Source organism: Corvus moneduloides, chromosome 13, assembly GCF_009650955.1.
Source record: "Corvus moneduloides isolate bCorMon1 chromosome 13, bCorMon1.pri, whole genome shotgun sequence".
Lineage (NCBI taxonomy): Eukaryota > Metazoa > Chordata > Aves > Passeriformes > Corvidae > Corvus > Corvus moneduloides.
This window is the reverse complement of record NC_045488.1, coordinates 20620609-20825954: the sequence shown is the minus strand read 5'-3', so window position 1 is coordinate 20825954 and position 205346 is coordinate 20620609. Positions and strand designations below refer to the sequence as shown.

General features: G+C 50.9%; 8 protein-coding genes and 4 non-coding genes across 23 annotated transcripts; 8 read left to right on the top strand and 4 right to left on the bottom strand.

Annotated features, from left to right (window-relative positions):
- The first annotated feature begins 1315 nt into the window (after positions 1–1315).
- Positions 1316–1387, top strand: TRNAM-CAU. The gene has a single exon. It is a non-coding gene; the product is annotated as a tRNA-Met (tRNA).
- Positions 1388–1467: 80 nt separating this feature from the next.
- On the top strand, positions 1468–1541 carry TRNAI-AAU. Its single transcript has one exon. It is a non-coding gene; the product is annotated as a tRNA-Ile (tRNA).
- A 615-nt stretch (positions 1542–2156) lies between these two features.
- Positions 2157–14854, bottom strand: LOC116450310 (mitotic-spindle organizing protein 2B-like). Of its 4 annotated transcripts, XM_032122629.1 has the most exons (5): positions 14675–14849; positions 14447–14583; positions 9243–9420; positions 5703–5866; positions 4109–4256 (listed from the first exon to the last, which is right to left on the bottom strand). In XM_032122629.1, the coding sequence occupies exons 1-4, from the start codon at positions 14821–14823 to the stop codon at positions 5713–5715; spliced, it is 618 nt and encodes a 205-aa protein (XP_031978520.1). In that variant the 5' UTR covers positions 14824–14849; the 3' UTR covers positions 4109–4256; positions 5703–5712. The 4 variants fall into 4 exon arrangements, with proteins under 4 accessions (XP_031978522.1, XP_031978520.1, XP_031978521.1 ...); XM_032122630.1 differs by lacking the exon at positions 5703–5866 and having other exon boundaries at positions 4164–4256; XM_032122631.1 differs by lacking the exons at positions 5703–5866; positions 9243–9420 and having other exon boundaries at positions 2157–4256; positions 14675–14854.
- A 6577-nt stretch (positions 14855–21431) lies between these two features.
- Positions 21432–39397, bottom strand: SHF (Src homology 2 domain containing F). 3 transcript variants are annotated; one of them, XM_032123040.1, is made up of 7 exons: positions 38957–39389; positions 31877–32006; positions 30690–30899; positions 29035–29172; positions 26044–26215; positions 25620–25739; positions 21432–22503 (listed from the first exon to the last, which is right to left on the bottom strand). In XM_032123040.1, the coding sequence occupies exons 1-7, from the start codon at positions 39338–39340 to the stop codon at positions 22317–22319; spliced, it is 1341 nt and encodes a 446-aa protein (XP_031978931.1). In that variant the 5' UTR covers positions 39341–39389; the 3' UTR covers positions 21432–22316. The 3 variants fall into 3 exon arrangements, with proteins under 3 accessions (XP_031978931.1, XP_031978932.1, XP_031978933.1); XM_032123042.1 differs by having other exon boundaries at positions 22415–22503; positions 25620–25764; positions 38957–39397; XM_032123041.1 differs by lacking the exon at positions 29035–29172.
- Positions 39398–50165: 10768 nt separating this feature from the next.
- On the top strand, positions 50166–50237 carry TRNAH-GUG. Its single transcript has one exon. It is a non-coding gene; the product is annotated as a tRNA-His (tRNA).
- An 874-nt stretch (positions 50238–51111) lies between these two features.
- TRNAH-GUG lies at positions 51112–51183 on the bottom strand. The gene has a single exon. It is a non-coding gene; the product is annotated as a tRNA-His (tRNA).
- Positions 51184–51706: 523 nt separating this feature from the next.
- On the top strand, positions 51707–62050 carry LOC116450412 (sodium/nucleoside cotransporter 1-like). 3 transcript variants are annotated; one of them, XM_032122879.1, is made up of 20 exons: positions 51707–52033; positions 52909–53031; positions 53602–53732; positions 53807–53901; positions 54243–54334; positions 54726–54915; positions 55274–55415; positions 56187–56300; positions 56681–56758; positions 57091–57171; positions 57512–57592; positions 57732–57857; positions 59040–59170; positions 59379–59547; positions 59743–59940; positions 60405–60486; positions 60966–61064; positions 61517–61628; positions 61722–61847; positions 61936–62050. In XM_032122879.1, the coding sequence occupies exons 3-19, from the start codon at positions 53664–53666 to the stop codon at positions 61843–61845; spliced, it is 1983 nt and encodes a 660-aa protein (XP_031978770.1). In that variant the 5' UTR covers positions 51707–52033; positions 52909–53031; positions 53602–53663; the 3' UTR covers positions 61846–61847; positions 61936–62050. The 3 variants fall into 3 exon arrangements, with proteins under 3 accessions (XP_031978770.1, XP_031978771.1, XP_031978769.1); XM_032122878.1 differs by having other exon boundaries at positions 51713–52033; positions 61722–62050; XM_032122880.1 differs by lacking the exon at positions 59743–59940 and having other exon boundaries at positions 51709–52033; positions 61722–62050.
- A 262-nt stretch (positions 62051–62312) lies between these two features.
- Positions 62313–95633, bottom strand: ALPK3 (alpha kinase 3). Of its 3 annotated transcripts, XM_032122875.1 has the most exons (14): positions 95384–95526; positions 85186–85224; positions 81878–81999; positions 75237–75354; positions 72997–74020; positions 68082–69906; positions 67049–67196; positions 65871–65998; positions 65572–65607; positions 65178–65452; positions 64758–64846; positions 64310–64527; positions 64065–64113; positions 62313–63904 (listed from the first exon to the last, which is right to left on the bottom strand). In XM_032122875.1, the coding sequence occupies exons 1-14, from the start codon at positions 95524–95526 to the stop codon at positions 63583–63585; spliced, it is 4536 nt and encodes a 1511-aa protein (XP_031978766.1). In that variant the 3' UTR covers positions 62313–63582. The 3 variants fall into 3 exon arrangements, with proteins under 3 accessions (XP_031978766.1, XP_031978767.1, XP_031978768.1); XM_032122876.1 differs by lacking the exon at positions 85186–85224 and having other exon boundaries at positions 63583–63904; positions 95384–95633; XM_032122877.1 differs by lacking the exons at positions 85186–85224; positions 95384–95526 and adding an exon at positions 85494–92100 and having other exon boundaries at positions 63583–63904.
- A 4516-nt stretch (positions 95634–100149) lies between these two features.
- LOC116450435 (mucosa-associated lymphoid tissue lymphoma translocation protein 1-like) lies at positions 100150–128045 on the top strand. Its single transcript, XM_032122932.1, has 15 exons — positions 100150–100254; positions 101338–101432; positions 101785–101903; positions 102086–102239; positions 103355–103533; positions 104487–104583; positions 106200–106226; positions 107028–107231; positions 111513–111690; positions 116884–116958; positions 117561–117688; positions 117924–118055; positions 118181–118332; positions 123636–123761; positions 125812–128045. Exons 2-15 carry the CDS (start codon positions 101423–101425, stop codon positions 126172–126174), a joined length of 1944 nt encoding a protein of 647 aa, XP_031978823.1. The 5' UTR covers positions 100150–100254; positions 101338–101422; the 3' UTR covers positions 126175–128045.
- Positions 128046–143953: 15908 nt separating this feature from the next.
- On the top strand, positions 143954–179950 carry ZNF592 (zinc finger protein 592). Its single transcript, XM_032122865.1, has 9 exons — positions 143954–144047; positions 147783–150103; positions 163762–163940; positions 168262–168438; positions 169208–169367; positions 172002–172280; positions 173336–173448; positions 176853–176988; positions 178189–179950. Exons 2-9 carry the CDS (start codon positions 147791–147793, stop codon positions 178699–178701), a joined length of 3870 nt encoding a protein of 1289 aa, XP_031978756.1. The 5' UTR covers positions 143954–144047; positions 147783–147790; the 3' UTR covers positions 178702–179950.
- Positions 179951–180735: 785 nt separating this feature from the next.
- On the top strand, positions 180736–187734 carry SEC11A (SEC11 homolog A, signal peptidase complex subunit). Its single transcript, XM_032123092.1, has 6 exons — positions 180736–180860; positions 180970–181079; positions 182678–182827; positions 186475–186594; positions 187062–187119; positions 187264–187734. Exons 1-6 carry the CDS (start codon positions 180807–180809, stop codon positions 187312–187314), a joined length of 543 nt encoding a protein of 180 aa, XP_031978983.1. The 5' UTR covers positions 180736–180806; the 3' UTR covers positions 187315–187734.
- A 5230-nt stretch (positions 187735–192964) lies between these two features.
- Positions 192965–201256, top strand: NMB (neuromedin B). 3 transcript variants are annotated; one of them, XM_032123218.1, is made up of 4 exons: positions 192965–197141; positions 197284–197459; positions 197979–198181; positions 200973–201256. In XM_032123218.1, the coding sequence occupies exons 1-4, from the start codon at positions 197038–197040 to the stop codon at positions 201018–201020; spliced, it is 531 nt and encodes a 176-aa protein (XP_031979109.1). In that variant the 5' UTR covers positions 192965–197037; the 3' UTR covers positions 201021–201256. The 3 variants fall into 3 exon arrangements, with proteins under 3 accessions (XP_031979109.1, XP_031979108.1, XP_031979107.1); XM_032123217.1 differs by having other exon boundaries at positions 192965–197459; XM_032123216.1 differs by lacking the exon at positions 200973–201256 and adding an exon at positions 199038–200966 and having other exon boundaries at positions 192965–197459.
- Positions 201257–205346: the final 4090 nt, after the last annotated feature.

Genomic DNA, 205346 nt, shown 5'->3' with positions numbered 1-205346 from the left:
CACAGTCTCCTGGATGCCACAGGTGAGCAGAGCATACAGACACAGCTCATGAGACAGAACAACCCTGAGAGGAGGGGGAGCACCCCAGGAGATCTCTGGTTCACCTCATCCTCAAAGCAGAGTCAGCTGTTGGGGTGAGACCACATTATTCCAGGCTTCATACAGCTTGGTCTTGGAGATTTCCAAGGACAGAGGCCACAAAACCTTCCTGCATGACCTACTCCACTTCTTGACAGTCTTCAAGGCCAAAAAGTAGTATATATGACTTTTATATGAAGATGGCTTCTCCACCTTCTTTAGCATCTGCAGCAGTGCAGTTCTTGGACCCAGAAATATCTCAGAGGTGAGAGATCCCTTTCTCTGAGCATGGCCCTGGTACACACCTCAGTACCCTGGGGGCAAGATACTGATGTTACAAGGCAGGAACACCTCAATAGAGTCAGCAGCTTTTGGGGACGGTCATCCCAGGACCAAGAAAAGGAAAAGGTTTATCCAAAAAATCTGGGTAACGCCAACATGGCAAAACACAAACCCCCCAGGGGTCCACCCCACTTCCTTGTGCCTGTCAGAAAGAGGCTGTGGGACTGAAAAGGGACGAAGTCACTGCCAGCAGCCCCTCAGGGTAAAACTGGCTCCGTGCTGGGTAAGCACGTGGGCGACATCCTCAACTTCTCCTCAAAATGAGGAGTCACATCGCAGTGCTGACAGCGTGTCCTCGTTTTGCGCCTGAGTCCCGCTGCCACGAGGCTGCTGTGAACACAGTGGTGCTGTCCAAGGCAGATACAAGGTGTGTGATGTGCTGAGTAGCCCCAGTCCCAGGCTTTATGTTCTCATCCAGGGGGTTTTCCAAAATATTTATACCTCCCACTGACAGCAGTTTGGGAAACCATGCTCCCGAATTTGTGAGAAACTTGTGCAAAAATCCACCCACCCACCAGCCTTCTTATATGTTCCCCACAGGACACCTGCCCGTTTTCCCAAAATACGATGTACACGACAGGTGAATGGCAGCTCCTACCAGGCAAGCCAGAAAGCAGAAGATACCAGATGGGCTTTGTCTCTGTTCTGCTTTCAGCAGCGCAGTGGGCACTTAGCCTGTGGCTCCCGGGCCAGGGTCAAAGCTATAACAGCAAGTGGGGCAGCCACGCACCAGTGCATTCATTCGTTGCCCCCGTTTTGGGGCCAGCGGAGTGTTCCTGTCACCCCGCACGGGCTGTCGGTGCCTCCCGGGTTGCGATGCCGCCGCTGCCGCGTGCCCGGGGACAGAGCGGAAGCGGACATGAGACCGTGCATGGACAACCTCTTCACCGGCGAGAGCAGAGTGGCGCAGCGGGAGCGTGCTGGGCCCATAACCCAGAGGTCGATGGATCGAAACCATCCTCTGCTAGCTGCGTTTTTATTCCCTTTTCTGGGGCGGTGGAGCCGGCGGCGGGGCAGGGGATGGCGGCGCGAGGCGGCTGCCAGCATGGCCGGTTAGCTCAGTCGGTTAGAGCGTGGTGCTAATAACGCCAAGGTCGCGGGTTCGATCCCCGTACGGGCCACACTAGGTTTTCGTGAATTTCTATTTTTTTTTCCCGTCCGGTCCTCCCTTTTTTGGCAATGATGGTACAGGGAAATAGTCTGTTGGAAAATAGGGATCCTGCCTGCACTACTCAGCCCTGGCTGGATGGTCCACTGGGAGAGCTGCTAGGCTCTCCCCCTGCTTTCCCTACTCCTCCTTTTGCAGGTGTTCATTCCTATTTAAGGATAAATTTCACTGGGTGCTCGTGGCAGGTGCACCAGCTCCAGCAGCCCTCCAGACCCGGGACTGATCTCAGCCGAGCCATGGCTGGATTCAGGCGTGCAGCACTAACCATTGCATCTGCTGGTGCTGTGGAGGGGCTGAAGGTCAGATGGCAAGGATGTTGTGGCCATCTGACAACACATCAAACTCAGCTGGGGCCTTGGTGGGCAGGCAGGGCAGTGGAGCCAGTTGTCCCTAGAGAAGGACTGTTGGGATCTCCTGCCTTGAGCCAGGATGCTGCCCAAGACCACTCTGTGAGGTTGAGAGCCCTCAATTATTAGGTGAGTGTTTGCACATTCTGTGTTACCCTTATAAAATCTTGAGAATTCTGAAGTTACTCAGGTAGTACAAATTCCACTTGACATCACACATCTCTATGCAAATATTGACAGAGCTTTAATTAGTTTGATTTGCTTATCTGCTTTATAAAACAAATCTCATCAAATTATCTGTGGATTTTACAAGCCTCTTTGGCAACAATACAGCCAACATCACCCAAACAGCTGCACAGAAAGTGCACCAGTCAGTGTCCTGCCCATGCACCTGATTAAGCACCCTAAGAGTGACAGACATCCGTGTCCCCCGCATCAGCCACCAGCAAGGCTCAGTGTGTATCCCCAGGAGGCACAGACTGCATCTGTAATCCCAGACTGGTAGATGGGCATTAGAAGCCACACAGGCTGTCATATCCTTATCCCTCTATTTTCCCACATTTATGGCTCCCCCAAACCACTTTGATCCCTCCTTCTCCCCACTTTTGGTTCCTCCCCTGAACATCCCATAAGTCACAATCCCAAAATGCTCTTCCTTTCCATCCTATAGCACGACATACTTGCTGCTAGCAAGGGACCAGATGTGACCTGCATAGTGGCCCCATTCACCCTTCTGGATGGGAGCTACCTCTGAGCCCTGGGAGCAGCTGGGACAGGGAACCCCTAGCACAAGGGAGGCTCCCAGGGCTACTCCAGCTCCCCCTGCTCCTCTTCATTCAAGGAGGTGAGGTTTTAATCACAAAACCTACTGCTGTCTCATGGGGGAAGGAGGGCTCCCTGCAGCCCTGGCTGACCTCAACACCCCTCAAAAACATCCCACATCCTGCCCTGTCCCTTCCAGAGTGTCCCTGGCAACCTTAGGGGACCTACAGCCCCCAGGCCACTGACCTGAGGTGCCACAGGGAACAGCCCCCACCCCAAGGTGCTGCACCACAGCCAAGTCCCAGCTCACTGCAGCCCCCAGCAGCATCTCCAGCTCTGCAGAGCCTGGAGGGAACAAGGCTGAGGTTATGAGAGGGGTTGGACATGGGGTGAGGGGTGACAGGGGCCAGGGATGTGGCTTTAAGAAGGGATGTCAGGGTTGTAGCTGGACCTCAGGCATGGGATGCAGCTCTGGGTTGTCAGGCAGGACTCACTCTTGAGCACTGATATTCTAGAATATCAACCTTCTTCCTTGGGTGCCACTTACCTCCAGGGCTTGATCCCATGGGACTGTATCTCCAGATACAGATCTCTACAGAGGCCAAAGTCTGCTCTCCCGATGCCCAGCCCCACAACTTGTGCCTGGCTACCCCCCCTCAGGCCTCTGAACTCCACCACCTTTTACTGAGGGAAGCAGCTGCACTTTGTTACCTGATCAGAGTAGGAGAAATCCAGACCCTGCAAATCTCATTTTAGCACCTGTTGAAGCAGGCCTATGAGAGGTAGATCTTGAGATTCTTGAGGAATCACCATCTAAATCCCACAGAATGGAGGCACTTTCTCCTAATCAGGGACATGGAATTCATTAACAGCCCGTGAGCTCCTAGAGCCATTAGGAGGCACCCTACTGCCTGGAGACCCTCTGGAACCATGCATGGTAACACTTGAGCTCTAAGAAACCCACTTACCCATTTTAGGTACTTGTATGTCTCTTGCCCTAAGTGATGGAGCTGTTCCCTCCCTTATCTGGAACAATCTCCTCATTTGACCAGGCTCCTGAGGCAAAGGGGGCTGTAATGCTTTGTAAATGAATAATCACATCAAGCACCACTGGAAGGACTGAACATGGGATTATGTTTTGGGAGAGATCAATCCGGTTTCAGATATAGGTGCCAGAACGCTGTAAACAGGCACATGGGGAAACAGGGCAAGCCAAATGCAAGAGCACCTCCTAGCAGTCTGCGTGGCCAAAGGAATTTTTGGAAATAAAAACCAACAGCTCTGTTTCTTGTATTACAAATTATGTTTGCGGGTTAATACATACAACACAAGCAGCTTTAACAAGCACAGTTTATATACATTGTCAAGCACCAAAACCCATCTGTTCCAAGATCTGATTTAGGTACTGTTGCCTCCCCCAGTGTTCTTCCCAGAGGTTCCTGCCTTCTGCATACGGCTCACACTCGGCTGTCGGGGCATCCTCTGGGCAGATCCTTCCCGGCTGCTTCTTTCGGCCAGAATCTGTGTCCCACTGACAGCAGAGCTGGTTTTATTTCTCCCTGAATAAATAAATATATCCATTAATTTTCACATCCCAACCCAAGCATCACTGCACAGCAGATAGCCACAAGCGTTCCTCAGGAACCATGCAGGAGGCAAAACTCCATTAGATCTCACAAACATCTTCAGCATCCAGTGCAGAAAGCAAATTGGTGAATTCAGCCCAACAGGTATTGGTGCTGCAAAACCCAAAGTTGCAGTGGAAGCATTTTTAATTTTCATGAGGTTTAATCTACAAAGTAACCAGCCACTTTGTTCCACTCACTCCGCACAGGAACAGCAGCATAGCAAACAGCACTGCTGGAACACCAAGAGCTTCCAACACCTTGAGCTGGGATAAGTGAAAGGATGTGCCAGTGTCCACCAGCATCTGAGGCTGCTGCCACATCATCAGATCACAAACACTTCTCTCCATATCACTTCTGTCACTCAATGAGCAGATTTGGATTTCTTATAATTTTCTGGTGTTTTCAAGACATCTTCTGGTGTTTTTCTACACAGGACTTCCAGTGTTCTTACTGAGTTCAGGAGGTGAGAGTTCCCCTCCTGGGGGCACAACTGATGGGCTCTGAGAGGCAGAGCAGGAGCAGGGAGCAGCAGTGGGTACAATGGCAGAAGCTGAGGGAGGCAAGGGGCAACAGGATCCTGTCAGAGCAGAGAGTGACAGACTCGGTACTGCTGACACAAATGTCAGGAGGGGATGAGGGACACTGACTTTTCCTGCCACTCCCTCAAGTGAGAAGTAGGACTCACTTTAGGAAAGAGAATAAAAAGAAAGTGATGCACAGCTTTTACTAAAGACGCCAACCTCCATGAAGCACCATAAAAATGAATAATAGCAAGGAGAAAACAAAACAGGAATACAGTGGGCTGTAGTTACATGCATGCAATTAAAATGAAGAGTGACATTTTGGCAACCATTATCAGAGCAACTTCCACAATACCAACAGCTGCTCTACACTCTAGAGTCTCCATGGACATGGTTTGGAAATCTTTTATCTTGGATCATCTGTGCTACGGACAGAGGACTGTTACTTATCAGACCATCCTGTCTCCTTGGAGCAGCTGTCTGGGAACAGGACTCACATCAATACCACCAGTTAACACCCTGCTGGCACCACAAAGACAATCTGAGAACTTCCAAGTAAGAGCAGGTGGCCACTATTCATCTGTTAAAATTTGGGTGGCACAAAAATCCATTCACTTATCCCAGCCAAGTCAGGTGCTCTTAGAAAACTCTCTTCTTGTCAAGCACGGCAACGACGTGCCAGCAGTCACCATCCCATGCCAGCCAACCAGCCTTGGCAGCTGTGTAGTAGCTCAGGCACTTTAAGCAGCTTCACTAAAGCAAGTGCTGTCCATGAAAACAAACACACTGTGCAAAGGCAATACGTGATCTCACAGTATTTGAGAGAAAAAGTGGCAAGAATAAAAGCATTATTCACCATGATGCTTTTAGCAATCCCAGACATGCCCCCAGGTGAATGTCCTCCCCCTTCTCACAAGCATCTGTCCGCTGAGAGGGCAGGTCCTCAACCCAGGTATGTATACACACACACCGGTACCCTTAAGCACCACTGGACTCAGGCCCTCAACGTTCTGAAAACAACTTGGGGAGAAAGAATCATTTGACTGAAGAGAAGCTGCACTCAAAGCATGTGCTGTCCATCCCCCTAGCCTTGAAATCACAGTAAAACAAACCAGTGAAACTGCATAAATACCCAGTGTATTTTTGGAAGCAGTCTGTGCAGACCAGACAAGGACAGCTCCTGAAGTGTGCTGGGACAGGTATACAGTTTGTGCTTCCCTCAGTTACACTATCAGAGATAAAAGATACAATTACCACAAAGCACAAAAGCAGCTCAAGGACCATAAACTCTCTGTAATTCAAGTAGTACAGACGAACAAAAAGGATTTCACTGATATTTTCCTTGGTGACTGCCGTGGTTTGACACTGGCCAAATGCCAGGCACCCCCAAAAGCCATTCACTCACCCTCCCTTGTTACAGCTGGGCAGAGGAAAGAAAATTTAACAAAGGGTTCATGAGTTAAGGACTGGGAGAAAACACTCCCAAGGGCAAAATGGGCTCATCTTAGAGGTACAAAGTGAGTTTATTACTAAGAAAATCAGAGAAGGATAATGAGAGGTAAAATAAGTCCTTAAAAACATCTTTTCTTCCCCCAACTCCTCCCTCCTTCCCATGAACAGCAGAGGGAGGCAGGGTGTGGGGGTTTTGGTCAGTTCATCACCCAAGTTTTTCTTCTGCTTGGCTCAGGAAGAGAAGTCGTTCCCCTGTGAGACCAGTAACAGGTCCTTATCTTGAATATGTCTGGCTGCCAGAGAATAACTGCAGCCCAAATAGCTACGGAAGCAAGAGACAAGCCAAGAGAGAGACTAATCAAATATGTGCCTCCCCAAAGATGACCCCAGAAGCAGGAGCTGTTTATCTCCTCGAGAGCCAGGCACAGTTTGGGAAGAATGGTATGTGCACACAAGCAGTCTTAAGTACCAGAGGGAGAAAGAAGCACTGCCTTATGTCAAGCAGGAGGCAAGAAAGGAACCCCAACCCCAAATATGCTTTCAGATGTAGAAATTTAAAGCTTTTCTCTTTCAGTCCCCTCTCTACTCAACCTACTGCTTTCCTCAAGGGATCCTTTCCTGCCTCTGAGCAGTAACAAGGACTACAGATTTTTCTCTCACTGGTAAATAAATAAATACATAAATGTCTGTTGGTACATTTACTTGTAGCACAGTCAGGGATACCAGGGCTGCAACACTCTCAAGATATCTCCTGCAGTGCATATTGCCATCAACTCCACAAGTTGTTCTCTTCTACAACACAATTCTTAGGTCTTCAAAGCTGCTGCCACATCTTCAACAGTTAATACCTAACCTGGGCTCTTTCCAGAACCAAAACATCACTCAAGAGCCCAAATCATTCACCTCTCCTGCTCTTTTGATAAATAGTTCCCTTCAAGACTGCTCAGCAGAGCCACAAGAGCTTCTCTCCCATCACTGATCAACATGAAGCACACCAGCCTTTTCCCTACAAATTCTCACGTGTCCCTGGTCGCTCCTCATTTTACTAGTTTTCACCACCACACTTGGGCTATCTCATTTTCTCTCTTTCTCTTGCACATAAGATTACAGAAAGAGAAGATGGGGAAAAGGTCCCTCATTTTTCATGGAGAGCTCTATTGAATCTATAATCATAAGATTTTTTGAGTGTTTCTTTGGTAGGGTGGGGGGAAATAATTAATTATCATTGAGTTATCATTCAAACTCATATCTCATTACTTTGCCACAAAACCACACATGACAAGTCTGGCATTTACAGTATTCCTCTAAATCCCTTTCCTTTCTTGCCTTGCAGAGCATGAAAAAGAGGAGGAAAAAAGCTTGATAATCAGCCAAAAAAGACATACTGAAAAAATTATCCCAGTGCAGCATTTAGCTGAACGTCAGCAGCGAGAAAAGCTCAGAGCCTCAGGTAAACCTGCAAAGCTCCCGTGGGGAAAGTGTGATGGGAGAGAAACCTCCATGGCCACCTATTCTTTTGGGACTAGAGCCACAGCAGGTGACATTTCAGCCTAGACTTTTTGCAAGTTATTACTGGGATAAGGAAGAAGAAATAAAAGCAGTTAGTCTGCTGTTTCTCCTGAAGTAGAAAAGACTCCTTCACCTGTATTTTGAGAGGATCAAAATTTATTACTACTTTCTGGGAGAGGAAAGGTACAGGAACTTTCAACCAAGGCAATTTCAGCCATCCAAAAAAGTACATTACAGGTGAGAAAATTTTTTATCGGTTCTAAAATAACTGACATAATTATAATTTCTGTACCAGAAGATGACAGAGGTCTATAAATTGAAGCTAGTCAGTTGCCTACAATACAGAAAAATCACTCATTTTAGAATGTGAGCCTGAGGGGGAAGGGAGAGGAACAGCAACAACTTCGCATCAGGAATTCTTTGTGCATAGAACTTGTCCCATGTATTTACCATGTCCATCACTTCACAAAACATGAATAAAGGCCTCTAATTCAGAAGGCCTAAATTCTATTGTTTATGGTAGGAAAAGCTGGAGGGAGCGAGAGTTGTAGGATAAAATCCTGAAGGCAACCCAATTGCTCCTCAGTGAGTGTAGGAAATCCACTCATTGGAATGGTATTGATGGAGTACTGGAAAAAACCTGAGTATGAGCAACAAAGTAAGAAAACCATGATCAGGACTCTATTAGTCCTTTGATTAGTCCTATTTAAGTCACCAATAGGTCATTCTACAGTTTTTCAGAGAAGACATGCAGACCACAAAGTGTCTGGGAATATTTTCAGGTGCAAGGCACACATTGCCACCACTCAGATCCCATGGAGACATTTAATTTACAATTAAAGCATAATAGCCTGTATAATCCACAGGAAAATTCAGTGTATGATGTATAAACCCCAGATTAAATAAATTTACGATAAATCCTTAGCATCTCCATGGGGATTCCCTCTGCAATACCAGAGCTTTACACAGCATTCTCCTTGTCAGCATTATCCTTATCTCCTTAATACAGAAGTCTACACTACAAATCCCACATCAAGTCGAACCCTGAGATAGCTCAAGGCTGAGTGGAAGAGGAATGCAAAGCAGCTAGTGTGGCCAGCCAGCAGCACCCAAGAGTCACCACTGCAAAAGGCTGGTCACAGCTAAAGACAGACAGCACAAGGGGAAAGAAACAAGAAGTGAGAAAAAGGGATGAACAGGGAAGGACACAAAAACCGCAAAGATGGCAAGAACACACATGAAGGACAAATTGGCAACAAGCTGTGTAATACACGGAGGAGTATTTAGGAAACAACTGAACAGCAACACTTACAATTCTGAGACCTTGACTGTACCTAAGTATTTACACAGGAAGAAAGTAGTTAAAAATGCTGGGGCAGAAAAGGACTTGTGATTCTCCACAGCGTATTTTTCCACACAGACCATAAAAACTCACCCTGGGAACCTTTGACAGAGCCCATGGCTCGTGATGGGCTCCGTGGCTTTTCCAACAGGTACTGGAGTTTGTGACAGTTTCCCTGGGCAGGAGAGCATTCTGACCCCTGCTATGCACAACTCCTTTCTTCCTGTGTCAGTTCCTTGCTGCCTTAAAAGCCACACATCAAGTGACAGGCCTACAAAGGAGACAGGTTTTGAAAAGCAAGCTCAGGTTAACAACACATTCAGAAGAGAAATCAGCTGGGGTAAAACTTCGGGAAGTAATTTTATGTGAAGACACTTTCTGGGGAAGTGGGGAATGTGAAAAAAGAGGCTGGAGTTCAAAGAGTGAGAGAAGCATCAAAGACTATTCATCAGCCTAAAAAAAAGAGCAGGGCATTGACATATGCATGTGTATGGAGGGGTAGAAAACTGCATGGGAACCAGCAGGGACTTGAGGGCTGGCTGATGGAAACAGAAAGCACAGAAATAGTATGTGAGAAAATGGGACACTTAATTATACACGTTTAGTCTAGGCCAATCTCAACACCACTGTCCTTAACAGAACCCTCCCCCTCACACACACAAAAGGATACCTGGGAATTTCTTTCTCTTTCAAACCAGCACTTTCCCTCCCAAATCAAATGCTGAGGGACCATTTTGAACATAGCTCGCATTAAGTTGCATCCAGCTAAATATGCCAGATGGATGCTCTAAAAACCACACACAGCAATTTGCAGGCAGCTGTCATGGATTCAGTTACCAGCCAACACAGAACGCCATGGCTGTGTTCTCTGGGAAAACACAAAGTCACTCATTTCAGACTCCCTCTGATGCTTCATCAGCACAAAAGCTGAAATAACTACAGGCACCCCTCACTACCAATAGTGCTGATCAGAACTGCTGAGTCAGCCTTACTCAGCTGTTTTAAAAAGCCTCCCTGCACCATGATGTACTGGGAAGCCTAAGCCAGGATCTCATTACTGCTACAACTGGTGCAGAACAGGCCTGGGTGATCTTTGGTGAGACCTGGATTCCTTCAGCCACTTGTCTGCCTTCTGACAGGGGAGGGAGTGCAGGGGCTGAGCCGAAAGCCGTGAAGCAGCTTGAGAAGCCTGCACAGGACAATCACTGTTCTTGATACAAGCACAGAGCTTGGGCTGTAACCACACACACAAGTCCCAGCAATGCAGAAGAGGCATTTTCCCTCGCCAAATGCCTGGTCCTGCATGGAAGCTGCACCATCCTCTTCTTAAATGGAAGGAGCATCTTCCAACGAGATTGCAGAGCCAACAGCAGGTAGTGCTTAAGTTCCCCTTCTCTACAGCAGCTCCTAAAGGGAAAGGAGGCAAGGCAAGGCAAACCAAATGCTCCTGCAGAACAGATCCAGCCCAGAGGACACCCCCAGACACCCTGTTAACACTTACCGAACTCCTGAAGGATGGACTTGGACTGTGCCCAGAACTAGAAAGCTCAGTGAAAGAGAAGTGATTCTTTTTCAAGTTGAAGGATGATAAGTTTAGATCAGGTACTGGGAAGAAATTCTTCTCTCTGAGGGCTGTGAGGCCCTGGAACAGACTGCCCAGAGAAGCTGTGGTTGCCCCATCCCTTGAAATACCCAAAGCCAGACTGGATGTGGCTTGGAGCAATCTGGGATAGTGGAAGGTGTCCCTGCCCATGGTAGGGAGTGGAATGAGATGAGCTTTAAGGTCCTTCCAACCCAAACCATTCTCTGATTCTGTGATCCTTACAAGGAAGACTGGACAAAACATGTCCTTCATATTAACAAGATCTTACCAGCACTTCTTATACTCACAGAAATGAAAACACAGGACTAAAGTTGTGATAAGCCCCTGCTGAGCTTACATTCTGCCTAAACCATTTTCTGAGCGTTAGCTTTTCAATGGTAATTTTATTCACAACGGAATTAGCTCATGTCAGTGAATGCTGAGTGACAGCAAAGTCACCTGGGCTGGCAGAAACTAAAAAGAGAAGCTTTATTCAAAGTGAGTTAGGGCTCCAATTTAACACAGGCTTACAGAAAACAAAAAACCTGACACAGCTGGGAAGACCAAGTCTTCTGACAAGGTATAGAAGTGCTGTCCATCGGAATTTGGTCAAGGATGAAAGTGAAAAGAAAGAGGAGGCCCAACTGCCTCTTCAGCACCATTACTGAGCAACAGCTTGCAAAGAGGGCAAATCCAAGATTAGCATTTAATGTTTGACCATATCTGCAGCAAAACTGTAGCTTGATGGGCACAATCTTCCTGCTTCAGCAGTTCCAGTGCATTAACTTGCACTGAGAACGTATTTTAGCCATGGAAAATAAGGCAGCAACAGGCCAAACTGGCCACTGAAAGCCAAACTAATATTGAAAATATTTGCCAAAAGCACCCCCATCTTTCCCTGATCTTCACTACACTTCGCCTTTGGTTCCAAGGGCTTGTCCCAGAGCACTCCAGGATACCAATGTTGCCTTTCCCTGGTCTTAAAATTAAGAGCCAGACATGGTTAAGGGAAAAAGGGGTTTTTACCTCAGTATTTATTTAAGGATCCTCAAGGTGCACCACTTCATCCAGATGGAATGTGCTGAAATGCACACACGATAGATCACATATACAATTTATAGGCCTTGCAAATTAGCATATCCATCATTCTCCAGTGAGAGGCTCGAATGAAGCCCCCATCCTGAGGAATCCCCCCATGGATGGGCCTATCTTAGTTTACAGGATGTTCTAGGGAAGACCTTGGTTTCTCAGGATAGCATAGGGCTTTCTGGCCTCCAACTGCAAGGCCTCCAGGATGTTTGGTCTCCTGGCTTAACAGAATATTGGGTCTAAGCTAAGTTATCAGACTTCAGGAATTACAAATATGCATGCTAAAAGCACTGGGGATGCACAAAAACTATATAAAAGGGTATATAAAAGGTATATATAAAAAAAGACAAAAAATCATCATAGCATCTCCAACACATCAATTTTAAAGGGATACTAGGGAGAGAAAAGCCTGGCTCGACACAGTAGGACTGAAATCTGACTCAGACCAGGAGATGCTCTGCTAAAGATACAGAATGAGCACCAAATTAAGCTCTCAAGATAACTCCTGCAAAGTCAGCCTCTCTAAGGTGCCTGAAGCAGGCTGGTAGGAGGCAACAGTTAAGGGCATACCAACTCTGCCTTAGGGCTTCTGGCTTTCATCTTGAGAAATTTAATGTTGATTAAAAAACAAGTGGCTATTGGCCTGTTTCAAACCTGAGCCAGCCTACTACTAGCTAAAATTAGCTCATAGCAGTAGCCCAGTCCAAGAAAAAAAGCCTCATTTGTCCAGAAAGTACCACTCAAAGAGCATACATGAGAGAAAAAAAAAGCTGCTCCACATTACAGATGGGAACAAAAACCACTGCAACATTTCTTCACAGTTTGAGCAGCCTGTAACAGCTGGAGCACCAACAGAGGAGAGGAGAAAGCAAAATTTAACAGCATCTTTTGTTCAAAATCTCTGCTCTTTTGGGATGTTTCCTCTTAATGTGGTACCAGAATAGCACACTGCTTCACACTTCAAAAAATCAAAGTGCTGCACCTCTCCCATTTTGTTCAGAAAAAAAGACAGGTGTCTTCCCTTGCCCCTGTGCATATTCAGAGTCATTTCACAGTCACATGTGAGGCTGTTCTCTTCACCACAACAACCTTCTCGGCAGGGAATTCTTAACCAAGAGCATCTCCTGAGAAAGGGAAACCTGTTCATGGTGAGTCCAGGGACTCCTGGACACTTTACCCACACACTCTATTTGGGCTTCAGCAAACTTCCCAAGTTCCCCTCAGCTGCTAAAGGAGGGGATTCTCATTGAGCTCTGCCGTTGTGAAGGTACCAGATTGTGGCATAATTCCTTCTTCCCAAAACTGACTACTTTTCAAATGAATCCCCCTCTCAGCTTCACTTTCTACAGGACTTGCAAGCACAGTCAAGAGAATAAACACGCCCAACCACCAATGCAGCCTCAGCAGTGAGACCAGACTAAGTGCTACTATGCTATCACGACAGGGAAACCTCACTCTTCTCCCTCCTATGCCCACCAAGTTTTTCTTTCTTGCCCCATTCTCCGTGTTCCCAGCATAGTCCTTCCTGGCAGTTACTTTTGCAACTTTTGCCTCAAAATTCAGCATAGATCAACACAGACTCAACACCTACAACAGTGTTTTCACCCTGAAACAGAGAGAAGGAGAGAGAAAAAGACATGACAACACAATTTCACTTGATCTCATCCACTTTCAGGCTCTTGCTGGGACCACTGCCCCTTTCTGACACATTTTTGAGCACAAGAGAAATGAACTTTTCCACTGGGAATTCAGGCTTAGTGACAGCAGACTTACTCTAGTTACTTGTTTTTAAACGTTTTGGAAGTAATCCACAGAGTTGGTGAGCTACCAGCCACAAGTCACTTCAGGGAGTAAATAGAAGTTTTATTAGAACTGGCTAGGAAAAAAATAAAATTACATATATATATATATGTATATATGGCACAAGTTCAGAGCTATTGTTGTTACCATTCATGGAGATTAGAGCAGTAAGGAGAGATAAATGAATTCAAAAGCAGTAACTATTTTAGCTGACAGTCCCCCATAGCCTTCCACTTCATCTTCCCACACAAATACCACTTCTAGAGGATGGAAACCGCTGGATGGGTGTTAGAAGCCACCACACACGTGAGGACAGAGTAAAGCAAGCATCACAGCTCTCTCCTTTTCCGGGGATTCCTCATGGCCCGGAAACTTTAACTTTTTTTGAGTTATATACAAACAAAGCAGTACTGTATAATATTGTAGAATAAAGGAGTTTTTTTGTTAAGAGCTTGGCGAGAAGAGCCGGGAGGCTACAAAACGCAGCACAAGTACTACAGCAACCTGCCCCCGGCTCTCTCGCTGCCTACAAACGATGAACATTAAGACAAACGGGGCGCGGGCAGCGGCCGGGCCTGGGCTCATACCGAGCGGGCCCCTCGGCCCGAGCCGCCCCCCGGGCCCGGCCGAGCAGCCCGCGGGCCCCTTCCCGCGGCAGGCCGGGCGCGGGGCAGCGCCAGGCGCGCTCCGGGCCGCAGCGGCCGCAGCGATGGGCCGGGGGGCGGCGGGGCCCGGCCGTCCTCGGGGGACTCTGCGCGGGAACAGACCGGGGAAGGGCCCGGCACCGCCCCCCGCCCGCCCCGCTCCGCCCCCGCCCGGCGCGTACCTCGGGTGTCGGCGGGGATCGGCGCGGCGGGACCGCCTTCGGGCCCCGGCGGGAGCCGCTGCCCGGCGCACATCGACTTCAGCACCTGGAACACGGCGAGCGGCGCCACGTTCATGCGCAGCAGGTCCAGCAGCACCCTGCGGGGGGGACACCCGGCACCGAGAGCACCCGTCAGAGGGGACTCCGGCGGCACCGGCGGCTCCCGCGGGGGCCGCCCCTGCCGCTCACCGGAACACCTCCGGGTCCAGCCCGCTGCCCGCCGCCTGCGCCAGCTCGAACAGCTCCGCCTCCTCCGCGCTCAGCAGCTGCTTCCGCCGCAGCCGCGCCTCCGCCATCGGTGCCGCCGCCGCCGCCATTCCCGCCGCCGCCTCCGACATGGCTGTGCGGCCGCGCCTCCTCGCCCCCGGCCGCGCCTCCTCGCCCCCGGCCGCGCCTCCTCGCCCCCGGCCGCGCCTCCTGGCGGCCCCGCCCCCGCCGGGCCGGCCCTGCTGCTCCCGGCAGGCGGCAGCCGCGCTCCAGCCGCGGGCCCCTGCCCGGCGCCGCCGCAGCGCCCGGGCAGTGACAGGGTCTGGGGCGCGGTGTCCGGTGTCCCGTATCTGCCCCGCTGCCCTCCGCGCGGCCTCCCCGCGGGTGCCTCTGCTCCAGAGCAGGGCAGAACCCAGCGAGGGCCGCTGGGCGCGCTAAGGGCAGTACGGCAGTTTCGGATGCGGAGATGCCGTGGGAACGAGCGCAGCTACACAGAACCGGTGTTCTCGCCCCCAACTGTCCCCAGGGCCGGGCGGCAGCTCCCCCGAACGCGCTGCAGTCCCCGAGCCCAGAGAGCATCTGGCGTTGCTCAGGAAATTTGGGTCTTGAGTTGCACCGTGGCGAAGAGCTGGCAAACTGAGATTGAAATTCTTCTATCTAAATGGAAATGAGCTGTTGCCATCAGGGAGGGATGGCCCATTCCCGCTGACCCTGGCCCAGCACACACAGACCCCGGAGCTGCGCTGCTAATGGAGAGCAGAACAGAGGGGTCACCGTGTCCCCCCAGCACTGCCATGAGAGACCCCATCCCATCCCTACACCAAGCCACAGGAGAAAAGTGCTCCCACTCCACATCCCAAGCAACCTGTGAGTCTGTCAAAATCATCCCCTGCCACAGCTGACCCGACCTTGTGCCCTGATGGCCTTGCTGACAGACATTTACTGCAGCTGCCAAGACAGGAATGAGATGGATGATGATAAAAAAAGGATCTTGCTCCTTATGGCCCCAAGCAGGACCAGCCCAGCAAGAACAATTATGGCTGTGTTTTGAGTAGGAGAAGCTGCTGCCAGCACAAATTACTGTGCTGTCTGCAGGGCTGCCAATGCCAAAGCCACAGAGCCTAAGGGTGTCCCAAAAGTTGGATTTTCAGAGGGACCCTCAGCTGAGCAGGGAGTACAGGGTCTGTGATGCAGAAGGCGCTGAAAAACATCCCTGTGCTTGCTCTCTTGCCTGTTCTGGTATATGATGTGCCACTTCCTTTGGGACAGGCTGGAAGTCGAGTGCAAGTGCAAGAGCCCTCATCATGTGGGTGGTGCAGTCTCCAGACCTGGTCCCACATAAACTACCTCCCCCAGCCTGTGGCACGTGAGAGCTCAGCTACAACTCACAACAGAAGTGAGGAAGATGGTTTTTAGCTCAGCACTTCTCTGGGAAAAAACAAACAAACAAACAAACAAAACCCCACGAACTGCCTTCTGTACAAAAAGCTGGAGAAGTCTCAGCTTGTACCTCCCTCCTTCCCAGCCCCAGTCTGTTCCAGCTGGCAGCTCTCCCTGCATGCTGTGGTCACCAGCATCACAAACAGGGCTGGAGACCTTCCCAGGACAAGGGACAGGAGACCCTGTCCCTCCCATGCTTCCTTCATAGCCCACAGCTGTGTCACACCTTCCCCACATTTCTTGGTGTAAGCCTGGATGGGCCTAGTCTGTGACTTGGAGTGACAATCCTCTCCTCTGGACTTCAAGGTTTTCTCTGAAGCATTTCTGGGGGCTCTGATATCTCAGTTTCTCCCTTTTGCTCTCCCAATCCAACAGGTCAGTAGAGGAAGTCCTTGGGAATCCATACACTTCCCCTGAGAAGGCCTCAGTTACTGGAGCTGCAGTGCGGGCGGCAACTGGGACTCTGGCTTAAATGACACTGAGCAGGACCCTGGGTCTTGCTGCCTGCCAGACACTCTCCATTACCTCTAGCAGGACTTTAAAACTCAGTCAGCACTCAGTCCATGGTTTCCAGAGAAGGATGAGCCAGGACAGCCCAGGATGTTGATGCCAGGCTGCATCTCAGCCCTTGCAGGACATGGTTACGAGAGGGGCTGAGCAGATGGGGGCAGGGGAGGCTCTGATAACCTGCATGTGTGGAAGGAAAAGGGAGTTAGGTGCAGCAGAGAGCCAGCAATCCTTAGAGTGAGTTACCAGAAAGAGCTGGGGGTTGCTCAGACATCGCCCTACATGGAGGCAAAGAGATGCACGAGCCTTCCCCATCAACCAGGACATGCTGAGCACGGTCAGAGCGAGCACACCAAAGCCAGACGTGCTGTGAATGTGCAGAGGTAACTGTGGGCAGGAGCTGCGATGCTGCGCTCAGGCAGTAAATCACAGCGCACTGTGGATGCACAGCAAGGCACAGGACAGGAAGAGGGGACATGCAGCAAGCCTGCCAGTCCCACACAGGCACAGGTCAGGGCCTGCCATTTAATGGAGAAAAAGATAGCACACACATGTTCAGGGTGAAAATTAAGAGAAAGACTGGTGGCTGTGCAGGTCATCGAGCTGAGCGAGATGGGAAGGACAGAGAATGCAGGTGGTCCCTGCTCATGACAGAGAGCTGGAACAAGATGAGCTTTAAGGTGCCTTCCAACCCAAACCATTCTATGATTTTATGATTCTATCTTTTATGATAATTTAGCCTGGTTAGATTTAAGGAAGAAGTTTGACTTGCACCCAGTATGAACCAATTTCCAATGCTGGAAGTCATGGGTATGGATTTAGCAAGAGGAGGAACCAGCTAACCAAGTAAATGCTGGGCTATGTTAAAGGGATGTCTCTGAGCAGCTTCCAGCACTGTTCCCCACCCCAGTCTTGGGATGACCCCACTAATGTTAATAGCAAGAAATGCAGGGCTGGGAGTGTGGAATCATCATGCCTGGGATGTGTTTTGGGGAGGGACACAGCCACATCACTAGCAAGGCACTGGGATGGTCTCACCTGGAAGATCATAGAATCCTAGGTTTGGGTCAGAAGGGACCTTTATAGGCCTTCTAGTCCAACCTCCTATTGTGAGCAGGGACATCTCCAATTAGATCAGGTTGCTCCAAGCCCTGTCCAATGTAGCCTTGAACGTTTCCACACATGGGATCTCCACCACCTCTCTGAGCAACCTGTATCAGGGTTTCACCACCCACACTGTAAAAATCTTCTTGTATCTAATCTAAATCGATGTTCCTTTAGCTTAAAACAATTTCCCCTTCTATGTGCCTGAGCATGCTGGTTTGGAGACAGGCCTCCAAAACTGTGCATGGAAAAGGAGAGAACTATTCACAGGTGTAGACTCAAAATTAGGTGGAGGCATACAAGAAGAGATGTCTTGGGACAATTTTCAAACAGGACACCAGGAGCAAGAAAGTGGCTGGAAGGATGCTAGGAACAGTACTGAAGGGACTGAGTGAGGCTGGTCTCCAAGTCAGAAGCTGAAACTTGTCCCTTGGGTAAAACATTTGGTCTTTAAGAGAAGATTGGAGAGGAGGTATTCAGCTGGGCCATGTCTGTGCCAGTGCACATGTGTGCTATGTATGTGCTACCCTGCACATTCCACTGGCAGCCTGCAAGGATCAGGAACAAATTTTTCTCCTTTGCTCTGAACTCTGGCAGCTGAGCTATTATCTGATTCTCCTGCAGATTGCTGTGGTTGGAGGCAAAACACAGGGCACAGCATTCTCAGGGACACTCAAGTAATTAAGCATCCCTGCTAGGGCTGGGGTTTCAAACTAATCACTAGGCTTGGGCTTCAGGGAACTTCTCCAGGCCAGAGGGGCAGGAAGGGGGCATGGATGACAGAGCACACCCTAAACAATGTGAAGGTTTAACCCAGTCCCACAAGGATCATTTGCTAGTTCTCTCCAACCTCTGAGGTACTCAGGAGCCTTGATGACTTGTGCTGGGATGGGTGATGTGAGGCTTGGCACTAACCAAAGAGCTTCATTTCCACCAGGTGGGAGACATTAGGGACGGAAGTCAGTGAACACACCCCAGCTTCCCAGGTGGGCAAGCTCCAATTCTGCCCTCCATCAGTCTTTTATCCCTCTTGGTTGCCTCCATCCTGCAAAACTACATCTTTTCATAGAATCACAGAATGGTTTGGATTGGAAGGGACATTAAAGCTCATCATGTTCCAATCCCCTGCCATGGGCAGGGACACCTTCCACTAAACTAGGTTGCTCCAAGCCCTGTCCAACCTGGCCTTGGACACTTCCAGGGATTCAGGGGCAGCCACAGCTGCTCTGGGCACCCTGTGCCAGGGCCTCACCACCCTCACAGCCAAGAATTTTTTCCTATCTCATTTAAACCTGCCCTCTTTCAGTTTGAAACCACTGCCTCATCTTGTCACTCCAGGCCCTTGTTCAAAGTCCCTCTGCAGCTCTGTGCCCTGTAAGCACTGGAAGGGGTTTTTAAGGTCTCCCTGGAGTCTTGTCCTCTCCAGGCTGAACAGCCTGAACTCCTTCCGCCTGTCTGCATGGGAGACAGCCCTGTGAGCATCATTTTGGGCAGTGAAGTCCTGTGGAGGGGTAATACAGCCCCAGGCAGAGCCACAACCAGTCAGAGCGGCACAAGGCCGGGGCCACACCAGCTCAGCCCTGACACTGTGCATGAGCTGTTCCCAACAGTGCTAATCCAATTACAAAACAAACTTCCTTCCTTCATTATCAGGACCTGCAGTATGCTAAACCAGCCTGGCAATTATGGAGGGCTTAGTGAGGGACTAGCAACCGGCGATGAATGACAGAGCTGTTTCACTTACTGGGAGGAGGGACACAGAACACAGGCAGTTCGGAAAACACAGGGGATTGCTGGACAAGTGGATTGGGAATTATTACAAACAAAGGTCTTTGGTCAAACTTTATGCTCCCAACAGGGTTAACCTCAAAACCACATAAGGTTGCTCACGCCCTTGTCCCTCCTGGGGATTAGCGTCCTCATGAATGGGGATCCCTGTCACCTCTCTAGCCCTGGTGGATGCCTGCCCTCACCCACCTCATTCCCAAACAATGCTCACTTCAGTCACAGGACAGCAAAGGCAGCACTAAAATACCCTTTGAAGAGAAATTCAGTTCAAATTTTCTGGGGACCTGCTGTTCACATTCCATCACTGAGGATGCCAGAACTGGAAACATATTTTTGGTGGTCAGGACAAAGGAAGGGGTTATTTCCCTTTATCTGGCATTAGTGAGACCCCACTTGGATACTATTTCCAAGTACATGAAGAGAGTCAGAGAGTCCTGCTGAGGATGGTCAGGGGCAGAACAAGGGAGTTTCACTTCTTTAGCCTGGAGAAGAAGGGGCTCAGGCGGGATGTAACTCCCACAGCAATGATCAAGAGCCACTTTCCTGAAGCACTTGGACACACAGCGGAGCTGCAGGGCAGTCCTGCTGGTCCATGACTGGTTCTGGGGAGCTGGTGCAATGCACACAGGTCTCATTCCTCTCATCCCTGTGCTCAAGCAGGGATGCTCCTGAGATGGAGCCAGGCTGCTTAAGCAAGGTTTCACCATAAGGCTGCACAGCCAGCACTGGCTCCCAGGCAGTTTGCTCCCTGACACAGTTCCTCAAGAAAACAGCCCCACACTACGTGGGGAGCTGCACGGACACAAGAAGCCTCTTCTTTCCCACTCACAGCCTCCAAGAAGGCAGAGGATCCCCCGTGATGAGCTCTTCACTGGAGCCATCAGGGGACAGCAGGGCTGCTAAATAGTACTTAAAACCTTCCAAGTGCAGAAAGGGCACACAGCAGCATCTGTGCAGATTTCTGCATCTCCAGCCCTTCCTGCAGGCTCTGGGAGAAAAGCTCTCTCACTAGACTCACCTCCATCCCCACTGGACAAAACGCCTCCCTGGGATGGAGAGAGGCAGCCAGAACTGCCAGCAGCCAAGTGGGCTGTAAGGAGACACCGACCAACTCAATCCGCTGCCTTTTAAGGAGTGGCAGAGGCTGAGGCATCCTGGAACAAGCTAGCGCAGTTCTGCAGGCTCCCAACCGCGGGGTGCATTCACAGACCACACTGGCCATGCCTCATGGCCCCCACAGCAGCTCAAAACTGTGCAGGGCAGCCACCCCTCAGCTAAGATAGAGTCTGAAAAACCCCAGAGCCTCGGATGGCAGAGCAAGGTTCCTGCAGTGGCTGCAGCGCTCACTCACACAAGGTCCTCACAATCCCATCAATCACCTCAGTCCCCCACAGCAACCAGGAGGAACAGCTTCTTCCTGGCAGCAGGCAGAGGGGAGGATGATGCTTTTTCACAAAGCCTTCATCAAGCCACTGCTAACTCATCCCACCGATGCCTGAGGGCTTTGCTCCACTTACAGAAAATGTTTTGCTGGTCCAGCAGTGAATTTGCTGCTGTCATTCCCATCCATGGAGCAGAGGGGAAAGGGAATGTGCTGCTGGGGAGCAACAGCAGGATGGAGTTTAGGCTGAAGCACGGATACAGGAAATGTAAGTGCATGGGTACAGGAGCAACACCAGGAACAAGGTTAAAAGGCAAGGTATGCATGAAACAGTACAGAGCACCAGAGAGAACTTCAGCCAAAAAAAGAGGAGCAAGCTGGCCCAAAGACAAGGTGTCAGGAAGACAAAGAACAGGACTGGAGCCAGTAAATTCTCAGAGGAGATCAGGAGCTCTCTGAAATTCAGGGATTTTGCCTAAGATTTACGAGAGATGAAGGAAAACAAGAAGGCAAAAGATCCCAAAGAGCACCCCCTTCTATACGGAGTAACAGGCAAGTCCAAAATCAGCTCATCACTGCCCACAAAGGGTCTCAAAGATATGGCAAGGACATGACCACCAGCATCCTTTGTCCCCTGTGTCTCAGAGGAGTGAACTGGCTGGACGGGCATGCTGGTGTCAGTGTACGCAAGGGAGCAGGGAAAATCAATTCACTTAAAAGCTTCCGGCTGTTTTGCCACACTGATCCCCCACTTGCGGTGGGATGTGGGCACACAGTCCCATGGAGCAGGAGGCAACCATGCACCGCTTTATTAGGCAGTGGTGCTGCACACACAGCCGAGGCCGGTCACTATTTACATTTGGCAAAGGATGGCAGTGAGTACTGAGCACCGGTGCAGGTGAGGGCAGCCTGCCTGGGCCCCTGCGTGCCTCGCTGGCCCCAGGGAGGTTCTGCTCACCCCTGCCAGCCTTCTTACCTGTGGGCACAGCCGTTTTGTCTCTCATGGGCACCCTCATGGAGGCACCTCAGGCCTGCTACCAGATGATTTATCCCCGTACTCACATACACTGCCCCCCCTCCCTGGACTCTCCAAGGTCCCAGCCCCAGTCCTGGCATCCCAAGCTCTGCCTGGAGGCAGGTGTGGACAGCCGGCAAGCCCCGCTCAGCTCTTCGCATAGGGGGTCCTTCCAGTGCCATGCCAGCAGGCAAACCAGTGCATGGGAGCCCCTAGAAGAGCAGGACAAGGGGCCTGGCTGCAGCAATCCCCAACAGCACTGGCCGTGCCCAGCGAGCTGCTTGTGGGCTGACGGTCTGGAGCCCATCCTCATCACGGTGGCGCTCAGCCCTGCAGATGGGCCAGTTTTGGGTGCACCCAGCCTTAAGCCTGGCTCGTGGGGGTGAGTACTATAGGGTACGGATGGCCACTGGGTAAAGCAAGGACATGTGCTCAGCCCCCTTGATGGGCAGCTTGCGGCTGGCGTAGTGATGGATGATCTCCGGCACGCTGTCGAAGGGCGGGCTGTGCTGACCCAGCACGTACTTGTTTTCCTGCGTCCGGGACAGTTTCATGTGCATGAAGCCCTGGCTGCTCCTGCAAGGACAGATCAAGACAGGGTTAGGGGGTACAGTTGGCCCCAGCCTCCCCTCAGCTCCTGACCCCCCGACAACAGGCAGTTTGCCTCTGCAGCTGAGGGGGACACTGCTGGCTCCTCTCTGCAGCCATGGCCCTGCCTGCACCATCCTGCTCCTGGCCGACTCCAACAAAGCCCACAGGGCAAAGGAGGGACATGGCCAACCACACTGCACTGTGACCCTTTGGGGAGCACGGCCATGCAACGGGGTGTGCAGGACCCATCTGGGGTGTGTGTGGGCAGGAAAGGCATCACCGAGGCAAGGGCAGCAGGGGCACTTGCTGTAGGGTCATGGAGGGGTAGTGGCTTTTGCTCCTTGCATGTGACAATGCCCCTTTTGCAACCACTGGCTCTCACAGGAGCCCCTCAGCTCCCAGGACTTCAGCTCCCAGATCTCCAGCCTCGCCATGGCAAACCAGGTTTTTCTCCTGTGGCCCACAGCCGAAGGATTTTCTCCTTCCCCCTCTCCCCACGCCACCGCTGCAGGCTCCATAAAATCCACTCAGCGTAGTGAGGCCATTTCCCAGCACAGCACGGGCACCAAGCCACGCCAAGCTGTGCAGGCAGATCCTGCCACAAATGCTGATTCCAAGTGGCGGACTAATGGCCCTGTTGCTATTAATTTGCGTCTCCGAGGAGAGCCACAGCCTGTCTGCAGCGTCTGGAATGCACATTACAGCAAAATATTGATGACTTAAAAGCAGACAGGACCTCATCAGTGATGCTGAGCCGCTTCTAGTGCTGCACAGCCTGGCCCCATCCCCCCAGCTGGAGATGGGCCATAATGGACAGCCCAGCTGCATTACTAGAATGGGTTTGAAATCCATTTAGAGACAGAAGCAAAGAGCCAGCTGTCCTGGGAGTCAGCTACAGCCCCCCACCAGGGGCCGAGGAAAAGCAATAGCTTCGCCGTGTCCTGTGTCCCTGTGGCAGGGAACCGGAGCACTGCCACATGGGACCATGGAGAGATGATACTGGTTGTGTTTTGGCCAAATTGCTCCACAGGTCTTTGTCACAAGCTCAGGGATGTGATGAGATCGCATCCCTGGAGCGATGACTGAGGGAACAGGCTGCAAACACCAGCAGCCAGGACAAGGGGTGGGTGGTGCTCCTGCTGAGCACCTTTACAGGCACAAGGAAGGACCCAAAGCTTTGCAGTGTGGCCTCAGCCACTCTCATGGAGGCACAAACCAGGAGGGACCCACTCTCTAAGCATCTGAGGCAATGACATGACCCTGTCCATGACAGGCAGTGGGGGACCAGCCAGGACTGTCACGGCAAGGTTAAATCCTTCCAGCTACCTGACCTCCTCCTGGCTGCTCTCTCTTGTGCATATTTTCCTTTAAAGAAACACCAAAGAACTTCAGGCCAGCATTGGAATGCTTTTCAGACCATCTCCTTGGCTGTGCCTCCTTCCTCAAGGAAAAAAAAAAAACAAAGTTAAAAAAAAAATAATAGAGAGAGCTGCAGACAGCCAGCTTACAGCTCTATAAAAAGCATCCCAGGGGATTTTTCCTTGAACAGGCTCTACAGAGAAAGGCAATGGAGTAAAAATCCTGCTCTCAGGGCTGTGAGTTCTCCGCAACTCTGCAAGGAAGGCAACGCCCGAGCAACTCCTGGATGGACTGGAGAAGGTGGGTGTGACTGCTGCACACCATGCCATCTGAGAGGAGGATTTTGCCATAAAGCTAAGGATGGTGGCAAGAAGTAAGGGAAAAAACACTAAGAAACAGGTGACTGGCTTGTGGAGAGGTGATGGAAAGCCACCTTTGGTGATGGAATGGCACCTCCCAGGCTCTCCAACACACGTGCTGACTAATGCCACTCACAAGGTGATGGTGAGGCCTCTCGCAGCCTCAAATGCAGCTCACCAACCAGAATAAGCTGTTGTTCCAAAACGGCTCACAAGCTAGGGCAAGGAAAAAGCACTGAGAAAACTAAAGCATCAGTAAAAATTCTGACAAAAAAAAAAGGGAAAGGAGGGAACTCTTCCAGAAGGGTTTGTTGGATGATCTGAAATCTCTATGTGGAGAAGGAAGAAAGAGTATTTTCAGCAGAACTCCTGCCCTGGTTTGGTGCTGAAGGCAACAAAAAGAGTGAAAAAAAATATGGAGAGAGACAGAGCAATCTAATTCACAATTGTGCCACTGGGAAATAAACAGAAGGCTGAAATCTGCAGGGAGCAGTGCAGGTAGAGAGACCACTGGGGAAACCCAAACTATACTGTGAAAAGTGTAGGGTTACAGGGCCTATTGTTGGGCAGAGACAGCTGAAGTGCTCCATAAATACTTGTTTCCCATCTGGCAGGAACAGAGCTAATATAGCTGTCCAGCAGAAGAGCAAGAAGGTATTTGCTCATCCATCATCATCTTCAGAAAGTAACAGCTTTGATTTTCACACTGCCCCAAGAGCCAGGAAAGAGCTGGATGAGGAGCTGTGGGCAGTTCCCCCCTGTCAGAACACATGCAAAGATGCTTCATGCAATTTTGGCATTCAGGGAATCTGGAAAACTGGGGAGTATGTAAAGATTCCCCAAAAAAACCCAAGCATAAACCAAGCTGTGCTGTGGGGATGAGGTTTCCCTACTGGCAAATCAGAGCAGGGTAAAGCCCTCTCTACAGCTGAGCAATGGATCTGTGGGCTGGGGAGGCAAGGATGGGTACCCCCATTTCCATCAACAATGGGCTCGCACAAACTTTCTTTTCCCATGAAACTAAGCTACAAAAAAAGGGGGAACAAGAAGGCAGAGCTGGAAGCTGTAACCAGACACATTTGACTGGGCACTGAGGCACATCATTTGATCCATCTAAGGGATTGTTAGCACTGCCAAGGAAGAGCAGTGGGCCTCCAGATCTCCAAGCCTTCCTGAGAGATGTTTTTGCCAGACATCAAACCAGAAACCTGTGCCACACCACAGAAAAGTGTGGACTTCATACTGCAGCCATTTCTGACCACCCATGGTCATCTCACAATTACCCAATTAGCATGGGCACAATTCAGTTGGGGCACCCACCTATGGCACCGGGTCACCCCTGCTGTGGGTCCACACCCCCCCAGCCCCGCCAGGTTCACTCACTTCAAGGAGAGGGAGAAGTCATTCTTGCTGGTCTCGCTGTTGCGCACCAGGTAACTGGCCTCCTTGCACAGCCTCAGCAGTGTCTCTGCGTCTGTCCGGCTGATGGCTCCGTGGTACCAGCTGGAGGGGAGAGGGATGGGCTGTGCTGGGCACAGAGCAGACACCATAGGAAAGGCTGTGCCCTGGGGCAGCAGCAGTGCCAGCCCCCGGCACCTCCCCGGGGACTGCAGCCACATTCAGGAAGAGGGAAGAGGGTGGCACCACTGGGGCTGGGAGACAAGGGGCAGGGACAAACAGGCTGAAGTGTGGGGACAAGGAAGAAAGAAAGAAGCAAGTCTGCCCCAGGGCTCCTCATAGTGTGACCACAGGGCTTCCTAGTGCAGGTGGAGGGGTTGGGCAGCCACTCTGGGCAGGCAGGACTCACCATTGGCTCTCCAGGGGCAGGGCAGGGTCAATCCTCTCCCCAACAAAGGGGCCAGGCTCAGTGGTCAGCGTCTTTGTGCTCTTGAGGCTGCTGGAGCCATGCCTGAGGGCAGCCCTGGCTTTCTCCTCCCTGCAGGGCGAGGTGCGGCCATACCCCAGCCCCTCCGTTGGACCTGCAAAACAGACATGCATCACAGGCTGGGATCCTAACTTTCTCCAGCAGGAAGAGCCAGAGCCACTTACATCACGCTGGGTCCCCTCAACAGTGCCCCATCCCCCTGCTCTAAGCAAGAGCAGGGCAGCTCTTGGGCTGCTGATCACTGCAGTGCCCAGGCTGGGTCCCCACCATGCCAGGCCTGGAGCCAGTACCTGAACCCATGGAAGACATTTCCAGGGAGGTTTTAAAAGCTCAGGAGGTTTTGCTAATGCAAAAACACATTTGGTGGCTGTGGTAGAGAGTTAAGTGAGATGCAGCAAGAAGAGGTTCCCCAATCTCAGAGGAAAAAATTAGATTTAAAAAAAAGAAGAGGGGATAGATGGAGCTAAAGGAAGCAGTCAGTTTGGAACCAATGGACACATTTCTGCTGGCACAAATAAACATGGGGTGAAAAAACAATTCCCTGAGGTGGGAAGGGGATATTTTGACTGCAGATACCTCCCCGGGCACTGCCACTTGCCTGTCACCAGCCCAGCCATGGCCACGAGCATGGGGGATTGACCAAGCCATGCCCTGGGGACCTGGCCTCCCACTGCCTGTTATTTCCGTGCAGGATGATTTCAGCGTTAACAATATTGTTTCTCCCTCCTCCCAAGAGTTCATTATTGCTCCCTGTACCGCCAACCCCCTTGCACAAATTACTTATCGATCAGGCAGAGCTGCCACAGTGTGGGGCTGCCAGGGGCTGATACCATGGCAGCACAGTCACCCCAGAGGTGGCCAAGCCCAGGAATCACAGCTCCCAAGACTACTGGAATGCCCCAGACAGGACAACTTCTCTCCATGCTTCCTGGCTGCTGGAGGGGGAGGCAAAAAATAGCCAGAGGGATGTTTTCCTCTCTAGCAGGGCATCCTCTAAGGCAGGATGTTTGAGTGACACCTTGTCCACACGCTATGCAGGTGAGCAGGACTCCAGCCCCCCCAGCACTGCAAGGAGGGGAAGGCAGCCAAAAGCAAGCCCAGCCAAAATCCTCTGCAGCTTAGCATGGCTTAAACCACCATAAGCAGCAGCTCAGGGAGGAGGTACTCAGCACTACGACTTGACAAGCCCTGCCTCTGCGGTGCTCTGGCTTTTCACTAACCATGCTCGCCTTTGTACATCACGCCCAGGCTTCAATTTCAACTCATCACCTTAAAAAATTGGGGCAATTGTTAAAAGCTAGACAATCAAACAGCCCAAGTGTTTGCTGGCGGCACAAAGTCATTGCGTTACAGGCTCAAAAGTAATGCATTGCACCTGTCAAGAGGGAGGCAGAGGCATGTGCATGATTAAACAGGATATTAAAAACAAGCCCTTAGGAGGAAGAAGACATCCTTCAAGACGTTCAAGTCACCCCAAGACACGGGAAGTAGAAAATGAGACAAAACTCTGGCAAGATAAACTTAACATAACAAAGCAAGGCAAGTCAGAGAGAAAAAAGAGACTCTGTGTTGCTAAATCCAGGAAAAATGACAAACTGATGTATTCATCAGGAGCAAGATGCATGTCAGAGTGACTGTGGGCATAATAAATGATGGGGAAAAGAAGAGGCTGCATAGCAAAGAGATTAATTTTTCTTGACACGTGCATTCATTGCAGGAAGAGGATCAGAAAGTTCCCACCTGTCAAGACCTTTCTTCTTGAGAACTGATCTCAGCCTGCAGCATCCCTACGGTTTTGGGAAGTCCCCAACAAAGCCCTCAGAGCAGCCACTTCATTCTCAAGTGCCCCCCACCATCAGCACCAAAACAAGCCATCACCTGCAGCCTGTGCTCAAACCCACCCGGGAAGCAGCAAAGGCCACTCTGGCTTTATCTTATGAAGCTCTGCAGGGATCTGGGTAACTGCAGATAAGGAAATCAGGTATCTGTACCTGGCATGTTGCAGTGCCCACCTGGGCAGTGTTAGTGGGGAAGGCACGGCATGCCACTGCACAAGAAAGGGCACAGCTTGCATCCCAGTTCCCCACTGCTAACAACTGTCATGGCTTTCCACAAAATCCCCCCACCTACTGCTCTTGGCAAAATCCTAATTCACCACAGCATAAGAGCAAGGTCCTTAAAATATCAATAAAGGGTTAAAAGAGAAGCAGCAATATTTGGCTTTCATAAGCGAGACTGCCAGCAGCATCCAAAGGGGATTTACCCAGGGGCTCTGTGCTCAGCACACACAAAAAAGGCTTCACAACAAGGCAAACCTGAGATGACAAAGTGTACCTGGGAGATTTGGCTGCTCAGGATAGCAAAAGCAAGAGTGGAGAATCCACAGGGACCTCCTGACACTAACAGCAAGGTAATAAAACAGCAGAGGAAATGGAGCAGTGCTAAATGATGAAGAGGGGAAAAAATCAGCCCCATCTTCAGCACTGGGATCTGAATTAGCTGCTAGCACACCTGTAAGGGACCTGGGTATTAAAAGTCACAAGAAAACATCAGCTAAACACTCAGTGCAATTGTCAAGAAGACCTTAAAAGCAGCCATCAAATGTTGGGAATTTGGAGGCAAAGAGGAGAGAACAAAAGGGACAGTAATGACTCCGCCACAGAATAATCCCCCGGAGCAGCTCCACTGCTGCAAAGAGCTGGTGCCTCTTCCTAGCAGGAAGGTGCAGCAGGACAAACACCTGGTGTCCAGCACATGACAACTGAGGGGGCCAGGAGGAGCTGCAGGAGGGCAGAGGAGGAGGGTCGTGTCTGGCAGCGCACTGGGCAAGCTCCGAGGCATCGCAGTGGGCCAGGGTCACAGCAAGCACTGGCCACAGCCCCCCCGGACACACCGCTGTCACGCGAGACCCACCATTGGCGTCTTCATAGCTGTGCTGGCTGTGCTGCAGAGGGATGGGGGCACCAGCCTCCCCATCCGGGGGGCTTTCACCGCTGTCGAGCTGTCCCACCGGTGGGGGCCATGGCAGGTCTTTAATGACCTTGATTTCAACTGGATGGGGGGTGGGGAGGGTGTGGGAAAGAGAGAGAAAGAGACAGAAAGAAAGGGCTTAGAAAAAACCATCAGCAACACCAGAGGTCCATGGAGAAGGAGAGCAGTTGTGGGGGGAAAGACCTGAGGACTAAATTCCCAGGAGCCCTACACCAGCTTGGCCATCTCATCCCCTCCATAGCACCAAGCAAGGACAGGCCTGAGGTGGGGCACATTCCCAATGGAGAGACCCTGCTCCTTCATCAGGTTTTCCAGCCAACCCTCTCTAGGGTATGGGGGAGCCTGCAATCACCCTATTCCACATACTTGTCTGGGGGCCTTGGCCGAACATTCCATTGCCATCTGTCCTGCCTGTCTTGCCCTAGGTGTCTCCCAGCCACCCACAGCGTCCACATTCCCCTGCCAGGCAGCAGTGGGCTGCAGCCTTGTGCCAGTACCAGCTGCCCATCAGCAGGGGTCCCATGGACCCCCAAAGGGGGAATGGGACAGCAGAGATATTTTGGCATCACTGGAGAGAAAAAACACCCCACGAGACACAGCAGGACCTGCTCTGGCTTCAGAAAAAAACAGGCAGCAGGTCCCAGCGTGGCCCAGGGAACAGCAGCCTAACTCCCTTGCGACTTGGAGCAGGCCTGAAGCACACTGGGCAGCGCTCACATGCATCCACATGTGAGCCAGACCTGTGAACACACCACCTCCACCCAGGGATATCAAGCAAGGTGGCTCATCCAGAGCACAGACACCGAAGCACAAACCCAGCCCAGCAGTACACACTGTTCCAAGATGGAGCCCGACACGCCGAATCCTCAGAACAGGGTGCTGGGGGACCTGGTGGCCCCAAGCACAAGTAGGCACTGTGGCGCTGAGCCCAGCACACCCATCTCCAGCTCGCAGTGCCCAAACCCAAAAGGTGAACCACTCTCCAACCTCAAATTTTCACATCTCTCTCTGCCATCATCTCCACACAGTGCCACCAGCCTGAGCACCCTCAGTGCCAACTGCAGCACAGACACACAATGCTGCAATTAAAATGCATCCTAGATAAGAGCGTGGCAATTAGCCAGCACTGGCAAGGAGCCAGCGCTAATGCACAGCATGGATTTCCTCATTACCAAACACAAACACAATCGATCCCGCAGCACAGATAAATAGGTCGGGGGGCTGGACGAAGCCTGGACGAAGGCTCCTTGGGCATCCTCCTGCCCTGAGGATGGAGGTATCTGCTTGAGCCCAGGGTTGAACCGACCCCGGTAACCCAAGGTTGGGGGTGCTAATTTGCACCAGAGGCTGTGATTGGTCAGAGCAGGGAAGAGGCAACAGGAGACAGGTGTTGGACAGATGACCAAGGCAGCTCTATCCATCACTCTGTCCAGCCTGGCTCCCTGCTCAGACAAACAGCTTTTGCAAGAACACAAGCGCTCCCTGAGCCATGGAAATGCAGAGGCCAACATTACTGACCCCAAGGATCCAGTTTCACAAAAAGTGTTGTTTGCTTTATGGCTGCTCCCATCACTCACCTGCAAAGGCTTTGGAGATCCGCTCCTTCTTCCACTCCCAGGGCTGGTCATATTCCTCTGGCGGCCGCTCATCATCCTCGGGCAGCCGGGACTCCCTGGGCCGGGGGCAAGCTGGGCAGTCACTGTCCATGTCCAGCACAGGCTCATAAGGAGTGTCGTAGAGGTGCAGCGGCCGGGCGGGAGCCTCCCGTAAGCCCTTCTGGCGGATCTCTAGCAGGAGAAGAGGGAAAAGACCATGAGCCTTCTGCCCAACACAGCCATGGTCCCCAAAACCGTGGTAGATGACAGGGCTCAATGTCACCCATGGGTAAAATGGGGTAGGGAGCATCAGCAGAGGAGGAGACAGCAAGCAGCTGCCAGAAGTGGGAGAGCTGCTCGGCAGCACCAAGATCCCCACAGTACCACACCCCCCGTCCTGGGCAGCCCGGCAAAACGGGGTCAGTGGGGACAGAAGTACCCCCCAAGCCTGATTTCCTGCAAGCAGTGAGGCTGGGTTTCTCCCCTGGAGACCCAGAGTGGCCAGTTTAATAAAACGCCCTTCCCTCAAGCAAAAACATAGTCTCTCCCACAGGCACAAGCAGCGTCTCCACTGTTTGCTGGTTTTTCCAAGAAATATAATGGTCTACTTCAAAAAGCCACATGAGCTTTCCAGAAACCACTCGCTCCATGAAAACCACAAAGCAGAGCCAGAGCCTGGAGCACACAAGCCACCATGGTGACTCTGAGCACTGCCTTCAGGAGCACATGCTCCCAGCTTGCCAGTTTTCCAGCCCCAGACAGGCCCACAGGGGACCCTGCTGCTGCAGCAGACACAGCATGTTCTGGCCCAGTCCTAATTGAATTAAATAGGTCCCACATCCATCTTACTTTTAAGCCAGATGCATGCAATGTCAGGTCCCTCCTGGCTCAGCCTGGCAATTGGGAGTCCTGGGGGACAGCATCGCAGGGAGAGATGTGCCTGTAGTGCTCAGACAGTCTTTGAGTGCTCTGGCAAACCCAGAGCACAAGGCTGAAGCTGGGAAAATTTGCCTGTAAAATCGCTGTCCCCCACCACAGTCATTGCCCTGGTTTGCCTTGTCTGGGGGAGCCAATGCTGTCACAGGCTGCAAGGAACAGAGTACAGCGGCCACCAAACTTGGGGACCAGAGGTGTAAAGAGTGGCCTTTGCATGAAGCCTTCCACCTTACCAGCCATCATCTTCTGGGCTTCATACGGCTCCATATATCCGTCATTCTCCATCACCTTCTCCAGCCCTGCCTGGCTACCTGCCACCTGTGCCGCATCAAAGGGATCTGCGTAGTCCTCCAGGACAGCCAGCTGGAAGAGGGGAAGATTAGGAAAAGAGTTAGGGCATTCTCTGCCTTTACTGGGAGGTGGAAGGCAGAGCTCCCCACGAGCTCTTCCAGCAGCAGCCAGAGCGGCCACTGACAGCCCAAACCTGCATCATGGCAGCCCTGCAGAGCAGGTGCTGGCAGCTGACAGCTTTCCAGGCACCGGCACTCGGCCATGGAAACGCTCCAGCCTTTGTCCCAAAAGCTGGGATGGAGCCAAGCAGAGCAGAAGGCAGACCTGCCCCTCCCTCACCATCAGGCTCAGCACTGTCAGCACCCACACACATGTCCTGGCCGGGTCCCCACTGCGGCACAGGGCTGCCAGCAGTGCCATACCCTCCATGGCACACAGATGCTCTCCTGCACACAGCCACATTTCCTTTCCCAAGGTGGAGAAGGGGCACAGATCCCAAAAGAGGGGTGTCAGCTGGCACTGGCATGACTAGGAACTTGCTGGTTATTTTCCAGGGCTCCTGTGCACTCATTTGAAGGTATTTTCTAACAAAAGGGCTAAGAACAGCCTATGGCTTCCTCTCCACTCCTTCCCAGGCCTCCACAGCATCCCCAGACACATTCTAAGTTAAGTAAGACAAGACAGAGCCTTTCTCCAGGAAGCAGAACCAGGAGCTTCTCAAGTGCCATGTCACAGGGTCAGCACTAAATTCCTGAGATTTGCACTTACTAGTGAGAAGGAGAGGATCCTGCAGTAGGATATGGGGCATGTCCCAGAGCTCAATCCCCTCCAGCACTGGAACCACATGCCTGCTCTAGCACCTCAGCAGCTTCCCAGCCAGAGCACTCCATCACACAACACTGCAGTCCCCAGGAAGCCTGGAGCTGTACATCCCACCCTCTAGCCACACAGCCTGCTCCCAAAGTAGGGCCAGGCAATATTTCCAGCAGCAATTAAGTGTACCCAAGCACCTTACCAGGGTCTGCTCACCTACCAGGACGCAAACCCCTGGCTTGGGGGGGTTTGCTACCACAACATGGGCTATGGAGATGTCCCACAGCAAGGACCAAATGTCCCAAGCATGGTGTGGCAGCTGTCTAATCCCACCCAGTGCCAGGCTCCATCATCACCACTACACACTGCCCCTGCTCCTGGCCAGCCACAGAGACCACGGCTGCTCACACATTCCTCTGCAGCTCCAAAAACCGGCTTAAAACAAAACACTTCTCCCTCCTTCCTGTGCGAAACGCCCAACAATGGCCTGTAACAGCAAAACCCAGCAGGAAAAGGGAACAGGAACTGGAACTGTAAACACCTCCGTGCAGTCCCAAGACTTGGCATCCCTATGAGCTACAGGAGGCACATGGCTCTCTGCACCTGGCTCACCATCTCCTCCCTAAATGTCCCACCTCCATGGGCAGCCAATGCATGGGGAACTGGGTCAGCCCTCCAAGCCTGGTCCCTCCATGCCAGGGCATGAGCGAGTAGCTGATCATCCTCAGACCAAATCCCAACCGCCCCAGAGGAGTAAAATAGGGTTCAAACATGGGAGCTGCAGATGCTCTCACCCCTTGGCAAGGCAGCAGAGGACAGTGTCAGAGTACTGTCTCCACCCCAGGCATGGGGCAGAGAGCCAGGACAGGGCAGCAGGAGCAGCCAGCCCCTGGCTTTGCAATCTGCTCTTACCTCCATCATCCAAGGGGTGACATGGCATTGCTCAGGCCCTGTCAGGCACTGGGGACATGAAGAGGCAGTGCTGAGCCCAGGGGTCTGCAGCCCTTTGCTTGCCACCACCAGGGCAAAATTCCCCAGGGCAAATGCAAGTCGCTGGTGACTTTTACAGCTGCTTGGTCAACCAGGACCTGCTTCCCACTTGCTGTCTGCGAGATCTCAGTGAAGCCGCTCCAAACAGCCGGGAGATCCCACGGCCTCTCCCATGCCTCAAAAGCTGCACAGAGCTCCTGCTGCACCTCCGCATCTGTGACAGTCCTGTGACAGCAGCAGCATCTTCACACACGTGCTCATGACAATAGAGGCATGGGCATGCTGGCAGTGTCCCCACACACACAAATGCACCGGCTCGACAGGCAGGGTGGGTGGACGGGCAGTGCCATGTCCAATGCTCACCCTGTGCAGAGCTCTCATGGCTCCAAGCATGCTGGGGAGCTGTGAAATGCAGTCTGCTGACCCTCCTGGGGTTAGTTGTCTGTTCCTCTGGCCTCAAGCCCAACCTGACCACATTTAGACCTGCCACAAACCACATTTCCTAGACAAGCGCAGACCCAGTCCTGGACCCTCCCTCTGCCCCATACACACATAGCAGCTTCAGACAGGGCCGAGAGGCTTCCCTGCATGCAGTGGTCACTGTCATAGAATAATTAAGGCTGGAAAAGACCTCCAAGATCATCAAGCCCAACCTTATTTCCAACTGTATTTCCTCGTGTTTAGGTCTGGCATCCCGGGGGGAACACACAAGCTCCAGCAGGCTCACAGAGTGGCCTCCACTCAGATGCCTCCAGGTCTAGAAAGCAGAAGATAGTGGAGAATCCTAACAGGTCACTGTCAAGACCCAAAAAACTGGGTATTTTGCCTGCAGAAGGGTGCAGTGGCACTCAGCAGAGATTGTTGACAGAGAATGTGGTTTGCTGGGCTCAGCTTGGACACAGAGAAAAGGCCTTGGATTAGAGGCAAGCTACTTGAGTTTGGGGGGAATTTGCCACACTAGTTTGCTTCTCCACTGCCTCAAGGACAAGGAGCAAGGTCTCCCAACTGTAGGGTGATGAGAACACAAACCCATTTGTTTTTTAAATGGTTAGATATTACAGCAGAGAGCCGCGGAAAAGGTGGGGAGGTAATTACAGCCTCCAGGAGCATCACAACCTCAGGGTGCACAAGCAAGCACACAAAAATGTGCTTGACTGAGGGACTGGAGGCTCCAGCCAGTGCCTGGAATGGGGCAAACAGCAGAGATCATGCAATTCCTGGGCACATCCTAATGCCCTTGAACATGAGGCCATATTACAGTTGCTCAGGAAACTGCATCTCTGACATTTCCTAATCTGAGTACTGGACTTGATGAGCCATGCAGGGCTCTCAGCAGCAGCCACAGGGCAAACGGCTGCTCCCCAGAGCAGGAGAGGGCCACAGCCGCTGGCAGGGCAGCTCCCAGGGGTTGCCTAAGCCCCCACACTCTGGTCAAAGGCCAGGCATTTCCATGCTTTGCTCATGTTCCATGTTGCTGAGGGAGCTGCTCACCACCTGCTGATCCCACCACATGGCTATGGAGGCATCTCCTGCTCATACACAGCACAAGCTTTGCTAGACTTGAAATAATTTGGGTGCAAAGCAAAGCCTGACATGCAAAGCCACCATCCCAGGGCAGTTCTTGGTGCAGACCAGTCCTTCAGGGAGCAGCCAAGCACCACTGGCACCTGGACACATATCCTGCTTGAGCATGACTGTTTTTCATGTATTTATCTGCCATGGCAATGCAAATCCCAAATCCCTGCTGCAGCACCAAAGCTTGTCTCGCTCTATTATACATGCCAACTGTAAGGGGAAAAAAAAGAAAGTCAAAACAAAATTAATGCAAAGAACCAGATCATCACTGGGTTCTCGCAATCAAACAGCTTTTATGCTGCCCACTAGTGAAGGTGACAGATCACAGCTCTTCAAGAGCATTCACAGTTCTGACACCAAAGTCCCAGGGCAGAGCTGGGTTCTTTGTCTCATCTTGCCCAGAAACATTCTACCTGCCACCACCTTATGTCACAACAAGATGTTCCACTCTACACAGAGGTTTGCAGAGCATTCCTGGGGAGATCCTCCACCTTAAAAACAAGTTTCTCACCCTGGAGATAAAGTGCATTTGGGGTCTCCTCAGAAGATTGGTTAAACTGAGCAAACTCATTTCATTCTGTCAGGTGCAAAATTCCTCCAGTTTTACACATCTGGCAGCTTGGCTTTTGGCAGACACTGAAGCCAAACCCAAAAACAAATACAACACTGACCTTCCCAGAAGGGTCTGGTCCACAGCCCCATGGGGCACGGCATGCCCAGGCAGGGAGCCTAGGGCTGCACCCGTGGCACAGGAGGAGGGCATGCGGGACGGACAGCACGGCATCAGCATCATATAAGATGACTCAGTTCGAGGAGGCTCTCACAGGAAAGACACACACCCAAGAGCTTCCTGACAGGCTGTTCCCACACCCTGCAGCACTGACCCTGCACTCCCAGCAAGAACAGCAGAGACTGGTCCCGGTGGGCACAGGACAAAGATGTCCTCAGGCAGATCCCCAAGCCCATCCTCAAGCACACCTGGGGTGCAGGCAGCAGAAGGTCCCTCATCACATCTCTCCCCGCTGCATCCCAGTGGCGTTGCTCCTTGTGCCTAATCCAAACACGGCAGGGAAGACATCTCCAGGGTATCCACCTGGCTCAGGTGAACCACACAGGGCCAGTCCATTGTCCACTGCTGTAGGGAAAGGCCTGTCAGACCAAGCAGATCGAGAAGGGCCTGTGCTGTCCGTACCATTTCCAGCAGAGTTTGGAAAGCAGCACGAGTCACTGCAGAGCTCTCTCTAATGCAACCCCACAGGATGCTGCAGATCCCACAGAAGGCACAAAGATGAGATGGCTCATGCTACAGCAGCAAGACATCGTGCAGCCCAGGCAGGAAGGATTCCTGTGCCAAGATGTTCCTGCCCATTCCATTCTCCAGAACTCGCAGGACAGCTACAGCAGGCAGAGGGCTCCCAGGGAACATAGTCAGCCCCCAACCACAACAAATGACACGGTCTCAGCCAAACCACACAATCAGGAACCAGTGACTGCTCTTTCCACTTCTCTCCATCCTCATTGTCCCCACTTGGAAGGGCTGCACATTTTATTAAGAGTGATTTTCCCTATCAATCATTAACAAAAACCCTCTCTGCTCCAGCAGCTTTGTCTGTACACAGAATTGTATTTCTCCTTTATCTCCAGCATCAACACAATCCAAGGGGTCTGCAGTCCCAGTCCCTGCAGCAGGTAGGGAACAGTGCCCAGAGCCTCTTCCTAAGTGTGTGAGCACTGAGCCCCCTGCACAACCATAATCTCAGCAGAGGCTCCAACCCAGCTCCAGCATCCCTTCCCTGTTCCAGGACAGCTTGACATCACCAAGAGCAAGGGTCACAAGCAGCAGGAAACCCCCACCAGGCACTTCCATCCTCCTGTACCACCTCCAGGAAGTGCCACCATGATGTTGGAGCAGCTGGGGAACCCACTGCTCAGCCCAGTGCCAAGGCTAGCAGATGAGAGCTGCAAAGGGCATTTCAGCCCAACAGAGTTGCTCCACATGGTGGATGCTCCCTGGCTCCTCTAGGAAAACTGTATTAATGGACAGCTGCAAGCACTATCCAATATTTCCACTTTTATTCCAGTTTCACCCAGGCTCTGGAGCTCTGTCTGTGTCCATCATGTACCAGAGCCCTAAAGAATTAGAAGCCTCCTCCCTACAGTAGCATGCAGGAGACTAGCAGTAATCTAATCACCGCCTATCTTGGATAAATGAAGGGTCTTCTTCAGCCTAGCGCTGTTAGCACAGTTTCCCCAAACGTATTCCAGCTTCTGACTTTTCTCTAAACTTCCCAGATTCTCCCCAGTCTTTGGACCCCCAAACAGCCTGGCTGTATCTGTCAGCAGTCCCTGCTTCCCACAACTCTGGCTCAGCCCTTTGCACATCACAGCCTGAGTCCACACGCTCCTGCTCCGATCCCGCAACGCGTGCTCCAGAGGAAAAAACCATCCAGACTGCCTCAGCAAACCACAGCACCGTGGTGGCACCTCTGGTCCCTGCAACTAGTGCCCTCCTCCTCATCCTCCTCTGCTGCCCGCAGCAGCCAGTTTACCCAGCTCAAAAGGGGAGCTCTGGGCCACTCTGGAAATCTCCAAAAAGAAATTGGTCAGTACAAGCAACTTCCCAAGATCCACCGCAACAAGTTTTTCTATCTGCTTAAAACATTCTCTAGCAGATTTTTCCCGGTGCTTATTTCATGGTGCCACCTGGCAGTCCCAGGACCACGGATGTGATCACTGACTGGATCCACGACTCCCTCCGCCAGCCAGATCTGCAATCCCGTCGAGTTCGCCTGACAAGCTCCGTCTTGCAGGCGGCAGCGCTAGCGGGCACTAATTACCCCCTCCTGCCTTTATTTGCGCAGTCCCCGCATCAGCCTCTCCGCCAAAAGGGAGGCCCGCAGCCCTGGTTGGGTTTATCCTCCACCAGGCCTTTGTGCCACTCAGAGCCCGTCTCCCCATAGGGAGCTTCTGCCCAGCTCCTACCTCTCACCGGGGATGTTTCTCGCCTCCTTGCCAGCACCGGGAGCGCCAAGCTCTGCTCTCACCCTGGAGAAGCCGGCGGGGGGGCGGCAGACAAAGAGGCGCTGAGGCTCCCTGACAAAGCAGCACGGCATCTCCGGGGGTCCGGCCGCCGCCGCTGGCACGGGCAGCCCGGGCAAGCGGGCAGAGAGAGATCCGCCGGGCATGGAGCGGTGGGAGGCCCAGGGTCACCGGCCCCAGCGTCGAAGGGCACCGCAGACGGTCCTGTACTCCTCTGCGAGCGCACTTCCCGCTGGGGATCATACCTGCCTCCCGCGGGAGCCGGAGGGGAAGCCGGGGCCGCCCCCGTTCCCGCTGACGTGTGCCCGGCATGTCGGTGCTACCAGGGCACAGGGGGGGACGCGACACGAGAGCCTCGTGGAGCCTGGCCGTGGCCCCCTCTCGGTGCTCGAGGATCCTAACCCTGCTCCTTACTGTGGATGCCAACGGTCTGGCGGAACCACCGAGGGCACCTCCGTGACCGAGGCGCTCAGGCTCCACCTGCCCCTGGGGTCCTGGCCCTGCTCGTCACGGCAAGGGCCGAGGGTCCGGCGTGGTCACTCGGGGCATCCCAAGTGCCGGGATACCGCGGGGAGAGCAGCGGAGCCCCGTGCCCGGTCACTCACCTCCTGCGGCGGCTCGTCGGGCGGCTCGGGGCCGGCCGGGGGCGAGCTGGGGGGGGCGGGCACCAGCGGCGGCGGCGGGGGGCTGGCGGGCACCTTTTCCACCGCCTCCACCTTGATGAGCCGGTGCTTAGGCGAGACATAGCGGGGCCCGTCGGGGGCGGCAGCGGGCGGCGGGCCGCTGTAGGGGTCCTCGAAGTCGCGCTCCTTCTGCAGCCGGTAGGCCGCCACGATGTCGGGCTGGGCGGCGGCCAGCGGCTCGGCCGCGCCCCCGGGCGGTAGGGGCGGCTGCGGCGGCGGCCCGGCGCGGTAGTCGGGCTTGGGCGGCGCGGGTGGTGCGGGTCGGGCGCTGCGGAAGCCCAGGTGCTCGCGGAGCCAGCGGGCCATGGTGCCCACGCACTGCGGGGCTCCGCCGGCCCCCGCCCCGCCGCCGCCGCCGCCGCCGCGCTCCGAGCCGGCCGCTCCGCTCAGCAGCATCGGCGCCGGCGGACTGAGCGCGGCGGCGGGGCCGGGGGGGGCGCGGGGGAGGCGGCCGGGGGAGGCAGCCAGTGCCACCTGCCGGAGCGCCGGGTGCGGGGCCTCCCCCGCCCCGCCCGCGCCGCGGCCCCGCGCCCGCTCCCCCCGGCACGGCCCGGCGCGGCCCTGAGCGCGGCCCGGCCTCCCCGGCCCGCCTCTCCCGGGGCCCGCCCCGCTCCCCGCCGCCTTCCGCTGCGCCCGGCGCGGCCCTCCCCGGCACTCCGGGCCGCCTCTCGCGCTCGGGCGGCTGCGGGCTCTCGGCTCGCTCTCGGCGGCCTTGGGCCCGATCCGGCCCCGGTGCTGCTCCCAGCCACCCCGGAGCGTCCTCCGGCACCAGGACAAGGGACAACGGGGAGGCAGCCGGCGAGGCAGGGGCGATAAAGGTCCCTCGTGGGGTCACAGAATGTCCTGAGCTGGAAGGAGCCCACGAGGGCCATCGAGTCCAACACCTCGGTGCAAACCCCGGGCCTGGGAGGTATTTGGTGGGAGCAGTTCACTCCAGACAGAGACTGAAACACAAGGCTGGTGCTGTGGACCCCCACAAGAAACACTGCAGGAAGGGGTGAGCCGGGACAAGGCAGAGAAGTGCTCAGGAAGAAGGCTGAATTCAAGCTGGATGTGCAGAGACATTGGGGCGAGTGTGCAGGGCTGATCCCCAGCACACGGGCTGGAGGACATCCCCTGGGATGCAGTGGGAATGTGGCACTGGGAGCAGTGTGTTGGAGCATGGCAGCAGAGCCCGAGGCCGCTGCAGCAGCAAAGAGCATGCTAACACACGTTCTGACTGCTCCCCCCGGACACACAGCCATCACCAGCCTGACCACCCCCTCAGCTCACCCACCATGGAGACTGCTTCCCTGGGCTCTCCAATGCCCCAGCAGCCCTGTCTCCAGAGCTATGCCCCCAAATCCTTCACATCCCTTCCGAAATACCACACCTTCACCCAAATCTGCTTCCAGGCTCACAGGCTGAATCCCTGAAGGCCATGAAGAAAGAAAAGGGCCAGAGACAGGATGCTCCAAGAGCAGGACCCCCACAGAGCTGAAGCTGTGCAGAGGCATCCAGTGAGCAGGGACAGATGCCACAATGGGTTCCTGCATGTCCTCACACCATGAGCCATGGTCCTGCACAGTGTGGGGACAGGTGCTGGGCTATCTCTGTCAGGGTGCCTAGCTGGGGAGACAAGTTTCTTGTGGTGACCTCCTTCCTACTAGCCCTGTGCAGGAGGAGAGTAAGGATGGGGCTGCCAAGGAACGGAGCCTCTTGTGCCATCCTGGCGCTGTACACACCCAACATGTGCCCAGGGAGCCCACTGAGTCCCAGATTTGCTGATTCATTGAGCACGCTCCTGCTTGAGAGACCCATCCAGATTCCCCAGGTCCAACCAGACACCAAGGGAGCTTCCTCCACAGGAAGAAGAAAACATGGAACCCAGAAAACAACACTGGAAATTTCAAAGCATAGGGATTGCAAGATGCAAAAGGCATCAGGAGAAAAAGCATCTGCGAGGAACAAAGTGATCACCAGGCAGTGTTTGAGGTCTAGCAGCAGACCTTGCTCCTGGCAGATGGAGATGATGAGACTTATTGAAATGCAGAAAAGACAGAGATTCTCAGTAAATCTGCCTGTCCAGCATTTGAAAGGAAGCAGGGCTAATGGCACTTGAGATTGAAAGCAGTTCCACCCTCTGTCAGTAACCAAGGAGGATGTTCAGCAACAGCTGTTGGAGATGGATCTTGTTAAATCCTCAGGTCTGGAAAACACACGCTCAGCGTCTCCAGAGAGGGGACAGAGGAGGCATCTAGCTTGTAGTGGTGTTTGGTTTTTTTAAATACTACTGTACTAGAGGAATTGCAGAGGTTCTTCCTTCCCATCCAGTCCTAGCACATCCCTCACATCGCTCCCTCCTTGGAGAGGCAGCTATGCTGGGGCTATGCTGGGATTTGACAAAGGTCTGTGGTCCACGCCCATGTAGGACCCCAGCACCTCCTCACCATTTGTCAGGCCTGTTTCTCTTCCAGATTGGCCCGATGTAGCCCCGTTCTCTGATCTGTGCCCCTGAGGCATCACCTTCTCACCTCAGGCTTCAGCAGAGCTTGGAGGGGCATCAAAATCCCTGGATGCACCTGAGCCCTCAGATTTGAGCTTCCCCTGGTTAGGCTTCCCCCTGGCCAAACCACCCAGGCAGCAACACAAGCAGCAGGTGAAGAGAACACATCTGAGGTGAGAGCCCCCTTGGGAGACTCCTTTTTGCTTGGGGGGCTTTAATGGCCTTCCAGAAGGAGACCAAATGACCTCCTTACCACCTGCACGGCTTGGCACAGGCACAGGCTGCTCATATTTTTTTTCTGTAGCCATGACAAGATGCTGGTAACATCCCTCTGCTCACAGTGGTTCAATTCAGGTTTGGAGGAGCAGTGGCAGATTTCTACATTCCCACCGCCAAACCCAGGCTCTGTGTGCAGCTCAAGCTGCACCTGGCGCTGCTCCAATCCCAACTGTTTACATGCTCCATATCTGATGCACGTTGGGACCCAGGTTTGATGCCTGCACTGTGGAGACTGACCCCGATACCACAACGGTGGCTGTGATGCCACTCTGCCTGCGAGTCACCGCAGCTCACCATGACAGATGGCTGTCATGGAGTGCCACGGATGTAGGGACTGGCAGGGGACGCGGGAGGGGAGGATCAGGGAGCACACGCCGCACCACTTGCGTGTCAGACTCCACATTTTAGCTTCTCTCTCACACAGCCGCAGCGGGAAGCATCCCCAGGTAGGATGTGCAGTGCTGGAGGCTGCCTGGCAGTGCCTGCATCCCATGGAGCCCCCAGGAGGGAGGGAAAGATGGTGACGAAGCCTTTCACACACTGTCCTTCAATAGGAAGAGAACAACCCATGGCTGTGCAGAAGTGATTTGTGGTTCACTCTGAGGGACCACAGGAATAGGGAAGGCAGAAGGGCTTTCTGCAGTTGTGTGCAAGGATGCCAGGCTGGTCCTCTGCACTGCAATCTCTGCTCCCACCCTCTTCTCCACTTCTGAAGGGTCCAGGAGCTCTTTGCTGAGATCTCCAGGCTGGTGCTCACAGCATCACCCTTCTTCTCACCAAAGGAGCTGCTTGTCTGGGTATATCTAGACAGGTCAGAGCACGCACCAGGAAAAAAAAGCCAGGCAATGTCTTCTGGGCTCCTGCCAGCCCAGCAGAGAGCTTTGTGCATCCTCAGCCCTCATCCATCCTCCGGGGCCTGAGGAGCTGTTTCAGGCGCCCTAAGTGCTCCTGGTGCTCACCCCCAGCTGGAGACAAGAGCCCTGTATGGCAGCCGGGCCAAGAACAGGACACAGGACCTTCCCTGGGCTGAGGAGGGATTGTGGCACATCTTCCTGGTAAACCTTCCCCTCCAGTTTAACCGTGGGTGGTGCGGACACAGCCCAGCGTCCCCCAAGCAGCAGCTTCCGGTGACTCAGAGGAGAAGGTCTCTGCCCTTGCACACTCCCTGGTGACTCACCCCCCGTTAATGTGGGGGCTGAATCTGACTCTTGCCAATGTGTCACCTTAATCAGGTGCTGGGTCGGCTCTTTCCCCTGACGCCAGCATCTCATCCGGCTTGCAGGGAAGCCTGCAGCTCCTTGAATCTTCAGGTACTTCTTCCACAGCTTCAAATAAAAGCCATTCGCAGGAGCTGTGGTGATTCCTGCTCCTTTCCTCCCCAGGAGCAACCCACACACACCCCATTGTGCAGCACAGCAGGGACCAGGAGGATGTCACATCTGCTGGGTGACACCCAGACCTCCCCCGGTGTCTGGGTAGAGCAGGGGACATGAGGACTGGAAGGTGGCAACTGTGACACCAAAAATGCTTCCTGGGAGGCAGCCAGGGAGTCCCAGACTGATAAATGACACATCTGTTCTCTGCAAATGAACAAAAATTGGCATACGGAGGAGGAAACTGGCATCGTTAGGGGACAGATGGGTAAATATGACATATTGGGGAAGAGTCAACACATCTCTCTTGCAGTGAATTTCTCTTTTCCAAAGCTAGTGACTTTCTTGGAAAAAGCCAGCAGGCCCCTGAGGATGATCCAGCAGAGGTCCCTGCGTTTCCACACACAGATCTTTTGACAAGATGAAGTCAACGGCAAAATTTGCAAGAATACGGAATTATTCTGGAAATTGCGGATGCGTGCTAGGAATTGCAGGAGGACTTTGAGAGGCTGAGGAACTTGGCAATGAAATGAGACAAAAGCCAGTGTTAGGGAAGTGACACACATGGGGAAACCAAGCCCAGGCTCTTGTCTAAAGTGATGGGCTCTGAGACTGGGAGCTCTGACAGTCTGTGAAACCGTCCCCTTAGCACTCAGTAGAGGTCAAAACCTCAAAGACTCTCTGTCAAGCTGATAGGAAGGGTCAGGAAAAAGGAGAGATGAAATCAGAGGTGCCACTATTCCCTAGCCAGTCCCAGTCTACATGCATTCCTGGTCCCCATATTCCAAGGATGCAGCAGAGCTGGAAAATGTGCAGAGAAGGGCAACGGGATGATCCAAGGTCTCTGCACATGGGGTCCATGAAGGACCAGGGCTTTTTGGCACAGCAAAGAGACAGCCAGGGTCACAGAGCAGAGATCTGCACAGCTGGGGGAGGTGGGAGAGGCTGCAATAACAAGGATAACACAAGGAGGAGACTCAGCACACAGCAGCCCTCCCTGCCAGGAGCTGCTGCAGATGCTACATAGTTTAGGAACAAGACCAGACAAATCCACAGAAAAAAATCCATGAATACATATTAAATACAAGGACTGGCACAAGGAGCCTTGTGAGTCTTTAGAGGCAGGGATCATGTCCAGGGGAAGTGTTGCTACACATTTGCACCAGGAGACCAACAAAGCCTGGGCAGGATATGCCCAAAGCATGTGTCTTTACCAAATGGAGTGAATTTCTGCAGGCACTTTTTGCAGCTCCCCAACCTTTCTGTAAAAAAAAATCACTATGCAGTTGATAGTATAATTGAAGCAATGCTAATTGACCAAAAGAAGAGATGACAACTTGCTGAAAGACATCTGCCAGCTTGGAGCCAGATCCATCGGTCATCCCCTCAGCCATGCCAATCCTGGTCCCTGCCTCTGCTCTTGGTGCTGACAGCCCTCTGCACATCACAACCCCAAGTGTCACAACTGCTCTGTGGTGTGATCCGTTATGTCATTAACAATTTGATGAGGTGTAGAGAACCGTGGGGAACTTAATTTCCACAGGTTCAGGTGCAGCACCCTGGAGACAGGCCAGTAAGAAAGCTGGGTGACAAGAGATGAGGGAAAAATGACTGTAGGTCTGACACCCAGAGGGTAAGAAACACTTCTTTCACTGACAAATGCCAGGTCTGAGGGAAATTTCCAAGCAGCCGTTATGTAAACTCTTTGATGTTATTCTTTTTTTCCTGCAAGATCATTTGTGTGGGCTCAAGTCCCAGTGAGCTGAATTCTCCCCACTCAGCTCCCATGGGGACAGGGAAACTGAGACACAGGAGCTTTCCTGCAGCAAAACAAGGATCATGGCCGGGGAACCTCATGACAGATGCTGGCTGGGTGGCAACAGCTCTATTATATCATGCAAATTGCATCGCCTCACCCAGCCACCTGCTTCCACACTGCTGGCCAGGTGGATGCTCTTAGGGCTTCAACCGTAGCACAAATTCTGTCCCTTCATTGCTGGCCCTCCATGGGGTTTTATTTGCTTCTACCAAAGGGTTTGACCCTGCAAGGGCAAAGCAGTGTCCAGCTGGGATAAAATGCCTGAATCCCTCTTCTGAGTGAACAAAGGAAGCGGGACCAGCTGGGAGAGCATGCATCTGAACTCAATAGCGAGTGGTAAAGTGGAATTGATTGGAGCCGCCTGCACTCATCGATCTGAGGCTGAGCAAACTAAGGAGCTGGAGCATTTGCAGCTCAATCAGAGCAACATGCGGGTGGGGCCTGTGCTGTGGGGCTGGCAGGGGACCTGAGTGCCCCAGGAAGGGGTTAATGGTGGGTTTGATTAATCCAGCTGCAACAGCCACGATCACACAGCTGCGTCCTTCTCCAGACAGACTCACACTAACTTTACATTGCCTGTGGGGTGTGAACCACCCCTGATATCCCCTTATATCTCTTAATTGGGCTGTCATCAGCCATCAGGAAGATGGGCTTAGTGGACAAGGGTAAAACAGCGGCCATTCCTCCCACAGAGAGGGGATCAATTGCAGTTGCCACCAGTCCAGTTTCTCTGAAGGGGCTGAGAGGCAGAAAATGAAGGTGAATTCAGAGACAAGTGCAAGAGGTGGAGAGGTGAGGGCTGGCAGGCTGCCTGGCAGCTCATGGTGGCCTGTTTTCTGCCCATTCAGCAGCACAAAGCCGGGTTAAGAGGTGGCTATGTGGAGGCAATAAATCCCTGCAGCAGGAGGAGGCTCCTGCTGTGCACAGACAAAGGCGGAGTGAGAGCTGGAGCTGGAAGCTGGAATCAGTCAGGGCACACACAGACATGTGGCAGCATTTATTTAGGGCTGCAGGATGGTTCTCCTCTGGGGCACTTTCCTCTGTTCCATCTTCAGCAGGATGCTGGACACACAAGGAAAGGGCTCCAGAGGCTGCTCTGCTCTGTGCTCCCTGGGTTTTGGACAGGACAGCTTTGGTAAATCCTTGCTCCACACATTTTGGGTACCATTTTCTTTGATTTCTGAGCATTGGAGCCAGGCAAGGGGATCCCAAAATATAACCAAGCAGAAAATCAGTCTGTTATATCCTGTTTGTCTTCCCTTCCCATTTTCTCACTAGCAGACTGTAAAATGTCCTTTGAAGTTCAGGCTTTGGAAGAACCAGGACCCACCTCATGTGCTGTTGTGGGCTCATAAAGCCTCTGGAGAGCATCACAGCTGAACACTCATGTCAAGAAATGCTCAAGTCCTTCTCTTTCAGTTCTTGGTGCATGTCTCATGAGGTACAACCATGGAATGGTTTGGGTTGGAAGGATCCTTAAAGCTTATCTCGATCCACTCCCTGCCATGGGCAGGGACGCCTTCCACTGTCCCAGGTTGCTCCAAGACCTGTCCAGCCTGGCCTGGAACACTTCCTGGGATGGGGCAGCCACAGCTTCTCTGGGCAACCTGTGCCAGGGCCTCACCTCCCTCATGGCCAGGAATTTTTTTCCAATATCCCATCTAACCTTGTCCTCTGTCAGGTTGCAGCCATTCCCCCTTGTCCTGTTACTCCAGGCCCTTGTCCAAAGTCCCTCTCCAGCTCTCTTGGTGCCCCTTTAGGCACTGGAAGGGGCTCTGAGGTCTCACTGGAGCCTTCTCTTCTCCAGGCTGAGGTCCCCACTTCTCCCAGCCTGGCTCCAGAGCAGAAGGGCTCCAGCCCTTGGAGCATCTGTGGCCCTAGAAGAGGATGGTGGGGACAGTATGAGGTCAGGTTGATTGCAATTGTTTCCCAGTTCAGGTGTTTTGTCCTTCACTCCTAAAACCCACCCAGACCTTCACCTTCAAATCATCACAGCCCCAGAACCTTTCCCTGCTCTTGCTCCAGTATCCAGCTCTGCCCCAGCAGTGCCTATGGGTATGGGAATATGGGATGTTGGGCTCGATGGTAGAGTTGCTCTGATTTCCTTAGGAAGGAAGGTGGGATTTCAGCAGTAGAGCAATTTCTGAATTGGATTTATTGGCCTCTGAACAGCCAGAGAGGACAGCATTGACCTGCACCACTGCTTTTTCATCACCAGTAAAACACAGAGCGCCTCCTCACAGCACTGGCATCCATCCTGCCTCCCCAGCACCAGGGCTGCTTTAGCAATCCACGAGAAAAAGAGGAGGTGGTGGGGATCCCTCTACCTCCCATCTGCCTTCCTGAGACTGGGAAAGGAGGCCAGGGGCTGCCTCCATGAGGGAACAGCTGGAGAGGCCACTCAAGGGGCAGAGCAGCCAAGGCAGCCGTGCAGTGATGAATTGCTCTTGTCCCTGTGCCAGCTGCAAGATTTATATTTGTGCCACAGAGTGGCAACGTCTGGGTGCAGCAGCACTCTCTGCCTGGCTGCACCAGTGTTTTGACATTCCAGGCACCTTTAAAATCCCTCTGAATGCAACCCACAGGCATCAGAGGGCTCAGAGAAAAGACATCGAGGGACAGAGCAGGGTGGGAAGAGCAGAGGAGCCTGCCTGGAGCAGCCATCCTGCCCGGGCACTGAGCAGCCTGAAGGGATCAGGTTACCCAGTAGACAGATGGGTCCCTCAATGCTCCCACAAGCTCGTCTCTTTTCCTCCATGCTGTGCAAGCACATCCTGGCAGGTCCAAACCACCCGGACAAAAAAGCACATGGCAAAGGGCGGTTGGGGCCCTGACAACCTGGCACGGTTTCCTTAGGATCCCAGTTCTGTTGGGGAGGGCAGCCTATGGCAGAAAGTTGAGCTGGGACAGGCCACCACCAGCGATGGGTGGCAGCAGCTTCTTGCTCCCTCCTTCTCATCCACAGCCGGTAACTTATCTGTGTCCTCTCGCACCTCCCTGCTTACTTCCATGTTTGGCCGACTCCCCTGTATTGCTGCAGTGTTATCTCAGCCATGCCTGTTCCAGCAGTTGAGGTCATTGTAATTCTGCCAACTTCCACATTCTAGAAACATCTGCCAAGCATCCAAAGCACGAGCCCTGCTACCTCCTCCATGCCATCAAGGAGCCCACTGTGCCCAGTGCCCAGCATCCTCCCACCCGCCCAAACATGAGCTCTGCATCCTGCCAGGCCAGGAGTTGGGATAAAGGCCATGGTGATACCAGCCTCAGGGGTCCCACTCTGCCTGCCCGTGCAAGTCCCCGAGGAGGAATCCCCTGGTCATCATGTGTGTCACTGTAGGTTCTCTGTCCCCACCAGTCACGGACAGCATGTCCTGCCAGAGCATGCCCCACCATCTCCCATGGGTCCCACCACACCGTCCTGACTCAACACAGCACCTGTCCAGGCCAACATGGAGCTGGGCTTATCCCTTCACCAGTGACATGGTCCAACTCATGGCATTGTGCTAGCGGAGAGGGAGGCACAAGAGATCAGGCACAGGGCAGCACAAGGACCTTTTCCCTTCACAAACTCGTGCCCTGGGATTCAGAGCTTGCAGTGATCCCACCTCTACGACTCAGCTACACCTGTCCTGCAGGTGCCTGGTGGCTGGATTTGTCTCCTTGGTGCAGTCAAGAGGATGATGATGGTGTCAAACTCCTTGGGCATGGGAGGAGAACCACATATCTCCTTCCAGTGTCTCTGTATCCATTTTTTTCCAGCATAAGGACACAGATGGTGACAGGGTTGGACACAGATGAACAAAAGCAGTATCCCTGCAGCCCCATAGGAGGCATGGACTGGGATCTTGGTGCGTGGACAAGAGAGGGAGAAAGGTGACACTGGCAGGACAGTAGCACACGGACACCCAGGTCATTCAAATACCACCAAAGAGACCCCCTTCACTGTCTGCTGGTCAGCCAGTTTGATGTGGGAGAGCATCTCCCACTGCAAAGGCTCCCACCATTGCTGAAGGACCACCGGTGCACAGCAGCAAACTGCTGAGGACAGGACGAGGTGGGCATAGACAAATGGAGGACACAAAAACCCATTCTGTCTTCCTCCACCACTCTGAGCTCGCTCTTTTGGGCTGGTTATGAGCAAGATGAGCTCAGGGTGGCTGGAGCAATTACTTCACAGAGTAATCAAGGTGCACAGGGCATTTCTCTGGTTTCCCCCAAGCCTCAGGAAGACTGATTTAGATTTAGGACTTGCCAGCTGCAGCAGATACACCAGGATGGATGGGGTGCAGGGACATGCCCAGCACGGTTGTAGGGGACCCCTGCCTCTCCCTGCATCCCCTCCCATGGGAAGTGTGTATGTATGACAAGCGATGAGCTCATCCCATGTGAAGGAGATGATGTTTTTGCGACCAGCTCTTCTGAGAGAATGAGTCATACTGCGATGACTCTAAAATATTTTATGTCAAAAAATCTTTTTGATCCCAGGTGTTTGGAATTCTTTGCATATCTGTGAAAATGAAAGGACCTTTAGTACTGGGAGCAGGAAAGCAGCAGCAGTGGTGAGAGCAGTCATTAGCTATTGATATGTGCTTCAGCAGGAGAAACAAGGAGTCTGGCACAGACTGATCCCTGGTACTGTTTCAGGGGCATAAAATCCTTAGTCCCTCTCTTCCTCTCCCATACCTCTGTGCCCAGTCGTTCATTAGTCCTGTGGCTGGGAAAAATTTTACTCTCTGAGAAACACGAAGGGGACCGAGAGGTGAGGTTACAGCTGGGGGAACAGGGTTGCCCTGGGATACACAGGGCTGGGATGAGGGGAGGGGTCAGGATCAGGGTCAGAGCAGGGAGCTGGGCCCAGGGCAGAGGGTGAAGGTGAAGGGGTGAACGCCGCAGCTGGGGTCAGACACGGGGCGAGACTCGGGGCTGGGGCCAGGGAGCGGGAGAGGGTCGTGAGAGCACCGGGACCACGGCAGAGAGAGTGTCCCGGCCCGGGGCCCCCCGGCAGCGCCCGGCCGCGCGCGGGGAACACGGGACGGAGCCGCGGCGCTGCCGCGCGGGAACGCCCGCGGGGGCGGAGCGGGGGGCGCGGAGCGGGGCCGGCCCCGCCGCGCGTCAGCGGCGCAGCACCAAGGGCCGCCGCGCCGCCACGCCCGCCCAGAGCCCCGGTAGCGCGCCGTGATCGTATAGTGGTTAGTACTCTGCGTTGTGGCCGCAGCAACCTCGGTTCGAATCCGAGTCACGGCATCGCCCGGCGGTACCACGGCACACGGGCTCTGCTTTTGCCGGGGCTGTTTCTGCTTTGGTTTATTTCATAATTTAATATCGTTGTTGTCTGTTAGGATTTTGAACTTGTTTTAATTATTTTTCATTTATTTTAATTTTTTTATTTAGTTACTTTCTGTTCATTTATTTATTTTTTTCTGTTTAATATAACTTAAAATTTTCATTTTAGTTTTTTATTTTTACTTTATGTTTTATTCTTATCCTTAATAGTATTTTAATTTATTCTATTTTTAAATTTTATTCATTTATTTACCTTTATGTCATCGAATGTTACTTATAGTTTAGTTTTTTCTATTATATTTTATTTTTATATTTAATTTTATTTTAATAGTTCATTTTATATTATTTTTCAATTTAATTATTTATTTTATTTACTTTTATTTTACCTAGGCTAATTTTATATTTTCTATTATATTTTATTTTTATATTTTATTTTTGCTTAATTTTTAATTCTATTTTTATTCCAATTTTACTCTTACTTTGTACCTCATTCTCTCCTCTCGTCTCCTCTCCTCTTATTTTAAAAATACTACTTTAAAATTTAATTTTATGATTTTGTTTACTATTTCTACTTTTATGTTATTTTCTTCATCTTACGTTGTTTTATTGTTCTCTGTCCCTCCACTCCTTCTCTCTCGGCGCCCGCGGACCCCCCGCGCTGGGCGAGACCAGCCCGGCCCGGCCCCCAAGCCCCGCCGGCAACCGGCAAAAAAAAAAAGAAAGAAAAATGAAGAAAGATGAAATATCGGCGCGACGTGACCAAAAACCGGCAGGCGCGGTGGGCGAGCGAAAAACGGCAAAAGCAGAGCCCGTGTGCCGTGGTACCGCCGGGCGATGCCGTGACTCGGATTCGAACCGAGGTTGCTGCGGCCACAACGCAGAGTACTAACCACTATACGATCACGGCGCGCTACCGGGGCTCTGGGCGGGCGTGGCGGCGCGGCGGCTCTTGGTGCTGCGCCGCTGACGCGCGGCGGGGCGAACCTGTCGGGGTTTCCCCCTTTGTCACCCACATACTGATCTGTGCCACCGCGCCCTCGCCCCTCCCCAACCCTGGGCAGCTTTAGCGGCGGGATTGGTCGAAATCCACAGGGAGAAGGGGCGGAAGTGGCTCGGAGAGCGTTTGTTTACGGGCAGCGCGTGGCACTGAGTGCCCTGAGTGCCCGGTGGTGTCATTAATCACCTATGTCTGAACTGATCCCTGCCAGCCCCGGTTTGGCACACCCGGAGCCACAGCACTTCACCGCTCCCTGTGCAAACAGAGAGCGGGAGGTACCAGTGGGGTGCACAAACCTGGGGATGCGATTCCCACCATCCCGCGTGAAAAGGTGGTTTCGAGCGCACGGTGCAAGGGGGGACATTTTTTCTTGGCTTCCACCCCGTCCTTCTCAGGGACCAGGTGACGTGACTTCACGCCACTGAAGCTTTGGAGGCCACGTGTGCCGCACCCCGGATTTCTTTGGGAAACATTTCCTAGGGTGGGGTAAAAGTTTGGTTTCTACCTTCAGTATCTCTCCTCAAGGCTCATTTTGCCTGGGGGGAAAGTCTCCCGGCTGACCTTTCTTTGGGTGGCACGGTGCCCTGCGCGGCCACGGCGCTGGGCTCCCCCGCACGCCCTCCAGAGCGCCCCGGTGTGAGCCCCGGGAGGAGCCGGGGCGGCCCCGGCGCCGCAGTGCCCAGCCCAGCTCTTTGGACCGAGCTGTTAATGGGTAACCGAGGCATTGGACCGGGAGCTGCGGGGCTGGCGGGACTGGCGGGTGAGTGCGGGGGGACGGCGGGTGCCAGGGCGGGGGAGCCGTGGGGACAGGGAAGGCACGAGGCTACCGGGAATGTGAGGACGCGGGGGATGAGGCCACCGAGAGTGTGAGGGCGTGGGGTGCAGGGACACAGGGCAGAGGGTCCCGTGGCCACGGTGCTCCAGGGGCTGCGGGGGACACGGGACAGGAGTGCGCGGGACGCCGGTACACGGGGGGCAGTGGGGGCAGCCCTCCGCTCCCTCCCTCCCTCATTATCTGCCTGTCCATGTGGTCCCGCCCCTGAGGGGCCGGCAGCCAATGAGCCTGAACCAAAACAAGAGGTTTTGGGGCTGGCGCGGGGACGAGGAGGTGGCAGCAGCCCAGGAGTCCTGGGAGGCACCGAGCCTGGAACCAGGTCACAGCCAGGAACCCGGGGTGGTCCTGGAACTCCGTGAGGTCCAGGAGGGGTCACTGAGAACAGATGGGTCCTGGGGAGTGTCCTTGAAGTGGTGGTGGACTTGGGGAGGGGGGCCCTCCTGATCTCTGCCAGAGTCCTGGGGAGACATCCCTGAGCACCAGGAGCACCAGCGATGTTGGAGGCCTCTGAGGGGGGTGTGAGGTCCTGGGTTCCCACCATGGGCCTGGGTCCTGCCCTGCTGCCGAGGAGCCATGAACCCAGGGACGCATGGGGGCCAGCACGCCCCAGTGGTTCCCCATGGCGGCTCTGTCAGCCTGTGGAGCCCTGGCCACACCACCTTCAGCTGCCATGAGGTCCCATGACAAGGGGGATGTTCTCCAAAACTCCCCACTTTCACCTGTTTCATTTGGGGCTGAGTCTTTCCCTTCAGTGGACACTGCGAGAAACTGGCGATGACCCTGTAATCTCCTCCACACAGACCTCTACAACTCTCCTCAGAGCAAAGACAACCTCTTACTGCCCCTGTCCCCACACAGAAGTGCTTCTGCAGTTGATCACTGCCTTGCCTGCAAGTCTCTGCTCTTCCCTCATCCTTCTCCAGGTAGAGGAACCGGGAGGGTGTCCAAATGGGATGATGCTCCAAGGGTTCCTGCCCTGGCACAACACTGGTCCTTCTGGGTTTGCTGGACCAATTCTCCCCATATGATTCTTCTTTAGGACCAGTCCCTATGCAAATTACCATTCATTCCTACCCCTCATTCCTTCACTGTGTTAATTATCAGCATGAAAGGACCTTCTTCCTCTTACTTGGTTGCACCAAGACCTTTCGATGAGGAAGGATACTTTTTGAAAAATCCATCTTGCAAAGAGGCTCACAGAGGCTGGTGGACACTGTCACCAACTTGGATGAGGAGTACCAGCACTCCCAGCTGCATTCAGTCCTCTCCTATAATTCCTTAGAAGCACATAAAAGACCTCTCCAAAGTTACAAGGAATTCAGCACACCAGCACCATCGCCTGAGGACCCCATAGGATGGTCCCTTGATGCGCTGGGGCAGGACCTGCTCTGAATACTGACTGCAAGGGGCATTCTCCTCTCAGACACCCAAAACTCAAAAGCAGAGTGGGACGTTTGAGCTTCCCCGAGGTGATCCCATCTTTCTCTCCCTAGCCAGCCACTGGGCCCTCCCAGTGCTGTTTCCCTAATGCACTGAAGCAAAGGAACTTCTGGAGATGGAAGGAAATCAGATAACCCTGGCCAGCCTTGAGAAGGGGACAGATAACCCAGCTTTCAGCTTAGAAGTAAGTTCTCTTCCCTTCCCTTCCCTTCCCTTCCCTTCCCTGCACAGGGTGCTCCAGTTAATGATGTTTTCCAGGGAGAGAAGAAACACTATGAGGATTGTGGTGGTCCATGTAGTGAGAGCCAGGAGGAGAGAAGAGAAGGGAAAGGGAGGTTCTCCTCCTACTGCAGGTGGGATAATCTGCACAGATGTGTGAGCTCTGCCAGAGACAAACCTGATTTGGGAGTAGAGTAGGGTGGTATTGAGCACATGGGGGGACGGGACAATGTCTGATGGCTCCATGTGGTCTTGTAGGGTGCCAGTGGCGGGTCTCTGTCCCCGTAGGAGGTGATGATGGGGGTGCTGGGGTTTGTCACTATGGCCCACCTGTACCACCTCCTCCTGCTGGAAGTGCCCGGTGGGAGCCATGGTCAACTGCCAGCTGCAGTTGGGGTGGTTTGGCTTGGCTTGGGCTGATCTTCCACATCCATCTTCTGTGTCTCTCATGTCTCTGGCGTGTGATTCTCCCCAGGAAGGCCCTGCAGCCAGCATCCAAGGCAAAACATTTCTGCAAGGCTCATGCCAAGGTGTTGAGAAGAGTTGTCCTGGGGCTCCTTGGAGTAGGTGAGGACTTCCCAGCACTGAGACTCCACATCCCCACCCCTTTGGCTGGCTGCGCCTCCAGACTCCATGTACTGAATGTGGTCATGTGTGTGCAGGTTGTATCCACTCCCAGCAGCCTCACTGCCCCCTCCTCACCCCATCACTCCTGTCCAGTTCTATCTTCTCCTCACTGTCCCCCTGGCCTTTCTCTACCTGCCCAAAGGGTTTACTGTGCCCCTTTTGCTTCCAGCTGGGGTGGTGCTCTTGAGGTCTCCTCATGCAAAGATGGGATCCTCAAGGGTGGTCAGGGAAGGACATTTGGAGGAAATAAACCTCGTGGTTGGCCCCAGTTAGTTATGAACCCATGATCCTACAGCCCTGATGTTTCTGACCCCCAATGTGCCTTCTCCAGCCTACCTGTGCTACTTCATTGCGGCCTGTTACCTCAACTTCCAGCGAGCCCTTGCCTTGGTGGTCATGACTGCTGTGGTTGTCTTCTTCATCTGCTGGGACATCTTCAAGAAGCACTGTGGGGCAAAGGTTCTGCTGCTCCTCCGCCCCATCGGGAAGTGCTTCCAAAAGTCCTGGCAGTGGCTGAAATGGTGAGTCAGTGTTGGCAGGGCCAGATCCCTCCCAGCAGCTGGGTCCCTTCCCATGGCCCTTGCCAGCACAACCACAGCTGATGGGATCAGGCATGTGCTCTAGTGCCATGCTGGCACCTCACAAATGGCGAGTATGGCCCAGTCTGGGAACCACTTAAAAGCCATGGCAGAGATGTCTTGCTGCTCTGCCTCAGTAGTGTGATGGCTGTTCACACCCCTCGCTTGTGCCTGAGCCCCAGGTTTCTTCAGATACATGGACCTTACAGTGGCAATTCCATCACAATCGGCTCCTGCCCTTTGTGAGCTGCTCTCCCCATGGAGACACAGTCTTGCTGACAGTCTGGGGTTTCCTCTGCAGGCTCCTGTGGGTGGCCCTCCTGGCAGGCCTGATTGTGTGGCTGGCTTTGGACCCTGGCAGAAACCCAGAGCAGCTCATCTCATTAGGTGGCTTCTGCTTTTTGGTGCTGTTCCTGTTTGCCTGCTCCAAGCACCACAGTGCGGTACGTGTTTCAGGTGTGACTTGGCCATTCGTCCCCTTGCAGGAGGTGGCCACCCAGCACTGGAGAACAAGCACTTCATTCCCCCTGGCATCCCCTTCTCTGGAGGAAGCAGAAGCCCAGCAGAGCTGAGCCGAGCTGGGCACAGCCTGGGGAGCTGAACTGGTTGGGTGGGTGGACCCCAAAGCCACCTCACTGCTCTTCTTTGCATTGCTCTCCTTCCCAACCCAGGGCTCCCCTACGTTGCCTCTGCCCTGTTTTCTGCCATGTCCCTCATGGTGGGTCAGACCTAGAAACCCAGCACCAGACCCACGCCTGAGCTTCAGGTGCTGTGGGTGGAGGGTGGGCCTGAGTTTCAGGTGCCTTGGGGGCCTGAAACGGTCAGAAATGATTGAAGTCCCAGTGGTTTCCAGCCCAAACTGCTGCAATGCTTTGGCAGTCCCTTCATCCTGCTCCTCCAAAGGGTTATTGAACAGCCAGTTTCAGTCTAGCAGGTCTGTGCTACCAGTCATCATAAAGTCTTTGTGCTTGTCTCCTGGGTCAGCCTAGAAGGTTATGTTCCAGCCAGTTCCAGAGTCCCACCAACTCATTTCTGGCTCTGTCACCAACCCATGTTTGCCGGTTTTTGTGATACTTTATCAGTCTCCCCATGACCTTCACCCAGGGCACTGTGTGGTGTTTGCCACGTGCTGCTGTTGCAGCAGCTGGAAACCAGAGGGGGAAGCCTGTAGGCCTTGACAACATTTCAGCTCCTGTTCTGCTTTTTGTCCCCAGGTGTCCTGGAGAGCCGTTTTCTGGGGTCTTGGTTTAGAGTTCTTACTTGGACTATTCATCCTCCGAACGACTCCCGGCACTCAAGCTTTCCAATGGCTGGGAGACCAGATCCAGGTACTGCATCTACTCATCCCATCCTGTGCTTGCACCCTACGATTAACAGGAAAAGCTGAGTGTGGTATGGGGAGGGGACATGGCAGGGATTGCATGCTCACAGACACTTTTGTTCAGGACTGGAGGGAAGCCAACTCTTCCCTGGTTTTCTGCAGCAGCCCAGAGCCCTCGGTGTGCTCTCACTTGCAGGCTATAGCAGAGCCCTGTGGCTTTGGGAAAGCCCAACAGTATCCCCATCTGAGGTCTCAGAGAGTCATTCTCCGGTGTGCAGTGAAGGGAGGTGTGGGACTGGGGGCACAGCCCCTCACTAGGCAGAATGAGATACCAGGGAAGGACCTGATGTAGATCTCTGTCCTACTGTGTAACTTCTTCCCTTGCAGTACTTCCTGGGCTACACCACAGCTGGCTCCAGCTTTGTCTTTGGGAACACACTGATTGAAGAAGTCTTTGCCTTCCAGGTCAGCCAGGGAATGGGGCGTGGGGAGGTTTTCTTCTGGTCTGGCTCTTTGCTGGGTCCTGGAGAGCGGAGAGCTAAATGCAGCCAGATCTGCTGCAGTAGAGCTCAACCATCTCAGAGACGGATCTTCCTCAGCTGTGTTATCCACCTGTGGACTTCCTCAGTGCCATGGAGGGTTTTCACTGGTCCCTGTCCCTCCTGCCAGCCCAGCTGGGCATTGTGGCACCCAGTAGTGTTGGCTGGCTGTGCAGTACCACATCCTGCCCAGCCTGGTGCCCATGGGTGCCGGGATGTGTGGCTCAGCTCTCCTTTAACCCTTTGCCTTGCCTGCAGACCCTGCCCATCATTGTTTTCTTCAGCTGTGTGATGTCCATCCTCTACTACCTCGGTGTCATGCAGTGGCTTATTCTCAAGGTAGGGCCTCACTCCTAGATCTGAGATGGCAGTGGAAAGGAGAGGAACCTGTTGGGTTCTCTGTCTACTACGGTCAGCTGAGAGATGTCCCAGGAAATTTGTCATGGTACTAATTTGGGGTGATTTGTCCTGCTTAAAAGAATAGGCACAAACCCCCTCTTTCTAGCGTGTCCTTCTCAGAAAGCCGAAAAACCAGAACCCTAGAGCTGACGTTTCTACCAAGTCTGGGGGTGCTTCCCAGGATCACCTCCGTGCAGGGGCCAAACAGTGCCTGGCTTCATGGGTATGGTGGCAGGGTGCCAGGAGCCTCTGTCAACACAGTGCCCGTGTCTTTCTCCAGATCTCCTGGCTGCTTCAAGTCTCAATGGGCACCACTCCCACCGAGACTCTCAGTGTGGCAGGGAACATTTTCGTGGGACAGGTAAGGTCCTGGGCAGCAGATCCAGCTCCTCAGTGCTTGCAGCTGAGCCTGCCCTGGAGAAAGGGTCTTCTCCCTCCCTATGAGATCTGTGTCCCTGTGTGGCCCCATCCCAAGGACAGCAGGGTTTTCTCTTCCACAGACCGAAGCCCCGCTGCTCATCCGCCCATACCTCACAGACATGACCCTGTCCGAAATCCATGCTGTGATGACTGGTGGCTTTTCCACCATCGCAGGCAGCGTGATGGGTGCCTACATATCCTTTGGGGTGAGTGCACGAGCAGTTGGATCCACATGCTCCCTGCTACAGGGTCCTGACATGCAAGAACTGCCCTGGACTTGAGGATGAGAGAAGACCCCCAGCAGGTGCTCCATGGTCCCCTTCCATAAGCAGGATGAGAGCAGGATGTCTAGACTCACCTTGTCCCAAAGACACCCCATCCAGCCTCACCTTTGCTGTCCTGGCCAGAACCCCAGAGCCCTGCCAGGTAGAAGGCAGTGCTATGGGACCCCTACCGTGTGTCCCTGCACAGAATCATGGGATAATATAGCCTGGAAAGACCCTCTGGGAAGGTCTCTGGTCTGGCCTCCTGCCAACTGAGATCATGGCAACTGAGGGGATGCCTGGGGCCTTGTCCAGGTTGGTGGTGAGCATCCCACGGATGGAGATCTCTCCCAGCCTCTCTGGTTTCCCCCGCAGGTGCCTCAGTCACAAGAAGCAAATTTTCCTTATATCCAACTCAAACTGTGCCTGTGATTCTCACCTTTTCACTAAGTATCACTGAGTAGTGTCTTCCCTCCAACCCCTTTTTAAACAGAACCAGCAATACCCACCCCCCTCCCTCTTTTTGCCCAACTGAACAATCCCTGCTGCTCCAGCATCCCCTGGGCACTCCTGGCCCCAACCCCCCAGGGTCCAGAGCACTGATGCGTCTCCAGTTCATCAGTGCTCTAAATAAACCTTCCCCTTAACCTGCTGCCTGAGCTCCTGCTATTTAAACATTAATTAGTCTCCTTAAATGGGGAACCAAGGGTAGAAGGTCAGAGAAATGAGACATTGCCAGGGTAGGGGTGAGGCTGGGAGCTTGGCCCTTTTTCAGCAGGTAGAAGTTCGCAGTGTTACACAACCTATTGCTCTGATACCAGTAAAAAGGGACAAGGAAGGGGCAAGAGCCATTATGATTAAATCAAATAGCAGGAGAGATTAACATCACCAAGGGTACGATCACTGCAGCTCCAGCAATGCTTCCATGCAGGCGAGCTGCCCCATGTGCATGGCTGCTTAGCTGGGAAAACCAGCCAATTTTCCCACCCTGAGCAAGTGGAGAGCCCTGAACTGCTCTGAGTGTCACTGGCTGACACCAGGCACGTGCTGGGATGCCCTGGGGTGGCAGGTCACGGGGTGCAGCCTTGTGCAGAGGTGCCTATGCCCCTGGTCTGCACGTTGCAGATCGATGCAGCGTCCCTGATCGCAGCTTCTGTGATGGCTGCGCCCTGCGCCCTCGCCATGGCCAAACTCGTCTACCCTGAAGTGGAGGAGTCCAAGTTCAAGGGCAAAGCAAGCATCCGCCTCTCCAGTGGGTGAGTGTGAGGAGAGGGGCAGTGGAGTGGGGCTGCATGTGTCCTTCCAGTGCAGGGAAGCCATGGGGGCACTTTGGGGCACAAGTGGACACTGCAGGTGGCCCAAGGCTGGGAGAGCCTGTTGTGTGCACACATCCATGGAGTGAGCGCTGACCTGGCATGGGGGATGCCCAGCCAGATGAGTACATTGGGGTCTTTTTCCATGCAGGGAAGAGCAGAACATCCTGGAAGCTGCTAGCAATGGGGCTGCCGCCTCCGTGGGTCTCGTGGCCAACATTGCAGCCAACCTCATCGCCTTCTTGGCCGTGCTGGAGTTTACCAACGCTACCCTCCGCTGGTTAGGGGAGATGGTAGACATTGAAGGTCTTACCTTCCAGGTATCCCTAGGAGCAGACCCATGGTCTGGGCTGCCAGATCCTGCATCCCCCACCCATCCCCACCTTTGCCTGCTGCCTCAGTGGGCTGCTGAGACCCTTGCTGGGTTTTTGGCAAGTGCTGGCAGCGGATGTCCAATCCGGGGGCTGTGCAGAAGGTCAGCTCTGAGTCATTCCCTTCTGGGACGCTTTTCCCAGGTGATCTGCTCCTACATCCTCATGCCTGTGGCCTTTCTCATGGGGGCAGACTGGGCAGACTCACCGCTGGTGGCTGAGCTCCTGGGGATCAAGATCTTCCTGAATGAGTTTGTGGCATACCAGCAGCTGGCCACGTACAAGAAGAACCGTCTGATGGGCCTGGAGGAGTGGGATGGGAACCGGAAGCAGTGGATATCTGTGAGGGACACCTCCCACCCTGCCAGGCACAGGGCAGGGATGGAGCCAGCTGGAATGGGGCATGGGACCTGGCTAGGCAGATGGGGGGTGGGCAGGCAGAGGACCATAGAACCATTTAGTTTGGAAAAGTCCTCTAAGATCATTGAATCAGGCTGATGGTGTTGGGAGTGGAGGGGCACCTATGGCCAGCTAGACTTGGATGTTTGCTAATGGCTGGCTGTGGGAGAAAGGAGTCAGTGAAGCCCTTTCTCATTTATCCTGCTCCTTGATGGGATGGATCATGGTGCTACAGGGCCCCTTGTCCCCCCAGCTGTTCACCCCTGCTCCCAAAAATAGCTGAAGGAGAAGGGGTTGGGGTGGGGGACTTCTCCTCTATCATGTCTGTCTGGGAGCTCCAATATGGTGCTCAACTCTGGGGTTGCTCTTGGGCAGAGGTGACCATCCCCTGCTGCTGTGCCTTCCAGGAGCGAGCCGAGAGCATCACCACCTTTGCCCTCTGTGGATTCGCCAACTTCAGCTCAATTGGCATCACTCTGGGAGGCCTGGGTGAGTGTGACCCATGTCCTGGGTGCCTGGGCACAAGTGAGGGGGATCCTGGGCCAGGAATTTGTTGCCCTCAAGCCTCCATGTTTGGTGTCTGCCAGATAAGAAACAGGATTTGCATGAGGTAACCGGGATGATTTTGCTCTGCACCCATGTGCAAGAGCACATGCATGTTACCCCAAGCCTGGGTGTCACCCAGCCACAGGGCGAAGAGCAGAAAGACTCCAGTGCTGGGAGTGCTCAGGGCTCTGGTGGATCACCCACAGGTACAGGGTGGGCACAGTGCTCTGCCAGGACGGGCAGATAATGCACTGGGTGCTAGCTGGGATCACCACGCCCTCTAGACAGCAGGAATTGGGCTGGGCAGGGCACTATGTGGCAGAGCCAGCTTGGGACTGAAGACATGTCCCCATCTGTCCCCAGCCCAGTGTAAAGCCAGAGGAAGGGTCTGACTCACCCCACTGTCTGTTTTGCCCCCACAGCCTCCATGGTGCCCCAGCGCAAGAGTGACCTTGCCTCCGTGGTGCTGCGGGCCCTGCTCACTGGCATCTGCGTCTCCATGCTCAATGCCTGCCTGGCAGGTAGGTCTCTGCCCACTGCCAGTGGGGCCAGAGAGATCCAGGGAGGGACAGGCACAGGGCTGAAGACCCCGTAAGTGCAGGGTTCAGGGATGGAGGTGGATGGCCTGTCCCCCCAAGGCTCTGCCAGAGCCTCCAAACCCTGCTCTCCCCTCGTGGCTCTGCCAAGGGCTGCCCAAGCCCAACAGCTCTTCTGGGGCCCCTCATCCTCCTCTGGGCTGGAACATTTCAAGGGCAACTTTTGGAGTATTTCACGGAGCTCCCTGAAGTCTTGGGGGGTGATGTGGGATGGCTCATGGGACCTGCACGGGCCCAGGTACAGGATTTGCAAGCAGGTATAGTCAGGGTGTGGGATTTGTGAGCAGGCATGGGGTACAGGACTCACAGCTTGCTTGGGGTGTGGGATTTGGATCCATGGTCACACTTAAGTCCCAGTAGAAGACCTTGTCCCCCAGGTCTCCTCCACGTGCCAACAGAGGTGGGTGACTGCGCAATGTTCTTCAGCACCACCAACTTCAGCTCAACCAGCTACACCATGTACACCTGCTGTAAGCAGCTCTCTGCCAGGTGGGTGTGAAGGGCCCCAGAGCCATCTGGTCCTGCTCAAGGACCCAGGTGGTGAGGCAGCAGCTTGTCCTGACCCTGTGTCTCTCCTTCCAGCTCAGTGCTCCAGAACGGGACACTCTCCTTCACTGGATCCTGGGCTGAGCAGGCAGAGAGCATTCTTTGGCTCACAGAGTGCTGCGGGCACTACAACCACACGTCCTGTGCATGGACAACCTAGAGGTGGGGGAACACCAGGACCTGCAAGGCCTATCCCCAAAGGTAGAAGAAACCCCAAAGAAACCTGAGCATTTGGTCTTCTCCACTCCAGTGCTGGCGGACAGCTGTGTGCACCTTGCAGCCTGCACCCTTAGCTGCTGGCCCCGTGGACACAAGGGAACAGCTCCCAAATAAATTATGGCAACCCTTGTGTGCTTGCCCTCAGACCCCTTCTGGCCCCTGACTGTGGCTGTCCCACACAGCACAAGGTCCTTTGCTGTGGCTGCATCCTGTGCCCGCTGCAGACCTCGCAAGCTGAGCCCCTGTCTGCTGCCAGCCTTAGGCTCTGGGCCCAGCCACCATCTTTTCCCCCACGGGGCATGGATGGGGTAAAGCCAGTGCTTGAAGATGTTTCCTTCTCCCAAATACAAAGCCAACCCATCCCACTGTACTTGGGTGCACCTTTCCCAGAGGGACCACAGCGCCAGGGAACAGGCCAGTCCTTCTCGCTTTATTGCACTCGAGAGCACCCAGGCGCCAAGGCAGCCACATTATGTACACTGGTATTTTACAGTCACCCAACGATGAAGGACCAGGAGTCCAGAGCACGCCACGCTCCCAGCCCAGCCCCTTCCCTCCATCAGGCTGCACCGAGCCACCGCTTGGGACCCCACCCTGCAGGGTAGTGTCACTGGCACCCAGCACCCTCCTGCAATGCCCCAAGGAAGAGGATGCTCTGCACAGTGATGGAGCAGACAGTTCCTGTGCCTGTCCATCACTGCCTTGAGCCAGGGGTAGCAGGATTTGGAGTGGGTACCGCCAGCTGTCACTGGAGTCCAGCCTGTGCCAAGGAGGGGTGATGCTAAGCACCAGATTGTGCTGTGGGGCTGGGGCATACAGGATCTATGTATGGCACGGAGGCAAGGAGGAGCGTGTCCTGTGGGCTACACACCCCCACGTGCCACGGCAGATCCTGGTATGGAGGGGAAGTCGCTCCTTTGTCCTGCTCCCAGGTATCCCATGTGAGGTAGAGCATCCTTACCATAGCACTGGCCACCATCCAGAGCAGCACGGCTGCCCTCAGCAGCCACCCAGCAACAGGGTGGGAGACTTCCCTGGGATGCAGGGGAGAGCAGGAGTGCAAAACCCCATCCCTATGCAGCAGCTGGTACCAGTGCAAGCACCCCGCCCTGGGACCAGCCAACACTCCAGAGCCCTGCACCATAGCAGAGGAGCCCTGCAGTGACTGCTGGAGCCCTCTGCAGGAAAAAGGGGGTGCCAGGGCACAGGGGACAGCCTGGGCACTGGTGGGATTCTCATCCTTGACAGTGCTGGCAAGGCTTGGCCCGGTCGCTTTATGGGGACACAGAGAGGGACATGAGGTGCTGGGAGCCAGGAGGGTGTCCAGGACTCCCAGTTTGCTGGGGAGCCAGGCAGGGACATGGTGCCTGCCAAGCCCGAGCAAGCAGCTCTGCCCCTGCCTTAAGGAAGGCCTACGGAAAGTTGAGAGAGGAAAGCGAGTCCGAGCGTGGAGAGGCACACGGCCCCACAGGCTCCCCACAGCAGCAGCAGTAGAGGTACTGGGGAGGTGGCCCATGGCTCACAGCTCCCGCAGCCCTGGCCCAGCTGCTCACAAATTAGCACACACCACACAATGCAAGCGCTGCAGGCTGGGCAGGAGCCCCACAGAGAAGGCCACTGCCAGGGTCTTCCCCTTCCCACAATGGTCATGTGGGGGTCCCAGCTGCAGCAGCTCTGACTACTGCGGGCAGCCAGCTCTGTTGCTCTCTCCTGACCTGGGTTTGGAGGCTGTTGGGGCCTCCCCTGTTTCTGCAGCTCTCCGGGAGCTCTTGGGGCTCACAGCAGCCTTGCGGGTGCCCTGAGGACTTGTCAACACCTTCTTCTGGAGCTGGGGGCTGGACTGGGCAGATTTCCTGCCCAGACAGGGACTCTTGGAGCCCTTGGGCTTGGCTGGCTCCAGCATCTTCAGGCCCAGGATGCTGCAGTAATGATTGCACCTGTGAGTGGCCGGGAATTGCTCCAGCAGAGAGGGGAAGCAGCTCTCCTTCAGCCCCTGGTACCTGCCAACACAGCCATCCTCAGCTCCCGCTTTGCACCAGGAGATGTCCCAGCAGAGCAGGGAGGCAAGGATGGAGCCTGACCACCATGGCCCTCGCCAGGTGAGCGGCAGAGCTGGGGACAGCCAGGGCCACCCTGCTCCAGCAGCTGGAGGTCACTCACCCTTTCAGGTTGGTAGCAATCCGCACGTTGGTCAACTTCCAGCCCACTCCTGTAATTTAAGAGGACAACCAGTCTCTGTCCAGAGAAGGACAGGCACCACCACCAAGGGCAGGTCATTGCCCTGGGTAGAGGGCTCCATGGCATGGGGGAAGAGAGAGGCAGGAGGGCAAGCCTGGGGCTTTTCCTCCTTTCCCAGGCTGGAGGGTGGTGACGGGCCATGGGACTCACACAGGAGATCCCTTTACCTTCCATGTCAGTCACGAGGATGTTTCCATTTGTCCACTGGTAGACCCAATGCTGGAAGGTGCAGCATTTGAGCACAATCTCCGAGGAGCCTCGTGCCACCAAGCTGCCATCTCTCTCGGTGACACAGTACTGCTCACAGGGCCTGCCGAGGTCCTCCTCCATTGTGGCATAAGGGATGTTGTTGGCCGGTCGATAAATCAGGTACAGAGGAATTATCCTGTGTGGGAATTCACAGACAATGTCAGCATAGTGACCTCTCCCTCCTCTGCAAGTGGCGATTCACACCACTGTCTGCAACCCTGGCTTTTGCCTTCCTCCCAATATCCCTTCCATTTGTGCGTGGGAGTAGAGTGCACTGCTCTTTGGGATGCCCCATCACCCACAGGAAATCTTCCCACCATCCCCTGCCAGGGCATCAAGCCAGTGGAGCTGCAGCACATCACTTACTCAGGCACTGCTCCAAAATCAGGGATGGCTCGTGCCTCAGCAGCAAAGATCTTGCAGTACTCACGGCTGGAGTTTTGGACTTTACATTCCTGGAGGAGCAAATGAAGAGTTAAGAACCTGTCCCATCTTGCACCAATGCCTCCGTGGGACCACTGCCAGTTGTTTCCCTGTCCTGGTGGTCAAAGGGTGATGGGAAAGTCCCGAGCAGCTCCATGTTAATCAGAGGGAAGAGCTGAAGCCAAGAATGGCAAGGACATGTCCAGCCCCCTGGAACATGGCTAGACCTCTCCAGAGCATTCCAAAAGTGGAAGGAAATAGCAAAAGTGGGCACAGAACTGGGGACTCTCTGGGGACCAACTCACACGCAGATGGGGAAGGTGGGAGGGAGAAAGGTGGATGGTGGCCCACAAGGATGCCCACCTGGATGGTGATATCATAGTTCTTCTCAATAAGGCTGTTCTCATTCTTGGTCCCAAAGACGATGAAATTGTGCACTTTGATGACACAGGTGTGGCCGGACTCAAAGACAGGCTCCAGGCCGTAGATGGCTCTGGCACGGCAGGCTTTGCGCAAGAAACCAGCACCCACTTCCATGTCCTCGCTCACCACGCGCCCGAAGAGCTTATCCCCCCAATAGCCTGCGTCAGCCAAACCCTTGGCAAACACCATGGGCGTCATCTCGATCTCCTCTCCAACTGGTGGGGGGAAGAGCTGGTGAGGTGGGGACAACATGGGCACGTCCTGCTTCTGCCCCAGAGCTGCCTGCCCCACTCAGCAAGGGGCAGAGTCGCAGCTCATCACATGTGGCCCTTACCTTCAATCTCTTCCCGCAGGATAAATCCTGACAACACTAGAGGAGACAGAAAGCGAAGAGGTGTCAAGGTCCTGCCAGGATCCCACCTTGCCCCATGCACTTGCACAGTTAGGGATGGCAGGCAGGATGGTGGGAATCACTCATAAATTGGCACACGGAGGCAGAAGCACCTCAGAGGTGGTGTTAAGGAACGTGCCAAGGCTCCCCCGCTGCAGCCTGGCACCAAGCCCTCTCTGCAGTAGGCTATACCACCCATGGCACACCCAGGCAGCTGTGAGAGGCTGCTGAGGGCTCCTCACCTTCTGGGCTGAGCAGGAAATCTGTGGAGTCGGTGCCATACTCGTTGCTGATCACGCACCGATAGACCCCGCAATCCTTCTGGGACGCCTGCACAACAGCCAAAGCTGCCTGACCCTCATCGCCAGCACTGGAAAAAAAATGGAGCATGGCCACATCCCCATGTGGTGGGGGGGGGGCACATGGGAGCCCTGTGACAGGCACTCTGGGTGGGCACCGTACTGCCCTTGGCAGAATGGAAGAAAGCTACAAAGGAAGCCATCCCAAGGGCAGCTCAGCTGCTCCCCCAGCATGTCATGGCACCAGGAGTCCTGCCCTGTGGTTTGTACTAACAGACATGCTCATCCTCCAGGCAAACCCTGCAAAATCTGACTGGGATTAGGCTACAGACCGATAAAGGTACTTGCCCCTGAGTGAGGGCTTCACAGAGGGAAGAGGTGGGACTCTCATCCTGAAACCCACTGGCTGAGAAGGCTCTGTTCTGGTCTGCTGGAAGGTAATGCCCACTACTGCCCATCTGCCCCAGCTCAAATATCTGCCCCAGGAGACAATTTCTGCCCGAGAATCACCTCTTTCCATCTACTCACTGTAAAGGGAACTCGGGGGACACCAAAGGCATCAGGCAAACCCTAAATGATGTGGATGATGTTCCTACACAAATCCTCTGGGCTTGAGAACAAGTTGCTCTCCATAGTAGACCCAAAGGATAAAACCAGCCCCCCAGCTATCTGAACATGCTCTCCCTGCGCAAGGGCAGTGCCAAGGGATAGGGAGGGCATAACCAGAGCTGCTTTCTCCCAGCAGTGGTTGCATAGAAGACCCTTCCAGCATGGCTGCCACCCTCACATGGATTCTTTGGGGTCCCAGTTTTGCAGCTCACATCCAGCTCTTGATTTCTGTGATGGGCGTAACACCTTCTCTGCCCTCCCCACGGTTTGGGTACTCCAAGCAGACACTCCAGATGGAGCATCAATAGGATCAATTTGGCAGCAATTCCCCATCTGGGCGATCCTTCCCTCTGTGGGGCACTGAGATGATGAAATTCACAATGTACTGTGTGCCATGCACTGAGCTTCCCACGCTGCCTTAGCAAGAGGGGCACCTTCACCCTGGTCAAGGCAAGGAGTGGGATGTGACAGGTGACAACATGGACTGTGCTGCCGTGGAGCCGACAGGTTACCTCCTTTGGGCTTCAGCTACAGGGATCTCGTCCTTGTACCACGTCAGCTTAGAGTCGCTCAATATATTGAAGAACTGGCACCAAAGTTTCAGGTTTCCTGATGCATCGGAAAATTGTTCTGCCCTGATCTTACGGACCACCTGTGGAGCTAAGGACAGGGTGCAAAGAGATGGGTGGTGAGACACAGAGTGCTGGCCACAGCTCTGGGGACAGGCCAGCCTACGCCCACGCTGCTGCTCAGGGCTTTGGGTATCACGTGTATGTCAGCACAGCCTGGTGTAACACTGCCTTCCCAGGGAAGGTCTCAGAGCTCCATTGGGATAAACAGGGTGGGATACAAGCGGTACAACAAATTCCTTCAACAGTGCAGCACTGCAATACCCAGTGAGGCCTGGCCAGAGGAAATGCAGAAAAACACTGGAATATTGGAGGAAACATTCATCTACTGAAGTAGGGATTTATCGAGGTTACCCTTACTTTGCAAGAGACCTGATTCCCGTATCACCTAGTTCCTTCAACCCCAGGATTCTCCCTTTTTACAGTTGATGCCACAAGGAATCAAATTAGCATTGACCACAGACGTGGAAGAGGAGTGTGTACCCTGTGATGCCCACTGAATCATGGAATCATGGTTTGGGTTTGAAGGAACTTTAAAGACCATCTCGTTCCAACCCTCTTGCCATGAGAAGGGACACTTTCCACTCGACCAGGTAGCTCAGGATCCCCTACCAGCATCAGGCTTGATGAGGACCAGAACACAGAGACCATAATCAAGAGGATTCTGTGATCCCTTGGGCTGGGGAAGCCCAGGCTGTGGAGACAGCCAGTGTCAGAGCTGCTGCCTCTTGCATTCCTCATCCCTCCCTGCGCTGGGGCAGAAGTCTTGGGAGAGACTTTTGGCTTTCACACAGCCAAAGGCTGATGCTGAAAACCCTGTAAATGCACAAAACTCATGTGGCCCCAGCTGACTATCACTGGCTCCCTTTGTAGGCAACACGGGAATGTGCTTCGTGGGGATTCTCTCTTCCCTCACCTTTAAATGGGTTATTTGTTTTCTGAGACTCTGCTGGCTGTGCTTCTGGCTTAGCATCTCCAGGGACCTCCTGGTCACCACTGGTGTCACCTGCAGGCTCCTCGTACAGCTTAGGAACCTCCAGCGTGGCCATCTTCCTCATGAGGGTTGGAGAGCACTGCTCTGAGGGAGAAGATGGAGAATGCAAAAGGGGTGCATTCTTCCTGGATTGCCGTGGTGAAACAGTCGGACTTCTTGTGTGCTCCAGGCTCTCCGGGGTTGCCTCCTCTTCCACCCCCACCTGTTTGGGTTTTGGCAGGTATATTTTGCGCCGGGCCCCCAGAGCGAGCTCTTCTGGTGTGGCACAAGGTAGTACTGCGAGAGGGTCAGCAGGGCTCTCTTCAGAGCTCACTGGAGGCGAATCAGAAAGATGAGGAGCCACTCCTGCTGTGGGCATGCTGCCCACCACAATGGAGGGCACTGAGAGTGGAGGCGGCCCCTCGGCCTCAGGAGCCCCCCAGGCGCGTCTCTTCGGTGGCACAGGCCTGCCAGCCAGCATCTCCTTGCTGGTAATAAATTCCTCGTTAATCATGCCTGTGATCCGTCTGGATGTCCTGGGGGTCAGAGGCAAGTTCTCTGCTGTCTGAAAGAGCTGGTTGTTTTGTACTTTTTCCAAAACTTTCCTTGAGGTGCGAGGGCTAAGGCCAGCAATGCCTATCTCCGGGATTATGCCTTCACCTGCATTTGGCTGCTCCTTGTCCCCCGAGTCAATGTCTCCTTTTGTGGCATCCTTACTGCTATCTGACATTTTTAGAAGTAGTAGCAGGTAGTTCTTTAAGGAGGAAACCAGGTTTTTGTGCTGCATTTTCTCCTCAAAAGACATCTCCTGAGATCTCTCAGAGCCAGGCAGGACCAGTGGTACCTGTGGCTGAACCTCAGAGACTCCTTCCCAAGTCCCTGAAGATGCTGCTGGTTCCTGGCATGGAGCTGTGGCTGTCAGGAGTCCTCCCTCCTTCCCCTGAGGTCCCACGGGCACTGGTTTGGCATTCTCCTCCTCTAACATGATGGCTGAAAACATCTCCTGCGGGGCAGATCCATCTGTTTTTGTGATTTCTGTTTCTCCACTCGCAGGAGGCAGCAGCTGGGCTCCAGACAGGACCTCTCCTGCAGTGGCCTCCATCCCTGGGGTGCCATGAGCTACCTGCAGTGCCTCCCGACCCACTGATGGCCTCACTGGAGGAGCAGGAGGCAGCTCTTCCTTGGCAAGAGGAACTGAAGCAGGAGCTGCCATTTCAGTGTTCTGATGGCCCAAAGGTATCCCTCCTGCCTCCCTGGGCACAGTCCCACGATATGGCTTTGCTCCATCACTTCCTGCTGTCCTCACACCAGGATGGCTCCCAGACAACTCTGCTCCTGCCTCTTTGCTCTTCCCATCCTTGACTGTCTGACACGGGATTTGTTCAAGAGGAGTGTTTTCTCCAGGTTCTGGAGGACTCAAATTTGTTAGCAATGACTCTTCCCCACCTTGGCTTTTGTCCTCTTGATTTAACAGTCCTTGCTGAGTCTCTCTGCCCTCAAGAGCATGGGAATGTCTTTCTGCCTGTTTCCTGGGGGGTGGGTGCTCCTTGCCAGACTGCACATGGTCTGGAGAAGGTGCTGGTGGCTTTGGTGGCTCCTGAGGCCTAAACCGAGGATTTGTCCTTTCCACAGCCCCCCTGGTCTCCTGGCAAACAGGCACTTCTTTCCTGACCTCCTCTACCTTACTGCCTTGCTGACTGGTCTCTTTGGTTGGACTGGACACTGGATGCTTTAGGTCACCAGGAAACTGTCCCACTCTTGCTGCAACCTAGTTAAAAAAAAAAAAAAAAAGAAAATTAGCATCATGTTACTGCCCAGGTCTGTGCGTCATACTTGTGGTCCACCTGTACCATATGGCACTGCCCAACTTCTTCTTGAATCATGAGAATTACCCTGATACCAGTGCTACTCTGTCATCCAGGGTCTTCTGGCTTCACCATCATCCCACAGGAGTGGGTCCCACTTGTCAGGCTGCACAAAATCTTTCTTCTTTTAATCAGCTCCAACCCTTCTGCATTTCAACACCCTTGTGGTGTACAGAGGCAAGAGATCTACCTTTCTAAATAATTCAGCTTTTAATCCAATATCCTCTGACTCAGCATCTTCCCAAGGAGCAAAACTTTCCCATTTTCACCAGCCATTGCTGAGACCTTGTATAATTTCTCTGATGTTTTTAAAGACTCAGTGCTCCCCTATCTCCACTGCGAGACGGGGCAATCAGCATGTCACACACTATCAGGATGAGGCTGCCCAAATGATTTATAGTGAAACTGTACACCCTGACGTTATCAGCACTATTCAGCCATTCTGCTTCTCTGACGTTCGGGAAGCTCAAATGTTTCCGACTGCAGCTGCACCCAGCAGACATGTCAGCAAGCTGCCTGCTGCGACGGCCAAGCTTCATCCTGAGGAGAGCTGCCGAGATCCTCCAGCCAAGGGGCATGGTCTGTTTCTGTAGGGGAGGCAGCGATACCGTGGTACACGCTCTGCCCGGCTGATGCTCTGCAAGTATCACCAGGACAATGGCACGGGGACAGGGCATGCACACAATGGGTCCCCCTTCCACCCTGGAGGATCCGCTGCTAAGGATTTTCTCCTGAGGTCCCTGACTTGAGTTTTAAGCCCACCAGAATGAAGGGCATGGGAAAGGAGGGCTGTGGCTCTTTTTTGTGCTGCTTTTGCTTCATTTGGTAGCTTGGGGAAAAGAGGAAAGGTAAGACCAGTCTCTCAGCCCTTCTCCAAGCAAATAAAGGAAACATAGAATGGTTTGGGTTGGAAGGAACCTTAAAGCCCATCTCATTCCAATCCCTGCCATGGGCAGGGACAACTTTCACTAGACCAGGCTGCTCCAAGACCTATCCAACCTGGCGTGGAACACTTCCTGGGATGGGGGAGCCACAGCTTCTCTGGGCAACCTGTGCCAGGGCCTCACCACCCTCACAGCCAAGAATTTCTTCCCAATATCTCATCTAACCCTGCTGTCTGACAGTGGAAAGCCATTCCCCCTTGTCCTGTTACTCCAGGTCCTTGTCCAAACTCCCTTTCCAATTGTTAAGGCAACAAGAGTATTGAAGGGCTGGGGTGGGGGAAGCACCATTAGAGGCCATTCCTACCCACAAAATTCAAGAAGTATAATAAAATCATCAGTTTAAAATTGAGGCAAGAGTGATCACCATGCGAATCTAGTTTCTTCTCTGCTCTTGTAGAGGAGGATCTTCAGAGCCTGGCTACAGTCTGGCCTTTTGCTACAGATAAATCCAGCTCAGAAGAGAAGTCCTGAGCATAAGGCCCAGCGATGTCCCAAGCCTAGGAAAACACTCACGCTATGACCTGTATTGTTTAAAAGAGAAAGAATAAAAAAGAAAAGGACAAGTAACGCCTGTCCTGGGAGTTGAAAATACCCTGAAACATGCCTGGAATCGGCTTTAAATGCTTTAAACCAGCTTATTTGCTCTCACAAAAGCTTGAGGACTTTCCCCAGCAGCACCAACAAGCTGAAGCATTCAAATTCAAATCAGAAGCATTCCCTTTTGTCTCCTCAAAGGCACACCAGCTGACAAGTCACAGGTTTCCCTCTGTGAGTGGGGTTTTTAAAGAGAAAAAAACCTTGATGTACTGTCAAAGGCTCAGGGATGACAGCCCAAGCCTGGCTGCTGCCCACCAGCATTTTTCCATCGTTTTTGAGAGCGAGGGGTGTTAAAATGAGCAGACAGGGGAGAAACAAATGGCTTTGCCATGGGCTGGCCTGAACAGCAATAATTTCTGCAGCAGTATGTGATGCTGGTGGGTCAGGTTGAAGACAAGCTCATGGCACTGTGCAGCAGCAAGGCCAGAACCCAGGTGTGCACTGCCCAACACAGCAGGTTCTTACCAGCAAGCTGCACTCACCTATGGCTAAAGAAATTTAAAAGAGGAAGAAAGGTTTGGTTTTTTTTTTTCCACTGGAGCACCCGTCAGTCCCTTATGCATTGTGGATTTTTCCACATTCTGAAATATGTGCACTACCTACCAAGCAAGAGGTGCTGCACCTGGAGCCTTGTCTGTGCTGGAAGTGAGCACCTACCACAGCCCAAACTCCAAATCCTGGCAGCACCTGCAAACTGGACTCAGGGAACCTTTTATGACAGAAAGGGTCATTAAAGAAAAATGGGGGAAAAATAGTCTGGTAGCTTCCAGGCTAATATTTTTATGGCAAATACTTCAGGTTAGGCGACAAAAATAGTGGTTGACTAAAAGATGCTCTGAGGGTCAGGAGCAGGTGCTGTACCCTGGCACTTCATCACCACCACAATGAGTCTCCCAACAGAGTTTTTCCGACAGGGATGAGCCAAAAAATAGTCCAGACCTACTGTATACATGTTGCACTGTAAACAAAACTCGAGGCCCTGAGGGTCACATGGGACCTAGCACCCCAAACTCATCTGCCCAGGGGGTTCATTAACTGAAGTTCCCTTGCTAAACTGAACAGATGCCATCACAAGGCACCCAGCCCAGCTATAAATACCAATTCAGTGCTCCCTGTCGACCTGATCTGAAAACATTTCGAATGAGGTCAGCCTGCCGATTAAACTGGAGAGCCCCAGGCCACTGAGACCAGCTGCTCGAATGGCCCCAACTTACATCTCTCACCACCTCAGCTGACATTTGTTTGGAGATGGGGTGGAAGCTCTGCTGTCTGGGCTCACCAAATCCAGAAAGCCCTTCTCCGGGGTGCTTTCACCAGTGGAGACCTGCAGAGCCTCGGCAGCAGATCCCGTGGGTACAGGCAGCCTACCAGGCCCAGTGCCACAATACAAATGCGCAGAACAGATATTTTCTTGTTGCCACCCCTGTGTTGGCTGTTGTCTCTCCTAGTTACCTCTTTGTTTCCCTCCAACTTCTGTTCTTGCTGCTGGCCTCTCTGGCCCTCGGACAGCACAGGTTTTGCCTCCAACACCTCAGAGGACAATGGAGCATCCTCTGTCTGTCTGCTGACTTCCACAGGCCACAGGGCAGCCTCGCTCCCGGCCTTGTCTTTGGCTCCCACCTCCTTCTTCCCTGCTGCTGGCTTCACTTGCTTATCAAAATACATGTCCTTTAAAGAGAAGTACACATCATCATTGGTTTTAGTGTCCTGTTTCACAGCTTTCCCAGGCTCTTTGAGCTTTGGACTGGTTTCCACTTCTTGATCACTTGCTGCCCTCAAACGTGCATTCCTGCGTAAGGGGACAGGAGGAGCAAACCTGGGATTTGAAGACGGATTGGCCCTGTCTCTCCCACTTTCTTCTCGCTTAGAAACTTCCTGCTTTGCTGCTGAAGGAGCCTCCACCTTCTTTTTCTTTTTAGCTGCAGAGTCTTTCGCCCCTGGCTTAGTTGCCAGGTCCTCCACAGTCTCGTAGATGTATGTGAGAAAGTTGTTCCCATTCTCCTCCCCACTTTCCAAAGTGGCATCTCCATTGGTGGTCACCTCTGCTTTCAGAGGTGCCACCAGTTTGTTTGGGAAGCCTGGCACCGCATTGAGTGGCTGCTCCTTTGTCTCCTTTGCAATATCCTTGTGTAACCTGGACTGTGAATCAGCGACGTGCACTTTTGCTGCATCTTCCTTCTCCCATGAAGAGTCTCCTGACCGGAGATTCTGATCTCTAGCCAGCCTCCGCTTCCTCTGGAGCCGTTCAGGGCTCATTCCTTGCAACTTCTCCACTTCCACATTTTCTTTTCCTCGTTTCTTGCCCTGTTCTATCTCTTGCAGCTTTTCTTCAGCTTTTCTCTTGATTTTGTCAAACCACTTCTGATGGATTTTGAACTCCGTCATGGTTCCCACTTCCAGCACACCAGAGCAGGACACAATGCCTTTGTTATTTCTAGCTGAGGCCTGGTAAATGCCTGCATCCTCTTCTCGGCACCTGGAAATCAAAAGCTGTGTGTGAGACCTACCCATCCTCCCCAGGATGTCCACTGGACACACAAGCATGCATGCTCTCCCACTTCTTGCTCCGGAGAGTCCAGAAGATGTAGCCCCTAAGGTGCCCACAGAACATCTGGAGGCCTTGGGCTGGCCTCCGTCCCTGGCTCTGCCTGCTCTCCGCACTAACAGACAAGCAAGTTTGATGTTAAATTTGTTCTGGCTCCAGCCAGGGCTGTAACTCTGGTATGAGGGCTGTGATGGAGGAGCAACAGGCAGCACCAGGCTTCCCAGCTGTTCTTGGTCACAGTCCTCTGCAGGATCTTTTTCTCTCAGCTCTACACAGCCCACATGGCATTCTTGCTCTTCCTCTACCCTACCACACCACCAAAGTCTTCCCACCCCATGTCACAGGCACCAGCACAAGCACCTGCCTGTAGCCCTGCTGTCACCCCTTGAGGACACCTGACCCACGGAGATCCCTCCTGCAAGAGGTGAGCCAGCCTCTGATGGACACCTGGAGCACAGCTGAGGGAGCAGAAAAGCTCAGGCTAGATGCACAAGGATGGCAGGACTATCAGCAACACTGATATTCTGCATTTTCAGTCAGTGCCACACCTGTGTGACATCCCAAATCCAGGACTCAAGGTGCGACAGGTCTCTGCCTGCTGGGGACAAGGTGTGCCTGGCTCTCCAGAAACACAGTCCTTGCTCAAATTTAAAAGAAGTTGGTAGTCAGGGCTGGATGAAGGAGGCCCTTAGATTCATTAGTCAGGGCCAAAGCAGCCCTTTCCATGATGACAGTTAGGAAAGGCCCACCTGGGCCATGGCTGCAGCCCCTTCCTTGCTTAGGACAATCCTACTGTTTCTACCTGATTCCCTGGCCCATCATCTTGGAGGCAGATAGTGCTTTCTCCTTGCTCACCTTTGTCAGCCCTAATGCTCAGCACTGGAAGGCTCCAGAGGGAGGGATTTCTCCTTCCCTTCCTCTTGCTTCCAGCATGGCAGCTATCGCTGGATGCAGTAATGGATCTCATACTGGTGTGATTGGGGAGCCACAACTGGAGGGGAAGGGCCAGCTGTGAACTCACAGTGGGGAGCAGACGGGGCCAGCCAAGTACTGTCGCCACATCACTGTTGACAGCTTATCCAGCCACTGAGAACACACTCAGAGCTCCCATCACCAAAGGAAGCCACTCTCCAGCTCCTTTACTCACTTGTAGAGCTGCAGGGTGTGGCGGTTTCCGTGGCGGAATATCTCGTACTTAGGTAAGCCACAATAGCGATCCATCTCCTCATCATCCTTGTACCACGTCACCTCTGGCTGTGGATACCCTGGGGAGGACACGGAGGGTATATCAGAGAGTGAAACATTCCACACAGGAGCACAGCCAGCATGGTATCAGCAGCAAAACAATCTGGTACACCAGGATAGATGCTATTCTGGGCTCACCACATTCCTAAATTGCACAACAGAAACAGTGGAAACTTAATGGGCTTATCTCAGACTTTTATCACTCCTAGGAATAGCGCTATTTTTGAGAAAAAAATCCCAGCACTTCATTCCTGAACAGAGAGGAGTGGATCACACGCTCGTCTCCTGTAACACTGGCTGGGAGAAGGTGAGCATGCCGTCACTTTTATGTGAAGAGAGATGTTTTGATGAGGCCAAGGCTATGGTTGGAGAACGGGCACTCACCCCTCCACGGAGCTCTCAGCATTTCACACAGTGTCACAGCCTGTAAGCTGATCTGAAACTTTCCATTGAACAGAAACAACCTTGATTGCATCACAGTCAGCTCAGTGTCCTACAAATGTCACTTGACAACAGATGTCACCTGCCTTTTCAGTAGAATGACATCATGATGTGTGTGACTGGCTGGCTGGGAAGCTGGGCATGCAGCCATGTACCCCACCACTGGCAGAGGTGTTGGATCAGCATGTAGGTCCCCCATGGACCAGCGCTAGCCACAGCCTACACTGCCCACTGACAGCAGCTCTAGCTCGGATTAAGAGCAGTTTTCATGCAGCCAGCAGGGGTTCCTGCACTTCACTCAGGGCTCACTGCCCAGCCAAGCTGACCCCCAGGGCATGGGATGAAAGTTTCAATGATCACATCATGCCTTGGCTGTAGTCGATATGCTCAGCAGCTGTTTGAAGCCCCAGTGCAGACACCTGAAGCTTATCTGCTGCAAATGTCCCTGCAGGCTTTCTGTGTGGCCGAAGGAAGCAGTCTGGCATGCTCCTCAACTCTACCTGACCCCAAGGATCACCCACAGCACCCCAGAATGTAGCAAGGGTCAGCTCCCATGGACATCCCAGACATGGGGCTGATGAGGGCTTTCCAGGAATATCCAAAGTGTCCCAACCCAATGACTCTGGAGTAATGAGAACGCAGGGAAAAGGTGCACTCTGGACCCCAGCTACCAAGCCACAGGTTTGAAGGCTAACCAGGACCTCAAATGTCCTCCTTGCACCAGCCAAAGGTGTTGTCAGCCCATAGCAATGCCTGAGCCCAGCTTACGCCTGCTCTCATGAAGGTCCTAGAGCCGGACTGAGAGTCCAGAAGCAGACTCATCAGCATGAATTCACCCAGGTTTTGGCCAATCCAACATGCCTTTGCCCACAAAAGCAGCATATGCCAAATCTCCTGTACTGCTTTGGCTCCCCTGCTCACCCCTTGCTTGTGGTGGCTCCTCAGTGTCCTCTGGCTCCTCAAGGGATTTAGTCCACTGAGACCAGACAGACCTGGGAAGGTAAGTCTCAGAAGCTTTTCTTTCCTGTTCTCCTCTATGAGCAGCATCCATCCCCACAGCAGACACCTCACAGACTGGATTTTACTCTATTCTTCCTCCCCCTCTAAGGTCTCTTGCTCTACACTGCCCCAGCATCCCCCCTCTCCACCCTCGCTCTCCGTACATCTCCCACATGCTTTGCTGCTTCAATCCCCTCCCACTGCTGCCATCAGCAGCTTTGGCTTTCTGTTGGGTAGTGTCTCGTTTCTCCTCTTCTGTAGGAAGCCAAGCCATGACTTTCTCCCAACACCCTTCCTGCAAGGCTTTCTGTCCTCCCCCTCTGCCCCACTCTTGCCACGGCCTGTTCCTTGCTGTTGTTCTGACCTCCCAAACAGGTTCCTAGAGACATGCAAAGCCCTCAGGTAGTTGTGGCTGAACAAAATGAGCCCTAAACTGGGAACTGGAGAACGCCCTGAGAGCATCCCAGTGACGGGATCATCAGGGATTGATGCTGCTGCTTATATTTTTCATAAAATATTAACTATCGCTTGTACTTGGAAGCAGGACCCTGGGCTGAATGAGCCTGTGGTGAATTCTTTCTGCTCCAGGGATGACGAACACAACAATTTCCATACACAGCTCACACTGTGCCCAGAGCAATCCAACCCTTCCCAAGGGCTGTTCTGCAAGCAAGACCTTCAGGAGGCCCCCATGGTCCATCCTGCAGGGAGCTGGCAGGTGGATTTTCCTGACACCCTAAGAAACAGCAATCACAGCCCTTCATTCAGGGAACTGTCAGCGGACAGTTTCCGAGAAACCCTGCGATGTCCCCCCGTGGCCTCCACAGCTGATTTCCATTCCCAGCTGACATCTGCCGGAAAGAGCTGCAATTTCCATAGCTGTGCAGTGCCTTCCTGCTATGCTTAAACTCCCTTTGACCTGTAGCACTTCTGTCCTTGAGGCTGCCTGCTCCCTCTGAGCAGCTACCGCCACGCAAGCCCAATGCCAGGACCAGCTCCCACTGCATGCTCCAGCCTGCAGCCAAAGGGAGCTGCAGGCAAGTGCTGGCTGGAAGTCTGCAGGCAGGTGGATGCTGAAAGGCTTCCCACCTCCCACACAGGGACAGTGGCCCTAGCTGCCTGTCCAAACACCATCCACCCCTCCCCAGGGACTGTAATTAGAGCCAAGCAGGGGATGGAAAGACGCCTGTGCAGGGACAAGTCTCCCCGGCATGGGGAGGGGAGCTGGTGCTGATGCTGCTGACATCCATCTTTGGGCTGCTGAGGGGGGGAAAGAGGGGTCAGGCATCACTCCCAGCACATCCCCTGCAGGCACAGCATCCGCAGCTTGTCCAGTGGGATGAAGTGGAACCGAGGGCATTGCCATGCTGCAGGCACCGGCTGGCCACCCGTAGCAGGAGACACCCTGAGCAGCCACATGTCCTTCCAAACCTTCCACTGCTGCAGCCCCCCCGTGCAGCTGGTGCCAAGAGGGATTTGCTGGCAGCTGGGCCCCTGCAGCCCCCAGCCAGAGCGCCGCAGCTGCAGACAGAGTGGTGCCGGGCGCTCCTGGGAGGAGGGAAGGCATCCACTCCTTATCTTCGGGCCCAGCAAAAGCTTTTTGGGAAGTGTGTCTTCCAGCAGCATTTCTCCAGTGTGATGGCCAGCCACCACAGGATCCTGAAGACTTTTCAGAGCAAGGATTTTTTTTTTCATGGAGATTGCCAGGTTTAGATCATTTTTTCTGAAAAGTGTTAAAATCTGAGAAGTCTTCAAAGCTTGGTGACTGCACCTAAAATAGTTCTCAATATACCTATCCAAAATCACCCAGAGAAACTATTTCAAGTCACTTTCTTCTTTTTTTATTTTTTTGGGGGCAGGGAAGGAGAGGGAGTTAGTCTTCTGAAACTTGGGAAGGTGGTAAGAATTTAGAACCATTAAACAATCTCCACAGTTTCTGCTCTACACAAGCTACATGGAGTAGGGGCTTCAAGAGTCTTAGGAATACAATTCATGGCAAGATCTTACCCTTCCTGGCTTCATGGATTTAAACCCCTCCAGCACACAAGGACAAGGAAGCTTCTAGCAATACTGACAGGAGGGACAGATATTAAGAGCAGCAGCTCCCCATGCCACTGTGAGCAGCGCTCATCCACCATCCTTCCTTTGTCCTTGGCCCCAAAGCCAAATCTCCTCATCTCCCAGCAGCCTACTCTCTGCTCTTGTAGTCACTACCCCATCCCCAAACCCCTCTCACAGCCCTTGCATGTCTCCAGACATTCTTCATCCAAGCACCTCAGTCTCATCCTTCAAACACTTTGCTCAGAGGGTCACCACCAATGCAGCAAGTTAAACTCCTTTAACCTTATTAAAAACTGCATCCACTAAGCATGTGACTGTCTACTCACCCTACCCCAACTCCTTCCTCTTTGCACACTGTACTCTGCAATAAAACCATGGAGGCAGGGATGGGATCAAGCTCTTGAGCTGATGATTTGGGAAGCCAGATCAGAGGGGTTGAACGTGGCTAAGGAGGGCTGAAACAGCACTGAAGAGGCAGCTGTACAACAGTGGGCTGGTGCTGACATACAGTGGTCTTGGCTAGATGCAGCCATCACCTGTCCTGGCTGGACTCATTCCCTAACAAGCAGCCAGAGACCTAGGCCCCTTCATCCAACTCCCCCTATTTCATCAGCTGACATCTCTCCTTCCCAGCCAATGCTATACAGAAGTGACTAAAAAGCTGGAAAATCCTTGTGGCAGCACCTCCACAAAGGGCAACTCTGAAGAGAGAAGCCCAATATCCACTCACTGGGAATGAGCTGTGATGACCCTTGAGATCCTGAAGTCCAGACAGGCCCACGAAGGAAAGCACTTGGTGCAGAGATGTGGGATGAAGCTGCACAGTAAATGGAGATGTTCTTGTTCCCTTTTTCACATCTCTTAGAGAACAAAGGATGAAACTAATTTTGTCTGAAAAAAGAAAACATCTAATAACTGATGCAGGATTTGACCCAAAAAAGTCAAATCAGACATAGAAGGGACACCAGTAGCAGGCTGAACTAGGCATCAGGAGGAAAGGAAGGTTTGTGCCTCCACACACAGGAATCTGCCTCTGCCTGACCTGCTTTTTCCCTGCCTGCACCACTCAGCACATTCTGGAGATTGGTTCTTCAAACGCTTGCATCTTTCTGTGTTCCTAGGACAGGCCCAGCAAGCCCTAGTCCAAGTATTCCCAGATGTGGGACTAGCCTGTAACTCTCATTACTGGACAAGAAGTAGCCAAAAAAAAAAAGTAAGATGCTATTGTAGGTCATGTATCCATATTTGTGGCTTGACCGTCAAAACAGGAGCAGGTGACTGTCTGCCCTTTGCCTCCACCCAAGTGTCCCTGGACTCCAGCCACAGTGCTGGGACTGAACTGGTTCCACTCTGGTCACTGGCCAGGGATGTCACTGCCGTTTCCTTGCCCCCAGCAATGCCTCCCAGTTGAACACAAACATCATGGCAGGGTGAGATAACTGAACTACCACCCAGACTCTGCAGTCAGAGTATGCTTTCCACCTCCTGCTCCTCTCTCCCAAAGAGATCCTGAGCTCCTAAAGCAGTCCATAGGACCACATGTGGGAGATGCCCATCTGGCAAAGGCAGACCAAGGCTGATTTTAAAAACAATTCCATGGAAGTTTCTAAGTGCATAGAGACGTCCCCCAACCTAGTTACCAAGCACAAAAATACTGTGACACATGCTGAAAGAGACTCATTGACAATTTCCTTCACTTGAGCAGAAAATGAGGCCAGTATCAGGTCAAGTTTTCTGCCTGGTGCAGCACACCAGCAAGAGAGGGAATTTGTTAGAAGGAACCATCAACCTTCTGCAACTGGTGAAGACTTAAGCCAGTGAAAGAAGCCAGGACTGTTGCTCTGGATTTCCCAAAATACCTAAACATTTTCTCACCTCTGACACTTGCAGAATGGTGCGCTCCATGGTACTGCACAACATGTCAAGCTTTTGCTTTCAAAAAACTTAAACTGGGAAGAGCCCTTCTAATGACTCCCCAAATAGAGTGGTTTGGAGGCACCTCCCAGCAGCCCCCTTTGGCCCTAGAAGCAGCAAGAAGGGGTGTGCTGAAGTTAAGCCTCAATAAAATCAATACATCAATTGTACCCCTGCAAGTTCAGGTGGTCAGCCTTCAGAACAAGGGAATCCAGAAGAGAAAATCCAAGAATTCATAGCTGGCAGCTCTCGGAAGGACTGAGGCTGTGCTTCGTTTCCAGCCTGTTTCTAATAGCAAACCAAAGATTTCCTTAGGAAAGCTTTGGCCCTTGTGCCTAAGAGGCTCACTGGATATACTCTCCTCCTTCCAAAACTTACAAACTTGTTTCATGTCTCTCACTGAGTAACCTGTTGGAAGTAATTAATACTAGTGAGGTCAGGAAGGATCATGGAGTTGTTAACAAGTACATTGAGAGAAGAGATTTTAGTCTCCATACCTAAAGAACAAAATCTCATCAGCAAAGGAGCTACTTGCCTCTATACCAATGTGCTGCCATGCCACATCACCACAATGCCTTAGCACCAGCCCTCTCTTTTGGCCTCTTCCTCCTCCTCTTCTTCTTGACCTAACACCGTCCTTCCCAAGGGGAGATTTTAGCTCATTAGGCAGTGACCAGCTTTTATTTCAGATGTTGACAGACACAGAAGTTTATCACTGATACAAATGTAGCTGTGCTCTAACCATCTACAGCCAGCAAAGACAGAGTTGGTTCCACCATGACAGCCTCTTCAAGACTGCACATTCCTGAGTTATGGAGTCCAGGATTAGAGAAGCAGAGATTAGGACAATAAAACGTAGCTGGTCCAAGCAGCAACCAGCATATCCCACTTTCAGGTCTTTCATTTGCCTTGTTTGAGATGTTAGCTTATGCCTTTATGTCTTTACACTCTCAGGTGTTTCCCCCCTCCCTTAAATTAAAGCTAAAATCATCATGCAATTGTTGAACCTCTACTTGGCATTCTGACAACAGTGGGCTTGTTGTCCTTGTTATCACTTGCTGGACAGTTTAACTGGCATAAGTCCAGCAGGTGAGGCAGGACCACGTTATTCACTGAAGACACTGTTACCTGTCACTATGCACGTGAATTTAGCATCAGAGTCCTCGGACACAGCACGGGATTTGATAGTGGTTTCAAATAGTGGCTGTGTTTCCTCCGTCAGCTGAGAAATGATTGCGCAGAAGGTGCTCCTGGAAGATTCAAGAAGCATTTCTTAGAGATAAAAGCACCAGAAAAACCAAAGGGTCCACCTCGTGTCTCATCTCAGCAGCCTGTGTTGTTGTTGTCCATGCCCTCTTCCCTCCCATCATCCCTACACTTGCTCACAAGTCCAGTCCAGTGACAGGGCATTTGACTGATTTCTCCCTCCCAAGATGACTGTCAATTTAAAGTGTCATTCAGGAGCCATTCCCTTTGTCTTAGCCCCTATGGCTATCAGGGCAATGAATGTTGACCCACTGGATTAATGAAGACCCATTTTAGCTCTGGATTATACCAAAACATCTCTTTGGCCAGCCAGCAAACTTAGAGCCCCATCTAACAAAGTCAATTCCCAGTTCTGAACCATAAATGTTTCAAGAGTTCTTCTGTTCACTGGGATTTTTCTTTATTTGTGAAGAATTTGTGTCATTTCAGGTCAAGTGGGAATCGAACATGTCTCCTGAATGCAGCAGCCCTCTTAGAATGAAGAAAAGCTGCCAGCCATGGGACAGCTCACTGAGGAAGACCTGAGTCTGGCTAGAAGCTTTCTGAGCTCAGGAGCTAGCTGGGAATTCCCTGTTTAGCTCCTCACTGATGAAGGTAAGCACTCACACTCCCTACTCCAGAAGTTCAGGCTCTGACCTCAAAGTTCATGCTGGGACACCCAAAAAGCCAGCACTGTCCTAACAGTGCAATCTATAATGCTCAAAAGTGGACCATGGATTCTCCAGGTATTTCAGCACTGTCAAATGAGTGCAATAAATCACCATGTTCATCCAGCACTGCCAACCCTGCTGCAGCATCACTGAGAAAGGTCCCAGAAAATCTGGGCTTTCTTAAATAAAGGGAAAAAATTTAATTCCAAATTGGGTTTTCCTTCAGATAATGCTGAGGCTCTTGGAAGGGAAGAGCTTCTTATTTCATTTTTCCCTCTGCAATTAAAACACTACACATTTACAATAGGAGAGGGGACCCCAAGGTCTCAAGTGCAAGGACATTGGGAGAAACAGCAAATATTGCAAGAGAACTGGTAGCTGGCAGCTCATTTATATAATTTTCAGCAGTGAAAGACATTCCTTAAACAAGTGATCAGCTTCCAGAAACATGCAAGGGATGGAACAAATGCCCAAACCACTCCTGACAAAGCTCCACCACGAGCAGAAGGGCTCAGAGTATATGGTGGGGGTTCCATGAGGAGGACCCCAGCCTCACAAGCAGCCTCAGCTTGCAGGCAGGATGCTGGTGCTGCTGCCACTAATGCTCTACCTGCTAAGGAAGCAAACTGGTTCAGGGCAAACCAAAAAACTCCACATTTAGCATGACCCAGCAAGGGTAGGTGCACTGACAGGGACTAAGCATGCATGGCTGAAGGTGTCAGGAGAGCTCCAGCCACAGTGACTGCCTGTTCCATCCACCCTGAAAACTTACCTGGAGGCGGCAGTGTCATTATTTTCCCTCTGGCTTCTTGCTAGAATGGGTTTGTAAGAGATGCAGGGAGATGAATCCCTGAGTAACAACCCCCTGGGATGCAACAGGAACCTCACCCAGCTCCCAGGCACCCTGTGCTGGATGAGGGTCAGGACAGGGGAAGCTCAGGATTCATCTACTGGATGAGGGTTAAAAACATGGTCTGTATCCAAACACATGTGTGGGATGGGGTAAAAAAACCAGATTCCACAGCTCAGACTCTTTTCTGTGGAAATCAATGGTTACTAGGACACTGGCCCTGGCAAGCAACTCTTCACTCAACTGTGGGGCCAGGAAAGGGCTGTGGGAGTCAAAAGCTGTTTCAAATCAGAGCAACCTTTCCAAACTCCAATCCCAGGAAAAAAATGCCCATTTCCATGGAGCAAGGCAGACAATCCAGTACAAGGCGGTTACTGGTAGGGTTTTGATGCTCCCTTCAATACAGATCCCCCACCTCATACCAGTAAATGCCTTTCAGATCCACATAAAGGAATTTCCCAAGCATCAACCAACATTTCATATCCCAGCAGGAGGGAAACCGGATCAGGATCCTATAATCAAGTGATGCACACACACATAGTGACACTCGGGACCCAGTTTAATCCCAGCACCACGCCACCAGCACCAGCAGGCAGCACCAGGAATAAGTCTGGTCCACTCAGTGCAAATCCCACAACCAGGTGAAATACATATACCAAAGGCTACTGAATGGCTTTGGACAGCAGCTGTGGTCAGAAGCTGGGGGTTCCACAGGCTTGGCAGATGAATCAGAGACTTGCCTAATGACACTTGGCAGGAAGCCTGGAAGGCCTACTGAGTCTTTCAAAGAAACTATTGTGTTGGTCACAGCAGGATTTGAAGGCTCTGGCACTGTGGGGCTCTCAGCTGACTCACTCCAGCTGCAAGGAGGCTTGTCCAATTCAAATTGCTTTCTAAACCAGTAATTCAGAGTATTCAAGGAACTGGACATAAAGCACTACCCACTTTTTCTCTGGGCCTTCCTGGAGCTGCATCTTTGGGGCAGAAAAAGCCCTGGAGCCTAGAAGAGACCCCCAGCAATTCAGTAGCCTTTTCAATTAAAGAGGGATTTCCATACAAAAGCCTGCTGGAAAAGGAGATTTGAGAAGTATATTCTCCTTGTCATGATTTTCTTTTTCTGACTTTTTGGTTAGAAATCCCAGAGCTATAGAGGTGTTCCGGAGAGGCCTTTCCCTCCACAGTCATTCTTCCACCTGCCACTCCAGCAAACCAGAAATGCCAACTGATTTCCAAATGTGTTCTTTTGCCAAAGGCAAAGTACAGCTGTACAAGTCATTTTGGGGCAGAGTCCAAGTGAAAGAGGATCCTCACAACCATGGCAGGGGGGAAGAAAATTTTTTCTCTGGATGTCTCAGGGCAGTCACATCCAATTTTTAATGTCTCTGTATGGAAGTCTCGCTTTAATATAAAGAAGTAGCTGAACACCCATCCTTTGGCCAAGAAAGAGGAATATTTCTTGCACCTTAATACAGGAATTATGATGAACATTCACTTTTCTTTCTGCAGTTCAAGCAAGTATTACAGATCAAATCATGCAAAATGAGGCTGTTAGAGCACTTCAGGGCTCTCGACTGATTAATTAATTAGTACCAAAGCATTACAGGTTAATTGTGTGCAGACAGATTCAGGAAAGTGTTTGGTCAGAGCAGTTTAATGCAATGTAGTTTTACCTTCCTAAACTGGAGGGAGAGAATCTGCTGCTTGATAAGCTAAGCAAAAAACAGCATAAAAACCATTAGAGAGAAAAGCATGGAAAGGAGCTGAAATAAACAAACCGTTACAGAGACATATTAATGATGAGCCGTTTTGCAGAGGTCAGAGTTCCTATTAAAAGAAGGTACAGCTGCCTTAGGCTGCCTGCCAGGACGAGCAAGCCACACCGTGAATTGAAATCGAAGGCTGTAAAACTGAAATGGTCATTAACCGCACACAATCAGTGTCAGGACATTTATACAAGTAGGTTTCCAAGAAGCAGCACCTTGAGCCTTCCATGCACCATCCGCAGCATTGTGCTCAAAGCAGGTAACTCCACCACGGGAGACGTCTGGTTAAACGCAGGCGGGAGTATGGACGAGACCATCCCAATTCTCTGCTGGCAAGCAGGTGGCCTGAGCTGGGTGCCCTCTGTGTTTCCAAGGACAGCCCCTGGGAGAAGCTGAAAACTCTCTGATCACTACACATTGCCTTCCAACCAAATCACTAAGGTCTGGCAAAACATCAAAATAAAATAACAGAAGTAGACTTTACAAGAATCTACAGGTTTTGCTTTCTTTGCAGGAACATGTAGTAGCATTAACCAATTCAGGGAATGAAATCAAACACACAAGTCCTGCACAAGACATCTGGATGAGCTACTTACCAGTGGTCACCAGCTCTCCCAAAGGAGTGTCTTCAGGGACTCATGCCCTAGCCAAAGGGCCACACTGCTGGACTGTGGCAGCAGCCCCTTGCAGGCTGTAGGAAACAACCTCTGTGCATTGACCTGCAGTCAGGAACAGTTCCTCAAGCCTTGAGCTCACCCACGTGGCAATCAAAAGTCTACAACTAACAGGGACAAGCTAGTCAGCAGCATGTAAGCTCAGTGGTTTAAGTGCACTGAGGTGCATGTTATGCCTATGCAACAACCTCACCATATAGCCTTGGAAGTGACTGCAGCGTAGGCACCCCCTCTGGGATGCCCCAAGCCAGACTACCACATCCAGAGATGCTGACAGATCAAACCTTCTCAGCCTCTGTTCTGAAGACCAGTGAACCACCAAACTTCAGTGCTCTAGAATGGTGCTACAGAAGACAGCAGAAAGAACCACATGGAAGTCCACCTGAAGGTGCACCTCTTCAGGTCTCCTACCCCAAACATGTGAGTCCCAGCGATGTGGAAGCCAGCAAGACTCCAACTCTTGCTCTAAAAATGACCACAGAGAGATTCTGAAAACTGCTCCTGCCAACTGTACATTCCACCTGTGGAGGCAGAACCTCCACGTGAATAATAATGAAAAAAGTAGTTCAGCTTGAAGTCCTGACACTTCCCACAAAAAATTTCCATCAAGAAGAAAAACCTGAAGGGCTCACTGACTCTTCTCCTTCAGGAAAGCAAAGACAGCAGAAGTTTAGGACTGTTGCTCAGGAGCAGCTTTAACCCAACGAACATGGGTGGCACCTGGCCTTTTGGCAGCAGCTTCACCCTCTTCACCCCCCGCCACACGATCCTGGTCCGTTCCCAGCGCCAACTGCTGGTCATGCAGCCAAAGGATACGCAGGCTGGGTGGGATCCAGATGGGAAAATCAAATGCTCACAGTAAAAGGCTGAGGATCACTCACTCACCTGATCCATCTTTCATATGCTGTGCTGGTCCATGGGAGAAGCCAGAGAGAGAAGCTGTGTCCTTTGAGCTGTGTCCTCCTGCAACATCCCTGTGAGCTCCATGCCCTTTCTGGCACAGCTTTGCATTATCTGCCTTACTGACCAGCACCTCACCTTGTCCTCAACACTGTCAGACACCCTCAGAGCTTCCAGAGCTCAAACTGCACCTCGTGCTGCTCTCACCCTGTCCTGGCCTCCTGGGGATCCAGGTTCCTCCTCCCCACACTCCTCCCAAGCACAACCACCCCAAGTGGCAGCTGTATCCCTGGGGTGGTTCTATCCCTTGGGCTGATCCCAGGGGCAGCTGTATCCCTGTGCTCTGGGCTTACCCCAGGCAGCTCTCTGTCTGGAAGCACAACTCACAGGTTTAACTTGTCTCAAAACATTTTTCTTATCACTGCAAGGGAAAAGCATCTTTTTACCCTCCAGGAATACTAAAGACCTTCTTGAGGGAAGTTCCCAAAATCCTTGCTGGCTAGAATGCTAGTGTAGGCAGTAGTGTGGTTTTAATCATGATTTCTTGCATAAGACAAATAGGGATGTGTCTTGGCTTGGATGTAAAGAAAATAGCAAGAGGCAGAACAAAGGTTGCCTGTGCCATGAACCCCTTGTGCTCATGGATGTGATCAAACAGTAAGCACTGACAACGCTTTTTTTTTAATCCCCAGTATTAAGACAACACGGGCTTTATTCACTGCACATCCTGAGACAGTGCTGAACACTGAACTGAGGGTCTCTTGAGGAGCCTTGATATTATCAGAAGAAAAAGACCATCATGTATTAACTGAAGTTTAACCTCAATATGCTAAATTTGCTTTTCAGACTAGAGATTTAAGCCCCAGAGAGCACGATCAAATTGTGGAGGCTACAGCCAGCACAACCCCGCCTGCAGGCAGCTGGCGCTTCACTTCAGTTACGTTCCAGCATATCCATGTAGAGCTGCGACAGCACAGCTACATCAGAACCCAATCTACCCTGCTGGAAACAGGGGACTCCTGAGCAGGGCACCAGATGCTCCAGCGTGCCTGGTCTGACTCTCCTGGGACCGGGCTGTCTGTGCCCCAGGCTCCTCAGGGACTTACTAGCACACACAGCACAAGGCTCTGCTAATGAAATGCAGCATCAGCAATGGATGTGTCTCCCTCGAGCAAGCTCAGGGCCATTACAGTTACTGGATAAAGGCAAATGCTCGTGTTATCCTGAGGAACACGTCTAAAGTAGTGAATCAAGGGCTCAAGTATAACTTTTCCTTCTATTGGAAAAGTGGACTTCAAAAAGGTCTGCCCCAGGCATGTCCAGCACCCATGGGATGAAGCCTCCTTCCCATTCATGAAGAGAAGCTCAGCATTTTATAAGCTATTTCTGAAAATACAGAACTGTTCTTAAGTGCTGGACCATAGCATTATACGTTTCTACCACATCCCCTCTACCAGTCTCAGTTCTTCATTAAATTTCATTTTATCATGTGCTTTCAAACTCCTTTGGCTGTTTATCATCCTCTTAAAGGTTTTAGCCCTTCAACTACTCATAATTTTCTTTGGAAGTGAAGACAGCCTTCCCCGTTTTTCATGCACTTGCTGAATTTCAGTCTTGCAAGGGCAGGATGCAGAACTGTCAACACCACTCACTTTTTTTAACCACTCAAGTTGATGGTCTGGGCTGGTACATCACCCCACTGGCACTGAAAAGTTAACTGCTTGAAAAACATAGATTTTCAGTCTGGCACCTTTTCCAATCCTCTCCTGCAATCACTCCATGAAATTACTCTCTTTTGGTATTTCTTTACCCTGAGATAAAGAAATCTTTCTCATTCCAGTTCATTCCTCACATGGAAGTGAACAAGAGCTCAGGAGACCCTAAAATAGGCTTAACAGTGGCTCCATCCTCATATAGACAAGCACCTGGACTCGAGCTGCTTGAGCTGCAGCAGTGATCAATATTCCTCAGTACTCTTCCACAGCATGAAAATTGACCTACACAAGCTGTCCAGTGAAGGATAAAAACAGCAAAATATGTCTATGACAGCAAACCAGACAATTCCAAGTTATGTTTTGAGGGAATCAGCACTGCCCGGAGAGCCGGGCAGCCTGTCCATCCCAGGAGCTGGACAGAGGGACTGGCAATTCCCTACAGACACTCCTCCTCACTGGCTCTCTGATCCGTCACATTATTGGGCATGTTTTGGACATGCAGACTTCCAAGTATAAGGTTTCCTATGAACTTGTCTGCCTCCAAGGTTAATACTGCTTGAGACAAATACAAGCCACTCCGAAACCCGCCTCAGCTGTCAGCAGTGAACCCTTTTCAACATCTAAAAGCCAATACTGAGGCTTTCACGTACGCATGGTTGTGCTCACGGCTGCTTTCCTGCCACGTGTCCCACTCCTTATCAAGCACTCCCTGCACACACAGAACGAGTGTGCTGGTGTTCATACACCATGGCAGGAGCTATCAGCAGGCCCGTGATAAAGCAGCTCCGAGTGTTATGTTGCTGTACAAGACACATTATTATTTCACTGACTGGAAAACAGATGTATTGAGTCTTTGCTTGTCAAGGTCACAGACCGAATCGGTGTCAGAGATGCAGAAATATTGCAATTTTTTCTGCAGGTAATTTACTATTTGCTGAGAAAAACATGGACTTGGGTATAACAATTCAGGGCTAGATTTCATTAACAGAGAAGGTGGAAAACAATCAATTAAGTTACACATTCCTGTATCAGCCTCTGTAATGCTCTGAAGATGGCTCAGATTTGTGTATTTTAACTTGGAATTATTGCTGCCTCTATGGCCCGAGTTAAACTTAGAAAGACATCAAGGAGTGAGAAATGGCAAAAAAAAGCAAAGTAAATATTGGACAATGAGATGCCCAAGAAAGGTGACATCCTCCTGGCAGCTCACTACACATAGAAAACCAAAAAAAAAGAAAATAAAATTGCCTGTAACAGCCCTTCCATCTTCCTCTTCTTGGGACCAGGCAATGCTGTGAAGTGTGAGACTGAGTCAGTGAGAGATAACAACTTCATTCACTCAAGACCTTCTTCCCCTCATCGGAAGAGAGCAAGGGTAGAGCAGGCTTTAATTCCATCTCCTGGAAACTGCCTCTGCTGTGGCATGAGAGGTGCCTTGTTTGGAGATGACCACACTCTCCCCTCCACGCAATGGTATCTCTGGCCTGGGAAACATCTCTTTTTATGAGGTTTCCAGAGACAAGCACAGTTCTCACATGTGATATACTCTGTATTTTAACAGTGGCCCTGAAGGGCATTGGCTCATCAGCCTACACACTCAGCTCTGCTTGGCCTTCTAGGGGAAATGGACATATGGACAGGAGGCTATGGAAAGGGAACTGAAAAATCTCCCTTTGGAATTGTTGGGGATTGTTATTCAGAGTGCACAACTGCCAAGAAGCCCCACTCAAACCAGACACCACACTGTGCAGGTAGTTATAGCAATGGGAAACAGACACCTCTGTCCTACAGGTCACAGGGTGTGGAGATGAGTCATTGACGCCTTTAACTTTGCCTTTCCAGTGGGTACTGGCTGTCCCTCCTTCCAGAGTTTGGGACACTTCCATCCCACAAATCAAACTGACTGAGTGCTCTCAGGTGCCTTAGCTGGAATCTGACCAGGGGGTTACACCACTCCTCGCCAAAAGCAAAGTCCCATTGATGCCTTAGGTTTTAACTTTTATATTTTTCAAATCCTGTACTGCCTAGTGTGTAACTCTGAAGTTTCTTGTGGCCTGTTAGCTACTGTTCTCTTATGCCAGGCAGACATAACAAGACACTCTAGGTTTGCTCTCCAAGCACACCTAGATTGTCCCAGGCTCCAAAATATGTAAACTAAGGCCTCTGAAGAGGAGGGCAAACTTGGGGTAGTTACATCATTAACTGGGGTTGTAATTGAAGAATTGATCCTGATATGCAAATGGACCAAACTTATAAAAGTGTGAAGAACTCGTGACCTGGGGTCCATCTTGGGAGTTGCCTCTTGACTCCCCGGGGTGTACCTTGAAGGCCCTTCAAATAAATACCTACCTTTGTTCCCTTACCCTTGTCTAGTCTCTGTTTTTAGTTGGCCATCTCAGGCATCACTGTCAGACATTACAGATGCCCAGCTGCTAAACAGGGAACTCGTCTGAACTAAACCTGCTTTTCAGGAACCAGGTGCTCCTGAGTTTCCAGCACACTTGATTATAGCAACAGATCTTTCTCCTTCATTTGATATTATGTGCAAAGCAAGAGGGACAACATCGGGAATGGCTTCCAGCCAGAAGAGACAAGTGGCAAGGCCCTCTCCTGAGCTCAACTGCCACCCCGAGCAGTCATCCAAGAAAAGATCAGAGGCAATGTCACTACACTCTATAAATATCTGCATATGATGCAGCCGTGACAGTAGAAAGATATTTGAGCAAGGAAGCAATGCTCTAACAAGACTTAGGAGCAGACACCTGCATGAGGTAAGAGGTGCTGATCACTTCCAGCAGAGAGGTTTGCCTAGCACTCAGATGAAGATTTTATATAAAATTGCATCTCTCTGCACAATACACTCTCCAGACTCACTAGTTCTTACAAAAAGGACACCTAAAAAGATGTCTTGAGAGCTGTGGCCCATGAATGCAGCTAAGGCAGACCCTGGACAGGACTGAGAGCTCCTCCTCTCACTTTGTGAAATAATTATAGGCAAGTGCTTTGAGACATAAGAGGTTTGTTTAAAAAAAAAAAACACAACAAAACAGCTACTCCAAAATAAAAAAAAAATCCAGTCAGCAGCCAGAGCAGAAGGCAAGTCACTGTGGCCAAAAGCTGTTCCTCACACTGTCCAGTATCAGGTAGGCTAAAAGACCAGCAAAGGAAAGACACTGAGCTGTTTGCTCATAGGGAAAATCCTTCCAAAAGACTAGTTCCTGAGGGCACAAAAAGTAAATACCCTGAATGCTCTGTTTAATAAAAGGATGATGTTCTCTCTATGGCCATTTTCAACATCTCTATTCTTTTGGCCCCCTTAGCACCACCTCTGGAAAATTCTACAAGTTAAAACCCAAAAAAATCATGTTCTGGTTACCCAATTCATATCCTTCAATTTACATGACAACCCTTTCCTTTGACAGGATTAGGGAGACCAAGTAAGACCATCCAAACTGCCCTTAACATAGAATCACAGAATGGTTTGGGTTGGAAGGGACCTTAAAGCTCATCTCGTTCCATCCCTCTGCCACGGGCAGAGACACCTTCCACTAGCCCAGGTTGCTCCAAACCCCATCCAACCTGGCCTGGAACTCTTCCAGGCATGGGGCAACCACAGCTTCTCTGGACAACCTGTGCCAGGGCCTCACCACCCTCACAGGGAAGAATTTCATCCTAATAGCCCAACTATCCCTGCCCTCTGGCAGTTTGAAGCCGCTCCCTCTTGTCCTGTCACTCCAGGCCCTTGTAAAGAGCCTCTCTCCATCCTTCTTTTAGGCTGCCTTCAGGTACTGGAAGGCCACAATTAGGTTACCCAAAAGCTTCTCCAGGATGAACAGTTCCAGCCTTTCCTAACAGCAGAGGTGCTCCATCCCTCTGACAATCTTGGTGCCTCCTCTGGACTTGTTCCAACAGCTCCATTGCTGTGCTGGAACCCCAGAGCAGAATGTGTTCATAAGTCACCCCAGAAGCAGGGATTTCCAACCTCAGTTTCTTTTCTTGAAGATTTTTCCATGTCTTCATGTATCTCTACCATGTTACTACACTTTCTATTGCTTTAAGAAGTGGTGAAGAGAACAGGCAAATATTTTGGTTAAACATATTCTATATAGACATATAAAGACAGAAAGAGAGAAACCTGAGAAAACCACCACATTTTCTTCGGATTGGAATATCCATTTTTGTTTTCTAACCACCAGAGCAGCCTCCCACAGCAATCCTGTTCTGCATCACTTGTCCCATTGCCTTTGTTAGCTTCAAACCCAGCAAATCCAAATCCATTCTGTGTTAAAGAGAGCTGCTCAGTGTTATCTGCTGTTCTGCATGTTGCTCATCGTGCTTTTCAAGTTCTCCTAGGCAAGCTCTCCAGATGTTCCTGGATTTAATTACACTCATAATTGTTTTCTGAAAGTCTCCTTGCTATTCCACTCACTTGCCTTCCAGAATTGTTATGATACATTATTTAATTACAACATAAAAAGCCCCACTTCATTCAAGCCCTTGCCCTGCATCTTAGACAACAGTTTCCAAAAATCCTGGCTCAAGCCTTCAGCACTTGTAGGGCTCTGCATGGAACCAGACTTTTATATGCCTCCTCCCTAACTCACTAGGGAACCTGGAAGTTGCCATGAATTCAAGGAAAGGTCAATTTTGCCATTTAGCAATTATTTAGTCACTGCTTCTTACAACAGAAGGGGCAGACAGCAGAGTTACGAGGCAAAATGAAATTGCCCTTCCCCAGGCTTTGACGATCATGTATATAAGCGGTTGGAAAAATGACCGGAGAATTTGTGGAAATTGAATGTGCTGCTGATTTAAGTGGGGCAGCACAGAGTCCCTTTGCCAGCACTGGGCTCCCACGGATGGAAATTGGGGTGCAGCCATGGCAGCATTAGACTGACAAGTTCGAGAGGTTCAGGGCTCAGAGCTCTGCAGCCATGGGCCGGATTTACCGCGCCTGAGCCACAGCCTCAAGTGGTGGTGCAGCCAAAAGACACCAGGTGCACTGCCTGCATGGGCTCTACATTGCTCCATGCCTTCCTCAGCAGACCTAACTTTGGGAATCCGGCTGGGAACACTGAAGGTATTCCTTGCAGGATGGACAAACTCTCCTTTACTGTTAAACTGATTAAAGCTGCAATTTGAGCATAGTCAAGGGAAAGAAAAGTTAAGCTGTAGGCAACCCAAACATCTCAACATCTTTATTAAAGCCTCTCTCAGCTTGTAACCTGCAGAATGGAGTCACTGGGCTCAGTTAAGAGATTTCCTGTCCATGGTATGATCTGAGGCTGCGGGCTGTGGAAGCTGTATGGGCATTTGATGGTGCTGAAGGTGTCATGGTGTGCAGCCAGTCTGCAATTAGCTCACACCCCAGCATGACATGATACCAGCACAAAGAAACTGAATTTAGGCAACTTCGCTTTGGCATTACCCCAGTTTTAACACCTGACTTCCAAGCAGCACTTTTTTATCTCTTTTGGTCCTGCGCTTATTTTTATGAATGTCTGACTCCCTGAGGCATCAATGCTTGACACGCTGGAAATGGATTATTTATAAACCATCAGCAGGGAAGAGGCACGCTCATTTGGAGAGCTCATAGACTGAAGAACATTCCCAGTGAATTCAAAGAAATTTTGAGGCTTTTTTGAATGCCTCACACAATCACTGATACCTTGGGTGCTGCTGGCATGTCACCCTGTAATTTTGTGTTTCCTAACCTCAGTCAGGCTCAGCTGACAGCATGTTTATCATACCTTTTCCCTGCGAACAAAGCCTTATTCCTACCCCAGACCCTCTGCTGGAGGCCATTCCTGACCCAGGAATGCTGATCTCATTGCTGCTCAGCCCCTATCTACATTGTAGAAATGCCTTTTTGGCAATAAGATAAGGCACCCGAGCACAGAACCCAGCGGGCCCCCTCGCTCTGTCTGGTGAACAGCTTTAGTACAATGAAGGCAGGAAGGTCAGTGCTGTTCCCTGAGTTTAACTGGAGACACTCGTGTTTGTCAGGATTTCACAATTACAGCTTGGACTGAGGCGTCACTGGGGTCTGCAGCTTTCTCATGAGGGGAAGAGGAGAGGCAGCACAGATCAATCTCTGGTCTCTGGTGACCAGGGACAAGACCCGAGGGACCAGCATTAAGCTGTACAAGGGGGGTTAAGATAGATTATTGGATATTAAGAAAGGGTTCTTCACTCAGAAGGTGGTGGGTCACCAGAACAGGCTCCACAGGGCAGTAGTCCCTGCCCCAAGGCTGCCAGAGCTCCAGGAGTGTTTGGACAACCAGCTCAGGCACAGCGTGGGATTGTTGGGGTGTCCTGTGCAGGGCCAGGAGCTGGTCTCGATGATCCTTGTGGAGAGGATATTCCATGATTCTATTCTATGATGCCACCACTTCACACACCCGCCCAGCCAAACACAATGTGAGATGCTGACAGGCCCTGCCCTGCAATAGCTGTGACACCCCCAAGCTCTCTTTGGGGAGGCGAGGGACTGGTCTACAGCACACCAGCTCCTCTGGAGACCCCGAGCCATCGCTTGGTTTTCGCCCCTGGAGGAGCTCCCCGGGGATGGCCAGGCCCATTGGCTACACCACTTCCAGGCGGCCGGCCCCGCGCTCCCTCCGAGGCCGGGGTAGCCTCACGGCTTGGGTGAGGGCCAGCCCGCCCTCCCCGCTGCACCCGCGGCCGGCCCGGCCCGGCCCGGCCCGCCTCCCCCGCCTGTCCCCCGCAAGCCCCGCGCCCGCTGTCACCGCACCCACGGCAGCGGCCAGCCCGGGACACACCCACAGCAGCGCCTTCCCACGGGCCGGCGCTCACCTGTTCTGGGGTCGGATGCCCAGCAGGTAACTCCGCCGGTCCGGCCGCGAGGCCCAGGCCGCGCTCTCGGCCTCCTCCGCCCCGTCGATGTGGCTCGTTCCCCGCCCGTAGAGGCCCGCGAGGGCCCGGCGGGTCGAGCCCATGGCCGGAGTGCGGCTGCCCTGCCCCGCGGCCGTCGCTGCCCGCCCTGTCACTCAGCGCCGCCCTTTATAGGCGCCCCGCACATGCCGCTGTCAATCGTGACGCAGCGGCCCCTGCCCGGCCTCCCCGGGCCCGCTGCCCGGCCTCCTCCTGCTGCCGCCGTCGCTGCCGGCTCGAGTCCAGCCTTTGAGGAAGAAGTGAACTTTTTCTTATACTAACCTCCCAACCGCGGGGGATTTCTCACACCTCAAAGATGTCTCTGGTGACCACTGCCAGGACCCGACGGTGCAGCATGAAGTTGTGTCAGGTTTACGTTGGATATGAGGAAAAGGTTCTTCCCCCAGAGAATGGTCGGGCACTGCCCAGGCTCCCCAGGGAATGGTCATGGCACCAAGGCTGCCAGAGCTCCAGGTGAGTTTGGACAATGCTCTCAGGCACAGGGTTGGATTGTTGGGCTGTCCTGTGCAGAACCAGAAGTTGGACTCATTGGTCCTTGTGGGTACCTTCCAGCTCAGGATATTCCATGATTCTGTGATCTCTCAGGATCAGCTACAACATCCCCCGATTCCTTGCAGGCACAAGGCTCCCACCCTGGCTGGCTGCACCACTCAGTGTGGTCATGGCAGTCACATCCTCACATTGGGGTCTCGTGACTTGGCAGCCTGTTTTTTATCCCAGAATGCCAACGAGAAAGTCTGTGATGGTATTTATTCAGTCTCCATTTAAAAAGACAGCAAAAAAGAGGGATGTAAAAGGTGGATACATGTCACAAACAATTACTAGCAGTGATTTAATACCACATGAAAATATAATGAGTAATAAAATTGGATTATTTTCTTGTTCTACCTTTCTCTTGCCTGTCAAGCTGTTGCATCATGAGCTGCAGACGTGTCAGTGGTGGCACCACATCCCTCCAGCACTGGAATGATGGATGGAGCAGATTCATCTGAGTGGATTAGCTGCCTGCCCATGGCTGCACAGCAGCGATTGTGGCAGGAGCAGGGAAATGATGGCAAATTGCTCCTTTCCAGGAAATACAACATGATTTGAGCTGGTCCTCCCTGGGCAGGAGAGGCAGCAGATGTGGCAGCAAGCAGCAGGGCAGGTGATGGATCAGTTGGTGCAGGACACTCCTGATTCCTTTTCCCCAGCAAACACTGTGATTTGGAAGGTGACTTTGGATAGGGATTGGCACCAGGGTATGCACGGACACACAGAGTGTGTGCATCACCTATACAGGTGACACAACAGTGGCAGATGATCACATTATCAGGCATGTCAGGTGCAGGATTTGTGATACCAGAGAGGATACTTGATCTTGGCAAATGCAAAGGAGATGGACCTCATAAGACATTTGGATGTGGTCCTAGGAAATATGGAGAATGGTGGTCCCAGAGGGCTGACTGAAGACTTCACCTTCACCAGGCAGTGAAATAGGAGATGAAATTGCATAAAACAAATGTAACATGATCCACGGGGGAAACCACAATACTCATTTTCAATAGGCAGCAGTGTGCTCTGTGTGAGCTAATGTCACTTAGAAATAATTCATCTCAAACAGAATACAGCAGACCCCCAAAATACCCAAATGCAGAACTCAGAGAAGGGCAGCAAGGATGAGCCAAGGTCCAGACTGGCTGCTGCATGAAGGGTACCTATGAGGACTGGGACTCTTCAGCCTGGAAGAAACTACTGAGGTGCCCATGACTGAGGTATACACAGCTGAGAAGGACAAGGAGAACAAGTCAAATTAGCAGGTAAAATAAGTGAAAGGGAGATGCTTCCTCCCTCCCCTTAGCTTTAGGCTACTCCCACACATGGCTGTGGCTGTTCACCATCAACAGGGATTAATAAAATCCACAGGACAAATCTGTGGAAAGAAAATCTCCTGAGGTTTATGCAGGATGAAGATAGTACTTTCAGTTCAAGAAATGTTTGAGCTGCATAAGAATATTCAGTGTGTGCGTGCCCTGATCTCACACCCTTTGCTCTGCTCTGGCTGCTGCCCAAATGTGGGAGGCAGGATGCTGGGCTGGGAGGACCCAAGCTGGCATTCTCCTGCTCCCGTCCCTTTCTCGGGAAGGAGAAAGAGGACTTTCAGGTCCCACACCTTCAGGAAACCTGAATTCAAGTCCCAGCCTATGAATTACACATTATTTTACCATGAGCCCAGTCTCCTGGCATATTGATCTGATGGAACAGAGCCCAGACTATCTAAGAAGCGTGTCCAGAACAGGTAGGTTTCTGCTTTGAGCCTGGAACTGTGTCTGTTCAGATTCCCCAATACAGGAAAGACACTAATATGGTGGATCAAGTCCAGTGAAGGCCATTAGAAAGATTGAAGGAGCTCAAACACCTGACATAGGAGAAGAGGATGAGAGAAACTGGGTTTTAGGCTTCAGGGAAAGACCTTGTTTTCTTCACTACCTCACAGGAGGGCACAGACTCAGAGGTGCAGACTGATGGAATGAGAGGAGAAAATGCAAATGGCAAGGAGGAAAGTTCTGATTAGATACTAGGAAAATTACTTGCCCTGTGAAGCGAATCAAGCAGTACCACAGGGACCCAAGAGGTGGGCAATCTCCACTCTGTGAGACAGTTGGCTGTGGATGGGACATGGTGCTGAGCAGCTGATTGATGTCCTGCTCAGAGTGGGGGGCTGGACCAGAGACCCCCAGAGCTCCCTTCCCACCCTGCTCATACCATGATTTGGTGCTTCACCCCGTCAGTGGAGAGAAGCCCGGATAGTGAGCACAGGTTTAGCTCCAATGTGATGAGAAAGAGCCTGCTATGGTGTTTGATCGTCCCTCCCAGATGCACAGGGGTTATGTTATATTCTTTTTCTGCCCTTGCAAGCTCTGAATGGTTGTTGTGCCCATCACTTGCTGAGACAGCTTCCTCTCACAGCATCTGCTCTCCCGTCAGTCTGCTCAGAGAGTGACAGTGCCCTCTGCTCCCAGCTCTGGGGGAAACGTGTTCAGCTGCTGGAGCCTGAGCAAGCTGGGCACAAGGCTTCAGTCCTCATTAGCAAAGCTTTCTTCCTCTGCCTGCAAATCCAGCACTGACTCACAGAGTCGCAGATGTTTTCTCACTCCTCTCACACAATTTATCCTTCCCTTTCCCATTCTGCACCCTTAAGTTCCTCCCTTTCTAAAATGACAGGCTTCTTCATGCGCTCTGACAACAAGCTCTCACCTCTGGTTCTTCCCCAAATATTCACAGATGGTGCCAGGGAAGGGCTCTGACAGAGGACGAGCACAATGGACTTTTTGAGGAGGTCTTTGGAGGAGGATTCTCTGTCCAAACCTGGAGAAACTGTCTACAGGGAACGCAGCAACCTCCAGGTATTTGAAGAGATTCTGCATCAACCAGAAGTGTTATCTTTAGCCATAGGAAAGTTCTGGGCTTTATTTAATGATAATTTTTATTAGCTACCTATGCTGCATAGATAATAATTGTGCAGCATACGCGTGACATGGAGCTGCTGGCACATACTCATTTACAATCATTCATAGATTTTCAACCTGCAAGGGTGTATTTCCAAATGCCTGGCTGGACCCTTGAGAAAATAGGAAAAAGGACAGTCTGTGTGATTTCAGACAGCTGGGGAGATGAGCACAAAGAAAGGTCCCATGCTAAGCATCACCTTTCTTGTATCCATGGAAGGAGAGGATCAGTCCTTTTTTGGAGCAGGGGTTGCTCTGGGTCACATTGGATGGACAAGGTGTAGCAGGTTTTCCTGCCTTTGCAGTGTTAGATTCTGTCCCATTCTGCACAAAGGAAAGGATGTGGAGGGAGAAAATCCTTCCTTGATCCACCAGGTGTGTTTGGTTTGGCTTTTTCCTACCACCTTCTTCCCCAGTGGTTAGAAAAGAAAAGCAGCAGGTAGAGGTGCAGCCCTCAGCCTTGCTTAGTCCCTCCAACCCTATGGCACAGCTCAGCCCTGCCCTGGGTTCCATAGAGCGTGGATCCATGAGCACTCGGCCACAACTGCTTCTCTCTGCCATCCTGATGCCCCTATTTGTGCCCTTCCATGCTGCCACCTGGGAGAGACATCCCTGATGGCCTTGCTTTTCCTTGGTCAGCCCATAGCCACTGCTACAGCATAGAGAAATTTCAGCAGCAGAGTGAGAGTCTCACAGCCTCCTCTCTAACTGGTCCATCATCCCCCTCATGCTGAAGTCTTGGTCCCCGTCACTCCTGGCACCATGGGAACCCGCTTCCTAGGACTATGAACATGGGGAGAAGCCAGCCAGATGTGAATTTCTCTGCCCTGGGAATGGGAACCTTGTCACCCCACATCCTGAGCCCAGACCGGCTTAATTCCTATGGGCTTTGTGTCACGCTGCCTTCCCAGTCACGTCAAAGTTCTTTGGGAGTGACACTCAGTCACTCCCTGGCCACCCTCTCTCCTCTACATTCACCATTTCCAGGTAATTTCCTTGTAGTCCTGCTGCCTCTGGAAGGGTGATGAGTTTTGGGTTAATGAGTCTGACCTTGTAAGTGCAAGCTACAGCACAGCACTGTGGACTCCTCGTCAGTCTGTCCTTCCTTTCTCAGAAGGGCTTGTGCAACCTCCGGAGGGCTGGCCTGGCACAACTTCCCCTGGGGCCCTCGTGATGCCCGGCCCAGCTGGCGGGGACTTCTTGGAGGAAGCGGGTTCTATGTGCCCACCCGTGGGAGTGCTGGCTCCACCATGAACTTTTTGGGCTGTGGTCCCCAGGAGAGAGGTGAGCGTGGCCGTGGAGCCTGGGAGGTGAGAGCGGTGGGCACAGGGGATGTGGGCAGGGGGCAAGAGTGGCTATGGGGATGAGAGCGAGGGTGGTCATGGGGACAGGGGCAAGGATGCCCATGGGGATGAGGCAAGAACACCTGTGGGAACAGGGTGAGGACACCAGTGGGGATATGGGTGAAGACGGCTGTGGGGATGGGGTGGAGGACATTGGTGGGGAGGGAGGTGAGGACACCAGTGGGGGGATATGGGCAAGTACACCCATAAGCAGGTGTGTGGGGAGGAGGAGAGGACACTCACGGTAAGTGCCTGAGGCCACCAGAATGGGGACATGGACACCTGTGGCAAAGGGGCAAGGACTGTTGTGGGGATTGGTTGAGGTCACCAGTGGGATTGGGGGTGAAAACACCCGTGGGGAGGGGGTGAGGACACTTGTGGGATATGGACAAGTCGAGCTGTAACGGGGGGGGGGGGAGGTAAGGGGGCACTGTAGGGAGGAGGAAAGGACACCCGTGTGAATGAGGGTGAGGTCAGCAGTGGCGGTGGGCATGAGGACACCCCTGGGGAGAGGGAAAGGTCACTCGTGGGAAGGGAGGTGCGGGCGGCCGTGGCACCCAGGCTAGGGACACGTCCTGCAGCGTCCCCGTCGGAGCGGGCCAGACATGCGGAACCGGTCCGTTCGGGGCCGGGCCGTGCGGAACCGGTCCAGTCCGCGCCGTGCCGGTCCGTTCGGGGCCGGGCCGTGCGGAGCCGGTCCAGTCCGTGCCGTGCCGGTCCGTTCGGGGCCGGGCCGTGCGGAGCCGGTCCAGTCCGTGCCGTGCCGGTCCGTTCGGGGCCGGGCCGTGCGGAGCCGGGCCGTGCAGGGCCGCCGCAGCCCCGGCGCGTGGCGGCGCCGCCCCCGGTGCCGGCGGGCGCGGGGCGGGCCGGGAGCGCGGAAGTGCCGGGGCCGCGGGGCCGGCGGCAGCCGAGGGCGGGCCCCGGCCCGGCGCCGCAGCCCCCAGCCCGCCATGGGCCGCCGCGTCGGGTGAGCGGACCCTCGGCCGAGCCCGACCCGCCCCAGCGCCGCCGTCCGTCGCCGCAGGTGCCGCCGCCGCGTCCCGGGGAGAGGAGCTGCCGCGGGCCCGGCCGGCGGCCGCCCAGGCCGGCGAGGAGCCGCCGGAGAAGCGATGCAGGAAGGTGAGTGGTCACGGGGCAGTGGGTAGAGTGACTGTGCCACCCCCCAGGAACTTGCGAGAGTACCCAGAGGAGCCCCATGTCATCCATCCACCCACCCATCCTTCCACCCACCCATCCTCTTGTCCATCCACGTACACACCCATCCATCCATCCATCCATCCATCCATCCATCCATCCATCCATCCATCTCTCCAGTCTCTGGGCACAGGAGCATCCCTGTTCTTCCAGTCTTTCCTGCCTGCTGGGATGAGTATCCCTCTTGAAGCCCACCATGCCTGGCCACTGGGTGAGGGTGAGATGCTGGGCTGTGACTGCAGTGTTGTTCCCAGCTGCACATGCTGTTTCTCCACAGCCATTGCCATAACTGAGCAGCCAGTCTCCGTCTCTGTCCCGGTGGGATACTCCTTCATGCTGCGGTGCCGAGCCCAGGGATGCACCTCACTGCAGTACCAGTGGTTTTGTCAGTACCAGGTAAGGATGGGGTGGCCCTGGGTATGGCACCAGGCTGGGTCCTTGCACACAGTGGGGGAGCTGAAGAAGGGGAGGAAACCAGGGATTTCCACTTTTGCCGCTCTTACAAGGGGCTTCCTAGTGCCTTCTACTGCCAGCAGTGGGGAAGGAATTGCTGCCCACTGCCTGTGTTTTCCCTTTAGTCTGACTGCCGCCCGATTCCTGGAGCGACCAACCAAGACTTGCCCATCATTGCAGAGCAGACCCAGCTCTACACCTGCAGGGTCAATGACCTCCACAGAAATGCCGTCTTCTCCGACTGGGTGAAGGTGGAGGTCCATCAGTGTGTTGCCAGAGGTACAAACCTGTCTTTTACCTTCTTGATGTATTATGGAATTACAGAATGGTTCGGGTTGGAAGGGACCTTCAAGCTCATCTTGTACCACCCCTTGCCATGGGCAGGGACACCTTTCTGTCTCGGTTCGAGACAAGTTTAGGGGGAAACACTCTGGAAGGAACGTCTCCTCCCCAGAAGACAGGTTTCAGCACTCCCCCCCCACCAATATGAAAGGAATTTCTTGGATGAAAGTGAAGAAAACCTATTTATTTAACAAGCAGAGTACCAGCAAGGCACAGGAAACAAATGAGTAGTGTTAGATAGTAAACCTCCTCGATGCGGAGAAAGCTGGCGGATTCAGAGTTCTTTTCTGTAGCTGGCTCGACCCCTCCCGATGTCCAAGGCTGAGATGTGGCATCCCCACAGCCTCCCTGCTGGTCCACGGGGTCCGATGATCTGATTCTCAGATCACAGCTAGGCAGAAGAGTTCCAGAAGAAGAGGAAGAAGAAGAAGAAGTTACCGGAGGAATTCAATAGGCCAATATGGGAAAATTTATTTCTTGCCTCAGCTAAGAGGCTGGCTAAAAGCAGAAAGGTGCTCCCTCGGCTCTGCAGCGGCGAGAATGCGGGGGGTGTGTGAGTCCTTGAACACAAACCATGCTGAGGAATTCGCCTGGCTTCTCTCCCCCCTCTTCTGGACCCAGCTTAAAGCTATGGGACCCATTTCTGGGCATAAAGCAGATGATAGGGAAATACAGTAGTATCATAAAATCACCCCAAGACACTTTCACTAGAGCAGGTTGCTCCAAGCCCTGTCCACCTGCACCTCATGCTTGCCATGGGTTTCCCAGAGTTATTCTGGGTATTGGGACTGGAAGAACCCATCTGGCTACTTCAAAGCTGACCCAAAATAACTTGGGGCGTGGTTGACCTTAGAATGTTGACTGCGCCCTTGGAAGGAAAGGGCGAGGATCAGGTTTGGGAAGCCAGAGGCAGGGCTTTGGTGTGGCATTTACTTTCACAGGCGTTGCTCTCAAGGGTTCCCTGCTCCCCAAGGAGAAAGGTGATAGTTGAAAATGGCCGTTGTTTGCTGTCCTTGTGGAGGGAGGACCAATTCTGTGTTGCTGCCTTGCAGGTCTGCCCCCTCGTCTGTGGCGAGGAGAACCAGTCATTGTCCTCAACCCCAGCGAGCAGCGGGTGGAGGTGGGGCAGCCGCTGCAGCTGCAGTGCGCTGCCATGGGGGTCCCAGCCCCCAGCTACCAGTGGTACCACAATGGGAACCTGCTGGAGCGGCAGAAGAGAAAAAAACTCTGGGTAAGGTTTTCTGGGGATAGTTCAGAAGCTTTTGCTGCTGAGGTGGGTAATGGGAGAAGCTGATTGCAGGGTTGTGAGAAAGCCCTCCACATATCACCCCACTGCTTTGATAGCCAGCTGGATGGCTCTGTGTGAAGGGGGAATATGTTTTATGGACTTCTTTGAAAGTTGTGGATATTCCTCTAGGAGGAAACCAATCCACAGATGCGTCAAGGGCTCTCAGCACATCTCTTGTGCCCGTTTACAGTAGAGACGTGAGAACAGTTATTGTCTGTGTATGCAGGGGAGTGCGGATTGATGGAGCTGCGGGAATGCTGTGTGCCTGCTGGAGACCTAGAAGGAAATGTGGTTTGCCCTGACAGGAAAGAGTCAGGGAGGCAGCAGAAGGGCTCGCTTTGTTTTGTGTCGCTGGCTGAGTGTAAATCAGTGCTGTCTTCTTGAATCAAGAAAGGAGATTTCCTTCCAGGGCATTACGTGAAGGGCACAAGGACAAGACATCCAGTCTCTTCTCAGTAGTGGTTGATGGTATTACAGATGGCCTTAGATGGTATTACGTGGTGGCCTTAGATTGCACTTCTGATGGGAAAGCTCAGTCTGGGCACTAAGAAGAGGTTGTTTTCAGAAGTAGATGGTGCTGTGCTGGAGCCAGAAAGGCAGCAAGGTCTCTGTCCTTGGAGGTGTTCAGGGCTTGCATAGACAGAGCTATGGCCACCCTGACTCAGTGGTGGCTTTAGTCCCTCTCTGAGCAGGATCCTGGGCTGGAGAACCAGAGTCCTCGCCAGCTAGTACTGCTCTGGGTCTTGTCCCCATCCTGATTCTTTGTGAGGCAAAGTCTCTGCGAACAGCAGGAAAAATACTTCTTATTCCGTGACCGTGAGTGCCTTCAGCAGATCCTGGCAGGGAGCTTCAGACTTTCACCATAAATAATGTGATTTAACTTTTGATCTGCCTAGATCACCCATACCAAGGTCAGTGACTCCGGCACGTACCTCTGCTGTGCCTCTAACAGTCACGGAGAGCACTGGACCAACGCCGTGGACGTTCACATCGGTGAGCAGAACCAGCCCACGTTGCTTTGCTGCACATCACCTGATGTGAGACATAATTACAGGGGACAGAGGATTTTGGTGCTCTCTGGAGGTGCTGAGCTGGTGAACAAGGACTGTGATAAATAGGATTCCTTGATACTGGGGCTCTGAGGGAGTAAAAGGAGCAGTGGCTGGAAAACCCCCTAATTGCAGCAATGTGGTGTCCGACAGGTGGGATGCTGCTGGGCCCTGTAGTGTGTCAGACACCTGCTGTGTAAGGGCAGGCTCAGTGCTCTCAGCTACTCCCTGCCATTTTCTTACCATGCCAGCGTGCTGCTTTCACAGCTCCAGGCCAAATCACGGCAGGCTCCTGTGGCCAGACCCATTTCCAGTCTCACTGAGATTAAGGGATGTGCTCAGACATGGAGCTGGAGAGGATGGTGTTTATTTGGGAAGGTTCAGGCCCCTCGGGCTGGCAGCTCAGGGCTGATGCTGTGTGAGTGATGGATCCCAGGGAGAGGATGTGTCCCCAGACCCCCAGGCACGTTCCACCTCTGGCTGCTTTGACCCTCTGCCTTTACCCTATGTGAGGCAGGAATAGCATGGGCTGGCTTTGCTGGCTCTTTACTCCATCTAGAGATTTTTCTATGCCATAAGCTTCTTATCCTGCCTTTTAGGCTGTCTTTAAAATTTCTCCAAAGTACAAATTGATCTTGTGTAGCCAGAGAGCACTCTGCCTGCCTCCTCATAGCTGGCAAAACACGTCCTAGGGGGATAGTGAGATTTGGACACCAGATTGGGTTGGGTTCAATGTGTTACTGCTGGGGAGCTTTAACTTGCAACAGGTGCCTCTGTCAGAGGCAGAAAAGGATGAGTGGTTTTGTTCTGAAGCTTTTCAGGCATCTCTGGTGCATCAGCAACACTGGTTCAGGGGCCAAAGACCCATGAGATTTATGCAATTTATCCCTAATTTTTTCTTTTAGAGCATGTAGGGTTCTGGAATTTTCTCCTGGGCTGGATTTTTAAATTTATTTCTAATTTAAATAGGAAAAGCTGGAACTGTTAGGGTAATGATGATTTTGAGAGGCTGGAAGTGCTCAGGTAGGAGAGTTTGTGGACCAAAGTGAGTAACATTTGGAGCAGCTTTTCTGAGCCAGAAGTGCTAAAACAACAGGGAAAGGCTGAGCAGGGAGATGAAAAACTCTGGGAATATTATTGCAATCAAAAGCAAACAGGCAAACTTTCTCTGTTCTGGACATTTCTGGGGAGAAACGCTCCGTTTTGGAGCTTTTATTGAGTCATTGTGTTCCCTTTGCTTTTGCTGCAGCAGGGTAGCAGGTGAGTCACATCAGGTACGAGCTTCTCCATGTTGTCCCTCCTATCCTGGTCTGCCACTTCTCCAGGCTTTGCATCCCAGCTGCTCAGGATGTCATAAATCAGGCTGGATTTCATAAATCCTCCTAACATCAGACCAATGTCTATAAAGTTAGGCTATGAAGGAATTGCCTGAGGAGTGTTGCTTGTGCAGATCCTCTGTGTGTTTGATCCAGCTGTGCATTGTTGGGGATATTGGAGCAGGATTCAGACCTGGCACTGGGTGCTGGGCCCAGGCTTATCATTTCCCTCTTTCTTTTCCAGGTACATGTGGCTCTGGAAAGTTTTTTGGTGAGTACTTTCATCTTTTCTTCCTGAGCAATTTTTCCTTTAATTAAAAGCCAGGCTCCAGGGTGGATGGGAGGACAAGGAATGGGAGTGCTTTTTCTGCAGAGACCGCTTCAAGCCTTTATGCCCATATTGCCACAGGCTCTGCACTCTTGGATTAGAGCTGCACAGCATAAAATGAGTCTCATCCCCTGCCAAGCCCTGATCTTTCTCAGCAAGTGGAGTAAGATTATTCGTAATGAGTAACTGAGTCCTAAACTCTGTGCCTGCCAAATGATTTTAAAAGTGTTGTTCACATGACAACTTATCCCTACTTGAAATACCTCCTCAGAGCAAGGCAAAGTTCCTCGCTCCCACTACTGAGTGACATAAATCCCATTTTTTTACAGTGGGAGGTGGGGATAAAATCAAAGCAGGAGCCATGGGTTTCTCTCCTTCAGCCCTGTGAGGGAGAGGACCCCTCAGCCTGGCTCAGCAAATCCCTCTCCCATGCACCACTGACACGCCAGACCTGTGGTCATGGTAGGGCAGGTAGAGCAGAACCTCTGCATTCCTGGGATTTTGGTTGTCAAGTGAAAACTTTTCAAGCCTTTCTGTCAGAATGATTGTTTGTGTATTTTGTTGAAGTATTCAGAAAGCCAAGGGCTTTCTGGAGAGTGCTCCAGGCTTGCAGCAGCCTAGGGTCTATCCTTGCTGCCTAACTCTTTCCTTAGATTGCCCATATCCTCACTCCAACAGGAGGAGGTGAGGTGATCTTGCCTCCTGCTGAGCATTTCTGGCTTTTTCACTTGGTGTTTGTTTTAGCTACAGGCAAAATAGCACTTTTAGTGGGCAACAACCGCTACCAGCATCACCCCAACCTCATGGCTCCTGTGAGGGATGTGTTTGAGCTGAGTCGTCTCCTGGAGCATCTGGGCTTCCAGGTTGTCTCCCTGCTGGATCTGAACAAGGCTGAGATGGTGGCAGCGGTCAGTCGGTTCCTGCAGCTCCTGGGGAAGGGAGTCTATGGTAAGGCAAAGCCAGCTCAGCCACCTGCCCATGCTGAGTAGAGATTGGGCAATTTTCTGAACAGTTATTGAATTAAAAGAGAAGAAATTGAGCTTTGCTATCTCAAGGGAGACCTGCATCAGTACCAGGCTTGGCAGGAGCCCCTGGATAAGTGTAGTTCAGTTTTGGCCAGGTTATAGTCAGGCAAAGTGGATGTTTCTCCAACACGTGGCTCACCTCCAACCCCAACAGTGTGGGCTCAAACTGAGTTTTTGGGGAGCCAGTGCTTCTGATAGTGAATGGGAAAGGGGGCTTTGATTTTTCCTTGGCTGAAAGAATTGAGGAGACTGACTGATTGTCCTCCCCCATCATGTGTGAGGAGAGGAGCTCCTTTTGAGCCCTGACTGCTGAATCTGGTCATGATTTTCTTAGTTCTCTTTCCTGAAGGTCTAATTTGGGCCCTTGACAACCCTTTTGCAGAGGAGCATTTCCATCTGCAGGTGGCTTTGAGGTTGGGCTTCGAGCTTATTGCACACTGCTCAGTGGGAAGCGTTCCTCAGCCACGAACCCAACCAGCAGATTTGTGGGTCTTAAAGCAGATGTTCAGATTTGGTGGTGCAAGTAGCATCTTTGGGGTCCCTGAGATTCTCCCAGCATGACAGATACCCTGAAAACACCTTGCAGGTGGTTTTTTTTTGCTTCCAAACCTCAGTGTGAGGCTTACCTGCCAGCTGTGTGGCACCCAGACAGTGAAAGTCATCATGGGCTGATTCCAGGCTGGCACTCAGTGTGAGGTTTGGAGGTTGTGCAATGGATGGGGACCTGGCCACGAGGGAAATGCTGCACAGCCGCCTTGTTCTGGGAAGCACTGACTGGAGGGGGAGGCTGAGCTGGTGGGAAGGGCTGTGCGCAGTCCTGGTGCTCCAGCTGAGCGCGTCACCTATGACAGCGTATTCCCATGACTTCACTTGCAGCTTCCTTTTGTTGTTGCTCTCTGAAATCCCCTTGTATCCCAAGCTTTACCTCCTCTCCCAGGTCAGAGTCATCCCAGCTGCCGGTCTTACCCTCTATCCGTGGCATGTGAGGACCAAATGGCATTTTATCCATGGCCCTTCCTAAGCACTGGAGAGAAAAAATGCTTGGAAACAGCAAACCATTCACAGTGTCATTCCTTATTTGGACTTTTAGAGCTTTTCTGCATTCGTGGCCTCTGATCCTTCCTGGCAAAACTGATTTTGTGCGCTGTCAGGAAAAACACTAACAGCTGAATTGAGTGTTGAGTGTTTGTGAGGCAGCGCCTGCTTAGGTTGAGGTTTTCTTAACAGCTCTCCAGGCTCAGTGGTGTGCTATTCTTTGGAGGCAGTGAACCCCAGTGTGAGCTGGGTCCAGCAGTGATTGAGTTCAGGATTCTTGCCACATTGGCTGGAATCCTAATTTAATGATGGGACATTGGGTCAGGCTGCCTGCTGAGTGCCCCAGTTGTGGTGAGACAGCAGCTCCAGGAACAACCCAGGCAGCCTGTTAAAGACTCCAGAGGTGCCTGTGACAGCCAGTCCTGTACATCCATGTGTGGGTTGGACACGCTCCTGCAGCATCCCAGTGTTCTTGAGGAACCTGGAGGTGCCACCTCCTGTGTAGCAACCACCAGAGCTGAAGTCAGGAGAGCTTTGTGTAGACATACAGAGGAAGGAGAGGGCTGACTGGTGAACGTGAACCTCCATGGGTTGGTGCTCATTGCCCCTTGTTGTATGGTCTGTGCCAAAGAGGGCAGTTGGGCTTTGTGGTCTCTGTAACTGTCCCTCCAGGAACTGTGGGCTTTTGTGAGACTTTCTTCCACTTCCACATCTCCCAACCACCCCAGCACAGCTCCTTCTCCCTCTCCTCCCAGGCCTGGATCCTGAAGTGTTCAAAAAACAAGTGGATGTGGCACTGCATGATATGGTGAGGTTCAGTCCAAGGTTGGACTTGATGATCTTGGAGGTCTTTTCCAACCCTAATGATTCTATGATCCAAAGGTTTCTCCAATTCACTGTGTGGAGGTGGTGGGTTATCAGGCTGCTTTTCCTCCTGATCTCATCTTAGAAAAGCTGCAGAGGATTTTTGAAGGCCCCAAACATCCCTCAGACAAATAGGGAATCCCCATGGATTTTTTTTGAGCATCCTAAAAAGTCCCAAATCAAAAAAATTACATTGGAAATGCAATGAGAGCAGAAAGTTGTGAGTGGAATACGAGGAAAATGGAGTCATGCCTTTATAAAGCCTCATGCTGCATTGTAAGCAGTGCCTGGAGCTTCCCCTTTTTAATTTGGTACTCGGAAGTTTGTCTGTGATGGGCAGTTCTGACTCATACGATGTGGAAAGAACTCAGAATTAAACAGCCCTTTCCTTCTCTGGGCAAATTGTTGACTTTCCTGTTCAGGAGGAGAGATTTAGTCCGGGAGAGGCTGGAGAAGTTGCTCAGGTGATGTGAAACCCACCCTTTTTGATTTGAACATGAGTCTTTGTGGTTTATATAGCATGGGGAGCACTTGATGGTACATTCAGGTGCTCAACAAGACCTCAAAAGTTAGAAGATTTAAGGATTGAATCATTCTTTGTGGGCTTTCCTGTTACATTTCATTTTTTTCCAAACCTCAGTGATGCTGCCTGGTAACAGATGTCATCACTTCTCTTGTGTGTACAGGCAGAGGGACGAAAGCCACCAGTGCTCAAAGGCTCAAGGGGCCCAACCTGCATCTAGTTTTTCTAGAAGGCTTCCTTTTTTATTCTCTTTTCTAATCTCAGGGGAGGGTTTTGTGGGTTTGATTTGCAAGTTATGAAAGTTTAAAGCTTCTGCAAATCAGATCCTACTGTCTCTGGCTGGCAATCCACAAGAAGAGGAACACAAATCTCATGGGCACCTGTGAAAATGGCCGTTTGAGAAACTTTCCATTGTGCCCTGAGAATAGAAACCAAAGGTGACTCAAGGCCTTTTTGACTATGAGATCATGTTTTCCATCCTCCACACGATGAGATCATGCTTTCAGCCCTTCAGCTCCTACCCCTGTTACTGCATCCTTGCAAAATCAGACCAAAGTGAGTGCCCTCCCAAGTCCAGGGGCAGGAACAGTGGAGGGAAAATAGAGGAAAGGTTACTCACTGAACTGTGGGCTTTGGCAGCGAATCTGAGTGAAGAATTTCTCCTGTTGTTGCTTCTTAGCTGCTTTTTCTGATTTCTGACCTCTCACTCTTCACTGTCCTTCGGTTGCAGTAACACAACTCTCTGTGTCACCTCGCAGAGCTATTTTTAACCCATTTCGATTCTCCAAGTTGGGTTTCACCAACCAGCATCCCGCAAGCAGTGTCATTGGTGCTGGGGAGGGACAGCCAGCTGCTGTGCAGCTTCCTTTTGGGAAGCTCCAGCCTTCTTGGGGATCCCTGTGCCAGCCCTGCACTGAACACAGGGCTTGGAGAGGAGCCCCAGCTTAGGCCATCCCAAGCTCCCCAGTGCTGGCTTCCCACCTGGATGGCCCTGTGTTGCCATCTCTTGGGAAAGCAGAAACCATTACTAAGTGTCATGTGCTTAAGTGTAAAACCCAAAATTCTTGTTGGGTCTTGGACTTCCCACCAGCATCTGCATGAGTCTGACTCCTCCCCTGCCTGACAGGGCTGGTGCCTGGTTTGAGGTTGTTGCAGCACATGATCCTTGTGTTCTGGACATCTGAAGAACTCACTTCTCTCTGTGTCTAATTTTTCACCAGCTTACAGGTGTGTGAAAACAGGCAGACCCTTGAAGTCAAGAATGTTTCCCATCACCTAAGTTGGTGCTGATCTCCTAAGAAGACTTGTTAGTCTCTTCTCCCAAACTAGGAAACTGAGGAGCGTCTCATTTAAATGGCTGTTAATGTATTTTCCATCCTGGTAAAATCTTTTTCTGTTGCCTTATTCCTTCAAAGAGCTGAGGAGCTCTTGTACAAGACATTGTACAAAGGTGAAATTCAGCCTGGCAGGTGCTGAGCCTGGGTGTTGTAGCACAGAGGTTTTGGAAGTGTGTAAACCCAGGGACTTCAGGAGACAAACAGTGCAGGAACCCACAAGTACGGGAGAGCCTCTTGGGGCTGCTTCCAACTCTAATTAAGGGAATAGTTGGGAAAAAGTTGAAACTGTGAGGTCAGTGTAGCTCCAGTTCCATAGGTGCTACTGGTCTAGGTCTGCCCTGCACCAGTATTCCTTCAGGACATGAGGTGGGGCATGGCCATGGGGAGCTGGTTACAGACCTGCAGGTTGGCATCCTGAGTCATCCTCTCCTCTCCCTCTTCACAGCTATATTCTACTATGCTGGGCACGGGTACGAACATCTGGGGAGGAACTACATGGTCCCTGTTGATGCTCCACAACCCTATGCCCCTGAGAACTGCATCAGTGTGCAGAGGATCCTCCAGAAAATGCAGCAGCAGAAGACGGCCCTGAACATCATCCTGCTGGACACCTGCAGGAAGTGGTAGGGTCCTCTTCCCCCTTCCCCCGCCTGGGCTGGGCGTTCCAAGGACTGGAGGAGGGTGGCCATCCTCACCTGTGGGTTTTGGCAGCCCCTGTGATTGCTACATCCCCCATAGTGCTGCTGAGTCTCTGTCAGATGTTATTGATCTGTGCCATAAAATCAACCACACTGTCAGGTCCTGCAGGGTGTCCTTGGGGATGGGTCAGTGTCGCAGTGTCCAGCCACAACTTCCTAAAAGCGTCTCCAGGACGAAGGCGCTCGGCAGGACCGGCACACACACACACACACGTACACCCACACACCACGGATAGCTGCAGGAAAGGATGTACACCCACACACCAGGGATAGCTGCAGGAAAGGATGTACACCCACACACCACAGATAGCTGCAGGAAAGGATGTACACCCACACACCACAGATAGCTGCAGGAGTGGATGTACACCCACACACCACAGATAGCTGCAGGAAAGGATGTACACCCACACACCACAGATAGCTGCAGGAAAGGATGTACACCCACACACCACAGATAGCTGCAGGAAAGGATGTACACCCACACACCACAGATAGCTGCAGGAAAGGATGTACACCCACACACCGCAGATAGCTGCAGGAAAGGATGTACACCCACACACCGCAGATAGCTGCAGGAAAGGATGTACACCCACACAGCACAGATAGCTGCAGGAAAGGATGTACACCCACACAGCACAGATAGCTGCAGGAAAGGATGTACACCCACACACCACAGATAGCTGCAGGAAAGGATGTACACCCACACAGCACAGATAGCTGCAGGAAAGGATGTACACCCACACACCACAGATAGCTGCAGGAAAGGATGTACACCCACACAGCACAGATAGCTGCAGGAAAGGATGTACACCCACACACCACCGATAGCTGCAGGAAAGGATGTACACCCACACACCACAGATAGCTGCAGGAAAGGATGTACACCCACACACCACAGATAGCTGCAGGAAAGGATGTACACCCACACACCACAGATAGCTGCAGGAAAGGATGTACACCCACACACCACGGATAGCTGCAGGAAAGGATGTACACCCACACACCACAGATAGCTGCAGGAAAGGATGTACACCCACACAGCACAGATAGCTGCAGGAAAGGATGTACACCCACACAGCACAGATAGCTGCAGGAAAGGATGTACACCCACACACCACCGATAGCTGCAGGAAAGGATGTACACCCACACACCACGGATAGCTGCAGGAAAGGATGTACACCCACACACCACAGATAGCTGCAGGAAAGGATGTACACCCACACACCACGGATAGCTGCAGGAAAGGATGTACACCCACACACCAGGGATAGCTGCAGGAGTGGATGTACACCCACACACCGCAGATAGCTGCAGGAAAGGATGTACACCCACACACCACAGATAGCTGCAGGAAAGGATGTACACCCACACACCACCGATAGCTGCAGGAAAGGATGTACACCCACACACCACAGATAGCTGCAGGAAAGGATGTACACCCACACAGCACAGATAGCTGCAGGAAAGGATGTACACCCACACACCACAGATAGCTGCAGGAAAGGATGTACACCCACACACCACAGATAGCTGCAGGAATGGATGTACACCCACACACCACAGATAGCTGCAGGAAAGGATGTACACCCACACAGCACAGATAGCTGCAGGAGTGGATGTACACCCACACACCACAGATAGCTGCAGGAAACGATGTACACCCACACACCACGGATAGCTGCAGGAGTGGATGTACACCCACACACCACAGATAGCTGCAGGAATGGATCGACGACAAAGAGACAGGAAGGGTCCTCCTATGGGGTTCCACGGGAGGAGTTTAATGCAGCCACGCTCATGAAGGGTTCCAGAGACGAAGACAAAGAACATAGGAGGGTCCAGGGTTATACAGGAGCGGAGGGAGCATCAGGGACCAGTGATCTGAGGGCACGGCGGTGGGACACAGGCAGGACTAGGTAAGGGAGACAGTGGGGAGCTCTGAGGGGGTGGCAATGGGGCAAGGGCCAATGGGGGAATGGAGAGTGGAGAACCTTCTAGGGCAGGGACATATAAAGTACCAAGGGGCAGGGAGGCCAATGGGCCAACCAGGGAAACAGAACTGGGGTAAATTAACATAACAGAGCATCCTGGGGAAGCCTCTTCTGTCACCCTAACCTGGGGAGGATCTCTGATCTTAGGGACTGTCCCACCAGCAGACTCTCTTTGTCCCTTGTTCCATAGGCTCACCGGCCTCCACAGGTCAGTCACGTATTAGTGCAGAGAGCATCAGACCTTGTCTGAGATCTGCTGGAGAGAAGGGGCTGGAGACCCTCCCTTGGTTTTTTGAGGTGAAGGAGCCTGGCAAATACAGGCAGGTTGCCTCAAGCCTGTGGAGGGATAGCTCTGCCTGGCATAAGTTGTTGGCTGAAACTCAGCACAGGGTTTGTCTTGTGTTTCAAGCCTGACCCACCTGAGCTGATCTTGCTGACTGTGTGCTTTCCTGCTCCATGTTTCCCACGTGCTCAGGCTGGGAGCGTTCAGTTCACCTCTCTTCTCCTGGCTGCAATCTTGTTAACATCTCAGTGAGAAGAGTGCAGCTTGACAGGGAAAATATTTTAAGCCCTGCTACTTGTTTTTCCTGGCCTTAAATCCTCCTGAAGTGGTTGTGTTGTGAAGCAGCTGCTGCTGAGGTCAGAGATAAGCATTTTTCCTCTTTCTGTGGAAAACCCATCATCCTCACTTGGCCTGCAGACTTCTATCCTGCTGCAGAAAATTACTACTTGTCCAGTTTCAGGAGAGGTGGGTGGACTGCTGCAGTAGAAGCTGTCATTAGTTCATTTATTTCAGGCTCCTGAGGCAGATTTACAGGTCAGAAAAGACCTGGAGAGCAAACGTAGGAATGTCTCTCTCTTCGTGCTGTGGTTCCTGTGCTAAGAACTGGAAAGACAACAGAGCTTTTGATACCCTGAGAGATCTGCCAGCCCCTGGAGAGATGATAAATTTTTCATGCCTTTTAGCTGTCGTGGTGGGGCTGCTTGCTTTGAGTAGCTTAAAGCTGGCTGTGCTGGGACTTGTCCTGCAGCTCTGGAGTGGGAGCTTGATGTCCCTTGATGCTGCCCTGAACTCCCCAGAATGGAGCATCCCCTTTCTCCCTTCTTGCTGGCGGCTGAAAGCAGAGTGTGTTGCTTCCCTGGCACACCTTGCAGCACCTGGCTGTCCTCCCCAGTTTGATAACAGGCAGGGAATGGCCTGCAGCCGTTCTCATGGATACTCTGCTGGAGCCAGACTAGTGCAGCTCTGGGCTGCTGGTGTTCCATGTGAGGGCAGTGTGTGATGGGGAGGCAGTGTGGGGGCTGCACAGGGACCTCAGTGCCAGTGTTAACAATCTGTAAACCAGCTTTTGAGCTGCTGTCTGTCTCCCTTTGAGCTGCTGTCTCCTTCCTTGGCATTTCCAGCGGTTCCTTTGCTCAATGGAGTCTCAGTGGTGCTCTGGGAAGAGGATGCAGTGTGAGATCTGCTGTGATATTTAGGCAAAGTTGTGCAGCTGGTTTTCTCCCTCCTTCTGCAAAGTTCACACCTCCCCTTTTCCTCAGCAAGCATGGTACTTCATGCAGTGGGTGTTATCCCAGACCTTTTGGGGGCAGGAACTCTCTCCTGAGCTCATTTTTTCTCGAGAAATCACCATTTCAGCTCAAGGAAGCACCTGGGTTTCATAGCTGTGTGTGTTTACACCTCTGTATAAAACAAGGCTCCCAGGGCCTCCCTTCCTGACACCCTCCTGGTCAGACTGATGCTGCAGGTCTGTCAGCAGCTCATGCATGAAGCTGTGTCTGTGCTAAGAGGGAGCTCACCCAGAGTTTCTCCTCACCCTGTATGTTGGCATCAGAAATGCCAGGGTGGTGAGAAACACATCCTTTGCCAAGCGGGAGCAGATGCTCAGCCTTAGCAGGCGAGGAACCAGAGCACAGAGCCTGTGTGTAGCCTCATACATTTATATGCTGATTTTGGGTGGATGCGATTGCCTTTTCCAGGAATTCCCTGATTTCTCCTTGGACCTGGAACCAAAGATTTCTGCATTAAATTAGGAGCAGTTGAGGAGCAGATAAATCTCAGTATTCAGATTTAGAAACATGTCTTCTTTCTCACATTTTCTCTTCTGATCATCTTTAAGACAACTTACACAAGTCAGTTGAATTCTGCCATTAAACATCTCCAGACTGTGCCACCAGCAGTAGGTGACGTGCTGGCTGCTGGCAATACCCCTGTCCCTTCTGCTCTCCTTAGCGTCCCAGCTCCAGCCCCAGGAAACTGTGCTGGGATTGAATTGCATGGACTAATGCTGCCTCTGTGCCTGGCTCTTGCACTGTGTGACTGGAAACAGCTCCGAGTCACTGGTGTGACCTGGAGGCAGCCTGTCCGTGTGCTGTCAGTCTGGCTTCAGTCAGATGGGCAAGGCTTGACCATTCAGTGCAACCAAGATATCTTTTTTTGTTGGAAATCAGATCCTGTCACCATGGATCTACCTGATTTTGAGAATAACAGGGGCTGTGCTCATTCAGCTGCATCTAGACTGAGGTGTCAGGACCAGTTTTGAGCTTTGAGACTTGTGTGCGTGTCCTGGTCCTGTCTCTGAGGGAGATCTGGGGGCGTATCATCCATAGCCTGCTTTGGTTCCCTGAGGCAAAAGTGTGTGTGTGTGGTCTGGAAGGGCCCCGTGGGGTGTCCCAGACCTCCAGCAAAGGCAATTGAGCTGTAACCATGGTGCTGTGCACCTCTGACTTCTTGAGGGACGGTTGTCCATTGGGCCATGGTGAACCTGTGTGTTCTCTGCACCGTAGTTCTGCCTGGACATGTTAAAAATCCAGCCTCTGGAGGGAGGTGGCAATGTGCACCCATGGCTCCAGGTTGTACCCACAGCTCCAGGTTGTACCACAGCTTCAGGCTCAGGGCAGGGAGCAGCTTACCAGTGCAGTTAAGCCACAGCTGGACATACCTACTCCTTCCCCTGTGGTTTGGGTTCTTGGTGGGACTCCCAGCTTTAGTCTCTCTGGTTATATCTGAGGTGAGGGTTGATCCTACTGCCATCCCTAAGAGATGGACACAAGGAGTGTGTGGGCTTTGTTCGTGCCAGCTGCAGATGTCCTTGACACTGACTTGTGCCTTTGCCTCCTCTCCAGGTACAACCCAGGGTGTGCCTTGTCCCAGGTGCAGCCACTGGAGCCGTGGGGAAACACTGTCTATGGCTATTCCACGTAAGTGACTTCACCACCCCCACACCCTCACGTGGGACCACACTCTGGCACAGCCCTGTCTCCTCTCATCCTTGCATGCATGGTGGCTCTGGAGGCTAGAGAGGGCTTCTCTTGTGTTCCCTCTGGCTCTCACCCTCCATCTGCTGGGTTTGCTGTTCAGGCACTTCTGTCCTTCCTGCTGCTGTCAGCCTGTGCTTCAGTTACAAGTTGTGTGTGAAGGTGACATCAGCTTCTGTCACCTGTTCTTCAGCCTGATTCTCCAGGTGCATGTCCCATGAGCAGCCCACCCAAAGCCTTCTGAGATGCTGGGTATTATTTCCCGGTCCAGTGCCAGTTCCACTGGCTTTTCACCTTCATCACTTGCCTGGGCTGGCAGAGGAGACTGTGCTGTCCTATCCCATTCCCTTCCACTGCTTTTTCCCATCCTGTGGCCTGCCCACCCTCTCCAGGACACAACCCAAGCACTTTGTGTTATTCCTTGAGAAGCTCACTTGGACCCAGCCACTACAGTCTGGATGGAGTTGGCCACCCCAGACTCACCCTGGACCTCATGCCCAATGCAGAACTGTGAGGACTCTGAAGAAATATCCTTATTCTTGCAGGAGTGAAGATGCAGAAGCCTATGAATTGCAGGATGGGGAGTTCAGCTCTGGGATCTTCATGAAATACCTGAAGAAGCACATTCTGCAAGAGAAGAAGGTTACACATATGCTGGAGGATGTGTTAGAAGGTGAGAGACGAGTTAGAAACCACTTGCTTCAGTGCAGGGGGTGAGAAGAGAGAGCAGAGACCATCCCATCCCAGCCAGCCAACCGTTCCTCCCTAAAATCCAAATCACAGGCCATGCCCCATGGGATCTTTCAGTAGCCTGGGAGCAGCATGGGGACATTTGTGTAGGGCCCGAAAGGCAGGGAGATCAATAACGAACCTGGAGTGATCCTTGTGCTTCCGACTCTTTCCTGCAGACATTGGCCATGATCCCCTGGTCACTGGGAAGCAGGTGATGGAGATCAAGCACACGCTGAAGGAAGCCCGGTCCCTGACGGATCCCATCTGTCCCTCGGGAGCAGCCACTGAGCACTGGGGACACAGCCAAGGTGAGCCATGGGGGGTGTGGGGAGGACGGAACTGGGGGTCCCTGTGCTCCTCAGGGACACGGCACTGCAGGGAGGTGTTGACAGGACCCTCTGAGGAGTTGATCCTGCTTGAATTTCCCTTCCAGAGCCGCTGAGCAGAACGGTGACCTTCCCATGCGGGGCACGGGTGGAGCTCCACTTCCTCCGGCTCTTCTCCAACCTGATGTTCGTGTGTGCCAAGCCACAGCCACCCCTGGCCCACATCACTGACCCCCAGCTCCTGCTCCGCTGGCCTGCCGTGAGTCTTCTGGCCAGTTCTGTTCCTGGGCTGCTTTCCCCATCTCAGAGGTCGGAGGGTGGTTGGGCTGAGTCCTGAGGGCTGGGAAAGGCTGATCCCTGGTGAAAATGGATCCCCCCCTCTGCGTACACCTCTTTGAGGCTCCTTCCACACCTCTGTGGATTCCCTGCCTTGCTCGTCATGCATCACAAAAAAGATTTGGCAGCAGTTTGATGCCTTTAACCAGTTGTCCCTCAGATTGATTTCTGTCCTGCCTGATTAAATTATTGCATTTAATCTGATTGAGGCCAAGAGCTATTCTGTTTTCTGTGTTAGAAAGCAGGTCTGGCTTTTTGACTCATGCCTTCTTAGTCTGCCATGCTAATATATCTTAATGCAACAGTATATTCCTTCCCAGTTGAGCTGTACCAGCTTCCTTGCGCCCTTTCTCACACCTTTCCTCACAGACCATGTGCCCAGTGTGGGCTTTCCTGGTGGTCTCCATGGGCCACCCCTATGGATTTAATTTGCTGCTCCTTTCTGTAACCATCTCCCTTGTTTTCTGTAGCCCTTCTTCCAAAGCGTAGCTCGTTTGTGGTGGATTTTTTGGCCCTTGTTGCTCGTGGAGGGACGCTGCTCCTCAGCACATTGGGGTCACTGATGCAGCGTGGTGTATCCAGGAGGTTTGGAGCCTGATCCTGCCCATTCCTAAGCTGCACCACCATTTCCTCTTGTGAGCATCATGCATGAAAATTGTGTCTGTGTGTGTGAGCATGTATTTGTGGGCTTCCCCCAACATCAGTGACTGGGGGGGAGGGGGAACCCAGCTGCCTGCTCCTGCCTCTGGAGCTGTCTCAAGAGGGATCAGAGAGTCAAAAAGGTACCCCAGTACAGCCAGATCCCTGCTTCTGTCCCACTGCACGGCGGAGCTGGCTCATGCTGAGCTCCAGTGCCGTCTGAAGAGGCAGCAGCGTGTCCTCCCATGACTGTCACCTGCCCCACCTCAGACACCACAGCCACGACCACACCCCTGTGGGGTCCCTGAGATGCCCACCGGGCTCCCTCCAGAATCTTTCCAGAGCACCTGAGGGATGCTCAGGGCAGCTGGGGTCCCCCTAAGTCCCACGTGCGTGGCTGAGCTGCAGGAGCCAGAGGCTGAAGGCCAACAACACCAGGCTGAATGTGAGGTTGTAAGCCCTTAGAATGATCCCAGAGAGCTGTTTTGTTGAGGAAATGGGGAATGTAGGAAATGGGAGTGTTCCCACCATTTGCCACATTCTGGTTATCAAAGGGACTTAAATAGGCTTGCTGTGGGTTTGCCAGGAATAATTATGATGGAATTTTCTGGCATTGATTCATTTTCTTTAGTTGTCCCATATTCCCTCCCATCCTGTGGGTTGCCTGACTTGCATTTTTACCTGACAAGCACTGTCTTTAGAGGGAGAGGCTGGTCTCGCACATGACCCAAGGCATTCCTATTTTTTTTTTCTCTATACTGCTTAAATCCTTACTTTTTAAAAACCTTTATGTTGGATCTCCTTGTTTACCAGACACTTGATCTGGAGCTGTTTGACATAATGGCCTTGCCAGTCAACCTTCCCCCAATTTATTTAGAATATCCCTATTTGAGGGCCAGCTAAAACCTGGCCTTGCCAATTCCTGGGCACCATCTTCGTTAAAAAACACATCCCACCATGGGGAAAGGTTTATAAGTAATTATGAATTGTCTAAAAAAATTAATTTAGAAAATGCTTTTCTCCATTTTCTCCTATACAGCCAGAAATGATAAAGGAGAGTGTGGAAGGGAATTAGTTTGTGGAACAGGAGGCTGTGGTGGCTGGGAATTTAGCAGACTGCTGATACTTGTGGATAATGAGTTGCTGTCAGCTGACAGGCTTTGAATCTCATGTGTCAGGGCTTTAATTCATCCCTTGAGAGCACAGAGTCATTGAGCGTTTGGGGTTGGAGGGGATTTCTGCAGATCAGAACCCTCCTGCTGAAGCAGACACACCAGGTTGCTTCTTGCCCAGGTGATTGTCTTGAAGGTCACTAGGCTGGAGAGCTGTGTTCCCATGGGATACAGCCCTGGAACCCAGCTGGTGGATTTTCAAGGATCCTGAGGAACAGGGAGTCAAGCAAAGGCATCAGGAGGCCTGCATGGATTTGCTGGGGGCTCCTAACTGAGCTCACACATGAAAAGGTGTGCAAGAGGCAGAAGCAGGGGCAGGTAATGTAGGAGAACTACAGAGATGTGGTTGAAGCATGTAGGAATGGGGCTCAGAAAGTCAAAGCCTATGTGGAGCTGGATCTGGGGGCAACAAGAAGGGCTTCTACAAGTACCTCAGAACTCCCAGAATCCTGAAACTAAGGAGAAGGTCTGAAGCAAGGGGGACACATGGAGGAGGAGCAGGACCAGGTCAGGGAGCACTGAACCAGCTGGACATTCACAAATCCCCAGGACCTGATGGGGGCACCCACAAGTGCTGAGGGAGCTGGAGATAAGACTGCAAGGACACTCTCCATCTCCTCATGGTCTTCCTGAGGCCTGGAAAAAAGCCCCTGTCAGTCCTGCCTTCCTGGAGGGCAAGAATGAGGATTTGGGGAGCTCCAGGAGAGTCAACCTCACCATGATCTCTGAGGAAGTGACAGAGCCAATCACCCCCAAACACAGCAAGGACAAGGAGGTGACTGGGAGCAGTTACAGTAGATTGCAAAGGGCCTCCGTGCCTGATAACCTGATGTCTTCTGCATCAAAGTGATGAGCTCGGGGGACAGGGCAAGGGCAGTGGATATTGTTTGTCCTCCACACATGTCCAGTTCTGGGCTCCTCAGCACAAGAGAGACATGGACATACTGGAGAGAGTCTGGCAAAGGGCCATGGAGATGATGAAGTGGTTGAAGCACCTCCCCTGTGAGGAAAAGCTGGGAGAACTGGGGCTGTTCATCCTATGGAGGGACAGGCTTAGAAAGAACTCATTCAGGTCTACAAATACCTGCAGGGAGCGTGCAAAGAGGACAGAGCCAGGTTCTTCCCAGTGGTGCCCAGTGCCAGAACTGGAGGCCATGGGCACACTCTGATCCACAGGAAATTCCATTTAAAACTAAGAGAAAACTCTCCTTTGAGGGTGATTGAATATATTTGGGCTTTTTGGAAAATCAGGGCTGTGGGATTGATTTTTATTTTCACTGATGTGCTTATTAAATACACAGATCCTGTAACACCTGCAAGTGTCTCTGCAAGGTGCTACAAGGCAGGGTTGGATTTTGGAAGGATTTGGATAAACAGAAGGTGCAATTCGAGGCCAAGGCTGTTATTCAGCAGATGCAAGTTCCTGCGCATGAGCAAGAATAAAAAGTAGCATAAGCATGGGATGGGCAGTGAATGGGAACCAGTTCTGGTCAGAGCCCAAAACAGCTGGGGTGACAAAAACAGGGCACAGAACCATGGCAAGGTTGGAAACAAGAGCTCTGAGATTTTTGTGAGATCCTGTCTGGCTCTCCTGGCTGTTGCTGGAACACTGGGTCCAGTTTTGGGTCCATGCTTCATGGAAAAGAAGTGTGCCAAGTAAAGCACAGATGAAGTAATGAAAGGAAAGAGCAAGACAATCGTAGTTTAGGCAAGAAAAGCAAAAATTTTGATTTTATGGGGCCTTCAAATCTATAAAAAGTTGTTTCCAACATGGAAGTAAGTCATAGTTTGAATTGCGGGGAGGAAGTTCCAACATGGAGATTGCATTCTCCCTAACGTCTAATCTAACGCTACCCCTGCAGTAGGAAGCTGTCCCCCTCTTGTCCTGCCACTCCAGGCTCTTGTCCAAAGTTCCTCTCCAGCTCTTGGAGCCCCTTTAGGCACTGGAAGGGGCTCTGAGGTCTCCCTGGACCCAGCTCTCGCAGCCTGGCATCAGAGCAGGGGGCCTCCAGCCCCCAGAGCATCTCTGTGGCCTCCTCTGGACTTGCTTCAGCAGCTCCAGGTCCTTGTGCTGTTGGACCCCTGGGCTGGAGGCAGCGCTGTGGGTCAGAGCATGTGCTGGAGGATGGAGCTGGCTGGACACAGCAGGGCTACATCCTCCCTTCTGCAGCCGTGCTGCCAAAGCCCTGTGTCAGCAGCATCTGGCTGATGTGCTTTGTGCCTCTTTGGTCCCCAGGTTTAGTCTCCATTCACTGGCCTGATCTTCCCCAAGCTCCCTCCAGTTTATCTTTCCAGTAATGAGCTGCCAAGTGCAGAGATGGATTTGGCTTTCTCTTGCACAGAGATAAATGGTGTTTCCTCAGCCTCCAGTGACCTACTGGATCAGCAATGGTGCTACTCCTGTTCCACCAGCCTTGCATGCAGGGGTGATCCTGATGCCTGCAGATCCCAGCCAGCATTTGGGATCCAATGTTTTTCCTCATACTCTCCTGGCCAGAAACAAATCACTTTGGCCGTTTGCAGGCAGCAGTTCAGGGAAGGCCGGGAAGAGCTCCCAGGGCTTCTCCAACTTCTTCCTCCCCAAATATCCTAACGGCCTCCTTCATCAGCATGCCCAGCACAACTTCTCCTGCTAAGGATCACACTGGGACGGTTGCCAGAGTCAGCTAGCAGAGGCAAGTGCCTTCTGGAAGGGACTGGTGGACTATGGTCCATTCTGGAGGACTCAAATCCATGGTCACAGCCCCAAGGCTGCCAGAGCTCCAGGAGCGTTTGGACACTGCTCTCAGGCACAGGGTGGGATTGTTGGGGTGTCTGTGCAGGGCCAGGAGTTGAACTCAATGACCCTTGTGGGTTCCTTCCAACTCAGGATGTTCCATGGTCTATGATTTCGTAAGGCCTTTATTCCCTTGTCTCTTCCCGGGGTATTAGCGGCTCCAAGATTCAGTCAGTACTGAAGAGGATCTCAGACACAGGGCTGTTTTTGGCTAAATTTGAGGAACTCAGCAAGAATTGGTAGTTCTGTAGATGGTGAGGGGCTAATTCAGCACTCAGCACAACTCAGAGCTTCCAGCTGTGCCCTTGGAAAACTTGCTGCCTTCAAACTGCTGGCAGTACCAGTGATTACAATACTGGCTGGTGCTGCTTCAGGCTCTGCTGAAAATCCCACCATACCCCATTTTTCATAGTAAGATGTACTCGGGGTCTTCTCATTGATATGCACAAGGCAAGTGTATAAAATCTCTGCATTCCTGTTGCTTGCTCTCTGTAGTACTTCCATATTAGGATACACAGCATTTCTACCAGGCAACATGTCAATCAAAGCCCTGAGCACGTGTTTGATTGGCAGTTGTGCCTCAATGCTTCATGCTGATGCTAAAATTTCCTTGCATTTCCTCTTGTTTTCCTGACCCAGGAGACGGATGACGTGGCCATCCAGAGGGAGAGCCATCTGGACCATGTGGAGAGTCTGCTCGCCTCCGTGTACAAGCGGGAGGAGCTGGACTGCATCTTCCAGCTCTGTGCACTGCAGAAAATTCAGGTAGAGAGTAACCAGGTGCAAATTTCCACAGTTCTCCTGCATTCTCATGGAACTGGTGTCCCCATCCCCATGGCTGGAGCTGGATATGCCTTTCTGACCACGTGTCTGTGTCAGTGTCACATCCACACTGATGTTAGAGGAGCTTGTTGATCTTCAAGGCACAAAAGCTGCCCTCTTTTACAGAATCACAGATTGGTTTGGGTTAGGAGGGATCCTAAACTTTATCTTGTTCCACCCTCTGCCATGGGCAGGGACACCTTCCATTATCCCAGGTTGCTCCAAGCCCCATCCAACCTGGCCTTGGACACTTCCAGGGATGGGACAACCACAGCTTCTCTGGGCACCCTGTGCCAGGGCCTCGCCACCCTCACAGGGAAGAATTCCTTCCCAATATCCAACCTAGCTCTGCCCTCTGGCAGTGGGAAGCCATTCCCCTTGTCCTGTTATTTTAGGGCCCTTGTTTGAAGTCCCTCTCCAGCTCTCTTGGAGCCCCTTTTTAAGAACTGGAAGGGGCTCTAAAGTCATCTTGGAGCCTTCTCTTCTCCAGGCTGGACACACCCAGCTCTCCTAGCCTGGCTCCATAGGAGAGCACTGTCCTTTCACCTCACCTTTTCCACTTCAGCATAATCTTTCTGATTTACAATCAGGCTGCAGAGCCCAAGCGTGGATGCTCTTTGCTGTTGTGTTGTCTCCCCTGCCTGACCTTCCTATCAAAGCTGACCCACACCAGCCTGTGCTGGGAGCAGAGACAGGCATCACTGGTCGTGGATTGTTCTGTTTTTCTGTGCTGCCTGGCCAGGGAAGCTGCTCTTTGCCCCATCAGCCACGGGGAGGTCAGACCTGCCCAGTTACTTCAGGTGGAGGATGTCTCACGAGGCTGTGTGCTTGCCTGAGAGATGAGCTCATGGGCTGGCCAGGATCTCCTGTCATCAGAGTAACACTGCCAAGCCTGATCCAAGCTGTGCCTCTTTGGCATGCTTGAAAACACCCTCAAACTATTTAAAGACCATGAGAAAGGCAGAATTGCTGGTCTCCTGGCTTGTCTCTCCTCAAACAGCAGTGTGCACTTTGTCTCTACTTGGACATTTTTTTTCCTCTCCTAACACACAGCCAGTGGATCTTACACCGAGTGCTGCCTGGATCTGCCTACAGCAACTTCTGCTTGCTGAGTACATGATGTGCTTCAGCATATGGCAGTGCTTTCAGTTCTTGATTGTTCCTGGAGCTCTTTTCTGAACCTTTCCCAGTTGTTCTGCGTTGCTTTTAAGTGCAGACAGAGACCTGGACTGGGCATCGCCTGCCAAAATCTTCTTGTTCTATTATACATCTCCCTGCTCTTTACAGGTGTTTCAGGCACAGCGCCGTGCTGGGGTCTGCTTTCAGGGGTTTGACTGCCATGAATGTGGTTATTCTCTTATTTCTTCATCTTTTAGAAAATTCTAAAATAGTGCTAGGCTGTGAGCAGATCCCTGTGGAGCACTGCTGCTTAAAGCTGTTGGTTTTTAGAGTGTCAGGTGTGTTTTAGTTCATAGAATCCCGGAATGGTTTGGGCTGGAAGGGACCTTAAATCTCATCTCATTCCACCCCCTGCCATGGGCAGGGACACCTTCCACTAGCCCAGGGTGCTCCAAGCCCCATCCAACCTGGCCTGGAACACTTCCAGGGTTGAAAGTGTTTAATGCTTTCCTCTCCCATGTGCGTTGGTCTTGGCCATGGTGCAGCCCCTCCTGCTCCCCTGTGCCCACATCGCCAGAGTGGTGCTTGCAGTGACAGTGCCCTGATAGAGCTGATGAGATCCCACATGTCCTGATTTCAGGAGAAGTCCTGAAATACAGAATCCATGGCTGAGGCCTGTAAGCATCATGAGCTGTGTGAATATGAACAGCTCATTTTCTCTGGCAGTAGCATTGCTCCATCGTGCCACAGCATGGGGCTGTGAGCCTGCACAAGAGCCAGCCAAGGCTCCTTTCTGGCAGCAGCAGCAGCAGGAGAGCTTTGCTTCCGATCGAATTCTCCCATTCACTTTGTGTTCTTTGCTCTCCCCTTCCAGACAGACGTGGTCCTGCAGTTGGATTTGCATTACACCCGGCCAAGCACAAAACAGAGGACTTGTGAAAGCCTCCAAACGACCCTCCAGAGATCCCTGCTGGGGCAGTTTTTCAGCCAGAGGAATGACTCCCAGCCGGACGCCCAGCCAGCTCCTGCCCGCGCCGGCAGCGCGTGCCTGCGAGCTGCGCTGGCGCTGAGCGCGGACCCGAAGGGCCAGGGATCCCTGAGCACAGGCTCTGGCCACAGCTTGCCCAGCAGCAGCCGCTCCAACTTCAGCAGCGAGCCCGAGGAGAACGATGAGAGCGAGCTGGGCGAGCTCTGCTTGGCGCTGCTTCAGGCTGGCCCGGGGCAGGACGGGCCCTGAGCCTCAACCTTGGGAGCTGCTCTTTTAACTGAGGCCTCAATTTGAGTGCTAAATCTGTCAGAATCCACCAGCTGCTTCCCAGCCTCGGCATCGCCCTGTCTGAATGAGGCCAAGGCTGCTTTTTTGGAAAGGTTTCTCCTATCTGCACCATGTGGTGTGCAGGGCCTCAATTCCCTCGGGGAATATTCCCTGTCCCATGGCAGCATCGGGACCAGCGGGGAGTCATTGTGTCTGGCAGAGGACAGGGCCACCCTCCAGTCACAGCATTGCCAGGCAAAACCAGCACCACTGCAAGACAAGGGCACTGGTTGATGTTTTCTGCCTGAAAACAAAAGTTGCTGTATGGAATGTGATGAGAAGCCCACAAACACTACAGACCCCTCTGGCTCAAATCCCAGCCATGGCTGCTGGGTCTCACCAAGCTGTGCAAGGGACACAGGGCTGGACCAGGGGGACCAGGTGAGAGTGTAGGCTCTCCCTGGGGTCCCAGCATGGTTTCCTTCCCATGCCTGTGTCAAAGCAGGTGTTAAGTTATGCATTTATGTATTTCTGAAGAATGTATTTATAACTGGGGCGAGACAGTCGCTTGCCAGGAAAAGAAGGTCAGGTGTTCTATGCAGTGTGTGTTTACATTGGAGGCTGGTGTTCCACCAGGAATAGCCTCCAGGCAGGTGCACTGACACCTGCCCCTTCCAGCCTGGTACAGGAGCATTAAAGGGTGTTCAGCCCTCTGCAGTTCCGAGTTCCTCTCAGGTGCAGAGTGTCCTACTGGAGAGATGGAATGTACCGGGATTGAGAAAGGATAACCTCAGAAAAGTTATTGTTAGTGCAGATTGTTTTTTCTGCAGATTGTGTGCCTGTCTGTGCTGTGGGCAACCTCAAGCACTACATGGAGAACCAGCTGTTTGGAGAAAGCCACAGGTGAGCAGGCCCCAAAGGGCAGCCTGGGTGGGCACAGGCCCCTCCCTGATTGCTTCCCTCATACATGTTTGATAAAGGTGATTACTCAGTAACGGCCTGAGAGGGTGATCCAATAGTTCCAGAGGGGCCAGTGACCCCAGTGAACTGTGCAGTCTCCATCCTTGGAGGACAGTTCACTCTGGACTACAGAAGGTGCTGATGACCTGATCCCAGCTGGCTGAGGGCTGGACCAGAGACCACTGGCGATCCCTTCTGGCTGCTGTGGTCCTGTGGAAGAAAGAGGTTGGAGGGCAAAACTTCTAGAGAGGTCAAGGGTAGCAGGGTGGGGAGAATGCCTGAGCTCTGTCTTGCTTTAAAAGGGTTGGAGGCAGAATTTTCTCAGTTTTGCTCTCCTTCAGTGAAGATACATTTCTGTCTGTGGTGTCAGTTGCAGCATAGAAAAATCTGAAAAGTTGCTTCCAGATAAACCATTCTACAAGTGCTGGAAACCTGTCCAAAGAGAACAGAGGAGGCTTTTATTCTTCTCACAGTGAGTAGAGCCAAGGGAAAGAAGAGGGGCCCCAGCTGGCTGAAGGCTAGAAAGTCTCCTAGAAAAAATCCTAAAGCTCAAAAAAAAAAAAAAAAAATTCAGAGGATATAGTTTAAATAAGATGGGCTGATAGAAAAACTAAACCAGAAAATAATAAACTAATTTCAGGAAGAACCAAAGATGAACTCAATACTAGCAGCCACTGAGGGCACTGTGGGAATGGCTCAGCAGGCATTTGGGAGGAGCTGGGGGGTCTCTGTGAGGATTGTTCCCACCCTCCTGTGCTGTTGAGGCAAGGCTTGTTCCTGACTCCCATTATCCTGCCAGGTGTCATCTAATGTGAATGTTTTCTCATTCAAAGTGAGGCTGTTTATTTTTTCTGAATAAAACACTATTGGTGTTTTTAATGCACAAAGCTTCACGTGGCTCTGAGTTAACTGTGTTTATTTTCCCTCTGATTGCCAGGGTGTAACTTAATATTGATCTACTGAGATTTCATGCTTCCATCTTGAGCTTCCAGGCTCTTCTATGTGAGCATTGTTTCTTTTTTTAGATAACTAAAAATACTGAAGTTTGGATTTAGAAGGCAGATCAAATTACTAGATAGGATGAAATGATGTCAGGTGAAATGTGTAGATAAAATAAGTCCTCATTCATTGTGATTTGTCCCTCTGCTTTCTAAGTGTGGCTCTGATGGCTTAGGTGGTCTCCTGTCCTGGTGCCAACCACAGCACTTGTCCCTGTCATCAGTTCTCCTGCTCCTCCAAGGAGACCCTGCAGCCAAACCCAGGGGAGAATCACCACATTCCCATGGTGGTTCATTCCCTGAGATGATGGTTTGTCACATCTGGGAACTTGCTGAATTGCAAAGGTGAACTTTGTGTCTTGGGCCTCAGCTGGAGTCATTGTAGGAGGGGATGGGACTGTGGATCCTTCATCCCCACCTTTACACATGAAATCCCAACTCCCTCATGGTGCTTAGTGCCAGTAAATTCTCTGGAAATCTGTGTTTCCATCTCCCAGCATCCAGGACAGACAAGGCATCCCAAGATGACTGTGTGTCTCTTAGCCATGTCCTTTCTGTAGAGCTTGGCCTCCACACCCCCTGGAAGGGTGGGAAGGGGGGAGTGCCCAGGCAGCAGCAGGCAAAGCGGGACCGAGACGTCGGCTCCAGTTCACCTTCCCTTTCTGCCTCCTTCCCTTCCACAGCCACTGCCCTCCACTTCCCCTGCTTCTGGGCCAGCCTGTGCCCAGAGGCTGCAAACAGTGCTTAGAGCCATTTTTGTAGGTAATACAGCTGCTTTCCTTCACCCAAGTCTGTATTTTCTTTAAAAAGCACCAAGTGAACTGAAGCTTTAAAACAATACATGATGAAAATAGCAGCACCTAAATATTCAATAATTTTATTTTTAGATAGATGCCCTTCTTTTCTTCTCTGCTAGGGCATATGTGTTGAAGGGAAAGGCCTTGGACAACAGCCTGATACGTTCTTCTTCTGCTATAGAATTCATTTGGGATGCAGTTCTCAGCTCATTTGCTGATGTTTGGCAGTTCCTGACACAACAAGGCAAGTGTACCCAAAAGGATTGATAAAACAAGGCAGTGAAAATCAGAGAAATCAGGGAATCTTGGAAATGCCATTTCAGTCTGTTACTGGAAAATCGTGGTCCCAGGTGCAGTCAGGGGGTGTGTTATATGTGCACATTATATGTTATATGTGTGTGTTACCTGGCAGATCCACCCCAGCCTGGCACCCTTCTGTTGGCAGCAGATTCCTGAAGGTTTGTTCTCAGTTGGTGTTTTTGTGATCAAAGGAAGGAGAAGATGGATTTGTCTCACATCAGCCACTCTCCAGCCTCAACCAACGAGAGAAAGAAACACAAGACAGGTCCTTCATTGCAGGAGTCATTTCTGGGGGGAAAAGTCAGTATGGGGCAATGTTGAAGTCATTTCACTTACCAGCTCACTTAATTCTTTCCATCTTTTTGGAACAAATCCTTCTCCCTCACAGGAGTAGATCTGAATTTACTCTTCAGAAACTGGTAAAACTAGTAGGTTCTCCCTATTTTCCACTTGTTAAGAGGTTTTCCATGATGTACAGAACGTGCCAGATCATTTCCTACTCCACATTACAGGGCAGAGCACATGGTGCTGTTGATAGAATATGCTTGCAGTGTAATAAAACATATACAGGGACATGCAGGGAAACTCCAAGATTCAACAATATAGTTTTGGTCTTCTTTCTCTAGTTTTTGGAAGTAGCTTCTCATACAGGCAGGAGAGATCCTGAAGGAATTCAGTGGCCATTCCCTCCCAGGGAAGGAAGGAGCTTCCCAAAGGGCAGGTTATCATGTTCTCTAGAAGTTAATGCTGCCTTTCATGTGGACAAGGAGTGAAGAGGATGATCCTGTGAGCCAATATGATATGGGAATCACCTGTTTTCTGAAATGCTGAGGGTTGCTTTCATTAGCTGAGGATCACTTCTGGAGCACCAGGTATTGGAAGGCAACTTCCTCTTAGCACATCAGGGCCATGCACAAGACAGTAATGGGAGACACAGGCTCAGTGAGGAGGGAATCATTAAATCCAGGTGCTGCTCTCACAGCCAGTGTGTCACAGACGGCCTTTATCCATCACATTTTGCACATGGAGACACCCACAGCTCTGCTCTGCTCTCTCCCAGTGCTGGCAGCTGCCCTGCTTCCAACAGGAGGTTGGATTATGTCCCTCCCAACCAACGCTGTGGTTGTGCTACCAGAATGCACCCAGAAGAGTGCATGTGTTCTGAGTGATTCTGAACACCAAACTGGAGTTTTAAGACTCTTTCAGTGAAATATCCCTGCTCCCTGTCCAAAAAGCAAACAAGGACATTGGTTCAGCTTAGCTGGATTCAAAACTTAAAAAACAAAGTTCATGGCAGGGCTAGAAAATAAGGAAAAAATGGTAAATCAGTTCATTTGAAAATGTCAGATGGTTCAGACTCAGTTCTTCAGGGCCCCCCCATCAGGCAGAGGGCTCAGGAGTGAAACCAGGAGCACAGTTTGAAACAAAAGGGGTGAGTGAAGCCATCCACTGTCAAGCTGATAAACCCAAGGTGACTCACAAGGAGGTTCACACTGCTGACCTGCATTTGGGCACCTCTGCAGAGACTGGGGCCCCTCTTTGGAAAGCAGAGGCAGGAGCAGGTCTGGTGTCATGGTGAAGCCTTGCAGACCAGGATTTTCTTGTTAATGGTGAGAAATTATTGATAGCACAGACTTTTCATGTTGTCCCAGGGTTCTCTCCTCTATCACAGATTATTTCAATGACTGTTTTGCCACTGTTACTAATTGCTTGAAATTAGGTCTCTAACATCATGTGGCAGTGGAGAAAAACACATCAAAAAAAGGAGGCTCCTTGAAACGCTTGAAGTTGCTTCTTATCTTCACAGTTTGGATAACCTTTTGGGTAACAAGCAACAATTTCAAATGTATTTGTCATATCACCCCCTCAAAGAGATAGAAGACACACTTTGAAATTACAGACCAGACTTCGTGCGCAGGAGAAGAACTGACACGGTGTCACACAATAAGGAAGAGCTAATGTCTCTTTGATAAATCTGTCTTCATGGAGTTGGATTTTCTTGCCACAGTGTCAGGAGTAGTTGACGAGACAGACATGTTATTAAGTGGTAAAAATAAACAGATGGAAGAGACAAGTGCGAGATTTCAGCTATGACTTTCCAGAATGTCTCAGCAAAGAATAACCTCCTCATTTCCATTCCCTACCAGAGATGAAAAATAGGCAATACTTACTCACTGTTGTGGAGAGCATTGACGCCTGACCACATGAGCTCTGACTGCCTTGGGTCCTCCTGGGAATTGGGACCTATTTTTGACACCCAACCCCTATATCCTCCCTCTTCTCTCTCCCTCCCTCTTCCACAGAAGGGGCATCTCACCCCTTCCCTCAGTGGAGGATGCAGCAGTTTGGCCAAGGCTGTGTTCCCAACCAAGAACAAGCACAGAGGACGGGCCGGCTGAAGATACAGTCACTGCAAGAGATCCTCGCTCCAAGGCAGACATTGAGGGGCTGGAGCGTGTCCAGAGCCACAAGCAGAGCTGGGGAAGGGGCTGGAACGCCGGGAGCAGCTGAGGGAGCTGGGGGAGCTTGGCCTGGAGAAAAGGAGGCTCAGGGGGGACCTTCTGCCTCTCCACAACTCCCTGACAGGAGGGTGCAGCCAGGTGGGGACTGAGTGGTGCTCTCAGGGAACAAGGGACAGAATGACAGGAAACTGCCTCAAGTTGTACCAGGGGAAGTTTAGATTGGATATTGGGGAAAAGTTCTTCACAGAAAAAGTGTTCAGGGACTGGCACAGGTTGCCCAGGGCAGTGGTGGAGTCACCATCCCTGGAAGTGTTCGAAAAAACCACGTGGATGTGGCGCTTGAGGACATGGTTTAGTGGTGGACCTGGCAACTGGACCAATGATCTTAGAGGGTTTCTCCAACCTCAGTAATTCCATGATCCTATGATTCTATAAGATATTTCATCCCCTGGGAATGCAATGGTAGAGCACCAGCTCCTGCAAGTGTGACACTGAAAAAGAGTCAAGTGGTCTTACAGTGTTGTAAGAGTGGGGGAGCTGGCCTTGGCATCTGGGGTCCTCACCACAGCAGGGCACAACACAAAGTCCTCTTTCCTGTAGAGCTGATGGTCAAGGGATGTTGCTGCCAGAGCTGGCTCATGCCCGGGCCATTGGGCATTGCTGGAAGAGCAGAGGGTGGCTTCTGCTGTGTCACTGCAGCCACCTCCTGCCTGCCTGCCTTATGCTTCTGTGTCACTTCATATCAATTATAAAATATTAGATCAGATAAATACCTCTAACCTTTCTGGATGATAAGAAAAGATATTGTTCAGCCTCCTAAAATGCCTTGTTTTCACTGGAAAATGCTAATGGGATTATATAAAGGTTATTTCAGCCTCCTTTCAAGTCTGGAGACGTGGCAAAACAATCACGATGCCCTTTGTTTATGCCTTTTTAATGACTGCTTTTACCTTCAGGTATTTGAGGCCTCTGCAGCTTTTCAGGTGATCCTCTGGGGGGTCCTTGGACTGCTTTTTTGTGGAAACTTCCTGGGGAATGTAAATGTGCCTGTGATTTTAGAGGTCTGGAGGAGAGCTGGGGTGGTGGAGCACTCTGGAAGGCTGGCAAGGGTTTGCTGTGCATGTTTTGATGCCCTTGTGTATTTTGCAGTGTGAGAGTCAGGAGCTGCACCCCCGGGTCCAACAAGTTCCTGCACTGTGTGTGTGCAGCAGTGCCTGCACCAGTGCAGCCCTGGGACACTGCTCGTGTCCTTCCCTCGGGGCCCTGCCTGGGAGCCTGTGCCAGGCTGCACACGGGAGGAGCTCAGCGCGTGGCACCGTCCGTTCACAGCCTCCAGTCCAGAGGGACCTTTGCTGCACCGTGCAGGAGTGACAAGCTGTGTAAGAAACACAGCTCATGACCCAGAGAAAGCTGCAGAAATAATGTTCCACTCACTCTGTCCTCTGGGAAGGACCTCCCAAACCCGTGATTTCCTCTAATTTTTTTGTTGTTACTGCTCTTTTCCCCAAGTTTTGATTTTTGCTAAACTTTGTGTCCCAAGCAGCTCCAATGTTGTGCAGGGAGCTTGTGATGGCCTGATAACCTCCCTGCTTTCCAGAGCAAAGCAGAACACCAGTTTAGCACCAGGGCAGCCTGTCATCATTTCTAACACCAGAAACAGCTGCAAAGAATTGGTTCTCAGCAGGGAACTCCACCCACGTCCCGTCTAACCGAGCCTTGAACACTTGCAGGGATGGGGCAGCCACAGCTTCTCTGGGCAACCTGTGCCAGGGCCTCACCATCCTCACAAGGAAAAATCCTTCTAAGCATAGTTTGATTGTGTTAATAGGTCGAGTAACTGGAAAGGAAGAAGAAATTGTTCCTGGACAGCAGAGGGCAGGTTAGCTGGGACAGCAGGTTCACATCTTTCACAGCTGCTGCAGAAAGAGAAGGTGGTTGTCACTGCCTGTGGAATACAAAAGCATTTAGCCAAGAGCAGAGGCAGCAGAGACAGCACAGAGCACCTCCTCTGGGAGGACAGTGTTCTCTTGCTGATGGGACTTTTTCATGCACGTTGGCTATGCAAATTCATAAGCTCATTTGGGTTTCTCACCCAGTTTCAGTGAGACCATGTGAATCCTCCCAGACTGGGGGATTTCACAGTGTGAGGTGCACACAACATGTATGGGGGGTGGGGCTGGGCTTGGCATGCTCCCTGCCAGGTTGGTTTGGATGGTCACTTTGGGAGCATGTGAAGGGCACAGAGTGAAAAGATTTGAGAGGATATTTGCTTTTCCTCTACAAGTGCCATTTGAGTATTATTTTTTTCTGGAGAGCTCTCAGTCAAAGGTGGTGTGGGAGAAGCAGTGGAGGTTCAGCAGGGGACCTTGTCTTTCTTCCCACAACAGTTTCAGCTGAACTCTCTTAAATGAGATTTAAGCACTCTCTCTGCAGCCCTTTCCAGTCACATCCTCACACCACTGGCATTGCTAAACCAATACCTTTGCTCTCTGTGCTGTTTTCCAAAGTTCCACTGCTGCCAAGTTTCTCACATCCTTTTAAAAACGTCTCTCTGGCATCTGTGTAAATTAGGGAAAATCTGCAATTTAATCACTAAGACACCATTTCCAGTTTGGAGGTAGTTTTTCTCAGTGCACTGCTGGCATAATGGAGCCCCTGGAGTCCCTCCTGAGCCTGCTGAGAGCTGCTGCAGCCTCGTGGGTGCCCACCTGCACACACCCTCATATTGACATCGCTGCTGGGCTCCCCCTGACACTGCCTGCCCTCAGTCTCCCTCTCCTGCAAGCCATGGAGTCCCTGTGGCCCCACTGTGGTGGCCAAAATCACAAGAAGAAACAGAATGACCCACAGCTGTAACCATGGACGAAGGTCCAGCTCCACTGTGGGCAGGGAGAAGCCCCAGCCTGGGCTTGAATTTCAGTGAATCACAATCACAGAATGGTTTGGGTTGGAAAGCTCATCTTGTTCCACTCCCTGCCATGGACAGAGACACCTTCCACTATCCCAGGTTGCTCCAAGCCCTGTCCAACCTGGCCTTGGACACTGCCAGGGACAGGGAAACCTGTGCCAGGGCCTTAATTTTGGGTACACACACTTCTTCAGCTCTTTTGTGCTATAGCTCTTGAATGAAGCATCTGCTGCTTGAGAAATGGTAATGTCAAAGTTAATCACTTTGCATCAAAAGTGAGATCTCACCGGGAGGGTCCAGCCTTTGCACTGGTTTGGGACAGTCCTGCCAAGAATGCAATGGAGAGCACCAAAAAACATGCTGAAAATTACAATCAATCTGGAAGGAAAAATTGAAGGATTTGGGGCAGAAGAGATTAATTGAAAGTATAAGATCAATACTTCCAAGTGGTCTGCATGCCTGTGTCTGTCAGGCTCTGGAATTCCTTGGGTCATGGATGCCTTTCACTCCATGAGACAAAGTAAGTCCCTATTTAATGCTCATCCACTGCCATGATTTGGCACCAGCCCAGTCAGCCCATTTCAGCTCCTCCCGCAGGACATTCAGAAACACATCGCAAACCCCCAGCACATCAGCAAACTCCAGGGGCTTCCTTCAGGCCACTTCAGTGGTTGGAACAAAAGGAGTGTCCCAGACACACACGGTCCCTGTGTCACGGGCAGAAATGCAGAAGCTCTTCCTGAGGTCCTTGTGTGATGCGCATCCTTCTTGAGGAATGTGACATACGGCAGTAGGACCAGAGGAAACGGCCTCAAGTTGCACCAGGGGAGGTTTAGGTTGGATATTAGGAGAGGTTTCTTCACTGGACATTTTATGACATAGCAAGATGCTCCAGGAGAAGATGACACATGCTACCTCCCAAAGGGGCCAATTCTTTTATTACCTGTTTCCTTTCTACCTTAACCTACCTATCTACCTGGGGGTTATAATTTTATCCTGTCTACCTCATTGTAATTTTATTCTTTGACTTCATCAATGCTTTAACAAGCCCCACTTAGCCCTTTCATAGGAAGAGGTTCTATGATCCACAATGCAATAAGGCTGCTTATTCATTCCTGGCTCCTCTCCACTATTTTCCCTCACAGGAAACACTGCTGTTTCCTGGTAGGCTGCAATGAGAGTGCTGAGCACATTTCTCTGCTGTGCTGGCATGAGTCAATACGAGTTCAACCTTTGGAAAATTGTTTCTTGAAGGCCAGAGACATTTGTTTGTCCTATAGTTAAACATCTTTCGCTGACACATCAGAGCCACCACAGCCCATAGCTCAGTGTCCTGAGTGACAGCCCAGCTTAACTGAGGGCCCCATGGATGTCTAACAGGATAAAAAAGGACATGAAAATGCTCTAATGTCCGCAGTTAATGGGGTCAAAGGAGGCCCACAATTGAAAACTTCATTTTCAGATGACTTTTGAATGTGCTATTACAGTGCTTTCTCAGTGCAATCCCTTGTGTTTTTAAGGCATAAAAAGAATTTTCTTCTTAACAAATCTTACAACTGTTGTCTTTTTTTTTTTTCCTGAAAAGCCCATTTGTCACACCCCCTTATAGTTTCCTATCTTTTTTCCTTTCTCTCAAAGCTTGGTTTGAACAAAAAGTATTCAGAACCCTGCACTTCTTATGAGACCCTGTGCCCTGATGGGGCTTGGAGCAACCTGGTCTAGTGGAAGGTGTCCCTGCCCATGACGGGGAGTGGAGCAAAATGAGCTTTAAGGTCCTTCCAACCCAAACCATTCCATGATTCTATGAGTTTCTAACTTTTAGGAAATTGATATTGCATCTTATACTGCTTCTCAGGAGCTGCAGCTCTGCAACGTGTGGCTGACAGCTGTGACCTCTCCAGGGGAGTAATTCCTGCTGATTAATTCCAGCCTTTTCCTCAAGTAAGTCTTTCACAGGGGCATGGAGCTGTGTCCTGTGTGGTACCAGTATGGGCTGCCCCATTGGGCAGAGGATGCAGAACTAAAGGTGATACAAGGGCCAAAGGCAAGGCAGGAACAAGAGGCAACACAGGAGGGAGAGAAGATGCAGGAGGCACAGGAGATGCAGGAGGAAGAGGAGGTGCAGGAGAAATAGGTACAGGCAGGGGTGATGCAGGAGGCACAGGACATGTAGGAGGCTGAAGCGGCACTGACTTGTCTACATTTATCCCCCTGCAGTAGATATGGGGGCTCTGCCCTCGTGTGTGAAATAATGCAAGACAAAAAGTTGAAGGCGAGACGTTTGTGTTAACAAAATCCGAACCAAATTGAAAATTCAGCAGTTTTTCCAAGATGCTGGTCTTTCCCTTGACTGAGAGCTTGGTGGAAGGATTACCCAGGGAATGAGAGCAGCAGAGTGCCCTGGAGCACACCCTGATTTGCTCAGGGGACATGCATTGGGGCACCATATGGGTGGATCCCAGCTCCTGATGCAAATGCATTAGTATGCCATTAGTCTGACATTAATATGACATTAGTATAGCAGGATGGAGGTCAAACACAGGGGATTTTATTACCTCACCTGTGGGATTCCTAGGAACTTGAAGGTTTGGAGAGCAAGAAGAAAAATCCTCTGGTTCCTAGTTATCCTCTTGTCCCTAGTTATGAAGAAAAGCCTCTGCCCCAGATTTGGAACGGTTTAAAATCCAGCTCCTCAGCACAGGCTTTGGGATAAAGCCTCAACATGTGCCACCCTGCCTGGGGCTGGACCCACCCCACTCGAGCCCAGCTGCGGATTAAATTGCTCAGATGCCTCACAGTACCTGTGACCTTTTCATTATGCCCCGGGGAGGATCAGCAGGGCTCCTGTGAGCACCTGGGAAAGTGCCAGAGGCCATTTCAACAACCAGAAGCACAAAGAAAGGGGCTCAGGAATGTAAAGGGCTGGGGCAGAAGTGGCACGGTTGGGGGGGAGGGGGGTGCTGTCCACCAGAAGCCCTCATTTCTGAGCTATTTTATCCTTACTCAAGTACTGGAATTCGCTTCTGTACATGAGCCCCTTGTTTTGGGATTATGATGCCCTTAATCCTTGTTTGACACCTGGAAACATATTCTTATGTTCTCCTAAATGCCTCTCCTAGCTCTGTGTGACAATTTGAAGCAGAAGAATTTAATCTACTCACCTCTTCTTTTCCTGCCTTACCTTAAACATGGTCACTTTGGCTGCCTATTCCTCCTGTTGGGAAAAACATCCCGCTCACCCCTCAGCTATACCCACGCTGGCCTTGTGCCAGCATCTATCTCTCTTTTTGTGAGCATGCAAAGCAATTTCTTGAGCTTTCTTGGGGAGGTTTTTCAAGATACAACTTCCCTGATATTGCTTGGAGTGTGCTACTGGCAGTTTAAGACAGAGAACACTTATGGAATTATTTTTCCTGCAATTTTCTCAAGCTTTGTTTAAACTTTTTACCCATGTTCAGGAGAGCTTCCAGGAGCAATGTGGGATGTGGCTTGATGCTGCTGGTCCCTCTACCCCAGCAGCTGTCCCTCCAACTGGATCCCACCTTGGAGCCAAGTACTTCGGTCTTAATTGTTGCCCACACAACCACTTGCTGGACTATGTGTAAGCTGAACTTGAATCCTGGGGGCAGTTCTGGGCCCCTCTTGACAACAAAGACATTGAGGGGCTGGAGCAGGTCCAGAGAAGGGAACGGAGCTGGGAAGGGGCTGGAGCCCCAGGGGCAGCTGAGGGAGCTGGGAAAGGGGCTCAGCCTGGAGCAAAGGAGGCTCAGGGGGACCTTGTGGCTCTGCACAAGTCCCTGACAGGAAGGTGCAGCCAGGGGGCGTCGGGCTCTGCTGCCAAGATGACAAGAAGAATTGGCTTTGAGTTTCATTAGGGAAGGTTTAGGTTGGATATTAAGGAAATTTTCTTCACTGAAAGGACATTCAGGCACTGGCACAGCTGCCCAGGGCAGCAGTGGAGTCCCCACTCCTGGAGGGATTTAAAACACAAATGGATGTGGCACCTGGGGACATGGTTTAGTGGTGAACACGGCAGTGCTGCATTAATGGTAGGACTCAATGATCTTAGAGGGCTTTTCCAGCCTAAATGAGTCTATGATTCTATGACGAGGGATGATTCAAAGCTTAGTTTCTTCTGTGAAGAGGTTTACAAGCCAGGATCAGTTCTCTTTGGTTCACAGAGCTGTCCCACTGACACCACATGGGGCAACTGGAGGCACAAAGGCAAGAACAGCTCAAGCCAGCCTTGTCACTCTGGGAAATGTATGGGGAAACCATGGTGTTCCCCAGCCACTGCAGACCCAGGGCCAGGCCCAAGACTGCAGCCACAGGAAACATTGCTTCAGCGGAAGAGAATCTTGAGAAGGTTCTCTTGCCGTAGGCTGGAGCGTGGCAGTGACTCCGTTTGGAGGCAGCTGGAGAAGCAGGGGGTCACTGTGAATCGCACTCATGTTCAGTGGTCATGAGGAACCCCTCAAACGGTCACGTCAGCTCTATTCAGGCAGAGCAACACGGAGCCCAGGGCTCTGCTGTTGGCACGGAGAATTGCGAAAAGGGTCTTTGCTTGCCCAGACCCTGGAGCGTGTCCGTACCGCACTGGAGCCTGCAGTTCTCATGGGTGAAGAAAACTGGCTGTCTGAAGTTATTCTCCCAGTCTTCTGGTTGAGTAGTAGAACTGGTTTGGTATTGCACCAGAAGAAGCTGATAATGGCAACGTGCATCCTTGGCATTTCAGCAGGGTTTGCTGCAACCTCTCTGCAAGAAATCCATCTAACTCATTCTCTTGGTTTGAAAGACAGGTGTCTGCTAAGGAAGGCAGGAGCCTCCCTCGGAATGGCAGATGTGACTCCCTTTCCCTCCGAATTATTATAATTTTGAAATCAAGGGCTTTTAGGCAAAGATGTGGGAAATAGGAATAACAGTTCTTTACTATATATATATCTGTATGTGTATAACCAGTCAAACAAACAGCAGTAACTATGGCAGTGACAGCAAACAATCACAAACCCAGTGCCAGCCTTCTCGGCTGTCAGGCCCTTTCCCCTCGGGTGCAGTTCCGCTCGCAGCCGGCAGGGGCGCTGGCGGCTCCCGGTGAGCAGGGCAGGTGCGATGGTTCCCCCGCGGCTGCAGGGGGCGCTCCGGAGCGAGCTCGGGGAGCACGCGGCACTGGGGGCCTGGGATCCCGGGAAGGGATGGAACAAAGGCTTCACAAAGCCCTGGGCAGCCGATCCCGGTGTCCGGCCGGACCCTCGGGAACAGCAGGCTGGAGCGGCAGGGACGAGCACAAATCCCGGGTGGCAGACGAGGTGTATCCAAACGGGGAGCCCCCACAGAGGTCTGGGCAGGCAGGGTGAGCACGGCTACACCGTAGCAATGGCTCAAAGCAACGGCGGGGCAGGGCGGCCATGGCCCGGCTCCCAGCGGGGCAGGGAAGGTGGGCTTGGGATCCCAGGGCTTGACGAAGCAGCCTCCCTCTCCGTCCAAACGTCCAAACGCTGGGGACCAACTGTCCGCACACCCAGGTGAAACGAAAGAGTAGCCAGATGCGCCCCATCCCGTAGCCACCTCTTTTGTTTTTCTGAAGTACCCAGCAATTTGTCCCCTTAGCAACACTTATGGGGAAAATTCCTTTAACAGAAAAAAAAAAAAAACTAGGAGAACTCCTAAAACCCCAACACTCATCATGTCTCCAACTGGAAATCTACCAAATTCCAACAAATGGGATTCAGAAGCACGTCATGGTATGAAACAGTCCTCCTCTATTAGGATGTTGCCACATTATGGTTCTTATTCCTGTTCCCAAACTTGCTGGGATACATGGCTTTGTTCTCTTAGATTTGACTGAGGAATTTAAGGTCAGGGGTCTATCACTGCAAGAGAGTATTACAACCCTACAAGTCGTGCTGAGTGAGCATGGATGTGGAGTAGAGGTGGGTTTTGCTGTGTTCATGGTGGATCAGTGGTTGTACAGAGGGATCTTCAATGAAGAGATGCATTGGCTCATCCATATTTGTGTCAATAAGGAAAAAGAGAAAAAAACCACTTTGGGGCAATGAAGAGGGCAGGTCCAGGGAGTGAGGAAGACCAAAAAGCCAAAGTGATAGGTGTAAATGGTTTTACATGTATACAGAAGACATCAGTGTAATTAATTACCCTGATTTAAGTTACACCACTTTTTTTGTGTGTGTGTAGATAATGCCAAAGGCTACACTGTTATCTTAGAGGAATGTTTGTGTCTGGGGATTTGTACTCACCCTGCCAATAACAAATCTTCCCTGGAGTTTCTGAAACATTAATTATAGTTTTGTAACACGCAAGTTTTGCAACCAGCTCAAGGTAATTCCCTACAACACAAACCTCTGGCAGAAACAAATGAATGCTGATGTGAAAACTGACAGTTGCTTAGACATGAATGTTCAAGACTTTGTAATGTTTGTTATTATAAATAAAATGTGTCTCACTGTTCTTGCCAGCCCGCCTGACTCCATACACTTTTCAACACACTAGCACCTGGGAAGAACCATTTCCCCTAGCTAAAAGCAAGCACCAACAACCTCAAGCAGGCTAAGAATTAAACGTAAGGTCTCACATGCAGCTGGACATAGCTTAAGAGTATTTCATCCAGGGGCTTCCCTCTCTGAGGTGCCACCAGCAGGTCCCACCAATGTTCCCTGCTCAGGCCTCAGCGCCTCCCACGTGCAGAGGGCTGTTGCAGTGGGGATCCTGCAACACGCATATATCAAACCAGGAGTCCCGTGGAAAGGAAATATATACGGACAGACAGATTCTTGATAGCCGTTTCAGAGATGTTTATTTCTCCAGCCGCATGGCCGGAGCTCTGCCGAGGAACTGTTCCAGTCACGGGACCAAGGGTCCTTCTGCCCGCGCAGGGAACACAAACCAACCCATGGGAACGAGGCTGAGCAGGGGCAGGGAAGCCCCGTGTCTGTGCCCTCAGGGCCCCTCTCCCAGGGCTACACGGCGGGGGAGGGACCCCAACAGAGGGCTGCTCTGTACATCATCTCCTTAGATCCACACCTTTTGTCTTTTCCACATTAAATCACAGAATTCCAGACTGGTTTGGGTTGGAAGGGACCTTAAAGCTCATCCTGTTCCATGCCCCTGCCATGGACAGGGACACCTTCCACTAGACCCGGTTGCTCCAAAACCTGTCCAGCCTCGGACACTTCCAGAGACACGGATTCCACAACCTTTACAAAACAAGCCTAAAGAGACAAATTTAAACTTTAAAAGGAAAACAAAGAGGAGGAAGATTTTTTACTTCCAGATTTATCAAATAACCACATTGGACTAAAAATAAGAAAAGGAATGTGATTTTTAGGTCATGCTGGAAGACATAAACTCTTCTTACAGTGTTTTGTGTCTCTGCTGTCTTGAGGAAGGGACCCAGCCACTCCAGGGCTGTCTCTCCTCCTTGGCCATCTGCAGGATGGAGCTAAATTTCCATTTGCATTACATTTCTTAATTATCACAATCCTGCAAATTACCACAGCTTTTCTGCAAGCTACAACTTGTTTGGGACTGTGAGTGCTCTTAGTAAATTGTGTAACAAATGTCAGCTCTCTTACTAGATACAACTTAGAGGTTTTCATAGACATGTGCTACAATTACAGGTAACAGTTGCAATTTTGAAAATGTTTTCTTTTTGTGACTCCCTTTGTCCTTTTGCTCATTTTTGGAAACTGGCTATCGCCTCCAAAAGGAGAAAAGTGATGACACTGATTCAGAAATCGAGGATGTGAAGCTACATGTGTCAGTTAGAAAAAAAAGATTTTTTTTTGTCCATGATGACAAAGAAAGAAATTAATATGTAACTAGACGAGAAACAAATGCAGTATGAGCAATGCTGTACAGCTGGTATTGGGGGTAGATGGTTAAAATGTCAGTTCATGGGAAGACAGCCTCAAGAAATACTGTTTATTTATCATGATAGGAGTGTGCATACCCACACCTGGATACAAAATGCCTCACAGCATCCCAGAGTATTTGAGGGTGGAAAAGAGCTCCTGAGGTCATCTGGTCCAGCCTCAAGCTGGGCCAGCTAAAGCTGGCTGCTCAGAAAATCCAGACTACTTTTGAACCCCTCCAAGGATGGAGACTCCACAGCCTCCCTGGGCAACCTGTGCCAGCGTGTGGTTACCGTCACAGGGAAAAAGTATTTCCTGATGTGTATCAGTGTGTGCCCATGGCCTCCAGTCCTGGCACTGGGCACCACTGGGAAGAACCTGGCTCTGTCCTCTTTGCACCCTCCCTGCAGGTACTTGCAGACATTGATGAGCCCTCCCTGAGTCTGCTCTTCCATAGGATGGACAGCCCCAGCTCTCTCAGCCTGTCCTTACAGGGGAGGTGCTTCAACCACTTCATCATCTCCATGGCAGCTCGCTGGACTCTCTCCAGTATGTCCATGTCTCTCTTATGCTGAGGAGCCCAGAACTGGACATGGGTGGAGAACAAACAATATCCACCACCCTCTCCTCATCCTCTGAACTTGCCATAGAATTGGTTTGGCTTGGAAAGGGCCTTAAAAGTTCATCCTGTTCCAGGCCCTGCCATGTGCAGGGACACTTTCCACTGTTCCAGGTTGTTCCAAGCCCTGTGTCCAACCTGGCCTTGGACACTTCCAGGAATGGGGAAGCCACAGCTTCTCTGGGCAACCTGTCCCAAGGCCTCACTACCCTCACAGGGAAGAATGTCTGCCTAACCTCTAATCTAAATCTACCATTCTAGTAATTCCGATGCAGAAGGCATCAAGTTATCAGGGATGGAAGCCCTTTGTAACTTGTGCTGACAGATCCCAGACATCTCCTTGTCCTCGGTGTGTTTGGAAACGACTCCAGGTGTTATTGGCTCCATTGCCTTCCCAGGGATCAGTGTGAGGCTCACCAGCCTGGAGCTCCACACATCTTTGCTCTCGCTTTTATGGGAGATCAGTGGGTCGATCAGTGTAATTGTGAGCAAACTGCATCACGGTGGGTGTGGGACACAGCGAGGAAGGAGTTGAAGACACGGAGCGGGGACTGCAGCGGGAGCTGTTCTCGGGGGAGGTTTTGGTGAGGAAACCCAAGAACAGCGGGAGCGCGGGGCCCCGGCGGCATGAGAGGGCGGCGGGTCCAGGCCGGGCCCGTGGGCGCCTCTGCCAGGAGCCTCCCGGAGGGGGAGCGGCAGCGGGGCCCCGGGGTGGCGAGTCTCTGGGAAGGGAAGGGAAGGGAAGGGAAGGGAAGGGAAGGGAAGGGAAGGGAAGGGAAGGGAAGGGAAGGGAAGGGAAGGGGGGGCGGTTCCGCCGCGCCCGGCCCGCCCCGGCCCGCCCCCGGCCCCGCCCGCCGCCGCCGCCGCCATGTTGCGGCCGTTGGTGCCCGGTGCGGGGTGAGGCCGCGCGGGCCCGGCGGGCCCAGAGGAGCCGCCTGCGTGGGTGAGTCCTGCCCGCCCGCCCGGGTCCGGCCGCGCCGGGCCCGCCCCTCCCGCTGCCCTCCGCCCTCCCGCGCTCCCTCCTTCCCGCCGGCCCCGCGGCCGGGCGGTGCTGCCGCCCCGCGGGCAGGGCGGGCGGCCCCGCCGCCGGCGCACCGAGCCCTGCGCGCCCGTACCGGCTCTTCCGGCCCGCAGGCCGCCACCTCTCCCCATTCCTCGGCTCCCGGCCCCGGCTCTGCTGCGGTGCCCGCGGCGGCCCGGCCCGGCCCAGCCCGGTCCAGCCCGGCCCGGCTCGGCCCGGCCCGGCCCGGCGGTGCCGGGACAAACTAAGTTCGGCGGGCGGCCCACGTGTGGCGGGGCCGGGCCGGGCCGGGCTGGGCTGGGCTCGGCTGTCAGCGCGGGGGGCGGCGGGTCCGGCCTTTGTCTCGGGTGGGGACGGCGTGGGCCGGGGATGGTGTGTGTGGGTGAGTGTCTCTGTGTGTAGGGGTGCCACGGGCCGGACGAGTCCCCAGCCCAGCGGCCCCGTTCACACCGAGAACCGCACCGGGCTCATGAAACTTTCACGGGTGTTACAGCCCCGGGTCCCGCCTGCCACTGAGCCGCCCTCTGGTGTAGTCCTCCGCCAGCTGCGGCTGCCCCGTGCCTTCCCCGCAGCCCTGACAGCCCCTGCGCGGCTGCTTCCCCCATCCCTTGCTCTCCCCGCGCTTCCCGGCGCCTGCTATTCCTGCCTTCCCAAGGGATTCCCGTGGCATGCAGTCTCTTCATCCCCTCCCGGAGACACCAGCGCCGTGTGAGCAACCCTTGGCAGATGTTTTCCCTTGTACGCTGTTGTTTTGCAGAATTATCAATATTTAGTAATGGCAATGTATGTGATCAATCCCCACAGCAGGGGATTGGAGCTAGATGGTCATCAAGGTCCCTTCCACCCCAAGCCGTTCTATGATTAATTTTCTTGGTGTAACTGGGAAATTATGCTTTCATGCTTCACTGTTAAGTGGCAATCTCAAACCTCCTTCCTGGTTTGAAAGCTGCAGAGCATCTACTTCCGATCTCCAAAAGCCCCTGGGAATAGCACTGCTAGCAAAAGGTTTGTGTGGAGTGGGTGCAGGATGCGGGTCCTGTGGTGCCTCTCCTTGACTTTGAAGCTAATCCATAGCACAAGGCTCTGGGATTTCACATCCTTCCCCAGGGTTTTTTTTGGATGGCTTGGAGCCTTCTAGGTTTCCTGAGCCCTGGAGAAATGTGCTATAGTGGGGCTGAGTTTGCACACTGAAATATACTCTTTACTTCATAAATCCTTCTTTGCTGATTTTATTCACCTCTTCTACTGCTTTGCAAATCTCAGCCTCCACATTTTCGTTGCATCCCAAGCTTGGGTTCTCAGTCCTTTGCACAAGAATGATGGAGTAAGGACAAAGTTCTTTATTTTCAGCTTTCCTCACAAGCTAGTTTACATAATTTCCCTTAGTATCTCTTTCCTGTTTGTTATCTGTGATGAGAGATAAACAGTGTTAAGTCAAAAGTTTAAATTTATGTTAATTAAAAATCACTTCTGTCGATAAAGTGCTTATTCTCTAGAATCTGGGTCAAAACTTGCTTTATTATGAGAAGCTGTAGCTTTGGGTTTGAGAAGCTTAAGATGCAATTTTGTGGATAAATACTTGTGCCCTCATGATTGCAAAGACAGTAAATTCACATTTTATAAGACTCAAAGATGAACACCAATGCTTTCTGAAAAAGCAAGGTTTCTCCCAAGAAAAAGATCTTTTGAGATGCTGCAGATACCTGGGATTTATTTTGTCTTGCATTTTAAAACACAGGTGCAGAGAGGTGTTCCAGAGTGGGAAGGGGAAGGTCAAGAGTGATTGGCAGGCTCATTTTTCTCTGTACGATACTCAAGCATGCCAGGTTATGGAATGAAGTGTCTTCCTTTCCAAAGGATTTGTGTGCCAGAAATTTTGGTGCCTAGCTCTCTCCCAGCTGGCACAAGGTTTCCCACCCAAAGGAATGGGAAGTTTCAGGTCCGTGCCTTTGCCAACTGCAGTAATCTGTGTTGTTTCCAAAGTCCTTATCAAGTGCTGGGGATGTGGAGTGTATGGATAATTTGGGCTTCCAGGGACTTCATGCCCAGCTGCACTTCCTTGAGGGACATGATCGTAAATTATTGCATAGCCCTCTGTGCATCTTCATATTTAGGGTTTAATTTAAGAACGAGTGTAAGCTCAGCCACAGCAAGCTGCTCTTAGACCAAGTAAATCTCTGCAGAGTGTTTTGCAGTAGATTAACCAAAGCAGCACCTCTGGGACTTGTCTGAAGGAGTGGCTGAGCTGAAGCTCAAAGACCACTGTGTCCCTGTGCTCCACTCTGAAGTGATTTCTCCTGGCCCAGGAGTTGTTGTTCCCCATTCTAGCAGCCTGGCCAGAAGGGTTGGGCTGTGTTTGGTTTGAGTGTGATGCTTGACAAACTTCTAAACCCAACTGTCAGTAATGACAGCAGCCTTAAAGCAGGGCCCTTTTGGGAAGGCATCAGATGGCTTCTCTCTCTCCCTCTGCCTTGTCCTCCTCTCTGCCTGCACCTCTGCTCCCAGTTCTTCTCCATTGTCCTGGAATCCTGCCACCCTCTCAGTCTCCCTCTCTTGCTGCTGGCTTTGGCAGCGTTACTGCAGCCCAAATTGAGTGTGGCAGGACTTACCTTGCCTGTGGGTGCTCCTTGCCAAGCAGGAACTGGTGTCCTGCTAGTTCTGTTGACATGCTTTGGGTTTTTTTCCCTTCCCCTACATACAGCATGCACCAGCTCACATAAATTTGAGGTTTGAATAAAACATATTAAAAGAATGGCTCATTAAATATTTGTGAAGTCTCTATATTGTACCAACTTGAAAATATTTTGGTTTAACAGTGGAAATCCGGTATCTCTGACAGAAGTGAACACAAATGTTCTAGTAATTCTGAGCTGTCAGTTTTCATGCATCTCATCAGAGCTTGATTATTCCTGCTGTAGGTTGCTGTGTTGAGTGTTCCAAGTCCCCACTTCCTTTCTGAAGAGCTTAGAAAGAGAGAGCTGGCTGGGAACATGATTTCTTCTTACGATTTGGATATGGATCTTTATTCTATCTTTGGGTGGTTTTGCTTCATGTGTTTACCTAATTAAGGATTGCCCCTGTTTCAAATAACACTTCTTGGAGCTGTTGTATTGAAATATTTACTGAAGATTTCTATTATTTAAATTCCTCAGGGTAGGGAGCCATCTCACTTTTCAGGCCTGTGTCTCTTGGGCCAGCTGTTTGCCCCTGCCTTTCTTCCTTGAGGAAGGACTGAGTTCTTCAGATGTGACAATCTGTTGAGGAATAAGCAGCAATTGCTGCCTATTATCTCTACAAAAACCCCAGCCAAGCAAAAAAGCCCCTCTGCTAATGTACTTCAGAGTCTTGTGTTGATGATGGCTGGCTTTGGATTAGTAATGCACCTGACAGTTCAAAAAGATGTCCCCTGCATGAGCTCAGTGTCGTTTCAAAGGTCATGCTTGTACCAGCTCTGTTCTCGGGGATCCCGGATAAGGGGATGCTTGCTGTCTCCCACCATGCTGCTTGAAGCACCTCCGAGGAGCAGCTCTGCCCACATCCCGGGCTTTGGGCAGCTGTGATTCTTGTAACAGAAGATGTTGATGCACATGAATCTTACAAAGGTTGTCCGTGGGGGGAATGTACTTGACAAAGTATTTCTTCTGCTTTTAATTTTAGCTTTCATCATGGGGGACATGAAAACCCCCGACTTTGATGACCTCTTGGCTGCTTTTGACATCCCTGATCCGACTAGCCTGGATGCTAAGGAGACCATTCCATCAGCTGGGGAGGAGAGTGAGAATCACCTGAAGTCGTCAGGAATGTGCATCGATGAGAGTGTGTCCTTATCCCACACTCTGCCTCCCTCTGATGCGCCTGTTGTGAGTGTGATAGTGAAGAACACAAGTCGCCAGGAGTCTTTTGAGGCAGAAAAGGAGGGGAATCACCTTGGACCTGGTCTGTTACACAATGGGTTTCGTGGCTCTGATCTGCCAGCCGAGGCTCATGCTTTAGTCCATAATTATGGCAAGTTTGAGTCAACTTTTATTAATGGTGATAGCTCAAGAGGTTACTCTGATAAACTGGACCAGTGCAAGTCAGAGCCTTTGCCAACATTTAGTCAGTTTAGCCCCATTTCCAGCCCTGAACCAGAGGATGCATTCAAAGAGAACAGTATTGGAGATAAACCCAAACATGCCCAAACTCCCTATTTTCCACCGCCTTCAATATATATACCAACAGGGGCTTCAGTCCTAGATCATCTTAGGAAAGTGCCAGAGCCCGAATTAAGCATGTTTGATCAGTACTGTAAAAAGGAACAGAAGATGGAAATCCACTGCCAGCCAGAGAATAGGCTGGAAATGAGCAGGAGAGAGCAAGACAAAGCAGTGGAGAGGTTTGCGGAGTCAAGCAAGGACTTGGTAGATACCAACAGCTTTCTTGGAGAAGGCTTGGTGTTTGGAGACCTCCCTCACAATAATTTAGGAGACTGCAAGGGGTCTGTGCCTGAGCTAAACATGTCTTCGTCAATACCACCTCGGCAGAGGCTAAAGCCAACTCATTCCAAGTTGTCGTCCTGCGTGGCAGCGTTAGTAGCTCTTCAGGCCAAAAAGGTTGCATGTATTCCAAAAGGCGATCAGCCAAATTTCACCAAGGAACCTGGTCCTTTTAAAGACGGGATGAAGGGAAGTCCAAAAATGCCCAAGTCACCAAAGAGTCCCCGAAGCCCCTTGGAGGCGGTGAGGAAGGCCAGCAAGCAGCCTGAGAGTCCTCGGAGCGTGTGCAGTGACAGCAGTGGGAAAGGCTCTCCTTCCATGGCAGCTGGCTCTCCACCAGCTATTCCCAAAGTTAGAATAAAGACTATCAAGACATCTTCCGGTGAAATTAAAAGGACTGTAACTAGAATTTTGCCAGAAAACGATGAATTGGGCAAATCTTCAGAAGAGTCACCTGCAGAAACCTCTTCTGCCGAAGAGTTTATCAAGTCTTTCCCATCCCCTGATACTAGTGCAGTTATGGAAAGTGAGGCTGGCAGGAATTCAACCAAAAACGGGGCTGCTGTGGCTATCCAGCTGTCAAATGTAACGAGTCCTTACTCAGACAGTATGAAAATGGATATTGCAAGCAGCACGTGTACCGTGTCCTTATCTCCACTGCCAAACTGTGGCAGCGGTGCCATAAAAGTGGGGGTCAAGAGGCAGCAGCAGGGTACTGTGACGCAGCCATCCAACACGACCACCTCCAGTCTTCTTCCCAAAGCTGTGCACTTGGCAAATCTCAACTTGGTCCCCCACAGTGTTGCCGCTTCTGTTACAGCGAAGACATCGGCACAGAGGCGAAACCAGCCTCAAGTGACACAGATGTCAGTGCCACTGGTGCACCAAGTCAAGAAAGCTGCTCCTGTTGTCATGGAGGCATTCCATAAAGTGCTACACAGTGCCAATCCAGTGCCGATATATACTCCGAACCTTAGCCCCCCGCCTGACACTAGTATTAATTTACCTGCTTCTGGGTATTGTTGCCTGGAATGTGGGGACTCATTTGCCTTAGAGAAAAGCCTGACTCAACACTATAGTAGGCGAAGCGTTCACATTGAAGTCATGTGCACTCAGTGTTCAACTATGCTCCTTTTTTTTAATAAGTGTAGCTTGCTTAAACATGCACGAGATCATAAGAGCAAAGGGTTTATCATGCAGTGTTCTCAGCTGCTCATGAAACCAATTTCCATAGACCAAATGTTTTCACCTTCTCCTACAAGCTCTTCAGTCTCTCCATCTCCTCAGACTTTGCTCTCATCCTCTCCTCCACCTAAGTCCACTGCTGCTTCAGGAGGCGGGGTAGGGATTTCTGCGAACACTCAGCCAGCCTTGCCTCTCTACACGGACCCTCAGAGGCTAATCCGTCATGGACTTAAGTGTTTGGAGTGTAACAAGCAGGAGCAGGATTACGCTTCTTTAGCAGCTCATTACCAGAGGACCTCAGAAGATAATGAGAGACTGGTAAGTCATCATTTTAATGTTATTAGTTAAATCTCTCTGAGTTTAAAGAGATTGTCCTCAAGGGGAAAAGTAGGCATGGTGGTGGCAAATGAGTTGCTCTGCCTAAAAAAGTGCTTGTGGGGAGGATTTGGAATGCACATGAGCCCAGACGCATGTGCGTGAAGAGACGTTTGGTGGTGTTTGCTTGCCCTCTTTTTACCCCTTGCCAGTAAAAAGAGCAGAGTAAGGAGACTATGGAGATTCTCGAGCATCAAAGAAAGGTGCTGGAGATGAAAGATTGCTTGGATGAGGCGTGCAAGAAAGCCGTAGGGGTGGATCTGTGGAGCGTTTCCTGAAACAGGTTTTTGTGCTGTAAGCATGGCTGGAGGAGATCTGATACAGTTTAATGTTGCCTTTGTTGGAACTGGTGCCAGAACCTTCTGTGTAACACGTCAGGTGCTATTGTTGCTGTTGGCGTGGTCATGTGTGTATTGGACAGGCCTGCTGTGGTATGTGGGGTGGGAGGGTGGTTCTGGTTTTTTTTCCCTTTGGGTGGTACAGGGCGAGAGGGTACCATGGTTGTGTAGGGGGGTTCAAGATCCTTGTTAGTGGCTTCCTGCCTTCCTCCTGTGCTGCCCTGCTCAGGTCTCCACTGCCTTTATGGACCTGGTTGGAATCCCCTTAAATTAAACTCCAGATTAGGTTTCTCCTGATGAAGAGAAGAAGATGATTATTGTTGTGTACCAGGACCATACACTTTGTTTGTGGCTTTTATTTTGGAAGACACAGTTCGTCTTGTTTAAGTGTTAACCAACCTGCAGTTGAAGAGGAGGAGGACTCCTTTCTCCTTATCTCTTTGGATGAGGTGAAAGCTTTCCAGGTCGATATGGTGGCCAGCAGAGCTGGCTCCCGGTGCAAGGGCTTCACAAAATAGGACTCCATGCCATCATTTGGGAAGATGACCACATCTCTGCCATGGCTGTCAGAGCACCTGCACTCTCCAGAGCCTCCCTGTGCTGCTTGAATGGCTTGCAGGAGTATTGAGGTTGCTGTGGTCCCATTTAGATGCTTTGTTATCTTAAATTCATCAGCCACAAAACAAAAAAAAATAGATTATGGCTGAATGGTTTTGATGTCATAAAAAATGGCGCGGCCAGAAGGAATCAGTGTGGCCATGTAATCAGGTTTCTTGCCCGAGGCAGGCCAGTGAGCACTGCGCTCTGTCAACACCTGAACTTATTTTTCAACTCTAATGCATTTTTAGGAAATGTCAGCAGTCTGGCATTAAAAATTCCAGGAGAAGGGATACAGTGGCTGCTCCAAAGTGAGTTAAAATGTTAATCAGTGGCATTAAAAACGTACTTCCTATTTCTGTTGTGGGATTATCAATTCAAGAGCTCCTTAAAGAGGAAAAGAATGTGTGATAGTAAGTATTTTTAGCTTCTAATCAAATAATTTATTCTGCAACTTAACCAAGAATAGAGTTTAAGCCTCTCACTTCAGGTAGTTCTGCTAGATGTGAGATTGTTTTTGCAGTGTATTTCTGAAGAGAAGCATTGAAAAAAGAGGCTACCTTTGAGCTTCTGAAACCAGTTCCTCCATTTGATCTTCCCATGCTTATAGTCCATGGGATGCATGCAGTGCTCTGGGAGTCCTTTTCCACTGTATCTGCTGTCCTCCAGGCTGCCTGGTGCTCCATGCTGTTCCCAGAACATCTGCTTCAATAAAGTTGCTACATTTCTAAGGAAATAAGCATTTGTGCCCCATGCCTGTAATTGTATGTCTGGATTTAGCAGTAGCTGATGGAAACCATCCCAATGCCTTTTACCAGAGCCCAGGTGTTTGGTGTCACTGGGCTGAGAGGTAAAAGGATGTGTGAAATTCAGTGGTCTCATAGGGGTCCCTGGTTCTCTGAGCAGTCCAAAGGAAAAGGTAGGGATGACCTTCACATCACATGTCCCACAGGGATAACACAGCGTAGCTCCCAGCAGTATCAAGGTCTGAGAAGCTGAAGGTTTTGCATATAGGGTATTAATGAATGTAATACTATTAATCATGGTGTGAGAAGGTTGCAGGTGAAGCTGTTGGAATGTGTGTCATAAACTCCTGGAATAGGAGAACGTGGCCAGCCCTTTCTGAGATGATACCCTGACTCTGCATTAAGTTAATTCCTTGGGTTGTTCTTTCTGTTTTGGTCAGAAAAAAGAGAAATGTTGGTATGAGCAGGAGAGGATCAAGTGTCTGATTTTAGAAACACTTTCTTACATGGTTTCTGTCTCCAGATTTGTGCCAGGACACCTGTGTTTTGGGGCAGTGGTGAAAATTGGATGTAGAGAAATTCTTCCCTGTGATGGGATGAGGCCCTGGCATGGGGTGTGCAGAGAAGCTGTGGCTGCCCCGTCCCCATAAATGTCCAAGGCCAGGTTGGATGGGGCTTGGAGCATTCTGGTCTAGTGGAAGGTGTCCCTGCCCCTGGCAGGGGGTGGAACGAGATGATCTTCATGCTCCCTTCCAACCCAAACCAGTCTGGGATTCTCTGATTCTCTGAAATTGCGTTGCTAAAGAAGGCATTGATGTAGCACCTGTAGTGAACATATTTAGGTGCCCCTAGTAGTGGTTCAAAACCACTGTGTCCACAGGGCAGAAGGTGTTGATTTACATACTGGTACATCTAATTAAAACCACAGTCCACACCAGTCGTCATGCTTGATCCACAGCATGCTGCAGTGGTGGGACAATCTGTCAGAATGCAGAAGTAGTATTAATTGTTGTGGGCAAGCTTGGCTGTGAACCACATCCCTAGATCTCAAGAGACTAACTGTCTAGAGTTTGATCATAATTTTGTGCATTTGAGCAAAAACTGTGTATTTCTTCCTCCATACCTGATGTCTTTCTCACTGTATTGAAATGTTGGTTTGGAAGTGGTGGTATGGGATGCAATTGTCATAGTTTCCTAAAGATAGCAAAAAACTGCACTCTGATAATTTGGAAATTTTTTGTATTTTTAAATTTCTTACTGAATCCCAGAATTCAGGCACAAACTCTTTGCCATGCCTCATTGAGAAACTAGGAAGTACTGATGCTTTTCACATAAAGACATGGCTTAATTTATGCCTTCTAAGGAGCTTCAAGAAGTAGCAGGGCAGGTCCCCATTGTATTATGGCCAAAAGCTTTTAATCTGTGACTATTCAGATGCTTGGTACCAGATTGTCCCTAAAAATGAGAATTCTTGGAGAGGGTAGATGAATATAATAGAATATAATAGAAAGAGCAACTTCAGCTGAAGGGAAAGGGTAAAAGCAATTTATCTGCAGCACCTGGGTTTGTACTAGAAGGTGGAAACCTGTGGAAAATAAGCCAGGTGATTTTTGATCAATGTTCTTGGAAGCTTTTCTGTTAAATGACACCAAATCTGGATGTACATCCAGTGTGACCATAACTTGAGAAACCAAACAGGCTTTGCAGTGCTCAGTTATGGTGCTTTTAACCCAAAAGCTGTTTTGGACATGGCTTTGGTGTGGCACCTTGCTAAGAAGGAAGGGTTGATCCAGGTTGTTGGAGAAAAGAAATAGCAGGAAAGAGACTTGTTTTTCGGTACGATGTTTTCGGTTACCCAGGAGCTGAAGGACGAGCACCCTGCGATAAGAGGCAGGAATGATTGGATTGGAGAGGGGGAAGAGCCTAAGTTGGCTCTGCTCCATGAGAAAACTCATCCTGTGTTGATACTTATGACTTGTCACTTTAATTGGAATTTCTTACCATGACTTTGTGAATTACTCTGACATTTTCAGGTTTCTCAAAGCTGCTTGAAAGGGGATTGTTGGGTTTTCTCTTTCTTCTAGATGGTGGCTTGGGAAATACCTGGTGTTACATTCCTACATGGCTGCGGGTAAATCCCACATTAATAGGACAGATAAAGGGTAAATGACCTTCACAGGTGTGGCCAAAATGAGAATGACATGGGTGGGTCACAGTTCTGTTGCAGGAAGGAAGGAAGATAGGGATGTGGTCTGGACAGCAGGGAAAGGAGGAGATTTGGAGTAAGTGGGAGGAAGAGAGGGGGACGATGATGTGGCTGAGAAGGTGCTGTGGTTTTCTAAAGGAAAGACCTTTAGAAAAATGGTTGAGAGCTTGACCTTAATGTTGTATTTTAAACATGTACATGATTGCAGTTGCTCGGAGTACAGCAGGGAAATCCTACCTGGTTTATTTTGGTACAGAATATTTGTAGGCAGTTCCTCCCAGCTGAATACCATGGTGGGATGGGATCTCCATGGCTTGCAGGAAAGATACAGGCTTGAATAATCCATTTCAGAAACAGAAAGAACTGGATTTATTAGATGTATGTTTTGAGTGGATCACCTTAATGGATCACAGTGACTTTGCCTTTTTTTGGCAACTAGTGAGGCCAATTCTGCAATTTTTGCTTGTGAATTAAGTTGCTCAATGCACCTGTGTACTGCATTTCCATTGCTGAACTGCAAGAAGGAAGCAGTATGGGAATTTGAATAGCTGGGAGGTTGGATTTTGTTCAAACCTCTATGTAGGCATTATGCTTGTCCAGATGTTGAAGAGGTGGTACCAGATGTTTTGTGTAACTTCAGGTCCATTTGGTCTGATACAGTGGTGTGTTCTAGAGCAAGATGTTTTTGGAGGGGTGGAAAGCTGTAGTTTATGCCAAATTAATCTTTATTTCTGGAATAGAGAAATGAGTGTATCCTCATCTCCTTGATGTTCAGTGAGATGGTTGTTACAGTGCTGCATGGAGAATGGATGTACTGGAGAAGTTGGATTTATGAGGTTGGAGCTGAATCAGGTAAAATCCAGGAAATAACTGCAACTGGGATCAGGTTTTTGTGAGATCTCCTCATGGATGGTTTTGGGTACCTCTGGAGTTAATATTTGTGTTAAGGAGACCTTGGAGGATGACTGTGTAAAAAAATTTGCTGAACCGAACTAACAAAGTAAGAAGTCATGGAAAGTGGGGAGTATTTTACAGGAGGATCTAGATGATCTTGAAGACTGGGTAGGAATAGTATGAAAAGCAACCAAAGGCAGGATTTTTGGTCTTGAGAAGTCCTTGAATGACTGAGGTGACACAACTGTGCAGGAGACTTGCGTCAATCTGCAGCACCCGTCAGGGCTGTGGTAATGCTCCCTCTTGCTAGAAATAACCGAGCTGGAAAGAAGTGTATTGTTTTGTTTATCAGGGTAGACTGGAATAAGTGAGGAAAGAATGACCAGAAATGGAAATATGATCTCTTAAGGGGAAATTAAAACACCTTTATGAGTTTAGCTTGGCAAAGGCCTGGTAAGTGAGGGTGGGTCTACTTCAGCACTGAAGCAGACAAAGGATTAAGGTGGGTATAGTGGCACTTTTTTACCCACCAGAAACGAAATCTGCCTATAGGAAGTATTTCCTGTTCTCACAGGAATTGCTCTGGGCAGTTCATCAGCATCAGACAGTTTTTTGTAGCCTTTTCAGGGCTCAAATTACAGGAGAGGAACAAAGCCCATGCAGCTCCTGGTGCCTGCATTTAGGATGTGCTTTTCATTAGTGTCCTCTGTATTCACTCTCACCCTGTATCTGGTGCGAGGTTTGTAGAAAGGAGCTTTTAAATTTAGGGACAATAATGATGCAAGAACAGACTGAAATAGATTTACATAGAAAATTAGAGGATGGTCTGTAATCATCAGAGGAATGACTTCTGGAAGAGCTTTGCAGCAGAAGTAATGGAACAAAAGACACAAACTGGTTTTGAGATGGAGCTTATTTGTTTTCTTGGCAGGGACAGACCAGTGCACAATAACATGTTCAAGAATTAAAAGTACTTCCTTACCCTCTCGGGCACAATTGTCCATCTGCTGGTAACCAGAGATGTTTAATCCTTTTTTCTTTTCCTTTCTTTTTTGACTTGACCACCCAAAATCCACCAAGGTAGCTAACAACTCGAATGAAGTACAAAATATAAACTCAGGACCTCTGAATTTTCTTGAACCTTTATGCTTTTGTCCTCCTTACTCTTTTTCTTGTTCTTTTATCTTTTTTTTTGTCCAATAAGAATTTTTCGGTGAGTTGTGACGTGTCCTGTTTACATACCACCTACACTGGAGTTACTTAAAAGCAATTTTATTGCTGCTTTTTCTTCTTCCTTCCTCCTCTTAAATCAATGCTTTATAATTTATTGGCTAAAACTTGCCAGGAGCTAGTCGGACCACATGCCGCCCTGGTAATTTCCCAGCGGCAAAAAAAGAAAGGCAGCAGCTGTATTTTTCCTATTTGTCTCTTCCTTCCCCCTCCAAGTTCATGTTTTAATTTAGAAAACAAGAGGGTTGAAAATCAGCAAAAAATTCCCTTGGCCCCATAAAGCACTGTTTTCTCCCTGTCCCAAACCAAGAGTGATTAATGCAGTCCTTAGGTACTAGCAAGGATGGATTTTGTTTTATATGGAAATTTTCCCTGTGGATTTTGTAGAAGCAAAGGGATATGGAAGATGTTACGATGAAAGCATGTTGGGGTAATGGAGCTCCAGGCAGAGATTGCTGGGAGTGAAGACAAAGAGATGAGTGGCAGGATAGCAGAGCCTGCACCCAAGGCCAAACCAGAGCATCAGGATGAGGAGGAGAGGCTGGTGAGGAAGAAAAGCCAGGGTGCGGCTCCGTGGTCTGCTTAAATCAGTGTGTGATCTGTTGCCATGAGGCAACAATCCACCCTCTTCTCCTTCACCACCCATGCCTGGCCCTGGTGGTCCTGCAGCCCCTGGGGGACTGAGAGCAGCTGGAGGGAAGGGGATAAAGAGCAGGGCTGGGAACTGGGGGCCAGGACATGGCTGAGAGTGACGAGGAGGAGACAGCTGGAGGGAGACAGGAGGGCTGTCCTGGGTAGGATGGAAGTGGTGTTCGCTGGGACTAAAAGGAAGAGTCTTGCTCCTGCATTTTTCTTCCAGCTGAGAATATCAGAAGTGACTGCAGAGCTCTGGGGGTGACAGGCAGGGGAATGAGAGCCCAGGTAGTAGTGATGGTCTGCTCAATCCTGCTGTGAGGAGAAGGTGCCCTCTGAAGTGTCTAATGCTGATGCAAACACCACGGGCAATAAACGCAGTCTCCAATCCAGAGAAGCCGTGGCTGCTGCATCCCTGGAAGTGTTCAAGGCCAGATTGGACGGGGCTTGGAGCAACCTGGTCTAGTGGAAGGTGTCCCTGCCCATGGCAGGGGGTGGAATGAATGATGACCATTCTGTGATCCTGTGATCTATGTGCAGGACTCTGGTCATGTTGACATCACAGGAAAGAGATGGGATGTATTGCATGACTGGAGTGTTGTGATGAAGGGACACAGGATTTCTGGGAAGGACAGGCCAGGAAAACAAGAAATTGGGGTGCAAGGTGAGAAGAAAAAGGCAGAGCTGGGAGGCTGTGAGATGGTCATCACGGGTGGGCAGGAATCAACCCTGCAGGGTGGAGGAAAGAGCAGAAGGCTTTAACATCACCATTGTAAGAAAAGAGAGGGAACGTGTGCCACGTAGCACATGGGGTCACACTGGTGACTTGAAATTGTGTGTGTGAAAACTCATTTAATCCACTAAGTGATCATTTCAGCAAGTGGGAGTTCCGATTTCTAGTTGGAACCAGGTGCCTACTCAGCCTTACTCCTCACATTCTTCTCCTGCTCCATCATGGAGTCCTTCCCATGGGAGACAGTCCTTCACAAACAGCTTCAGCATAAGTCCTTTCCACAGGCTGTAGTTCTTCAGGATCTGCTCTGGGATGAATCCTTTCTGTGGGGTGCAGTCCTTCAGGAACAGGCTGGAAGAGCATGGGCCTCCCATGGGGTCACAGGTCCTGCCAGAAAACCTGCTCCAGTGAGGGCTCTCTCCATGGGCTGCAGTGTCCTCCAGGGCACATCCACTGTGGTCCTCCATGGATTGGAGGGGGACAACCTGTGTCACCATTGATTCATGATGGTACGCAGGGGAACCTGCTCTGGCATCTGGGCTGTTTCTCTCACATCTTCTCACTCCCCTCTCCCAGCTGCTGCACAGCATCTTTTACCTTTTCCTTATCCCAGACGTGCTGCTCAAGAGTTTGGCCTTGGCCAGTGACAGATCCATCACAGAAGTCTGTCCAACATGGAGGAAACTTCTGGTGTCTTCTCAGAGGCCACCCCTGCAGTACCTCCCTATCAAAACCTTGCCATGTAAACGCGGTACAGTGGATGTGGAAACTGAAATTCTTGAAATTAAAGCTGAGATCATAAAGAGAGAAGAGCTACAGATTTAGCAAATTCAGAAGTAAGCTGGTTTGATGCAGTGTTGTCTAAGATCTGTGATGCTAGTGGATTTTTCCATTGCAATTCCACTTTGCTTCTCTAAGCTGTCAAGTTTCTAGATTTACACTGATGCTTTAACCAGGGATTTTTCCAGGTACCAAAAAAATGGATTTTGTGTTTATTTAACAGCCTTAGTCGCCAAAGATAAGTTTTTATTTGAGTGCCTTACTGAAGCTTAAGCATCGTTGCGTTGGGATGATTGAGATGTGTGTATAGGAGTTGGTCTTGGTGAAGGTCTGAGGAGGACACTGGATTTGGGAGTTAGTGAGGTTGAGGGATGCAAATACAAAAGGTCTAAGGGAGGAGGTGGCATGCAACAACGAGGCTGAGGATGAATAGATGTGAGGGGGGAGTGAGCTGAAGGTAGAAAATAGGATGGATGGGAGAAGTTTGGGATTAAAGGGTGTCTTGTGATCATGTCCTTTGGCTGAAGGTCAGGCAGGCTCCCTCAGTGGCATTGGCTCCTTAGGCTGACAAAATAGGCAACTATAACCTAAGGAAATAACAATAGCTGCTCTGCTTGGGTATGGCAACAGAGGAGTGTTAATTAGGATAAAATCTCTACATTAGGACTGACCTTAACCTCTGTTTTGTCACTGAAACTTGAACGCACTGGTTTTAGGATATTAGTTTGGTTCTAGATTTTTCTTCTTCAAATGAATAATCTTGAGTTTCTGTTGAAGGGGTTTTTTTCATCCATTAATTGAACATGTTAATGCAATGATGCCTGTTCATTTAGAGAGAACCTGGGCAGGAGTATAGTTCAGTTATCACAGCAACAGCAGATTCAGTTCTCTGCTCACCGCTTCTCCTCACATTGGTAAAATGTTGTGTAGCAGTGCTGTAACCTGGATGGTTGAAAGAAGTCAAAAATAGCCCTCCAAGCATCTGGAGCTTGACTGTAGTGTGGCCCACAAACAGTGGGGGATGCGGGAGGGGGAGCACAGGGGGCAGAGATGAAGGTGTTGGGACCAGCTGTGCTCCCAGAGCCAGCACATCACAGCACTACAGTTAAAGCACCCCTGCTGAGGGTTGCGGGTTGCTGGCATTGATCCCAGCCAGGCAGTAAGGGAGAGCTAATGGGAAGTTAACCTTTAACTTTAAGTACTAATTGGTCACTATTTTTTTTTAATAGCAAGAGGATCCTGCTAATCTCTGTCCGTGATCCCTTGGCTGCCCCTGCAGCTCTGCCTTAAGCAGAAAAATTATAGCTTGCAAAAGGCTGGATTTGGGAAGAACTGGGGCTGTTAGGGCACCACTGGTAGGGGATTTTTGGTTTGAATATATTAGGGGCAAGCATTCTTTAAAACATTAGCAGTCTGCAAATATAATTTCTGTTCCCCTATGACTGTTTCACTTTGAGTCCTTAGTAATTTTGTTGTTGTTTTTTGGGGTCTGCTTTTTTTTTTTTTGTTTGGTTTTGTTTAGAGATAATTTGGTTTGTGAATCTTTTTCCTTGCCCTGGTCCCATGCCATAGGGTTGGTGCCTAAGTGTTTTTAACTGAAGCTCCATGATGATCATGTGAAGGTGGACCCTTGTAGTCTGCCTTGGGGGCAGCTCTGAAGTAGGTGTGGACTTCATCACCATTACTTAACCCTGGAACAGCAAAGAGACTAAAACTGCTGGCATGTTTCTTTGCTCATGCTAAAGCCCTGTCCACAGGCACTGTCTGGGGCAAAACTGTGTGTTACTATAAATGCCCTGATTTGCAAACACCTCTATGGCCACAGGGTTGGGTTTAACAGACAAACTTTTTTTGAGTAGTAGTAGTTCAATCTTCACTGTATCTCAGTGAATATTTAATTTTTTTTTCCCTTTTGAAGAAGCTAACAAGTAAAAATGGGAATCAACTCAAGTATTCCAAAACCGGCTGAGCTTCTGAGCATTTGCCTGTGTGTGAATGTGACTTGTGGAAGAAAAGCCCAAATGAAATGTGTCAGGCAAACCAGAATTAAAGAAAACTTGTAATAAATAACTCTTGATTAAAGCATAGGCTATGGGAGTATAGGAAAAACACAGACATTACACAACTCAAAATCCTGTCCTGGTAACATGCTTTAGAAATAACTGACTAATGAATGTCTCAAATTGCTGCCAGACTTCTTTGAAAAGTCATGGAAAACTAGGAGAGAGATAAAAATGTGACATCTGGAACCGAGTTATAATTTCTCATACGAAGCAGAATAGTTGCAAAAGGAAAAACCACTCCGTGTCCAAGACTTAGCGTTTGGTGGGGAGCCCAGAGTGGCCACACATTGGCTCCTGACAAGTGCAGCAGCTCCTGGTGCAAAAGGGATGAGCAGAACCTCCTGTAATCCCCCTGGATGTCTGGCCTCGTGTCTTCTGCAGGCATTGAGAAAAGGATGAGTGTGAGTATGAAGATACCAGTTATGTTTTTTTTCTCTTCCTGGAACCTTCCTCAGCTCTAGTATGTTCCTTGCTTGGTTCATTTTATTACCCTCAGCCCTACATGTTCTTTTTGCAGCCAGCCCTCGTGGTCAGCCCTTATCTGTAACGTGCTGAGCTACTGGGTTATGATCATCAGTTTGAAGAGCCCAAATGCCAGCAGAACTTCCTGGGGACCTTGCTTTGTCAGAGGACTGCTTGTTCTTCTCTTCTAACCACTTACTTATCCAAGCAAAGTCCTTCTCTTATGTGGTGCTACCTTAGTTTCCTCAAAATCCTGTAGTGAAGGATGTTGCAAAGCTGTTTGGGAAATCCAGGTATCCTGACCCATTGCAGCTCAGATCTTCCTAACCCATGTGGTTGTTGACTCCTCTGGAGAGCCCGGATAGCTCCATGTGGCCAGACAGGAGAAGCTCCATTGACTTCTCCCAAGTTCAGAAGTCATGCTGCTTAACCATGACAGTTTCCTTACTCTTGCTCATTTATCCTTGTGTCTCATCACTCTTCTTTGTCTGTTTACTGCCCAACGTCTAGACTCTCCCACAAGACAATCTGAACTTGGAGCCTTGGGCTGGTGTTGGTCCCCCCTGTGGTGTGTGGTGTCAGTGTGGGAATCCTTCCAGCTCCTTCCGTGGTGTCTGCAGGAGCAATGAATTCATTTAGCCTCATCCTCACTGAGTCTTCTTTTTATTCCTGTATCATGTGTCCACACTTTCTGGCAGTCTTCCTGCCAGGCCTGAAGTAGATAACTACAGTTTTGATGCCTCTTGCTCACAGTCCCCAAACTTTTCTGCCCTGTGTTAGCATGGTTTTGGTCCCTGTGGAGCCTTTCACATAACACAGGAGGTGACAGGAGCTCGCTGCTCCTCTGACATCCCCAGGCAGCAGCACCCTGGCATGTAGCTCATCAAATACTGAGTGGTTTTGGCATATTTTAGATCCAGCACAGGAACACACAGAGTGGTGAAAATTCAGGTTTTCAATGTGTGGTGATTGATTTTGGGAGCAGTGGGTATGACATGCGTGGGAGGAAGAGGTGAGCCTCAAACTGACTTAAAATCCAAACTAAATTGGCTTTGACAAGGCAGGATCTGGAGAGAGGGTTTCTCACTGAGTTACAAGGGCAAAGGTGCTTTCAGCTTGTGGTTGTGCTGACTCTGCCTTAAATACTAGTTGAGATCACAGCAAGAAGAGTCCTGTTTTAACAATGCCAGGGAGATAAATTTTCCATTGCAAATCTCAAGCCAGTTAGAAAAAAAGTCTTAACCACAATAAAACTGCTTTTACTTATGACTTACTTATTACTTACTACTCTTACTTACTACGAATTTATTGCTAATTACTTACTTCTTGTAGCTCTTACTTGGGGATTTGAGTGCACTTTGGATAGTTAAGGGTCCTGCTCAACTCCTCGCAGAGAGATCCTGGGGGCTTTTCTATTTCCCATTTTCCCATTCCCATGCCTCATTAGCACTGTTTTTCTTTGCTGAAATTGGGGGACTTCTGCAGCATTTGAAATGCTCTTTGAGTTTCCTTTAATTGCAGATGGGTGTGTACATAGGGTCTCTCTACCACGTGGTTTTTCCACTCATTTCTCTCCTTCCTGGAGAAACCGTTTCTCCTCTAAACTTAAGTTTTGGCATGTCTTGGGTCAAGTGCCTGAAGCTTTTCATGTGTTTGGCAATTTCTGTGGTTTTCACTTTTGAATGCCTAATTTTTTATTCCCTTCCACCCCATGAACCTTTCAGGTTTGTCATAGCTTTGCATTTTATTATAAGTGATGCTTTCTCTTAGCTGCAGGGGTTTTGACAGCTCCCTGATGGATGTTATGTAGTGGAGCATCTCAGAGGTGCTGCATGAAATAGTAATGATATAGAAAAGGGAGTTGGCCATTAATTTTATGCTATTTTTTTTCAGATTTAGGGGCGTCTGTCCCATGTTTCTACCCTGGCTGCCAGCAGTGAAGTCCACAGAAATTATTTAATTAAATTACCTGATCTGATAATCCATAATTAGCTGCCTGCTGTTGTTCATTCTTAAGTTAGAGGAGTGATTTTGCTTGGGATTATTGTTGAAAGAGTTTTTGCTCCTGAGGGTCTCAGGGTGGGCTGGGATCTGTTCCAGCTCTACTCCTGCTCAGGCATCCAGTACTGTGCATCCTACAGAGGATGAATAGCTGCTCCTGGGCTTTGAAGGAATATAGAGACACCTGTGAAAGGGAGCAGAGGTTTGACAGCTGTTAAAAATGGGATGATACATCCACATAAAAACTTTACATGTCAGGTAAATGATGCTTCTGCAAGGCAGTTCTGATAGAAAGCGTTTGTGTAAAAATGGTTTTTGTTAAGGATGAAGTAGGGAGAGAAAGAGGCTTTGCATTATTTCTAGTCATCAAGAAGTTTCTGTAAGGGAAACACACATAGTTTGTGGTCTTGGAAAGTTCAAATTTCATCTGATACAAAGAAATTTTGCAAGACGCACAGCAGTGGTTTTGATGGGGAAGGTGCACATCAGGACTGCACTGCCTTCAGCAGCAGGGGTTTGGAGTTGGGCTATAATTTTCCTCCTTTTTTATGATGTTTTGGTGTGGGGTGGGGGCTTGTTGAGAAAAGTGCTCTCCTCAAATCAGGAAATGAAAGTGCTGAGCATTCAGAACATCCTCAGAGCTAAGAGGTGAAAGAGTTTGCTTTTCTTTTTTAGGGGGTAAAAAGGAAATAAACCAGAGGATGTGGTTTAAATATGGAGCTTTTACTTGGAATGGTTAATTGTGAAAATGTTGGGAAAAGATGATAAGGAGATTAGTTAAAGAGCTTTGTGGAGATGATGCTGCTGCTAGAGGAGTATGCCTGTGCTTCCTTTAAACCTGGAAGTTTTCTGGGGTGAATTTGGGGGAAAAAAAACGCCAAACAGAGAATAACTGACTTTCTTCCTTTCTTCCATCAGACGTGCCAAGTGTGCCAGATGATGCTGCCCAACCAGTGCAGTTACTGTGCCCACCAGAGGATCCACGCTCACAAGTCCCCGTACTGCTGCCCGGAGTGCGGGGCCGTGTGCCGCTCCGCCTACTTCCAGACCCACGTCAAGGAGAACTGCCTGCACTACTCCCGCAAAGTTGGCTTCAGGTGTGTGCAGCTCCACAGGCTCTCTGGGAAGCTGGCATTTACACGTCTGCTATTTGGTTGTGCTTGTGAGGTTATGGCTGTCCCTGTCCTGGCTGTGCTCCCTCCCAGTTTGTTTTGTGTGCCTTCTCACTGGCAGAGCAGGAGACAACACACACACACAAAAAAGTCCTTGACTTAGGATAAGGACTTAGCAAAAACCAAAACATCGGTGTGTTATCAATGTTATTCTCATTCCAAAACACAACACTGTAGCAGCTACTGAGAAGAAATTAACTCTATCCCAGCTGAAACTGGGATACCCATCCCTGGAAGTGTTCAAGGCCAGGTTGAACAGGGCTTGGAGCAACCTGGTGTAGTGGAAGGTGTCCCTGCCCATGACAGGGAGTGGATGGAATGAGCTTTAAAGTCCTTCTCAACCCAAAACATTATGTGACTGTGAAATGTGTCTTACTTACAGCAGAAATGAAAGTGGATGTAGCTGGAGCCTGGCGTGGTTTTCTGCATGACAAAACACATTTGAAATGGGAAATTACTAACTGGATTTAAGGAAGGTTTCTGAGAGCAGACATTATTTTGTGGCATCTTTGAGCTGAAAAGCTCTTGTATTGAATTCATGTTGCAACTGGGTGTCTCAGGATTGATACTTATAGCAAAAAGATTGCAGATCTTAATCCTCTAAATCTCCTTAAGGCTTGAATTTATATTTATGTCAGTTATAATGGGCTGAGGATGTGTGCCTCTGTGAGAAGAAGCATAGATTATTTCCTTCTATGGCCCTGCAACTCTCCGAACAGTTCTCATGAGCTGAGACAGGTGGAGGAAGGCTCCCAAGGTTCTGGATGTGGTACAATATCTCCAATAAAACTGCTTGCTCTAATTAGATGTTACTTTTCCCTACAAGCCTTCCCTCCATGGCATGTTTGGATCACCGAAGCTGCAGCACAGCTTTAAACACATGATGATTTGCTTGGGACATGAGACTGGGTATCTTTTGAGTTTGCTTTAAGTTCTGTTTTTTCTCTTGGTTGCCATTAAATACTCTGAGATTTCAAACAAACAGGGCAATTTCTGTTCTTGGAGCTGTTCTTTTAAGATGTCTGCAGATTCAGGAAGCTCTGCTGTGTGGTTTGGTCTGAATCACACCGAGGTTTTCAAGGGCTTTTTCTTTCAACCGTGAAGACAAGAGGCACATAACAAACTGATTCTGAGTTTAATTATATACAGATAAGGTTTTTTAATGTGGGGTCTGATTTGAGGAGACCCAGCCCACAACAAAGAATTAATTCCATCACATATTAAATGGCTGTGACACTGGGGCTGTTTGAAAATTAATTAATCCGGGAAGGAGGAAGGCTGGAGGAAAAATGTTTTCCCTGAGATGGAAAAATGGGAATGGAGTGGATGTCAGAAAATTAACTTGGGTTTGGTGTAGTTCTTGGGACTTCAGTGGCACCTGGGAATCAGCAATGAGAACTTCAGTCTGTCTACAGATGTCGTTAGCAGATACCTGCTTGCTGTGCCAGGGACATTAATGAAGATCTAAACAAAGGCAAAGCTCACAAATTATACTTATGGGTTTTTTAGCTTTACCCAGCTCTCTAAAAGCTGAATTTCTTTAACTGCTCCTCTAATTCACATCTGCTGAAGCTCATCTGTGAAAGCTGAGTCCACTAGACAGGTGAATGTCTGGCTGTGCCATCCTTGTTATCCTGCCTGTCTCTGCTGCAGGGCTGATGTCACTGACATTGTTGAAAACAGAAGAGATAAATTTTGGTTGCAGAGCCATATCTAGATAATCTGTGGCACCTGCCCTGTAGTCACAGAGTGACTTTAATCTTTTTTTTCACGTTTCTTACTTGCAGAGCCAAAAAGCTGAGGAACTCTTTGAATCCCCCCAGGATGAGCATGACTCTTGCTGCTTCTCTTTATGTTCCTGTTTTTCTTGATTTTCTGGAGCATAGATTTGGTTTTGGTCTTGTGATAAGTGCTTATTCTGTCTCCTTTTCTGCTAATACCCCAGTGCTTTCAATTAAATTTGGGGTATGGTTGTTTTATTTGGAGTTGAGTCATGGCTAGTGATTGCACTGAAAATGAGAATAGTCTTCTACAGTTAGAAATGAAACTCAGCAAGATTGTCCTTAATGCTCCTTTCTTCTTGGCTCCAAGTGTCACCTTGCCCACTTTTTCCAAGCCCCTTCCAGCTGTCCCCACCAATTTGGGGCTCATTTTTCTGCTTGGTGCCATTTGGAGAATTGAGAGGCTGGAAGGTGATGGCATAGGAAGCATTCAGAGGGTTAAGACAACATCTTGTAGCTGTTATCTCCTCTCACAGGATGCTTTCCAGGACTTCTAGCCACCCCTCCTTGCCCTAAGGGATCCAAGAGTGCTGGGGATGATAGTGGAATTTGCAATTTGCAAGAATTACATGGCAAGCCTCTTGACATCTCCATCCACTTTGTTCAGCTAATTAGTTTATCAGACCTTGTCCTTCTGGCACTGGGATTCTTAATTACAAAGTGGCTGTTGCTTAGACTTCCATTTACTGTAAATTAAATTAACCTGTGATCATTTGACCCGAGTTAGTGCTTGTTTCGATCCTCATTCTTAATGAAGTACTTCCCAAGATCAAGTGTCAGGCAGAACCATCTCTTGTTAGTTCTGGGAGTGTTTGTGGAGAAAGCCCATTGGATATTCCTGGATGTACCAGCCATTCCTTACTGCCAGGATTAGTATTTGTTCTTCCATTTATACTTGGGGAATTTATTCTTCCATAATAATGTGGTTCTTGGTCTTACTGTACTAGAATTGCCTCTCTCCCCCTGTCTCATGTGCTTGAGGATCAGGCTTGAAGGCAGAGCTACCCCAGCAGAATGTTTTCATGCTTCCCCAAAGGTGACACCAGCTTCTGTCACTGCTTCGCTTTCGAAATTTAAGAAAACAGCAGTTCTGTGTTTTCTTAAAAGTCTGGGGGAGAGGGTTTGGCTCCTTTAGGCTGGCTTCTGCCTAATGATCTTTTGAAGTGTAACTTCAAAGCCTGGGCTTGTTTCCTAAACGCTGTTGGGAGGCTGGTTCGGAGGGAAGGATATTCCAGCAGCTTGTTTGTTTTTGATACGGGCTTGGAGCTGCTCCAGTGCGCGATAGCTGGGGTCCATCTGCAGCAGCAGCGCCGAGCGCGCGGCCCCGAACGCGCCGTGGGCACACACGGCCCTCAGAATGAAGGGGGAACCTGTTCATAAGGTGAGGAGCTTGTCCCTTGTGCATCTCACATCCCACAAGCACAAGGTTGGCCCTTGCATTGCCAGGCTGGGCTCTCCTGCTCTAGCATCTGTACGTGCAGTGCTGGCTTAAGCAGAGTTCCACTGGTGTCATTTTGATGGAATACCCTTGGGAGAGGCTGTTCTGGTCCCAGATCAGCAGAGGTGCACCTATGGGATGGCAAACCCTGCAGCTGCTCTGCTCGAGGCAGGTGAGGGCAGGTGGCTGCATCCTCACATGCCCTTCTAAGTTGGAGCATGGCATCTCTCAGAGCACAGCAGGTAGATCTGGGGAGGAGTGTTAAAGTCAAATGAAGTAAGGTTGCTGGTTGTTGCCATCTTGTGGGAATATCAGGTGTGTGTCTGGAGGAGAGGTGGGCTGGGACCAGAGGGGTGGCCCTGCTCTCCTCTTGGCCTTGTTTTCAGCTGCCGAGAAGAATCCTTTTCTCCTTTCTCTTTCTCTTCCCTGAGCACCCAGGCAGCCCTTCCAAACAAGCACTTTCCAGGCAGCACCTGCATCTTAATGATTTTAATGAGCTTTATCAGTTCCTCGGGTGTTTCTGTTGCTGTTTTCAGTATCTTTGCTGTTGCTGTTGTGATTTTCTGGAGCTCAGTAGAGTAGCAGTTGCTGAAGATTTCTGACTGGATATTCGTGCTCTTTATTTTGTACTGGGGACTAACTGGTATTTGTGCTGCTTTCTGCCACAGGGAGATCTCATCAGGTACTTTTACTTTAGTCCTTCACTTGTGCCTGTGCTGGAATTGGCTTTCACAGGTACAGGGCTGGCATTCTGTTGAACCACATCTTTATTCTTTTTGGGTTGTTTTAGTCTCTGAAGGTTTCTTTTATAGGTCTTGTTTGCTTGTTGCTAACATTTAGCTGTGAGTTTTGCCCCAAATTCCTGTATCTTATTCCTCCTTGACTCTTCTACATTCAATCTCTGGAAGAGATTGGACTGATTGAACCAAGGACCCACTGCAGCCTGGTCCTTCCATCTGTGCTGTTCCAGGGGTGTGATGGAAGCGATGCTGTGGCTGTAACTCAGCTCTTTGTCATCCCTCCCCAGGTGCATCCATTGTGGAGTTGTCTTCATGACCCTCGCCATGCTCAAAGTGCACATCCATGAGAAACACTGCGAAGTCTTCCACAAGTGTTCTTTTTGCCCGAAGGCCTTCAAGTCTGCCGACAGCACCATGGCTCACATGGCCAGCCAGCACCCAACAGAGCCTCACAAGACTACTCAGTAAGTGTTTTGGCTTTATCTCTTCTTCTCCTTCGCTGGGTGGCTCCAAGATTCCCCCTTTCACTCAGTTTTTTTCTGGTTTTGGCTTCTGTCCTTGTATAAGATGATCCATTGCTTTGTCTGCCAGCAGGAGTCTGCTCCAAACCAGAGCATGCTGTCCTTGGTACAAACACAGTCTCCTGGGTAGGAGAGGACTTTGGGCAGGGAAGAACTAAACATCCATAAAAGGAACTTAATTGTCACCTCTTTGTCCAGCAGGCCCACAGTGGCACCTCTGGGTAGATGGCTCCAGGGCAGCTGCTGCATCTGGCACTCAAAGGGAAGAGGAGAGTTATCCCAGGCAGTGTTGCCCCCAAAAATCACTAGAGAGAAGCCTCCTGATTTTTCCACTCTGTAGCTTTTCCCTCCAAGGCTTGAGCTGGTGCCAAAAATCTGTGCTTTAAGGGAGGAACTATGGAAAGGTGGGATTGAAAGCAGTGTGTAGCTGGCTGGTATGCTTTGTGTTTGCTCCCATCTGTGCTCACACACACTGGAGTTATGCATATGCATAGAAGTAAACTTATTTTTAGCAAGCTGTGGTATGTGCCTGAGGCATTTTGTTGTTCTTCCCAGTTGAGTTAGTGGTTCAACTGCCCACGTGGGTGTGTGTTGACAATACATGGAGAGCACAGCCCTCCTCAGAAGTCCATCCCTTTCTGGAGTTGCTGAGATAACTTTTTCCATTGTCTTGAGGCAGAGAGACTGAATTTACTTTCTTTAATTGTTTCAGGGTGATCTACAAATGCTCTTGCGAGATGGTCTTTAACAAGAAGAAGCTGCTCCAAGAGCACTTCCTGCAGAACACCAGCAAGTTGTTAGTGGGAGTGTTTAAGTGCCCACAGTGTCAGCTGGTGTATATGCAGAAGCAGCAGCTAATGCAGCACGTTAAGGTAGGTGACTCCCTCCCTTACTGGTGCAAGATCCTGTGTTTTGAGTTCACAGAGAATTTACATCAACCATGTGAGGCAAGTGGTTGAAGAAGTGAAAGATTCTTGAGGAATATCTTAGTGGAAAATATACACTACAGTGATTTACAGGATCTGGAAATGTCAGTGGAGTGGTTTGTGTTAGTTGGCTTAATGCAGGCAGTTCCTCTCATCTAGATGCATTTTAGCTGTATGACAAAAACTTGTTTTTACAGGTAAATCTGTTTGATTTTTTAGCTCTTCTGTTTTCCTAGAACCACAGAAACACAGACTGGTTTGGGTTGGAAGGGACCTTAAAGCCCATTTCATTCTACCCCCTGCAGGGACACCTTCCTCTATCCCAGGTTGCTCCAGGCCATGTCCAATGTGGCCTTGAACACTTCCAGGGATGGGGAGTCCCCAGCCTCTTAAACTGAAAGAAAGTAATTAAATTCATGTGGCAGCTTTATCTTTGGTTGGGAGACGGGAACAATTAATCTCTGCCCACAGTGTTACTGAATTTATATAGTGAAAGCTGCATCTACCATTTTGGGTGCTCACCTGAAGAGCTTTGGCCCCTTTGCAGCTGCCCCAGAGGGAGGTCACATGGCATCTAACAGCCTGATTCCGTGCTGCTCTGAACCACACCGGACTGCACGAGGGGACTGGCAAAGGCAGAAGTGCTTACCCTGGAGGTGCCAGCCTTACAGGTCTGATTACCCCATCCATGTAAAAGTGCCACGTTTTTCTGTAATCTTGCTCAGGATATTTTTAAGTTCAGTGTTCAACAACACTCCATGGAAATCCTGTTGGAAGATTTCTCAGTGGCATTCTGAAGAAAGAGCTTGCAGTCTTCTTTCCCTTTGATTAGGAAAAAAAAAGGATTCTTTTTTTTTTTAATCAGTGACTTTATTTTTTTTATACTTACACTGCAAAAGCCAGAAGATTTGTTAGCTCATTCCTGAAAGCAAAACCCATTCAAAACTCCTTCTTTGCTCTCTCCCCCATGTCTTTAACTTGGAAATCTGGAAGTGCTTTGCATGCAGTAATGAATTACAATTTGAAGCCCTCCTGTGAAGTCAATGATTACTAATATTGGTGCATTATAGCTAGGAAAATAAAGTTGAGATTAAGGCTGGGACCTTCAAAGAGGTGTTCATCCCCAGTGCTAAAAAGCTGGAGCTGAGATACACACCTTGTGGTTCACTGTCAGATCCCACCCCAGGAACCTGCCTGCAGCAGTTTGTACACCAGCGCCCCGAGATCTTCACCACAAAGCTTTGTCTCTTAACCTCTGAGGTAATTGAAGGCTTTTTGGCTGTGGCAGGGTAGTAATTGCACCCCCCCATCTCCTCTGCAGTCACCTTCATGCAGTAGAGTTTTTAGGAAGGGCTGTCTAGCGTGTGCCTACAAACAAAATAAAGAATCCATGTGCCTCCTCATCTTCCTTGGCTTTAAAGCAGGAGTTAGCTCTGCTCACTGGTATTGATTCTGCAGAGAAATCACTTCATTTTTCCATAATCCTCATTTGTTTTACCCCGGTGGTGTAACAGTGGAGTAATGGGCACTGAAATACTCCAGAGGTTTCCAGGTGGGGAGAAAGGTGATGTGTCTGTGTTCCTGAGGAGGTGGCAGTGCTGTGGCTTCTGTGGTCATCAGCTGGGCCAGGTGCAAAGCACACAGACTTCTCAGCTGAGACCTTGTGTTTGGAGATTTGTTTGGTGTCTAACCCACAGAAAGACTTCCAAATGCCTGGGGCTTTTGTGTGTTGAAACTTTACCCGTTATTAATTACTGTGCACAATTAAACCTCTAAATTAGCCTTTTGTGTGGATGAACTGTCGATGTTCCTAATGGGAGTTTCTTGAGGTTTCTTTGGTATGTTGCTGTTTTACTTGCTTTTGCTTTCCCACAGCTCTTCATTTTTAGATTATTTTCCTTCTGTTCAATTTTCTTTGTTAAAATAACTTTTTGGTGGACTTTGGATTTTGGCGTGTTGAATAACCGAAGAGCCTGGAGCCATATTCCTTATAAGGCTGGTTCCTGGCTTTATGCTTGGTCTTCTATGTCAGGAGCAAAGTTTTGAACAGTGAAAAATGTAAATATCAATAGATGGAGAGGAATTGAAGGAAATAGACTTGGAGAAACTTAAACATTTTCTCTTCCAATCCCTTGAGCAAAGATTAAGCAGCTTTGGAGCCCCCAGGATACCAGCAAACATTTCATTCAGAGCTTACCAAAGCTCTGTGTTTTTAGAGCTTAGGCTCTTGAAATAATGACAATTAAAATTTCTCTTCCATTACATCTTCCCTGTTTAACCAGAGTTCCCAGGGCTTATCCAAAATGCTAAACAGGCAGCACCAAGGAGCGGCTGTTGTCATGTAGGAAACAGAAACAGAAGCTTCATGTTTCTTGGGAAGATCTCTTGTCAGGGAAAGCACTGCAGCAGCTTCTAGGAGAAATGGGAAAACATGCAGGAGCAAGACAACAACGCATTGTTTGGCCAGTGGGGATTTAAATTAGGTATTGAAATAGTAAATAGTGTTCCTTAATAAATAAGGGTGTGAAATATGAATTGTATGTAAATGTTATGTGCATTTCCACTATTACTGTTATACAGGGTGTTCATGGAGTCCCCCAAAATCCTGAAGAGCTCTCAAACTTCCAGCACAAGTCTGAGAAGGCTTCAAGGAACCAGGTTCATACCTCACCAAAGGAGCTTTTGGTAGCCAACGGGACTTCTCACTCTCCTCTGATGAGGAAAGACATGAGGGTGGAAGGACACAATCCTGAATCCAAGTCCAGACTGAGAAGAACTGGTTGGACTTGCAAGGAATGTTCACAGTGGATCCCTGATCGGGAAACCTATGTGTCCCACATGAAGAGAAATCATGGAAGGGTAAGGACTTGGATGAAACACTTGAGCTAGGGAACTGGGGAAGAGCACCAGGCTCCTGCATTCTAGGCCCCTTTGCAGGGCTGTCGGTACAAGAGCTGCAAATCTCAATTTTTTGCGGGTTTCATCCAGCTCAAGCTTTGCATTGCCTTGACCTACTTCTGTCAAGCTAATCCTTGTCGCTGGCAGAACATGGGCCAAGATGCTGTGTGCAGCCAGATTTCTCAGTACTTTGGCATCAGGGCTTCTTGTTTGATACCCTGAGTCACCCAGCCATGAATGGGAATTGGGATCATGGTGTTTGAGTCCTTCTAACTTGATTTGGGGTGGGCTGGGGTGTCCCACTTGATCATGTCCTCACTTCAAGAGAAGAAGATGAGGGCAGACTGAGAATGCTGATATTTGTCATTTGAATTCCACAGAAGTAGGAAATTGGGCAAATATTTCAGTTTAATACATACACATAATAATTAAACAAGTCTAAGACTTTAACTGGAATGTGCATGCAGGTTATATGAAGGGCTGTAGGAAAATTTTGGAGGAGGCTGGTAACAGGCTGGGCAGACTTTTGTAGAGGGATGTAGATATCATACATGGATAACAGGAGGGCCCGTGTGATGCTTTTTAGCAGATGGGCCTTTTCTTGTGCTGAATTATGAGGAGTGAGAAGGGTAAGTGGATTTTTACTTCCCTGGGGTCCTGCTGCCTTCTGGGGCCAAAGGGACCTTCCACTGAGTGAATTCTGCACGAGGTCCAGCAGTGAAATGAACCCACAGGAGAAGCATATATGCAATTCCTAATAAAAAAAATCAATAAAATCAAGCATGTGCTTTAAGTAGTCCTGGTTTTATAAGATCAGTGCTGGTATTACCCAGCTGTTGCGCTGAATCGAAGTGGGATCTCAAAATCTCAGTGATCTCTATCAGTGGAATTACGTATTATGGAAGGGATTTTTTTGCATCTGAGAAGTAACGTCCAGGTGAAGAGCATGGGAATTAGAATCCAGTCAGTGCCTTCCCTGTCCCTGCTGTTCAAAGCTGTTCCTCTTTTCCTGCCAGTCCGTGAAGAGATACCCCTGTCGCCAGTGCGAGCGCTCGTTCAATGCCTCCAACAGCCTGCGCAGACACATCCGCAATAACCACGACACAGCAAAGAAAGTCTACACTTGCTGGTACGTACCCAAGGCCACTTTGCAAACTGCTTTTCAGCAGCAGTCTAATCCTTCAAGTTTGGAAGTTTTAATAACTCGTGTCTGCTGCTCCTGTCTACTCCAGTCTGTAAGTTACTGAGTGAAAGTGAGGAGAGGAATGTGTTAAACATGAGAGACTTAGTGGCTAAAATAAGACCTTGCTTTTGACTGCTCAGTGAATGTCCTTTGGAAACTTAAGGGAAGGTGTGATTTGAGATCTGCAGGTGCAAAATGAGATTTACTTTGTGCATCGTTGTGAAACAGCCAATAAAATACTGGGCCAGTCTTTCACTGCTTTGTGGTTGGTGTGGTTATGCATCACTCTTGTGCCTTCTCCTTGGGTGCAAAAGGTGTGTAAAATCCTAATGAACCAGGTCTTGCGGTGGCTTTGCAAGGGCAGAACTGACTGCACAGGCTGCAGGGCAATGGAGAATTAATCTTGCTGGAATTGCTTGGGAAGTCACGCCTCAAAGTTGGAAAATGGATCTGAAGACTTCAGACCAGTTATGTAAATCAGTGGTGAATGAAAATCATTGCTGGTGAACATGTTTTAACTGTGGATACAATCTCAGTTCAGGACAAAGCCCAATGCTTATGAATCTGCCTCTAACTGCTACAGAGAAAGTTGTATGCTGAGCAACCATGCAAAATTCCTTCCTGTCTCATTCCGAGACATCCTTTTGAGACGGGATTAAAGCACATTTGGATTGAAAAAGAAGTTTGCAGTGATGTAGGTTGGGGGATATTTCAAATTTATCTAAAATTTTGGTTTAATGCAAGAGTTTCTGACATTTGTTGTCACTTCACTGCACTCAAGTTGCTAAAACCTCATCTGAAGAGTACAAGTACATTCCTCAAGTACTGTATTTTTTTGGGCTATCTAGTGAGCCACAATAGCTTTTAGTAAATGGATGCAGCATAGGCATTACCACTGGGAATACATTCCTGAAACATTTTTTCATCCAGGACTTCTAAACTTTCCATTTCTTATAACTGCTCTGACTTGGAACATCTGGAGGAGATGAAATGGGTGCTCCCATTGTGTTTCATTCAGCTTTAAGTTCATGGGTGATAGTCTTTGGTGTACATTCACCTGATCTGTGTAAATCTGTTCTCTCTGGATCAGTTGTTTTTAAAGTGAAATGTTTCAGGATCAAAATGAGCATAAGATGTTACTGGGAAGAAGGATTTGTGTGTGGGAATTCCTGACAGCCTAGGATATGCCAGCCTGCTGTGCATTATCTTGTTACTTTTCAGAACAACACACAACTGTGGATCCACTGGTTCACCCAAGGGGCCATGATCATGCTAGCAGAGAAGACACACCTAGAAAAGCAAGGGAATTGTGGTTGCATTTAATTCTCCAGCTTGTAGTTGCTCCTTCTCAAACTCTGTTGATGAAGTCTTAATTGCACAGTGGTTGTGCTCTCCTCAATCATTGTAGTGGCAGACTTACTGAAATCACAGCACTCTGCAGATGAAACCTTTTCCTTGGAATACTGTGCCAGCATCTCCAAGAGCTGCTCTTTGTTTGGATCTGATGTCTCTTGTCCTGTGTTCCATTTGATCCCTCTTAGCTTGTCCAGAGTGCGGTTCTAAAAATCTTACCATCCGGTCTCTGAATTCCTCCCTGACTCTTTTCAGCACTCTGTAAGGCATCACACGTCCGCTGCTCCTTGTTTCTTCTGCTTCTGGTGTCTCTTTTCCTTCTTCCTGTTTGGCATTTTGTATCTCACTCTCACCTGTTATTCTCTTCAGGGCTTTTGGTGTCTTAACTTCATGTCACCCTCTTCTCCTGGGTTTCCATGTGGAATATGAATAAAATCTGTCATGGATCTGATTACTGACTATTTTTGTGACTCCAGCATGCTTGCTTGTAGGTGACCTCCTTCTGGCTTCTAACATTCCCAGCTGTGATTTCCTCTTTCTCCCCCTGCCCTGCTTAGGTCTCTGGCTTTGGATAAATTTGTAGGGAGAAACCAGTGCTAGAGGACTTGCTTGAACACTCTCCTGCCATGCTTGTCACTTGGAGTAATTCAGGTTAGAAAAGCATCTTTCCCTGCTCACATGAAAAGAATTCTAAATAAGGGCAAATTGCAAAATACTGTGATGTATTTTGTATTTTCTTTCATAATTCACTTGGTTATTGTTGTAAGACCTTGTTCTTCTTTTCCAAGTCTTAAATACAAACTGTCTGAAACACTTGATTTTCAACATGTTTATTTTTGATAAATACCACTTAATAACCTCTCAGCTTTTCTCCACAAGGGAGAAAAATTCCATCATCATTAAATATTGATTTATCCTCTGAGCAATTCCTGTTAAAACCCAGAAGTACTCAATGAGCAAGTCTGCATTTTCACATCATTGCTCACTGTTATTTAATTTCCCTCTAGTTACTGGAAGATCAGTAGGAATCTTCTTCTGTGCTTTCAGAAGATGTCTTTGTTACCCAGAGACACTTCAGCTCCTCTCTGTTGCCCTTAATCCCGTGTTGCTTCTGTCTCAGATGCAATTAGGGCACTTCAGGGGACTCTGGTGTCACTTATCCTTGCTCAGGTCCACATGTAGCTGATGGACCTTCGCTGTGCTGGCAGGCACCAGAACAGCACAGATACTCAGTTTTGGCTTTCTCAGTTGCTAACAGAACCCTCTGTGCACTTCAGGGGGGCTGGTTTAGATGTCTGCAAGGCCTGGCACTTATTCCAGTAGATCTCAGTCACCCAGGAGCAAAGGTACAGACGGCGCATCCCCTTCACAGCTCCTTTTGAGATGTCAGCCAGCTCTGTGGCAGCTCTGGAGTTGTGCCAGGTTGGAGCATGAAGAGTTACATATAAGTGTCATGTTCATGAGTGCTTCTGCCTAGGTTGTTGGTATAAAAGTTGGAATTTCAGCAGTTCAGTAAGAATTTTAGCTGTGTTTTGGTACCTTCTGGTGGATAGGATGCTGGTTCTCCCTGGTATTTGGGAGTGCTGAGTGCAGGACTGTGTTGTGCCACAGGCCTCCTCGGTGTCACTTGAGTCAGCAGCTCCCTCTGTGTAGGTCTCTCATGTCAGAGTCTGATTTTCTCCCGTATGTTTTCCATCCTGATCATTTATCCTCTGGCACTTGTCACAGGGGGCCTGACCCCCACTAGTCCCTACATTTATTTAGCACTGTAAAGAAGACATGCCCTAGTTTCATTCATGAGCGCTGTGACAAGCTCCAAACTGTTCTAGATTTCTCTTGGGGGTAATGTTTTATTATTAAAATGATGCTTTGCTGTGTATTTTGGTAATCTAATGGTATATTACTCACCAGAGTCTGTCTCCAATGACAGCTCTTGGTTTGGCACAGTACAACGAGCAGGTCCTCTAATAAATTGTCTTCTTTTTTTTATTTCCAAGGTACTGCACAGATGAAAATCAGACATTTCCTCAGCCATTCATGCTGGAGAACCACATCAGCCTCATGCACGGCATCAAAAACCCAGACTTATCCCAGATGGCCAAAGCGAAAGCTCCAGAGAGAGACAGAGCAGAAGTAACTGATACCTATTTTCATGGAAAATTAAATGTGCAATTAAATGTACCTGGCCAGTAGCTGTTCATTTGGGGTGTTACATCAAGCTGTGGCCTTGTGCCAGTCAAGCCCTCCCATCCATAGGGCAGATTTCCTTCCCTCACTCAGTTCCATCCAGCCTGATTCCCTCTGGCAGAGTCAGGGTCAGCAGTGTGAGCGCAGCTGAGCTGCACCAGGACAACATATCTTGCATTTCTCAAGATTTGCTTGCTGTGTTTTACTGGTGTTTATTCAGTCTACTTTGTAATTTAAGTTTGTTATTACCCTTGTTTTCCCCTGGTACCCCGTTCATGAGCATGGCACATTTTTCTTCTTTCTCCCTTATTTTTTCTGCTAGTTATAAAAGATTTATTTTCTGTTTTAAAATACTTGCTAGATGAGAACCTATGAGAACTGCATTTTCTTAAATAGGAATGTATAATTTTGTATAGTGTATGTAACTGTTCTACTGATTTTGTTTTGGATTGGAGTGGAGGGTTGGCTGTTTGGGCTTCTTTGCTCCATTTATTTTAAAAATACACATTTTGCATATTACCACAGGGACATATTCAAGCAAGCCATCCTCATGGGAGAAGAAACTGGAGGATTCTAAGAGGGGATGAGTTACTGGGGGATGCCACTAAGACAAAGTCTGAGTGGAGGGGAGGCTGTTCAGAGTTAAATCTGAGAAGTGTTGTCTGGGCTGATGACGACCCCTGTGTCCCCCAGCCGTCCCTCTTCTGTGGGCCCCTCCTTCCCACACCAAGTCTAACTTGTTCCCACACCAAACCAAATTTTTACCCAGAGAGGTTGTGGCTGCCCCATCCCTGGAAGTGTCCAGCACCAGGTCAGGGCTTGGAGCAACCTGGGATAGTGGAAGGTAGGGTGTGGAACTGGAAGGGCTTGAAAGTTTTTCCAACCCAAACCATTTCATGATGCCGTGATTCTAAACTATTTCCCCATCATGTTTCTGCCCAGCCAGCATTTCCAGCGTTGCAGGACAGCAGTTGAAATCCTGTGCACCGGGTGAGGTGTTTGGGTATGGGTAGGGAAGGGAATGCACCAGGAATCCCTAGGCATGACTTCACCCTCAGGCATCTTCAGACATGCATGTGGATTTTAGCACTTACTCTTCCGTGGGTTCAAATGACAAAGTAACTTTTTAATCTTATTTTTTTTAAGGCAAAGTCTCCAAAGAGGATGGCACTGGATGAGCTGGGTCAGGGAGAGAGCACTGCAGGTTTGGATGCGCCGCCGGCCAAAAAACTGAAAGCGCCGTGGAAATGCGCAAAGTGCGGCTTTGCGACGGACATGCAGCCTGAGTTCCAGGAACATATACCTCGGCACAAGACCGACAGCTCCACCTTCCAGTGCTTGTTCTGCGGCCTGTGCTACACCTCCCACATCTCTCTGAACAGACACCTCTTCATTGTTCATAAAGTCAAAGATGAGGAGGATGAGGAGGAAGAGGAGGAGGAGGAGGAGGAGGAAGATGAAAGGCAGAAGTTACAAATGGAGATGGGTGAGAATGGACACAAGGACTACAATGGCGAGTTGAACACTTCGGTGGAAGAGGAAAACAAATACAAAGAGTGCAAAAGTGACTCAGCTCTTTGTGAGCACAGTCAGACATGTGGTGTAGAAGGCCCCAACAGCACCTCACAGAACAATCACTCAAAGTCTCTTAAGACTTAAGAAAAAAAAAGCCCTTTTGGTTGGTTGGGAGTTTTTTGTTAGGGGGTTTCTACTCAAACTACAGGGTGGGGATGGGGCAAATCTTTGAAATATTCTGTTGATTTCTTGGGATGGACATTGCTTTCCGTTAACTCCTATTTGTAAGGGAAATTCAAAACACAAAAAAACAAAACCAACCCTGCCATTGCATCCTAAGCACTAACTCTCTGCCAGCCCAGAGAGGTGAAAAGGGAAAGCAGGGCCAGAATCCTCAGTGGAGCTTGGCCAAATCCTGAGGATCCAGGAGCACTTTGCAGCTGTAGTTTCCTTCAGACGAGCTCTCCTCCTTCGAGTGTGCACTGCCTCAGCCTCTGCCCAGAGCCCCAGCCTTGCCTTCCCAATCTCCCTTTCTTTCTCCTTCTATTTATGGCTTCTTTTTTCTCTCCCCATCCTGCCTTTGTGTTACTCATTTTAACTCATAACACTGGCTTGGCCAAACGCACTTGTCAGGGTTGTGCTGGCTGATCCGGGATCTGCGTTACACGGGATGGGTTTGAGCTGTAAGTTGTGCTGATTATTCTTTAGTTGCCCAAATAACAACATTCTTTTCCAAAACACAGTATAATGAAATGTCTTGGACCTGAATCATCCTCAAAAGAGGATTTTGTAGCCCCAGTCCTCCTGGTGAGTACCGTGTTTAGGAGGGCCTGGTTCCCTCCGGGACATGTTGGCCATCTGTCTGTGGAGCTGCGCTGCTGGAAGCCATTCCGGGGTGGGTGCTGCCAGGCCCGGCGCTCAGTGGCTCATCCCAGTGGGAAGCTCAGATTGGCACCATCGCCAGAAAGGGATAACATCCCCCATCCCATCAGTGGGGTCAACTGGAGTGAAATTATTCTGGAACTCCTGATGTGTCAGTGCCAGGGCTCCCTGACAGCTCGTTTTGAGGGGAGGGGAGCAGAGCACAGCCCACAGAGGCGTTGAAACCGGTGGGAGGCACCGTCCTGTGGCGTGGCAGGGGCTGGCGCTCCGTCAGTAGCTCCGTAACTCCTCTCCTGCTGCGGCTCAGCGTTACCCATCCTTCAGGAGATGTTTCTTTCCATGTAGTCACATTGACTCTCTCTTTCCTCCCTCATTTCCTGTCACACCCATGCTTTGTGTAATATAATTACCTTCTATACCATTATTTTTTTCATTCTGTTGAGCCAGAACTCCACTCGTTATTGTTTACTCTGACAATGTTTAAATAATTTAAGAACTATTTATCTCCTTGCTTGGGCTTGTCACCATCTGGTCTTGCGGTGCTTGGATGCAGCCCGTTTGGGCTGTCTGGGTGTGGGATCATGTGTTTGTTGGATGAGTAGAGTTCGGATGTGAGGTGTTGGTTGGATGTGGTGTGTCGGTAGGATGGGGAATTGGGTGGGTGGGGTGTCAGATGGGGGTGTAGATTAGATGAGATGTTGGGTGAACGGGGTGTCAGGTGGATGGGTGTCGGGTGTTGGTTGGATAAGGGTTTGGTTCGATGGGTGTTGGCCAAATGGGGTGTTCACTGGATGGGGCACTGATGGAAGAGACATCGATGGAATTGGGCATTAGTTGGATAGCTTTTGGTTGGGTGGGGCATCGCTTGGATGTGGTGTTTCAGTTGGATGGGTGATTTGTCGATAGTGGGGTGTTCGTTGGAGGGGGTGCTTTGTTGGACGTGGGGCGGCGGCTGGATGGGGGTGTGGAGCTGGATGCGGGTGTTGGGTGCGTGGGGCGCTCTCTCGGGTGCGGGTGAGCCGCGGCTCCATTCCGGCTGCGGCTCCACGGCCGGGTGACCCTGGAGCCTCTTCCCGGGGCCTCTTCCCGGGGCCTCCTCCCGGAGCCCTCCCCGAGCTCCTCCCGGGCCTCCCCCCGAGCTCCCCCTGGGACCTTCCCCCGGAGCCCCCCCCGGGCCTCCCCCCGAGCTCCCCCTGGGACCTTCCCCCGGAGCCCCCCCCGGGCCTCCCCCCGAGCTCCCCCTGGGACCTTCCCCCGGAGCCGCCCCCGGAGCTCCTCGGGCTCCGCGCGCGGGGCGGAAGCGGCGGTGACGTGTCCGCGCGGGCGGAAGCGGAATCGGGGCCGTGCGGGCGGCGGCGGCGGCGGCGATGATGCTGTCGCTGGACTTTCTGGACGATGTGCGGCGTATGAACAAGCGGCAGGTGCCGGAGGGGCCAGGGGGGCCGGGGGGGAAAACCGAGCGGGCGGACGGGGCCGGTCCGCCCTGCCGTGCGCTGGCGGCGGGGCCTGACCGACCCCCTTCCCCCCCAGCTGTACTACCAGGTGTTGAACTTCGGCATGATCGTGTCCTCCGCCCTCATGATCTGGAAGGGGCTCATGGTGGTGACGGGCAGCGAGAGCCCTATCGTGGTGGTGCTGAGGTCAGTCCCGGGGTGCGGGGGCTCAAACTCCACAGGGATGGGTCAGATGGAGGCTCCGGCCACAGCCCCAGCAGGCGAGAAGCTCCTTAGGAATCCAGGCTCAGGAAGAGCGAGGGAAGAGGGAGCGGGAAGAAGCAGCATCTCACCTTGCTCTGTCAGCCGGCTGGGTTGGGCTAAGAGGGCTGGTAAAAAAGAGGGAGAGGGACTTTACACCCGGGCAGGTGTGACGGGACAACGGCTTCCTGCTGCCGGAGGGCAGGGTTAGATGGGTCACTGTGAAGAAATCCTTCCCTGTGAGGACAGCGAGGCCCGGGCACAGGGTGCCCAGAGCAGCTGTGGCTGCCCCATTCCTGGAAGTGTCCAAGGCCAGGCTGGACAGGGCTTGGAGCAACCTGGTCTAGTAGAAGGTGTCCCTGCCCATGGCAGGGGGTGGAATGGGATGATCTTTAAGGTCCCTTCCAACCCATCTGTGATGATTCAATGACTGTCCATTATAGAGGTGGTCCTGAGCTTAAGGGTTGTCACTGTGTCACTGGGTGTTTTGGGTGTCACACATTGTCCTTACAGTAGTGCCCTACAGTGGTACCACCGGTGTTACTCCCACCCTGCTGCTGCCTGGGACAAATTCCCTGGGCTGCCACTGGATGCTGGCACGGATATTGCACCTGCTCTGTGGCCACGCTGGCCTTTCCTGTGTGTTTCTATGTCAGTGTTCATGATGTAGAAAATGCTGTAATGCCATGACCAAGTGCCACTTACAGAACTCCCTCCTGATGTGAAGCACAGGGCAGATGTTTCCTGCTGTTTCTCTCAGTGAGTGAGACGGGGCTGTGAGGTCACATCCCCTCTTCGGTGATATGATCGGGGCGGTTCTGAGCAGCAGCTGCTGTGCTCTGTGAAGGTGAAACACAAATGCATGCAGTACTTAAAGTTCATTGTTCTGTTTTGCATTATTTATGTGGAATTAGGAAGGATAAGTAGTTGGTAACAATTGCCATTTACAAGACAGAAGAAAAATAACTTGACTCGTGGTGCCTGAAATGAGATCATTAAGCAAAGCAATGAATCACAGTCACAAATTTTTGGCAAGTCCCTGTGTCTGTTTCAGATGGGAATGCAAGAGCCTGATGTTTTCAGTGCTTTGTTTCTGATGATAAACTATCTATCTGCAAAAAATAAATGAAATTTAAAAAAGCTTCCCAGCATTACAGAGCTGCCAGCATTGCCCTGCCAGTGGTGAGCTCAGAAATCCAAAGGTAGTGTTTGTCTTCAGCTTTTTGCTTATTAAGAAAACTTTTCCCTTTGGATGTGCTTGTAACACCAGTGCTCTTCTCCCAGCAAATCCAAACTGCTGGCAGCACGGTGATTGAAAACCTGATTGCAATAGAGGTTACACGGTTGCATAGTCTCCAAGGTGGTTTTATCAGAAGCTCTTCATCAAGGTTTCAGCCTGGTCTTGAACACTCCCAGGAATGGGGTATCCACAGCTTCTCTCTCTCACTGAGGTTCTTGTGAGATTATTCTTAAGGGACCATAAACTCTGAAACCTGGTACTGAGTGTTTAAATATTGTTCAATTGTTCCTCTCCTCTCTTTCAGTGGGAGTATGGAGCCTGCTTTCCACAGAGGAGATCTCCTGTTCCTCACGAACCGAATTGAAGATCCAATCAGAGTGGGAGAAATAGTCGTCTTTAGGATAGAAGGAAGGGAAATTCCTATAGTCCATCGCGTCCTGAAAATCCATGAGAAGTATGTTAAGAATCTGGGGGGGTTCTACTGCTGATATTTCCCTAACTGGTATTATTCTTCATCATCTTGGGTAAACAAGTGGGTGGGACGTCAATCATAGATACCCAGGTGCTGTAGGAAGTAACACAAAAGTTTCAGACAGACAAAATCTGTCTTCCTTGGTTTACTTGTAAAGATCATCCAGTAGAAGGCACAAGCTGGGAGTCTGTGCCAGTGCCCTGGGCACTCCAAACTGTAGAATCATGGAATTGTTAGGGTTGGAAGGGACCTTAAAGCCAGTCTCATTCCACCCCCTGCCATGGGCAGGGACACCTTCCACCATCCCAGGTTGCTCCAAGCCCCGTCCAACCAGGCCTTGGACACTGCCAGGGATCCAGGGGCAGCCACAGCTGCTCTGGGCACCCTGTGCCAGGGCCTCGCTGTCCTCACAAGGAACAATTTCATCCTAATAGCCCATCTATCCATGGCAGTAGGAAGCCATTCCCCCTTGTCCTGTTACTTCAGGGCCCTTGTTTGAAGTTCCTCTCCAGCTCTCTTGGAGCCCATTTAGGCACTGGAAGGCTGACACCACTTACTGTCTCCTGTGCCATCCTGTCTGTCCTGAGCTGCTGTGCTGCCTGCTGTAGTGTGGCTGCGTTTGTGTGTGAAGCGATTCTTGTTTGTGGGGCATAGCTGTGGCAGAAGGGTGTTTTGTGTGTAGCATGCGTTATTTTAGAGCTTGTCTCTATGGTCCTGGTCTTTGCTGTCATGCAGACTCAGGGCCTTTCATCTCCCTAGAAAGTTGTGTTGTTATCCTTGGAGTCTTCATATACTGTTCACTCTCAGCACTGGGCAGGTTGTGTGTGTGAAGGAATGGAACAGGCATTGATTTCATGGCTGAACAGGGCTTAGTTTTCCAACCAAGGCTTCCACTGCAGTTATGAGCTTTCCTGTTTTGCTGGATGGCCTCTCCAGACCAGTCTGGGGAGATATGAGCCAACCATGTGAGCTGTTTGAGTGAAAACTGAATCTTGAACCGAATCGCTGATTCTTCATGGCAGCTCTGAGAGGCAACAGCTGATTGGGGTCCCAGCATCTGTTTCTGCTGAGTAAATGTTTTCTGAAGTGAGCTGGAGCTGTACCAGGTGGCATCTGAGGATTCAGAGTGGAGAGGTCAATGGGATAGAGAGGGTCCCTTTCCCTGTGGAACATCCAGGCCAGTTGTCTGGTCCAGCTCGAGGGGGACCGGCACATAAATGCACAGATGGAATCCTGGCTCTGAGGGAACGGTGCCTCTCCCAGTAGGCAAAGCACATTCTTTGTTGTTCGGATTTATTCTGTACCCAGAACTTTGAACAATGTAGGTTTTCAAAGTGCTGTTCTTTGATACCACTAATTTAAAAATAATGTCAGTTTATGCTCTGAATTTGATACCTAATGTTGCACGAGCACTTTCTGTGATGTTGTGGGAACTCTTTCAAGTGAAATGCAGTTTTCCTCCTCCCCTGTTCTGTGCAGCATTTTCTCTCCAGATGTTGCCCACCCTTCTTTTTTTTGCCTGGCTCTATCTCTAGATATTAGGGTATCCAGCACTATTTCTTGTTGAAATGTAACAGGGCTGTAGTGCCAATCCTGGAAAGGTGAAACCATTCTGCAGTATTGTAGGTTTCATTTAACTGAAGCAACCAAACACAAACCTGATCTTTTTACTGGGAGTGATAAAATGAAAAACCCATACTGCAACCTGAACCTGGGAGCTGAAAGCAGGATTTGGGTATCAGTTGCTTCTTTTACTACTTAAAGAATAATTTCCTAGTGCCAGTTCAGAAGTGAAAAGTCTCTGCAGAAGCTGACAGGAGTGTCAAAATGCAGGAAAACAGAAACAGTGCTCTCTGTGATTTTGGGGCAACTCAGGCCCCAGTTCACATCAGTATTGGGTCAGTGATAAAATGTCTGTTACTCGCTGGCCTTTTCTTTTTGTTTCAGCCCAAAATTGAATTAATTCTTCATTACTAACACAGATTCTGCCATCCAAATCTACTTAGTGGTTTTGGAGCAGGGCAGCCAGACCAGACTTCAGTCACCTCACACAGTAGAGAAGCACATCCTGGGCTTCTCGTGCCACGTCGTGACAGAGCCTTGACTCTGCTCAATAAGATGCTGCACTCCTACACCTTCACTCTTCAGAGCTAAACTACATTATCTGCACCTTTGGGGATCTTTATCTTTTCCCAGACAGTGTCTCTAAGCTCCCAGAGTGTTTGTTGTTCCCACACAAGCCAGATGTGCTTTGGAGAAAGAGCTGTGGGTTTTTTCCCTTCTTCCTTTCCACGCTTCTCTTGTCAAGGAACCTGTTGGTGTTCAGGCATGATGACAACAGCCTGAGCTCCACAGAGCTGCGTGCTTTTGTGTTCTGCATTCTATCTGTCATTTCTGTGAGAGCTGAGGTTCAAGCACTGAGGACACTCCTGCTCAGCACCTGCCTGCAGGTGCCACAGGAAGGTGACAGTGGCCAATCCCTGAGTAGTGGCATGAGCTGCTGTCCAGCATCTGAATGGGAATGGCTGGGAAAGGATCTATAAAGCTTTTTCCTGGTCAAAGCAAAGATTCATCTGCTCCAGGATCCCATTTCTGGCAAGCTAATTAATTCATCTCAGGATGAATTAAAGACTAGAGAGAGTATGTAGTGATAATTTCCCTGTTTTCTGCCGGTTACAATTTCAAGCACAAAGTCCTGGTTCCTTATGAATAGCCTAATGTCCTCTTTTACATGGAGTATCTGGTCAATTTTTGAGCCAATGTAATTTTTTGCCAACCAAACTACCTTTGCAGAGAGACGTGGTTCAGTTTGCACTGTGGCTATTTCTGCATACCTTCTCTGCCTGGTTTTACCCCGTTACTTCTGAGCTCCTTTGGGTACCCTCTGGCTCTTGCATTAGAAGAGACAATGAAAAGCTATTTGACTGTTGCTGTCATTTGTGGTGGACTATGTCATATCTTCCATCAGTTCTGCCTTTTCCAGGCTAAAGAGTCCTGGTCTCTAGTTTCTTGTGTAGAAGTGGTTCCAGACCTTGTTAATCATTTCTCAACCTTTGCCAGTTCTTCTCTCTATTGCAGAAAAGGATCTGGGGGGCTCAGCACTGCCCAGAGCATTCCAGATGTAGGCACATCGTGAGTTCATGCAGTGTCATCATGGTACTATTTGTTTTTTTTCTGTCCCCCTTTCCTAATCAGTTCTAAGTTTCAGCTTGCTTCTGCCCACTGCTGAGTAGAGCTGTGTGCTTCAATCCCAGCCTCTCCTTTTGTGTGGTAGTAGGGAGACCAGAACCCAACATTTGTGTGAAGCAAGAGAAGCATCAACACAAGATGGGTCAAAAGCCAAGAGGCAATAGCTGCATCTGCACTAGAAACAGCTCGTCTTGCTGGTTCTGTACTGAAACTCTGCTGGAAAGCTTGGCTGGGGCCAGAATTCATTCTTCCCATGGCAGTTTTTCCAAACCATCTGCTTTCTGCTGCATTTGACAGAATTTCCCTCTTTTATCCTGCTTGAATTGTAGGATATGGTTGCTTCTAGTGCCCTTGTGTTGGTCTCCCCGTGCTTGTTGTAGAACTTTGAAGCTTTGAACAAGTTTCTGTCCTGCCTTACCTGGCTGTCCTGTCTTTACCAGGCAAAACGGAGACATCAAATTTCTGACAAAGGGAGACAACAATGCTGTAGATGACAGAGGGCTCTACAAACAGGGGCAGCACTGGCTGGAGAAGAAGGACGTAGTAGGACGAGCGAGAGGGTGAGTGAAGTTGAAAATGATGAGGCTTTTCCCACTGCTGTCCCCCAAAGCCATCTGGTAAATCCCCCTTGTGTCGAGCTGTCCCTGTTGGGTTTTTTAACCTGCCTGAGAGTGTGGAGAGTTCAGTTCTTAGTTTGGCTTAAGCAAAGGCATCAAGTTGTGAGCTGCATCCTGAGATGTTGCTGCTGGATGGACACGGATGTAAGGGTAGCATGGGCTCAGATTTGATCAGAATTGTCATCAGATTTACCCTGGGAGGCTCAGCATTTGCAGGCAGGTGAAATCTGAACCAGGCAGAGGCTGAAACACACTCTGGGGCTGGTTGTCACTCAGCCCCACTGCCACAGCCACCCTGCTCAGGAGGAACAAGTCCCCAGCCCGTTGACTGCAACCCTCGGGATGCTTGAGTGACTCTCCCTCTGCACCCTGGAATAGTGTTTGTTTTAAGAAAATCTTTATTCTTGTAGATTTGTGCCCTATATTGGAATAGTGACTATCTTAATGAACGATTATCCAAAATTTAAGGTAAGATCTCTTCCATTTCCTGCCTGCTTTTACCACCCCAGCTAAAATTCCTTCATGAGAACAGGGGCAGAACCCTGTGCCCTGTGCATTTGCTTCTGTAGATGTGAGTGTGCACTCCTGTGTCTCCTCTTCTCTCTCTTGCAGTATGCAGTCCTCTTTTTGCTGGGTTTATTTGTGCTGGTCCATCGAGAGTAGTCCCTTGCACTGAACTACGAGGTGAAGGTGCCATGGATTTTTCTAGACGAACGTTTTAAGTAGCTGATGGTCTGATGTGCCAGGAGAAAGAAGAAAACATGCATTTCAAAGCTTCTTGCCAGTTTGGGTTTGTTTTGGTTTTTACTGCGTAAGGGCGAATGTTTGTCACAGTATTTCCAATGGTTTGTCATATTTTAGCCTTTTTAGTGAATTTTTATATTAAAAGTTTGAGCCAAACTGTTTAGTGCTTGTACTTTGAAGCTGAGCTTCCTCTCCAAGTGCCTCTGGGACTGTGTCCTGAGTCTGTGCCTGGCTGGGCCAGGTGCCTCCTCCCTGTGCTGACTGAACTGTCCCGTGGTGAGCTGTGGCCGTGACGGTTTTTTCCAATTCAGAACTGGAATAAAGATTTTGCCTCTTGCCAGGTTCTTTGTTACTGCCCTGATGAGAGCAGCCTCCTTGCCCGGGTTCTGGGGGATACCTGGGCTTTGCTCTTGCACGCTCACTCCTAGAGCCACCATCTAACTTGTCCTCTCTTCACAGAGCAGTAGCAGCTGCTGCTCTCATCTCTTTTTGGAGAGTAATCTGTCCTGAGCTGTAGATTGTTTAATATTTCTGTGTTTCTGTAAATCACATTGAAATGATCTGCTTAAAGACTGCAAGGCGTTTGGGGCAGGAGATGGCAAAGAATTGCTTTGTGCACTGGGTAACAGAAGGTTTGAGATAGGAAATACCCACGGCTGTTTGGCAGGGATGATTTAGCAGGATGCAATAATAAAAATTGCTGGATTTTGGAAAAGGGTTTCATGTCTCCAGCTGGCCACATCTCACAGCTCACCTGAAAGCTACAGGCTGCCCTGAGGTCTGAAATAAAAAACCCTCTTGTCAGCACATGCAGCAGCTGTTTTTTCTGAGCTTCTCATTCAGGCTAGTGATCCTGCTGGTGGAGGTGTCAGAGAGAGCCCAGGGAAGGAGGTGCAAGGCAGCGATGCTGCATTTTGTCAGCTCTTCTCCATGACTGCTCCAGGACTCCAGAGCAACAGGAATCATTGCAGGTGGTCACTGCAGCCACACACACAGCTTGTATAAAGCAAAAGCAGTCAGGAAAAGCAAGGACAAAACCCAGTGGGGTGTTTATGGCTGTTTGCAGTTTCTTGCATATGTCCCTCATTGGGTTTGTCAGGCCTCTCCTATCTCTGGAGGTGAATTGTGCTGTTTTGCTGGTTTTGATGTTGCCAGGTGCTTTTTTCTCTGTGTAGGATAAGCAAACATCACTTGTAGGGCACTGCAAGAGTCTATGAACAGGTCCAGCCCCCAGCACTTAGCCTCGGGCCTGTGGCTCTGAGTAATCATAACTTCATAATAAAAATGGTAATAAAATCTGTATCTCTTGCTCCCAGTGTTAGAGCCCTTGAGTGGAGAACGTGGATAGAGTTTCTCTGTAATTCTTGAGATATGGATGGGATGTTCTGTCAGAAGTCAAACCCAAGCAGCAGTGAGAAAACAGAGAATCTTTGAGAGCTGCTACCCCTGTAGAGCACCTTCCTGAGGGTTGGAGCAGCATTTCTGCCTCTGCAGCTCGTGTGGAGCCTGAGTCTGTCCCTGCTTTGCCTTGAACCTAAACAGCTTCTGTGCATAAGTGGGTTTTAGACTTGGGCTTACACAAAGGGCTGAGTTGAGCTCGTCTGAAAGCTGCTAATCAACACCTCCCCATGAGCACTCGCTGGGAGCGCTGCTGCTGCTGCTCTCCAAGTCCTCTTCCTTTCACACCTCCAAAATTCTGAGCATGCGAAAGCAGTTGTGTTCCTGTGACCGAGTTAATTTAACAAAAAAAAGGCTAAACCACAAAGGATTATAGAGCAAGGATTAGCTCTCAAACTGCTGAGACCGCAGTTCTTTGGCAGGATGATGTGTCCAGAGGGTGGCAGCTGGTGTCAGGAGTCCCTGGGCTGGGGGACACATGGCCAACATGAGCTCTTGCAGGAGGATGTGCCCTGCCCTTGCCTGATGCTGTGTGAAGGAACTGAACAGAAAGTGCCTAAAAAATGCGGGGTGAGGGGTGACTGGAGCCTGCTGCAGCCCAGCTTTGGGGGCTCCTCTCCAGGCTCTGCAGGTGCTTGAAGAGCAGGAGCAATTGCCCTAAACCAGGGGCTGCCACATGACATTTGGGAATTCATCTCTGCAGCCGCTGTTCTGCACGTTTTCAGCTCTGTGCAGCTGAGAATGTGGTTCTGTTACCTGCAGTCATGAAATGAGGAGTTGACTAATTAGGGTGAGAATAAACGAGCAGTCAACCCCCTCACAACTCCAACACCCACCACCTCCTGTGGCACCTCCCACATTGCCTCCTGCATTCCAGCAGCACCTTTCCTGCCGTAGTGGGATGAGGGGAGTGCCGGGGATGAGCCTGCACAGGCTGGAAACTGGGGATGTGGGGGCAGGATGACACAGAGTTGTTGCTGGCTCCATCCCCGCCAGATTTATTCTGCTTTGCTGAGCAGAAAAGCTACAGAGTGAGCAGGATCTCTGACTGGTTGGGTGCTGATGCTGAGGTGTTTGGGAGCACTGCTGAGCTCCCACAGAGCCAGGGTTGTTGATGGTAGAACTTGATGTGTTCATGTTTTATTTCAGTTTTACACTACTTTTTTTTTAAAGGTGAAACTGTCTGGGCAGCTCCAGCAAAGCCGGTGACACTGGAGGCTTTGGAAATGGACAGAGATCTTTGTGTCACCACAGGAATGGGATTTGTTTGTAAAGTACGTGGGTGTTGAAAGGTCTGGTTTATAAAGGAGAAAAAAAATGCAGGAAAAAATCTGCCAGGGCTGATTGCTCCTGTCTCTGTTGTGGTTACAGCCAAACAGGGCAGGTTTTCTGGTAGCAATTCCAGTGCTTAATTACTGTTCAGTCACATCCGCAGTTCAGGGCACAGATTCCTTCATGGGCAGGAGCTGTTTCATGGAGCAAAGCCGTGCTGGGCTCTGTCTGATGGCTGCTGGAATTCTAGTGGGTGATTTTTTTTTGTATCAAAGCTAAATGCATAAGCAAGAGTGTGATGGTCAGGAAGTGAGCTGTGGGGGGTGACGTGCTGCGAGCTGGAGCTCCGTGAGACAGGGGCTGGTTTTTTGTATTTCTGACGCTTGAACGCGCGGTTGTTGGTTAAACAGCAGTGAGCATCACGGTGGTTCATGCAGATCTGTCGCTGCTTATTGCTTTGCAGGGGTTCACAGGGCTCAGGTTTGTCAGATGGTCAGTTCCCCACTGTCTTTAATGAGATTGGGTGATTTCATGGTGATTTTCGTGCCCTTAAAATCAGAACAAGTCAACTGTATTTTTTTCCAAGGAGCATCTTCAAGATGAAACCTGGTCCGTGCATGGTTTGAAGACCACTCTCTGCTGGAGAAATGCACAATGCAGACCCAGCATGCAGCTCCCAGGACATCCCAAAAGTTGGCCAAGAGAAGGAGAGGAGACAGAGGAGGAGAGAAGGAAGAGAGGAGAGGTGCTTGGAGCACGTGCCCTGGGGATGGCTCCTGTGCCAGAGCAGGGGCAGTGCAAAGCAGCTGTTTGTGTGCCCCACACAGTGCCAGTGACGCAGTGGCTGAATCAGATGAGGAATGTCCTGGTTCCATCCTCCGGGAAGGTGCACTGGGGTGATGCCAGAAGGGCCCAGCCTGCCCTCTTCCCACCGTGTCAGCAGCTCAGGGTGGGAGCTGATGTGTGGTGAGTGACTGATCTGACCCCCTCATCACTGGGAGGAGAGAAACAGCACCCACACTTTGAGCCAGTTGAACAGCCTCCTGCCCCTTTTACCTCTCCCCAGCCTCATAACACTTCTGTCCCTTTGTCAGCTGCACCCAGATTCTCACCTGCCAGGAGCCACAGGTCTCTGCAGGGGTAGATCCACCAGCCCAAGCATGTTGGATTCACATGGGGCACAGGAGCTTTCCTGAGAACCCTGCTCTATTTTGCCCTAATTGGGTGGCTTTGCTGCAGGTTCCTAGTCTGCCCAGCTGTGAGAGCCCCTCTTCCAGTTTGCTCATCCCTTCTTATTCCTCAGTTGCTGTAAAAACCCACCAGCTCCCTCAGACACAGTCCTGCTTCCCCATGGAGCAGGATCTGCCTCTGTGTGCTGGCCTGCTGGTTGAGCACATTGTGTGTTAAACCTGCTCCAGCTCATGGGGAAATTCATGCACTTGTTCAGTTCTAGCATGTCCTGTGAATGGCTGATCTAGCAGGGTTCCCTGAACCTTGGGGGGAAATAAACATCTTCACAGAGAAGAGCAGTCTAAATAGGGATGGACTAGAAATCCAGCCTCTGTGATTCAGATCACAGAATCACCCTTTCAGAACATCTGTCTTCCAGGATGGAGCAGATGCTCTCAGTCTCTTGCTCCTTCTGCCCAGTTCCTTATCTTTTGACTATTTTTACTCCTTCTGTTTAATAATTCAAAAATTCCTGCATCTCTCTCTGCTGAACGTTTTGGTATCACCTTTGTTTTCCAACTTCCTCTTTCTCCATAGAAACAGATCTGAAGGAAAAATAATATGAAGGAAATTAACTTCTCTGGGCCTTGATTCTCTCAAACTGGGATGTCAGATTTCTGCTGTATAATTCTGGCTGGGACACTTCTGAGCTGGGCCTGGATTTGCCTGCAAGAAAACACGATTTTCTTCTCTAAGTCTTCTTGCAGAGCAGTTATTTGTATACATCCAGCAGGCATGGAGTGAAAGGAAAACCTCCGGGAAAACCACAACTCATTAAATGAAAATTGAAAATGAGTTGAAAACAAGATGTGTGAGATTTCAACTTTTATCTTTTATAAACAACAGCTATTGCCTGTGGACAGATGGATGTAACAGAGGGATTTAATCTTTGTAAACAAGAGAAAAGTACATCAGAATAGACCCTTCAGGCATGTGGCAGGACCTGGCTTTGGAAAAGTGGTGAAGAAGAGGCTGAAGCAACTTAACTGCTACTAAGAGTTTTATTGGCACCAGGAGCTCTGTGAAGGAGACAAATAGGGGCATTCGAGGCCTTTGCTCCTTGTATTTGTTTTTTATTAGAGCCATCAGTTTTGAGCCCAGGTGGATATTTGCAGGGCCTGGGAAGCCTGAACTCCACAGCATGGAGTCTCTCCCTTGCCAGCCTGGCCACCTCTCTGGGAGATGCAGAGTCAACGCCAACGGTACTAAATCGTGGAATCTTCGAATGATTCGGGCTGGAAGGAACCTTAAAGCCCAACCAGTCCCACTCCCTGCTGTGGGCAGAGACACCTTCCACTGTCCCAGGTTGCTCCAAGCCATGTCCAACCTGGCCTGGAACACTTCCAGGGATGGAGCAGCCACAGCTGCTCTGGGCACCCTGTGCCAGGGCCTCCCCACCCTCACAGCCAGGAATTCCTTCCCAAGATCCCATCCATCCCTGCCCTCTGGCAGTGGGAAGCCATTCCCTGTGTCCTGTCCCTCCATCCCTTGTCCCCAGTCCCTCTCCAGCTCTCCTGGAGCCCCTTTAGGCCCTGCAAGGGGCTCTGAGCTCTCCCTGGATCCTTCATCCTTCTCCTCTCCAGGTGAGCACCCCCAGCTCTCCCAGCCTGGCTCCAGAGCAGAGGGGCTCCAGCCCTGGCAGCATCTCTGTGGCCATGTCTGGACTCGCTCCAGCTGGTCCATGTCTTTCTTGTGCTGAGGACTCCAGACCTGGACACAAAGCAGAGAAAAAACAAAATGAACCTTGCTTTAAAGCCCTTGAACCAGGGTGTTTCCAGGTTGATCTGTTACATTTGTTAGCAAGGCCCTCTTGGCTGTGCAGTTTTTGCATCCATTTATTTTGCTTAGTTGTGGTTTCCTTTCTTTATCTGGTGAAATCCTGCTTCATCTTTAGGTGCATTTAGAGGATTTGCTACTAGTGCCTGTTTCACAGGTCTGTTTTTGCTCATCTTATCCCTACTTGGACAGGAATTTGATAAGGAACAGGACACCCTAAGAGTAGACTTGGAATTGTTGAAGGAATTCAGAGGCTTATGGGCAAGGTGAACCCACAGGGATCATCCACCTGGATTCCCACAGGTATTTGGCAAGGTCCCTCAGCAAAGGCTCCTGAAGGAAGGAGGCAGCCCTGGAACAGGGGGTGAGATCCTTACAGGGAAAAAATTGTTTGTTAAAATGTAAAGAACAAAAGGGAGAAGGGAAGAGAGAAGAGACTGGGTAATAAAAAAGATGAAATTTTAATGTACATAAATATAAAACAGTGCACAGGGGGGAAAACCAATTTTAACTCTATTTGTAAAACAATGGGTTCCAAGTTAAGTGTTACTATCTGAAACGTCGGCGTTGTTACAGATTGTGCTGTGAAAATGTCAGTTCTGTGGTCAGCAGCCATCCAGAGGAAATGGTGTGTGTCGATTGCTGGGGGAAAACCGAGCAAAACAACCCCTGCTCCCTCTGGCTGCAGGCATCTGCAGGGATCTTCCGGGGAAGCTGAGGATCCCTGGACCTTCGAGGTGTTTTGGGAGGGAAGGGACATTCCTGGAGGGTGTGGGGCTGTGCAGGGCTGCTCTCACCCAGCCCCGGAGGGTAAATCCCACGGGGAGGGGAGGGGTAGCTCTGTGCTGACCCTCCTCTGCCTCGAGGACATAACCAGCAGCAGCCTGCCGTTTTCCAAGGAGTCACCTCTCCATCACCTGTGGAAGTCAGTGTGCTGACCTCTGCCAGCAAAATTGATTTATAAAGTAGAATTTCTACAGCTTTTTTTGATATGTAAGCTGGGAAGATTCCCGTGGAGGCTAGTAGCTATTGGGAAGGTGAATCTCTGCTGAGCTGGAGAGAGCAAGTGCTGGAGAAGCACTGCAGTGTCAATTCCTACCTGGAATGCTGCAAGTCCCAGCAGGCTCCAGGCTGGATGTGGTGCTCTGACCCACCAAAGGAGGACAAAGGCAGAGGCAGAAAATCTCCCACAAACCCACCAGGTGGGTGACCAGGGTCTGGAGCTCAGGTCCTGGTGCCCTTCCCAAGCAGGTCCTGGGTGCCAGTTATTTTCCTGAAAATTAGGAACGACTTCTTTGTGGAGACTGGGAAATCCAGAGAAAATCTGGTCTCTCTGCTGGTGTCTGGGGCTGGTATTTACCGAGGCTGCTGTGGAGGAAGGAATTGCTGTTCCTGGAGCCCTGCCTGGATCCACAGCACTGGTGCTGCTGCTGCCCAGTGAGTGCTGAGCTCGGTGTCCTTTCACCAGTTGTTTTCCAATAAAGCCCCACCGGCTGCCCTGAGTTGTGCTCCCACTTCCAGCCTCCAACACGTCTCTGAGTAGCTGTTGCATTGCTCTTTCCAGGCTTGAAATCAGGGTTATGGGCTCACATCTCCCACACAGACATCATTTTGTCAAGCCTCAGTACTCAGCAATTAATCTGAACCCCCCCTCCGTTTCTGAGGGTTTACGGTGACACTGCAAAAGGGCAGGAACTCCCTGATTTCCTTTCCCAGCCTTTCCCAAGCTTGCTTAGCAGTGCCACTGGGATGGAAAATCCTGCGCCTCTGCTCCTACCTTGGCTGAGGTAACACCAGCTGAAAAAGAAGGAAGATCTGGGTCCATTTGGTTGTGCATTTAATTAGAGCAGTGCAAAAGGCTTCATCCTGTTTGAAACCCTGCAGCTTCCCGCTGCTCAGCCCCTGTCCCTGGGGCTGCCTGTGAGGAGCACTGAAGGAGTGGGACTTAACCCCGTCACACTTCAGCTGGTGCTGTAATTGCCTGGGGCTCTTTCCTCTGCCCTCTGTAATTGGGATCACTTTATCCCTGGCTTCATCCTCCCTAATCCTACAGGTAACCCTTCAGTTTGCTCTTCCCCACAGTGGAGGATTGCTGCTCAGCTTCCCAAAAAACACTCCTTCCCCAGGGTAAGGAGAAGCCAGACTCAGCTGTGCCAGTGCTGGGCAGCACCAGGAGCTTCATCCACATCCAGAACCTTCTCTGGACCTCACATCCTCCTCCTCCTCCTGCCCTTCCTACATCCCACACCTTCTCCAGACACCCCAAATTTCCATCACTTTGGCCACCATGAGTGAATTTAAAACTGTTTTAAAGAAAAGGCTTGGGATAATGTCCGTCCATTTCAAGCTGTGTTTTGTCAGTGCAATGGCAGTGCAGGACGCTGGCGGGGGACACAGCCTGAGAGAGGAAATAGAGAAGGACCGGGGTTGTTTCTGTCTGTCCAGCTGCAGCACTGGCGTGTGGGCACTGGCAGGGGCACCAGAGCCCAAGTGGTGGTCCCAGCCAGCAGCACCACTGGCACCAGGGGCCTCAGGTCTCCTGTCTCTGCTGACTCGATGGGGGAGACGAGGCTGCCATGCTGTGAATGTGAGAGTTGGGGCTGCAGTGCTGCAAATGCCATATCTGGGGTGAGCACTGTATTCATGCACCCCGTGGCCCCCTAAAGGATCCCATCCTCTAGTGGCAAGCCCAGCACTGCCTGCTCAGCCATTCTCCTGCTGAACACAGGGAAGGAATGTGGTGAGAGAGCGGAGTGAGGTCCCCCTTTGGAGTGCAGGACCTCCAGCACAGCTGGACACACGGCTGGCAGAGGTGTCACACCTGATGGATGAGGGAGGAGAAGGCCCTGTCCATCACTGTGCCACATCTCTGAAACAGTAAGGGAGCCCACGCTGACCTGGCCACCCAAGGGGACACTCGCACAGTCTGGGAGGATGCCTGGTAACACAGGAACACTTTGGGATTTTTTTTTCTTCTCATAAACTTAGAGCTGAGTTTGCAGTCTGAACTCTGACCCCCTGCTGCTGAAGGGAATGTGTCCCCTCCAGCCCTGTTCTCCTGAACAGTAGCACATGCTGAGGAGGGCATTGCTAATGAATTCCCTCTGCCACTTCCCAGAACTGGGTCATCTCATCCCCGCTGACCAGCAGCTCCTCGCGAAGTTGTGGAACTGTAAATCCAGCAGAAGCTGTCAGGGTCTTTAGGACACTAATTGACTTTCATGTCTCACCTGGGAATTTACTCTATCCACGTGGACCCAGGAACCACTTTGAGCTCAGCCCTGGGCCTGTAGTCTGTCAGTGATCTATGTTGTGGGAGCTCAGCAGTGCCTGACTGAGTGACTGGCTTGACCTGGCCCCAGGCCCTCCTCATCACTATGGACCTGCCAGGACTGTATCGGACCCTGGATACCCCCACCAGACCTCACCCCAGCCTGCTGAGGTCCAGACTCTGAGAGTATCCCTGTGTAAATATGGAACCTGGAGGAATCCCTGCTGGCTGCAGGCAAGGGATAAGAAGAAACAGAGCAGAACCTGTGTCTTGGAGCCCTCTGATCAAATGCTTCCAGTTTTACCTGGAATTCACTTCACTTGAGCCCTGGGCACACACAGTCTGTGTCCCAGGCCCCCACTATCTGCATCCCTGGCATGGCTGGGCACAGCTCCATGCCTTTAATGGAAAAGGAGGAGCTCTTGGGGAACATGATAATCCATGGAAGGTTTGGGTATAAGTAATGAGGAAACAGCAGTCTGCAAAACCTCAAAGGGAGTGGAAAAGGTGAGAAGTGATACACGGACTGGTGCTCACGCTCTGCTGTAAGTGGGATCCTCTGAGAGGCTCCTCTGGAAAGTGAAGGAGCTGGGCAGAGCTGGCAGGTCCTTAAGGACAGGATCCTCGGATTATCCATCGCGATAATCAGGTGCGCAGGTACACGTATTGGGAGATGGCTTTGAGCTGAGCTGGAAATGAAGCTCATGGCTGAGCTCCAGCGCAAAAAGGCAGCATGGAGAAGGTGGAAGCACGGACAGGCCATGACGGAGAGATTTGGGAGTGGGGCTCAGCCTCAGTGGTGGCTCTGCTGAAAGTGAGTACAAAAGGCGTCCCGCGCCGCCCGAGCGCCAGGCTGGCACCCGAGGGGCACAAGCGGAGCTCGGGGTGTGCCCGCCCGGGGCGGGGCGGGGTCAGCGAGGTCCCGCCCCCGCGGGTATAAGGGCGGCGGCGGCGGCGGCGGCGGGCGCGGGGCCCGCGGTGGCGATGGCGCTGCGCTGCCTCCTGCTGCTGCTCTGCGGAGCCGCGCTGGGACCTGCCGTCCACCTCGACTTCGCCGAGCACCGCAGCCAGGCCGCCAAGATCAAGGTCAACCCCCGCGGCAACCTCTGGGCCACAGGTACCGGGCGGGGGGACACGCGGGGTGTGCGGGGCACGGCGAGCTCCTGCGCTGTCCTGTGGCTGCCTGTGCGGAGCCCCCCGCTCCCACGAGGGGAGGGGAATGCTGGCAGGACCACGGTGGGCAGGGGGAGACCAGGGCAGGCGTGAAGCCACCTCCACCTGCATCCCCGGGCGGCAGGTCCAGCGTCCTCAGGCGACTGACGAGTACAGCATCCCCGGGTGTTAGGTCCAACATCCCCTGCAGACTGACCAGTCCGGCATCCGTGGGTATCAGGTTCAGCCTCCCCGGGTGGCATCTCTGTAACCCCGGAGAGCCTGTCAGCAGGAGCCGAGTGGAAAGTTTCCCAAAAATCCCGTGTGGAGTGGCGACCTGGGATTTCTGGGTTTCCCTTAACTCAGCTGGTTTGGGCATTAGGTCACTTGGTGCTTCTTGCTGGTTTGTGCTGGTGCAGGGTGGCCGGTGACAGCCCAGCCGGAGCCCTGTGTCCCCCCAGACACACCGTGTGTGGTGTTGCAGGTCACTTCATGGGGAAGAAGAGCGTCACAGGCTCCCCACACCTGGAGACTCCGGAGGAGCCTGCAGTGCCAGTGGTCTTTGGTCCCTCTCTACGAGCCCTGCTGGAGGACATGATGGAACTGCTGACCCGGGAGCTCCTGAAAATCCTCCTGCAAGAAAGACTATTGGATGAGAACCAAGGGAAATATGACCTCACTGACCAGGTGAATATTGACTTACATGGAGGGAGATGCTCTGAGCAGGAAGGTGGAGGAGCTGTGCTGGAGATGGGAGCACCTGCACAGCTGCTAGAGGTGCACTCCCCCCTTTACCCTCCTTTTAACCCTCCTTAAACCATTTCTTAAGACCAACCATAAAGGGACAGAGGAGAAGTGTCCTGAGGCGTGTGTCTAGCTGGGCGGTAACAATCCCAGGTGCTTGGGAAGGGTGTGAGGATGAGCAAGTAACACTGCGATGGAGCTGTGACAGTGGTGATCTCCAGGGCTTGTTAAAAAGCATCTGGGTCTTCCTCAGCCAGATGCAGAAGAGGATGGTGTCCCCTTTTCCAAGGACAGGGAAATCCTTTCTCCCTCTTATTTCCGAAGAGAGAGACCAAGAGGGACAGAGTGTGTGAAGGGAAAGTATCTGTCAAGCAAAGAGCTTTGGCTCTGTGTCACGGTGGTTGGGATTCCTCAGTGCTGAAGGCACAAAGCCTTGCAGAAGGGAGGTGTGCACTGGTCCTGCTGTTGCAGAGCGGGTTTTGGGGAGCAGGGAGGGGGCAGGAGCTCCACTGGTCCCACTGTGGCAGATCCTCAGCCTCCTCACTGTGGCTTTTACCTTGGAGCTCGCTCAGCTCCTCGTGGAAAACCTGCCCCTGGGAGCAGTGCACAGACACAGATCCTCAGGCAGGATGTGGAGATCCAATTGCTCAGTCCAGGGATGGAATTGCTGTGTCCACAGATGGAATTCGTCTGTGTGGCTCTGCTTGTTTGTTGCCTCCTGCACACTTCCCTGGTGCCTCACCCTTTCCACTCACTGCAGGAAGTAACTGGGAGTCTAAAAAGGATGAAATTCTCTTAGGTCAGTCCCACCTGTGCTTTCCCACTGGGCCAGAAGCCTGAGGAGCTGTCCAGTAGCACTGCACACAGGTAAAGCTATTTCTGCTATGCAGGGTTAGGCAGGGCTTGCTCCTCTATGCTTTTTTTGGGAAGGCACAGGTGGAGCAGAGTTGCAGACTTGGGAGCCTGAGTGCCACTGATTGTTCAAGCACCTGTTTTACTCACTTTCAGCAGATTAAGGTAAACTGAGGCTTCCTAAAGAGCAGTTCCCATTGGGTAGAGGGCTTTTCACAGTGAAGATCCAGCTGGGCATGGCTGAAGGCATCAGCCCACCCCACTCCCTGTGCAGTGTGCTGTGCTGGGCTGCTGCAGTCTTTGCTTCTCAGATGCAGCTGGAAAGAAGATGAGGGCTGTGGAGGTTCTGGACCCTTCCCCATCCTCTCCAAGGAACCTTTGAGCAAGAGGGCACTTGTTGAGAGGATGGCAGAGCTGGTAGATGTGCTGACCTGCCTTGTTTCTGAGTGTGTGGTGTGAATTTGGTAAAGGTGCTCCCTGGGGCTCTCCCCTGCGTAGGTCGCTGCTCATGTTGCAGATGTGCCTGTGCAGAGGCTGCCCCGAGCACTGGTGCTGTGCCACAGGCTCCAGCTGAGTGCCTGAGCCCTGCCAGCCCTGCCAGTGCTCCTTCCCAGTGCTCAGGGGTGGGTACTGGCCAGGTGTGGGACTGGGTGCCAAAGCTCTGCTGCTGGAGGGCAATTTGTCTGTGGCCATGCAGGTGCTGGCCAGTGCCTGTCTCAGTGCCTGGTGCCTCTCTGGGTGGGATGCCCTGCCCACGTGTGGCATCACAGCTGAGCTGCTTGATGTACAGCTGGCTCCTGCCCCTCCCTTTCTCTTCCCAAAGCCTGAAGCTTCTCCTTGGCCAGTGCCCTGGTTCCCTTGCTGGGTGCTGTTTCTGGTTTTGCTCCTTGGGCACCTCTGAGCACCTCACTTCCCCAACTCCTGCCCTCCTGCTCCTTTCTCCCACCCATCCCCAGGGCATCCTCACCTCTGTGCTGTTGTGGATATTACAGAATTGCTTCTCCCCAGTGCCTCTGAGTGCTGCCCTGGTTGTACTGTTCTGTGTGATGTTACTTTTTCTTGCTCTTGTGGTTGTCACAGTGCCAGTCCAGCTTGGCTTGGCTTGAGGGGGAAAGCTGTCTGGGTAGCTTGTCTACCCTGACGGCTTTCCCCCTCAGCGTGACTGTTTTTAGACACTGGGTGTCAGCACCCAGCCTGAACTGACCTTCCTCACAGGCTTTTTCATAGCTCTGCCCTGTGCAACTCCCTGTCCATGCCCTGCTCAGGATCTGTCTCTTCCATCTCAACTTTCCAGCCATGTGTGGCAGACAGGGCTTGGCTCTCAGCATGCTGGGGCTTCGCAGTGCTGCCACGTTGCTGTGTGTGACAAGGATTGGGGTGGCAGAGGAGGATCCATCCTTTGTCATCTCCTTGGATGGGTGGCATTAGTTCCCCAGGATGCAGAGACCGTGTTCGTGGAACGGAACAGCTCCAGGGGTATGGGGAGAGCCCTTCTGCCTGAAGGCAGGTGCTGCCTTGCATAGCTCTGGGACCTGTGGGCAGTGCCACTCCCGCAAGCCCCTCTGTGACTCTTCCCTGCTGTATTTTCTCTCTTTTTGCCTTCTCACATTCTCTGCTGAATGAGGCTCTCCCCTGGAGCTGCTGCCTCACTGGGATGAAGTTTCCCTCTGGCATCTGACAGCCATGGTTCAGCTGTTGGAGCACAGATGGGAGGCTTCTGGCTGTGTCCTTCCCATGGGCTGTCCCAAGCCACCCCTGAAAGTGCCATCATGCTTCCAGCATGGGATGTTTGTCTGATCTGCCCCGTGGCACCCAGCATGGGTGGTGATGGTGGTGGTTGTGTTCATGACCCCGTGTCTCACCGTTGTGTCTTGTTTTGTAGGAGACAGGGCTTTTAACAAAGGTGCTGGAGAAATACTTTTCAAACTGAGGAGGTGCAGCTGGGGACGATGAGGTCTGCAAGGTCGGCTGTGCGTGGTGAACGCAGGACAGCATCGTCCTTGGGGGTTTCTACAGCAACATCACTTTTATTTATTCTCTCTGTGTAATATTGCTAATAGTGATGGTGTGTGTGAAAAGCGGAGCCTCCCTGTATAGTTCCTGTATGTTTTGTGTTTTCTTGACATCTGATGTGCCCCTGTGAATAAAACTGGCTCTTTGCACAGACTCTTCTGTGGAGGTAGGAGGGCAGACCCCCCTGGGCCTGTGCAGGGAGAAGGGGGAGTGAGAGCACCTTGGGGCAGGGTGAAGGGGAGTTCCTGGCTCTCAACAGCTCAGAGGGGTTGGATTCAGTCCCTGCAGCCTCTACTCACTGAAGGAGACCCTGATGTGACAAAACAGCACACTTGGGTGAGCTGATCACGCCACTCACCGCTGGAGCATATTTGTGACCCTCCTTGCTGGGAATATTACCAGCAAAATCTTGTCCTGGCAGTGGTGGGATTTCTGGCTCAGTCAGAGTCCCAGCCTTGTGGCACCTCAGGGTTAACTGCAGGCTCGTTGGCCTTGGCATCAAACAGTGTGATGATGAGGCTGCTTTGTGAGGATGGCTTGGTGCACCCTCACCTCGTGCATGTAGCTAAGCACACCCAGGGGCAGAGGTACAGCCCTGAGGCCCTTTGTTGTGCAGGATGGCTGGGGAAGGGAGCTGCGACCTGGCTGGAATGAGTGATGGAACAGTCCCATGAGCAGACTCTGGTTCTATACCTTCTGAAAGTGCTGCTCACAGATGCACCCCAGGGCTGCCAGCCCCTCCTTGGGGTCATGGGATCAGAGAATGGGTTGGGTTAGAAGGGACATTGAAGATCATCTTGTAGGCATATTCCATGGGCAGGGACACCTTCCACTAGCCCAGGTTGCTCCAAGCCCTGTCCAGCCTGGCCCTGGGCACTTCCAGGGATCCAGGGGCAGCCACAGCTGCTCTGGGCACCCTGTGCCAGGGCCTCCCCACCCTCAGAGGGAGGAATTCTTTCCCAATATCCCATCTGTTCCTGTCCTCTGGCAGTGGGAAGGTATTTTTCCTTGTCCTGGCACTCCAGGCCCTTGTCCCCAGTCCCTCTCCAGCTCTCCTGGAGCCCCTTTAGGCACTAGTAGGAGCTCTGAGGTCTCTCCTGAGCCTTCTCTCCTCCCAGCTGAGCAATTGCTACTGTGTCAGCCTTTCCTTGGAATATCTCCATGGCCCTGGGGATGTCCCCCGGAAGGGCAAAACCTGGCAGCAGAGCCCAGAATGATGCCATAAATGAAACCATGAACTTTCACACTCTGCTCCCCATTCAGCCTGATCCTCTGATCCCACAGGACGAGAGCCCTTCTCCCAGGAACAGGAACCTCAGAGCCACATCACACCAAGCCAAGGGATGATCCAGCATCTAAAGATGCTGATAACTAGTAAAGGGGTCAAAGCCATGCTAGGAGGCCTTCCCACCATGCTTGCTATCCCTTCAAAGATAGTTCAGGTCCTGTGAAGGCTCCTCTTCCTCACTGGAGCATTTGCTTGGCTGCAGCCCCAGGGAAGAGCATCACCTTGAGCCTCCCAGGTTCTACATCCTGCTGGTGAACAGCCCACCTGTAGCCCCACCTGTAGCTATTCCTTTTGTGAGCCCTTCATGGTCTCCTACCCACCAGCTTTGCTCAAGAGGTTTCTCACTGTCCTGCAGTTGTTCGCACAGGAATCTGACTTCTGTCTACTTTTTGCCCAGACTGGTTGTTGTGTTCTGGGATGTGGGTGACCCCCAGCTCACCTTTTCATTAGCTAGAGCTAAGCTAATTGGCTTAAAACTAATTATTAGCAAGAAAAATAATGACACTGTGGATTGTGTTTGACACTGGAGGAAACCAGATGCCACCCAGCCAGCAGTGTGAGGGACTGACAGCCTAATGGGGTTCCTGACTTGATGTGTCATGGGACCACCCTGTCAAGCTCACTGGAGGAGGAGCAGGTTCCTGGCCATGAGACACCCAGGTGAGATCCTCATTCTCCCACTGCCTGAGCCAGAACCTGTCCAGCTGCCTCTCTGTCTGGCTGTCCCCAGCCCCCCGTCACTCTCCTCTGGACTAAGATAAAGAAGGGGGAGGTCACTTGGTGACTGCTGCCATGGCCGGAACAGGCTCACCTTGGGGAATATAAGTTAATTTATTGTCAATTAATTTAATATAAGTATTTGATTCAGGTTTTGGAAAAAAACAAACCCCCCAAGCATTTTCACACCTGGGGAAGGTACCTCCCCTCCCCTTTGCCAGACTCACTTCCAGCACCTCTCCTCCTCCCTGTTGTCACTGCAGGTGACACTCAGTCCTCTTGTGGAAGCAACAGCTGCAGGCAGGAGGGATGTACCTGCTCTGTCACGGATGAGCCTTCCACAGGCAGTGCCTTCCGTGGCAGTGGTCCATTCAAGGAGTGCATTTTCCACCGTGGAGCATCTCTTCATCCTCCTCCTCTGAACTGCTGCACAGACTGGAGCAATGCTGGTCCCCCGAGCCCTGAGTGTCCTGCACCTCCCTTGGACACCATCCTACAAGTGCAGGATGACTCAGGCTGCAGAAAATCTCAGCAGATCTCTAGTCCAGCCATCTGCCCAAAGCAGCGTGAGCCCTGAGCTCAGACTGGGTTACTCAGGGCTTGAAAACCTCCACGTGTGGAGCCTGGGTCCGCTGCTCGGCTGTTTCAATGTTTCTATTTCTCCCTCACAGGCAAACAACTAAACCCCTATTCCCTCTTGAATTTAGATTACAAACTGAGAAGGTCAAGAAAGCTTTTGAAGAAGCTCATCATTTTTGGTAGTTTGCCAGCTCTGCCCTGTCATCCACCTTTCTGACATTTACCTGCTGGCCCACAGCATGCTCAGGCTTAGCACAATGTCCTATCACTCACCAGGTCATGTTCTTTGGAAAGTTCCAGGACCAAAGCTTTGTGCCCTAGCTTAGAAAATTAGTAAATTCTTCACTCTAGTGTTTTTCCCAGCTCTGGTTTGTTCCCATTGCTCCTCTGGTTTGAGGATGACCCTCCACACTGCTGCTGAGGTTCAAGTCCTTGCTCACAGCAGAACTTGCTGTTTCTGCACACCACAAGCAGAGATGCAAGGAGACCCCTCAGGGTCACTGGGATGACTTTCCTGGGCTGCTCAGACCTGTGACACATTTCCTTGGAAGCCCTGAGGGCTCCTGGACAGCTGTGAGCATTGCTGCTCCTCGGCTTCCCCCCCAGCCTGCCATGGCACGACCCCAGGGATGGGCAAAGAACGTGAAGTGAGATAAATGGACACAAGCCACCTTCACCATTGACATTTGCGTCTTTGGTTGTGGGGTGACTCAGAGCAGGAGCTGGCTCAGGGGGTGCCAGTGAAAGCCCACTGCCACCACTTGGTGTCATTGTTGTCCCAGGCTTGGTGAAGTGCTCCCTGCCGTGCTCGCTGACAGAGGACACTCTCCTGCTGTGTTCTCGCAAAGACATCAGGCCCCGGGGTGGGGTGCTCCCTCCTCTGAGGTGCTTGGAGACCTCTCTTCCACAGGAGACCAACAAGCCAGGCAGTGAGGAAGGGAGGGAAAGAGGCAGAAAGGGAAGCAGGCTGCCATCAGGGAGCAAAACAGTCTCCTAAATTCCATTGCCATCCCCCACGCTCCTCCAGGAAAAGCTCTTCATATCCTGACATGGGTGTGAAACCCTGACCTGACCAAGGTAAACCCGGCCAGGACAGAGGCCAGGGCAGCCCGAGGAAGTGGGTTTCCGGAGCTTGGCACTGTATCCAAATGATTTCCAGGGAGCAGGGCATCCTAGTGCAGAGGAGGTGACGTTAAATGTAGTGTACGATCTCAAAGCTTATAGAGATTCCAAGTGGCCAAAAAGGCCAACAGCACCTGGCTTGTAGCAAAACTAGTGTGGCCACAGCCCAGGGCAGTGCCCATCACCTGTGCTGGGCGCTGCTGAAGCACCTCCAGTCCTGCGGGGGAGCTCTGGGCCCCTCACTCCAAGAAGAACATTGAGGGGCTGGAGCAGGTCCAGAGAAGGGAACCGAGCTGGGAAGGGGCTGGAGCCCCAGGAGCGGCTGAGGGAGCTGGGAAAGGGGCTCAGCCTGGAGCAAAGGAGGCTCAGGGGGGACCTTGTGGCTCTGCACAAGTCCCTGACAGGAGGGGGCAGCCAGGGAGGGTCGGGCTCTGCTCCCAGGGAACAGGGACAGAAGGAGAGGAAAGAGCCTCGAGCTGTGCCAGGGGATGTTCAGTTTGGACATCAGGAGAAATTTTTTCACAGAAATGGTGGTCA

What these genes read in the sequence shown, in the direction of transcription:
- LOC116450310 (XM_032122629.1), bottom strand. Translation starts at nt 14,823, where the DNA reads ATGTCGGAGGCGGCGGCGGGAATGGCGGCGGCGGCGGCACCGATGGCG. An exon ending in GATCCCCGCCGACACCCGAG is followed by an intron (nt 9,421 to 14,446) that starts GTACGCGCCGGG and finishes TCTCCTTTGTAG; the next exon opens with GCCTGTCACTTGATGTGTGG. An exon ending in CTCTGTCAAAGGTTCCCAGG is followed by an intron (nt 5,867 to 9,242) that starts GTGAGTTTTTAT and finishes TTTCTCCCCAAG; the next exon opens with TTGTTTTCAGAACGTTGAGG.
- SHF (XM_032123040.1), bottom strand. Translation starts at nt 39,340, where the DNA reads ATGGCCCGCTGGCTCCGCGAGCACCTGGGCTTCCGCAGCGCCCGACCC. An exon ending in AGCCCAGAAGATGATGGCTG is followed by an intron (nt 30,900 to 31,876) that starts GTAAGGTGGAAG and finishes TTCTCCTGCTAG; the next exon opens with AGATCCGCCAGAAGGGCTTA. An exon ending in CAGCTATGAAGACGCCAATG is followed by an intron (nt 26,216 to 29,034) that starts GTGGGTCTCGCG and finishes TCTGTTTTGCAG; the next exon opens with GTCCAACGGAGGGGCTGGGG.
- LOC116450412 (XM_032122879.1), top strand. Translation starts at nt 53,664, where the DNA reads ATGGAAGGAAATCAGATAACCCTGGCCAGCCTTGAGAAGGGGACAGAT. An exon ending in TTGAAGGTCTTACCTTCCAG is followed by an intron (nt 59,548 to 59,742) that starts GTATCCCTAGGA and finishes CGCTTTTCCCAG; the next exon opens with GTGATCTGCTCCTACATCCT. An exon ending in TGTAAGCAGCTCTCTGCCAG is followed by an intron (nt 61,629 to 61,721) that starts GTGGGTGTGAAG and finishes CTCTCCTTCCAG; the next exon opens with CTCAGTGCTCCAGAACGGGA.
- ALPK3 (XM_032122875.1), bottom strand. Translation starts at nt 95,526, where the DNA reads ATGGGCTCGACCCGCCGGGCCCTCGCGGGCCTCTACGGGCGGGGAACG. An exon ending in AGTTGGAGGGAAACAAAGAG is followed by an intron (nt 69,907 to 72,996) that starts GTAACTAGGAGA and finishes TTTTTTAACTAG; the next exon opens with GTTGCAGCAAGAGTGGGACA. An exon ending in ACTATGATATCACCATCCAG is followed by an intron (nt 64,847 to 65,177) that starts GTGGGCATCCTT and finishes TTGCTCCTCCAG; the next exon opens with GAATGTAAAGTCCAAAACTC.
- LOC116450435 (XM_032122932.1), top strand. An exon ending in GCACTGGGGACACAGCCAAG is followed by an intron (nt 118,056 to 118,180) that starts GTGAGCCATGGG and finishes TTTCCCTTCCAG; the next exon opens with AGCCGCTGAGCAGAACGGTG. An exon ending in GTGCACTGCAGAAAATTCAG is followed by an intron (nt 123,762 to 125,811) that starts GTAGAGAGTAAC and finishes CTCCCCTTCCAG; the next exon opens with ACAGACGTGGTCCTGCAGTT.
- ZNF592 (XM_032122865.1), top strand. Translation starts at nt 147,791, where the DNA reads ATGGGGGACATGAAAACCCCCGACTTTGATGACCTCTTGGCTGCTTTT. An exon ending in TCCCGCAAAGTTGGCTTCAG is followed by an intron (nt 163,941 to 168,261) that starts GTGTGTGCAGCT and finishes ATCCCTCCCCAG; the next exon opens with GTGCATCCATTGTGGAGTTG. An exon ending in AAGAAAGTCTACACTTGCTG is followed by an intron (nt 173,449 to 176,852) that starts GTACGTACCCAA and finishes TTTATTTCCAAG; the next exon opens with GTACTGCACAGATGAAAATC.
- SEC11A (XM_032123092.1), top strand. Translation starts at nt 180,807, where the DNA reads ATGATGCTGTCGCTGGACTTTCTGGACGATGTGCGGCGTATGAACAAG. An exon ending in GGCGTATGAACAAGCGGCAG is followed by an intron (nt 180,861 to 180,969) that starts GTGCCGGAGGGG and finishes CTTCCCCCCCAG; the next exon opens with CTGTACTACCAGGTGTTGAA. An exon ending in CCTATCGTGGTGGTGCTGAG is followed by an intron (nt 181,080 to 182,677) that starts GTCAGTCCCGGG and finishes CCTCTCTTTCAG; the next exon opens with TGGGAGTATGGAGCCTGCTT.
- NMB (XM_032123218.1), top strand. Translation starts at nt 197,038, where the DNA reads ATGAAGCTCATGGCTGAGCTCCAGCGCAAAAAGGCAGCATGGAGAAGG. An exon ending in CGGCAACCTCTGGGCCACAG is followed by an intron (nt 197,460 to 197,978) that starts GTACCGGGCGGG and finishes GTGGTGTTGCAG; the next exon opens with GTCACTTCATGGGGAAGAAG. An exon ending in AATATGACCTCACTGACCAG is followed by an intron (nt 198,182 to 200,972) that starts GTGAATATTGAC and finishes CTTGTTTTGTAG; the next exon opens with GAGACAGGGCTTTTAACAAA.